Source organism: Pleurodeles waltl, chromosome 4_1 (assembly GCF_031143425.1).
Source record: "Pleurodeles waltl isolate 20211129_DDA chromosome 4_1, aPleWal1.hap1.20221129, whole genome shotgun sequence".
In the NCBI taxonomy this organism is placed as follows: domain Eukaryota; kingdom Metazoa; phylum Chordata; class Amphibia; order Caudata; family Salamandridae; genus Pleurodeles; species Pleurodeles waltl.
In genome coordinates, this window is record NC_090442.1 from 19,868,059 (window position 1) to 20,156,416 (window position 288,358).

The 288,358-nt window shown below is 47.8% G+C and overlaps 1 long non-coding RNA gene and 1 pseudogene across 1 annotated transcript; both read right to left on the bottom strand.

Moving 5' to 3' along the window:
* Positions 1 to 11,222: 11,222 nt before the first annotated feature.
* LOC138286924 (zinc finger protein 850-like) lies at positions 11,223 to 185,024 on the bottom strand (annotated as a pseudogene).
* LOC138287280 (uncharacterized) lies at positions 42,553 to 87,119 on the bottom strand. Its single transcript, XR_011202187.1, has 3 exons — positions 87,048 to 87,119; positions 46,882 to 46,988; positions 42,553 to 43,098 (listed from the first exon to the last, which is right to left on the bottom strand). It is a non-coding gene; the product is annotated as an uncharacterized lncRNA (long non-coding RNA).
* Positions 185,025 to 288,358: the final 103,334 nt, after the last annotated feature.

Here is a 288,358-nt window from a genome sequence, read left to right on the forward strand (position 1 = left end):
ACTGTAGGATTCTTCGTGGGCACATGGACTAGTGGGTGCATTGGCTGGCCATGGCCCCCCAAGTATGCAGTACACACAGTTCATCAGGTCCGTGTTTCATGTGGGAAATTAGTTATAATCTGGGGTAGTGGCCACTAGTCAGGGGCATAGTCATGACTATTGTTGTAAGTGCTGCGTGTAGGTGTGTAAGCTGGATGGGAGTGTGTGTGCACCAAGTATGTATATCCATTCAGGTATTTACAGATTTCTCTCATGTTTTGTCTCCCCACCCCTGTGCGCTTGTGTTATTTGTGTACATCAGCATCATGTGGTGAGGGAGCAGTGGCACCGGCGAGTGGGGATGCAGCGGCCCACGGTTCCAAGGAGGCAGAGTCGGCGGAGCCCAAGGGGACCAGTGTGTTGGAGGGCGAAGGGAGTACCATGGGGGAGGCAACTACCACTGGCAGTAGTGACTCTGATACCTCCTCCAATGGGAGCTCCCTGGTGGTGGCAGACCCTTGTGGGCCCACCAAATCTTTGTCATCTTCCGCCACCCCCATGCCATCACCGCCCTCCCAGTTACTCCCCACCCAGTTGCCCGTGCCTGCTTACCCAGGAGGGTTGGCATCTCCTTTGCCCCAGGCACCTCATCCCCTACCGCAGTCAGCCCTGCTGCCCTCACGGAGGAGGCTATTGACCTCCTGAGGACCATCTCTGTAGGGCAGACAACCATTGTGAATGCCATCCAGGGGCTAACATCCCAGATGCAGCAATGCAATGCATACCTAGAAGGCATTCACAGTGCCATGTCTGGCCTACAGAGATCTTTTCAAGCTCTGGCCTCCTCTTTGACGGCAGTCAGTGTCCCTGATCTTTCCATCCCCCATCCAACCACCACTACCCCTTCCAGCACCCCACTCCATTTGCCCATCCCAAGCACACGTTCAGACAACCATGCACACACCTCAACACAAAAGAAGCACACAGAGAAACACAAGCACCACACTTCCCACCACAGGCATACACACAGCCAACATGCAAAGGCACACACGACAACAGCCACTTCCCCCAGTGTGTCCACCTCCCTGTCTGTCACCTCAACATGCACACCCACAAGCACTGCACCCCCAGCCACTGCTGCTGGCCTCATTTTGCAGTCACCACAACATCTGCCATCCAGTCATCCACCCCAGACACCACACCTGCACTCACTACAACTACACTGACTGACACACTCACCAGACCTGCAGACACCCAGACAACATCCATTTACACTGGCAGCCTGTCTTGTCCCACTGTGTCTACCCCCCTCCTCCCAAGACACTCAAACGTTCCCAGACACCCACTCAACACACAACCACCACACATCAGCATACTCTACAGGCATCTGAATCCACCTCCAGCATACCTACACCTGGTACAACCACTCCCTCTACCTCCACTCCCACACCTTCCTCCATATCCACCCCAACTGCCCCTAGGAAACTCTTCCTCTCCTGTGTTCACCTGTTTGAACCCATTGGCCCACCCCATCTCGTCCCTAAATGTGGCCATCTCCTTGCCCTGTCCACTCCTTCCTCATCCAAGTCTGCCCCAGTCCGCCTTTCCCATTCCCGTGCCCCTTCCCCAGAGAAGAAGAAGCCCCATGTTGCCTCAGGTACCTCTGCCACCCCCGGTCCAAGCCCACACCCCCACCTTCCAAGGGCAAACCCAAACCCTCTCCACCTCCCAAACGTAAGCCCAAGACCCCCTTCCAGGCGTAAGTCCCCACCTCCGCCACTCCCTGTTCCCTGAGGTGCCTGGCTGCCCCATTGATATCCCTTTATGGCGGAGTACCCTGTGCACATGTTGGAGTCAAGTCCGGCCCATTTGGGCCCTTCAGGGTAGTCTCCATGGACTGGCCAATGGCCTTATTTGGACATTACTATTTTACTTTTGTATTAAAGTTCGTGTGCCCAGTGGTGCTGTTGGCACAATATGGAGACGTGGTTCATCGTTTCATTGTGGGGGTGTGGGGTGCACATGTGTGTACTTTGGACAGGTCTTTGTTGCCTTGTCGTAAGTACTGTTTATTCTGTGGTGTATGGCTTGTGATAGTGGGAGGGGATGGGAGTGCGCTGCAGGGTGGGTGGGTCGGGTCATGTGGGTGTGTAACTGTGCCCTTTCTTCCCATGTTTACTAGGTTGCGGTACTTACCGTTGTCGTCTTCGTTGGCGGTAATGTTGTGGAGGTATATGGCAAGGAGCAGGACTGGCATTATTTCCAACTCTCTCTCCATGTCTGCTTCAGCGTGTGCCTACGGTGAGTGTTTCCTTGTATTTGGTTTGTTTCCACCACACAAATCGTGGTTCCCGCCCCGGAACTGACGGCAGTCTTGTGTTTTATTATTTGTTGGGTGGGTAGGTGGGTAGTGCCTTTTCGTCGGCCTATAGGCAGCCTCTTCCATCATTGTCGGCACTAAAATGACGGCGGTGTGTGGATGGATCGCTACTTGTGTCTCACGGTGGACCGGGGCTGTGGTGCTGGACAGGACTGTGCTTCGTGTGCCTCACGAGGGGTGTCCACAGGCCACGATGCAGGAAGCGGCGTCAGTGTCAGCATGGAGCGTCGTCGTCGGGGATGCCAAGGCTGTGGTCTGAGCAAGGGGATGCGGAGTGCGGGGCCCAGAGGTCACGGTGCAAACAGAGGCTCATGATCGTGTAAGGTGGCATTGTTGCTGAGACCAGCGGTGCAGTGCAACGTGGTGCATGGCTCCATGTGGCATCGTCTGGTCACGGTGCAGACAGTGGCGTCGTCGATGGTGTCATGTTGGTTTTTCTTCTGTTGCAGCACAAAGCACACAGTTCCCATGCTGTAGGCAGATGAAACTGAAGAATTTGATACCCATGAGACTTCCAAAGGGAGGCAAGCTCTACTCCAAGCCCCTGGAGAAACTTCACAAGCAGGATACACAGCAAAGTCCAGTCTTTGCCCTCTTTAAGACCGAAGCAGCAACTGCAGGCCAACCCAGCAAACCACACATACCAAAGGGGCAGTACTCCTCCTCCAGCTCTTCTCCTTGGCAGAGGTTCCTCTTAATCCAGAAGTGTTCTAAAAGTCTGGGGTTTTGGTTCCACTACTTATACCCCTTTCTGCCTTTAAAGTAGGAAAACTTCAAAGGAAAGTTTCTGTTGTTCACAAGATCCTGCATTGTCCAGGCCTGGCCCCAAACACACACCAGGGGATTGGAGACTGCATTGAGTAAGGTCAGGCACAGCCCTTTCAGGTATTAGTGTCAGCTCCTCCCTCCCCACTCTAGCCCAGAAGAGTCATCAGGATATGCAGGCTACACCCCGGATCCCTTTGTGTCACTGACTAGAGGGAATTACAACAGCCCACCTGTCAGTCTGACCCCGATGTAGAATACACAAGCAGGCAGAGACACAGAATGGCTTAAGCAAGAATATGCCCACTTTCTAAAAGTGATATTTTCAAACTGACAATATAAAAAACAACTTTATGAAAGATGTATTTTTAAATTGTAAGTTCAGAGACTCCAAACTCCAAATCTTTATCTGCCCCCAATGGGAAACTGCACTTAAAGCATATTTAAAGGCAGTCCCCATGTTAACCTATGAGAGAGATAGGCCTTGCAACAGTGAAAAACAAATTTGACAGTATTTCACTGTCAGGAGATGTAAAACACATCAGTGCGTCCTTTCCTTAACATACACTGTACCCTGCGCATGAGGCTACCTAGGGCCTACCTTAGTGGTGCCTTACATGAGTCCAGCATACCATAAAAACTGGAGGTCAGAAGGCAAAAAGACAGGGGAAAGACACCAAAAGATGCCATGTCTCACAGAGATCATATAGTGCCTCACAGGCTCCATTCCTATTTGGCCCTGGTGAACTACTGTTACCAAGCGGTCAGTGGTCACCTCTACAGAGGGGAGCTGAAAACCTAGGAATGCAGCTGCCCTGCTCAACACCTCAGTGAAGGAAGAGCTCACCTCCGTTGCAAGACTGGGAGGGGAAAGAAGGTCCAAAGCAGGTTAGGACCCAAGGTCATTAGCCTCTCCGAATTCTGTCAGCCACCTACCTGCCTGAGGCTGGACAGTCTCGTCCACAGGGTCACTAAACCCCAGCTCCTCTTCTTCACCTCGAAAAGCCTGTTCCCCCCCAAAATAAATGTCAGGGGACTGATGAGAAGGACGGAAGGTTTTCAAATCAGGCGGCATCATCAGTGCCGTACCAATGCCATCTGGTGTCAGAGCATCTTTGTCTTGGTGCAGGATAGGGTAATTGGTTAGGAGTCAACTGGGGCTGCTGATGTCAACTGATTGAACTTTGGTGTCATAGGTGGGAACCCTGAAGGAATGTGCACCGGAGCCAGTACATCTCCAAGTACGGATCCACAGGACCTAACTGATACCAAGGGAAACACGTCGCAGTGGAGTCAGGTAGGATACCTCTCACCTCCTTGGGGCTAGGAAGCATGCCAGAGTAAGGTTGGGGCCACAAGATTGCATGAAGGAAATTGTAATAATCCCACATCTGGGCCAAAGTCAGCCTGGCTCCAAGGAAAGTAGGGATGCGCAGGACAGGCTCATATGCCAACACTCAAACCGGGGTTCAGGAGAGCACATCGGAAATGCCAGACGTACCTGATGAAGGCAGATGCGCTTGCGTTTTGCAGTCTGCTCCTTCGACGTTAAGGGTGACATGTCTGTCAGAATGATATCAATCACAGACGACACTATGTTTGTTAGGGAATAAATCCTGTTGGACAGAGTGCTTACGCCGTTTTCGACAACAGCTAAAGCCTTGTCTAAGTTTTCCTTATTGATTTGCCTTAAAAGCACAGCAGCTTCTATCTGAGAAAGCTTCCAGATCTCATTATACATAGCATAGATGAATCTTTCAGAGCGTAGCTTTCTAGGACCTAGCAAAAAGTCCTGCAAGTCTACATCTTCAGAAGGAGTGCTAAGATGTTCTTTAACTGCGGCTAATGTGTTAGACTGTACCCATTTTTGGCACAGTTTACCCACACTGTATGTTGTAACTATACCCGTGTGTTGACCCGAGACGAAGCAAGGGTCTGGCCGGCTAATCTTCAAACCCCCTGAGGAATTAAAAAAACTTGCCTGACATCTATTGGTGTCTATTGGCCAAATAAACCACCCGCCGGGACTGGAAAGTGAAGAGTTATAGGTAGCAGCCTGAAACTTTGCATCTAGCTCTTCCTCAGTGACATTCACGAAGAATTGCCAATCATTAAACTTTGCTGGTATGGGGATACTGGGCATCTTCATTTCTTTTATTTTTGCTAACCCCAGACAAGATGTCTGTTGAAAGGTGTCATTTAAAAAGATCATTTGCACAGGAATCAGGCATGCTCTAAATAAAGCTTCCCTACCCTGGATTTGCCAATTATGAACAAGAGGCGTGCCAGGACATGTGTTAATAGTAAAGAGTAGGATCAGCACTTGAATGTCGTCCTCGTTGGTACTTGTGACTCGCTCTCTGACAGTCTGTACAGGTGGTATTTATAAGGATTATGAACAAGAGGCGTGCCAAGACATGTGTTAGTAGTAAAGAGTAGGATCAGCACTTGAATGTCGTCCTCGTTGGTACTTGTGACTCGCTCTCTGACAGTGTGCAGCAGGTGGTATTTATAAGGATTATGAACAAGAGGCGTGCCAAGACATGTGTGAGTAGTAAAGAGTGGGATAAGGAGTTGAATGTCGCCCTCGTTGTTACTTGTGACTCGCTCTCTGACAGTGTGCAGCAGGTGGTATTTATAAGGATTATGAACAAGGGGCGTGCCAGAACACAATTAGGCATTTCCCAGCTTTCCAAGATAAATCAGGTGTCGAATGGGTAAAAATGAGTGGATGAAAATCCCAAAACAGGAGTAAAAACCAAATCCCAGCATTACTTTTTTTGCAGGTTCTAAGGGATGTGATCCAGGTTCGGAACTTTACCTGTCATAGAACTTCCATCGTAGTAACAAGACTGCAAGGATTTTGGGCGGCAGCACCACTGAGCGTGGGGGACTGAGTCTGATCCCAAAATGTGCAACTCCTTAGGGAGGTCGTGGTGGAACAGATCATACCCCTTTCTCTCAGTTACATACGTCTCATACATGCAAAGAAAAAACAGAAGCAGGCTTTGTTTCAATACATTTATTGGAGCAACTGCGTTCTATGTAAAAAGGCATGAACTATGATTATGAGCATAATGAAAAACAACACTATTATAGCAGTGACCAAAAGAATGAAACACAGGAACAGTCCCGTCATATTATCACAACAGTGTATCTAATATCACTACCTATACTACTCAGTTTGTACATGAGAGCTGTTAGAAATGGGGTCTCTAGTTGGCAGATGTATACACCCTTGTCTAAGTAGGGACCACAATCCTGGTCAGGGTAAGTCACAACATAATCTAAATTATCCTGTGCCCACCCTCCGGTACCTTGGCACTGAGCAGTCAGGCTTAACTTAGAAGGCAATGTGTAAAGTATTTGTGCAGAACGTATACCATAACACAGTGAAAACACAACAAAAAGACACCGCACATGTTTAGAACAAATAGAGAATATTTATCTGAATAAAATACTGTTGAAACGAGGAACATCCAATGTACACAAGCAAAGTTATGAATTTTTAAATATTAAATACAACTAATGCACCTAGAAACACAATAGCTCCAACTAGGGCTATCACGGCGCCGTTGACGGAGTCGTTACCAACAATTCGACACTATTGGTGCCAGTCACGGAGTCAAATGGACCCCCAGGAACTGTACCTTTTGAAAACGAAGAAAAAGGACGTAGCACAGAGTTGGAAAGAGGCATCGCTGGAGTCGGTGCGGTGTCAGTCCCTTACGGTTTCTGAGGAAAGAGGCGTCGGTTCCACGTTGCAGGGGTAGATGATGTGGCGGCATCTGCGATGCGTCTATTCCTTGTGATCCGGCAGGGTTGCTGGTTCCGGTCTGTCAGGACGAGATGTATCAACTTCGCAGTGTCGTGATGACCCTGAGTGATGTCAGCGGAGTCGCAGCAACATCGGACTTGCATTGAAGACCATGGTCATTGCTTGCAGCAAGGTCCACAGAGCGGGAGCAGGCTGCGGTGTAGCTGAAGTTGTTCTGGAGTCGCTTACTAGCAAAAAGCTAGTAGTTCAAGACTTTGCTGTCCCTGAGACTTCAGAACAGGAAGCAAGCTCAATCCAAGCCCTTGGAGAGCACTTTTGGGGGAAGGCAGAGTCCTTTTAGCACAGTCAGAGGGCAGCAGACCTTCTCAGCAAAGCAGTCCAGAGAGTCCTTTGGGCAGCCAGGCAGGCCTTCTGACAGAAGTGTCTGAGTTGGTGGGGTCAGAGACCCAGTTTATGTGCCCAAACATGCCTTTGAAGTGGGGGAGACTTCAAAGAGTGGTTTTGAAGTGAACAATTTTCCCTTTCAGCCCAGTCCTGTCTGCCAGGGTCCCAGTGGGGGGTTATCAGTCCTTTGTGTGAGGGCAGGCCACTGGCCTTTGAAATGTAAGTGGCAGGCCCTACACCCTTCCAGCCCAGGAAGAACCATTCAGTATGCAAATTAATGCAGATGTGACTGAGTGTCCTGTGTATGTGGTTGTCTGAGTGAAATGCACAAGGGAGCTGTCAACCAGCACAGACCAGATGTTGATTGGAGACAGGCTGTAAGGCACAGATGGTTTTAAGTGCAGAGATATGCTCACTTTCTAAAAGTGGCATTTCTAAAATAGTAATATAAAATCTAACTTACCAATAAGCAAGATTTTCTATTACCATCCTGGGTATACTAAATATGACCTGGTTACCCCTTTCAGATCAGAATCTACCACTCAAAAAGTATACGGGGGCAGTCCTAATGCTAGTCTTCGAAAGGAGCAGGCCGAAAACGAGTCCTAGTTTTCACTACTAGGACATATAAAACACATATGTACATGTCCTGTCTTTTACCTAGATAGTACCCTGCCCTATGGGTTGCCTAGGGTCTACCTTAGAGGTGACTTATACGTAGCAAAAGTGGAGCTTAAGGCTTGACAAGTACTTTTTGATGTCAAGTTGAAGTGGCAGTAAAAACTGCACACACAGGCCTTGCAATCGCAGAGCTGGGACATGGTTAAGGGGCTACTTGTGTGGGCGTCACAATCATTGCTACAGGCCCAGTAGCATTTAATTTACAGGCACATGTAGTGCACTTTACTAGGGACTTATAAGTAAATGAAATATGCCAATTGGGGATGAACCAACATTACCATGCTTAAGGAAGGGAGCATATGGACTTTAGCACTGGTTAGCAGCGGTAAAGTGTGCAGAGTCCTAAAACCAGCATAAATAGTGTCAGAAAAATGGAGGGATGCAGACAACAAGTTGGGGGATGACCACCCTAAGGCTGTCAGGTCTAACAAGAGCAAATACCAGTGATTGTTGTGATGCGCCCATCTAGTCACGGAAGGGAAGCTCAAGCCCCATACCTGTGTTCAGAGGTAAAGAAGAGGTCTGTTAGTCTGCTAGGAGTCCTCCCACGTAGACACAGAGGAAACAGAGAGTTTCCGCAGAAACTGAGACGACGTGCGTGCAGCACGAGTTGGCAAGCTGGCTGGAATGTCACCTCTGGGCAGTGTGATGTTTTATAATAACATATCTGTTGTTCTAAGAAGTGCCCTGATGTGACAACGCATATTTGTCTGTGTAGGGTAGACAATGTACCCTTTGTTTCGTCAGTACCCAGTAAATATTGTGGGGAACCTTGGGTTGAGCACAGGATGAAAATCTCATACAAAGAAATGAATAACAGATTCTGCATGGAAGGACAACTGATAGAAAGGATAAAAGCATCTCCACTAAAATGAAGCTTTGTTAAAATAATAAAAGAAATAAAATGTAACTAGGTGAAAGGGCACAGGCCTTATGCCCAGGACTAAATACCATGCCCGTGTAAATGTTAAAATGACCTCACAACAACCTACTCACAGGCGTTCGTTACTCAAGTCACTGGTTCGGTAAACTTCACGAGTTCCTCTGGAACACCCATCTTGATCATTATACATTCAATAAAAGTGGATGCGCTGCTTTGTAGCATTTATCTTCCCATCATCCCAGAAGGAGAGGGAGTACCATCCCAAGCAAAGAACCTGTCCTCAATCCTAGAAACATCCAAATAGGGGTCCTTCTTTGAGCCGTCACGCTATTGAGACTGGACCCCTCTAATGTAACCTATAACAACGTGCTTGCTGACAGAAGTCAAGCTATTAATCCTCAAACCCTTCCTAATGCCATCTGCGCCAGGCCCCAGCCCGATCAAAATACCGACCTTAGGTGTACAGAAACAAACATCCAGGACACTTCTAAACTCACCTGTTCCAGAAACCCTGCAGAGAGCAGTCGTCCTATTGAGACTGGAACCCTTCTAATGCCACCAGTACCAGGCTCCCAAGTGAGAACGGTCACGCTGGCGACACTGGACCCTCTAATGCCACCAGTACCAGGCTCCCAAGTGAGAACGGTCACGCAACACTGGACCCTCTAATGCCACCAGTACCAGGCTCCCAAGTGAGAACGGTCACGCTGGCGACACTGGACCCTCTAATGCCACCAGTACCAGGCTCCCAAGTGAGAACGGTCACGCAGGCGACACTGGACCCTCTAATGCCACCAGTACCAGGCTCCCAAGTGAAAACGGTGACGCTGTTGACACTGGACCCTCTAATGCCACCAGCACCAGGCTCCCAAGTGAGAACGGTCACGCTGGCGACACTGGACCCTCTAATGCCACCAGCACCAGGCTCCCAAGTGAGAACGGTCATGCTGGCGACACTGGACCCTCTAATGCCACCAGTACTAGGCTCCCAAGTGAGAACGGTCACGCTGGTGACACTGGACCCTCTAATGCCACCAGCACCAGGCTCCCAAGTGAGAACGGTCACGCTGGTGACACTGGACCCTCTAATGCCACCAGTACCAGGCTCCCAAGTGAGAACGGTGACGCTGTCGACACTGGACCCTCTAATGCCATCAGTACCAGGCTCCCAAGTGAGAACGGGCACGCTGGCGACACTGGACCCTCTAATGCCACCAGCACCAGGCTCCCAAGTGAGAACGGTCATGCTGGCGACACTGGACCCTCTAATGCCACCAGTACTAGGCTCCCAAGTGAGAACGGTCACGCTGGTGACACTGGACCCTCTAATGCCACCAGCACCAGGCTCCCAAGTGAGAACGGTCACGCTGGCGACACTGGACCCTCTAATGCCACCAGTACCAGGCTCCCAAGTGAGAACGGTGACGCTGTCGACACTGGACCCTCTAATGCCATCAGTACCAGGCTCCCAAGTGAGAACGGGCACGCTGTTGACACTGGATCCTCTAATGCTACCAGCACCAGGCTCCCAAGTGAGAACGGTCACGATCACACAGTTTGTGGGTCAGTGACTTCCATTAATGATCCCTTGCTCTTCGGTGGGAGAGAAGCTTTGTCCTAGGCCTGGTTATCACACAGCATGTGGGGGGTCAGTGACTTCCATTAATGATCTCTCACTCCACTGGAGAGAAGCTTTGTCCTAGGCCTAGGTATAGGCTGTGTGGGGGTCAGTGACTTCCATTAATGATCCCTCACTCACATTTGCTTCACTACCAATGGTCACACAAATCACATGTCCCTAGTTATAAAATGTGCTGTTTAGAACTGGTTTGTGTTTGTTCAAAAGTCAAAGGAATTTAGTCCTCCCAAAGGTTTGTGTGCTGTGTTATGTATAAGGATGCATGTGTGGAAGACCAGTCTGTTTGCTGGCTCTCACTGGCTGGGTGGTGGTGATGGTGGTTGATGATAGGAAGAAGTTGCAAGACTCGGCACTTGGATAAAATTAACCCAGTGGAATGCATTCATTGTTACTGCCTGTGTCTAATGAAGACATTTCTGTTTTTTTCTTAAGATGTGCATATTATATTACTGGGCTGCTTTATGAGTGACGCTGGGGTTTGGGAATGCCCTGTGTTGTGTGGTTCCAGCAACACAGAAGTCATTTTCAGAGGATGCAGAACGCAGCAGATTGCGGAAAACCTTGTTCTTTAAGCTGAAAGAATAGGTGTGTGCCTCTAGGAGCCTGGGAGGGGCCCCTTCCACAGCACACTGCACTGGCAGCTGCCCTTCTGACCAAGTTAGCTTTTCCGACTTTGAGAGAAGGATCTCAGCACATCTCTGAGGCTTTTTTACCTTTCAACCCAAGCTCTAAGCTTCAATCAACATCTTTTATCACCTAGTGCTTAGTGAACCAATTCATCAGAGGTTCCGACTTGTTTTTCAGTCATAATGGCGTATATTTTCTCAAAGTGGCCTCGTGGAAAGAAGAAGACTGTAACTGATGCACTTAAAGTGACCGTAGTTTGCTTGTTTGACTCTCATTCTCTACAAGAATGTGATATCTATAAAAAGTTGTCAAAAAGAAAACCAAAAGACAGAGAAACAATAAGTCTGAGAGGCATGTTACAAGGGTTGAGGAAGAGAGAAAGAAAAGAATGAACTAGATAGATCAGTTCCACAATCTACATCAAACTCTCTCTCAAAAGTCTCAGAGGTCGGCCAAAAGAGAAAAGAAAGATAACATCATCCTGAACCTCACCATAAATCGATGTCAAGAACACCAACAGAGACATCAAGCCCATCAGGTCCAACCTGTTTGCGGCCCAGAGAGTGTTCGCCTTGTCAACACTGAACGCATTCAACATCTAGAAGACAACACCATACATCGCCTTTGATGTTGAGAGTGAAAAGATCACCGTTGGCTCAAAGTCATCCACCAGCTAAGCCACCATCAACATCAGACAGAGCAGTGTTAACATGGAAGTGTCATCACTCACCGTCAATGAGACCTCTGTCAATGTTGAGCGCCCGCCACTCACCGTCTACAGTGACACTATCAAAAAGCACAGCTGCAGCCAATCTTGGGAAAAACAGGGCTTATGTCTACCCATATCTAGACGATTGGCTTAGACAAGCAAATGCTACTGAAAAACTCAGCCTCCGATTTTCAGTTCACAATAAATCTTCTGCAAAAACTAAACGTAATTATCAACCCAGAATAATCGGTTCCAAAACAAGTCCAAAGTCTAACTTAATTGGGAGTGAGGATAGACACAAGTACATCTTGCATTTACATACACCCAAATGCAAGGTTCTTTATGAGTCGTCTTCAACAGGGTCTTAATGTTGTTGCAAAGGTCAGAGGTCACAGATGAAAGACAGCTGGGAAGAACACATGTATCTAATGCAAAAGGCTAAGCTATATCTAGCATGGAGGACAAAAGGTCACAATTTATTTATTGAAAGGTGCATATTTTCAGGAGACAGCTCCAAAGAAAATCATAGTAACGGATATCTCATTAAGAGGACGGGGAGCCCACTTAGGTCACCTCACATTATAGGGTCTTTGGGCATCCAAAGAAAAAAGGTTCCACATCAACCTTTTGAAAGTTGTTCTTCTACCCCTAAAAGCTTTCCTACTTGATTTAAAATCAGACAGACAACTCAATTTGCACACATTACACGAACAAGCAAGAAAGAACAAGATAAAGGCAAGCTCATGTAGCACTGGACTCTAACCAGAGGAATCTCGCTGTTTGCATTACACATTCCAGGAAGCCAGAACCCACAAGCACCTTGCGCAGGGTGATGCAGTCTCGCATCACAGCACCGCACAGGTCTAGGGCCGTGGCTTCACCAGGTCCAACTCAGCCTGCACAGGACGATGCCGAGCCATGCAGAGTTCCACTGCACTGTTTTCGTACCAAAGTCACAAGGTAAAACTTCCAGCGGGATGAATCTGGTCCTTTATCCGGCCGTGTTCCATCGTGGTCAGCCTAAACTTGTGACTTTGTTGTGGTGTGGGGCAATAAGATACCCACAACTGATGCTTCGCACCTTTTTCTGCTACTTTTAACTAAAACCGTAAAAACATATAACACCTATTCTGCTGATTGGATTTTTGTTGTTACGATACCAGTTTATTTATTACAATATTGTTCTAAATTGGTTTAGGATTCTTATTTTTCGTGCGTTATGTTTCACTTTATTACTCTTAGAGTGCTACATGAGTACTTTACATATTGCCCATAAGTTAAGCCCGACTGCTTACCAGGGGGTTAAGCTCAGATTTATTTAGTGACTTTTGTGGTTCACCTTGACAAGGACTGTGATTATTATTAGACAGGTTCTCATCCTGTACCAACGATAATCCAATTTTGTACAGGCACTTTTAAAATCCTACAAATATCTCTTCTTTTCTTCATTACGAATAGTCTGGTTTTCCATCATCTTTATAACATCTGGTATTTGAATGTTCCAAATATTTGTAATTTTATAATTTTCTGTAATTCCTTCACCTTAGAATAACTGCACATTTTTACTCCCGAGTATGTCCACATATGGATCAGTATTATTGTTGTTGTACTTAAATTCTTGCCGTGTTTGCTGCATCTCCATAAATTATTTCTGTGTCTGTTGTATGATAAGGTGTGTTCGCTGATGTTTTTGTAGGTTTGATAATTGACTAATGCCGTTCAGACATTAACTGCAATGGTAGGTTTATTATTCTGTGTGTTCACTGATTCATTAATTCTGAAGAGTCAATAAAAACTCTCCCACATTCACTGCACTGGTATGTTTTTTCCTCTGTGTGTTCGCTTATGTTTTCGGAGAGATGATAAGAAAATGAAGCTTTTCACACATTCGCTACATCTGAATGGTTTGTTTCCTGTATGTGTTATTTGATGTGACCTCAATGTTGCCAAACAATTAAAACTACTCTTGCATTCACTGCAATGGTATGGTTTTTCCCCTGTGTGTGTTCGCTGATGTTGTTTTAGGCTTGATAATAAACTAAAGCTCTTCTCACATTCGCAACATTTGAATGGCTTTTCCCCTGTGTGTGTTCGCTGATGATTCCTTAAAGCTGAAGATTCAGTAAAGCTACTTTCACATTCACTGCAATGGTATGGTTTTTCCCCTGTGTGTGTTCGCTGATGGCTTTGTAAGTGTGATAACCGACTAAAGCTCTTCACACATTCACTGCACTTGAATGGCTTTTCCCCTGTGTGCGTTCGCTGATGAATCTTTAATGCTGAAAGGTAACTAAAACGACTTCCACATTCACTGCACTTGAATGGCTTTTCCCCTGTGTGTGTTTGTTGATGGGTTTGTAAGCTTGATAGCTGACTACAGCTCTTCCCACATTCAATGCACTTGAATGGCTTTTCCCCTGTGTGTGTTCGCTGATGAATCTTTAATGATAAATTGTGACTAAAACTACTTTCGCATTCACTGCACTTGAATGGCTTTTCCCCTGTGTGTGTTCGCTGATGGCTTCGTAGGCCTGGTAACTGAATAAAGCTCTTCAGACATTCACTGCACTTGAATGGCTTTTCCCCAGTGTGTGTTCGCCGGTGTCTTTGGAGGCTTGATAACTGACTAAAGCTCTTCCCACATTCACTGCACTTGAATGGCTTTTCCCCTGTGTGTGTTCGCTGATGAATCTTTAATGATAAATTGTGACTAAAACTACTTTCACATTCACTGCACTTGAATGGCTTTTCCCCTGTGTGTGTTCGCTGATGGCTTCGTAGGCCTGGTAACTGACTAAAGCTCTTCAGACATTCACTACACTTGAATGGCTTTTGCCCTGTGTGTGTTTGGTGATGCTTTTTTAGGTGTGATAATCGACTAAAGTTCTTCAGGCATTCAGTGCAATAGTATGGCTTTCCCCCTGTGTGTGTTCGCTGATGTCTTCGGAGATCTAATAACCTAATGAAGCTACTTCCACATTCACTGCACTTGAATGGCTTTTCCCCTGTGTGTGTTCGCTGATGGCGCTTTAGGTGTGTTGAGTGACTAAAGCTACTTTCACAATCACTGCACTTGAACGGCCTTTCCCCTGTGTGTGTTCGCTGATGCTGTTTTAGGTATTTTGACTGACTAAAGCTACTTCCACATTCACTGCACTTGAATGGCTTTTCCCCTGTGTGTGTTCGCAGATGGCTTTGCAGGTTTTCTAATCGACTAAAGCTATTCATACATTCATTGCACCTGAATGGCTTTTCCCCTGTGTGTGTTCGCTGATGGCGTTTTAGCTGTGTTAAGTAACTAAAGCACTTTCCACATTCACTGCACTTCAATGGCTTTTCCCCTGTGTGGGTTTGTTGATGTTTTTTGAGGAATGACAATTCCCTAAAGCTTTTCATACATTCACCGCAATGGTATGTTTTTTCCCCAGTGTGTGTTCGTTTATGACCTTTTAAGAGTGCGGATTGACTGACGCTATTAACACATTTGGTGTAGTTTAATTGTTTTTCACATGTGTGTGTTTGCTGAGGGTGCTTTAGTTCTGATGACAAACAAAAGCTCTCGCTGCATGTGTATGGTTTTTCTTTCTTGGTTAGTGTCTCAGGGTCTGGTATATATCTATATACATTCCATGTCTGTGTTTCCTGATGGGCCAACATGGCTGATAAAGCCCTTGGGTAATTCTCACAGTCTGTATGTGTGTGGTATTTTGGACATTTGATCTCCTGTTTAAAGTAGAATTATTATTAAATTCTTATTGTACGCAAAATATGTGTGAGGCTTCTTTGGGGGTGATTTTGTTTTTAGTTTGGATAATGGTTTAGCACACTTGCAGGTAAAGATTCACCCCCCTTCTGGTCGGTGCAGAAAGGGACAGCATTCTGTATTTTAGACAGCAGAATTCTCCTTTCCTTTGCCCTTCAGTTGTCTGGCTCCGTTGTGCCTTCCTCTGGTTGCTGTGGTTTTGCCAGAAAGAGTTTACAATACACGTAGAGGAATGAATAGTGGTGTATTGTCATTTTAGGAAACAGAGCACTGCTGTGAACACATCATACTGATCTCAAGATCAAACCTAGTATTGCACATGTGTTTACACATGAGGAAGTTTGTCAGTGTTGTTGCCTTAATTTTCTTGAGGTCATTTCTTGTGGAGTGGAGGAGAACATTCCCTGAAAGGCTCTTGACTGCTTCTTCCAGGATCTGTCAGTTTATGTTCAGGTTCCCCTCTCGCCGACAGCACTTGATGTTTTACTGACATTATTTATGACAGTTTTTTCAGATTTACAATATTATCTTCATTATTCATAATCATTGTGTGCATTCAACGCTTGTTTCCTGTTGGATGTAAAGAGATTGAAAATCGCTAAATGAAAACGTAATGGAATGTGAGTAGACAATATTTATCTGGTTGTAAAAGTCATCTCTTCTTCACCATTTCTGAGACTTATCAAGGGACGTTTCACCGTACACAAATATTTAACTAAAAGTTCTGTTGAACAAGTCACATTTTCTTTACTTCAAAAAAGGGACATTCACCAGTGTTCACAGAGTAACTTACTAAAGAAAGGGCACTCACGGAGCACCAACATGCTATAGGTACAGCTTTAGGAATATCGCATGGACAAGATTTCATTTAAAAAAGAACAGATTGTGGAAACAGAGATGGATCAGGACAGGATGCTGTTTAGTTTGAGGAACTAAAGGAAACTCTTGAGGAAGTATTCAATAAGGGTATCTCTTCAGGATGTATATAACAAAGGAAATTCTACAGAAAGGATATAATAAAGGTAACTCTTTGGAAACTGTATAAAAAAGGAACATTCAGGACGTATATAATAAAGGGCTCTTCAGGAAGTATATAACAAAGGTAATTCTTCAGGATGTATATAACAAAGGGCTCCTCATGAAGTATATAACAAAGGTAACTCTTTAGGACATATATAATAAAGGGCTCTTCAGGAAGTATATAACAAAGGTAACTCTTTCACACTCTTCTTTACAATCCTTTCCCATTCACATTGGATCAGTTGAAGTGCCAACTCCTGTCTTTAAACTGTTGTTTGTTAAGTTATCTTTGCCACTTTCCCAGTCACCCTGGGTAGGGTCAAGCATTTCTGCTTTCTGCAAACCTGGATGACTGGAGCATTATCGTGAGTTGAGGTGGATTTTCTATCGCAATAATATCCGTCCATCTGGCCCTGACACTAGTGTAGGTTACAAGGCCTAGCTCTGGCCCTGACACGTTACACACACAAGAGATTCTTTAGTTCTTCCTATAGCAGATAGAGTTTGGATCCTGTTGCACCTTAAGCTTCAGCACCTTTCAGAATGAGGGGTTCATTAGAATACCTACCTTTACATTATGTGCGCAGACAAGACACACACACAACAGCAATATCAGTCATTCAGCTCTTAATAGAGTGAATTAATCACAATCAATAATTGACCTGACATATCCCCGCAGCCAACAGATGTGTTCGTACTGAGGGCCTGATTTTGAGTTTGGAAGGCAGGTTACTCTGTCACAAATGTGATGGATATCCTGTCCGCCATAATACAATTCCTGTAGGGTATAGTGGGATATCTGTCACGTTTGTAAAGGAGTAATCCCATCCACCAAACTCTAAGTCGGGCTCATAGTGCTGTCAATTTAGTGCTGAGGAGGCTGCTCTGTGGCTGGAAGGGCATTTGGCAGAGCAGGAGGAAGGGTCGATCGTCCACGGGTGATTGCAGCATTTCAACCTTTAGGCATTTCTTATAGCCAGGTTTACCTCATTTCCTTTACATCCCCCCACTTCCCACACACTCTCCTATATCTGCATACTTACTCTACATGGCTCACTGTTAGCCAAAGCAGAGGAGCAACTCAGTGCCTGCACACAGCAACAATCAGGTAATGGCCTGAAAGTCAAACGGCCATGGTTGGCAGTACGGGGATCACAAGCTTCTTTTTTAGAAGCTCGCCTGGCAGGTACGAATAGAAAAGGTGTACAGGTAGGTGCTTGTGAGGTACAAACAGAGGAGTTGCAAAGGTAGGTGCTTATGGGGTACAAACAGAGGAGATGCACAAGTAAGTGCTTATAAAATACAATCAGAGGTGCAAAGGTAGGTGCTTATGAGGTACCAACGGGAACAGTGCACAGGTAGGTGCTTGTGAGGTACAAACAGAGGTGGTGCACAGGTAGTGTGCCATGACAGCGCAACCGGTTTAGTCCTCTGGTGTGATAAATTCCAATGGATTCTGGGAATTGTGGTCTTTTTTTACTATATTTAACTTGGCTGCTCTACAGACAAGTAAAGCATAATGCTCACTTCTGTCTTTAATCAAACTGAGAACTAGCAACACTTAAAACTTGAGAAAATCTGAATTCTGAGCATTAACGCAATGTGTGTCATGGGTAGTTCATCCTGGGACGAGAACATAATCAGACTGCAGAAAAGAAAGTGAGAAGAGAAAAGTGGGAAGAGAGTAAAAGGGCAAAAGAAACCCAGCATCTCCTAGGTTGCAGTCTTTAAAAAAAAAGATCAAATACAGAAGTTAGTCAAGAGGTGTTTTTTGAGCTCTGATTTTAACACTTGCAGGAGAAACTGGGTCAGAACTGAACCGTTAGTGGGTCCCAAATACTCAGGGCAGTATCAGCGAAGGATCCTTTGATGTGTTGCAGGGACGCTGAACATATTAAAAACAGGCCCCCTTTGGGAAGGCAAAAGCAGGTTTACTTTTGCAGCAGGAAGAGTAGCTATCCCCATACAGGTAGACAACTGATCTCAAACGGCTGCTCGCAGGCAGCCACTTATATATTTACATGAACAATGCGTCCTACAGAAAGTCAACTAATAGATTACTGAACAGTCACATATTTGTTACAAAAACATCACAGCACCTGTGTCCTCAAACTCCTAACCTTTTCTCTGCACATTCTTCATTATAATTCTAACAATGCTTAACAAACCATTTATTTGCTTCTTTCATATGCACGCGTGTGTGTGTTTTATTTTTCTGCTCCCAAGACTTCTCATCAGATTCTGTGTACTCTTGGCTTACTCTATCTCCTGCTCTTTTTCCTTCAGTCATGTTTCCAATTTACCGAAAACAAAGAATATGTGGCTGTATGCTGTGACCATAAATTCCTCAAAGCTTACAAACAGGTTTCCTTTAACTAAGACCTTGCTGATCATGCACTCTATTTACGAGTGAACTCTTCACCTGTCTTGCATCATTGTGGAACTGTTCTTTCACCACATATAACTGTAACGATCTCTACTATTGTCTGTGATGGCGCAACTTCTTCACATTTTGTTTCCTCTCTAACATTGGGTCCACGCCTGTCAAATAAGGGAACATGAAAAAGAGATTAGCAACTTGGAGTTCTAATCTTGTTGGATAGCTCAGGCCTTCATGAAGAGATGGCGGTGAGTTTATTTACAGAGACAGTGAGGGATACAATATGCTGATCACCCACATTGAACAAGGCATCCGTGACCTGGGAGAGGATTGTGGTTAGAGAATGTTACCTGTTAGATTCCAAGCAACAAACTCAAAGAGGGCAGCCGAATGCCAAACATTCAACCCCAGAATGCATTTTTATGAGTCGGGGCACAAGAGTGAGTATGTTTACATTTTGGCTCTATACTTTTCCCAACTGATTCCAGGATACTGCATTTCCTATACATCTAATTGTGCACGTTATGAAGTGCAACTACTAGGAGGGAGGTTATGTTAGGAGTAGAAAATATGAAACGACCAAGTAGGAAAAGTGAGAAATCCCCAGAAATGTATGGGGGTGAATGCTTGCATTGTTCAGCATTCCGTCCATCATGTGTTTTTTTTCTTTTTTTTCTTTTTTCACCCTAATTGGGAAGGGTTTGGGGAACAGGATCAAGACTGGTTTGCATATGGCTTGGTCCAAACTGGGGTGGCGTAGTGGGGGAAAAAACGATGGATGAAACACAGATCTTTGTGACTGGGGGTGAATGTCTGCATTGTTCAGCATTCTGTCCATCATCTGTTTTTTTTTCTTTTGTCACCCTAAGTGGGAAGGGTATCCCAGATGTGGGTCCCATGCTCACTGTGCCACTGGATTCAAGCTAGCCTGGCTGATGAAGGGTGATACCCTGAAACCGGACACAGGATGCTTGTTTCCGATCCAGGGAAGACCTGGCTTGGCAGTTCAGGCTGGACTATTCCCAAGGGGAACAGGGTCAAGACTGATTTGCATATAGTTGGGTCCAAACTGGGGTGGAGTGGTGGGCAAAAAAACAATAGATTAAGCCCATTTCCTTGTGACTGGGGGTGAATGTTTGCATTGTTCAGCATTTGGTCCATCATCTGCTTTTTTTTTTTTTTTTTTTGGCTTTTATCGCCCTAAGTGGGGTCCGGCCGCCTGGGCGTGGTGCTCTGCTGGGTTGGGTCTGCCGGAAGGGTGGCCTGGACTGCTTGCGTCCTGCTATAAAAAGAGGGTGGGCCGATAGAGGCAACCTATGAGTGGCAGAACAGAGGACTGGGGGCAGCTTGGTTTGAACTGAGACATCTCAGAGGGGTCCATCCCCCTCTTATGAATATGGGACGAAGTGAGGAGTATTGGCCCAACTTGGCAAAGCAGCAAACTACTGGACACTGGTGAGTGGCTGGAAGGTACCTGGGCCCCAGGGGCTTCTACTCAATAGATACTACAGTGATCTCAATAACTTTGGCTTTGTGGGTGACCTGTAGTGTGTGGTGAGGCCCAGGGACTGTGGGGCAACTGTGCAGGAACCTCTGGAGGAGACCTACTTGTGGCTGGGTGGAGGGGTGGCTCCTGGCCATCCTGCCCCCCGTTGGTACTGAATGGCCAAAACAAGCAGGTGGCCCCTTTACAGGGGAACACCAAGGAACATTATACCACCTCTGCCCCTCTCTCAAAGCGCCAAACAGGAAATGCTGGGCAGAGGGAGAAAGATAATGCGGGGGTGCCTGTGAAGGAGCTATCCCGGGCTGAACTCCTTGCCACCATACAGGGATCTGGGGTGGCTCTGAAGGGGAAAATAGAATCCGTGCCCTTGGAGGTGAATCACCTTTGGGAGGACCTTAGAAAGGTCTCAGACAAGGTCAAGGTGGAAGAGGGCTCAAAATTGTGGAACTGTAGAAAGAGTGGGCCACATTGCGCAAGCAAGTGGCGCAGGTTACATCTAGATCCGGAAAGCTGGAGGCCAGGGTTGAGGATGCTGAAGGCAGATCGAGACAAAATAATGTCCGCCTTCTCAGGTTCCCGAAGAGAGAGGAGGGCGGTACTGAGCAGGCCTTTGTGGATCGATGGATCAGGGATATGCTGTAACCTGTGGGGTTATCCTCCATGTTCATCATAGAATGTGCCCACATGGCACTGGTTGCCCCTCCAAAGCCTGGGGTGCCTCCCCGGCCGTCATTGTTCGTATCCTAAACTACAGAGATTGAGACTGTCATAAGGGCAGCCTGTGAAACCAATAATGCTGTTTTTGAAAATCATAAGCTCTCTATTTATCCGGACTACACCAATAAAGTACAAAACTCGAGAAAGAGCTACTTTGGAGGTGGAAGCCAAGCTTCGATCCATGGGCGTGAGGTATTTGTTGCTCCACGTTGCATGCCTGCGGGTCATTTCGGGGGGGTAAGTCCCATTTTTTTTTACCTTCCAGACAAGGTCTGGAGGTGGCTTGAACTGTGGGATAAGGTGCCACCTAGGGTTCTGGGTCGGGCCTAGCCTCCTTGGGATCAGAGCGGGTGCACAACACTGACAGGATGGGAACTTTGTCGACCTCGGTCGGGAAGGACCATCTCAGGATTGAGGTACAACCGGATGGTACAATGGCTGTGGTCTATCTGAATCCTGCTCCGGAACTGGTGAGAGTGGTGCGGGAGCCAGAATCGGGACGGCCATGAGTGGAGATGCTGGTTGAGGTGTGCATTGCGGGCAATTTTTCTACTGTTTGTATTCTGCAAAGCACATTCATGTGATAACTGTATTTGCTGTTTGGTTGTTGTGAGGGGGGGCAGGGGTAAGGCTGCATCGCAGGGCCTGTTATTAATGCTGGGCAGGGGTGGACGGGGACTGGGCACTTGTTGCCTAGTCCTATAACCTTAATGAGTGTACTCATTGTTTTCTTGGTTTTGGGAGTGGGGGGTTGCTACGTCCACGGTTGTGGTAGCTTTAGTTCTTGGGGGTTGAGGGTTTAGGCTGTTAGTCCTGGCAGCATATCTACAGATGGATCTACAGTATATATTGTTCTTTTTGTTATACTGTCTATCCGGGGTGAGCAGGGGAGTTGGGGCTGTTTATAACTGTGCATGTTTGCTTTTATTGCAGTGCAAAGGACAATGGACCTTAGGTGGTCATGGGAGAATTACTCCAACCCCATAAACAGGAGAGGCTTACAGGTGGGGGGATACCTAGGCTGCTAAATATAGTGTCATGGAATGTCCGAGGGTTAAATAATTATTCCATGCACTAAAGAGTGCACTCCTTTCTTCGATGTCATAAGACACAGATAGCATGCTTACAGGAAACACATATGCTGGATGACGAAGCTCAGAAACTAGCTAAGAAGTGGCGGGACAGTTGTACAATACATCATATTTCTCCTATAAACGGGACGTGGCAGTGTGGGTTGCACCGGTGGTCCCATTCCACACATCTTATAGTGAGGCTGATGTGGAGGTTAGGGGCTTGTTACTTCAGAGGACACTGGATGTAAACTGTAAACTTCACACTTGTATAGCGCACTACTCACTGCTGTGGAACCCCTCTTGGCTTTTCCGTGTGAGGCGCCCACTCCTGTTCACCCCCAGGGTGAAGCCAGGCATCCAAGCGCTGTCAGGGCCGTTGTGGAGATTAAGCAATCGATTGCCCAGAGTTACAGAGTGGGACCCAGTAATTAGATTAGGCAGGAGGCGAGAATTATCTGGTCCAAGGGAATTGAGCCCTAGACCCGCCGAGGCGGGAATTGAAACCTGGTCCCGGGCCAGATCTCTGTATCAGGGTCTGCCGCTCTAACCATTGTGCCACACTTCTCCACCTATCACACAGTTAAACCCCTATGCTCCCAACAGTGATGATCGTTCCTTTTTTGACAATATTTTGGAGCTGGTTTAAGCTCTCCCGTTATTTGGATGTGGGATTTTAACTGCATCATAGATGGGGCGAAGGACCGACATCCTCCACGCTGGGGCACTAAGCCAATGATGGTACGTTCACTTACTTCTGGTTTGAACAATTTTGGCTTATGGGGTGGCTGGAGGGGGTTGCATCCAGAGGGTAAGGAATATACATACCACCCAAAGACGCACAAAACGTATGGACCAATGTTTACTGGGAGACCAGAACTATTCCCGGGTGGTGGGGGTGACACACTTGGGGAGATTTCTGTCTGATCATGCCCCGGTGCACTTGTGTTTGTGCTGAGGAGCAGGTGTCGTGGGGGGGGTGAGGATTTGCCGTATGCCTTCATAGCTCCTGACTGATAGTGCTTCACGTGATAACAAAGTACCTGGAAATTGATTGGAGCACCATGGACACCGTGGCAATTGAATGAGAGGCAATGAAGGATGTGGCAAGGGGACCGACCAACACTGCAGCCACTTCACCTACAAGAAACATACTGAGTACCACCGCACCCAACAACCACCCCGCCGATGCTGGAGCAAAGTTACGGAAAACCAGCTTACCAACGTCCTCGCCCAGAACCCACCCCCGACTCCACCGACCCAGACACCGCTGCCCACAACCTCACCCTGTGGATCAACGACTGCGCCAACACACTTGCGCCACTCAAAAAACCCACCGACAACCAAGCCAGAAGAAAAGCCACCTGGTTCACCGACGAGCTCCTAAACTCCAAACGCGACTGCTGGAAGCTAAAAAAGGAATGGCTCCTCAAACGCACACCTGACAGCCTCACAGCCCACAAGGACGCCACCCGCAAGCACCACCAACTCATCAGACAAGCCAAACGATCCCACTTCAAAGACCGCATGGACAACAACGCACACAACAGCAAAGAGCTCTTCAGCATCATGAAAGAACTCTCCAATCCCAGCACCAACATCAACGACATCCCTCCAACCCAAGAACTCTGCAACGCATTGTCCACCTTCATCCACCGGAAGATCACCGACATCCACAACAGTTTCGACGCCACTCCCACGCCAGACCCCACCCCCGAACACTCCACCTGTGCAAACTACCTGACCTCCTGGACCAACGTGAACGGCACAGAGACACGCAAGATCATGAACTCCATCCACTCAGGATCTCCGTCAGACCCCTGCCCCCACCACATATACAACAAAGCCGACTCCACCATCTCCCCCCAACTACGGAAGGTCATCAACATCTCCTTCGAAACAGCGACATTCCATGAAAAATGGAAACACGCCGAAATCCGCACCCTCCTCAAGAAGCCCAAAGCAGACCCCAACGACCTCAAGAACTTCCGACCCATCTCCCTACTCCCTTTCCCAGCAAAGGTGATTGAACAAATCGTCAACACACAACTAACCAGCCACCTCGAAGACAACGGCATCCTAGACCCCTCCCAGTCCGGCTTCAGATGAAACCATAGCACCGAAACCGACCTTCTCGCCGCCACAGACGACATCAGACACCAAATGGACAACGGCAAAACTTCAGTCCTCATCCTCCTGGACCTATCTGCCGCCTTCGACACAGTCTGCCACCGCACCCTGAAATCACGCCTCCACGAAACCGGAATTCAAGGAAAAGCTCTCAACTGGATCGTCTCATTCCTCTCCGGCAGAACCCAGAGAGTCCGCCTCCCCCCCTTCCGCTCCGACGCCACCGACATCATCTGCGGCGTCCCCCAAGGCTCATCCCTCAGCCCATCGCTGTTCAACATCTACATGGCCCCCCTCGCACAATTAGCCTGACAACACAACCTCAACATTCTCACCTACGCTGACGACACCCAGCTCATCCTCTCACTCACCAAAGACCCGCGCACCGCTAAAACCAACCTCCACGAGGGAATGAAATCCATCGCCGAATGGATTAGAAACAGCCGTCTGAAACTGAATTCGGACAAGACGGAGGTCCTCATCCTCGGACCCACCCCCTCCGCCTGGGACGACTCCTGGTGGCCCACCGCACTAGGAACCCCACCGACACCATCCAACCATGCTCGCAACCTGGGCTTCATCCTTGACTCCTCCCTCACCTTGTCTAAACAGGTCAACGCAGTTTCCTCCTCCTGCTACAACACACTCCGCATGCTCCGCAGAATCTACAAGTGGATCCCGACAGAAACAAGAAGAACAGTGACACAGGCCCTCGTCAGCAGCAGGCTGGACTACGGCAATGCACTCTACACAGGCATCCCAGCAAAAGACCTCCTACGCCTCCAACGCATCCAAAACGCCTCCGCCCGGCTGATCCTCAACGTACCCCGCCACAGCCACATCTCCCACCACCTGAGAAACCTTCACTGGCTCCACTTGGACAAAAGGATCACTTTCAAGCTTTTTACCCACGCTCACAAACCGCTCCACGACACCGGACCAGCCTACCTAAACAACAGACTCAGCTTCTACACCCCACCTGTCAGCTCCGCTCCACTAACCTCGCCCTCACCGTCGTCCCACGCATCCGAAGAAAGAAGTCCTGCGGCAGATCCTTCTCATACCTCGCTGACAAAACCTGGAACACCCTCCCCACCAACCTGCAACTGACTCAAGACCTATTCACCTTCAGAAGACTCCTCAAGACCTGGCTCTTCCACCATTAACACCAGAGGTTCCCCCACATACTACATATTAGGAACTCAGCTGAAGTCTAGGTTACAAGCCGAAGGGACATTATAGCAGTGCTGGCTGAGTACTTGAAAAAGGTCACTCATGTGGGCTCACAGGTGTCCGATGAGACTATGCAGGAATTCCTGGGACAGTTTGATCTTCCCCGGTTGGCACCGGACAGTTGGAGGGAGCTGGACAAAGATATAATGTTGGAGGAGGTGCGGCTGGCTATAACCGCATTACAGAAGTCCAGAGCGCCGCGGGGTGGTTCTCCAGTAGAGTCCTACCATGCTTATTCAGCCCTGCTACGGGAAAAGCTGCTAGGAGTGTATAAGGAGGCATGCCAGAGGGGCATTTTGCTTGAATTGATCCTAGATAGTAACGTCAAAATCCTTTGTAAGATATTAGCCACTAGACTGCGTGGAATAATTTGGGGGCTCGTCCATGAAGACCAATGTCGTTTCATACCGGGCTGAAGTGCGTCCTTTAACTTACAACGATTAATTCATGTTTTGCATGAAACCATGGACGAGGCGCAAGATCTGGCCTTGGTGTCCTTAGACCTTGAAAAGGCTTTCGATATTGTGGAGTGGAAATTTCTGATGGCTGTATTACGAGGAATGAGGTTTGGCCCCAAGTTTTGCCCCTGGGTGCATTTGCTTTACACCGAGTCCATCATCCGTGTTTGAGTGGGGAGTGAACTTTCAGATTCCCAGGTGGTGGGTAGGGGCACCCAACAGGGATGTCCCCTATCGCCACTTCTTTTTGCCTTGGCAGTGGAGTCATCAGCCTGCTGCTTCATAGGGAGATGGATGCCTGGGGAATTTCGGTTAGCCGATATACCAAATAATTTCGCTCTACCCGGATGATGCACTGCTATACCTCAGGTCACTGGATGAATCTGTGCCCCTGTTGACAGAGTTTGGGGTCACCTCGGGCCTGCGGGTGAATGCACAGAAATCACTTTTGTTTCCCCCAGGTTCACTTAGCAATAAATCACTGGACAGCCTGCCAGAGGTGGGACTTCGTTGTGAGCTTCAGCGCTTCTGGTATTTAGGAATCTGGGTCACCGACACTGAGGCGGCACGTGTGACGCAGAACGTATAGAGGGTTGTGTCTGGTCCGGCTCGCTTGATGTCATTTTGGAGCAACTTGCTATTGTCAGTAATGGGTAGAGCAGCAGTTGCTAAGATGGTGTTTCTCCCACGTTGTCTCTAGTTGGTTCAGAATTCGTTGTTTCCTTTGGCCCCTCAACTGTTTGCTCGACTAGACAATCTGTTGATTTCCCTGGTGTGGGCTGGGCGCCACAGTAGGGTGGCCTTGATTACACTTTCCCGGGACCTAGAGGAGGGGGTATTGGCTATCCCAGTTATCAGGCTGTATTATTATGCAGCAGAGTTTCACCATGCTTCGAGGTGGCTGGTGGACTCGGACACGTGGGAAAAATACCTTTTCGACGGGATGCTTGCCACTGACACAGTAGCCAAGGTCCTGATGAGAGGTGGGCGTTCAGATCAGGATCTCTCGTATCTGGTCCACACCACTGCAAAGCTGTGTGAACAGGGAATTAAGAAGGTACTTTGTCGAGCCCCATTTGACAGGCAGTTGAAGCAATAGAAGATCATATATCCACGGAACAATGGAGAGCAGGGGGCTGCTTGGTGGTAGGGGATTTATATCCCAATGAGTCTTTCTTTTCATTTCAGGAAGCATGGGAGGCAATTGCACTGGGCCAAACTTGAGAGTGTTGTGAGGGAGGTGTGGCGGAATTACCCGGCAGCTCCACAGACATCCAGAGCATTAAGTGGGCTGGGTTGAGGGGGGGCATTCAATTACTTTATTCTATAGGGCTTTCTGGGAGGATGTGGGGAGGAAGCCCTGTGCTGCACGGCAAGCATGGGAGTGGGAGCGTGGGAGGCTGCTGACTGGACTAGGACATTATCTTTGGTATGCACTGTATCCTGAAATAACAGATACAAACTCCTGCTTTTTAACTTTGTGCATCGGACATATGTAACACCATATCGCCTGATTAAGATTGATCCCACTAGGGGAGCTAGCTGCACCCTCTGTGGTACACGGGATGGTTCCTTTCTTCATTTGGCATGGTTCTGTGAGGGGGTGGAGCATTTCTGGAGAGGGGTGGTCCCTAAGATTGTGGAGACTATGGGCATAGAGATTGCACTGACACCACTGGCTTGCGTACTTGGAGTAGTGACTACACCTAAAGGGTGGAAGATTCTGCATACATTGGCACAGCTGGCTCTTTTGTTAGTGAAATGTAGGGTGGCCATAGGCTGGATAAGCTCCAGGATACCCCTGGTTGATCAATGGTTCCGGGATCTCCTGGAGTGGGGAGTAAGGGCCAGATGTACCAAAGGATTTTACCCATTCTGTGTCTATGGGAAAAACCTTTCGTACATATGGCCCTAAGTGAGGAACAACATATGCGGTCAGCACATGCAGACCCTATGGCCGAAATGGACTTGGAGGCCTGGTGTCAATTACTTGATCAATTTACGCAGGGTGAAGCTTCAAGTTCTACAGCCAACACTGACACAGAGGATTGATGGTGGTGGGTAGGCTGCTAAGTGTTATGAATAAGACAACCAACTGTGTTTAGCATGAATTCTGTAGGAAGCTGGCCCGGTGTGTGGTTAGGTTAGTGAAGTGTAGGCAGTGTCTAGAAACCAGGCTCTCTAGAGGTAGCTGTGGATAAGCAGCCAAGGCTTATCTAGGAGACATGCAAACCTCGTACAAAACCACTGTAGTCACACAGCACAACACAAGAAAGAAAACACTCAGTTGTAGAAAAATGAAGGTACGTCATTTTTGGAACACAATACCACAAATTACTAGAAGGGCAACCCTCCAATAGGAGGTAAGTAATACACTAAATATATACACTAGTCCTAGCAATCAGAAATTGGCATTGTCAACATCAGGACAGTGCGCGCCCTACAGGCAACAAAAATGCAAAAAAACTGTCTTTCTGCAAGAGCATAATTGTGTTTATATGCAGTATGTTAACCTTTTGCATTGCAGAGTTTAACCTTGAAAAACACTATTAATGATGTTTGCAATAACTGTTTATTTGCAAGGTACTGCTGCAGGCTTACTGAGTGTGTTAGGGTGTGGTCCCTTTCTAGGACTTTCTAGAAGCTTTCCCTGCAGCATGACTGGGTGTGGTTTGTGGGCTGGGCCAGACTCTATATAAGGAAGCCAGCCCAGCTCCACATGCTCACTATTCAGAGGTCCCGGTGCAGAGCAGCTGCAACTTTCTGAGCTCCCGTTCTGGAGGCCTATCTTGATGTTCCAGGCCTGCCCTCATTATATTGGTGATCCTTGAGCAGGGCGGTAAGGCGGAGGTCGGGCTGGTCCCACGACCCTGTTCTCAAAGACTTTCGAGTTTTGGGCCTACTTGTGAAACTTTCAGTATGCATGATCGTTTCCTGGCATTTGCATATTCTTGTTCGAATCGGCAGTGTGCACGATTCATTCCCAGCATGTAAACCTTGACATTCAGATCTGCAACAGTGTGCGCGATCATTTCATGGCATTTGCATAGTCTTGTTCGAATCAGCAGTGTGCGCGATTCATTCCTAGCATGTGAATGTTGTCGTTCAGATCAGCAACAGTGTGCACGATCATTTCATGGCATTTGCATATTCTTGTTCGAATCGGCAGTGTGCGCGATTCATTCCTAGCATGTAAACCTTGACCTTCAGATCAGCAACAGTGTGCGTGATCATTTCATGGCATTTGCATATTCTTGTTCGAATCGGCAGAGTGCGCAATTCATTTATCTCATGTAAAACGTGGCATTCAGATTGGCAACAGTGTGCGCGATCATTTCATGGCATGTGCATATTCTTGTTCAAAATCGGCAGAGAGCGCAATTCATTCATCTCATGTAAAACTTGGCATTCAGATCGGCAACAGTGTGCGCGATCACTTCATGGCATTTGAATATTCTTGTTCGAATTGGGAGAGTGCACGATTCATTTCTCTCATGTAAACCTTGGCATTCAGATCGGTATCAGTGTGCGCGATTGCTTCATGGCATTTGCATATTCTTGTTCGAATCGGCAGAGTGCGCGATTCATTTCTCTCATGTAAAACTTGCCATTCAGATTGGCAACAGTGTGCGCAATCATTTCACGTCATTTACATATTCTCGTTTGAATCTGCAACAGTGTGCGCGATTCAACCCTGGCATAAAGCGCTTGGCTCTTAGTTTAACAGTGTGCGTGATAATTTCATGGCATAGAAAACTTTGATGTGTTGTGTTTGTTTAGGTGCACATATTTATCCCGAGCTTTTAGATTTTCTGTGAAGATGCTTAATTCAAAGTGCGATATTCTTTGTGCATATTAAGTCCCTAGTACAATGCCTGTTGTTTTCAGGGAATGTTTCAGATAGCTTTTGTCCTCATTTAAAAATGCAATGTTTGTTCTGAAACATTATTCCAGAAGGTTCTTGTATTCTAGACAGTATGTGATATTTCATGAAAAGCTCATATGAAACATTGTATTAACCCATTCTTGATTGTTTCCAGGTACCTAGATTTCTTGAGGTCTAGATATAGTCATTTCTTAGATTATCCATGGTTACAGTATGAGAACTCTTAGAACCATAGTCTATTGAAAGTCAATGTGATTATATCTTGATATTGTGTTGTTTAACCTCTTGCTTCCTACAGGTCTCCTTGCCAGCTGTTCCCTACCTAATCCCCTTTTCGCCCACTGTGACTCTCTCAGGCTCTGTGGTATTTCTATCAGAGCTTTGGGGCTGTCTAGTGGTGGACATGTTGGGAACAGGCGCAGGCCCCGAGGATCTGGTCTCCCTGACAGGCATAGAAAAGGTTAGAAAACAGTGCAAATAGCAGCAACCAATAGTGATCCTAGGGGGAGCACAAACCATATACTACAAAATGTAATGCGAACACAGGACTCCCATCTAAGTCAGTGGAATGTGTAGTGGGGAGCTGGGAGTATTAGAAAACCACAGAGGTACATAACACAGTACCCCCCAGCGACCAGGAAAGCAGGATTAAATCACTGGAACTCCCACAAACCACCCAAAAGGAGGAAAAGAAGAAAAAGAAGACACCCAGACAAGACTGCAAGAAAACCAGTGGTGGATTCCTGAAGAGAGAATACCTGTAGAGAGAGGGGACCAAGTCCAAGAGTCACAGTGGAGTCCAGGAGGAGTAGGACCTACTACCCACCGAGCTGTATTTGCTGGAGTTAGTCCACGGGGATGAAGAAGAGGTGAACTTTGCAGTCCTGGAGCCGGAGAAGAGTTCCTGATGGATGCAGATGATGCCCCACACTGGAGTGAAGATTGCAGACAGGTGTCAGTGCAAGAATTCCACCAACAAGCCTTGGGAAATGAAAACTCACAGTTAGGGGCAAAGCGGGGCTCCCGGGGACCAGCAAGGCCCAGAGGACTCAACCCAGGAGGGGGAGTCACAGGGGACCCTCAGTGTCATACAGAGTTCACGGGAGCAGAGGCAGCACCCTCAGGAGTCCCACAGGATGGGGACACAGGAGTCACAGAAGGAGCCCCCCACACTGCCGGAGAAGCACACAGGGGTCTGTGCTTTGCAGAAAGGGCTGCTGGGGGCTGGAGCTACACGTCGCCTGAAGATCCCCTGGAGGAGATGCAAACAAGCCTTGGGAGCTGCAAGAGATGCGGTGTACTGGGGTACTGTCCTGCGTGGGAAGGCAAAGGCTTACCTCCACCAAAGTGGGATAGCTAGCAGAGAGGACCAAGAGGACTACTCCGGACCACCACCCGTGATGCAGGATACACGCAGCTTAAGATGAGGGGAGATCCACGCAGCCGGCCGTCGTTTGCTGTAGGTGCCTGCGGTTGCAGGGGAGTGATTCCTTCACTCCAAGGGAGATTCCTTCTTATTCTTTTGCAGGCTGAAGAGTTGCTGACTTCTGAGGATGCACGGCCGGAAAAATGTTGCAAAGCTGGCAGGAGACGTGGAAACGAAATTGCAGAACAGTCTTCTTCATTGTTTGCAGTGTTGTCGGTTACCAGAGGGTCCAGTAGCAATTCCAGTGGCCAGAAGTTGAAGTAGAGGTTGTAGAGGAATCCTTCTATAGCCTTACAAGCCGAATCTGAGGAACCACCCAAGAGAGAGACCCTAAATAGCCCTGAAAGGGGGATTGGTCACCTAACCAGGTAAACACCTATCAGGAGGGGGCTCTGACGTCACCTGCCTGAACTGGCCACTCAGATGCTCCCAGTTCCCTGCCAACCTTGGAAACATGATGGCAAAATGCAGGGGACAATCTGGAGGAGCTCTGAGCACCACCCCTGGGGTGGTGATGGACAGGGGAGTGGTCACTCCACTTTCCATTGTCCAGTTTTGTGCCAGAGCAGGGACTCGGGGTCCCTGAACCTGTGTGGACTGGTTTATGCATGGATGGCACCAAATGTGCCCTTCAAAGTAAACCAGTGGCTTGGGGAGGCTACCCCTCCCAAGTCAGTCACACCTATTTCCAAAGGGAGCGGGTGTTACTGCCCTCTTCTAAAGGAAATACTTTGTTCTGCCTTCCTGGGCTTGATCAGATCAAGCAGCAGGAGGGAAGAAACCTGTCTGAGGGGTGGCAGCAGCTGGGCTGCCCGGAAAACCATGTAAGACTGGTAGTATTAATGCTGGGGGTCCTCTAAGTACTTCCAATACTTGCAACAGTATTTGGGTATGATTCCGACATGTTTAATACCAAACATGCCCAGGTTCGGAGTTACCATTATGTATCTGGACATAGGTAGTGACCAATGTCCAGTATATGTGCAAAATTGCATCCCCACACTCACAAAGACCAGAAAAATGGATCTGGAGTTTGTGGGGGCACCTCTGCTAGTGCTGGGGTTCTCTCACACACAGGTACCTCCACCCCGCCCTCTGGGCTGAGAGGGCCTACCATAGGGGTTACATATGCGGTGGCAGGCCTGCAGAACCCTTTGCATGGGCTCCCTATGGGTGGCAGAGTAACTGCTGCAGAACATAGGGATCCCCTGGAACATCAATGGCCTGGGTACCTATGTACCATACACTAGGGACTTACATGGGGGACAAGTATGCCAATTGTGGGTAGAAAAAGGTACAGTTACCAATTTAGAAGGATGAAAGCATAGTCACTGGAGTCCTGGTTAGCAGGATCCCAATGAACACAGCCAAACACACTGACAAAGAGGCCAAAACGTGGGGGTAACCATGCTAGAAAGAGGCTACTTTCCTACAACCCCCCACCCAAACACAGGACAATAATGCTAACCTTGGCCAGTTGATACTCTATTGTCTAAGTGGTGATACATGGAGAGTATTTCTGCAGCAGAGTGGTTACTCCCATTATCCTCCAATATGTGGCACTTTCCCTGTGGGGAGGTGGACCACCCTGTTTGTTAACTTTTCCCTGAAGTATATTTAAAGTGTAGGCCCTGTGATTCCCTATGTTTAAGGTGTAGTAAAAGTGATAGAGCAGGGCAGGATGACTGTCCCTGGGGTTCTATGTTAGGACAGGGTTGCTGTCCTAAGGGTTGTAAAGCTAGACGGGGTGCTGTCTTAGCAGCGCTAGAGCAGGACAAAATAAGGCGCCAAAAGGCTCTAAAGGGGGGACAGGGTTGCTGTCCTAAATGGGGTAGAGCAGGACAGGGTTGCTCTCTTAAAGGCTCTACAGAAGGGTGTCAGGGGTGGTACAGGGTGGCTGCACCAAAGTTTCTCTGGGAGGGCAGGAGAGCTACTCCAGGGTTTCTAAGACAGGGCAGGTTTGCTGTTCTGTCTTAAGTTCCTCACAGAGGGGTACTTTTACCCATGGGAGTCAGCTGTGGCAGCTTTTGGCTCCTGTGGTACAAGCTCCACCCTGGGGGTTGTATCCCCTCTCAGAGGAGTGGGATCCTTAGTGGGATGGTGGGCAGGGGATAATTTGGTATCCTGCATGCATGTGTTTTTAAGGGTGTCCTGGCCATTATTCCAGGCTCCAGGGTGCCATTATTCAAGGCTCCAGGGTGCCTTCCCTACTTTGCTCCTTAGTGTGCTTAGACAGTAAAGGGAGCAAATGTTTGGGGATGCCCAGCATGGCTGCATGAGAAAGGAATTCTACCTCAGCCCAATCTGAGGTCTCCAGGTCATTCCCTAGGTGACACTCAACAGGTAAGTTAGGAGAGACTACCACTTGTTTAGGGCTAGTAACTCCACCCCAGCTAAATTGTACCACAGCTAAGGGGAGGGTCCCAGTGGAGTTATTAGCATCAGTGACTAATAGGCGTTGTGCAGGTGACACTAACTTTTCAGTTACTATTGTGACACTGGCACCTGTGTCTCTGTAGGCCTCAGCCTCAACACCATTTACCAGGGTGTGCTGCTGGTACCTACCCATATTGAGGGGACAAGCAGCTAGGGTGGCAAGGCCAGTGCCACCCTGGGAGACATAAACTGTCTTAGGGGTCTCTACACCTACCCCAGATTCCACTATGGTCCCAAATGTTAACCCAACTACACCTTTGGGCTGACTATTGCCAGTAGTCCCACCACTACTACTACTAGGGGCACTAGGAGTGGAAGTGGCGGTAGTAGTGGTGGAAGGCTCAGGGCTTTTACCAGGACAGGAGCTGTCACTGGCCTACGGCCTTCATTTCTGCACACATAGCACCAGGGATTTTTATTATGTGCAGAGGAGGAAGAGGTTTTAGTCTCATCCCCAGAGGAGTTATTTTTTATCTTTGTCCCCACCCTTGTCCTGAGACTTACCTGCTTCCCTTTGTAGGAGGCTGGACTGGCTTGTAGTGAGTACCTAGGGGTACTTGCACCTTGCACCAGGCCCAGTTATCCCTTATTAGTGTATAGGGTGTCTAGCAGCTTAGGCTGATAGATAATGGTAGCTTAGCAGAGCAGCTTAGGCTGAACTAGGAGACGTGTGAAGCTACTACAGTACCACTTAGTGTCATATGCACAATATCATAAGAAAACACAATACACAGTTATACTAAAAATAAAGGTACTTTATTTTTATGACAATATGCCAAAGTATCTCAGAGTGTACCCTCAGTGAGAGGATAGGAAATATACACAAGATATATATACACAATACCAGAAATATGCAGTATAGTCTTAGAAAACAGTGCAAACAATGTATAGTTACAATAGGATGCAATGGGGACACATAGGGATAGGGGCACCACAAACCATATACTCCAAAAGTGGAATGCAAACCACGAATGGACCCCAAACCTATGTGACCTTGTAGAGGGTCGCTGGGACTATTAGAAAATAGTGAGGGTTAGAAAAATAGCCCACCCCAAGACCCTGAAATGTGAGTGCAAAGTGCACTAAAGTTCCCCAAAGGACAAAGAAGTCGTGATAGGGGAATAAGGCAGGAAAGACACAAACCAACAATGCAACAACGCTGGATTTCCAATCTGGGGTACCTTTGGAACAAGGGGACCAAGTCCAAAAGTCACAAGCAAGTCGGAGATGGGCAGATGCCCAGGAAATGCCAGCTGCGGGTGCAAAGAAGCTTCTACTGGAGAGAAGAAGCTGCGGTTTCTGCAGGAACGCAAAGGGCTAGAGACTTCCCCTTTGGAGGACGGATCCCTCTCGCCTCGTAGAGTCGTGCAGAAGTGTTTTCCCGCCGAAAGAACGCCAACAAGCCTTGCTAGCTGCAAATCGTGCGGTTAGCGTTTTTGGACGCTGCTGTGGCCCAGGAGGTACCAGGAGGTCGCAAATTGGACCAGGAGGTAGAGGGGACGACGAGCAAGACAATGAGCCCTCTTAGCAGCAGGTAGCACCCGGAGAAGTGCCAGAAACAGGCACTACGAGGATGCGTGAAACGGTGCTCACCTGAAGTCGCACAAAGAAGTCCCACGTCGCCGGAGAACAACTTAGGAGGTCGTGCAATGCAGGTTAGAGTGCCGTGGACCCAGGCTGGACTGTGCACAAAGGATTTCCGCCGGAAGTGCACGGAGGCCGGAGTAGCTGCAAAAGTCGCAGTTCCCAGCAATGCAGTCTAGCGAGGTGAGACAAGGACTTACCTCCACCAAACTTGGACTGAAGAGTCACTGGACTGTGGGGGTCACTTGGACACAGTTGCTGGATTCGAGGGACCTCGCTCGTCGTGCTGAGAGGAGACCCAAGGGACCGGTAATGCAGCTTTTTGGTGCCTGCGGTTGCAGGGGGACGATTCCGTCGACCCACGGGAGATTTCTTCGGAGCTTCTAGTGCAGAGGGGAGGCAGACTACCCCCACAGCGTGCACCACCAGGAAAACAGTCGAGAAGGCGGCAAGATCAGCGTTACAGAGTTGCAGTAGTCGTCTTAGCTACTATGTTGCAGTTTTGCAGGCTTCCAGCGTGGTCAGCAGTCGATTCCTTGGCAAAAGGTGAAGAGAGAGATGCAGAGGAACTCGGATGAGCTCTTGCATTCGTTATCTAAGGAATCCCAAGAGACAGAGACCCTAAATAGCCAGAAAAGAGGGTTTGGCTACTTAGGAGAGAGGATAGGCTAGCAACACCTGAAGGAGCCTATCACAAGGAGTCTCTGACGTCACCTGGTGGCACTGGCCACTCAGAGCAGTCCAGTGTGCCAGCAGCACCTCTGTTTCCAAGATGGCAGAGGTCTGGAGCACACTGGAGGAGCTCTGGGCACCTCCCAGGGGAGGTACAGGTCAGGGGAGTGGTCACTCCCCTTTCCTTTGTCCAGTTTCGCGCCAGAGCAGGGCTAAGGGGTCCCCTGAACCGGTGTAGACTGGCTTATGCAGAATTGGGCACATCTGTGCCCAAGAAAGCATTTCCAGAGGCTGGGGGAGGCTACTCCTCCCCTGCCTTCACACCATTTTCCAAAGGGAGAGGGTGTAACACCCTCTCTCAGAGGAAGTCCTTTGTTCTGCCATCCTGGGCCAGGCCTGGCTGGACCCCAGGAGGGCAGATGCCTGTCTGAGGGGTTGGCAGCAGCAGCAGCTGCAGTGAAACCCCGGGAAAGGCAGTTTGGCAGTACCAGGGTCTGTGCTACAGACCACTGGGATCATGGGATTGTGCCAACTATGCCAGGATGGTATAGAGGGGGCAATTCCATGATCATAGACATATTACATGGCCATATTCGGAGTTACCATTGTGAAGCTACATATAGGTAGTGACCTATATGTAGTGCACGCGTGTAATGGTGTCCCCGCACTCACAAAGTCCGGGGAATTGGCCCTGAACAATGTGGGGGCACCTTGGCTAGTGCCAGGGTGCCCTCACACTAAGTAACTTAGCACCCAACCTTTACCAGGTAAAGGTTAGACCTATAGGTGACTTATAAGTTACTTAAGTGCAGTGTATAATGGCTGTGAAATAACATGGACGTTATTTCACTCAGGCTGCAGTGGCAGGCCTGTGTAAGAATTGTCAGAGCTCCCTATGGGTGGCAAAAGAAATGCTGCAGCCCATAGGGATCTCCTGGAACCCCAATACCCTGGGTACCTCAATACCATATACTAGGGAATTATAAGGGTGTTCCAGTAAGCCAATGTAAATTGGTAAAATTGGTCACTAGCCTGTTAGTGACAATTTGAAAGTAATGAGAGAGCATAACCACTGAGGTTCTGGTTAGCAGAGCCTCAGTGAGACAGTTAGGCATCACACAGGGAACACATACCTATAGGTCACAAACTTATGAGCACTGGGGTCCTGACTAGCAGGGTCCCAGTGACACATAACAAACATACTGAAAACATAGGGTTTTCACTATGAGCACTGGGCCCTGGCAAGCAGGATCCCAGTGAGACAGTGAAAACACCCTGACATACACTCACAAACAGGCCTAAAGAAAGAGGCTACTTTCTCACACCCTTTTCTTGTCTTTGTTACCCCCTGTGTGAGCTTTTCTGCTGACTCTTGTTCTGACCCATCTGTCTGCCTTCTTTCCCAATTCTTGGGGAGACGTCAGATCTGAGTCTACCAAGTACTGGTGCAACAAATCAGACACACAATTGTTAAGTATATGCTCTCTGAGTATGAGATTGTATAAGCCTTCATATTCAGTGACCTTGCTACCATATAACCAGCCTTCCAAAGCCTCCACAGAGCAGTTCACAAAATCAACCCAATCCTGAGAGGACTCTTTTCTGGTCTCCCTGAACTTTATTCTGTACTGTTCAGTGGTCAGACAAAACCCATCCAAGAGAACAGACTTTCAAACTGTGTAATTATCAGCATCTTCCTTCCTGACAGTGAGGAGTCAATCTTTCCCTTTGTCAGAGAAGGAGAGCCGAGGGATAGCAGCCCACTGCCTCTGGGAGACCCTCTGTACTTTGCAGGCCCTTTCCAGAGCAGAGAACCAGTAGCGAATCTCATCCCCCACCTTGAAGGGGGGAACAACTTTACTAAGGTTGCTAAAACAACCCCTCAGCCTGAGGCATCTCCTGGTGGCCCACTGCCCCCGGAAGCGCTCGGGCCCCCACCGACCACACCTGGAACCTCGGATTCATCCTTGACTCAGCACTCTTGATGAACCGTCAAGTCAGCGCAGTCTCCTCAGCCTCTTTCAACACCATGCGCATGCTCCGGAAGATCTTCAAATGGATCCCAACCGAATCCAAAAGAACAGTCACCCAGCCCCTCGTCAGCAGCCGCTTGGACTACGGCAACGCACTCTACACCGGAACCACGACCAAGTTACAGAAAAGACTACAACGCATCCAGAACACCTCTGCCGTCTCATCAAAAACACCTCCAAACACAGCCACACCTCCGTCCTACTGAGAGACCTGCACTGGCTCCCAATAGACAAGAGAACCACATTCAAAGTTCTCACACACGCATACAAATCCCTCCACGACGCTGGACCAGAATACCTCAACCAAAGACTCTACTTCTACACGCCCACCAGGCAACTCCGCTCCGCCGACCTCGCCGGCGTCCCACGCATCCGGTAGGCCACAGCCAAAGGAAGGTCCTTCTCCTACCACGCCGCCAAGCCCTTTAACTCCCTGCCTATCCACCTCAGAAGATCTCCCACTCTATCACAATTCAGAAAAGACCTCAAAACTTGGCTCTTTAGCTGATCCCCTCTGACCTTCACTTACTACTCACCCACCCCAGGGCCTTGAGACCCTTACAGGTGAATAGCCACACTTTACAAATACATCGATTGACTGATTGATTGATTAGAATCAAAAGAGTCCTCCCTGACCCTAGGTTCCCTGAAACCAAACCTGTTAGCACCATGAGGTACTAACCCCAACCCTTGCCTCTCTCTCTCTCTACTGCCAAGGCCTCCCTATCTAGGGTTAGCTGTTGCTGTTGCACCCTCAGCTTGGCCTCCTCCAGCCTCAGTTTCCTGAGCTCCCTGTTTAAGGAGTCCTCTTCTGGAGTTGGGCAGCCTGTCCCCTTAGATACTGAGTTGACATGAGAGTGGGCAGAGGAGGATCTGTCCCTAGTCCTACTTACCCTCTGGACTAGCCATCTGGGTACAAAGTGGGGCCTACTGACATGGCCACCTTTGGCACTACCTGTACTGCTCCCAGCTTTGTTACACTAGCGGGTTTACTAGAGACCATGTGATTCTCCGAGGGACTCTCCTGACACTCCTCAGTGTCCAGATCCTCTCTTTCTAACACTGGGGGGCTAGAGTCTACATCCTCCTCCCTCTCCTCCTGGCAACCAGCTTGGTCTTGGTCATCCTGGAGGAGCGGGCCTAGGAGCAGACTTTTGTTAGGGTTCCTCCCTGTCTTCAGTTTCCTACTCTTACACACTTCCATCAGTTCCTGAAAGGTAAGATCCTCATAGTGAGAACCCATAGTCTGAGATGTGCTAGGTGCTGAAAACATGTTTGTCTTAGAGTGGTATAGAGTGTGCCTAACCTCCCTAACTTCTAGTCTCTCTCAGAAAAGTTTGGAGCAAGGGCTGTGCATAGACCCCTCTCTTACCCAAACCCCAGAAACTATGGCCCTCATTATGAGTTTGGCAGTAAATACCGCTGAATGCCGTGCTGGTGGCCGGCAAAAGACCGCTGTGGACGCCAGACACTTGCAGCCATATTCCAACTCCAAAATAAAAAAACGCCAGTAAATACCCAGGTATTCGACCCCGCCAGGCCGAACGACGGCAGGATACATGTGCCTGAACCCGCCACTGCAAGAATAATTCTGACTCACAAATCAGCACAGCGGTCATTCAACTGTGGTATGCCACTGGAGGTACGGACTGCCGCGGCCACAAAATAGTCTCACCAACAACAACACCCCATGTTGGACATTTAGAAAATCCCACATACACACACTTCACACACCCAAACACACCACTTAAAAACACACACCCACAATACCCACAATCCCTAGCTATGCCTACCTGCTCCCACACAACTCCCAGCCAACTGGAAAGAGACACAATGAACTCAAGACACACTTTTGCATTCCCCACACGCCTCATACAACTCACAAACACACAAACACGCATCCCACAACAGCACCTTCACACCTGTCCCCAACTCACTCACACACTCCACTACCCCAAGCACCACCACCACACCACAGCACACATCTCCCCATATAACCCACTATGGCACCCCCTAAGAGCCCTAGTTTCATTGACAGGGAGTTGGTGGAGGAAATAATCAGGGTGGAGCCACAGCTGTTCGGTGGACAGGGCCAGCAGACATCCATAGCTAGGAAAATGGAGGTATGGGTGAGGATCGTCAACAAGGTGAATGGAGTGGGAAGCCGTACCTACACAAAGGAAGACATCAGGAGGAGTTGGAATGACCTGAGCGAGAAGGAACGGTCCATGGCATCACCACACCAGCTTGCCATCCAGAGGACTGGCAGTGGTCCCTCACCACCTCCCCCCCAAGTTGACCGAGAGGGAGGAGAAGGTCTTGGACATTGTGCATCTGGAGGGCCTCACTGGAGTCACTGGAGGACTGGACTCTGGTAAGTCACTGACACACCCCTCCCACCACCTGCAGCTTAAATGCATGTTCCTCCTCCCCTTGTAACTACCCCAAAACACCCATCTCCAACCTACCCCACTAACCCCCACACCTATCGCCTGCATGCTCACTCATACCACTAACACCTACCCAAACACTGTGCACACAACCACCAGTCCCTTCATGTAACGCATGAAACACTACAAGTCCCACAATGCATCACCCATCCCACTAATATCTATGCACTGCACCCATTACAAAGCGAGTCCTGCATGAAGATATATGGGGATGTAAGCACAAGAAACAGGTGGCAGATGCTGACAGGGACATGGGAATGACAGGAAAGAGGACATGAACAGAAGGAAACACATGCCACTGTTAATGTGTGACAGCATATCACATATGCAATGTCCACTATCAACAACTAACTGACTGTCAATAAAGTGTATTTCTACTTCACAGGTACTACTGCTCATGGCAGTCGCCAGGAGGTGGCAGGAAGTGCCAGTTCCCCAGCAGAAGAGGGCCCCAGTGATGACTGTCCAGTGGGATGTCTGGATCTAGATGACCATCCCGGCCCATCTGGTACCTCTGGTCAGTTACCCACTAGAGGCCCCACCCAGCCCACCAGACAGTCCTGCACCACTCAGCCACCACCTACAGCTGTGGCCCAACGCTCCTAAACCAGCATCCCTGGGTCAACTAATGTGTGCTCACCTATACAGGGACCGGAGTCACCACCTATCATCAGGCAATAGACACAGGGGGCCTGGCCTAGTGGGAGGTCATCTGTGGGCTGGGGGGGAGGCGGGGGCAAACCAGAGAAACGACAGGACAGGAGGCTATTTCCCAACTCCTGGTAGTATACCACCACTCCCAGGATGGGATGGGCCAGATACTGCCATCTTTGAAGGAGATTGAGAAGCTGCAGAGTGAACATCATCAGGAGGCCATGGAGCAATGGCAGGCCCACAATGTCACCATGGCCTCCATCAAAGGGGTGCTGCAGGACATGACAGCATTCCTGCGTGAGATCTCCACCTGCATGCAGGCTCCTTCCACAAGCCACGAGACACCCCAGCATTCCGCATCTGCTGCTGGTAGTGGACTGGTGCCCTGTCAGGGGACTCACAGGACACCAGCACCCCTTCCTCTGTAGCCCACGAACACCCTGCAAAAGTGTCCAGCAAGCCAGTCATCCCTCAGAGACTGTAGCCAAGACCAAACCCACCACCAGGAAGTGATCCTCTCCTGAATTGTCTCCCTTGTGTGCCACTGACACACCTTGTTGGCTTTCTACTGTCATTGCTCCATTTTCCAATGGCCCATGGGCTCTGAACCTGTGCGACCAACAGCTGTGAACACCAAACTGCCAATTTCATTCCACCATCTGTCCACTCCCTTGCATCTCCCCATCCCTTATGTTGATTCACTTAATAAACACTGTACAATCACACCCAATGTATTTGTGCTTTATTCACTATGCATGCGATGAACAACTTTATCAATGTGACAAGTTGAAACAGCACCTGGATTTGGCTAGCCTGATAGTTTGCAGGTATGCTTCATTCCAAATCTGTGAAATAGGTTCCTAACGCTTGCACCAGGAATGTTCAAATCCTCCATGTACAAGGCATGGCAAGGGGAATCCCAACAAAGAAAGACCTGTGAGGAACAGGTTTGTAGCACACATTTAGGTACAGTTTGTTACATGACATGTGTACCTGCTTTGTGTCCAAAGTGTTACATCTTTCACAGATTACTGTCACTTCTTGACTCACCAGTATTACCATATGTCAGCTGCACTTCACACCCGTAAGTAACTCCAAAATGCAGCTTTGCAGATTAGTACAACTGTGGGGCCATCTACATCAGCTGAGGTTACTTTCACCCACATTGTCAGGGATTCTAGGTTGGTGTGCAAGTACTGAGGAGATGTTGACTGACAAATACTGACATCATAACTGGCCCAAACCCTCTATCCACGCAGCATGTCCAAAGAGTTCATACATGTGAAGGCAGGAAACACATTCAGGAAAACATAAATTCTGTGTGTGAACTACCTTTGGGAATCCTCAAACATATGAAGCAGTAAGGGGTATGTGACAGTACAGACATTGCTGTGTCTCCAACACTGGTTGTACAATCTGTCAATTGAACTCAAATCTAAGTAGGCAATGTTGTGGGAAACAGCAGGCAAGATGTACCTTCAACTCATTGGAAGTACAGCTGAAAGAGCTGAGTTCTGGTGTTTACATCATTCTCCTCCCTGTCATCATCGCCTTCCTCTGTCCCCTCAGCTTCTACCTGTGGATCAGGTAGTTCCTCCTCTTCCAGTAGAGGAACATGCCTTCTTAGTGCCAAATTGTGCAGCATACACCAGGCCACGATGATCTGGCAAACCTTGTAGCACTGGGATCCGCCTGTGATATGCAGGCACCGGAATCTTGCCTTCAGTAGGCCGAAGGTCCTCTCGATGACTCGTCTTGTCCTGCCATGTGCCTCATTGTAGCAGTTGTCACCCCCTCTCCTGGGATACCTCACTGGTGTCAACAGCCACGACAGGTTAGGATAGCCAGATTCACCTGGGAAGAGTGGGTACACATAGCATATATCACCATTGTGAAGAGGGCAAAGAGTAGGAAAGGAAGGTTGATAGCTACTGCACTCTTACATCTCACTCACCCACAAGCCAGGCTCTCTCTCTCTCTGTAGTTGTGCCCTCAGGTGTGGGACACTGGCATTCCTCAATATGCAAGAGTCGTACACAGATCCAGGGAATTTTGCAATCACTTGGGAGATGTACTGGTTTGCAAGACACACCACCTGTACATTCATGGAGTGATAATTTTCCCTATTCCTGTACACTTGTTCATTAACCCTGGGCGGAATGAAGGGAATATGGGTGCCATCTATGGCCCCAATCACATGAGGAATATGTGCAATGGCATAGAAAGCAGATTTCACAGTGGGTAAGTCAGCAGAGTGAGGAAATTTGATGTAGCTGTGGAGGTGTTTCAGCAAGGCAGTCAGGACATCCCTTAAGATGTTACTGAACATTGGCTGTGACACACCTGCTGCCAAGCCTAGCTAGTAAGGGCCTTACCGTTAAGCTCCGCATTCCACAGGCCAGCCGAGGTCCAGCAGCTGACAGCGCCCCACACCCGTTCGGATCTCTTTGGGCCCACGGGGAGCATAGTGCACAGGCCGTGCCATCATTCTCCATCCTCACAGCGCGGAGCTGGGTGGCCTATCACGTCTGTTGGACACAGCAATAACAGCTCCAGGCGCTAACTGCTTTAATACTGCACCCTTGACGCCAGGATAATTTAGGATTTAGTCCTCAGCCAGGGGAGCTCTCGGCCTAGACGGCCATTTTGTCACTCAGCAAGCTCCGCTCCAAGGTTATTTTTAAAGGTACATACGTATCTATTATCTGTATTAGATGACAACATGAATTTCATAAAAGATTTAAAAACATATAGGGCCCAATTCACAACCTGCATTCTAGATCAATATTACTTACTTAGGACAAAATGCTGTTCATAAACCTAAGAGTGTAAATCTTCACCTCTACCTCTCCTATCTTTTCTAAGGGGAGATCCTCACCTATGTTAGTTTACGACATATTACTAAATGGAGAGGGACCAAGGGAAGCGCCTGGAAAAAGGGGAATACCTACTACTAAACTAAAGTGGTTTGGGGGTGGAATAATGAGGGGTTTAAGGAATCCCAATGAGGTTTTGGGGAGGTCACACACAAAAGAGTAAGCCCATTGCTATTATGTGCACTTCTGAAAGTTACTACAGCCAAAACCCAAAACAGTAGCAAATGTACTACATATCATACCTGGAGTAAGTTCAGCACCATACATTGCCAACCAGTGCTACTGAAACACAGGAGGCAGGCTCTTAAAATAGACCCCCATAGAAAACAGATCTCTACAGTAAAGTGTACGGGAAATATTAAAAGTTTATTCAACTTATTAGAATAGTAAAAATATTTATGTCAAATGTTAATGTAAATGAATGTTATAAATGTATTGTAAATGTAGAACACAATAAAAAATGCTACATCAGTATTAACTTAATTTTTAATTAAATATTTAGATGTGTTCGTGGGGAGCTGGCCCCTTGTGGGATTCAGGTGGGTCTTGCCACTCACATATTTCTCTATATGCTGATGACGCGCTGGTGTACCTTCGGTCACCGGGCGACTCGGTTCCTCTATTGTTGTGGCTGTTGAGGGAGGCTTGGCCGTCAATGGATTACGAGTGAACGCTGTGCCCGCTGCGTGGAAGGCTGCTGGATGATTTGCAAGTAGTGGGCCTCCATTGGAAATTAGAGAGCCTTCGGTATTTGGGCATTTGGGTTGCTCACACCGCAGCAGCCCATGAGATACTGAATGTGGAAAGAGTTGCGCTGGGCCTGGAGCACCCGGTTTCATTTTGAAATAGGTAGCCACTCTCTGAGATGGGTAGAGCAGCTATTGCTAAGATGGTGTTCCTCCTGCGCTGTCTATATCTGATACAAAGCTCATTGTTTCCGTTGGCTCCTCGGTTATTCACTCGACTGGACAGTTTGCTGATTTCTCTGTTTTGGGCTGGGCACCGCAGCAGGGTATCCCTTTCCACACTGCAGAGGGGTCTGGAAGACGGTGGGTTAGCTATCCCCAATATTCAGCTATATTACTACGCTGCGCAGTTACAGCATGCTGCAAAGTGGCTGGCTGAGTCGGACACATGGAAAAAGCACGTTTTTGAGGGCATGCTGGGCACAGATACGCTAGCGCATCGTCTGATGAGAGGCGGCCATTTGGAGGCAGCAGTCCCTTACCTGGTTTATAATACTGTACAGATCTGCAAACAGGCCGATAAGAAGGTGCTTCGTCATGCCCTGTTTGATAGGGAACTGAAGGTGTGGGACCTCGCTCCCTTCCGCGATATTGATAATCACATGTCTTTGGACAGCTGGAGGGTGGGGGGATGTCTTGTTGTGGGGGATCTATTTCCTAATGAGGGGTTCTTATCCTTTCAGGAGGCACAGTCCGGGCCAATTCCTGCAATATGCAAAGCTAGAAAGTGTTGCATATGAGGTTTGACAAGACTTCCCGATCACCGCACCATCCTCTAAAGGTACTGAATGGGCTGATAAATTGGGGGGATGGGAGACACTTAACCACCCTATTTTCTAGGGCTTTCCAGGAAGATTTGCCTTGTACGTCCTATGCAGCACGCCGGGCATGGGAGCGGGAGTTGGGGGAACCAGTGGCAGATGCCGATTGGGCCAGGGCGTTGTTGTTGGCGCGCACTGTTTCGTGCAATAATAGATTTGAGCTCGTACACTTTAATTTTATGTCGATTTACTTTGGATGTTCTGCTACTGCCCATCTCTTAAGGACTCTCTAAATTAGGACCAAATTAAATGAACGCCTTACATTGACTTTTGACCATGACTCCTGCTGGATTTTTCTTCTACTAATTTATTGGTAATCGCCCTAGAGACCGAGACCAAAACCAATTCCACAGGATACATGGGTTATGGCTCTGCTGCTAGACCAACATGCCGGGGAGAGGTGATACCTTCCTTCCGACCACCTGGATCCCACCTCTGTATACATATATTTATCTTGGAAGAGAGAACTGGAAAGAGGGTTAGTAGAGGGACACCGGAGAACGGATCCTATATAGTGGAGCAGTCTTCCTAGGAAGGCGATCAGCTGGGGGTTTCTCAGTTGTACCTACCACAAGGTGTGGCGACCCGGAGAAAACAGCAATTTGTAGGGCTACAATTATCACTGCAATGATTTACTTAATTATGACGAGGGAGTGTCCATATCAGAATGGTAATTAATGATCTTGGTCTTGTGGGATGATTATGACCCGCTGGTTGACAACCTTCTTACTTTTTATTCGGAATATGGATACAACCAACGAACAACATACAGGTTATTTATAGGTCATTCTATATCACCCAATCTAAACATGTTCAATCCTCACACTTATCAAGGAATTAAAAGCATCGGTCTTTCGACCACTGCACATCAACAATACAAAGGATCTCTAGGAACGTGCTGCTGATGGAGGCCCATTAGATACTGCACAGCCCACCCATTGTGGAGCGTGACCCGCTGTTAAAGCATGCCTCCTCGGAGGGTGCGGGTCTGTGCATCTCATAAAGATCATTCCTGGGCCTAATGAGATAAACCATTATAGGAATAACCGTAGCTTTACAAATTAGAGTTCTCTCCGCACCTTGCTGGGTACACTTGTGACTTAGGAGGAAGTGTGACAGACCAACATAATTCTCTCTTTCTCTTGATATTAAGAGTCATTCTCAGTGGCATACTGATCTGACATTTGAACTTACCAGATGAAAGACCTGCTGAGTTTGGCAGCCAGGATCATTTATTAGTCGATCCTCGGTCATATGACTGCACGCATGGTGTTCAGAAAAAAGGCTGCGGTGTTCTGCAGCTGAAACAGAAACACAATCACTTTATTCAGGATTAGATAAGCACAAGCTTTGACGCACAGATCATACTTGATGCTTTATCATGGAATTAAAAGAAGAAACACCTCATCACAAGAAGAGGAACAGCGGGATTGCCGCCATTGAGCACATGGAGTAATGTACTTGTGTGGTAGATCAATAGAAACGGGGAGGAAATCTTGTGAGGAACTAGGAGGCCTATTTAAAAGCCCTGAGCGCCCCCAGAGCGACACTTTCAGTGACGCTTAGGTGGCGCTGTGACATTTTCCACATTTACAAGGTGGCATTAAGGTACTTTGCGTGGCTTAACACCGCCTTGTAAATATGGCCCTGATGCAGTTTTCTGTGGCAGAGGGGCATGCAATGGCTGTGCAATGGCTGTTGCTGTGGGCTTTCCACTGCAACACCCATTGAATTTTGACGCTGCCCCTGATTTATGAGAATTCGTAAACCTGAGGCAGCGCCAAAAACTAACACCACCCCAGAGTGGCAGAAATTAAAAAAAAATTATCTCGGTTTTGCTTTTCCTATGTTTGCTGCATTCTGCAGCACACATAGGAAGAGCAAAACGCTATTAAAAATTGTTTAACTGCAGGAGGGGACACCTTCCTGCACATAAAGAAGCATTTCCCGCAAGGCAAGCACCCTTGTCACTATGGTGCAAGGGTGGGCGTGTTGACGCTAGGCAGCCAATTTCAGCGCCAGTGCTAGGGGAACACAGACGTGTGCTGTATTGTCATAAATACAGCGCATCCCTACATTTCTGAAGTGACGCAGCGCTGCCACTTTCTTGTTAATGAAGCCCTAGATATTTCTTAAGAGGCTCAACCTCTAGCAAGACTTTGTGGCAAACACTTTTTAGAAATAGCTATAAACCTCAAGCGTGAATTCTTAGATATGACTCTACAATACACAGTTTACGTTTCAGTTTAGCCTATATTACGTAGCACTATGCTACGTCACAAACGTAGCAAAAAGTTTATTATATGTTATGATAGAGCACGTTATCTCTTTCTTCTACTGCATTACATAATTCATGTCTTTGTTGAGTGATGTTCTGTTGTGTTTTTTTAGTACACACACATCCAAATCCAAAGTGCTATCCTGCTGTCACAGTTTCCCCCCAATACTCACCAACCCTCTTGCATTGCTTGCAAACTTCGTACAAGCATGATTACCATGAGAAGTGCATTCTTTGAGACATAAGTAAAATAACACCTGACAAGAGTCAGACCTAGCTTTTCACCCGCTCAGGGTAGACAATAAAAACATAGTACTTGTAAAAATAAGAAGTAATAACAAAGGGGAAAAAGAAAAAATAGTACTTCAATCAAAGCAAGAGTCGTAGAAGGACCCTAATCAAAAAGAAGCACTCAGTACTTGTAAAAACACATCCTAGAGCTCATGGTGCCTGTGCGAGAGGATGTGACATCGGCTCAAATAAGGACCATATTTATACTTTTTTAGCGCCGCATTTGCGCCGCTTTTTGACGCAAAAACGGCACAAACTTACAAAATGCAATGGTATTTTGCAAGTTTGTGCTGTTTTTGCGTTAAAAAATGACGCAAATGCGGCGCTAAAAAAGTATAAATATGGGCCTAAGAAACAATCAGATGTGCAAGAACCGCTGAAACTTTATAGGCAATCGGGTCATATTCCCAATGTGTTCCCTGTACAAGTGCATTATACTTATCAACCACCTTCAGATGACGAACTGTTAGTGATTCATGCTCTACTGAAGTGTATGTTTCTGTTGTATTTGCAGATGCATGAATGAGCTCTGTCTGTTCAACTAAAATGTGCGGCGTCTTTCTCAACGCCAAGATCAAACACCCCGGGCCCCTTTCTGAGGGTCTTGGACATGATAGTTCAGGCTGTAATGTAGGTTCATGCTCAAATCAGAATTACAAAGTGTGCTTAAATATTACGCCCACTCAGCACTTTTTCTTTCACAACTTGTCACAGGGAAAACTGGTCAGGTTCTCAATTGTTCACCCATTCATTCATCTGCTCACTCATGGATGCTTCCGCACTATCCCCCACTTCACCCTGTGGAGCTAAGATTGAGGAGGTAATAAAAAACAAAACCCATCGATATCAGAATTTCCTCGGGATCTTTCCTTCAAGAATGATCGCACTCTTCAGAGTGACGCTTTAAGAATGATAAGGAAACAATATAGTCAAAAAGTGAAATGTGCTTTTTAATGAACAAAAGTGCTCATTCATTAATTGGCAATCTTCTGTGGGGAGGAGGGTGTTTGGATGGGTGTAGGAAAATGGCTCCTTGTTGCAGTTACCCCCAACCTTTTGCCTGATACTGATGCTGACTTGACTGAGAGTGTGCTGGGACCCTGCTAACCAGACCCCAGCACCAGGGTTCTTTCACTATAAATGTACCATTGATTCCCCAATTGTCACACCCCTGGCACCCAGGTAAGACCCTTGTAAAAGGTACCAGTGGTACCAAGGGCCCTGTGACCAGGGACGATCCCTAAGGGCTACAGCATATGTTGTGCCACCCTAAGGGACCCCTCACCTAACACATGCCCACTGCCATTGCAGATTGTGTGTGTTGGTGGGGAGAAAAAGGCAAAGTCGACATGGCAACCCCCTCATGATGCCATGCACACAAAATACTGCCTGTGGCATAGGTAAGTCACCCCTCTAGCAGGCCTTAAAGCCCTAAGGCAGGGTGCACTATACCACGGGTGAGGGCAGAGCTGCATGAGCAATATGCCCCTACAGTGTCTAAGTCTATTCTTAGACATTGTAAGTACAGTGTGGCCATATTATGTATATGGGCTGGGAGTTTGTCAAAACAAACTCCACAGTTCCATAATGGCTATACTAAATAGTGGGAAGTTTGGTATCAAACTTCTCAGAATAATAAACCCACACTGATGCCAGTGTTGGATTTATTAAAAGGTGCACACAGAGGGCATTTTAGAGATGCCCCCTGTATTTTACCCAATCCTTCAGTGCAGGACTGACTGGTCTGTGCCAGCCTGACACTGAGAGATGAGTTTCTGATCCCCTGGGGTGAGAGCCTTTGTGCTCTCTGGGGCTAGAAACAAAGCCTGCACTGGGTGGAGGTGCTTTACACTTCCCCTCTGCAGGAACTGTAACACCTAGCAGCGAGCCTCAAAGGCTCAGGCTTCCTGTTACAATGCCCCAGGGCACTCCAGCTTGTGGAGATGCCCACCCCCCGGACAAGCCCCCACTTTTACCAGCAAGTCCAGGGGAGATAATGAGAAAAACAAGGAGTCACCCCTCAGCCATGACCACCCCTTAGGTGTCCAGAGCTGAAGTTACCCCCTCCTTGAGAAATCCTCCATCTTGCTTTGGAGGATTCGACCCAATACGAACAGGGATGTGCCCTCCCACTCTCCAAAGGGAGGAGGCACAAGGAGGGTGTAGCAACCCTCAGGGACAGTAGCCATTGGCTACTGCCCTCTAGCCCTAATACACCCCTAAATTCAGGACTTCAGATTCGTTATGACCTGAAACAAGAAGAAGGACTGCTGACCTGAAAGCCCTGCAGAGACGACGGTGACAACAACTGACTAGGCCCCAGCCCTACCGGCCTGTCTCCAGACTCAAAGAACCTGCAACAATGACGCATCCAGCAGGACCAGCGACCTCTGAGGACTCAGAGGACCGACCTGCAACCAAAGGACCAAGAAATTCCAGTGAAGAGCGGCTCTGTCCAAAACAGCAACAAAGAAACCATCTTTAAAGGGACTCAAGCCACAGTCCTGAAGCGTGAGTCCCCGACAATCTGCACCCGATGCCCCCGGCCGGTGTCCAGAGGAAACAGCAGCGAGGACCCCCAGGTGACTCCCACGACGTGGCCACCCTGAGACGACCTCCCTGCACCCCCACAGCGACGCCTGCAGAGAGAATCCGGAGGATCCCCCTGACCACGACTGCCCGGTTACAAAGAAGCCGACGCCTGGAAGAAGCACTGCGCCCGCAGTCCCCAGGCCCGCGAGAAGATGACTACCGGTGCAGGAGGGACCAGCAGGCGACTCTCCGTCCTTCTTGCCCAGTCGGTGGCTTGCCCGAGAAGCCCCCCCTGTGCCCTGCCTGCCAGCAGACTGGAACCAGAGCACTCCCCTGTCTCCATAGGCGCATATGTTGTTTGGGCCCTACTTTGACCTCTGCACCTGACTGGTCCTCTGTTGCTGATGCTAAGTGTTTGGGGTTGCCTTGAATCCCCAACGGTGGGCTGCCTATGCCCAGGAGACTGAACTTGTAAGTGCTTTACTTACCTGAAAAACTAACCTGTACTTACCTCGCCCAGGAACTCTTGAATTTAGCAGTGTCCACTTTTATAATAGCTTATTGCCATTTTTTGACAAAACTGTGTTCAAAGTTCTATACTTACCTATGTCAAGTACCTTACAATTTATGCATTTACTTGAATTCTGAATCTTGTGGTTCTAAAAAAAATTAAGAAAAGAATATTTTTCTATATAAAAACCTATTGGCCTGGAGTTAAGTCTTTGAGTGTGTGTTCTCATTTATTGCCTGTGTGTGTACACCAAATGCTTAACACTACCCTCTGATAAGCCTACTGCTCGACCGCACTACCACAAAAAGAGCATTAGTATTATCTATTATTGCCACTACCAACTAAGGGGAAGCCTTGGACTCTGTGCACACTATCTCTCACTTGGAGATAGTATATACAGAGCCAACTTCCTACAATGAGTGAATGGGTAAATGCATGAATATGTCAATGAGTGACTAAATAGATGGATCTGATTGCAGAATTGAAAGAATGAACACTTAAGTGATAAGACTGACAAATGTAGGAGTGAATATATTTGTGAATGAATGAGTGAGTGGATGGATGAAAGGTTGACAACATGGAAAGATTAATGGGTGAGTAAATGGATGGATGATACATTTGGGAATTACTGAGTTAATGGATCAATGACTCTGAATGGACGAGAGAGCAGATGAATGAATGAGTGAGCAGGTGCATGTGTCCAAAGATACTGCATAGTGCATCAAACACCAGTGCATACATTGTCTCTGGAAAAAAACATGCAGTGCAGTCTGAATAGATTCCTCATGATGCATTAAAATGCAGTGCAGTGTAAACAGATATGTCATAGTGTAGTAAGATGCAGTGTAAGCATATTCCTCACAGTGAAGTAAACAGCAGCTCAGTGTGACAGATTCCTCACAGTGCAGTAAGGTGTAGTGCAGTGTGTACATATTTATCATAGTGTAGTATTATGCAGGTAGATTTATCATAGCACAGTAAGATGCAGAGTGCTCAGATTTGTCACTGTGCAGTAAGATACAGTGCAGTGTGCACAGCTTCCTCAATGCAGTAAGATGCAGTGTTGTGGGACAGATTCCACAGTGCAGTAAGATGCAGTGCAGTTTAAAGATTCCTCATAATGCAGTAAGATGCAGTGCACAGATTCCTCACATTGCAGTAAGATGTAGTGCAGTGCACAGATTCCACATAGTGCAGTAAGTTGCAGTGCTATGCACAGATTCCTCATAGTGCAATATGACACAGTGCACAGATGCCTCATAGCACTGTAAGATGCAGTGCAGTATGCACAGACCCCGCCTCATGCAGTAAGATGAAGTGGAGTGTGAACAGACTCCTCACAGTGCAGCAAAATGCAATCCAGTGTGTACAGATTCCTCGTAGTGCAGTAAGATGCAATGCAGTGCACAGATTCAACAGTGTAGTTAGATGAAGTGCACAGATCCCTCATAGTACAGTAAGATGCAGTACAGTGGCACAGATTCTTCATAGTGCAGTAAGATGCAGTAAAGTGCACAGATTCCTCAATGCAGCAAGATACAATGCAGTAAGGTGCCGTACAGTGTTTACAGATTCCTCATAGTGCACCAAGATGAAGTGCAGTGGAATAGATTCCTCACAGTGCAGTAAAATGCAGTAGAGTATAAACAGATTCCTAACAGTGCAGCAAGATGCAGTGCACTGTACAGAATCCCCATGGTGCAGTAAGATGCAGTGCAGCATGGACAGATTCTTCACAGTGCAGTAAGGTGCAGTGCACAGATTCCTCACAGTGCAATAAGATGCAGTGCACAGATTCTTCACAGTGCAATAAAATACAGTGCAGTGACACCGATTCCTTTTAGTGCAGTAAGATACACTGCACAGATCCCTCATAATGCTGTAAGATGGAGTACACCGTACACAGATTCCTCACAGTGCAGTAAGATGTTGTGAACAGACTCCTCACAGTGCAGTAAGATGCAGTGCACAGATTCCTCACAGTGCAGTAGGATGCAGTGCAGTGTGCACAGATTCCTAACAGTGCAGTAAGATGCAGTGCAGTGCACAGACTCCTCACTGTGCAGTAAGATGTGTTACTAAAAATATAGAAAGAGAAGAGTCATATATGCTCAGAGAGGAATACAGGCCCGAGTGCTCATGGCATCCAAGTTTAAAGGTCAGTGCAGGAGGCAGAGAAGTGAGACAAAGGCATAGTTATTCACAATGCAATTGCACGTAGAAGGGCCTAGAAGCTTGAATGGTCACAGGAACGGCACGCATTTCAAATCCATGTTCATAAGTAAAGGGAATTTCAGGACAGGAACACAATGAGCATTGATGCTTGAAGGCCAGCAGCTGTGTGAGGGAGGCCAGACAGACTGGGGGTTCCAAGTCTGGAGTTAGAAAAGGAGGAAATACAAACAGTCTTTAGAACGTGAAATAAAAAGGTATTGCCGTTTATTAATAAATGTGCACATGACAGATATGTAACCTTCGCTTTCCTGCAAACGTGTAATTAGATGTTTTTTCATGAGAAAACGTGGCTTTATGCTGACGTAAGTAGTGATACAATGTACCAAACAAGCGCTTAAATTAAAAATGCATGACGAGTGATAAGACACCTTCAAAGCTTCAAAGTGGCAAAGCATATAAAAAGGGCTGCTTGAGTTGATGAATTTGAGTGCGGTTTCAGACTTTGAGGTGTGCTGCCCTCCCGGCCGTTATTCATAAATGCTCATATTAATTGCCAAACTGAGTCCTGTCATTCTTTATTCGTGACCTGCCAACATCTGGCGCAGCTCAGCCAGGAGCCCTCCTTCTCTTCTGCGGACGCAGCTAAAGGAAGAGCCGTCTGTACTGCTTGAATAGAACACTGCGCGCAACATAAACAGATGAGATTACACCTGCCTATTCAAACAGGCAGTCGGGGATTCCAGATGTTGCTGTCCTAAAGGGTGGAGAGAGGTCGGGCTTGTACCTTATTATTTTTAATTACATGACTCTTTTTGGCAACTATAATATGACAACATGCATGCATGATTTATGTGGGGTTTAAATGTTTAAATGCAATGTTATGCTGTTACGCTAAAAATAAATAATAATAAATTATGATTCCCTGGTCAGACCGGAAGACTAGCTGGTGTAATAGACAGCAGTGTATTACCCAGGGGGCAGCCCCTGGATGACAATAGTGTATTACCCAGGGGGCAGCCCCTGGATGACAACAGTGTATTACCCAGGGGGCAGCCCTGGACGACAGTAGACAGTAGTGCATTACCCAGGGGGCAGCCCCTGGAAGAGACATTCATTTGGGAATGCCTAACAGATATTCCGGTTAGAACAGAGGGGTTAGAGTAGGAAATAGTGAGGTGGACCGAGTAACAAGTGTGCACATTTTGCTCTGATTGAGTCACACGCCCGGTTCACCAGATTCCCAGATTTACTAACATCTGGAAGGCATCTTTGAGGGGAAGCGACCAGGGCTGAGATATTAGTGAGAGTCTGAGTACAGTCAGACCCCTGGTTGCAAACCTGCAAAGCGCAATAGGGACCAGTGAATGCGTTTCATGAGTAATGAGTAAAAAAGAGGACGGAAATAGTACAGTGTTTTACAATCATAAAGGTCAGGTTATAGAGAAATGGCAGGTGTCCCCACCAGTTGTCACGCAGTCAGATATAAGCGAGGAGGAGAGGGTGCGAGACCTCTGCCATATTTTTGACATCCCAATAGACACCTTAAAGCGTCCCGTAAAGGGGAAATAATTAGTGAAAATAAAAACACAGGAGGTCCGAATAAATAACACCAAAGCAAGTAAAGGTTGATAATAAATCCCTATGAGTGAGGCTGATAATTCTCTGTGGCAGGAAACAGATACCCTTGACCTAAAATTAGTATTTAAGTGGCCTCACGGCCAACCCCCATGCCCATGTAACACACCGAGGTTTGAAATAATAACTCAATCACCCCTTATATTGGAGGCTCTTCTTGATGCATTCCTCACAGATATTTGTACCTTCACTGCCTTAATTAATGAATGGCTCAACACGTCCTCGAGCACCACAAATACTCATCTACATACATGACAACGTTATAACACGCATTGCCTCAGCTATAAATCCACTTAGACCCCCCCATAAATTCACCTGCCCCAGACATCACCATAGAAGAAGTGTTACACAGACTAGCGATAAGCATGGCTGATGTACACCGATATGGTCTTACAACAATATATGTGAAGTCAGGTAATACTGTTGTAAGTTAGTGACAGTGGCGTAGTTAAAAATACGTACAAGATAACAGACAAGGGATAAAAAAAAAAAATTAAACGCATCAGTTACGCTGCTAGAGGTACACATAGGAAACACCCGTCCTATGGGGATCATGGATACCCCTTTGGATCATATGATGAAAACGTTCCCTTCAGATAAGGGAAGAATACTAAAATATTGCAAACAGTGGCATAAAAGGCACTGAGGGCCACGCTCAACCATGGCCAAAAGATGGGACATTTGACCACGATATAGTTGAACACACATTAACTTACATTCGTTCAACATATAAGAAAAAGAAAAGACAGAAGAGGGAAGCTATTCTATCACTATGTTGAGTATTCTGTCATGAAAAAGAAAGAGACAAGTCTACCACACCCGAAGAGGCAGTGACACCCATACAAGAAGTGGCACAAACTCAAACAGAGTCCCCAGGAAATTCGCTAGGGGAGCCCCCACCTTATGGGTTGTACCCTATCCTGCCAGCTGCAGGGTACCAAGATCCCGTTCGGGTTGAGCCTAAGGAGGAGAGGTTAGAGGCACAGGGAGCTGAGGCAACCCCCGCTCCTGTCCCTTCGGCCCCTCGAGCTGACCCAGAGCTAAGCGGGAGAGACAGGCTAGTAAGTGAATTGCAAAACACAGTGAGACAGGCAGAGCAACCCCTTTGGGGACAATGGACTACAGGGCATGTTATTCTCAGGCTTGGTGGCACGTCTGCAGAGACACCAAGGGAGGCAGCAGAGGACTGGATGGAGGAAGAAGGGGGGGGGAAGGAGGTGTAGACACGCCATCATACGAGGAGCCCCCGGAAGGCTCAGAAGGCATAGCGGGGGCAGAAGAGGATGAGGAATGGGACAATGGGTTTAATAGGGGTGCACATGAGCAAGCAGTTAATAGAAGGTTATACAATTTTCGTCCGCGCCCTCAACGAGAATTAGTAATGACAGCCAGAGGTGTCTCAGTCACAAAAAGACCGTCAACACTCAAAAAGAGGTCAGAACTGACACCCATAGAGATAAAAGAGCAAGAGGAGGGTAGTTATTTTTGTTACCCCTTCTCAAATGATTTGACGAGGTGGACTAAAAGAGAAGGAAGGAAGCCATGGCCCCAACAAGGGTCTTTTCAACCCTTTTATTTAGCGAGTGCAGAAGATTGTATACGACATGGACAGGGTGACCCAAGTTGGAATTACCCTTACATGCAAGAATGTCGTGCAGTCTGGGAAAAGTACGCTGAAGGCAAACCAACTCAAGTGATACGTAGTACTAGACCAGATCCAAGATTAAGCCGCAGATCAGGAAGCCCTCAACCAATAACTCAGTTGCCCCTCATCTTTAAGGGAGGGCAAGTGCCCACATACGTACCATGGCCACAAAAGGACAAAGAGAACTTAAAGAGAGCGTTGCCTCCGTTGTCTGAAGGTGCAGGGAAATGGATAGGATGTTTTGAAAAACATACTGCCGGGGTCAACCTTGCCTTAGGAGATGTCAAAAGCCTGCTCAGCTCATTAGTGGGAGATTAAGTAAACACAATATTTGTAAGGGCAGGGTTCCCTCAGGTAACATTGATAAATACACAATTTGATGGGTCATCTTTTAACAATGGCAACATGTTTGGGATGCGCGCCGACGGACGTACCCAGACAGGCCAGACATTGGAGCCCTCATGGCAGAAAGTATAAAGCCGACTGAGGATATTGCAGATTTTATCAGCAGAATGAAAGAGCGATGGGTTCAGGAGGTAGGATGTAACTGAGAAAATACAAGAGGAAATGCAATTTTGTTTTATAATGTATTAAAGCGAGGCCTTCCCACTGACATTCAAGCAAATCTAGATGGAGTGGTGGGAATAGAGGTTAAGCCGTGGCCCGAAATACAGGCCCACACAATACATTATTTTAAACGAAAACAAGAAAAAGACAAGGAGAGGACAGAGCAAGCAGAAAGGGCCGCAGCGAAGTTGGTGCAACAAAAACTTAAGAAGCCGAGTACAGAAGGGGCACTCGTGACTGCACCACCAATGTCCTTCACCATGCCAGTACAGGGGCAGACACCAGGGGGACAACCAGTAAGTGATATAAAGAAAGGACAGGGGAGTTTTATAGGAGAGCAAGGGACAACACAAGGGAGAAGGCAGGGAAACTATAGAGCAAGACAGCAATGCTATTATTGCGGTAAGATGGGCCATTTTGCATGAGAATGCAGAGCCAGGAAAAACGATGAGAGAGCGCAAGGTTGGAATACCTCACAGGGCCAGATGAGGCCTCAGCAAGTGCAGTGGGCACCCCAACATCAAGGCATGCAGGGACCCCCGCCAGGGCCCCAAGCTCAGTGGGCTGCACTTCAGGGGCCAATGCCGCAAGGCGGGCCACAAGGTGTTAACAATACAATGGGAGGACAGGCACAGGTGGGAGGGGTAATAGTGCAAGGAGGCAACCCCTTCCAAGCAACACCCCAAATGTTTGGGGGAGCACCAACTCAAAACTACATGCAATGACAGAGCCCGCAGATGGCCACTGTATGTCCAATACTGTCGCGTGGGCTCTCATTATCCTAAATGAGACTACTGGATTTCTAGGCAGCAGGATCGATAACGGTGTGGGGGACTGAGTCTGACCCACGTGTAAGGAACTCTGTCACCCTAAATCCGGTTTTTGCTCCGGCTAACTAGCAGTGCCTCATTTCTCCCATGAGGAAGAAATGATTTGGCAGCCGAGCGCATGACATCTTTGGAACTTCTCAGGGAAGTCGTGGTCACTCGGATCCAAACCAACTCTCTCATTTACAATATGATCTCATATACAAATGACAAAGACAGTATAAGTTTAATATAATGTTTTAATAAAACAACTGTATTTTAGATATTAAGGCGTGAGCCGCAATAACCAGAACAATACAACACAGTAGGATTGAAATAGTCACCAGGAGAGTAAAACATAAGAACAAAGCTATCATAGTGTCTAACAGTTTCTACTCTCCCTCTGCTTGTTCTATTTAGAGCACAGCATGTTAAGCTTCTAGCTTGCCTTTCAGAATCACTGGGGAGACATCAGCCCTCATACCTGAGCAAAGACCTGTGATCTTGGTTCAGCATCTGCAACGAGGCAGTCAGCGTCTAGTTGAGGTTCCCTGGTCAGAATCTCCCTCTTGCGTGTATTGGGACAAGGAAGTGATTTTATAACTAACATGTCATCGTGATCACAAAATGTCCCTACGCAGGAATGCCAAATCTAAACACCTACCACGTCTATCGGCAATGTACCAGACTGTATCCTTGACTGAAGCACAGAGTAAATATGTTATGGAGAACTCCAGTGCTGAAGTAGGCAAAACAGTGTGATATGAATAAAAAAACAACACTGTAGAACTGGCTATTTGAAAAATAACAGTACGAAGCCTAATAAAAAGCATGTAGAGCAAAGTGCACAGAGGCTCTAAGCTGTCAGCAAATGAATAAAATATATTCAGGGCAAAGTGCACAAAGGCCTAAAGCCTGAAGCTAATGCGCAAAGAATACGTAAAACTAACCACACTACACCCTCCCCTTGTCGGTAGCAAGTGGTTCCAATAATATAAAAGGATGCCCCAAATATAAACAATATATAAAATCGTATATTTCGACAAGGTGAGAAGACAACAAAGTCATAAATTTAAAGAAAAAATCCAATCGTCAGACAGAAGCAACAGAACATAGGAGCTCCTCCACTTCGATATATGTCAATATCGGAAGATCCACGCCACAAAGTACCATGGAGCAGGTGTGGTCCAAAGCCCGAAAACCATTCAGGGCGGCACCCCGTGCAGGGCCTATGAAAGAGACAATACCATCTTCCTCCAGGAAGGGAATCTCATAAACCGCCTCACGAAGCAAGTGCATCCGTAGTGCACAAGTCTGGGAATGAGCCCTAATCGGGAACATCAACAGATCAGTATCGACCATTGGAGGGCGCTGCAGTGAGAGACAGAGAGCCAGTGCATGTTCAAACGAGCACCAAAGGCATCGAAACACGGGTTGCACACAATCCAAAACCGGTCTGAATGACAGAGACCAGTCACACTCCAAATGTCCCAGAAGTGTCGCTCCAAAATGCTGCATCATGCGTTCACGACACAGCTGCGCTGACGGGAGCAGCAATACAAGATCTCGTCGTGACGGGACAGCCATTGCGAAAAAATAGCAACAACAGCAAGACTCCAGCCAATAAAGCCAAAGTAATCGGGAAACCCCCCAAAATGCTTCCGAAAATAGAATGTATAGCCGAAGGTATCAAACCGAATATGGAAGAGAAGGTGTGAGCAAAACCAACACCAACGGCTTTGAAAAAATGTGCAATACCAGCAGTGCTGGATGCATTAAATATACGTCCCACAAGTTCACCGAAGTGACTTGGAAAGTTAGTATTCAAAAGGGACTGTATCTCCGCCGATGACCTTGCCACCTGAAGTGCGTAGGTCTCGCTAGCAGATGTAAGGGCCACATGCTTTTGAAACAATAAAGCGTTTAGCCGACTCAACTTGTCGAAATTAACCTTGGAAGTAGCAATATGAGGCCAGATGTCCGCTACCTCCCTAATTTGAGTGGGGGGAAACAACACATTCCCGCAGCACGTAACGGCCTTGTTGACAACGACAACGTAAACTATTCCGGCACGCATGCCACAGCAGCGTTCGCTGTTAAGAACAATGTAACTGCCGTTAGAAAGCACCTGGAAAGTGTTCTTAATAACCGGGACTGGAACTCCCTTCAGATAACAAGCTAAGTTAGCAATCGAAGCGTTACACGCTCCGTGCAAGGACAGCTGTTTACAAACCATGGAATGGCTGACAGAAGCTTCGCATTCGCTGCCGCTAAGAAAAACCTCCCTCAAACCATTAACACATCTGTATTGAAAGGGAAGCTCCCACACCTCGTGTATGTAACTGTCTCCCAATAATTCATATCTACCCACCGGAATATGCTTCAAACAAGAAGTAAATTGCAGAGTGGAGATAGGCAAATTAATAACCACATGAATCAACCACTCAGCTGACGGAATCTCAGCCACCGTGAAAGGCAGTTTCTCCAATTTCTCAATATTCAACATAACATATGTCGCTTCCTTTTTAGCCATCAGTTGTTGTTGATGAGTCAAATTAAAGGAGATAAAGATCTCTCTGGCATGAATGTGCTGCCATGGAATGCGACCTGCCTTCAAGGTCTGAAGAGTCCAACCCAGCTGCATGATGGACCGCGTCCGACTCTGCCCATGATATAAAGAAGACATGTCCGATTTAATAATGTCAATGGCAGAGGAAACAATGCTGTCAATCGTGTAAACACGGTCAGAAAGGGTATGCATGCCATTATCAACAACAGACAAAGTCTGCATCAGGTTTTCCTGATCAATCTGCCTCAACCGGGCTGCAGCCTCTTGTTGTGAAAGCTTCCAAATCTCATTATAAACTTCGTATAAGAACCTTTTCTTCCGTGGTACTTTGGGACCTGACAAAAAATCTTGTAAATCAGTATCATTAGACAGTAACGTGAGATGTGACTTAACTGCATCCAGCGTGGATGACTTCAACCATTGCTGACAAAGCTTCCCCACGCTGTATGTAGTTATAATATCAGCATGTTCTGGTGAAATGTAACGAGGGTCTGCCCTACTAGTCCTGAACCCCCCTGAAGAGGTGACAAAACGTTGATGACACTTATTAGTGTCTACAGGCCATAATAACCACCCGCCCGGATGTATCGATGAAGTGTTAAGCGTACCATTCTGGACCCAACGTGTAAATTCACTAAAAGTAGCATTCACATAGTGCTGCCAGTTTTTTAATTTGGAAGGGACAGGTATACTAGGCAAATTTAACTCCCTAATTGTCGCCAAGCCCAAACAGCTAGTCTGTTGTACTGTGTCATTGAGGAAAATCATCTGCACAGGGATAATACATGCTCTAAATAACGTGTCCCTGCCTTGCATCTGCCAATTTTTCGTACCCCAAACACTTTTCAAGTCAACAGTCTTAAACCAGTATTCATACCCCTCGACACAAAGTTTAGATACAAACAAATTTGAATACAGTAATTTAGTATCGGTCAATAACATTTGCTTATTAGAATACGGTGCAACTTTAAAATAGTAAGACTTAGCATTTCGTTGATCATGCCCAGAAAAATATGCAAATTTATCATAATACGTTTTCGAACTCCCTTGTGGAGGAGTCGAGCAATGTTCACATTGCACATAATTAAATATGGACTTAGGGCTACTAGCTTTATGAATAAAGTGGTGTCCATAATAGTTGTAGCAAAACATGTCACCATGATTATCTCTAAATTGGTAAGCATCTTCATCGTCATAGACAGTATAATATTGCAAATCTGTTAGCATAGAATCTACTGTCTTCACATCCCAATCATCAGAAACAATGCCAGGTATAACAATATCATTCATTGATAACTTGAGGACATACGGTATTTGAATCAATTCAGTGGGACCATATATATCAAACATTACTTTATCCCACACAATCCCATCCGGAATCGGTATTGCAGAAATGTTTACAGTGGACAAGTCTCTTCGAACCATATGAGACGAAAAATGCGGTTTTAACACAGTCTCCACGTGCTCAATGTCAGATCGATCAGGAAGAAAATGACCATGTATTACCATAAAAAATGTAACCACAAATCCCAACCATAATAAAAGAGTCATCACAGCCATAAAAAGCCACAAATAGTTCCAAGGAAAAACAAAATATGTGCGTTTAAGCCAACCCAGCAGCCGTTGTGGACCTTGACAGAAGACATCGATGACGAGGAGCCGGACACATCATTATCAGTGTCGTTGAAGCAGCCAGAGGCAGTTCTATCAAAAGGTGCAACAGTGAAGAAAGAAGCAGATGGAGGCTCTCGCCTTGGCACGCTATAAACCACATGTTCAGAAACATCAGTAGAACGTACAGCAACTTGATCAAAAGATTCCATATTAATCGTCGTCGGTGGAACAATCGCAAGATCATCATCCACCCTCCCCAAGCTCGGAGAGGAAACAGTGTCGGTGAAAATCACCTGCAGCGGGACTTCTTCCCCAGTAGTGAGAGGGATACCGGAACTACTGGGTGTCCCTCTTGGTCTGCTGTGCAGAATCGGCCACATGTTGTAACTTGACATTATCAATGGAAACAAAGCGATTTCCTTTGGCCCCTCGCAGCGGCGGTAAAATCATAGTTTTCGTGCCGCTTACCCCCAACACAGGGAGAGGTGCTCGATAAGAAGGACCAAATTCTTTTTTTACTGCGACCTTTTCACGCACTAGATCCCCAATCCTGGGTATCCAACCAGTAGGCGTTACTGGCTCATCCTTAATTCCTGAGGAGGCAGCACTGGCAGAAGAGTTATCTTCACGGAATTGTTGTAAATCGTGCAAAACAGTGACACGATCATTTATGTCAAAGGGCGTATCTGCCGCCTCCACACCAGGACCATCTAGATCAGAAACATACATTTGTGTTCCAAACAGGCACTCATATGAAGTACGACCCCCCAGTGACCTTCTAGGCAAGGTATTAAGTGCTCTCTGTACTCCATACAGGTGGGCTAGCCAACCACGACCCGTACCTATAACCCTGGCCGTTAAGGATTGCTTTAAATCACGATTTAAACGCTCCACGACAGAATTTCCCTCGGGATGAAATGGAGACGAGAATTGGAGTTGGACCCCCAACAAAGCCATGGTGTCCCTGAATGCCTTAGAGGCAAAAGCAGGGCCCTGGTCCGAATGAAAAGCCGCAACTGCAAATGTATTGACAAAGATGCGCAAATCTTTAATAACAGTTCGAGCGTCAGCCGAGCGTTGTGGCCATACCCACACAAATCTGGAGCACAAATCTACAGCAACCAATATATATTTGTACGCACTATCTGGTGTCAGCGGACCACAATGATCCAAGTACACACACTGTAAAGGTTTATTTGAAATCAGAAGGGGCGTCTGCTGCGGGCGTCTAGCCGACGACGCTTTAATTTGTTGACAAACGTCACAACAAAGGACATATTGCTTTGTCTCCTTATAGAGACCAGGCCACCAGTAACGAACCTGTAAAAGTGAAATCGTGGCAGCCACACCAGCATGTGCAGATGCCACCCCCTCATGTGCTGCAGAGATTAATCGAGGTCTCTCAATTTTATTGGGTAGTTCACGTACACCAATGCCTGGAATTGTAACAGTAGCATTCAGCGCACTATTCAAGCAGTAACTATATTTAGAAGGAAATCCTTTAGGAAAGGGCGTGCCATCAGCCGTAGCCTTTATGGCAGCCGAAATTTCTGTGTCTGGTTTGGAACTCGAACGAGTCACTGCGGCCACAGTGGCGACAGCCACTGCTGATTTCGCTGCTTCATCAGCCAAAGTATTCCCAGCAACGTGTATTCCAACGCGCTGGTGTCCAAGTGTATGCACAACATGGACGTTAGGAAGCGTTTCCTTCAGATCCGCAACCTTACCCCACAACATTTTATGTTTAATGGTGTTGCCTTTAGAATCTCTGAACCCATTCATCTTCCAATAGTGTAGATATTCATTGAAAGACTGTACACAGTAGTAGGAGTCACAGACCAGCAAGGTCAAAATCGCCGGATCCGCGTGCTCCAATGCTAACAATAGAGCTTTGAGCTCAGCCAGCTGTGCCGTGCAATCTCCCAAGGTTTTAGTATAAGTATGTCGGGGGCAGAACACTTTCCCCTCCATAGTGCCGCTCACCACCGCACATGCAGCAGAATACTGTTGTTTAGTCCCAACCGCTGGTTGCGCAGAGCCATCGGTATACATGACCACCTGATATTGGTCAATAGGCAACGTACCAGCAGGAACAGGGTACTCCATCTCATATTGAAGAAATTCTTGAGTCTGCAGTTTAGGGTCAAATATGTAATCTACATCAGTGGCTGTCAAAGACGTAGCCCATTGTATCCATCGCGGGTGTAAAGCTTTCGAATTAGGAACACTCGCTTTTGTAACTGCCTCTAAGGCCGGAATCGGGGAAACGACAATGATGCGTTGGCCCTGGGCAAGCGGTCTTTCTTTAATCACAGCCATCTGTACTGCAGTGAGTATTTTCTCAGTCTGTGCAAATCGTTGTTCTGCAGCAGAATACAAGTGAGACTTGTATGCAATCGGGACTGTCTCACCCTCATTAAAGGTGACATACGTAAACCCAACAGCCCCAGGTATCACCCTGATGACTAAATGTGTCTTATTGTCCCGTGTGTGTAAGTGTTTAACTGCTAAGAGATCAGTCTGTAACTCTCGTAGTATGTGTGTATGTTCAATTGTCCAAAATCTACTCGAAAAATTCAGGAGAATCAATTCGTATAAGGGTTTTATACGCGTAGCATAATCAGGAATGTAAGTTCTGCCAAAATTCAGAAACCCCAACAGTGACTGGAGTTTCCGAACCGTATTAGGAGGCTGCAATAAAGCACATTTCTCCAAAAAATGCAGCACTAAGCTCTTGCCCTCACTCAACAACTCATATCCCAGGAAAATGACGCTGAGGAAGGCAATCTTTGATTTCTTAAAATTAAACTTATAGCCAATATCAGCAAACCCCACAACAATGCGCGATACACGCCTTAGATGTTGTAGAATCTCATCGTCTGTCAGATATATGTCATCAACATATGATAACGCTTCAGGGTCCAACTCGTGCAGCATTTCAGTCACACGAGCCGAAAACAGTCCTGGGCTATTCTTATACCCCTGAGGCAAACGACAAAAAAAATTCTGAGAGCCAAACGCACTGAAACTGGTATAGTCCCGACTTTCGGGTGCTATATTTTGGCAGAAAAATCCATTTGAGATATCTAATTTTGTTTTGTACTTCTTACGTACGATATTATTCATAAGCGCTGCGCTATGTGAATTCTGTATTGCATATGTGCGTGTATGACTATTCAAATGTCTGTAATCCACCACTATCCTATATGAATGGTCCGGTTTAGCAACCGGAAATAAGGGATTATTCATCGGCGAGACACAGGGCTCAATTACTCCCTGGTACTCCAATTGTGTAAGAATTTTCCTAACCGATGCCCTTGCCTCAAATTTGATAGGATACTGCGGCTGTGGATGAGGTTCGCCCTTTATCGGAATTACATGATAAGGTGAGTGTCTATCCCACCCCACGTTATTTCTATATAGGGCAGGAGCCTGCGCTAGAGCCCATGTTTTACTATAGGACTCCGCTAGTTCTCTCGGAACAAGTGGTGAGAAGGAAGGCGTAATAACCTCCTCCCCCACCGGACAGTCACGAACAAAGTCAGGTGGCCAATCTTGTTCGGCCAGCAGAACATCATATGATTTCACCACATGGTCCCAAAAGATGGCGTGTACAATGCGGTCAATGTCCCCTTCCAATCGCAGAGTCACTTGATATACTCTATCAGGTTCAGAGACTCGCATATCCGCCGTTTCGACTTGTATGAAGTCATCAGTTGCTTTCACCTCCAGATGCTCTAGAAGACTCCGGCGAACTATTGTGACCTCTGCCGCGCTGTCTAACAGTGCTAACGCCCATGTCTTGTTTGTCAAGAGAACTCCCTTCTTGAGCGGCATGTCTAACTGAGACTGCTGCCACTTTCTTCTTTTTAAATTGCTGTTTTTGTTGCAGCGGTTTCTCTTCTTGTTTAATAGAAACCTCTGCCGAGCGCTGTGAATCCTGTCTCGGTTTCACGTACTCCGTCCTCTGGTCTGACCGCCCACCTCTCTCACTTCTCTTTTCCGAGGAGTCCTGAAAGGAACGAGATTGGCGTGTATCAGTATATTGCTATCTATCAGGCGTCTTCAAAGTATCCCTATTCCTGAGATTATACTTATTTTGTGGGGTCTCCGGTTGCGGAGACTACCCACCATCTTTTTTAGGTGTTTGCTGTTTCTTTTCCCAGCGCTTCTTCGAACCCTCAGGTTGTTGCATTTTAGCATTATCTTTATTATTTTTACCCTGTAATTGGGGTTTTTGTGGTCTAGCCCCTAGGCTATCTCGACCAATACTAGAATATGTTTCTGCTATTATTCTCGGAAGTTCCCGCTCCTGATTAATCTGCGGAACATCCCGAAGACACATTCGCACTGCTAGTGCTACTGCCTCTCCTTTGAGATTACTCAAAATAATAGAAGAAACCGTGGCAAAATTGCCCAGCAACTGCATGCCCAAATCTAAGGCAGGGGCAGCCCCATATTCATCTTGAATTTGTTTAAGCACGTCCGGTAAATTAGCTAATGTCGGCGTACCGTGTGCCGTAGTGTAGAGCGCGGCAAACACCGTGCCCCAGGTATTACAAAGGTCCACCGGAGGAACCATCCCATATGGCAAACACATCGTCAATATTCTATGTTTATCCTGAGGTCCCGTATGGGGAAATACTGCTTCCAGCGTATTAATTTTCTGCGCCAGCCAAAATGGAGTCTCCTCTCGTTTAGCCGGTACCTTACCCATAACTGAGTGTACAGTGGCCGGATTAATACCCGGAACCACCGCCTGTGGGTGCGCCGGAGCAGCACGCGCTGCGTTCGTATTTAATGTCTGCATGACAAACTGAACCAACCGTCTATATGTAGACGTTAAGTCGATATATAAACGACGAACTTCAACCACTGTCAATTGAGCAGCCGCAGGATGAGGTGTATATGTAGCCAATAAAGGCCAGGTAGGACCATCATTACTCAGCGGACCTAACCTAACTTGTGCAACTGTGTGTGGGAGGGCGCCATCAAGCCAATTATGGTGTTCTTGATAAGATAAAGGTATCTCTAAGTATGCGTAAGCCCTGTACTGTCCAGGGACATTCGCAACAGTGTATTTGTGAAAAGTATTTGTACCCCCATCAACTGCTGGAAATACGACCCAAGAATAAAAAAGTTCTGTTCTATATGCTGCATGGGCGTCTACCACAAACGTGACAGGACCCCCCTGGACCGTCAGTCCATGTGCTATCAGATGGGCCGTGAGCGGGTGGCGCATATTGATCGCTATATTCACAACATTAGGATTCGCCATTTGTAAAAAACAGCTCTAGATCAGAGAAGGCACACCAATATCGGGGTTTCTTTCCTTTTTAAAGTTCAAGCTTGAACAACCAACCACTAAGCAATAGGATGCACCTATCCCGTGGCGGCGGAAAACCCTCAGCCCCACGGACGTCTCCGCATACGGAACCGAGGAGTCAAAATATATATGAGGCCAAGAGAGTCAGTCGGACCTAAACATTAGAGCCAGACCAAACGTTGGCGGCGCCATGTCGCGTGGGCTCTCATTATCCTAAATGAGACTACTGGATTTCTAGGCAGCAGGATCGATAACGGTGTGGGGGACTGAGTCTGACCCACGTGTAAGGAACTCTGTCACCCTAAATCCGTTTTTTGCTCCGGCTAACTAGCAGTGCCTCATTTTTCCCATGAAGAAGAAATGATTTGGCAGCCGAGCGCATGACATCTTTGGAACTTCTCAGGGAAGTCGTGGTCACTCAGATCCAAACCAACTCTCTTATTTCCAATATGATCTTATATACAAATGACAAAGACAGTATAAGTTTTATATAATGTTTTAATAAAACGACTGTATTTTAGATATTAAGGCGTGAGCCGCAATAACCAGAACAATACAACACAGTAGGATTGAAATAGTCACCAGGAGAGTAAAACATAAGAACAAAGCTATCATAGTGTCTAACAGTTTCTACTCTCCCTCTGCTTGTTCTATTTAGAGCACAGCATGTTAAGCTTCTAGCTTGCCTTTCAGAATCACTGGGGAGACATCAGCCCTCATACCAGAGCAAAGACCTGTGATCTTGGTTCAGCATCTGCAACGAGGCAGTCAGCGTCTAGTTGTGGTTCCCTGGTCGGAATCTCCCTCTTGCGTGTATTGGGACAAGGAAGTGAGTTTATAACTAACATGTCATCGTGATCACAAAATGTCCCTACGCAGGAATGCCAAATCTAAACACCTACCACGTCTATCGGCAATGTACCAGACTGTATCCTTGACTGAAGCACAGAGTAAATATGTTATGGAGAACTCCAGTGCTGAAGTAGGCAAAACAGTGTGATATGAATAAAAAAACAACACCGTAGAACTGGCTATTTGAAAAATAACAGTACGAAGCCTAATAAAAAGCATGTAGAGCAAAGTGCACTGAGGCTCTAAGCTGTCAGCAAATGAATAAAATATATTCAGGGCAAAGTGCACAAAGGCCTAAAGCCTGAAGCTAATGCGCAAAGAATACGTAAAACTAACCACACTACAATACTATCGGTAACCCACAGGTCCGACGAGGAACCCACTGTGACGGTAGCCATAGAAGGTCACCCCCTATAAGTTTCTAATCGACACTGGGGCCACCAAATTGTGTATTAAGGAAGGGAGATTACCTCTTTCTTGCTACTCAATGGACACACAAGGGTTTTCTGTGGCTACGAGTAGGGTTCCATTCACCAAATCAGTAAACATGACTGTGGGAGATAAGCAAATTGAAGGACTGCTACTATATTCCCCAGAGTCACCGGTTAATCTTCTTGGGAGAGATTTGATGAGTAAACTGAATATGACCATCTCCTTCCTGGAAGATGGGTCAATGGTATGCTACACACCAGGTGTTACGCCAAGCAGAATATTGTCCCTTATAGCTCATGAGGAGCTAGGACAGCAGGTCAGAGCAGCTCCTGTTGATACCGAAGCTTTCTTGCGCGGTGTATATGCCCTAATAGCGCACACACCAGCGCTGCAAGGGAAAACAGTGCAGTTACCAAAAGAACTGCTGTTCAGGCCTCATGAGCCTGTGGATCCTATTAAAGAACGTGAAATGATATTGGAAATATCTGCTCTTGAAATTAGACCCACATATGCTGTGTTGTTCGCAACTGACAGGAGAGAGGAGATGTGGGCGTCAATAATATTCACAGATCCTGGGGTAAAATTAAGAGATATATCAGATGAAGAACTATTTGATGATTACCCACAAACTGAGACAGTTGTGTTTGAGATGGACATTGATATTAGAGTACAGTTACAATACAGAACAGCGTCCAGACATGCACGAGACCCAACAATAACTGAGAGAGACTTGGCAAAGGTCCCAGAGGTACTGTGGACCAAGGGTCCATATGATGTGGGGCTGATCAAAGGGGCTGAGCCTGTGAAGATTACTTTGAAGCCTGGAGCAATTCTGCCCAGGATACGCCACTACCCCTTATCCAAGGAAGCAGAAGAGGGTATTCTCCCAGCAATACAAGCATTACTTGAGCAGGGAGTAATATACGAGAGGTCGTCACCGTGCAATATTCCGATCTACCCGATACGCAAGGCAAAGGGGGGAACTTGGCGAATAGTTCAAGATTTTCGCTCTCTTAGTGATGTAGTGATACCAGAGTTTCCAGTGGTGCCTGACCCATCAATCATACTAACAAACATTCCTAAAGAGGCCACTTTCTTCTCAGTGGTCGATCTCAAGAAGGCGTTTTTCAGCGTTCCACTTCATCCTGATTCGATATTTGACTGCCTTACATTTAAACAGACTCAACTTTGCTACACGAGATTACCTCAAGGCTAATGTGAATCGCCAAGTGTTTTTAACAGAATAGTGAAGAAGGATTTAGCAAACATAGAGTGTAGGAGTACCTTGTTACAATACGTAGGCGACATCATGGTTTGCAGCGCTACTGAAGACATATGTGGAGATGACACCATTGGTCTCCTCTGCACGCTTGCAGAAAAAGGTTACAAAGTGGATAAGAACAAATTACAGTACGTGCAGACAGAGGTCCACTACTTGGGACAGATAATATCCAAAGATGGAAGGAGGATGACACCAGACAGAGTACAGAGTATTAGGAATATGTCTAAGCCCACAACCACTAAACAGATGCAGAAGTTTTTAGGACTCTGCAATTATGTGAGACAGTGGATATTTGACTATGCCACCCTAACTGCACCACTTCTCACTGCCTTAAAAGAGTCCCACGCAAACGCAAATAAAGTAGACTGGACCGATGACAGGGAAACAGCCTTCCTGGAGCTAAAGGAAGCAATAACAAATGCTCCAGTGTTAGCTACACCTGATTACAAAAAACATTTCTACCTCTTTTGTCATTGTAATTGAACAACAATGACAGCAGTACTGACTCAAAAGACATCTATGGGGCACAAACCAATTGCCTACTACAGTGGGCTGCTAGATCCCGTCATGAAAGGGCATTACCCATGTGAGCAAGCTCTGGCAGCAGCAGCCTTTGCGGTTCAAAAGAGCGCCACCATAGTGATGGGATCACCTTTAACACTGTAGAGCATGCAGTATTTGCCATTTTACAGAAAAACAAAAGCACTCTTACAACTCAGAGAGTATCTGGATATGAAGTAATACTGTCAATACCATCCTTGCAAGTGGTACGGTGTCACACAGTTAATCCAGCAACATTCATTGCACACCCAGTTTCTGAGGATGAGCAGGTACATGACTGTGCTACTTACACCCCAGAGGAGGAGAGCGAGGTAAGAGAGGACCCCATCCCTGGGAGCATGCTACTCTTTGTTGATGGGTCCTCTTTTATAGATCAGGAGACTGGGATTCGGCATTCAGGAGGAGCTGTTATTAGAGCCGAGCAGCAGGGATCCTCTGACACCTTACAAATAGTGAGCCAGATACCACTTCCATCCCATTTCTCAGCACAAGCTGCAGAGTTAGTCGCTATGATTGAAGCGCTACAGCACGCTGAAGGACTAAAGGTCACCATTTATTCAGATTCAGCATATGTCACCACCACCGTGCATTCTAGTATTCGCCGGTGGGAAAGGAGGGGTTTTCTCAAATCTGATGGATCCCCTGTAATGCATAAAGATCTATCGGCGCAACTGATAAAGGCTTTAACTCTGCCATCTAAGGTAGCAGTTATAAAATGTGCAGCACACACTAATCAGCAAGACCTCATCTCCAGGGGAAACGCCTTGGCAGACTGGGCAGCAAAAGAAGCAGCTAAAACATCTCCAAACTTCAGTGAACAAGATGAACACACGTTAGGGATGATGATAAACAGACAACAGAGTGCTACCGAGTTACCACCCCCATACACTGAGACAGCACGATTACACTTACGCGAGTTGCAAGAACAAGCACTACCTCATGAAAGGGAGCTGTGGGAGCAGCGAGGGTGTATACAGTCGCCAACAGATTTTATCTATAGGCAAGAAAGTACAGGCAAGCCAGTGATGCCTCAAGCCCTGCTGTATATTGCCCTTGAGCAACTACACCTCCCTGCACACACTGCCAAAGAATACCTTCTTGCCACATTACAGACAGACTGGTTCATTCCGCAGTTATCTGAAATGATTACGATGTACATTGCACAATGCACGGTATGCCAACAATACAGTCCAAGACCTACACAAAAAATAATTACATCAACTATACCGCGTCCAACAGACCCATTTCAAAATTTACACATAGATTTTGTTGACATGATTGAAAGATGTAATAACTACAGATACCTTATCGTAGTAGTTTGCCCCTTTTCAAGGTGGATTGAGGCAGGACCATGTGTACATAATGATGCCAAAGCTGCAGCTAATTTTTTGATAAGAGAGGTCATACCTAGGTGGGGAATCGCAGAAGCAATACGTTCAGATAACGGCACCCATTTTGCTAATGCCATGTTTCAGCACATCTGCACCTCTTTAGGAATAAAACATAAATTATCATCTGTTTATCATCCCCAAAGTAATGGTATTGTGGAACACCTTAACGGCCTGTTGAAGAACAAAATTAGTAAATTATGTGTCACAATGAAGAAAAACTGGCTGTACTGCCTTCCCCTAGCCTTATATGCTCTCAGAAACCAGCCAGGAAGTGACCATCATTTGACCCCCAACCAGATAGTAACAGGAAGGCCTATGCCAACTCCCTTAACAATAGCTCGACAGCGAACGGATGCTCAAAAGACAGCTGAGGTCCTAGGACAGGAAATGAGTAGTTATCTATCTCAGTTATTGAAGTCTGTCAAGTTCTTCTCTAAACAGGTGGCACAACAAGAGAAGTGCACCAGCGCAGCCCAGCAGACCAGTCCAATCTCCGTGGGCCAGCAAGTGTACATCCGCAATTTTGTGCGACGATGGAAAGACAGCAAGTTCGAGGGCCCTTACTTAGTGACCCAGAGCACCCCCACAGCGGTGAAGGTGGAGGGTAGAAAGCCATGGATACACCTATCAGATGTTCGATTGTCCCCGGCTTCATGTCATACATCACCATCTTCACAGGAACATTTACAGCAAGACAAAGACGAAGGACAGCGTCCTTCCTAAAGAGGCCAGCGGAACTTCTACTCAACACTACTAGTGGACAGTTATGTATTTTGATTTTGTTTTTCTTATCATGCATTGTTATGTTAGCGATTACCTTTCAATGGTATTTTAGTCCACGCATGGCAATGTGTCAGTATACTAAGCGCTTGCAGAGAGAAGTATATAAATATGAAATATATCCCACAATATTCATGCTAGCTTATTAGACAATGGGGGTCATTACAACCCTGGCGGACAGTGTTAAAGGTGCGGTAATACTGCAAACAAGCTGGCGGACAAAAAAAGGGAATTATGACTGTGGTGGAAACCGCCAACATAGACAGCCACTTTAACACTCCAACCTCCATGGCGGTACAGACAAGCAGAGCGGCGGTCACCGACAACAGACAGGCGGAAGACAATGTACCGCACACAGTATTACAACACACCAATCCGCCACCTTTTCCGGGGCGGATTCACCGTGGATAAAAACATGGCAGAAACAGTTTCTGCAATGGGAAAACGCTCACCTTAACACATCCCACGAGGAAGGAGGACACCATGGAGCCGGAATTACAAATCCTACCTGCCCTTCTCTTCCTACTCATCTACGAAGACCAGCAGCGGCGAAGACAACGGTGAGTACTGCACCTACGATATAGGGGAGGGGGGAGGCAAAAGTCAGGAACACACACATGCAACACCCCCACCCTCGCATATTACAACACACACACCAATGCATTTACAAACATCACAGTAACAACCCACAACCCCCCCGGAAGAATGCAAACACAAAACAAAATCAGTTCAAACATTGTAATGTATCAAAATACATGTGTCAAATATATACAGATATATATATACTCATACAAAGGTATATACAGTATGAGAAGTAGTGCAGATATGCAATTCTTAATGTCCGTGCACCACTAGGCCAAAAATGCATGGGCGAGGCCCACACAAGATACCTGTCCACAAACGGAGAGAACATTGCCGGGGCATCAGAGAGAAAAACAACAGGCACCTCAGGGGGAAGGGAAGGGGGGGGCACTTCAGCCGGATTACAGCACCACGCCACATCCACAACGGGGCTCCATGCCCATTGATGTATCCTGGGGAGCCACAGTCTCACAAGTCTCTACAGTGGGTGGGTTGCCCACTGTTCCATACTGGGGAGTGCAAAGCCACAGTCTCACAAGTCTCTACAGTGGGTGGTTTGCCCACTGTACCATCCTGGGGAGTGCAAAGCCACAGTCTCTCAAGTGGATAACAGTCTCCACTGGTTCTGGAGGGGGACTGGTGCCCCGACTTGATTAGTCTCCACGTGACAGTTCCTGTCCCGTCACAGTCCCAGCTGCACATTGGATAACGATGCCTGATGTGGCGGTCTTTTTCCTTCTTCTGTGGTGCTTGCCCTGTTCAGCGGTGCATGCCCTGTTCAGCGGTGATTCGCCATGGCGGTCTCTGGACTTTTCATCGGTGCTTTGCCATGGCGGGCTCTGGACTGTTCAGCGGTGCTTTGCCATGGCGGGCTCTGGACTGTTCAACGGTGCTTTCCCTGTTCAGCGGTGCATGCCCTGTTCAGCGGTGATTCGCCATGGCGGTCTCTGGACTTTTCAGCTGTGCTTTGCCATGGCGGGCTCTGGACTGTTCAGCGATGCTTGGCCATGGCGGGCTCTGGACTGTTCAGCGGTGCTTTACCATGGCGGGCTCTGGACTGTTCAGCGGTGCTTTCCCTGTTCAGCGGTGATTCGCCATGGCGGGGTCTGGACTTTTCAGCGGTGCTTTGCCATGGCGGGCTCTGGACTGTTCAGCGGTGCTTTGCCATGGCGGGCTCTGGACTGTTCAGCGGTGCTTTGCCATGGCGGTCTCTGGACTGTTCAGCGGTGCTTTGCCATGGCGGGCTCTGGACTGTTCAGCGGTGCTTTGCCATGGCGGGCTCTGGACTGTTCAGCGGTGCTTTGCCATGGCGGTCTCTGGACTGTTCAGCAGTGCTTTGCTATGGCGGGCTCTGGACTGTTCAGCGGTGCTTTGCCATGGCGGTCTCTGGACTTTTCAGCGGTGCTTTGCCATGGCGGTCTCTGGACTGTTCAGCGGTGCTTTGCCATAGCGGGCTCTGGACTTTTCAGCGGTGCTTTGCCATGGCGGGCTCTGACCTGTGCATTGGTGTGTGGCATGACGGTCCCTCATTGCCCAGCGGGGCTGTGGCTGCCGGGGCCCTCCTGGGCAATGACTCTGGCCGTGGTCTCCTGACCAGTGACGATACTTGTGGCCTCCTGGGCAATGACTCTGGCGGTGGTCTCCTGATCAGTGACGATACTTGTGCCCTCCTGGGCAATGACTCTGGCGGTGGTCTCCTGACCAGTGACGATACTTGGGCCCTCCTAGGCAATGACTCTGGCGGTGGTCTCCTGACCAGTGACAATACTTGTGCCCTCCTGGCCAAGGACTCTGGCGGTGGTCTCATGACCAGTGACAACGGTGCTGGCGGTGGCGTCCCGGCCGCCGGGTAGGATGCCGCCCTTCTCCGCCGTGATGGTCACGCCAGGCTGTGCAGGATTCTTCTGGCCCTTCCCCACCTTTGGAGGAGTCACAGCTGACTCTGAAATCCCCCTGGGACCCCTGTGAGTTGTTTTACCTCCAGGAGTCTTCAGCCGGTCCCGTCGGCCACTTTCCAACTTCAGAGCCTTTACAGGGGGTGGACTGGCAGTGCCTTGGCTCCGTGTCATACTGCCTGCCCTGGTGGCCGGTGCACTCCACACACCTTTAACACGCACCACTGGTACTGGAGCCTTTTTGGATGAGGCGCTACGACGGGACTAAGGAAGTGGGGGGGGGCAAATAGGTCAACTTTACAGAGGGACAGTTTCTGACGAACACTGGGATGGGTAGCTGGAGGGGGTCTGGGAGTGGAGGAAGAGGAGGTGGTTGTAGGAGGTGTCACTTTAGGTGTTTTGGGTGCAGGTGCAGGTACTGGAGGCTGTCGTAAGGTGGATGGATGTTGGGTGTGTGGGTGCCCGCGTTTGTGTACTTTGGGAGGGGGCGTCACAGACACACTGGGAGAGGACACAGGGAATGTGTAAATGGTAGTGGGGGTGGTGAGTGCAGGTGAGCGGGGTGTGGTGCTGGGTGTTCTGGTGCGAGTCCTAGTGCCTGTAGATGTAGTGCATGCAGGTGAGAGTGTAGACGACACTGGGAGGGAGTAGGGAGACGATGAGGAGGGGGACACAGTGGAGGCAGTGGATGTTGCTGTGTCTGTATGTGGGTGATGCTTGTGTGAGTGCCTATGGGATGTGTGGTGCCTATGTTTGCCAGAGCCACTTTTGTGTGTTGAGGCGTGTGCATGCTGGTCTGATGGTGTGCTTGGGATAGGCTGGGGTACAGTGGATTGGGTCTGGGTGGAGGAAGTTGGAGGGGGGAGGCTAGACACAGGGACAATGGCTGCCATCAGTGCTGAGGCCAGAGATTGCAGGGTTCGCTGAAGGGCAGCCTGACCAGAATGAATGCCCTCCAGGAATGCATTACCGTGTTGCAACTGCCTTTCTACACCCTGGATGGCATTCACAATTGTAGACTGCCCAACAGTGAGTGACCTGAGGAGGTCAATGGCCTCCTCACTGAGGGCAGCAGGGGTGACTGGGGCAGGGCCTGAGGTGCCTGGGGCAAAGATGATGCCCACCCTCCTGGGTGAGCGGGCACGGAGCGAAGGCTGAGGGGCTGCTGGGAGGGCGGTGCTGGTAGGGGAGGTGGCGGCTGTACCTGTAGAAGTGGAGGGCACAGATGGTGCCACCACCACAAGGGAGCTCCCATCGGCGGACGAGTCCGTGTCGCTGGTTGGTGATCCGGTGGCCGACGTGAAGCTCCCCTCGCCCTCCGTCCCAATGGTGCATTCTGAGACCGTGGTGTTGCCCTCCAGGGCCATGTGGGATGCAGCTCCCTCGTGCTCCGGTGCCACTGTACCTCCGCCTGATGATGCTGATGCACAAAATAACAGGGAGAGGAGAAAAAGGGGGGGGACGACGACAGAAGAAAGACAGGTTGAGTGCATGGCATACCGCTACCGTTGGCGGACAATACAGACACAGCAGCCCCATGCACTACGCCGTGCTCCTGCCCTCTACAGATGCAATTCCTGGGATCTGGACTACATGGCTATGGTGGACATCTGCACACATGGATGCCACAGGGGCATCTATACCTGTACTTGGCACTCTCCTGCGGTGGGGTGTAGTGGCACATGGCCTGCATTAAGGAGGGGCCTAGCCTATGGAAGTCGCCCTGGCCTAGGGAAACCCACAGCCCTCCTCCCCCACCAAGACCCCTCCACTGCGCGCAAAATCATGAGAATGTGAGTGTACTCACCCCCTTGTGTCTGCTGTGATGCCCTCATGCGCCCATCCAACTCAGGATAGGCCACCGCCAGGATCCAGGACATCAGGGGGGTCATGGTGCGACGGGCACCCCTCCCACGTTGGGAGGCCATCCCCAGCTGAGCCTCTGCCGTCTTCTTGCTCCAGCGGCGAATGTCCTCCCATCTTTTATGGCAGTGGATGCTCCGTCTCTGGTGGACCCCCAGGGAGCGGACGTCCTTGGCGATGGCACGCCAAATATCCTTCTTCTGGTGGGCGCTGACCTACATGACATGTACAGGGGAAGAAGAGAAGTCATTACCAACTGCACCATCTAAGTGAGTGGCCCACATCCCTGCCTTTGCCATGTGGCACATACATTCACACTCCTTCATGCTCGCAGAACTCTGCCCCCTTCCTACTTACATCCAGCCCTCTCCACCCAGGCATAGCCCATACAACTTGCACCCTATGTACTCACCTGTTGGTCTAGAGGACCGTAGAGTACCGTGTACTGGGGGAGGACCCCGTCCACGAGCTTCTCCAACTCCTGTGCAGTGAAGGCAGGGGCCCTTTCCCCAGACGCAGCAGCCATCGTCGCTTCCAGACCGAGGTCACAGCAGCACTTGCAGTGTAGGTCCTCTCCTGTCGAAGGTCAGGTATCGAGTGATTGAATAGTTAGAAAATTGTGGTGACGTCCGCGGCGGTGCGTATCATCAACGCGGGCGCACTAGTTCATTGGCTCCTGGGACCCACAGGGTCCAATGTTAACCAATGCTGCATTGCGCCGCGGTCTACCACCGCCTACCGCGACGGTGTGCAACGCCAGCGCAGATACCTCACATCCCATTGTCCCAGTTTAGAGGTCAGGCAGCCGCCATGTCAGGGGCCCACATGGCTTCATTTATTTCTGCGTCACACATAGCTAGGCCTACACTCAACACACATACAGAAATGGTTTTGTGTTTGGTGTCGTCTTCTGTGTATCTGTGGGTACATACCAGGAAATTTGTTGACTCTGTGGTCGCTGTTGTTCTTCCTAGACACCGTCAGCTGGGACAATTGAGAAGATGGCGGAATCCTCCGGTGTACCGACCGCTGGTGGACCTGTTGACAATGGAGGAGCGACATTTAATCATCACCTACAGGTTTGACCGTGCCACTATCCAGGAACTATGTACCCAGTTGGAGCCTGACCTGATGTCACCAATCCGCCATCCCACTGGAATCCCCCCTGACGTTCAGGTGCTGTCAGTGCTCCATTTCCTTGCAAGTGGGTCTTTTCAGACAACAGTGGCCATGGCATCAGGGATGTCCCAGCCTATGTTTTCCAACGTGTTGTCCAGAGTGTTGGCTGCCCTGCTGAAACACGTAAGGAGATACATCATTTTCCCTGAGGTGGAGGATTAGGCTACAGTGAAAGGTGACTTCTATGCCCTTGGACATATCCCCAACATCATAGGTGCCATTGATGGGACCCATGTGGCTTTGGTCCCCCCCCCCCACAGGAGTGAACAGGTGTACAGGAACCGGAAGAGTTATCATTCGATGAATGTACAGATGGTATGTTTTGCAGACCAGTACATCTCCCAGGTAAATGCTATGTTCCTTGGCTCAGTGCATGACGCCTACATCCTGCGGAATAGCAGCGTCCCTTATATGATGGGTCAACTCCAGAGGCACCGTGTGTGGCTATTAGGGGACTCTGGTTACCCCAACCTGTCCTGGCTACTGACCCCAGTGAGGAATCCCAGGACCAGGGCAGAGGAACGGTACAATGAGGCCCATGGGCGGACTAGGAGGGTGATTGAACCACCTTTGGCCTCCTGAAGGCCAGGTTCAGGTGCCTACATATGACAGGTGGTTCCCTATTCTACTCACCGAAGAAGGTGTGCCATATCATCATCGCCTGCTCAATGCTTCACAATCTTGCTTTGCGACGCCAGGTGCCTTTTCTGCAGGAGGATGGTCCAGATGACGGTGGCAGCTGTGGAGCCTGTGGACAGTGATGAGGAGGAAGCTGAGGAAGAAGACAACGACAACAGGGAGTCAGTCATACAGCAATATTTCCAGTGACACACAGGTGAGAACATTTTCATTTTTACCATTACATTCACTGTCACACGTCTTCCTCTATCCTGTACGTAATTTCATAGCATTATTTGGTAATTGAGTTGTACCTTTCCATTACGGTTTCACAGGTGTGGTTACCAACGTGTGTTATCTGCTTGCATCGTTCAAGGACTTCTGATGTGTGACATAGGTATGATGGCTTTACAACTAGAAACGCATTTTGACCTTGTCATTGATAATACATTTTACCAAATCACAGACTGACTCCAGATGTTTTTGTGGTTCAAGGGTGTTTATTGAAGTGCTCAAAAATGGAGGGGTGTTGTACTCTGGTGATGGGGGACGGTGGAGGAATGTCCATGGCAGAGTCCAGTCCATTGGTCACACAGGTGCACTGGCCATATTGGCAAAGGAAGTGGAGCTGGGGCAGTTAAAATATGGACAGGGTAACAAAGTGGGACAGTGGGAGGACAATCATGGTGGTCTCATTTCCTGGCGGGGGTCTTGCCATCTTGCTCTGTCCTTTTCCTGGATCTCAGTGACCGCTTGCGTGGTGGCTGTCCGTCTGCAGGGGGTGGGGTGCTGGTGTGTTGGTCCTGTGGCGGGGCGTCCTGTCCACTAGCGCCGGCAGAGGTGGTGGGCAGTTCATCGTCCATGCTAGTGTCAGGGGCCCCTTGGAGTGCCACGGTGTCCCTCAAGGTCTGCTGTATGTCCTTCAGCACCCCTACGATGGTGCCCAGGGCGGAGCTGATGGTCCTGAGCTCCGTCCTGCAGGCGCTGGGTCTCCTGAAACTTGGCCAGGACCGTCGCCATTGTCTCCTGGGAGTGGTGGTATGCTCCCATGATGGAGGAGAGGGCCTCGTGGAGAGTGGGTTCCCTTGGCCTGTCCGCCCCCTGTCGCACAGCAGCCCTCCCAGTTCCCCTGTGTTCCTGTGCCTCCGTCCCCTGGACCGTGTGCCCACTACCACTGCCCCCAGGTCCCTGTTGTTGTTGGGGTGGTGGGTTATCCTGGGTTCCCTGTAGTGGTGGACACACAGCTGATTGACGTGTCCTGGGTAGGGAGGTATGGGCCCGCTGGGTGGGTGCTGTGCTGGTGTTACCAGAGGGTGGAAGGTCAGTGTTGGGCTGTGCCTGTGCAAGGGGAACCGACTGTCCCGAGGCCCACGATGGTCCGGGCTGGTCATCAGGATCCAGTAGGGCAGAGCTGCTGTCGTCACTGTGGGCCTTTTCTGTGGGTGGAGTGGAGTTGTCTGGACCATCCGGTGTGGTGACGGTCCTTCGTGATCCTGCAGGGGCATAAGTGCATGATTATTGCATGTGTGTGTGTTGTGGTGTGCAATGGGTGGCTCACCGTGTACACCAATGCAAGCATTCCTGTGGGGGGGCTTGTGTGATGATGGTTGGGGGGGTGGACTGGGTATGTGCAGTGAGCATGCTTTGGTGATGGGTGTCCATACTTTGTTATGTCATGCAGGGCTTGGTGTAGGGATGTGTAATTCGTGTTATTAGTACATTAGTGAAGAGTTGGAGTGATAGGGGAGGGTGTGAGGGTGGGGGTGTGTGATGGCATGCAGGTAGGGTGGGGGATCTGATAGCTAAGATTTGACTTACCAGTGTCCATTCCTCCACCGACTCCTTCGAGGCCCGCTGGATGCATGATGATCAAGACTTACTCCTCCCATGTTGTTAGTTGTGGGGGAGGAGGTGGGGGTCCGCCGCCAGTCCGCTGAACCGCGATGTTGTGCCTGGAGACCACTGAACGCACCTTCCCCCGTAGGTCGTTCCACCTCTTCCTTATGTCCTCCCGATTTCTTGGATGCTGTCCCACAGCATTGACCCTGTCGACGATTCTGCGCCATAGCTCCATCTTCCTGGCTATAGATGTGTGCTGCACCTGTGAGCCAAATAGCTGTGGCTCTACCCGTAGGATTTCCTCCACCATGACCCTGAGCTCCTCCTCGGAAAACCGGGGGTGTCTTTGGCGTGCCATGGGGTGGTGTAGGTGATGTGTGGGGTGGTGTGTGTCTTGATGAGTGTGGTGATGTGTAGTGGTGTGTGGTGTTTTGTGCGTGGATGTTGTGTGGGTGATGGTGTTGTGTGCCTCTGTGTGGTGGGGTTGTCTATTCTGTGCTCTCTCTCTGGCCTTCGTCTCTATTTTTTGGTCGTAGGGGTTTGTGGGTGATGTGGGTGTGTGTTTTATATTGTATTGGGTGTGTGGGAATGGTGTGTGTATGTGTATCAGGTGTGTGTATTTCGAATTGTCCAATGTGGTGGTGTTTTGGAGATGTATGTGTATTTTGAGCGTGGCGGTGTGTACCGCCAATGGAATACCGCGGCTGAAAGACCGCCGTGTGGATTCGTGGGTCGTAATAGCATGGGCGTGTTTCTGTTGGCGTGGAGGTGGAGGTTTTGTTTTCGCCAGTTTAACACTGACCTTTGTTGTGGCGGACTTGTGTGGGTGTCTGAATTTCGGCGGATTCCGAGATGTGGGTCATAATAGCTGTGGCGGAATCCCGCCGTTGCGGCGGTGTGTTGGCAGTCTTCTGCACGGTGGTAAGCGCCTTTTACCGCCAATGTTGTAATGACCCCCAATGTATGGTATCAGCACATGACAGAGATAGGCATGCAAACTACTAATGAATCATGTTTTGTTTGTTCTTTGATTCCACATGCTAGTGACACAGACAGGCTACATTCGTCAAAAGAGGTATCTCCAAATATTACTCAATGTTTATTGCACTTGTACCTTTGTAGGATGAGAGCACGAATGCAACCCTTGCAGATAAGACAGGGAGCATTTCTAGTAAACACCACACAATATGAGGAGGAATTAGCCGATATAACAGATGTCCTGACAGATCGCAAGGAATTAGTAGTGAAATTAGGGAGGATGGCTGAGACAGGAATAATGAAATATAAAAGTAGAAATTGGAAGAGCAAAATAATAGAACATGGATTCTTGGGAATATCAAGATCTACACTTTTCTGTAAGAATTATTCAGCTTCACCAATGCCCCAAGATTGTCAGGAAAGGCCATATTTTCGAGTAAATGGATCAGTGTACGTTCGCGGTCAGTGGTACCACGGTGCAACATTTGGATGTAGAGCTCTCTCTCTCTGGATGGGAAATCAGACTGATAATAGCACCCAGCAGAAGTGTCAGGCTATATGGGATGAAAATATATCTAGATTAACTTGGGTGGAAACACCAACAACTCTCCGAGCAGGCAGAACACCAATTGTTTTCTTTTTATGTTTCAGAGAGAATGGAACAGTCCCCGTGGGAAGGAACATCAATCGCATCACCACAAAGTACAATGCCGATATGCAATGGGGCACCTCCAGTCTGATGGACTATTATTGGCAATGCGGAGAATGGCTATATTCGCGACTTCCTTCCGGATGGAAAGGTCTCTGTTCCTTAGTAACTCTGCACACACCCCCCCTGGTGATTCCAGGGGTGGACATCTCAAAATTATATGATCACCCCATGAGCCGTCCAACGACTTTATTGCATCATCGGAAAAAGAGATATGCAGAGTACATGGGTACTACAACTTGGGAAGACATTCCACGAGAGCACAGGTTGTTTAATGATGCCCAATTGTTCTTTGGAAGCATCTTCCCCTTTGTTCAAGCAAAGGCCACGGCCCGCTGGCTGCAGGTAACACGATGGGAACTGATGAAGACAATCAATGCAACTGAAGATGGATTCAATGCAGTCAAGGAAGAGATGCGGGCTGTGACAGTGATGCTTATGCAACATAGGTATGTGCTAGACTTAATGACGGCCATGGAGGGTGGGGTCTGTGCCAAGATCGGAACTGCCTGTTGTACATACGTGCCGGCCACCGATGCAGACAATGGAACAATCACAATCAGAGGCCATACAGACTCTACATAACTTGCGGAAGAAGATGGCAGACGAGGGGGGTCTCCCCGATGCATGGTTTTCAGGGTGATTTGTATGGATGCCATCCTGGTTATCAGGACTGATTAAGGGGCTATTCCCGATACTTGTGGTGATCTTATTGATGATCTGTATTTTCCAGTTAGTGGTAGGATGCTGCAAGAAGGTTAGCCAGAAGTTAGGTGGGATGTTCACTATTAGGGTAGCCAGGAACGTGAAGGAGGATGAGGATCAAGTATATGTCCAAATGAATGAATGTAGTAGAGAGGGTGGAATAGTAGTTGAAAGTTCAACTAAAGGGGGGAATGTTACTAAAAATATAGAAAGAGAAGGCCCATTTTTGCTAATGCAAGAGTTAGGAGGAAAACGTGCAGAGTCATATATGCTCAGAGAGGAATACAGGCCCGAGTGCTCATGGCATCCAAGTAAAAGGTCAGTGCAGGAGGCAGAGAAGTGAGACAAAGGCATAGTTATTCACAATGCAATTGCTCGTAGAAGGGCCTAGAAGCTTGAATGGTCACAGGAACGGCACGCATTTCAAATCCACGTTCATAAGTAAAGGGAGTTTCAGGACAGGAACACAATGAGCATTGATGCTTGAAGGCCAGCAGCTGTGTGAGGGAGGCCAGACAGACGGGGCGTTCCAAGTCTTGAGTTAGAAAAGGAGGAAATACAGACAGCCTTTAGAACGTATGATAAAAAGGTATTGCCGTTTATTAATAAATGTGCACATGACAGATATGTAACCTTCGCTTTCCTGCAAACTTGTAATTAGATGTTTTTTAATGAGAAAACGTGGCTTTATGCTGACGTAAGTAGTAATACAATGTACCAAACAAGTGCTTAAATAAAAAATGCATGACGGGTGATAAGACACCTTCAATGTGGCAAAAGCATATAAAAAGGGCTGCTTGAGTTGATGAATTTGAGTGCGGTTTCAGACTTTGAGCTGTGCTGCCCTCCCGGCCGTTATTCATAAATGCTCATATTAATTGCCAAACTGAGTCCTGTCGTTCTTTATTCGTGACCTGCCAACAGATGCAGTGCACAGATTCCTTACAGTGCAGTAAGGTGCAGTGTGCACAGATTCCTTACAGTGCAGTCAAATGCAGTGCAGTACACAGATTACTCATAGTGCAGTAAGATGATGTTCAGTGTGCACAGATTCCTCGCAGTGCAGTAAGATGCAGTGCAGTGCACAGATTCCTCATAGAGCAGGAATATACAGTGCACAGAGTCCTCACAGTGAAGTAAGATGCTGTGCACAGATTCCTCAGTGCAGTGGGGTGGTACAGATTTCTTACAGTGCAGTAAGATGTAGTGCACAGATTCCTCACAGTGCAGTAAGATGCAGTGTAGTGCACAGATTCCTCGGTGCAGTAAGATGCAGTGTAGTGCAGCTTCCTCACAGTGCATTAAGATGCAGTGCAGTGCACAGATTCCTCACAGTGCAGTAAGATGCAGTGCACTGCACACAGATCCCTCACAGTGCAGTAAGATGCAGTGCAGCACACAGATTCCTCATAGTGAAGTAAGATGGGGTGCAGTGCACAGACCCTCAGTGCATTATGATGTTGTGACAGATTCCTCACAGTGCAGAAAGATGCAGTGCAGTGCACAGATTCCTCACAGTTCAGTTAAATGTAGTGCAGTGCACAGATTCTACATTGTTCAGTAACATGCAGTACACAGGCTCCTCGCAGTGCAGTAACATGCACTGCACAGGTTCCTTACAGTGCAGTAAGATACAGTGCAGTGTGCACAGATGACTCACAGTGCAGTAAGATGCAGTACAAAGATTCCTCACAGAGCAGTAAGATGCAGTACAATGCACTGGTTCCTCACAGTTCAGTGAGATACAGTGCCATCCACAAATTCCTCACAGTGCATTAAGATGCAGTGAAGTGCACAAATTCCTCAGTGCAGTAAGATGCAGTGCACTGTACACAGATCCCTCACACTGCAGTAAGATGCAATGCAGTGCACAGATTCCTCATAGTGCAGTAAGGTGCGGTGTAGTGCACATATTTCTCACAGTGCAGTAAGATGCAGTACAGTGCACAGATTCCTCCCTGTGCAGTAAGATGCAGTGCACAGATTCCCCACAGTACAGTAAGGTGCAGTGCAATGCACAGGTTCCTCACAGTGCAGTAAGATGCAGTGAAATGCACAGATTCCTCATAGTGGAGTAAGATGGGGTGAGGTGCACAGATTTGTCACAGTGCACAGATTCCTCGGTGAAGTAAGATGCAGTGTAGTGCAGCTTCCTCACAGTGCATTAAGATGCAGTGCAGTGCACAGATCCCTCAGTGCAGTAAGATGCAGTGCAGCACACAGATTCCTCATAGTAAAGTAAGATGGGGTGCAGTGCACAGACCCTCAGTGCAGTTTGATGTTGTGACAGATTCCTCACAGTGCAGAAAGATCCAGTGCAGTGCACAGATTCCTCACAGTTCAGTTATATGTAGTGCAGTGCACAGATTCCACATTGTTCAGTAAGATGCAGTACAAAGGCTCCTCACAGTGCAGTAACATGCACTGCACAGGTTCCTCACAGTTCAGTGAGATACAGTGCCATCCACAGATTCCTCATAGTGCATTGAGATGCAGTGAAGTGCACAAATTCCTCACTGCAGTAAGATGCAGTGCACTGTACACAGATCCCTCACACTGCAGTAAGATGCAGTGCAGTGCACAGATTACTCATAGTGCAGTAAGGTGCGGTGCAGTGCACAGATTTTACACAGTGCAGTAAGATGCAGTACAGTGCACAGATTCCTCACAGCGCAGTAAGATGCAGTGCACAGATTCCTCACAGTACAGTAAGATGCAGTGCAATGCACAGATTCCTCACAGTGCAGTAAGATGCAGTGCACTGATTCCTCACAGTGCAGTAAGATGCAGTGCAGTGCACAGGTTCCTCCCAGTGCAGTGAGATGCCCTGCAGCGCAGAGGTTCCTCATAGTGCAGTAAGATGCATTGCAATGCACAGATTACTCACAGTGTAGTAAGATCCAGTGCACAGATTCCACACAGTACAATAAGATCCAGTGCAGAGATTACTCACAGTGCAGTAAGATTCAATGCAAAAATTCCTCACAGTGCAGTAATATCCAGTGCAGTGCACAGATCCCCTCTTTAACACAAATGATCACCACAAGCACCCCCAGGCCCGGGAGGAAAGCCCCACAGAGGTCCCCAGATGGAAGAGCCCAGCTCATCCTGGCTCCTGGCAGAGATTCCTCAAAGTCCAGTAGGATGCAGTGCAGTGCACAGACACCACACATTGCATTAAGATGCGGTGCACTGCACAGTTTCCTCACAGTGCAATCAGGTGCAGTGCACAGATTCCTCACAGTGCAGTAAGATGCAGTGCACAGATCCCTCAGTGCAGTAAGATGCAGTGCACAGATTCCTCACAGTGCAGTAAGATGCAGTGACAGAGATTCTGCACAGTGCAGTAAGATGCAGTGCAGTGCACAGGCCCTCGGTGCAGTAAGATGCAGTGCACAGATCCCCTCTTTAACACAAATGATGGCCACAAACACCCCCAGGGCCGGAAGGAAAGCCCCCCAGAGGTCCCCGGATAGAAGAGCCCCGCTCAGCCCGGCTCCTGGCAGAGATTCCTCACAGTGCAGTAAGATGCAGTGCACAGACCCCTCAGTGCAGTAGGGTGCAGTGCACAGATCCCCTCTTTAACACAAATGATGACCACAAACACCCCCAGGGCCGGAAGGAAAGCCCCCCAGAGGTCCCCGGATAGAAGAGCCCAGCTCAGCCCGGCTCCTGGCAGAGATTTCCTCCAGGATTATTCAGTCTATTTCTACAAACACAGCAGAAGGTGCTGACAATATCCTACCTGAGCAGAAACCTGTGCAGACATTTCCAGGCTCTCTCCTCCTCCTGGGGCTGGGGGGGGGGGGGGGGGGGGGGGGGGGCGGGGCAGGTGCAGATTTGGGATCTGGGGGGGGGTCTGTGAGGGTCTGAAGATGAAGATAACTGCACAGACAGACAGGGGGTCCCTCCTCCTCTGCAGCAGGCTGGACACAGAGGGAGCGGCCGGAAGTGATGTCAGCATCCGCTGCTGGTGCTGTCTCTGCCGCCGCTGACCCGGAAGAGGAAACCCTTCTCCCTTTCATACAATGTGCTCAGTGGATTTCACCAGCAGGCGAGGAGCGCCCTCCGGTGGCCGCTGACGGAACCGCCGCCTACAGGCTCCAGCAGTGAATACATTTCACACAAAGAAGCATTTTGTGGCAGAAAGTCCTGGGTGTTCACATGTCACAGACATGGATGTTGTTCAGACATGGATGGTCCGACAGTCCCAGGAGACTGTGGTTGTTTTATAGCCAGAAATGCTGATATCTTTAAAGAACCCCCTCCTCTAATACAGGTTAGAGGAAAACCACACAATGCAGTCATCCTCCCTCTTCTCAGCCAGAGCCTCTCTGCTGTGCTGTTTACTGCTGATTGTGATTCTTATAAAGACGGAATGCTGCCTGAAGCTGTCCTATATGTCGGAGCGCTACATCTTCATGTCTGCCCCCTCACAGTAAACACATCATTCTCCAGCACTGATTCAGCATGGAGATTGCCCAGGATCACACAATTCAGACCCGTGAAAAAGCTGGGGTTCAATGGCAGGTTTCCTGCTGCTGAATCACTGGACCATCTCTCATAATTGCTTTATTCCTATCACATGTTCTTATCTCGTGAAGGTAAAAGGGCGAACAATGTCATACAATCTTTATTTGTAGGTGGTGTCTATTTTATTGTATCTGGAATCCATCTGGCAACTGAAATCAGAGATTATTTACTATTGTACTGGTGCCTATACAAAGAAACTTCATTATTTACCAGGCCATTGTGCAACTAGCAAATAAATGTTACTTTTTAGCCAGCTGCACAGTAAATATAAAAGTTTAAGTATGGTTTCGCAAGAGGCAGTGGAAACAGCAAAGAACTTCACAATTTACTTGGCTTCTGGCTATTAGAAGAGATTACGCTCTGATGGACCTGCGACACTACAAATAGCAAAGAAACATTGCTATTTACCAAGCTGCTGGCTAAATACAGACATTATATCCTATCTGGATGGCAGACGTGCAGACAGCAAAGAACCATTACTATTTACCCAGCTACTGGTTACACACAGGGCATTTGCATGATATGGCCGGTGGTCAAGCAAATATCAAGAAAACTTCACTATTTACACAGCTGCTGGTGAAATAGCAAATATTATGGGCTCGATTCACAAAGATAAACACACACTTTTGTGTAAGTTTACTCTTTTTTGGTATTCACAAACAAGTTAATAGTATTGGTGCATAATCATGTACAAACAACTGCAAAATGTCTGTGACGTGCAGTACAAAATAGCGTGAGGCACAATTACCTGAAGTACCCTGTACAATATGAATAATCATGTATGCTCTGAATGGCACCTTAATACAATATACAATACCGTCTCATTGCGCTCATTCTGGTGACGTTCTGGCCCGGGAGAAAGGTGTAAACGGGAAGTGAGCACAGATACCATAGGTTGTTTATATTGGTAAAGTGGGTTCAGCCAGGAGTTGCCTGTTGCATCTGCTATTTGTTGAGTGTTGGTAAGGTGATGAGGCTGAGAAGTCAGTGGCAGCGATGGTATCCTCTTAGATAATGTAGTGAAGCCATTGATCCACAGTGTTGCAGTGATATGTGAGAGATATGAGTAGGCCATCAGATATGGTCTCGGTTATGATGAGAAGCATGTATGAGCGTATATGAGCGAGGAGTGATGCCATTGATCCACAGTGTTGCAGTGATATGTGAGAGATATGAGTAGGCCATCAGATATGGTCTCGGTTATGATGAGAAGCATGTATGAGCGTATATGAGCGAGGAGTGATGCCATTGATTCATAGTGTTGCAGTGATATGTGAGAGATATGAGTAGGCTATCAGATATGGTCTCGGTTATGATGAGAAAGCATGTATGAGGGTATATGAGCGAGGAGTGAAGCCATTGATTCACAGTGTTGCAGTGATACGTGAGAGATATGAGTAGGCCATCAGATATGGTATCGGTTATGATGAGAAAGCATGTATGAGCGTATATGAGCGAGGAGTGATGCCATTGATTCATAGTGTTGCAGTGATATGTGAGAGATATGAGTAGGCTATCAGATATGGTCTCGGTTATGATGAGAAAGCATGTATGAGGGTATATGAGCGAGGAGTGAAGCCATTGATCCACAGTGTTGCAGTGATATGTGAGAGATATGAGTAGGCTATCAGATATGGTCTTGGTTATGATGAGAAAGCATGTATGAGGGTATATGAGCGAGGAGTGATGCGTGGTATGAGTGGTGAGTGTTACCCAACAATGATAGAGACATGTGAGAGATTAGGGGGCAGTCTGGAGTAGACTCCATTCCTCCTCCATCCAAAATTCAGACCTATCCTCCAAAACCTTTTCTAGGTTTGAAGGTTCAGTGAAGGGTTTCAACTTTTGAAAAAACAATCTTGAGCTTGAAAGGGTCAATAGAGGAGTGCTGAACTGCTTTGTCCCTGAGTTTTTTCCTGAGGGTCAAGAAAACCTTTTCTACTGGTGGCTGACCATGTCCTGCCAAAATCCTGCAAGAGAGAGATTGCCAGTTGACCAATTCAACTTTCCTCATATAAGCTAGTATGATTTGAGAGTATTTGGGGCATATTTATACTCCATTTGCGCCAAATTTGCGTCGTTTTTTTCGACGCAAATTCGGCGCAAAACTAACGCCATATTTATACTTTGGCGTTAGACGCGTGTAGCGCCAAAGTATGAGGAATGAGCGTCATTTTTTTGCGTGAACGCCTTCCTTGCGTTAATGAGATGCAAGGTAGGCGTTCCCGTCTAAAAAAATGACTGCGACGCAAATGCGTCGTATTTATACTCCCGGGCAAAAATCACGCCCGGGAGTGGGCGGGGCAAAAAACCCCGCATTTGCGCCTCTTTTTAACGCCTGGGTCAGGGCAGGCGTTAAGGGACCTGTGGGCTCAAAATGAGCCCACAGCTGCCCTCCCATGCCCCCAGGAACCCCCCCTGCCACCCTTGCCCACCCCAGTAGGACACCCAAGGATGGAGGGACCCATCCCAGGGACATTCAGGTAAGTTCAGGTAAGTATAATTTTTATTTTTGTATTTTTTTTTTTTGGCATAGGGGGTCCTGATTTGTGCCCCCCTACATGCCACAATGCCCAATGACCATGCCCAGGGGACATAAGTCCCCTGGGCATGGCCATTGGGCAAGGGGGCATGACTCCTGTCTTTAGCATGTAAATGGCGTCTGGGCGTCGTTAAAAATGGCGCAAATCGGGTGGAGGCGATTTATTTGCCTCAACCCGACTTGCCCCATTTTAAGACGCCCTAACGCCATTTTTCCCTACGCCGGCGCTGCCTGGTGTACGTGGTTTTTTTCCACACACACCAGGCAGCGCCGGTCTGCTAGCGCCGGCTAACGCCATTCAATAAATACGGCGCCCGCATGGCGCTTCAGAATGGCGTTAGCCGGCGCTAAACTTTTTGACGCTAAACTGCGTTAGTGCAGTTTAGCGTCAAAAAGTATAAATACGGGCCTTAATGTTTTAGGGGTTTCAAAATTAGAGATCTCAGTGAGACTGAGTTCTTGGGTTTGAATTGTGGCGCATGGTGAGTATGTTCCAGTTCAAAGTCTTTAGTGAAGTTGATGTTCAAAGTTGATGGCATCCAGAATTCTATTGAAATGGATCGTCGTGTGAGCTTCATCTTCAGGCCCATCTGGTAGTCCAAATGTTCAAAGGTTGCTCCTTCTTTTACGATCTGCTAGTTCCATAATGTCACATTTGAGGCTAGCCAGCAAGAAGTTGGGGATTTTTTAATGTGTTTGGTGTGGAGGTTATTACGGTCTTTGATTGCACTGGTCCTTCCCTCAGTGTTGGTAAATCTAATACTAACATTGTTGGAGTCTTTCCTGGACAGGGCCACCTCCATCTGTAGCAAGTACGTTTTTATTTTTGGTGTTCTGGGCAATGTTGTGGTAGTGTGAGGTTGTAGTTGTACTGTGTTTTTTAAGATAGCTTTCCCCGAGCGGGGAACATGGCGGGCGGCTAGCGGCTGGTCAGGGCTTCCGCCAGAGGGAAAGCCACACCATGGCACAGTGAGTGCCGCTCATGTCACCTTGTAAGCTGTACTGCAGCTCAGGACCCCCACCTCCCCTTACCATTGATTCGAGGCAGTGCAGATTGCGGATGGTGGCCTCGGGCATTCTTTGCTGGGCTGTGGCGGCTGGCACACTCTGGGAGCAATGCGCTGTGCGATGGAGGCTGCCAAGTATGAGGTCTCATCAGGGGAGACAGCGGCAGAGTCTGCACAAGGCAGACTTGTCGGTTCGAAAGAGAGATAAGTACTGGGACAGAGGAGAGGAGTCAAAGCAGAGGGTTGTGGCAGACAAAGTGACCAGGCAGCCTTTCTTGTTAATGGAGAATGATGATCAACATCTAGATGGTGAGCTGGGCCCAGGTGTAGGGGCTGACTTCAGGATCCAATATGCTAGAAATGTACCTCACATGAAGCAGGGTTGTTCCAAGGGATATTCTTTAAGGTCTTTTAGATCTCGTAACATACAGGAGGGTGGAGGAAAAGACAGTGCCGGCCTGGAACAAATGAAAGTAAAGGTCCCTGTTAGAGCAACTACACCCGATCGAAGAATTCTCTAGTTAAGGCTCCTCACTCCCAAAACCCTTCAGCGAAAACAGTATTGTGGGCTCTCCCAACTGAGAAAAAGTATTTTTCAGTTACAATTCCCCAGAGGATTACTCCCTCTTTAAAAATTACTTTAAAATTCGACCTGATACGACTGGCTGCATTAGAGAGGATAAGGTGAAGCAGAAGTAATCAAAAGAGCACTGGTACGAAGCGAGAGACATGGAAGTTGGGAGAACTAACTCCGCTGAGGCATCTACCACTGCAGACCTCCCAGCGATAACAACGCTAACAACGCATAACACATTTGCAGGTTTGGCGGTGGATACTGCTGATCCAGCTGAAATGGGGATTTTCACGGGAGAGAGCAGTACGCAGCCTGAGCCCCTGGAGATGGAAGATGTAGGTACACGGAATTGTGGGCCTAACGGGTGGGCTTGGGTTCATCAGATCCTTGATCAATTATCCCAAGAGGTTAAGGAGCACTTTGCAATTTTGGAGGTAAACTAGAAGGGGACTCAGGCCACCTGCTCCAGCCTAGAAGCTAAAATAGAGAACTTAACTCAGCATACTCAGGACTTAGAAGAGGGGTTTCAGGACCTTCAAACTGTGGTGCAAGAAAACGCCTGGGAGGTGACTCACATAAAGACAAGACTGGAAAGAATATAAAATAATGCTAGAAGAAAAAATGTCAGAATTCTGGGGGTACAAACATTTGTAGTCAACTTGTTGAGGAATTCTTTCCCGCAAGACAGTTGGATGGACAACCTTGAAGAGAAATTTAGCAAGTGCAAAGAGACCCTTTTTAACAACATCCTGGGCAGAAACATAGATTCTGGTAAAAAAAAATCATTTTCTGTGAAAGAAAAAATATTGGGGCTAGCCCTGAAATCAGGCTCCCTTAAAGCACTAGGGATAACTTTCAGGATTAGATCTGACATCTCTGAAGAGACGGCCGGCAGACAGTGTGAGCTGGGGAAAAGACTGAAGGATCTAAAGAAATTGGGTGCCATGGCACAACTGAGGTTCCCAGCTATCCTGAAGGTTATGTGGCAAAAAAAGATGCACAACTTTTCTGAACCAGCGGATTTGGATGATTTTATTGCTCAGATAAAGAAGGGGGGCACCCAAGTGGAAATTAAAAATTGTGAAGGTGTATTGATGGTTTTCCTTAGGGCTGGGGAAACAGGCATTAGGAAATGTCTAACAACATAGTAGGGAGAGTTCCCAAGAGGGGGTGCATGTGGGGGGGAGCAGTGGGAGAAAATAAAAATTGATGTCCTCAGTTTTAGTCATGCGATTAGAAGTCTGATTGAAGCACCAAATAGATATGTAGGCTCTGGGTATAGCAGGAACTGGAAGGAATGGGTTTGGGTGGGAGAAATACGATGAAAACCTGGGCGATCCTCTGCTGGAATATAAACGGGTTTTGGGTGGCTAAAAGGTGGCAAATAGTTTTACAATATTTAAAAGAAAGCAAAGCCCAGATATTTATGCTTCAAGAGACACATCTCTTGAGACAGGAGTGTAAGGATCTTTTCTTGAAGCAAAGATGGGTGGAGGCCATAGTAGCAATAGACCAAGTTCATTGTACCAAAGGAATTTCCCTGGTTTTAAAAGTAAATTCAGGGGAGAGTCTAGTTCGGTATGAGGCAGATGAAGGAGGGTGATGGATAATTGCAGAGATAAAGGTCTATGATGCCGTGTACACCTTAGTAAGCTATTGTGGCCAACATGTGGATGATACCACCTCGTTATCTCAGCTCTGTGCAAACCTTCTCCACTTCAAAGCACCTATTATTCTAGGAGGGATCTTCAATGTCTTACTGGATAATACCCTAGACAGGTCCTCAGACAGGATACAAATTAGTTCCCCAAAGATGAGAGCTTATCTGTTGGACATGATGGAAAATTTAGATTTATGTGATGTTCTGCGGCGATTGAAAGGGAATTGCAGGGAATATACTTTACATAGTAAAAAGAACGGATATTACTTAAGGCTAGATTATTTCTTCATGGAAAGAAAGGAGATGGAGAGAGTGATCGGGTTAGACCACCTGCCTATCCATCTATCAGATCATTCGGCCTCGCTGTTAAAAACTGAGCAGAAGAATGTATGGGAAGAAAGGAGATGGACAATCTGTAGAAGGATGTTGGCACAGTCAGAGATAGTTGATAAGATATTACAGGAGTTTTTTTCTATGGATCAGGCGACTGCTCCAAAACGTGATATGGGATACGTATAAGGCTTGGTTAAGGGGGGCAATAAATAGTTTAGCTGCCCACTAGGTAAGGCGGGAGAAATTACAACAGGCCCCAATTGAGGGGAAGATCGCAAGAATGAAAGAGGTGCTAAAAACCAACACATTAAACGAGGTGGGAAAGGTGAAAATGTTGGAAGATCTACACAATTTGCAGTTAAAGTTCAGGGTTATGATGGAGGAAAAAGTGTCACAGCAGTGGGAAGTTAGTACAGCATGAGATATAATACATGGGGTAAGCTGCGGGAAGTTGCTGGCTTGGAAATCTAGATTGGGTACGCACCAGAATAACATCCATAAGATTATGGGTGGTGATGCAGGGTTGGTTGCTGAAGATAACTCTAAGATAAAAGATGCTTTAAAACCCTTTTTTCAGGAGTTATATAGAGAAAATTTAGAGTCAGATATAGAGGCAGTAGAAGCATGGCTCTGGCAGAAACATCTTTTGAAACTGTCTAGTGAGCAGGATCAATTATTGTATCAGGTGATCTCTGGTAGTGAGATTTTAGCAAGGCAAAGAAAGGGAAAGCGACAGGGCCTGACGGGAACCCCAGTGAACTTTATTCAGCAATTGAGGAGGTTATTGTTCCAGTCTGGGTACAGTTGTTTAATGCCATATTGCTGAAGGGTGATCCTATTCCGAGCTCTTGGAATGACGCGGTAATCTCATTCATATTGAAGCTAGGCAAGAATTCCCTACAGTGTCAATCTTACCGCACAATATCGCTACTCAATTGCGATTATAAAGTCTTAACTGGTATTTTAGCAGGGCGTTTAAACAAAGTTGTGAGCCATCTGGCACACCAAGATCAGCGAGGTTCTTGCTTGGTAGGAATATGAGAGATCTTAATCACACTTAAATTGGCTCCATTGGTCTGGCCACAATCCTGGATTTATGTGACAGTGGATGTCGCCAAGGCGTTTGACCATGTGAACTGGCGATATTTTACGACGGTATTAGCCCACTTTGGAATAGGCAAATCTTTAATCTTTGATTAATGTGTTGGCGAGGATTTATAGTGCACCAACTGCCAAAATTTTGGTAAACGGTAGCCTGTCTTCTGAAGTGAAAATATAAAAAGGGACTAGACAAGGTTGCCCCCTCTGACCGTTCCTTTTTGATCATTAAATTGAGCCTTTTCAAGAGAGTCTGAGGTTAAATGAGCGGATAAAGCCTTTCATGGTAGCTGAATTTTCTAGGAAAATCGCCTTATATGCAGACGATTTGATCATATACACCTATGATGTTACTTCCACCTTCCCAAACCTTATGAGAGAAGCCATGGTCTTCTCAAAGCTTGCTGGCTACGCGGTAAATGAAGAAAAAACTGGAATCAAAATAGTGAGGATCCTAGAAGGGTTTCTGAGATGAGGTATTTAGGCATAAAAATAACACAGGATTTGGGAAAATTAGTAGATATAAATTTGGAGAAGGTGGCCAGTGAGGTTGGGGTTTTGCTAAAAAAAAATGCGGTAATCTGCCACTTACTATATATAGGCGAATTAATTTAGTGAAGATGTCTATCTTGCAAAAAAAAAATCTTCAAGAAAGTTAGGTTGAAGTACTTAGGGGCAGCAGCCACCACTTGGTATGAGATTAGATCTCTCCTAGGTATTGGCTATTATAGCAAGTTATCTCCCATGTTGGATTCACCAGAGACCTAATCTGAGTGTTTACTGGACAGCTTAGCTTTGCCTCTAAAACAAAGCAGAGCTACTAGATGGGGACAGTTAGTCAACGATAGACAAAGGTTGACATGGGTGTTTTGGAGCAATAGGACGCAGAGGACTCAGTGGTGGTTTCACCGCCGACAGGCTGGCAGTGAAGACCGCCACCTTATGAGTGTGGCAGGTTGGCCTCTGCCAACCCTCAAAATTTCCGTCTGTACCGCCAGGGCAGCTGGACCCGCCGGAAATGAGCATCTCTGACCTGGCGGTCCAATGAAGACTGCCGGCGGTATTAAGACCCGGCTTTCCACCAGGGTTTCAGTGGCGGTAGCACCGCTACGAAAACCATGGCGGAAAGGCTACAGGTGATAGGACATTTCTTCCCTGTTACCGGTAGACGACTCCCCCACCCTCCCCCCAGCAAGCACAATACTCCTCCCACCCCACTTCATATTAGAACCCCCCCCTCCCCTCCCTTCTGGTACAGCACCCTCCCCTTCTGGTATAGCACCGCCACCCCTCCTTCTGGTACAGAGCCCCCTTCCCCACATATACACACACAGACACCCTCATGCACCCCGCATAAACTCATTCACCAACACTGGCATACACGCATTCACTCACATGCATCCATACACTTCAACATCCATAGACGCATTCACTTCAACATACAACCATACATGCACACACCCATTCCCACACCCATACACACACGCAGACATACACGCATACAAAAACCCATACACACACTCAGACACTCACATACGCACATGCAACACCCCCACCCTCCCACCCCCCTCCCCTGTCGGACGCCTGACTTACCTTGCCCAGCGAATAGGTCGTCTGGCAGGGAACGGGTGCTTCCACCGCCAGCAGGGCCCTGCCATCAGGACACTGAAAGGCCATATTACTGCTCGTCATATGGCTGGTGGAGTCCTTTTGGCATGGCCGGTGGAGGAACCGCCCATGCACCTCCGCCCGCCAGCACGACTATTGCAGGATTTCCACCCAAAATGTGGTGGAAATCCTGCAGTACTCATAATATGGTGGGGGGCGGAAGTCCGCCAGCACTGGCGGTCTTCTGGCACCCGCGGCTTTGGCGGTCTTTTAAAAAGACCTCCAAAGTCATAACAAGGGCCTATATCCAGATTCAAGATTTATCAGTTGAATGGGTGGCTTAAAAACTAGAGGGGTATGGGCCCTGAACTACCCCAAACAGAAATAGATCTTCAGACATCCAGGGCCACAAAGAAGGGAGTCACACAATGGTACCAGCATCGTTTATCAGCAGTGGAGGACTCGATCCAACCATTGTGTGCTGGGTGGAGTGGATACTTGCCGGATGAGGAGCTGCAGAAGTTATGGCAAGTATCCTTTGCTACTTTATATTCAGTGGTTATTTATGCTGCCGTAAGAAGAAATCATTTTTTCACCCTTCATAGAGAGTATTGGATGCCCCTGAAATTGGCAAAGATACGAGACAGGGCAACTTCTGAATGTAAGCGGTGTGGAAGTAGTGAGGCGGATGACGTCCATATGTTCACCTCCTGTCTAAAACTGGTGGAATTTTGGGCAGCGTGGGTAAGACAATCTCTGACTCCTTGGGCACTGTTATTGAGGTAAGCCCTCATTTGATTATGTTTGGGATAGCGCCTCAGGAAGTAGGCTGCCTCCCTTCCAATCTACACCTTAGAGACCTGGTATTTTACTTTATATTACTTGCAAGGAGAGATATTTGCAGGAGTTGGGGTCAAACCTCCACACCCAGTTGGCATGCATGGAAAAAATCCACCCTTTTTTTTTAGAGAAGTAGAAAAAAGAGAAGCAAAGGGGAATGGGAAAGGGTTTTGGGACCTCTAAAGTTTTGATGTGCTTAATATGTTTCCTTGTCCGATGATTAATCACCTCTGACTTGGCTAGGCTGGGAACTTATCCCATCATATGACCTAGAGGGATGTGTCTTCCATGAGCTTATGTGGTTGGCGGTATTCTGCAAGAGCTCAATGGTGACGTTATGAGAACTAAAAAAAAAATAAAGATAGCTTTCAGCATAGATGTGTAATCTGCCTCATCTTTAACGGGTGAGTCGGGAGCCGGTGGTTCCTGGTTTGTCCTTTTCCAGATTCTCTTTCAAGTCCTTTTCCATATGATCTTTGACGCCTAACATCTTGGATATCCTACATGGGCTTCAGGCAGGGCACTCTAGTCAAAGATCAGTCAGTGTCACCCTGAATTATGGTAAAATATGTGCAGGTGATGCAACTAGAGCGGATCCCGACATGGATGAAGCATTAAAACTGTAAAGCCTAAAAGATGGTGAAAGAGGCTCCATACTCCCGCAGATGGACCAGGCTTCTGGTCAAGTGTAGGCCAAGAAACCGTAGCAGATAGCAGCAATTATGGTTCAGTCTCAAACTGCTTTTTAGCATAGTGCTTATAGTCTTTGCCTACAGAGGATCTGGGAGCAAGGAGTGTTGATGTGAAAGTAATGGTACCCAGAGCAGCGATAGTAACAAGCAGCACTGCGCCGCCAGCTGGTGTTTTGTTTGATTGTTGGATTGTAGGGTGTGCTACTTTGGTAACTTGCGAGGGTACCAGCCTTAAACATCTATAGCTTGCAGTGTGTTATGTCTCCAATGGTACCCTCCATCTATAAAGCTCTAATGAGTGAGGAACTAAATAATGATGGATCCAGGCAGTCAGTTTGTCACAGCATTTGGAAGAGTGATTCCATTTAAGCAGTGGTGAAGGGACCTGTGGGCTCAGTAGAAGTGTCTCAAGGCTTTGGCTGGTAAGAACTCTCCGCTTTATGGTGGAGTAGCAATTTATTTGCCTATAATGATGGTGGCCTTGTGAGTTCCTGTTCATCGCAGAAGCTGTGAGGCTTGGCTCAAGGCAGGCGGGTGCATCACATGGGTTCTAGGGTGCTGCACCTTGATTTTCAGTTAGCGGTCTTGCACACATATGTCTGCGGGGCTTGGAATCATTAACCACTGGCCAGGTTTACAGTTGGTAAGATTAGTTGTGCCTCAAGTTGCTGAGGTCTTCTTGGCATTACCGCTTGCAGACAAGGACCCCACAAATAGACAGGATGCTCAGTTTGTCACCACCATTTTGCAAGTAACACAAGAAGGCTTATTAGATTTATATCGAGCGTATCTTTCTGTGTGAAGCTTTAAAAACACCAAAAAGTGGTGCTCCTGTAATGATAGTGTTTATCCAGCAGTATTGACTGGGATATTGATGCAACGTTTGGCAAGGATTCACGCAGGCATACGGGGGCATCAGAAAAATGCTGCCATTTTGCTCATATTTTAAGCCACGCGCCCAAGCCATAGCAGTTTTTGACAAAACTATGGGCCTGACACGCACAGCAGGAGATTTGAATGCAGTAGTAAATGAAAATCCAGATAGACACAGTGTGCGTATGTACAGATAGGATGGGTTTGACACATCTTGCGTCTTTCCTGGGAGTGCATAGCCTGAGTGGTGTCTGATATACACACCATCCTGAAGGGTGATGTTTCATATATTTCTCTGCAACATACAGTTCACTGCAAGTGTAGAAGTATTTCAAAGCTGTACTGAAAGGCTCAACATTACAAACAGTCAGCTTCACTATTCCCCCAAACAGTGTTTTGTGCTCTGTTGATGTTACCAAACTTAAAGTAGAGGATGAGAAATTTTATAATAGACATACCTGTACTCTCATCAGTTATCAATGTGTGATATTGAGTGTGGTGGAGTTCTGCCTGCTGCGGTCCCGGTGCCTGCACCTGCATTGTGTGTTAGACCTTCTGTGGTGCAGCCTTTCTCCATCAGTCGCACAGCACGAGGTGTAGAGCTGGGTGACCAGGGAGAATCGTAGCAGGGACTGAGCCAGATATGAGCCGTTAGAAGACCCACTAAAGCGACATCACATTGTTGTGTTTTTCCTGCACTGTGACTATGGTAACACAACACAAAGTTGGCATAAGAATCTGACCTCAAGATATTAAAACTACTCCTGAGAGGTGGAAGCTAGGTGTCGTCCCTTTGCTGAATCAGTGCATTAGCAGAGTAAATAAGTATCTTCCCAGAAGAAAGCCATAAACCATAATTTAAGATGTCACCCCACCAGTGAAGGAAGCACATCAGAGAATACACACAGAGTCTGACTTACAAGCTACACTTCATGGTGCACCTGCAGTCTAACAAAAGGACTGTTTGAGCCCATCATCAAGGCCACTGGGAACACAAATGGGACAACGTCTGTGCACACAATGCCATGGCGTTGATGGATGGACAGTCCGATCAGGTAATGACAAACCACTGAAAATTTACAAAAATCACTCAAAGCTCACTCTCGCTGTCCCTCTTCTGATAGGTACTTTTTATCAGGCCAGGCATGTCACAGATATGATCTGCTGAGGCAGCAATTCATCCAACAGGACCAGAAGTTAAGATAAGAGCTTTATTGCTGTCACAAGCTACAAACCTACCTCAACAGGTAAAGACCACATTTGTGAATGGGGGGGCACAATATAATGAAAGATCATAGAAACTGTCTAACTAACAACTGTTATTCAACTGGATAGAGGTCTTGTTACTCAGACGGATGGTGTATTAACTCAGTACAATGGGGATTCAAAGCTTCCATGCACACCTCCCTGATGAGTGATGGATCTACTGAGCTGTCAAGATATACCCCAACAAGTATCATCCATGCACACCTCCCTGGTGAGTGATGGATATACTGAGCTGTCAAGATACACCACAACAAGTATCATCCATGCGCACCTCCCTGGTGAGTGATGGATCTACTGAGCTCTCAAGATACACCACAACAAGTATCATCCATGCACACCTCCCTGGTGAGTGATGGATCTACTGAGCTGTCAAGATACACCCCAAGAAGTATCATCCATGCACACCTCCCTGGTGAGTGATGGATATACTGAGCTGTCAAGATACACCACAACAAGTATCATCCATGCACACCTCCCTGGTGAGTGATGGATCTACTGAGCTCTCAAGATACACCACAACAAGTATCATCCATGCACACCTCCCTGGTGAGTGATGGATCTACTGAGCTCTCAAGATACACCACAACAAGTATCATCAGTCTACTTTCCCAAACATGCTTATGTGGAGAGAGTGTTTGATCCGATCTCCCTGATCCCAGGTGTGTGTGTGGATGAGCTGAGAGCACGTGCACTTCCTTGGATCTTGGTCCCTCAGGGAGACTACAGACACCATGTGGGTATCATTCCCTGCACTGACACATAGGATTTCTAACCCCTGGCATAAGGACCCAGTCAATTTACCAATACAAATTAGAAATCAAATTGGACTGCAACCCATAGACTACCTACTGAGCAATACTGCACAGGAAAAGTTTACTGGTAACAATCAGTCCCACAAGATTAGTTGAGAGACACACTGGATCTCAAAGCCCTCGTTCATTTAATGAATAACACACTGAATATAGCACTAAGAAACAGGAGAGGTAGTAAAAATGTGTATTTTAAAATCCTAGTCTAGGATAAAAAAAAGCATTAAATACAAAGGGAAACCTCACAGAATGCAAAAAGGAATGCAGTAACGCTTGCCATGATCAATGGAAATATTGGGAACATGTCTAACATGGTTATCGATCTCCTAACCTCCTAGCACTGTAAATCTATGCCTAGGCGCTATAGTAAAGTTTAGGAGAAGCAGTAAATAGCAAGCCTACAGTTTTAGTTTCTTAAAGTAGATTGCACAGCGTATCTGTTTTGTTTAGAAGAATTGCAATTCAGCTCTTTTCTATCACAGTTTTGTCCCAGAATGGAATTGATGGAGTGAAGACCACTTCAATCAGTCAATCAGTGATTTGTACAGCGCTGCTTATCACCCATGGGGTCTCAGGTGCTGTCGTAAGGGTGACACTCAGTCGAAGAGCCAGGTCTTGAGGTCCTTCTTGAACTGATTCAGCGAGGGGGCCTGCCTGAGGTGGGTTGGTAACGTGTTCCACATCTGCGCTGCAAGGAAGGAGAAGGATCTGCCTCGCACTGTGCTCTTCCTGATTCTAGGGGTGGCGGCGAGGGCGAGTTGAGAAGATCGGAGTTGTCTGGAGGGTGTGTAGAAAGATAACCAGTGGTTGAGGTAGGCCAGTCTGAATCTGTGCAGGGCCTTGTAGGCGTGTGTCAGGAGCTTGAAGGTGATGCGTTTGTTGATTGGGAGCCAGTGTAGTTCTCTAAGGTGGGTGGAAATGTGGCTGCGGCAGGGAATGTCTAAAATGAGTCTGGCTGCTGCGTCCTGAATTCTCTGGGGTCTTGCTTGGGGCTTCTTAGTGATTCCAGCGTGGAGAGCGTTTTCTTAGTTGAGTTTGCTGCTGAAAAGTTTGTGGGTGACCGTCCTTCTTGCCTCGGTGGGGAACCACTTAATGATCTTCCGGAGGAGGCAGAGAGTGTGGAAGCATGACGATGAGACAGTGTTGACTTGGCGGGTCACGGACAGCGTGGAGTCCAGGATGATGCTCAGGTTGCATGTGTGGTCAGTGGGTTGGGGGGGCACTTCCAACCAGCTGGCCACCATGAGTCGTCCCAGACAGAGGCAGTGGGGCACTCGATGGGGATCTCTGTCTTCTCCAAGCTGAGCTTGAAGTAGCTGTTTTTCATTCAGTCGACAACTGCTCTCATTCGATTGTGGAAGTTGCTCTTGGCTGCTGATGGTTCATCGGTGAGGGAGAGAATTAGCTGTGTGTTGTCAGCGTAGGAGATTATGTTGAGGTTGTGCTGTCTGGCGATTTTGGTGAGCACAGCCATGTAGATATTGAAGAGGAATGAGCTCAGGGAGGAGACCTGGGGTACACCACAGCAGGTTTCTGTTGGTTTTAAGAATAACAGTGGAAGTCCGACTCTTTGGCTCCTTGTGGTGAAGAAGGAGTGGATCCACTCCAGGGCCTTGCCACGGATGCCGGCGTTGTGAAGTCTGGTGCATATGGTGGTGTGGGATACCGTGTCAAAAGCGGCAGAGAAGTCGAGGAGGATGAGGGCAGCTGTGTCTCCGTGGTCCAGTATGGTGCGGATGTCATCTGTGGCTCCGTGGCTGTGGTTGCTACTGAAACTGGATTGGGAGGGATCCAGGATGTGGTTTGCCTCGAGTAATTCCATGAGCTGTGTTGATGACTTTTTTGGTATCTTGGCTGGGAAGGGGAGGAGAGAGATGAGTCTGTAGTTTTTCATATCTCTAGGATCGGCTGAGGTTTTTTTAGTAACAGTTTGATCTCTGCGTGCTTCCAGTCATTCGGGAAGGTGAAGGTTTTGATGGAGCGATTGATTATCTGGCATGGTTCGGGGGTGATAATGGTGATGGCTTGATTGAAAATGTGGTGTATGCACGGATCCAAGGGTGCCCCTGAGGGGATTGATTTCATGAGCTTTCGGGTGTCTTCCGTGGGGATTGGGGTCCATTGGCTCAGAGTCAGCTGGGGTCCCTGGTGGTGCTGGGGAGCGGTGAAGGTGGGATTTGGCTCTCGAACTCTTCATACATATCCTGCAGTGTTCCTGGGATGGCGTGTGGGGGTTTGGGTGGGGTGGGGGATAAAAAGTACTGCAAACCGCCATAACATCTTAATACATCTGTAAAAACAGTAAAAGCATGTCTACTTACACAGTCAGCATCTCTGATACAATAGCAGCATCCAAAACTGGAATCTCTAAAATATGTCAGCCCAAGTAGTAAGCAGACGTGATGCCAACATGTCTGCACATGTATAAAAGTTAGGGCAGATTTAAGGAAAGTTGTGCTGAACCCAGTGCAGCGCCACTCTCCCTGCGCACCCCTACTGCCACCGTGTGCGCCGCATCTAAGATACGGGGCAACGGCGTCATTTATATTGATGTTATTGATGTACTCTGCAGGAGTAGCACCAAAATATTGGTACCACTCATGTACACAGGGGCCCATTATAAAAGCTCCTTTTTAACACCTGCTCTGAGCAGGCGTTAAAAGTGCTGTAAAAAAAGACGCAAGGAAACCTGTTAAATTTCCATGCACCATTTTTTAGGCCCCCCTAACAGAAGAACACCCCCTTTGCATATAAAGTGGTGCAATGCATGTATGGTGTAATTTTGTAAATATGGTGCAGGGATTTGGCCATCTAATGAAACATTAGCATATAAAATGACACTAATGTGTCAGTAGATGGCGCTAGGGGTTCTTAAATATGCCCTTAATGCTTTCTAAAAACAGATAAGAGACTCTGAAGGAACCCACAGAATAAAAATCCGCCAAATCGACACCTAAGACGGAGTTTTGAAAAGTATGCTGAGTTCAGATTTCCTGAGGTACTGTTTTCTAGGTGTTTACTAACATTTAGAAAAGTTTGCAAAGTTTGGAGGGCTCTGTGGTTGACAAGGGTGAGTGCCCAACACTGGGGTCCTTGTTTTGGTAACTGGTCTTAACAGAGGGGAGGCAGCCTCCTGACACTTAAGGATAAAGTGCCTGAGTCTTATCCCCATATGAAAGAGGCACTGATTAAGCTTTTTGGTCTCACCCTTGAAGAATACATGCAAAGGTTTAGGAACACTCATAAGGGGGCACACAGGCATGGGTGGAGTTTGTGGATGCTTCTGTAAAGTCACTGGAGAGCTGGATTAAGGGTAAAAGAGTGAATACTCACGAAGGGCTCTATAGTTTAATGGTCAAAGAGCACATACTCAGGAATTGTGGCTGATGAACTGGTACACACTTTTGTACCCAAAAAGTCCCAAGGGGTGATCATAAGAATGGGGGGCAGACCACCATCAGGATAAAAGGGAGGGCGAGGAAAATAAAAAAGGATCTCCCAAAGAGTCCCCTAAAGATGCCCAAGCGGAGAGCCCAGTGCCAAGTTCCAAAGGGAAAGGGTTCCTGGGAAAGGACTATGACCCTTCAGAGGCTGGCTTTCTGCTTTAAGGGAAATGATGTGAGCACCAAAAAGTCATCCAGTGGTGACCATCCCAAACCCACCACTAGTGTACAGATGGGGGTGAAAGTGGTCCCTGGCAATTGAAAAGGGTTCACAGAGGCCACCTTAGTTTCCTTCGGTGGGGAGGAAGTTGAACGCTTGAACCACTGCCCTCCAAGGCCCAGATTTAAGAAGGCCTAGTGCCTCCTTGCGCTACATTAGCATAATTTTTTTACGATACTAACGTGGCTCAACGAGGCCAAATTCGCTACACCAGATTTACAAAGAGACGCAATGCATGCATTGCGCCACTTTATAACCCCTTGCGCCACACTGTAGGAAAGTACCATCTTGCCTGGCATGTTACCCCCATTTTTACTTGTGTGTCAGTTTGTTTTTGCCTGTGTCACTGGGATCCTGCTAGCCAGGACCCCAGTGCTCATAGTTTGTGGCCTAAATGTGTTTCCTGTGCGGTGCCTAACTGTATCACTGAGGCTCTGCTAACCAGAACCTCAGTGTTTATGCTCTCTCTGCTTTTTAAATTGGCACTGCACGCTAGTGACCATTCACACCAATTCTATTTGACACACTGGAATACCCTTATAATTCCCTAGTATATGGTACGAAGGTACCCAGGGTATTGGGGTTCCAGGAGATACCTATGGGCTGCAGCATTTCTTTTGCCACCCATAGGGAGCTCAGACAAATCTTTCACAGGACTGCCACTGTAGCCTGAGTGAAATAACGTCCATGTTATTTCACAGCCATTTTACACTGTACTTAAGTAACTTATAAGTCACCTATATGTCTAACCCTCACTTAGTGAAGGTTAGGTGCAAAGTTACTAAGTGTGAGGGCACCCTGGCACTAGCCAAGGTGCCCCCACATTGTTCAGGGCAATTTTCCCAGACTTTGTTAGTGGTGGAACACCATTACACACCTGAACTACATATAGGGCAATACCTATATGTAGCTTCACAATGGTAACTCCGAACATGGCCATGTAACATGTCTAACATCATGGAATTGTCCCCCCAAGCCAAATCTGGTATTGGGGTGCCAATCCCATGCATCCCCGGGGCTCCAGCATGGACCCTGGGTACTGCCAAACTAGTTCTCTGGGGTTTCGCTGCAGCTACCGCTGCTGCCAACCCTCAGACAGGTTTCTGCCCTCCTGGGGTCTGGGCAGCCCAGCCCCAGGAAGGCAGAGCAAAGGATTTCCTCTGAGACTGGGCGTTACGCCCTCTCCCTTTGGAAATAGGTGTTAAGGGCTGGGGAGGAGTAGCCTGCCCCAACCTCTGGAAATGCTTTGAAGGGCACATATGGTGCACTCCTTGCATAAGCCAGTCTACACCGGTTCAGGGATCGCCCAGCCCCTGCTCTGGTGCGAAACTGGACAAAGGAAAGGGGAGTGACCACTCCCCTGTCCATCACCTACCCAGGGGTGGTGCCTAGAGCTCCTCCAGTGTGTCCCAAACCTCTGCCATCTTGAATGCAGAGGTATGAGAGCACAATGGAGACCTCTGGGTGGCCAGTGCCAGCAGGTGACATCAGAGACCACTCCTGATAGGCTCTTACCTGGTTAGGTAGCCAATCCTCCTCTGAGGGCTATTTAGGGTCTCTCCTGTGGGTTTCTCTTCAGATAACGAATGCAAGAGCTCACCAGAGTTCCTCTGCATCTCCCTCTTTGACTTCTGCCAAGGATCAACCGCTGACTGCTCCAGGACACCTGCAAAACCGCAACAAAATAGCAAGACAACTACCATCAACATTGTAGCGCCTAATCCTGCCGGCTTTCTCGACTGTTTCCTGGTGGTGCATGCTCAGAGGGCTGTCTGCCTTCACCCTGCACTGGAAGCCAAGAAGAAATCTCCTGTGGGTCGACGGAATCTTCCCCCTGCTAACGCAGGCACCAAACGTCTGCATCACCAGTCCTCTGGGTCCCCTCTCATCTTGACGTGCGTGGTCCCTGGAACACAGGAGCTGGATCCAAGTGACCCTGACAGTCCAGTGGTCCTTCTGTCCAAATTTGGTCCTTGCTTCCCCACGCCAGACAGTAATCCTGTGTACTGCGTGATCTGCTGCTGCTAGGGCTTCTGTGCACTTTTGCAAGGATTCGTTTGTCCACAGCACAGCCCAGGTCCCCAGCACTCCGTCCTGCATTGCTCAACTCGCTGAGTTGACCACCGGCTTTGTGGGACCCTCTTTTGTTGTGCTGAGACGACCGCCGTGCTCAGAGTTCTTGAACACCTGTTCAAGTGCTTCTGTGGGTGCTGCCTGCTTCTGTGTGGCCTCTCTCTATTGCTGAGCGCCCCCTCTGTCTCCTCCTCCAAGGGGCGACCTCCTGGTTCTTCCTGCGCCCGGGCAGCACCCATTATCTTCAACCATGACTCCTGCAGCTAGCAAGGCATGTTTGAAGTCTTTCTGCTTGGAAACAACTCTGCATTCTCCTGCACGCCGTGTGACATCTTCTGGTCAAAGGAGAAGTTCCTGGCACCTTCTGTTGTAGCAGAATCTTCTACGTCTACCACCCGAAGGCAGCCCTTTTGCATCTTTATCCGGGGTTTAGTGGGCTCCCGCCCACCCTGGACACTTGCGTGACTCTTGGACTTGGTCCCCTTCCTTTGCAGGTCCTCAAGTCCAGGAATCCGTCTTCAGTGCTTTGCAGTCAGTTGTTGCCTTTGCAGAATCCCCTATCTCGACTTTACTGTCTTTCTGCGGTCGTAGGGTAACTTTACTCCTACTTTTCAGGGTCTTGGGATGGGGTATCTTGGACACCCTTAGTGTTTTCTTACACTCCCAGCGACTCTCTACACACTACACTAGGCCTGGGATCCATTCGTGGTTCGCATTCCACTTTTGGAGTATATGGTTTGTGTTGCCCCTAGGCCTATTGTGTCCTATTGCATTCTATTGTGTTCTACAGTGTTTGCACTACTTTTCTAACTGTTTACTTACCTGATTTTGGTTTGTGTGTATATTTTGTGTATTTTACTCACCTCCTAAGGGAGTATATCCTCTGAGATACTTTTGGCATATTGTCACTAAAATAAAGTACCTTTATTTTTAGTAACTCTGAGTATTGTGTTTCTTTTGACATAGTGCTATATGATATAAGTGGTATAGTAGGAGCTTTGCATGTTTCCTAGTTCAGCCTAAGCTGCTCTGCTATAGCTACCTTATCAGCCTAAGCTGCTAGAACACTACACTATTAAGGGATAACTGGATCTGGCACAAGGTGTAAGTACCACAAGGTACCCATTATAGGCCAGGCCAGCCTCCTACATTGGTGGTGCATCAGTGGGATCAGTACTTGTAAATGCTTTACCACTTTGTCATTGGTGCTTTTCGTAAGAAAAACATATACCAAATAATTCAGAATATACACAGTTAACCTAAACAGTTTAACTTTCCTTCTTTAAACGTTCTAAAGCGTTTTAGAAAAGTTTTCAAGTTTTGAAATGTTTTACAATGTTTTTCTCTTTTCTTTAAAAGTTTCTAAACTTTTTTATTTCTCTCTGTCCTAACCCCTTTCTATCATGTCTGCAGTAGAACTTACTCCCACAGTTGTCCAGGCAACATATGGGAATCTAAACTTTAAAAGTTAGAGGGGTCTCTGCATTGAAAGAGGTTTAGCCATTGGTAAGAATCCTACAAAAGATCTTCTCCTTAGGCTTCTCCTAGAAAGTGACCAGAACCAGTCTGGCCCATCCCAGGATCAGGAGGTAGAGGAGTGGGGTACCCAGCAAGACTCAGAGGAGTCCCCTGAGGATGCTGGGGAGGGTTCTTCCAAGGACCTATCAGCTAACAGGCCTCCTAGTGACACTGGTAGTGGGGGGGGGGGAGGGTCACACACTAGTAGGGCACCTTTCACTCCTAAAGGCCAGGTTACTAAAGTTCAGTCAGTTAGGGACAGGTCTCTCTCTGCCAATTCCCACAGTTCTTCTGTGTCTCACAATTCCCAAGCCTCCCACCCTGAGGATAACTTAATGGAAAGGGAACTCAGAAAGCTGAGGTTGGAAGAGGCCAGGCTGAAGCTTAAACAGCAGCAGATGGCCTTAGACAGGGAATCTCTGGATGTGGAAAGGGAAAGGCAGAGGTTGGGGTTAGTTCCCCATGGTGGCAGCAGCAGTGTTTTTGATAGCAATCCTGGTATAGATAGTCCGTCCTTACAAGGAGGGGGATGACATTAACAAGTGGTTTGCTGCACTTGAGAGGGCCTTTATGGTACAGTTGATCCCTCAAAAGTAGTGGGCTGCTATCTTGTGGCTATCTTTCACTGGTAAGGGTAGGGATAGGCTCCTTACTGTTAGAGAAAGTGAAGCTAACAACTACACAGTAGTGAAAGATGCACTCTTGGATGGATTTGGCTTAACCACTGAACAATACAGGATTAAGTTCAGAGACACCAGAAAAGAGTCTTCTCAAGACTGGACAGATTTTATGGACGGTTCAGTGAAGGCCTTGGAGGGGTGGTTACATGGCAGTAAGGTATCTGACAATGAAACCCTGTACAATCTTATTCTGGGAGAGTATATTCTGAACAACTGTGTGTCTGACTTGTTGCACCAATACCTAGTGGACTCGGATCTGACCTCTCCCCAAGAATTGGGAAAGAAGGCAGACAAGTGAGTCAGAACAAGGGTGAACAGAAAAGTTCATATAGGGGGTGACAAGGATGGCAAGAAGAAGGATGGTAAGTCTTCTGACAAGGGTGGGGACAAAAGTAAACATTCTGAGTCTTCATCAGGCCCACAAAAATCCTCTGGGGCTGGTGGGTCCAAATCCTCTTCCAATAATCAACCTAAAAGGCCTTGGTATTACTTGTGTAAAGTCAAAGGCCATTGGGCAACTGATTCCAGTTGTCCAAAGAAAAACACCAAACCTCCCACTACCACAACCCCTGCTGCAAATTCTAGTGCCCCTAGTAACAGCAGTGGTGGTGGGAAATTTACTACCAATAACCAATCCAAGGGTGTAGCTGGGCTCACTATTGGCAATGTAGTTGGGGTTGGTCTTGTTAGGGAGACCACAGAGGCTATTTTAGTCTCTGATGCTGGCATAGATTTTGCCACCTTAGTTGCTTGTCCCCTTAACATGGATAAGTACAAGCAACTTCCCCTAATAAATGGTGTTGAGGTTCAGGTCTACAGGGACACAGGAGCCAGTGTAACTATGGTTATAGAGAAACTGGTGTTGCGTAGGCTCTCATTATCATAATAAGACTACTGGATTTTTGGGCGGCTAGATCGTTCGCAGTGTGGGGGACTAAGTCTGACCCACGGTGAAGGACCCTTGTCGCCCTAAATCGGGGTTTTGCTCCGGCTAACTAGCAGTGCCTCATCTCTCCCAAAGGGAAGAGACAATTGGGCAGCCGAGCGCATGACATCTTAGTACTTCCCAGGGAAGTCGTGGTCACTCAGGTTACAACCGGTACTCTCATACACAGTGCAGTCTGATATAGAAATGACGAAGGCAGTTTAAGTTTTAAAGATTGGTTTAATAAAACAACTGCATTTTATATAGCTAAGCGTGAGCTGCAATAACCAGAACTACACAACACAGTAGGATTAAAATATTAACGATGAGAGTGAAGCACAAGAATAAGGCTATCATAGTGCAACTATATTAGGTTCCCTCTAAGTTATATTCTGATCACAGCATGTGAAGCTCTAAGCCTGCCTTTCAGGTTCCCCCGGGAGGACATCAACCCTCATACCTGAGCAAAGGCCTGTAATCTGCATCAGCATCTGCAACAGGGCAGTCAGCATCTAGTTGTAGGTTCCTGGTCGGAATCTCCCTCTAACGTGTACTAGGACTAGAAAGTGTTTTTATAACTAACACGCAGATGTTCTAAGAAAATGTCCCTACGTAAGGATGTGTATTTTCTACGAACACTAGAGACTAAACTTCTACCACGTGTACCGGCAATGTACCAGACTGTAGCCTTGACTGAAGCACAGAGTAAGCAGGAATGCATTGTTTGAGAACACAGTGCTGAAATAAGCTAAACAGTGTGATAGAATGAAATAAAAACAAGACCGTAAAACTGGTTATTGTAATATAACCGTGCAAGATTGAATAAAATGTAAATAGGTGTGAAGGCTGGGGATGAGTAGCCTCCCCCAGCCTCTGGAAATGCTTTGATGGGCACAGATGGTGCCCATCTCTGCATAAGCCAGTCTACACCGGTTCAGGGATCCCCCAGCCCTGCTCTGGCGCGAAACTGGACAAAGGAAAGGGGGGTGACCACTACCCTGACCTGCACCTCCCAGGGGAGGTGCCCAGATTTCCTCCAGTGTGTCCCAGACCTCTGCCATCTTGGAAATAGAGGTGTTTGTGGCAGCTGGACTGCTCTGAGTGGCCAGTGCCAGCAGGTGACGTCAGAGGCTCCTTCTGATAGGCTCTTACCTCTATTGGTAGCCAATCCTTCCTAGGTAGCCAAACCTCCTTTTCTGGCTATTTAGGGTCTCTGCTTTGGGGATCTCACCAGATAACGAATGCAAGAGCTCACCAGAGTTCCTCTGCATCTCCCTCTTCACCTCCTACAAAAGGATCGACCGCTGACTGCTCAGGACTCCTGCAAAACTGCAACAAAGTAGCAAGAAGACTACTAGCAACCTTGTATCGCCTCATCCTGCCGGCTTTCTCGACTGTTTCCAGGTGGTGCATGCTCTGGGGGTAGCCTGCCTCCTCTCTGCACCAGGAGCTCTGAAGAAATCTCCCGTGGGTCGACGGAATCTTCCCCCTCAACCGCAGGCACCAAAAGACTGCATCACTGGTCCTCTGGGTCCCCTCTCAGCACGACGAGCTTGGTCCCTGGAACTCAGCAACTCTGTCCAAGTGACTCCCACAGTCCAGTGACTCTTCAGTCCAAGTTTGGTGGAGGTAAGTCCTTGCCTCCCCACGCTAGACCTCATTGCTGGGTACAGCGTGATTTGCAGCTGCTCCGGCTCCTGTGCACTCTTCCAGGATTTCCTTTGTGCACAGCCAAGTCTGGGTCCCGACACCCCTTCCTGCAGTGCACAACCTTCTGAGTTGTCCTCCGGCGTCGTGGGACTCCCTATTGTGACTTCAGGTGGACTCCGGTTCACTTTCCTTCCAAGTGCCTGTCCCAGTACTTCTGCGGGTGCTGCCTGCTTCTGTGAGGGCTCCCTGACTTGCTGGACGCCCCCTCTGTCTCCTCCTCCAAGTGGCGACATCCTGGTCCCTCCTGAGCCACAGCAGCACCCAAAAACCTCTACCGCGACCCTTGCAGCTAGCAAGGCTTGTTTGCGGTCTTTCTGCGTGGGAACACCTCTGCGAGCTTCATCGCGACGTGGGACATCCATCCTCCGAAGGGGAAGTTCCTAGTCCTCTTCTTTCTTGCAGAACTCCAAGCTTCTTCCAACAGGTGGCAGCTTCCTTGCACCCTCAGCTGGCATTTCCTGGGCTCCTGCCCACTTTCGACACTGTCACGACCATGGACTTGGTCCCCTTGTGTTACAGGTACTCAGGTCCAGAAATCCACTGTTGTTTCATTGCTGGTGTTTGTTCTTCCTGCAGAATCCCCCTATCACGACTTCTGTGCTCTCTGGGGGTAGTAGGTGCACTTTACACCTACTTTTCAGGGTCTTGGGGTGGGCTATTTTTCTAACCCTCACTGTTTTCTTACAGTCCCAGCGACCCTCTACAAGCTCACATAGGTTTGGGGTCCATTCGTGGTTCGCATTCCACTTTTGGAGTATATGGTTTGTGTTGCCCCTATACCTATGTGCTCCTATTGCAATCTACTGTAACTTTACACTGCTCACATTACTTTTCTTGCTATTACCTGCATAATTTTGGTTTGTGTACATATATCTTGTGTATATAACTTATCCTCATACTGAGGGTACTCACTGAGATACTTTTAGCATATTATCATAAAAATAAAGTACCTTTATTCTTAGTAATTCTGCGTATTGTGTTTTCTTATGATATTGTGCATATGACACCAGTGGTATAGTAGGAGCTTTACATGTCTCCTAGTTCAGCCTAAGCTGCTTTGCCATAACTACCTTCTATCAGCCTAAGCTGCTAGAAACACCTCTTCTACACTAATAAGGGATAACTGGACCTGGCACAAGGTGTAAGTACCTCTGGTACCCACTACAAGCCAGGCCAGCCTCCTACAAACACTCACTACATTACCAATGGTGAGCCTAGCTACACCCTTTGTCTGGCTATTTGTAGTGTTCTTCTCACCACCACTGCTATTACTAGGGGCACTATGGATGCAGTTGGGGTTTTGGTGGTGGGAGCCTTGGTGTTTTTCTTTGGACAAGTGGGATCACTTGCCCAATGGCCTTTACTTTTACATTAATCACACCATGGCTTCTTTTGATTGTGAGAAGAGGATTTGGACCCACCTCTGCCAAAGGATTTTGGTGGGCCTGATGAAGACTCAGAATTCTTTTTGTCATTGCCCCCACTCTTGTCATGAGACTTACCATCTTTCTTCTTGCCATCCTTGTCACCCCCTGTATGAGGTTTTCAGCTCACTCTTGTTCTGACCAATTTGTCTGCCTTCTCTCCCAATTCTTCGGGAGAGGTCAGATATGAGTCTACCAAGTACTGATGCAACAATTCTGACACACAGTTATTCAAGATATGCTCTCTCAAAATTAGATTATACAGGCTTTCATAGTCAGTCACCTTACTGCCATGTAACCATCCCTCCAAGGCCTTCACTGAACAGCCTATAACGTCTGTCTAGTCTTGAGAAGACTCTTTTCTGGTATCTCTGAACTTTATCCTGTATTGTTCAGTGGTTAAGCCAAATCCATCTAAGAGGGCATTCTTCAAAACTTTCTAATTGTTGGTATCACTCTCCCTGACAGTAAGGAGTCTGTCCCTACCTTTGCCAGTGAAAGATAGCCACATTATAGCAGCGCACTGCCTTTGAGGGACCAACTGTACCATACAGGCCCTCTCAAGTACAGAAAACCACCTGTTAATGTCATCCCCCTCCTTGTAAGGGGCTACAATCTTATGTAGGTTTCTTCAATCTGTTTCTCTAACAGGATGACTATCAAGATTGCTGCTGTTGCTGCCACCATGGGGAACTAACCCCAACTTCTGTCTTTCTCCCTCTACATGTAGGGATTCCCTGTCTAAGGCCAACTGTTGCTGCCTTAGCCTCAGTCTGGCCTCTTCCAACCTCAGCTTTCTGAGTTCCCTGCTAGGGTGTTATCCTCAGGGTGGGAGGCTTGGGAAATCTCTGATACAGAGGTAATGTGAGAATGTGCAGAAGTGGACCTTTCACTAACTACCTGAACCCTAGTGACCTGGCCTTTAGGAGTGAAAGGTGTCCTACTACTATGTGACCCCCTCCTGCTACCAGCTTCACTAGATGGCCTGTTGAGTGAAAGGTCTTTGGAAGTACCCTCCCCAGAGTTCTCAGGACCCTCCCCTGAATCTATCTAGGTACCCCCCTCCTCTACCTCCTGATCCTGGGTTTGACCAGTCGGACTCTGGTCACTTTCAAGGAGAAGGTTAAGAAGAAGATCTTTGGTAAGGTTCTTACCAATCCCCAAATTTCTTTCTATACAGAGACCACTCAAACTTTTAAAGTTTAGATTGTCATAAGTTGTCTTCACAACTTTGGGACTGGCCTGTACCACAGACATGGTGAAAAGAAAGAGGTTAGTGGGAAGAGAAAAAGTTTTGAAAACTTTTAAAGAAAAGAGAAAAACTTTTTCAAACTTTTTAGAAAGGTTTTAGAGTGAAAGTAAGACTGCTAGGTTTACTTGTGTATATTTTTAAGTATTTAGAATATGGTTTTCTTATGAAAAGCACCAATGACAAAGTGGTAAAGCAGTTACAAGTACTTATCCCACCACTGCCACCAATGTAGGAGGCTGGCTTGGCTTGTAGTCGGTACCAATGGTACTTACACCTTATGCCAGGTCCAGTTATCCCTTATTAGTAGATTGTAGCAGTGTTCTAGCAGCTTAGGCTGATAGGGGTAGCTATAGCAGAGCAGCCAAGGCTGAACTAGGAGACATGCAAAGCTCATGCAATACAACTTACATCATATAGGTACTATATCATAAGAAAGACAATACTCAGAGTTACTAAAAATAAAGGTACTTTATTTTAGTGACAATGTGCCAAAAATATCTCAGAGGATATACTCCCTTAGGAAGTAAGTCACATATACAAAATATACAAAACTAACCAAATCAGGTAAGTAAAACAGTCAGACCATGGAAAGTAGGAATAAAGTACTACTATTTCCCCAAAAACACACTAAAGTTGTGCTAAAGGATTTTGCAAGGACCCCAACAGTCTGCAAAGCACTGAAGATGGATTCCTGGACCTGAAGAACTGCAAAGGAATGGGACCAAGTCCAAGAGTCGCTAAAGTGTCTGGGGGGGGCAGGAGCCCACTAAACCCCGGATGAAGGTGCTAAATGTCTGCCTCCGGTTGGAAGAAGCTGCAGGATTTGCAACAACAGAAGGAGGTAGGAAGTTCTACTTTGTGCAGAAGATGTCTGACGGCGTGCTGGAGGATGCAGAGTTGTTTCCTTGGCAAAATACCACAAACAAGCTTTGCTAGCTGCAAGAGTTGCGGATGGACGAAAAGGATGCTGCCCGGGCCCAGGAAGGACCAAGATGTCACCACTTGGGAGAGGACACAGAGGGGGCCCTCAGCCACGTAGAAAGCCCTCGGACAGGAAGGAAGCACCCGCAGACGTCCTTGAACACGGGTGCAAGAAGTCAGAACATGACAGTCGTCTCAACACTGCAAAAGAGAGGTCCCACAAAACCGGAGATCAACTCAGGGCGCTGAACATCGCAGGACGGAGTGCTGGGGACCTAGGCTCGGCTGTGCATGCAGGATTTCTTGGAAAAATGCACAGAAGCCCTTGTATGTGTAGATCATGCGGTGCACAGGATTACTGTCTGGGAAGGGGAGGCAAGGACTTACCTCCTCAAATTCACTGCACTTAAGTAACTTATAAGTCACATATATATCTAACCTTCACTTGCTGAAGGTTAGGTGCAAAGTTACTAAGTGTGAGGGCATCCTTGCACTAGCAAAGGTGCCCCCACATAGTTCAGGGCCAGTTCCCAGGACTTTGTGAGTGTGGGGACGCCATTACACGTGTGCACTACATATAGGTCAATACCTACATGTAGCTTCACAATGGTAACTCCATGTAACATGTCTAAGATCATAGAATTGTCCCCCCATTCCAATTCTGATATTGGGGAGCCAATTCCATGCTTCCTGGGGGCTCCACTATGGACTTCCAGTACTGTCAAACCAGCTCTCTAAGGCTTGCACTGCAGCTACAGCTGCTGCCACCTCACAGACAAGGGGCCAGATGTAGCAAAGGTTTGCGAATCGCAATTTGCGACAGTGCAAAATCGGAAATGGGATGCAAAAAGCCCATTTCCGACTCGCAAAAAGCGATGGGACCCGTTTGCGAGTCGCATCCCTTGCGACCCCATTTTGCGACCCGCAAATACCAAGTCGCAATTTGCGAGTCGCAAACCTTATGCAATTGCAACTCGCAAATTGCGACTAGTCGCAAAAAGCCCAGTTTGCATGTCCCATTTACCACTAACTCAGAGCAGGTGGTAACCATTACCAAAGTATAAAAGGAGACCCAGAAGGCATCTGGGTTACACAAGATGGCGGAGATATACCTGATAGCAGTGAGGAGGAGAGTCCACGCAGCCCAGCAGAGGAGGAGGAGGGGCCACAGACAGGAAAAGATATATAGAACAAGGCAGACTCTTTTTCAGCAAACTGATGATGAGATCTATGACAAATGCCGCCTTAGCAGCACAGCCATCCTAGAATTAATAGATTTACTCAAACCACAGCTAGAGCACCAAACTCTGCGTGGCTGCGCCATCCCTACGCATGTGCAAGTGCTATGCTCACTGCACCTCTTGGCCTCAGGGAGCTATCAGGGGGTCATTGCTGTGGCAGGTGGGGTATCCCAAAGTGCAGTGTCAAGGTTCCTCAGGGCCTTCCTAGATGCCTTAGTCACGCACATGTCCCACTTCATATACTTACCAAGGAATGAGGCAGAAATGAACAGCACCAAGCTGGACTTTTACCGCATTGCCCACTTTCCCCATGTCATAGGGTGTGTAGATGGGACACACATTCAAATATGCCCCCCTGCTAATCTAGAACACATTTTCCGCAACAGAAAGTGTACCCACTCACTCAATATTCAGGTTGTATGTGACGCCCATTATGTCATCACTGACATTGTAGCTAAGTTTCCAGGCAGTACCCATGACTCATACATGTTTAGGCATAGTGGGATACATCAACGCCTGGAACGTGGGGAATTCGGAGACGGTTACCTCCTAGGTAGAGCCACAGACACTTGCAGACATACACACAGGTCACTGTGCACGACAATCTGGACTTCCTAACATTGTACTTTTGTGCCCAACAGGTGACAGTGCATATGCTCTCAGGCCTTGGATCATGACTCCGTTTTTAACACCCAGCAATGATTCAGAGAGGCAATACAACAGTGCACATAAGAGGACCAGGAACCTCATTGAGCGCACCTTCGGACTCCTGAAGGCAAGATTCAGATGCCTCCACCACAGTGGAGGTGCCCTCCAATACACCCCCATTACCGCATTTAAAATTGTGGTCGCATGCGCCATCTTCCACAACATAGCCACCCGACGTGGGCTACCTCTCACCCCTGCAGACCCAGATCCTGATGATGAAGAGCAAGAACAACCACATCGCCATCATGGGGATAGGAGTTTGGCAAATCAAGGCAGACTGAGACGGGAACACATTGCAACACAATATTTTGGACGGTACGTGTCAACTCCAACCATACTCACCTATTAACCAAAAACTCAATTTGTTAAGTGGGAAAAAAATAACTGTTTTATTAGTGTATTAAATAAACTATTCACAAGTGAAGATTGTCCATGGGCAGTAAAATGCCAACCAGGCATGTGGCACATTAACGTCATGTGCCACATTTAATGGTCCAGGGTGATCTCTAAGACCTTCTGCCCCTCCTGCCAGCCTGGCTGGTCCCTGCTGCTTCCGTGGTGCTCTGCCTGCCACTCCTGAGCACCCTGCTGTCAGTGACAGAGACACTGCTCACTGTTGAGCCCTCCTCACTGTCCTGGGGTGTTTCCCCTGTGGCCCTCGACATTTCCCGTGTCTCCATCAGTTCGATAATGTGGGTGAGACGTCCCAGGCCCCTTGCCACATCCCCAGCTAAATGGCCCATCTCCACTTGCAGCCCAACTGTCCTCCTCGACAGGCCTGTGGTATTCATGGCGAGCCTGCCAATGGATGTGGCCATCCTGTCCAGTCTGTGCATGATCTGCCGATCCCTGCGCCCCCCACCCTCTGCCTGGGCCAGTAGTCCTCCCGCCAGTTCCCTCATGGCAAGGTCAAGGTCCCCAGTGTTACTGCAGATCATGTCCATCCGTGTGTTGAGGTGCTGCATGCTGGCATGGTTGTGCGCACAAAGCGGTGCAGCACACCCCTAATTCTGCCCAAAATTCTGTTCTGCAGGCGCTGACCACGCAGCAGATGTGCCTCACTGGTGGTTGGAGGAAGTAGCCCGGATGCAGACTGCAGCCCAGATGGTATTGACCTGCGACACCTGCGCAGCGGTGGCTGCCCTGTGCTTCCACCTGTCTCCTCCCTGCCTGTTGCTGGGGCAGCCTCTTGCGGAATTGTTGCAGCAGTTGTGGCTACTGCAGGGATGCTGCTGACCGTGCAGGTGGAGGTCCTGGGGGGTCCTGGGGTGTCCTCATGGGCCTGGGTGCTTGGAGTGTTGGTGGTGTCTTGCTGGAGACCTGTGGGACATGGGGAACAGACTGTCAGTGTCTACTATCTATTGCACACTTCCTAATAAACATTTGCCTATGAACTGCCTACTTGACTACATTTCCCATAATGCATCATTCTGGCATTTGCTACCCTGAAATGGAGCTATTTTGGTTGTGCATGCCCCTGAGTACATGGTGGGTGGGGGTATGGCATTGATAGGGGTACAGGCATATCACATGGTACTCACCGGTTGATGTGCTGGGCTCTGAGGTGTCCAGGTCCCCAAATCCAGACACTGCCTCCTGCTCCAAGGATTCTTCCACCCTTTCTTCCAGGGGTGTGGGTGGTGGCACAGACGATGGTCCCCCTCCTGTGCCTCTCATCTCCCGGAGCCTTTCAGCCACCCTCTCCTTGGTCCGGGAGCGGAGGTCATACCACCTCTTCTTGATGTCGTCGATGGTCCTATGGCTCACCCCCAGGGAATTGATCTTGTCCTGGATGTCCTGCCACAGTTGTTTTTTTGTGGCCTCAGGAACATTGTGGGCTGCTCTCCCAAACAAGTCATCATAGTGCTGACAGCATTCCTCTGTCAGCACCTCCAGCTCCCTCTCAGAAAATTTGAGCTTCCTCTTTCTTGGGGTTCCCTCCATGGCAGCTGCTGTTTGTCCTGTGTGAAATTCAGCAGTTATAAAAGGGTGTGGTCCTCCCTCCTCCCAGGTGTATTTGTAAACTTCCTGGCTGTGATGTCATCATCATGTGCCAGGAAGTGTTTCCAGAGTGTTCTGGTGTGGTTTCTGGAGTGTTCTGCTGCACCTGTAAGCAATTTTCAAGGTAATCGCAATTTGCGACACCTACTCGCTAATTGCGAGTTCGTTTTTTGCACACTCGCAAAATGCGACCTCGCAATCTGCGGACTCGCACACTGCGTTGCGAGTCCGGGTGCGAGTCGCTATTTCGGAACGTTTTTTTCCTTGCATTACAAATGGCGACTCGCATTTTGCGAGTCTCATAAACTCGCAAAATGCGAGTCGCAATTTTTTGTTTTGCTACATCTGGCCCAAGGTTCTGCCCTCCTGGGCTCTGAGCAGCTCAGTCTCAGGAAGGGAGAACAAAACATTTCCTCTGAGAGCAGGGTGTTACACCCTCTCCCTTTGGAAATAGGTGTTACAGGCTGGAGGGGGTAGCCTCCCCAGCCTCTGGAAATGCTTTGAAGGGCAAAGATGGTGCCTTCCTTGTATAAGCCAGTCTACACCGTTTCAGGGACCCTTTCTCCCCTGCTCTGGCTTGAAACTGGACAAAGGAAAGGGGAGTAACCACTCCCCTGTCCATCACCACCCCAGGGGTGGTGCCCAGAGCTCCTCCAGTGTGTCCCAGACCTCTGCCATCTTGCTTTGCAAAGTTTGGGGGCACTCTGGAGGCTCTGAGAGGCCAGCAGGTGACGTCAGAGACCTCTTCTGACCTTACCTAATAAGGTAGCCAATCCCCCTCTCAGGGCTATTTAGGGTCTCTCCTGTGGGTTCTCTTCAGATTCTGCTTGCAAGTTTCCTTCAGGAATCCTCTGCAACTACTACTTCATCCTCTGACCTCGAATCAACCACAGCCTGCTCCAGGAACCACTGTAACAGCAACAAAGTATCCACAAGGGATACTTTTCCTCTGCAACTTCAGCTCCAACCAGCAACTGCAACAGCTTCCATGTGTGCACGCTCTGAGGACTCCCTGTCTTCGTCCTGCACAAGAAGGACCGAAGAAATCTCCTGTGGGGTGACGGAGTCACTCCCCTGCTCACATAGGTACCTTCGAAGATGACAACCGGTAAGTACCCAAGATACCGACTACAAACCAGGCCAGCCTCCTACAGATATAATATGCTCAGCCAGCCAGTGCCAAGTTGTGGTATTTCCATCATTTACTCCAAATCTTCCCATGATTCTGTGGGAGGCCTCAAGCTGCATAAATGGGTCTTTCTTTTTGAGCATACCAGTCCACCCCGCTCACACAACTGTCACCGTAGGGGGGGGGTTTGCAGTACTCAATTTCCACGCAATGCTCGAGTCTTGAGCCCCCAGATTTTCCAGCAATCCCAGCAGGGTGACCCTGGGGAAAAGTTCCACTGGCCTATCTAGGACCAAGACCAGCTCTTGTTCTATTTTACACTAATATTGCACCATCGTCGGACATGACCATACCACATGAAAAATATCTGCCTCCAGTGACGCAAACCAGAAGCAGTTTGCTTGAGGAATCCTAGCAGCTCAGTGGGGCCACAGGGGGGTCATATAGGTTAAGTGTAAGTAGTTAAGCTGAATTAGCCTGAACCTTGTGGAGATAGATAATTCCCAGGGGGCCATCCCGGCACCTCTCCCATCAGTGCCATCCAGATCACCAAGCCATGTCTCCCATTTTTGCTTCAATCTAGGGAACTAGTCCAGTGTATTAATGACCAGGGATATATAGACCTGCAAGATTGCACCTTTAGTTAGCTTCCCAGCCAGCAGCTCATCTCAGGGAGGGCCTGAGGGATTGTGTCTCCTTAAAGAATGGCCATTACTCTGTCAAGTCCCAAGTGTCAACTCTACTCAATGGGCCGGATCGGCCATGCCCCATGAAGGCACCGTGAGGCTATATAATAGTATTGCACGTCTGCCATTCCCAGTCCCCATGATAGAGGGATTGCGGGTAATTAGCAAAGGTGATCCCGAGGCAGCCTCCCACCCATAGGAAGGTATGAATGCTGGAGTTGAGGTTCTGATACCATCTTCTAGAGATTGTGAGAGGGAAGATTTGAAATATATAGAGGATCTGGGGCAATACCACCATCTTGAAGATGGCTACCTGCCAAAACGCATGGAGAGGGAGGAACACCCACCTATGGGGATTCTTTTTATATTAGTCACCGGGGAGGCAAGTTGAGAGTAGTGGAATGTGGATACCCAAGTTTCAGAAACTCAGACAACATTGTGGGATTGTAGACTTCCAGGTACATGCACCGGAGTTGCCTCCTTTCAGGACCAACAAGAACTTGGCTGTCTTCACTTGGAGGCCCGAGGCTGCCTCATAAATATCAACAATTTCCATATAAAATTGACCAGAGTTTTACGGGCCCATTAGGAAGAGCAAGACATCATTAGCATACAGAGCTATGTGTACTTCAGGGCCATTGTTTCAATCCCAACACTACTCTTGGGTGTCACAGCGTACAAGTCTGGCCAGGGGTTCAATAGCCAGGGTGATTAGAAGAGGGAAAGAGAACAGTCCTTTTGGATGCCCCTGTGGATCGGTAAGGGATGGAGAGGGACCCGTTATATTGCATCTGTGCTACTGGATTAAACTACAAAAGCCCAACAAGCTTGTGGAAGTAGGGCCCGTTTCCTGCTCATTCCAAAACTATGGTGAGGAAAGACCAGTCCATTGTGTCAAAAGTCTTTTTAAAGTCTAGCATGAGCAGGGCAGAGGGTCCTCGAAGACAGTGAGCTTGGGAGACAGCTAGTTGGACTCTACAATTGCAGTGTTGGGTGCCTCGGACCGGCATGAAGCCACATTGATCAAGGTGGATCAGGTAGGGCAGGGTCCGCCACAGACAGTTGGTCAGGACCTTGGCAAACAGCTTTATCTCACCACTGATGGCGTGGAGACTGGGGAACTTCAGATAATACTCAACAGGAAATCCATCGGGCTTGGGGGCTTTGCCAGGGGGTAGGTCTGTATGTACCTCATCAATTTCATCAGGTGTAATCGGCTGGCCACTAGCAAGTGACTGGGGGTTCTTCATTTGCTAGGATGCTGCCTCTTGCAGAAGCCGTGGTCTGTGCTCATACAAGGCTCTATAACAGTATGCAAACACCAGTACAATATCCGAGGTACGGGTCTTTACCCACCTCTCAAAACTTGCAATCTCTTAGGTGGCCAACCAATATAAGAGCTTCAAAGTCTTGTTTCTGTGCTCATAGGCCCGCATTGTGGACACTCTCTAACACTGTCACACCTCCTCAAGCGAGATGTGTTTCACCTTTGTCCTAGCTACTATGAGACGATGGTCCATCTCCTCAAAGAGTCCTATTAGAGCTTGCTGCTCAAGGGCTAGGGTTTGAGTCTCCAGAGTCGTAATTTGACATTTTTTTTTTTTATCACCACAACAGATATAACTTTCTACAATGCCTCTAAAGGTGGGTTTGGTAGCTGCCCAACGGGTCCAACCAAGCTCACTGTACCCCAGTTAGTTTCAAAGTAAGTTTGGAGACCAGATTACCCACAGTTGGAGCAGCCCTGATCCCTCACATAGATGGAGCAGTCATGATGTCTCAAATTACATGTATTAAAACACCACATAAGGTGTTGGGCAGGGCTGACAACCCCAAGAGCATCAGAAGCAGTGCATGATCATAGATACCCCATAGCAGGATAGGTCATTGCACAACACAGTCTTGTGGGCAGCTGATGTGTGGGTGTATGCAGAGTCTTGAGGGTGCCATATCCTTCATGCAGCACAGAGCCCTTCTGAATTAAAGCTCCCACTATCAATAGTACAAAAGTCATAGATGAACCATATGGCGTTGTGCTAGACCTGATACTCTAAGCTAGTGTTTCCCCAGACCTTTTTGCTTTTTCCTCTAGGTTTAGCTGATTCTCCTTTACGGCCCGGGGCACTTTCCCACTGTAAGGACAGGGTGAATGTTTGTGCGCCTCTCCTACATTGCAGTGGATCCTATTTAGTTTTATTGGGAATTCAGGAGACAGCTTAGCCTTCCGGCTTGCAAGCCGGTGCCCCCGTCACCTAGTGACTTTTACCCTACTTAGCTTGCTCTGTTTTAGCGCATTTATTTAACTATTTCATCTAAGATGGCTGCCATGTTTTATAGTTAGGAAGATGTTTTGATTTCATGTTATCTGTGCCATTCTGTAAAGGCGTCACTATCAGCATCAAAGACAAACCGATATACGCAGGTTTTCACATTATTTACTTTCCCACTTACGTGTGACCAGGGCATAATGTACCTTTTCAGGGAATTGTTTATATAATTGCCACCCCAAACATGCTTTCTTATCTATTGTTTGGGAACATACCTGTGTGAGGGGTCCTACAAGATCTGTATAAATACATCTCACGCAGCCAGGGTTATCAGAGGGATTCCTACCAGATGCCATAAATGCTATCCATGCCGCATGTCACCTTGATGCTGACCCAGCCTTCGTGTCACCACGGAGCTTGATCTACAGGCCTCATTCCAAGGCAACAAGGAATGGGGGGCTCTTTTCATGGACATGGTCCTGGCAGATTAGGTTTATCACACCTAGCTCTCTTTAGGTTAGAGATTAGGCACAGCACGCTAGGGAGTTAGGGTTTATTTCACACCTATTTTACACCTTATGTTTTTGCAAGATGGTGGGGGTCTTTGTACTCATGACTTTCGTTTTTACAATTCTGTTTCTTGCATTATTCATTATCCAAATCAATGCAGCCCATGCATTTTACAGTAGATTGGAGTCATGTTAATAAAACCTATTGAAAACGTTACTGCATCTCCTTCATTGCATGTGTGTGAGACTTGTTGCTCATGTGAGAAAAAGGTAAGCTCTGTTTAACCACAACTCCCCTGAGATGTCGCACTCTTGAATATATGCGTAAAGGCTACCACAAATCACCTTTTACTGTTTGGGATTTTGGTGAGGTACTGCTTGTGAGCTGGGAGGGTTGGGCCAACAGTTGTGACTTGTTGTAAGATTGGCATAGTCACCTACAAACAAAAGTGCTGTCATCCCCTAATCAGCAGTCTTGCCTAGAGCAAGAGTCCAACTACGTCATGGTACCACCAACGATGGTGTTTAAGAACTCATTTACGTATGCTCTGAGTATCTCTTTCTCACACATAACAGGTATCCTAAGTATCCTAAGTACCATTATACCTAGACATCCGTGGTCTTGGGGAAGATCCTCCTCAGCTGAACAGGGAGTAACTAACTATTATGTGGGTTGTTCGAGCTCAAACTCTTAAAAGGACTTTCTCTCCATCTTTACCCATTCTTAATATAGCTAACGCCATCGACATTCCTGAGAATGTCAGACATGCATTAACACTACATCTCATAGCACATGGCTTAACAGATGAGGCGGGGATGTTACATTTATTGTAGAAGCTAGTGAAGCTTACCAAACAGAAACATTCTATTCCTTGGTCACCTTTCCTGAGGAAGACCCCACTACATTCACATTCCACACATGCAGAATTGCAGACGTACCACAACGGTACCAAGCATACCTGTATCTTGAAATACCGATTACTTACCAAGAACATGAGAACTGGTTTAATGGCCCTCTACCATACGTAATACAAAATGTAAGATTAGGTCCCCTAGGTAATGACGGACCAACGTGGCCTATGTTTACCACATAAACATCTTACCCTGCTATACGAAATATGCAGCTGATCTGAGGAATTTTTACAATGAGCTAATAACACTATATTGATGACTTGTTCAGTTCGTAATGCGAACTCTGAACACAACACCAGCGCGTCAAGCACCACCAGCACCAGCTTGATACCAATTGCCTACTGCTGGGATTAATACCCAAACAGTACATTCTATCATCGGCAAAGTGCCCACGGAATGACAGAAGATCCCGTTCTAGGTAGCCCAAAAAACTAATCAGATGAAAGCTGTGTTTCGTCATATGGGACCACAGGAAAAACATAGAATTCTCACAATGTGCTTGCCATTCGAGATGGTTCCCTCAGTGGATGACTGCGCCACATGGGGTACAGTCTTCGCTGCAATATATACTACCACACATGGTACCCCGACACTTGCCAATTTACCAGAGGTGTTAAAACAAATTCAGAATGAGCACGCTGCATCAGCCCTAGATTTGAGGGTGAAACGAATGTGGAACTTTGACGCAGTCTCCTCAATAATACTTACTAACATAAAAGTGGATGCAGTAGCACTGGCTATACGCCAGCAGCTCAGAGAGATACCACATTTGGAATAGGAAAAACAACTACTGAAAATGATTTCGGATACCTTTACCAATATAGGACGGGATAGTTTGAAAGCCAAGCTGAAAAAGCCTGAAATACAGTGTACCACCCCTAAGGACAGTATCAAATAGGCACAGGAGGGTTCAAAGAAGCGCTGGGATAAACAAAAACAGATTAAACACAGACGAAGTCAGAGAGCAGATACTCCACAGGTGGAGAACTCCAACAGGAGATATAATCTCAGAAATAGAGAAAATATAAAAGCTCCAAACAGATATACTGATTCACGTCCTTCTCGTACTTTTTAGGTCACACCGGATAGAAGTAGCGAGCGAGTGGGCCCCACAGCAAAACCCACAATTTAAATAGAAAAAGTTGGCAGCACTGTCAATTAAAAATGCCAGTACTCTTGAGAACATTGCTGAAGAACAAGACGTGGGCCATGACAATGCTGCACAGTGCGGCAGAGATCACGATATGTCCCCAGAGTCTGAAAGATCATCTGGATGAGACAGCAACTAGCGACTTTATTGCAGTCGAGACAGCAACGGGCATGTTCTCCCACCCAACAGGGTTTACAATTTAAATATCCAAATTGAGGGAGACATAGAGCGCACCATTAGTGTGATATTCTGGGATGAACTAAGTTGTGGTATCCTATTGGCTGAGAGGGACTGGCCACCTGAGCATGTCTGTAAGCTCCCACATGTGGAAGATTTAATTTGGTCTTCTTTCTCTGATCTTGTTCCAGAGGGGTTAAACAAGCCTATGCTGTCAACTGGGCTTTAGCGTAGGCACCTGTGCTATATGGCAACCATGTAGGTTGGGGTAAGGATTCTCTTGTCATGTAATACCTATCAGGACTACACCCCAGCCTCAGCCACAATATCCTGTTAAACACGAAGCCAAAGCTACAGTGAGGGAGATCCTCACTCAGCTCGATACCAGGGAGTAATTGAGCCCTATGTCTCTGCAATTAATAAGCTGTTATTCCCCGTTGCAAAACCCGACCATTCATATAGAATAGTCTTAGATTACAGACACTTAAACAGTCTACATGCACATATGCAATACAAAATTCACACAGCACAGCAATTAACAACAAAGGGGCATATTTATGCTTTTTGACGCAAAACTATGCTAACCCTATTTTGCATCAAAATCCTTAGCACCATTCCACAGCCGGGCTCTATATTTATTGAATGGCGCACGCAGGTGCTAAGGAATGGCTAGCGTCTAAGAAAAAGATGCTAGCCGGGGGCGGTAGGGAAAAAAAGCGCTAGTGGGATAGAAATTATGCAAGGCTGGTTAGCAGCAATAAATATGCCGCTAACCATCTTAGCGTCATTTCCTGACGCACTAACACCCAAATATGACTCCTGTCTTAATAAAGACAGAAGTTATGCCCACTACCCCAATGGCCAGCACAGAGGACCAGTGTCCCTTGGGTAAGGCCATAAGACCCAGTGCCAGGCAGGGGGGCCCATGTAAGGGGCCTCCAGTGGCACTTTAAAAAATACAAATTGAAAATAAATTGAAAAAAAAAATACTTACCTCTACCTATGGTGTCCCTCTGGTGTGGGTGGGGGTGTTGCTGGGGCTTGGGGTGGGCATCTGGTGTTTGGCCATGGGAGTGGGTCCGCAGGTACCCTAAAGCCTGGTCTGACCCAGGCATTAAATAATGATGCTAAGCAGGCTAAGCGCCATTATTTGGGTCTGCCTACTCCGTGCGCATTGTTTCTGCGCAAAAGTATAAATAAGGCACTGGGGGTTAGCATAATGTTGTGGATGGGAACGCCTGCCTTGCATCTAATTAGCGCAAAGTAGCTAACTGCATCTACAACATGACGCTGACTCCAATATTTTGACACTAGCGTCAAAATATAAATATGGAGTTTGGTCAGTGCCATTTTAGCGGAAAAAAACTATGCTAAAACGGCACAAACAAAGCATAAATATGGGCCATAGTGAATAAAAAATACAAAACAACCTTGGATATCTCCAATTTGTTTTGTGCCAGAACTTAGCACACGAAAGTCAGGATCTGAGTGAATTCTCATTTGGGTCACAAAAAAGCTTTTGTTGTTTGGCCTAAGACTATAAGAACAGCCCAGGGCTGTTCCCAGCCCGTGTGACATCAATATTGCATGATATTGATCCTGAGGTGTTGTCCTATGAGGAGGATATCTATCTCACCAATGACGACCTCAACATTAATCTTGCCAGGATTGATTGAATCCTTTCAGGATTCGCAGCCCTTTGCTACAAATTCAATTTTAAAAAGCTAAAATAGCCTTTCTCAGTGTATTGTTCCTGGGATACGAACTATCAAACAAGGGCAAGAGTCTGGCCCACACTTTCTAGAAAAATTTGCTCAACCAAGCCACCAAATACTATCAAGAAACTACAGTCTTTACTTGGTTTCTTCAACGTTGGCAGAACATACATGCCTGATTATGCACAACGCATCAAGCCACTTCATGACTTAATATGCCCTGATTTTTCTAGCAGAAACTGGATAATTGAACATACACGCATCCATAGAGGATTGCAACAGGACCACACGTGATAACAAAACAAATTTGGTCATCAGAATAATTGCTGGTGCCATTGGGTTCACTTATGTCACCTTTAATGAGGTTGACACGGTGACCATAGTATATAAATCACATTTATATTGCAATGCAGAACAAGAAAAAACTCTGACTGCTGTACAGATGGCTGTCATCAAGGAGAGGCCACTTGCCCAAGGGAAACGCATTATTGTTGTTACTCCTGTGCCAGCCTTAGAAGCTGTCACCAAAGCAAGCGTTCCTAATGCTAAAGCATTACATCCACGTTGGATTCCATGGGCAACCTCCCTGACTGCCACCGATGTTGATTACATCTTTGATCCCAGACTTCAAACACAAGAATATCTCCAATACGAACAGGAGTACCCCGCACAGCGAGATATCTTGCCACTTGACAGATACCAAACTGTCATTTACACTGATGGTTCAGCACAACCAGCTGTAGGTACTAAACATCAGTACTCAGCTGTGTGTGCAGCCGTGAGCGGAGTGATGAAGGATGGTATATTCCACCATCACAATACCTACACGCAGACCCTGGGGGACTGCACAGCTCAGCTGGCTGAACTTAAGGCCCTTATCCTAGAGCTAGAACATACGGATCCAGGACAACTCATATTGATTGTATGCGATTTGTACTACTGTGTCCAGTCCTTCAATGATTATCTCATTATTTGGCAATTGAACGGGTTCAGTGACTCAAAGGGGAACACCATAAACACAGAACTCTGTGGGGGAGGGTGGCTGATCTTAAAGATAAGCTAACGAATGCTCATGTAGTCCATACATTGGGCCACAACATGTTATTGGCAACACTTTGGCTGATGAAGCGGCCAAATCTGCAGTAGCTACGGATTCTGTTGCAGTGGCTCATTCCAAAGATTGGATAATGGAATTTTGGCTGCCATGAAACCTCTGGCTGAACAGCAAGCCTCTTCCTAAAGCATACCCTACAAAATATTCATACCACATCAGTGCACAGAATGTTGCATATGCAACATTTCCTGGGGTTGGAGCTCGAGTGGTCCCCAGCCAGGACCAGAGATTAGAAATCATCAAAGTAGCGCATGAGGGTGTCGCCTCTGCACATGCTGGCATTGCAGCCACAATCACACTCTTACAGAAACAGTTCTGGTGGCCAGGTCTCTACAAACAGACCAAGTAATATGTCCTTAGTTGTGACATTTGCCCACAGATAAAGGGTTCAAACATCAAACGCCCACAGCAGACATCCCTCTTAGTGTCCAAAGGGCCACTAAAATGTGTGTACCTGGACCACTGTGGTCCCTTACAACCTGATGGTGCATACAAATACATCTTAGTCGCTGTAGATTCTTGTTCTAGATTCCTGTGGGTTTAGCCACACCAGTCGGCTGTTGCTCGAACTGTTATAAAAGACTTGCCGATCTTTATCTGTACATATGCGATTGCAGCATTCCATTCGGACCAGGGCCCTGCCTTTGCCTCCAAGGCATTCAGGGACATTATGCGGACTATGAGTGTTGAACTCCATGACTCCTCATCCTACCATCCCGAGGGTAATTCGGTCGTGGAGAGGAGGAATCGAGATCTAAAGCAGTCCTTAACATCTAGACTATTAGGTTCAGGCAGCAACTGGCTTCATCAACTATATGGGGTCCAGAAAGCACTGAATAATCTGCCAAGATGGTCCTTTGGCGGACGCACTCCCTATGAGGTTCTCTTTGGGATACTTATTTATGTCCCAGATCTAGATGACCCTGGTTTGGTGGCAGCAGACACACCTTTTGACATAAATGAACATCTCACTGTCTTATAGGAGCTTCAGCTATTTTGTGATGATAATTCATCCGCCAGTGCTGCCACTTTAGGAATAAGGGATTTGCCAACAACTTCTACAGGCTAGATTCCTAAAGTTGGGGATCTGATTTGTGAGAAGATTGCTGTGAAGAAGGAATTTGGCCCATCTTACAGAGCACTGGTCCAAGTCCTGGGAATATAAGGTACCATATTTGTCATCTTACCAGTGCTGACTGGTTTCAAAGCAAACAGATTTGTCTCCATTGACAACATCAAACTTCACCATGTGGTCGATCCTGCACAGTAGACCCAGAGGACCCTTGGGTAGTTCCCAGTCCCCTATCACTACCCAACAGGATATACCTATGCAAGGAAGAAACAACAACTCTTCTGACTACACAAGCATGTGCAACAATGCTACAAATGCCTCCTTGGGCATGAGGAGGGCAGAAAATGAGCTTTTGCTGATTCCTGTTACCACTGATTCCTGTTACCACTTCAATGACAACACCTGTCCACGATGTGGCTGTCGTCTACTCCAACACAAACTGACGACATTGTCTACTATGAGCCTCCACGCAAAGTGAATCCATCCACCAGTAACGCACAGGCTCCTGTGTTTGCAGAGACTGCTTCTAGTTACTTCATCGATCTTGATGACTTTTCTTCGACTTCATCCACATCTGCTTCTGAAACTGTTTCAAAGACATGTAAGCTGTACAAATGGCTTCAAAATAACTAGTTTATCCATGGAACTATCTGTGGATATTTCTGGCATTGCGTGGTTTCTTATTATGGATTGGTTTTGTGACTTTTCTTACTCTTGATAAATGATCATTATCTTCCTGAACCCTCTTCTGTCGAGCCAGTGGATTGTCTTAACTCCATCTCTTTCCCCACATAAGGTCCAAAGCGACTTGTCCCTTGTGAATATTTCAGCTGTACTAATTCCTGATAGGACTGTGTGGAATAAGGTTCCATTTGATATATACAGGCCTACTGAGGTCATTCAAATTCCATATGTTTTTGAAATATCAATGGCTGATGTAATTACACCTGGTGGGGTTTCTGATGACTGGGATGTTCAAACAGTTCATTCAATGCTCACTGAATTGAAAGACTATGCAGTATTTTAAAGTGATGATGTGTATACAAACACATAATTATGATGAAATGTTCTAACAATTGGGGACATTACTACAAGCGCCGAGGCACTAGACACAGATCAGTATTTACTTACACACAGAGGGAACACTGTTCAACTCCACCTGTGGGGAGCCTAAAGAACTATTCAGATAAATTCACATATTTCTCTGGCATGACGTTAAGAATGCAGAATCATACTACTTCCAGCTAACACCCTCCAAAATTAGGAACATTTTGCTGACAAACACAACATTGGTCTATTCAGATTCCTTTGTTTCCCGACTAGCAGTTGAAGGCCACAAATACCGGAAGAGCACCATCGATGTAAAAAGTATATGGGGGACACAAGATTGGCAAATTCAGGGTAGGGAGGCTTTGTTTAGACCATGCCTTATTCCTGTCCAAATGATCTTTTTAAATTACAATTCAGCAGACATCCTGTCTAGGGTTAGCAAAAATGAAGGAAATGAATGAGTCCAGGATCCCCACACCGGCAAAATTTGCCAATTGGCAGCCCTTCCTAAATGTCACTTAGGAAGAGTTAGATGCAAAGGTTCAGGCTGGTACCTATAATTCTAAACTTTCTAGTCCCAGTGGGCGGTTATTGTGGCCAGTAGACTTAAATGGGTGTCAGGCACATTTTGTTAATTCGTCAGATGGTTTCGAGATTGGCCGGCCAGACTCTCAAATTCTCTTGGGTCAACATTCGGGTATAGTTACCACATACAGTGTGGGTAAACTGTGCCAAAAATGGTTGGAGACTAACACCTTAGCAGCAGTTAAGGGACAACTCATTACTCTATCTGAAGATATAGGTTTACAGGGCTTCTTGTTTAGTCCGAGAAAGCCACACAAAAGATTCATTTATGTCATTTCCAATGAGATTTGGAGGCTTTGCAAATGGAAGCAGCTGCGCATTTAAGGCAGTTAGATAAGCTGTTATTGATAATGGCATGAACACTCTGCCCAACAGGATATATTCTCTTAATAACATAGTGTCATCTGCGGGTAACATCATTCAGAATGGCATGTCCTTTTTACATCATTGACAAAGTCAACTGCGTTCCATTATGCAGTTGGGTTAAACATTACAGGTTCTGAAAAATGGCCGCGATCCACGGAAATACATTAACAGTAGAGACCTGTTTGCTGCTTTTAATTTATCCAGGGAACAACAGGCGATGGCTAAAAGGGAAGCAGGTTTCACCATGCTTCATATAGAACAGTTAGCAAAATTGTCTTTTACGGTTGCAGAAAGTCCATCAACAGTATGACTCGTACATGGCATTATAAATCTGCCGGTTTCCACCTTTCATTTTTCTAAATGCTTGAAACATCTTGCCATGGGCAGATACGAGCGGCTAGACAATAGCTATATTAAAGAACAGTGGGAGTTCGAGTTCAAATGTCTGAACAGAGGTTTTTCTCAGCGGAAGCAAATGTGAGACTACTGTTAGTCATTCAAAGATTTGCAAACAGGTGTCTCTTCATGGCCTTTGCAATGCAGGAGTCGCGAACTTGGCCTGTTTTCTTAAAGGGTACTCCTGTCCCTTTGAGTCGTCCAGCTTTTCAAATACTTTTGAATGGAAGCTATGTGGTCCTGAACGAACAAAGCTGTTGCAGTATGAGACCAGGAATTGCCTACGCAATTTCAGTCTCTAAGATTGTAACTTGTTGTGGACATGTTTTATTCCCCCCCATGCAAAAGATAAGAGTAGCAGAAATGTGGCCTCACATTTGTACTACTAATGTAAATTATGACAAGCTGAGCAGACTAAAGGCGCTACTGCTCCAGAAACAAGTTGCATTAACATCGGCTAGAGAGACGTATGCTCTCCTGACAGCAAGATCATCAGCCGAGATACAATCCAAATTAAATACCAACTTTCTCTTAAGCACTTTGGAGAGCTGGTATTCAACGCTTCGAGCACTACAGGGGTTGTGCATTTCTTTAAGGCTGCCGGGTTTGGATTCGTGTCCATCTTCCAGACTGCCTTCGGAGTCATTCCTTCAGCCATCCATTCACTCTTTTCAAGTGTGTTTGGTGGCTTTCCTGTGACTTTGGCATTGATCGGTGAGATACTTCTGCTGCTGTTCCTGATTCAAAGTGGTTGTACCTTTTCAGCTAACAGGAGTAATGGAGCTACTACCACCAGCGCAGCTGTGCCCTGATCACGTGGCACAAGTCTTTGGTGCTCCGATGCTGGAGGAACTGGAGCTTGATTGGTCTTTGTCATTCCGACCAGTCTTATGATGTGCGCAACCAGTCTTTCATTGCACCTGGTGCCTCTTCAAACATCTGCCTTCGATGTGCCTTGCTGTTCCGCCAGTGCCTCCTATGGACGAAGAGATGCTGATGTTCCCGATGACGGTTCATTCACGGTCGTGCCCCATGAGACTGAGGATGATTCGCGAGGCCACTTACGAGCCGCCCATGGTGGATTATCTGGCTCCTTTCGGCACTTTGGATGGTGCTGCCTTCGCGGGTGATCCTGCGCCTGAGGCTGCTGCGCAATACTGTTCTGTGAATCTGTCTGCCAATCCTGTCATCGATCTAACATCTGACGATGTAGTTTCCATCCTGGATGCCCTTCCTTTTGATGGCTTTGAATACATTCTTCAAGATCATGACTACTGTTAAATGAATTTGAGCACTGACCTAGTCTAGAATTTCAAAGGTATGCCAACATTGCCTTTCATGTTGGCCTGCTGTGCTTGCCATGGTCAACATTTTGTCTCTGTGTATGTTTTAGCTATTTTGTAATTGATTTTAAGTAGAGTTTAGCTTATTTCATCCCAGAGCATTTTAGCTTGGGTTCATGCACTTCCTCCGCTGTCATTTTGGCGTCATACTTGTTCCGGCAATGGGGAGGGTGTAGTGGATCCTAGTTGGTTTTATTGGAAATTGAGGAGATGGCTTAGCCTTCTGGCTTGCAGGCCTGTGCCCCCGTCACCCAGTGACTTTTATCCTACTTAGCGTGCTCTGTTTTAGGACACATGGGTGAGTCATAACTCATTCAGCATCCGAAGCAGGACGGGGCCAGGAAGCTGCTATGTTTTTTAACATGTTCTACCTGGGACGTTTGGATGTCCTGTAGGAGGGCTATGTTGGAGTCTTTTTACTGAGATTGTCCAGGAGCCTGATACTCTTGATTAGAGTACATGGACATGACCTATCACATTCCATATTGTTAGATCAGCCATAGAAATGGATCACAAATGCAAATCACAATTCAGTCACAAATTACCAAGTCACAATTCGGTGTTTGTACATTTAAAAAAGCATTTTTGCCGTCACCAACAGACAAATTCTGTGAATAGGGGTAGTTTGCGAACTCAAAAATGCTTTGTATATCTGGCCACTATTTCTGTAGTCTTTTTTCATCTCTGACAACATCTACAAAGAGATCACAATTCCTACTGTTTTAACAATTGAGGCTCCTTCAGTGATATTTAAGGTGTCCTGTTTTCTAACAAGCCATATTCACAGCTGTAGGAGGCTGACCCTCTATGTTGCGTGCATAGCTAGATACACTGTGCAGATGGTCCGGACAACCACATGTTGGCTTACGGAGATAAAAAGTAAACCACCTAATGCTCTAATTTTTATGGTGGCTTGGTCGAGCAGTTATTTTAGTCTTGGAGAAGTGCAAAGCATTTGTTGTACACACAGTATCAATAAAGCAAGACACACACTCAATAGAATAACTCAAGACCAATTTACAAGATTTTTATAAACATTTTAAGACCAAGATCATCAAAATTGGGTAAGTACTTTTTAAGTTCTGAATTTTAATAAAAAACAGTCCCTCATTATGACATGGGTGGTAAATCCCGCTTACTGCCATGCTGACGGCGGCCAACATACCACTGCAGTGGCAGATATCCGTTCACCATATTATGACACACACACATCAATCCGACAGAATACTGCCACATACACAAATCCGCCAGACCAAAGGTCAGTGGTAAAGTGGTGGTACCACTACCCATACTGTTATGCCAACAGAACAACACCCAGCATATTATAACCCATGAATCACCATGGCGGACATTCAACAGTGGTAAACCACTGGCGGTACATACAGCCGCGCTCAGAATGGACACCCACATACAGAACAACACCACATTGGCCAATACTAAAAACACGTACCTGACACTCATACACACACCACACCCACACACCCATACCACTATAAAACACACACACACATTACCCACAAACCCTTACGAACACCAATTGCTACCAGGAGACTGAGAAGAAGAGCACAGAGACAACTAGACACACACCAACCACTTACACCCATACACCGCTCAGGCACTTCACATCACACACCCCACCACATGCCATCTCACACCCTCACTCCCATCACTCCACTCTAACCCACACACTGCACCTATATATCTGATTAACCCCAATGCCAAGCCCTGCATGCCATACCAATGCATGGACACCCCTCCCAGCCCTGCATGGACACCCATCACTAAAGCATGCACAGCATAGGGAAACTAACATACCCACAATACATAACCATACACAAGCAAAAGCTGGCAGGGCAACACCAATGATAGAGGGGAAGCCAGGGATGTCCAAATGTCATACACTTGAAGAATAATACATCACTTAATCCCCACAGGTACCTCAGCTACTGTCAGTGGAGAGGAGGTGCCATCACTAATTAGTCCCCCAACAGAAAAGCCCCCCAGTGATGACAGTAACTCTGGACTTCTGGATCTGAAGGACCTACCTGGCCCATCAGGGACCACTGAACAACCAAGCACAATCACAGACCACTACAGAGCCTCCCCCATCAGGATCCAACACCACAGCACCCACCCAGCCTACCCACACCTCTGTCCCCAGGACAAGTCAATCAGCAGTGTGCCCACCTGTACTGGGACCCCAGGCCACACCTCATACCCAAGACAATCAGGGACCTGGGGTCAGTGGCAGTGGGCACACCGTTCAGGGGCACAGGCCAACAGGGAAACTGGGAGGACTGCTGTGTGGCAGGGAGAGGACAGGACCAGGGAACAGACCCTCCAGGAGGCACTCTCCGAGATCTTGGGAGCCTACCAACATTCCCAGGAAACGATGGGCCAGATCCTTGACAACGTGCAGAAGAACAGTCAGCTGCAGGAGGGACAGTCTCAGGGAATCAGGGATGACTTGCAGGCCATTAACAACACCCTGATCTCCATAGCAGGGGTGCTGGCAGACATGGCCAACATTATGAGGGAGGCAACAGAACACCAGCAGGCCACTACCACTAGCCAGTCAACTGAACAGCCCTCCACTTCCACTGCCCCTAGTGGGCAGGAGGCCCCGCAACAGGACCCACAAACCACCCTGCAAACGTTCCCTGCGAACCAGACAGAAGCTAGACACTTGCCAAGACCACCGCAAGGAAATGGGACTCTCCTGATTGTCCTCCTTGTGCCGCACTCAGTCACCTAGTCCACCTTGAACCGCCATTGCTCCCTTTCCTATGTCCCCTTGGACATGGCACCTGTGCTCCAAACAGACTGGAACAATACCCTGGACTTTCCTCCATCATCACCCCATTCCATTGCACTTTCCCCTCAATTTCTTAGCACTACAATAAACACCCTTGGACAAAACTCGACTGCTAGTATTCCATGTGTAGGAAAGTACCATCTTGCCTGGCATGTTACCCCCATATTTCACTGTATATATGTTGTTTTAGTGTATGTGTCACTGGGACCCTGCCAGCCAGGGCCCCAGTGCTCATAAGTGTGCCACGTATGTGTTCCCTGGGTGATGACTAACTGTCTCACTGAGGCTCTGCTAACCAGAACCTCAGTGGTTATGCTCTCTCTGCTTTCCAAATTGTCACTAACAGGCTAGTGACTAATTTCACCAATTCATATTGGCATACTGGAACACCCTTATAATTCCCTAGTATAGGGTACTGAGGTACCCAGGGTATTGGGGTTCCAGGAGATCCCTATGGGCTGCAGCATTTCTTTTGCCACCCATAGGGAGCTCTGACAATTCTTACACAGGCCTGCCACTGCAGCCTGAGTGAAATAACGTCCATGTTATTTCACAGCCATTTACCACTGCACTTAAGTAACTTATAAGTCACCTATATGTCTAACCTTCACCTGGTGAAGGTTGGGTGCAAAGTTACTTAGTGTGTGGGCACCCTGGCACTAGCCAAGGTGCCCCCACATTATTCAGGGCAAATTCCCCAGACTTTGTGAGTGCGGGAACACCATTTCACGCGTGCACTATACATAGGTCACTACCTATGTATAGCGTCACAATGGTAACTTCAAACATGGCCATGTAACATGTCTAAGATCATGGAATTGTCACCTCAATGCCATTCTGGCATTGGGGAGACAATTCCATGATCCCCCGGGTCTCTAGGACAGAACCCGGGTACTGCCAAACTGCCTTTCCTGGGGTTTCACTGCAGCTGCTGCTGCTGCCAACCCCTCAGACAGGTTTCTGCCCTCCTGGGGTCCAGCCAAGCCTGGCCCAGGAAGGCAGAACAAAGGACTTCCTCAGAGAGAGGGTGTTACACCCTCTCCCTTTGGAAATAGGTGTCAGGGCTGGGGAGGAGTAGCCTCCCCCAGCCTCAGGAAATGCTTTGATGGGCACAGATGGAGCCCATCTCTGCATAAGCCAGTCTACACCGGTTCACGGATCCCCGAGCCCTGCTCTGGCGCGAAACTGGACAACCACTCCCCTGATCTGCACCTCCCAGGGGAGGTGCCCAGAGCTCCTCCAGCGTGTCCCAGACATCTGCCATCTTGGATTCAGTGGTGTGCTGGCACACTGGACTGCTCTGAGTGGCCAGGGCCAGCAGGTGAAGTCAGAGGCTCCTTCTGATAGGCTCTTACCTTTATTACTAGCCTATCCTCTCTCCTAGGTAGCCAAACCCCCTTTTCTGGCTATTTAGGGTCTCTGCTTTGGGAACTTCTTCAGATACCGAATACAAGAGCTCACCGGAGTTCCTCTGCATCTCCCTCTTCACCTTCTGCCAAAGGATCGACCGCTGACTGCTCAGGACGCCTGCAAAACCGCAACAAAGTAGCAAAGACGACTACTGCAACCTTGTATCGCTTCATCCTGCCGGCTTTCTCGCCTGTTTCCTGGTGGTGCATGCTCTGGGGGTAGCCTGCCAACCTTCTTGCACCAGGAGCTCTGAAGAAATCTCCTGTGGGTCGACGGAATCTTCCCCCTGCAACCGCAGGCAACAAAAGACTGCATCACCGGTCCTCTGGGTCCCCTCTCAACACGACGAGCGTGGTCCCTGGAACTCAGCAACTCTGTCCAAGTGACTCCCACAGTCCAGTGACTCTTCAGTCCAAGTTTGGTGGAGGTAAGTCCTTGCCTCCCTACGCTAGACTGCATTGCTGGGTACCGCGTGATTTGCAGCTGCTCCGGCTCCTGTGCACTCTTCCAGGATTTCCTTCGTGCACAGCCAAGCCTGGGTCCCTGACACTCTAACCTGCAGTGCACAACCTTCTGAGTTGTCCTCCGGCGTCGTGGGACTCCCTTTTCTGACTTCGGGTGGACTCCGGTTCACTTCTCTTCTAAGTGCCAGATCCGGTACTTCTGCGGGTGCTGCCTGCTTCTGTGAGGGCTCCCTGACTTGCTGGGCGCCCACTCTGTCTCCTCATCCAAGTGGCGACATCCTGGTCCCTCCTGGGCCACAGCAGCACCCAAAAACCCTAACCGCGACCCTTGCAGCTAGCAAGGCTTGTTTGCAGTCTTTCTGCGTGGGAACACCTCTGCAAGCTTCTTCACGACATGGGACATCCATCCTCCAAAGGGGAAGTTCCTAGTCCTCTTCGTTCTTGCAGAACACAAAGCTTCTTCCATCCGATGGCAGCTTCTTTGCATCCTCAGCTGGCATTTCCTGGACATCTGCCCCCTCTCGACACCGTCACGACTCTTGGACTTGGTCCCCTTGTCTTACAGGTACTTGAGGTCCTGAAATCCACTGTTGTTGCTTTGCTGGTGTTGGTTTTCCTTGCAGAATCCCCCTATCACGACTTCTGTGCTCTCTGGGGGTTGTAGGTGCACTTTACACCTACCTTACAGGGTCTCGGGTGGGCAATTTTTTCTAACCCGCACTGTTTTCTTACAGTCCCAGCGACCTTCTACAAGCTCACATAGGTTTGGGGTCCATTCATGGTTCGCATTCCACTTTTGGAGTATATGGTTTGTGTTGCCCCTATACCTATGTGCTCCTATTGCAATCTACTGTAACTTTACATTGCTTGCATTACTTCCTTTTGCTATTACTGCATATTTTTAGTATTGTGTACATATATCTTGTGTATATTTGGCATCCTCATACTGAGGGTACTCACCGAGATACTTTTGGCATATTGTCATAAAAATAAAGTACCTTTATTTTTTGTATATCTGTGTATTGTGTTTTCTTATGATATTGTGCATATGACACCAGTGGTATAGTAGGAGCTTTGCATGTCTCCTAGTTCAGCCTAAGCTGCTCTGCTATAGCTACCTTCTATCAGCCTAAGCTGCTAGAAACACCTCTTCTACACTAATCATGGATAACTGGACCTGGTACAGAGTGTAAGTACCCCTTGGTACCCACTACAAGCCAGGCCAGCCTCCTACACCATGTATTGAAAATTTGTATTGATGGAAACAGCTGTATCTTGTGTGTCACTGGAAGTACTGACGGATAACTGATGTTCTGTTGTCCACATTGTAGGAAAGTACCATCTTGCCTGGCATGTTACCCCCATTTTTCACTGTATATATGTTGTTTTAGTTGTATGTGTCACTGGGACCCTGCTAGCCAGGGCCCCAGTGCTCATAAGTGTGCCTGAATGTGTTACCTGTGTTATGACTAACTGTCTCACTGAGGCTCTGCTAACCAGAACCTCAGTGGTTATGCTCTCTCATTTCTTTCAAATTGTCACTAACAGGCTAGTGACCAATTTTACCAATTTACATTGGCTTACTGGAACACCCTTATAATTCCCTAGTATATGGTACTGAGGTACCCAGGGTATTGGGGTTCCAGGAGATCCCTATGGGCTGCAGCATTTCTTTTGCCACCCATAGGGAGCTCTGACAATTCTTACACAGGCCTGCCACTGCAGCCTGAGTGAAATAACGTCCACGTTATTTCACAGCCATTTTACACTGCACTTAAGTAACTTATAAGTCACCTATATGTCTAACCTTTACCTGGTAAAGGTTGGGTGCTAAGTTACTTAGTGTGAGGGCACCCTGGCACTAGCCAAGGTGCCCCCACATTGTTCAGGGCCAATTCCCCGGACTTGCGGGGACACCATTACACGCGTGCACTACATATAGGTCACTACCTATATGTAGCTTCACAATGGTAACTCCGAAAATGGCCATGTAATATGTCTATGATCATGGAATTGCCCCCTCTATACCATCCTGGCATAGTTGGCACAATCCCATGATCCCAGTGGTCTGTAGCACAGACCCTGGTACTGCCAAACTGCCTTTCCCGGGGTTTCACTGCAGCTGCTGCTGCTGCCAACCCCTCAGACAGGCATCTGCCCTCCTGGGGTCCAGCCAGGCCTGGCCCAGGATGGCAGAACAAAGGACTTCCTCTGAGAGAGGGTATTACACCCTCTCCCTTTGGAAAATGGTGTGAAGGCAGGGGAGGAGTAGCCTCCCCCAGCCTCTGGAAATGCTTTCATGGGCACACATGGTGCCCATTTCTGCATAAGCCAGTCTACACCGGTTCAGGGACCCCTTAGCCCTGCTCTGGCGCGAAACTGGACAAAGGGAAGGGGAGTGACCACTCCCCTGACCTGTACCTCCCCTGGGAGGTGCCCAGAGCTCCTCCAGTGTGCTCCAGACCTCTGCCATCTTGGAAACAGAGGTGCTGCTGGCACACTGGACTGCTCTGAGTGGCCAGTGCCATCAGGTGACGTCAGAGACTCCTTCTGATAGGCTCCTTCAGGTGTTGCTAGCCTATCCTCTCTCCTAGGTAGCCAAACCCTCTTTTCTGGCTATTTAGGGTCTCTGTCTCTTGGGATTCCTCAGATAACGAATGCAAGAGCTCATCCGAGTTCCTCTGCATCTCTCTCTTCACCTTCTGCCAAGGAATCGCCTGCTGACCGCCCTGGAAGCCTGCAAAACTGCAACAAAGTAGCAAAGACGACTACTGCAACTCTGTAACGCTGATCCTGCCGCCTTCTCGACTGTTTTCCTGGTGGTGCATGCTGTGGGGGTAGTCTGCCTCCTCTCTGCACTAGAAGCTCCGAAGAAATCTCCCGTGGGTCGACGGAATCGTCCCCCTGCAACCACAGGCACCAAAGAACTGCATCACCGGTACCTTGGGTCTCCTCTCAGCACGACGAGCGAGGTCCCTTGAATCTAGCAACTCTGTCCAAGTGACTCCCACAGTCCAGTGACTCTTCAGTCCAAGTTTGGTGGAGGTAAGTCCTTGCCTCCCCACGCCAGACTGCATTGCTGGGAACCGTGACTTTTGCAGCTACTCCGGCCTCCGTGCACTTCCGGCGGAAATCCTTTGTGCACAGTCCAGCCTGGGTCCACGGCACTCTAACCTGCATTGCACGACCTCCTAAGTTGTTCTCCGGCGACGTGGGACTCCTTTGTGCGACTTCGGGTGAGCACCGTTTCACGCATCCTCGTAGTGCCTGTTTCTGGCACTTCTGCGGGTGCTGCCTGCTGCTGAGAGGGCTCCTTGTCTTGCTCGACGCCCCCTCTGTCCCCAGATGCAATTGGCGACATCCTGGTCTCTCCTGGGCCACAGCAGCATCCAAAAACACTAACCGCACGATTTGCAGCTAGCAAGGCTTGTTGGCGGTCTTTCGGCGGGAAAACACTTCTGCACGACTCTCCACGGCGTGAGGGATCCGTCCTCCAAAGGGGAAGTCTCTAGCCCTTGTCGTTCTTGCAGAAACCTACGCTTCTACTGTCCAGTAGCAGCATCTTTGCACCCACAGCTGGCATTTCCTGGGTATCTGCCCATCTCCGACTTGCTGGTGACTTTTGGACTTGGTCCCCTTGTTCCACAGGTACCCTCTACTGGAAATCCATTGTTGTTGCATTGATGGTTTGTGTCTTTCCTGCAGAATTCCCCTATCACAACTTCTATGTCCTTTGGGGAATTTTAGTGCACTTTGCACTCAATTTTCAGGGTATTGGGGTGGGCTATTTTTCTAACCCTTACTATTTTCTAATAGTCCCAGCGACCCTCTACAAGGTCACATAGGTTTGGGGTCCATTTGTGGTTCGCATTCCACTTTTGGAGTATATGGTTTGTGTTGCCCCTATCCCTATTTGTCTCCATTGCATCCTATTGTAACTATACATTGTTTGCACTGTTTTCTAATACTATTACTGCATATTTTGGTATTGTGTACATATATCTTGTGTATATTTGCTATCCTCATACTGAGGGTACTCACTGAGATACTTTTGGCATATTGTCATAAAAATAAAGTACCTTTATTTTTAGTATATCTGTGTATTGTGTTTTCTTATGATATTGTGCATATGACACTAAGTGGTACTGTAGGAGCTTCACTCGTCTCCTAGTTCAGCCTAAGCTGCTCTGCTAAGCTACCATTATCTATCAGCCTATGCTGCTAGACAACCTATACACTAATAAGGGATAACTGGGCCTGGTGCAAGGTGCAAGTAACCCTAGGTACTCACTACAAGCCAGTCCAGCCTCCTACACACATCCTCGTCCTCATCCTCTACCTCCACATCCTCACTGTCCTCAGGGTCCACTGCAGCCACAGGGGCATTTAGAGTCTCCTCCTCCTGCAGAAAAGGTACATGGCGTCTGAAGGCCAGGATGTGCAACATGCAGCCTGCCACTACTATCTGGCAGACCTTCTCAGGTGAGTAGCAGATGGAGGCACTTGAACCTGGCCTTCAGCAGGCCAAACGTCCTCTCAATGATCCTTCTGGTTCACCCATCTGCCTCATTATAACGTTCCTCAGCCCTTGTCCTGGCATTCCTCACAGGGGTCAGGCGCCACGGTAGTTGTGGGTAGCCAGAGTCACCTGCAAATAGTGAGGGACAACATTTAGCCACACACTATCCTATGAGGTTAACATCAGAGGCATACACTAACATACACCGGGTGGGGACCAAGGCTCATCTATAAGCCACACCCTGTGCCTCTGTAGTTGGGCCATCACATTTGGGATGCTGCTGTTCATCAGGACAAAGGCATCATGCACCAACCCAGGATATTTAGTATTGACGTGGGAGATGTACTGTACCGGCACACCATCTGCACATTCATGGAGTGGAAATTCCTGTAAATTGCCCCAATATTATTGGGGATATGTCCCATTGCATAGAATCCGGCCTTCACAGTGGCCAGATCTTCCACCTGGGGGAAAGCTATGTAGCTGCACATGTGTTTTACCGGGGCAGACAACATTCTTTCCAGCACGATTGAGAACATTGGCTGTAACATTCCTGCTGCCAAGCCCACTGTCACTTGGAAAGAATCAGTTGCCAGGAAATGGAGAACTGATAGCACTTGCACAAGAGGGGATCCAGTCAGATCATGGATAGATGAGATCAGGTCTGGCTCCAACTGGGCACACAGCTCTGTGATTGTGGCCCTGTCCAGTCTGTAGGTGAGTGTTATGTGCCTGTCCTCCAGTTTAGCTAAGTCCGCCAGGGGTCTGTACACGGAGGTATGTCTCCATCTCCTATTTATCCGCAGCAGTAGGTATCTAGGGTGACACAAGAGTGAGTAAGCTGTCACAATTTGAACAACTAAACCACAACAGCAGTCCACATCGTGCACTTATGTATTGGGACAGTGTAAATTTCGAAGTATGTGCCTATTTATCCTGTGACGCAGCAACTCTCTATAGGCCTGTTCACCCCCACCTGAAATGGCGACCGTCTGTCCTGCGTGGAGGGTCAGGTGGAAGTGAGGTAATTCCACTGACGTTGGCCCTTGTTGCGGTTGGCGGTCGTGCACCACCGTGCAATTCCTCATTGGATAATATTGGGCCCTATGGAGTACAGTGGCCAATGGGGATGTACGCCAGCGGTGACGGTGTACATGGCCGCGAACATGACCGCCATTTTTTATCTGATTCCTCACTTGTTTCCTAACCTTCAAAAGGAGAAGACCTACACTGGATGTGCTGCTGTGACCTGTGTCTGGAACCTACCATGGCCCATGTGACCGGGGAAAGGGCCCCAGCCTTCACTTCGGAGGAGTTGGAGCGACTGGTGGATGGGGTCCTACCCCAGTACGGACTGCTGTATGGGCCTCCAGACCAACAGGTGAGTACACTCCTGGGCACGATGCATGTGGCATGGATGCATGGAGATGTGTGTGAAGGCATTGTGTAAGGGGGGATTATCTATTGGCAGTGTACATGTTGTGAGCTGGGCTATGTATGTGCCAATGGTGAAGGAAACAGGTATGGTGGGCCATGTGTATGATAGGCTGGATTGTTACTGTAATGGTGTTCTCCTATCTTTATTGCTTCTGCAGTTCAGCACCCATCAAAAGAAGGGATTATGGCATGCGATCACCAAGGATGTGTGGACCCTGGGGTCTATGGCAGGGGGAGCACCCACTGTCGGAAACGGTGGGAGGACCTAAGATGCTGGGCACGGAAGACCACGGTGGCCCAGCTGGGGATGGCCTCCCAACGAGGAAGGGGTGCCCGTCAGATCCTGACCTCTCTCATGGCCTGCATACTGGCGGTGGCGTACCCTGAGCAGGATGGGCATTTGAGGGATTCACAGTAGCCACAAGGGGGTGAGTACAGTGGGTATCATGACATATTTGGGCTAGTGGGGTGCTAACCGGGTGGTAGTTGCCCCTAAGGCCAGGCCAGACATTGCAGCGTGGGTCATCTCTAGGGTAATGGTTGCATGTCAAATACAGGTAACCTAGCTTGTTAGTAGTGACTTTCAGGCAGGGCATCGTGGATCCCAGGTGTGCTGCAGTTGGCGGTGTGCACTCCAATCATGCCTTGGTGACTAGCCATATCACTGGTAGTGCAATGCATATTGCTTAGGCCTGTTCCCTGTGTGTGAGGGTGCTGTGTACGCCAACGATGGTGTTGGTGCAGTAATTTACCCATTGTTTCCTTCGTCTCTCCCCCTCCTTTTTTGCTCTGTCATCCTGTCCTTGTGTGCATTAGCATCATCTGGCGGAGGAACAGGGGCACCGGCGACAGAGGGAGCTGCATCCCACAGGAACCTGGAGGCAGAGTCCACTGACGCCGAGGGAACCAGTGGGATGGAGGGCGAGGGGAGCACGACGGCAGAGACAGGAGGAGATGACACAGACTCAGATTCCTCCTCCGATGGGAGCTCCATGGTGGTGGTGGACACCTCTGTGACCACCCCAGCTGCAGGTGCAGCCGCCACCCCGTACCAGCACCGCCCTCCCAGTAGCCCCTCAGCGAGTTGCCTGTGTCTGCTCACCTAGGTGGGTGGGCATCACCTTTGCCCCAGGCACCTCAGGCCCTGTTCCAGTGAGCCCTGCTGCCCTGAGTGAGGAGGCTATTGACCTCCTGTGATCCATCTCTGTAGGGTAGTAAACCATTGTGAATGCCATCCAGGGGCTGGCATCCCAGATGCAGCAATGCAGTGCATTCCTGGAAGGCATTCACAGTGGATTGGCGGCCCAACTGAGATCGATTCAGGCTCTGGCCTCCTCTCTGATGGCAGCCATTGTACCTGTTTCTACCGCCCCCCCTCCAACTACCACTTCCCAGTCCCACTCCCCTCAACCCCAACCCATCCCAGGCACACATACAGACAAGCATGCACACAAGGCAACACACAAGAGTGGCACAGGCAAACACAAGCACCACACTTCATCCCACAGGCACTCACACAAACACCATACAGTTGCAGACACAACATCCACTGCCTCCACTGTCTCCCTCTCCTCCCCCTTCACCACCTCCCTCCCAGTCATGTTCACACTCACACCTGCATGCACTACATCAATATCCACCACCAGAATCACTACACCAAGCAGCACACACACCTCACTGACAGACACCTCCACAACATCCATGAACGCATTCTCTGTGTCCTCTCCCACCCTGTCTGCCCCCCTCCTTAAGGACACAAACGCAAGCATTCACACCTCCAACAACCACTCCCTCATCCTCCACTCCCATTACTCCTCCCTCCTCCTGCCACACCGTCCCTAAAAAGCTTTTCCTTTCCCAGTTTGACCTCTTCCCTACCCCTCCCCCCCCAAGTCCTGCACGTATGGGCAGGGTACCAAGGACACAGCCCAGCACCTCAGTCAAACAGTCCATGGGGATAGTGGTAGCACCACCTACTCGTGGTGGTAAGGATACCAGACCTCCATCACAGAAGGGAAGGAGCCAGCACCACCAGGGAAGAGTGTGAAGGGGCCTGCACCACCAGGTAAGAGTGTGAACACCCCATGTACAGGAGGAGACAAGGCACTCTACGCCAGTGGAAGCTGTCAGGCTGACACCGTCACCACAACCAGCTATCACAGGCCCCCACCGCCAGCTGTGGAAGTGCAGTGCAATCACCACCACAGAGTAGCCATCAGACAGTGCAGAGGCTGCCCAGGAGGCACCTCCAACCACTGCCACAGTGCAGCCATCGGAGAGTGCAAAGGCTGCCCAGGAGGCTCCTCCAACCACCACCACAGTGAAGCTATCGGACAGTGCACAGGCTGCCCAGAGGGTCATCCAAACACCACCACAGTGCAGCCGTCTCCGGCAGCAGACGTCATGTAGGCCACCCTCCGGGGGCTGCTGTACAGGCTGCCCCCTCCAGAACCAGTGGGCAAGTCACCCACTTCAGAGACTGTGGCCTTGCACTCCCAGGATAAAGAGAAAGGAGTATGGTGCCCCCTCGAGAACCAGTAGGCATGCCACCCACTTCAGAGACTGTGGCCTTGCACTCCCCATGACAAAGCACTGGGCATGTTGCCCCCTCCAGAATCAGTGGACAAGTCACCCCCTTCAGAGACTGTGGCCTTGCACTCCCCAGGACAGAGAAATGGGCATGGAGCCCCCTCCAGGACCAGTGGGCAAGTCACCCACTTCAGAGACTGTGGCCTTGCACTCCCCAGGACAAAGAGAAATGGGCATGGTGCCCCCTCCAGAACCAGTGAACAAGTCACCCACTTCAGAGACTGTGGCCTTGCACTCCCCAGGATAGAGCAATGGGCATGTTGCCCCCTCCAGAACCAGTGGGCAAGTCATCCACTTCAGAGACTGTGGCCTTGCACTCCCCAGGATAGAGCAATGGGCATGTTGCCCCCTCCAGAACCAGTGGGCAAGTCACCCACTTCAGAGACTGTGGCCTTGCAGTCACCAGGAAAAAGAGAAATGGGCATGGAGCCCCCTCCAGAACCAGTGGGCATGTCACCCACTTCAGAGACTGTGGCCTTGCACTCCCCAGGACAAAGCAATTGGCATGTTGCCCCCTCCACAACCAGTGGGGACGTTCCTGTATTCGGCTGAGTTGCCCCCCCATCACCCTGAGATGCCTTCCCACTTGCAAAATGATGCCCCTGCAGTGTTCTCTCCGGATGTGTCAGGCTACACTTTGGGCCCTGGACTGTGCCCTGTGGTCTTGTGTACCCTCATGACTTTGGAGTGGGCATTGGCCCTATATGGACATATGTATATCTTTGGTTCATGTGGTGGGTTTTGCTATGCTAATACATTGTCGGTACTCCAGCATTGTGGTCCGTGTTTCATTATGCTGTGTGTCGTGTGCCACTGGTTTACGTGTTCAGCTGATTGTGTGTATGGTGTGGGTGTGTGTTGTGCATGTGTGTGTCACTCTCATTTTCCTCCCTGCCTCCCTTGTGTGCTAGGCGGCTGTACTTACTGTTGTCATCTTCGTTGGCATTGGTGTTCCAGGTGAAGCATGATGTAGAAGATCATCGAGAAGACTTGCAGTTCGGGTTCCATGGTGGCGTGGTTCTTCCCTGTGTCTCAAATGGGGAATCCTTTCACTTCTGAGCTCTGTTCCCACCAGGCTTTTGTTGGCGTTGGTACCAGCCCGGAAAAGGTGGCGATTTTGTGTGTCATAATATGGTGGGCAGTACTTTGTCTCCCGCCTTGCTGTTGTTTACTACTGCCGTGGTGAGTGTTGTTTCCGCCGTGGCGGTTGGTGTGGTACATTAGCTGTCTATGGGAGTTATAACCGCTCTGGTCATAATTTAGCAGAACTTACCGCCAGGCTGTTACCACCACTTTATCAGTCACCGTTAGGATCATAATGAGGGCCATAGTCTTTTTGTGCATAACTATGCAGCATAGGAATCAATGGTGCATATGCTTTAAAAATACATATAAAAATCAGGCAGTGCGTTTACCAAGCTCTCCTTTTGCAAGTAAGTTGAGGTCATCAAGGGCCACTATTGGTCAGCTGGAGAAGTTCTGGCGCTCCTGGTTCCGGTGGGTGCGGAGAGAAGTGGTCTTTGGAGCTAGTGCCAGGCCACTGTGGGAGGCCACTTGGAAAATCACTGCACAGGCAGACTTAAAGGTAAATCTAGGGGGTCCTGTCCCCTTGGAGTGGTGAGGTTGCATTGGGTGAGGGACTCTTAGTACACCATTGGATCTTTGGTGCAGGGCATAGGGCGGGCGGGTGCAGGTACCCAGGGCATGGGGTACTAAGGGTAGGCCCCTGAGGGCAGCAGCACCGATTGTGCCGTCCTCTAGGGCCATGCATCCAGATGCACCCAGCACTGCGATAGAAGACTGTGTGTCCTGGTGCAATTCTAAAATGCAAACTCGACCTGGCACACTACCTGTGTGCCCTGTCCATTATACACTGCATAAAATATAGGCAAGTCATCCCTCTGGCAGGCCTTTCAGCCCTAAGACAGGGTGCACTATATAGTATGCCAGGGCCTGGCTAACTGAGCAATGTGCCCTCATTGTGTCCTTGCCAAACCTGGGACATAGTGAGTAAACAGAGCAGCCATTTTAAATACATGTGCTGGACACTGGGCAGTACGAGTTTCACAGCTACATGATGGTTACTCTGAACCATGGGGTGTTTGGTATCAAAGAACTCAGAATGATAAATCCGACCTGGTACCTGTATTGGACTGATCTCTAAAAGTACCCAGGGGTCACCTTAGAGGTGCCCCCTGCAAAAGCTAACTACCCTGGCATGGTTGCTGATTGGTCCTATCCAAGCTGCCACCTCCAGACACCCAATCTACAAACCTTGGGGGAGAGGCCTGACTCTCCAGTTTGTAGAACAATACTGTAGGAAAGTACCATCTTGCCTGGCATGTTACCCCCATTTTTCACTGTATATATGTTGTTTTAGTTGTATGTGTCACTGGGACCCTGGTAACCCAGGGCCCCAGTGCTCATAAGTGTGCCTGAATGTGTTACCTGTGTAGTGACTAACTGTCTCACTGAGGCTCTGCTAATCAGAACCTCAGTGGTTATGCTCTCTCATTACTTTCCAAATTGTCACTGACAGGCTAGTGACCATTTTTACCAATTTACATTGGCTTACTGGAACACCCTTATAATTCCCTAGTATATGGTACTGAGGTACCCAGGGTATTGGGGTTCCAGGAGATCCCTATGGGCTGCAGCATTTCTTTTGCCACCCATAGGGAGCTCTGACAATTCTTACACAGGCCTGCCACTGCAGCCTGAGTGAAATAACGTCCACGTTATTTCACAGCCATTTTACACTGCACTTAAGTAACTTATAAGTCACCTATATGTCTAACCTTTACCTGGTAAAGGTTAGGTGCAAAGTTACTTCATGTGAGGGCACCCTGGCACTAGCCAAGGTGCCCCCACATTGTTCAGAGCCAATTCACTGAACTTTGTGAGTGCGGGGACACCATTACACGCGTGCACTACATATAGGTCACTACCTATATGTAGCTTCACCATGGTAACTCCGAATATGGCCATGTAACATGTCTATGATCATGGAATTGCCCCCTCTATGCCATCCTGGCATTGTTGGTACAATTCCATGATCCCAGTGGTCTGTAGCACAGACCCTGGTACTGCCAGACTGCCCTTCCTGGGGTTTCACTGCAGCTGCTGCTGCTGCCAACCCCTCAGACAGGCAGCTGCCCTCCTGGGGTCCAGCCAGGCCTGGCCCAGGATGGCAGAACAAAGAACTTCCTCTGAGAGAGGGTGTGACACCCTCTCCCTTTGGAAAATGGTGTGAAGGCAGGGGAGGAGTAGCCTCCCCCAGCCTCTGGAAATGCTTTGTTGGGCACAGATGTGCCCAATTCTGCATAAGCCAGTCTACACCGGTTCAGGGACCCCTTAGCCCCTGCTCTGGCGCGAAACTGGACAAAGGAAAGGGGAGTGACCACTCCCCTGACCTGCACCTCCCCTGGGAGGTGTCCAGAGCTCCTCCAGTGTGCTCCAGACCTCTGCCATCTTGGAAACAGAGGTGCTGCTGGCACACTGGACTGCTCTGAGTGGCCAGTGCCACCAGGTGACGTCAGAGACTCCTGCTGATAGGCTCCTTCAGGTGTTAGTAGCCTTTCCTCTCTCCTAGGTAGCCAAACCCTCTTTTCTGGCTATTTAGGGTCTCTGTCTCTGGGGAAACTTTAGATAACGAATGCATGAGCTCAGCCGAGTTCCTCTGCATCTCTCTCTTCACCTTCTGATAAGGAATCGACTGCTGACCGCGCTGGAAGCCTGCAAACCTGCAACATAGTAGCAAAGATGACTACTGCAACTCTGTAACGCTGATCCTGCCGCCTTCTCGACTGTTTTCCTGCTTGTGCATGCTGTGGGGGTAGTCTGCCTCCTCTCTGCACCAGAAGCTCCGAAGAAATCTCCCGTAGGTCGACGGAATCTTCCCCCTGCAACCGCAGGCACCAAAAAGCTGCATTACCGGTCCCTTGGGTCTCCTCTCAGCATGACGAGCGAGGTCCCTCGAATCCAGCGACTCTGTCCAAGTGACCCCCACAGTCCAGTGACTCTTCAGCCCAAGTTTGGTGGAGGTAAGTCCTTGCCTCACCTCGCTGGGCTGCATTGCTGGGAACCGCGACGTTGCAGCTACTCCGGCCCCTGTGCACTTCCGGCGGAAATCCTTCGTGCACAGCCAAGCCTGGGTTCACGGCACTCTAACCTGCATTGCACGACTTTCTAAGTTGGTCTCCGGCGACGTGGGACTCCTTTGTGCAACTTCGGCGAGCACCGTTTCACGCATCCTCGTAGTGCCTGTTTCTGGCACTTCTCCGGGTGCTACCTGCTTCAGTGAGGGCTCTTTGTCTTGCTCGACGTCCCCTCTCTCTGCAGGTCCAATTTGCGACCTCCTGGTCCCTCCTGGGCCCCAGCAGCGTCCAAAAACGCCAAACGCACGATTTGCGTGTAGCAAGGCTTGTTGGCGTCCTTCCGGCGGGAAAACACTTCTGCACGACTCTCCAAGGCGAGAGGGATCCGTCCACCAAAGGGGAAGTCTCTAGCCCTTTTCGTTCCTGCAGAAACCGCAGCTTCTTCTGTCCAGTCGAAGCTTCTTTGCACCCGCAGCTGGCATTTCCTGGGCATCTGCCCATCTCCGACTTGCTTGTGACTTTTGGACTTGGTCCCCTTGTTCCACAGGTACCCTAGATTGGAAATCCACAGTTGTTGCATTGCTGGTTTGTGTCTTTCCTGCATTATTCCTCTAACACGACTCTTTTGTCCTTAGGGGAACTTTAGTGCACTTTGCACTCACTTTTCAGGGTCTTGGGGAGGGTTATTTTGCTAACTCTCACTATTTTCTAATAGTCCCAGCGGCCCTCTACAAGGTCACATAGGTTTGGGGTCCATTCGTGGTTTGCATTCCACTTCTGGAGTATATGGTTTGTGTTGCCATTATCCCTATGTTTCCCCATTGCATCCTATTGTAACTATACATTGTTTGCACTGTTTTCTAAGACTATACTGCATATTTTTGCTATTGTGTATATATATCTTGTGTATATTTCCTATCCTCTCACTGAGGGTACACTCTAAGATACTTTGGCATATTGTCATAAAAATAAAGTACCTTTATTTTTAGTATAACTGTGTATTGTGTTTTCTTATGATTTTGTGCATATGACACTAAGTGGTACTGTAGTAGCTTCACACGTCTCCTAGTTCAGCCTAAGCTGCTCTGCTAAGCTACCATTATCTATCAGCCTAAGCTGCTAGACACCCTATACACTAATAAGGGATAACTGGGCCTGGTGCAAGGTGCAAGTACCCCTTGGTACTCACTACAAGCCAGTCCAGCCTCCTACTTTGGTTGTGCAGTGGTGGGATAAGTGCTTGAGACTACTTACCACTCTTGTCATTGTACTTTTCATAAGAGAAAAATATACAAAACAAGGTCAGTGTATATACACATAGCCAAAAAGTTTTGCATTTCCTCTTTTCACTCTTTTCTAAGTGCTGAAAAGTACTTCTAAACTTTCAAAAAGTTCTTAAAAGTTTAAAAAGTTTTTCCAGTCTTTCCAAAAAAGTTCTGAAAACTTTTTTCTCTTTTTCTATCACTTTAACTCTCTCTAAAAAATGTCTGGCACAGGAAAAAATGTTGAACTGTCCAAACTTGCATATGATCACCTTAGCTGGAAAGGAGCAAGGAGTCTCTGCATAGAGAGAGGTTTGAGTGTAGGGAAGAATCCTTCATTAGAACTGTTAATTAATATGCTTAGAGTACAGGATAAGGCCATGAGTGCCAAATCTGGTGAAAAAGTAGCTAATGGTTCTCAATCTGATCCAGGGACTCCCCCAGGAAAAGGTTCAGAAAAGAAACTTCTCAGCCTGCCCATTACTAGACAGTCTAGCATAGTTGGTACAGAGGTTGAATCACACCATACTGATGGTGTGCTCTCACATTATACTGGTAGCCAAGCTGTTAGGGTGCCCTCTGTAAGGGACAGGTCTCCTTCTGTTCATTCCCATCATACCTCTGTATCTAGAAATGTCCCTCCCACCCACCCTGATAACAGATTGTTAGAAAGGGAGCTCAATAGATTGAGAGTGGAACAAACCAGACTGAAGCTCAAGAAGCAACAGCTGGATTTGGATAGACAGTCTTTAGAATTAGAGAAGGAAAGACAGAAGTTGGGTTTAGATACCCATGGTGGCAGCAGCAGTATTCCCCATAGTCATCCTGCAAAAGAGCATGATTCCAGGAATCTGCACAAGATAGTTCCCCCTTATAAGGAGGGGGATGACATTAACAAGTGGTTTGCTGCACTTGAGAGGGCCTGTGCTGTACAGGATGTCCCTCAAAAGCAGTGGGCTGCTATCCTATGGCTATCATTTAGTGGAAAAGGTAGGGATAGGCTCCTTACTGTAAAAGAAAATGATGCCAATAATTTCCAAGTTCTTAAGAATGCACTCCTGGATGGTTATGGCTTAACCACTGAACAGTACAGGATAAAGTTCAGAGAGACCAAAAAGGAGTCTTCACAAGACTGGGTTGATTTCATTGACCAGGCAGTGAAGGCCTTGGAGGGGTGGTTACATGGCAGTAAAGTTACTGATTATGACAGCCTGTATAACTTGATCCTGAGAGAGCATATTCTTAATAATTGTGTGTCTGATTTGTTGCACCAGTACTTGGTGGACTCTGATCTGACCTCTCCCCAAGAATTGGGAAAGAAGGCAGACAAATGGGTCAGAACAAGAGTGAACAGAAAAGTTCATACAGGGGGTGACAAAGATGGCAACAAAAAGAAGGATGGTAAGTCTTCTGACAAGGGTGGGGACAAATCTAAAAATGAGTCTTCATCAGGCCCACAAAAACACTCTGGTGGGGGTGGTGGGTCCAAATCCTCCTTTAATCAGAACAAGGAAAAGAAACCATGGTGCTATTTATGTAAAATAAAAGGCCATTGGACAACAGATCCCAGTTGTCCAAAGAAAGGCACCACAGCTCCTACCACTACAACCCCTACTGCTACACCTAGTGTCCCTACTAATAGCAGTGGTGGTGGGAGCAAACCTACTAATAGCCAATCCAAGGAAGTAGCTGGGCTCACTTTTGGTAATTTAGTTGGGGTTGGTCTGATTAGGGAGACCACAGAGGCTACTTTAGTCTCTGAAGGGGCTATTGATTTAGCCACTTTGGTTGCTTGCCCCCATAACTTGGAGAAGTACAAGCAACTAACCCTAATAAATGGTGTTGAGGTCCAGGCCTACAGGGACACGGGTGCCAGTGTCACAATGGTGATTGAGAAACTGGTGCACCCTGAACAACACATACTTGGACACCAGTACCAAGTAACCGATGCTCACAACATAACACAAAGCCACCCCATGGCTGTTGTAAATCTCAACTGGGGGGGGGTAACTGGTCCAAAGAAAGTTGTGGTAGCTTCACATTTACCTGTAGACTGTCTATTAGGGAATGATTTGGAGACATCAGCTTGGTCAGATGTGGAGTTGGAGGCCCATGCAGCAATGCTGGGCATCCCAGGGCATATTTTTGCTTTGACAAGGGCTCAGGCCAAAAAGCAAAAAGGACAGGGAAGCTTGGATCCTGGAACAATGGACCAAGTGCTCCCTAAAGCTAGGGCTAGTAGAAGCAGACCACTTCCTACTATCCCTCCCTCTACAGTGGATTCTACTTCTGAGGAAGAATTCCCTCCCTGTGCAGAACCTACACCAGAGGAGCTGGAAGCAGACACTGCTGAGCTTTTGGGTGAAGGGGGGCCTGCCAGGGAGGAGCTGAGTGTGGCACAGCAAACCTGTCCCACATTAGAGGGTCTCAGACAGCAAGCTGTCAAACAGGCTAATGGGGATGTCAGTGACTCTCACCGAGTTTACTGGGAGGACAACCTCTTGTACACTGAGCATAGGGATCCTAAACCTGGAGCTGCCAGGAGATTAGTGATTCCTAAGGAGTACAGAAAGTTCCTCCTAACACTGGCACATGACATTCCCTTAGCTGGGCACCTGGGCCAAATGAAAACTTGGGACAGATTGGTACCATTGTTTCATTGGCCTAGGATGTCTGAGGACACAAAGGAATTTTGTAAGTCCTGTGAAACCTGTCAAGCCAGTGGCAAGACAGGTGGCACTCCAAAGGCACCCCTTATCCCACTGCCTGTGGTTGGGGTTCCCTTTGAAAGGGTAGGGGTTGACATAGTTGGCCCCCTTGACCCTCCTACTGCTTCAGGCAATAGGTTTATCTTAGTGGTAGTGGACCATGCCACAAGATATCCTGAAGCTATTCCTTTAAGGACCACTACAGCTCCTGCAGTGGCAAAGGCCCTCCTGGGAATATTTTCCAGGGTGGGCTTCCCAAAGGAAGTAGTATCAGACAGAGGAAGCAATTTCATGTCTGCATACTTAAAGGCCATGTGGAAGGAGTGTGGTGTAACTTACAAGTTCACAACACCCTATCATCCACAAACAAATGGACTGGTGGAGAGATTTAATAAAACTCTCAAAGGCATGATTATGGGACTCCCTGAAAAACTCCGCAGGAGATGGGATATCCTTCTACCATGCCTCCTTTTTGCCTACAGGGAGGTACCCCAGAAAGGAGTGGGCTTCAGCCCCTTTGAACTTCTTTTTGGACACCCTGTTAGGGGTCCACTCACACTTGTAAAGGAGGGTTGGGAACAACCTTTAAAAGCTCCTAAGCAAGATATACTGGATTATGTACTTGGCCTCAGATCAAGGATGGCTGAGTACATGAAAAAGGTCAGTAAAAACCTTCAGGCCAGCCAAGAGCTCCAGAAGCAATGGCATGATCAGAAGGCTGTTTTGGTTCAGTACCAACCAGGGCAGAAAGTGTGGGTCTTGGAGCCTGTGGCCCCAAGAGCACTCCAAGATAAATGGAGTGGACCCCACACAATTGTTGAAAAGAAGGGTGAAGTCACCTACTTGGTTGACTTAGGCACTGCCAGGAGTCCCCTTAGGGTGCTCCATGTCAACCGCCTGAAACCCTACTATGACAGGGCTGATCTTACCCTGCTCATGGCAACAGATGAGGGACAGGAAGAAGACAGTGATCCTCTACCTGATCTCTTCTCTTCCACAGAACAAGATGCTCTTGTGGAAGGTGTAGTTTTGGCTGATTGTCTTACTGCTGAGCAGAAAGATAATTGCATAAATCTCCTAGGACAATTTTCAGAACTCTTCTCTACTGTGCCAGGCACCACTTCTTGGTGTGAGCACACTATAGATACTGGAGACAGTTTACCTGTCAAAAGTAAGATCTATAGGCAGCCTGACCATGTCAGGGACTGCATAAAGCAAGAAGTTCAGAAAATGTTGGAACTAGGAGTGGTTGAGCACTCTGACAGTCCATGGGCTTCTCCTGTGGTACTGGTACCAAAACCCAATTCTAAAGATGGAAAGAAGGAAATTAGGTTTTGTGTAGACTATAGAGGTCTCAACTTGGTAACCAAAACTGATGCTCACCCTATACCCAGGGCAGATGAGCTTATAGATACACTGGCATCTGCCAAGTATCTTAGCACTTTTGATTTGACTGCAGGGTATTGGCAGATCAAATTGTCAGAAGATGCTAAACCTAAGACTGCATTTTCTACCATTGGAGGACATTACCAGTTTACTGTAATGCCTTTTGGTTTGAAAAATGCACCTGCCACTTTTCAGAGGTTGGTGAACACAGTCCTGCAAGGGCTGGAAGCTTTCAGTGCAGCATATTTGGACGATATAGCTGTCTTTAGCTCCAGCTGGGATGATCACCTGGTCCACCTATGGAAAGTTTTGGAGGCTCTGCAAAAGGCAGGCCTCACTATCAAGGCTTCAAAGTGCCAGATAGGGCAGGGTAAGGTGGTTTATCTGGGACACCTTGTTGGTGGGGAACAGATTGCACCACTTCAGGGGAAAATCCAAACTATTATTGATTGGGTTCCCCCTACCACTCAGACTCAGGTGAGAGCCTTCCTAGGCCTCACTGGGTATTACAGGAGGTTCATTAAGAACTATGGCTCCATTGCAGCCCCTCTTAATGACCTCACATCCAAGAAAATGCCTAAAAAGGTATTATGGACAGCAAGCTGTCAGAAAGCTTTTGAGGAGCTTAAGCAGGCCATGTGCTCTGCACCTGTCCTGAAAAGCCCTTGTTACTCTAAGAAATTCTATGTCCAAACTGATGCATCTGAATTAGGAGTAGGGGCAGTCCTATCACAACTTAATTCTGAGGGCCAGGATCAACCTGTTGCTTTTATTAGTAGGAGGTTGACCCCTAGAGAAAAGCGTTGGTCTGCCATTGAGAGGGAGGCCTTTGCTGTGGTCTGGGCTCTGAAGAAGTTGAGGCCATACCTGTTTGGCACTCACTTCATTGTTCAGACAGACCACAAACCTCTACTTTGGCTAAAACAAATGAAAGGTGAAAATCCTAAATTGTTGAGGTGGTCCATATCCCTACAGGGAATGGACTATACAGTGGAACATAGACCTGGGAGTAGCCACTCCAATGCAGATGGACTCTCCAGATATTTCCACTTAGACAATGAAGACTCATCAGGTAATGGCTAGTCTTATTGTCCTTCATTTGGGGGGGGGTTGTGTAGGAAAGTACCATCTTGCCTGGCATGTTACCCCCATTTTTCACTGTATATATGTTGTTTTAGTTGTATGTGTCACTGGGACCCTGGTAACCCAGGGCCCCAGTGCTCATAAGTGTGCCTGAATGTGTTACCTGTGTAGTGACTAACTGTCTCACTGAGGCTCTGCTAATCAGAACCTCAGTGGTTATGCTCTCTCATTTCTTTCCAAATTGTCACTGACAGGCTAGTGACAATTTTTACCAATTTACATTGGCTTACTGGAACACCCTTATAATTCCCTAGTATATGGTACTGAGGTACCCAGGGTATTGGGGTGCCAGGAGATCCCTATGGGCTGCAGCATTTCTTTTGCCACCCATAGGGAGCTCTGACAATTCTTACACAGGCCTGCCACTGCAGCCTGAGTGAAATAACGTCCACGTTATTTCACAGCCATTTTACACTGCACTTAAGTAACTTATAAGTCACCTAGATGTCTAACCTTTACCTGGTAAAGGTTAGGTGCAAAGTTACTTCGTGTGAGGGCACCCTGGCACTAGCCAAGGTGCCCCCACATTGTTCAGAGCCAATTCACTGAACTTTGTGAGTGCGGGGACACCATTACACACGTGCACTACATATAGGTCACTACCTATATGTAGCTTCACCATGGTAACTCCGAATATGGCCATGTAACATGTCTATGATCATGGAATTGCCCCCTCTATGCCATCCTGGCATTGTTGGTACAATTCCATGATCCCAGTGGTCTGTAGCACAGACCCTGGTACTGCCAGACTGCCCTTCCTGGGGTTTCACTGCAGCTGCTGCTGCTGCCAACCCCTCAGACAGGCAGCTGCCCTCCTGGGGTCCAGCCAGGCCTGGCCCAGGATGGCAGAACAAAGAACTTCCTCTGAGAGAGGGTGTGACACCCTCTCCCTTTGGAAAATGGTGTGAAGGCAGGGGAGGAGTAGCCTCCCCCAGCCTCTGGAAATGCTTTGTTGGGCACAGATGTGCCCAATTCTGCATAAGCCAGTCTACACCGGTTCAGGGACCCCTTAGCCCCTGCTCTGGCGCGAAACTGGACAAAGGAAAGGGGAGTGACCACTCCCCTGACCTGCACCTCCCCTGGGAGGTGTCCAGAGCTCCTCCAGTGTGCTCCAGACCTCTGCCATCTTGGAAACAGAGGTGCTGCTGGCACACTGGACTGCTCTGAGTGGCCAGTGCCACCAGGTGACGTCAGAGACTCCTGCTGATAGGCTCCTTCAGGTGTTAGTAGCCTTTCCTCTCTCCTAGGTAGCCAAACCCTCTTTTCTGGCTATTTAGGGTCTCTGTCTCTGGGGAAACTTTAGATAACGAATGCATGAGCTCAGCCGAGTTCCTCTGCATCTCTCTCTTCACCTTCTGATAAGGAATCGACTGCTGACCGCGCTGGAAGCCTGCAAACCTGCAACATAGTAGCAAAGACGACTACTGCACCAGAAGCTCCGAAGAAATCTCCTGTGGGTCGACGGAATCTTCCCCCTGCAACCGCAGGCACCAAAAAGCTGCATTACCGGTCCCTTGGGTCTCCTCTCAGCACGACGAGCGAGGTCCCTCGAATCCAGCGACTCTGTCCAAGTGACCCCCACAGTCCAGTGACTCTTCAGCCCAAGTTTGGTGGAGGTAAGTCCTTGCCTCACCTCGCTGGGCTGCATTGCTGTGAACCGCGACTTTGCAGCTACTCCGGCCCCTGTGCACTTCCGGCGGAAATCCTTCGTGCACAGCCAAGCCTGGGTCCACGGCACTCTAACCTGCATTGCACGACTTTCTAAGTTGGTCTCCGGCGACGTGGGACTCCTTTGTGCAACTTCGGCGAGCACCGTTTCACGCATCCTCGTAGTGCCTGTTTCTGGCACTTCTCCGGGTGCTACCTGCTTCAGTGAGGGCTCTTTGTCTTGCTCGACGTCCCCTCTCTCTGCAGGTCCAATTTGCGACCTCCTGGTCCCTCCTGGGCCCCAGCAGCGTCCAAAAACGCCAAACGCACGATTTGCGTGTAGCAAGGCTTGTTGGCGTCCTTCCGGCGGGAAAACACTTCTGCACGACTCTCCAAGGCGAGAGGGATCCGTCCACCAAAGGGGAAGTCTCTAGCCCTTTTCGTTCCTGCAGAAACCGCAGCTTCTTCTGTCCAGTCGAAGCTTCTTTGCACCAGCAGCTGGCATTTCCTGGGCATCTGCCCATCTCTGACTTGCTTGTGACTTTTGGACTTGGTCCCCTTGTTCCACAGGTACCCTAGATTGGAAATCCACAGTTGTTGCATTGCTGGTTTGTGTCTTTCCTGCATTATTCCTCTAACACGACTCTTTTGTCCTTAGGGGAACTTTAGTGCACTTTGCACTCACTTTTCAGGGTCTTGGGGAGGGTTATTTTGCTAACTCTCACTATTTTCTAATAGTCCCAGCGGCCCTCTACAAGGTCACATAGGTTTGGGGTCCATTCGTGGTTCGCATTCCACTTCTGGAGTATATGGTTTGTGTTGCCCCTATCCCTATGTTTCCCCATTGCATCCTATTGTAACTATACATTGTTTGCACTGTTTTCTAAGACTATACTGCATATTTTTGCTATTGTGTATATATATCTTGTGTATATTTCCTATCCTCTCACTGAGGGTACACTCTAAGATACTTTGGCATATTGTCATAAAAATAAAGTACCTTTATTTTTAGTATAACTGTGTATTGTGTTTTCTTATGATATTGTGCAAATGACACTAAGGGCCTGATTCTAACTTTGGAGGACGGTGTTAAACCGTCCCAAAAGTGGCGGATATACCACCGACCGTATTACGAGTCCATTATATCCTATGGAACTCGTAATACGGTAGGTGGTATATCCGCCACTTTTGGGACGGTTTAACACCGTCTTCCAAAGTTAGAATCAGGCCCTAAGTGGTACTGTAGTAGCTTCACACGTCTCCTAGTTCAGCCTAAGTTGCTCTGCTAAGCTACCATTATCTATCAGCCTAAGCTGCAAGACACCCTATACACTAATAAGGGATAACTGGGCCTGGTGCAAGGTGCAAGTACCCCTTGGTACTCACTACAAGCCAGTCCAGCCTCCTACAAATACCCTTCCTGGGTGGTTGGTGCTAACACCCCCTCCCTCAGGAATGAGCACTCCTGACCCCCAGGGCCTGCTGCTAGCAGCAGATGGTCAACCCCTTGGCAAGCAAACCCCCACTTTTGGTGGGAGCAAAGGCGGGACACCACACAAAGGGTAGAAAGAGTGGCCCCCCGGCATGCACCATCCTTAAGTTGTTGCCTGCAAGGTGGACACTCCATTTAATTTTCCTCCATCGTAGATGGAAGGCAAATAGCCAATCAGGGATAGGGAAGTGACCCTTCCCACAGGAAGTGGTCACTGTAGTGTGTGTAGCCATCCAAAGGTAGGTGCCCCATTGGACACTACCAGGTTCCCCTTAAAATGCCCACTAAATTCAGTATTTACTGGGCATCCCTAAAACCAAGTAATCAGATACGACAAACAAAAGGAAGACCAGCACCAGGAAGATCCAAGGCACAAGAACTGCGGATCTGCTGCACAAAGATAAGGCACCAAACCCTGCCTACTTCACCTAGTACCCAACAATCATTGCTGAGGAGCTGCTGGGCATCTGGAACTGACCTCAAGAACCCCAGAGGACCTCCAGGCTTCGAAAATCACCCAAGAACTCCCTTCAGAGTGGAGGTACCACTCTGCAACAAAGAAGAAGCCAGCAACCCAGTAAGGGTGACCTCACTGACCAGCCGCTAACTCCTGAACTGGAAGTCGCAGCTGGACCTGACGATACACCAACAACCATAAGTTTGGTGGCACTGCACCCTCCAGGGGTCAAACCATGCCAATACCCAGAGTATTGGTCAGCTGACGCTGGACACTAGGAAATCCAGCCCACTCCTGCTGAAAAAGGACCAGGAGGAAGCCGCAGTTGAGGGACTTCAGGAATACCCCGGACCTCCTGCCAGAGTGCCCCTGTTGTCCTGCAAAAGACCGTTGAACCACCTTACCTCCAGATCCAAAGGACATCTTTGCACACAGCTGCTGGCTCACAGATTTGCTCTGCACCCAGTCACGCTGTGCTCTGCAACAAAGAACTAGCTGTGTCCTAAGGGTCCCTCGCCCCTTGCGACCTCAACACTCCAAGGGGTCCCCAAGAAACCACCTCTAAACTTACCTGCACAGACCTTTTCCAAGTTGTCCCCCGCAGTGGCCCTGCACCAGCTCCAGAGACCTTTCAAAGCTGCTCCCGCCGGAACCGGAAGCTGCCCAAACTTCTCCAGCTGGCACAGTGTGCCCACCGATGAACTCGACCAACCTGCGAAAGAAGAACTTGGTAAACGACCTGTAAGATTGTATATGTATTTTAAAATGTGACTTTTCATTGATTACTATGGTGCATAATTAGCACTGAAACAAAACTTTAAAAAGTAATATCTAAAAAAGTACTTAATTTTGATAATCTTGATCTTAAAAATTACATAAAAATCTAAAGTATTTTTATCAACTGTCCTCGAGTTATTCCGTTGAGTATATGAGTTGCATGATTGATACTATGAGTACAACAAATGCTTTGCAGTTCTCCAAGATTAGCCTAACTGCTTGACCAAGCTACCATAAACATTAGAGCATTTGATGATCTAGTTTTTACCTCTGTAAACCGTGTGATTGCCTGAACCCCCTGCACAGTGTGCCTAGCTTTGCACACTACATAGAGGGCCAGCCTCCTACACTCACAGCAGCGATAAATGACTTTGTGAGTTTTTCCACTACCAAGACATTTAAAACACATAAGTGCATGTCCTGCCTTTTACTTACATAGCACCCTGCCCTATGAGTTACCTAGGGCCTACCTAAAGGGTGACTTATATGTACTAAAAGGGATATCTAAGGCTTGGCAAATAGTTTTAAATTCCAAGTTGAAGTGGCAGTAAAACTGCACACACAGGCTTTGCAATGGCAGGCCTGAGACATGGTGAAGGGGCTACTTATGCGGGTGGCACAACCAGTGCTGCAGGCCCACTAGTGGCATTTAATTTACAGGCCCTGGGCACATATAGTGCACTTTTTTCTAGGGACCTATAGGTAAATTAAATATGCCAATTGGGTAGGAGCCAATGTTACCATGTTTAGGGGCGAGGGCACAAGCACTTTAGCACTGGTCAGCAGTGGTAAAGTGTACATAGTCCTAAAACCAGCAAAAACAGTATCAGAAAAATGGAGGGAGGCAGGCAAACATTTGGGGGTGACCACCCTAAGGCTATCAGGTCTAACATGTGGCCCCCCCAGCTGAAAGTGGGGAGAGCTATCCAATCCCTTGGAAGCTCTTATCACTAAGGCAGATGAATCTAGAAAGACCATCAGCATTAGAGTGGTCAGCCCCTGGGCGAGCGCCACTGTAATGTCCATTCCATGTAGGGAGATGGACCACCTCAAGAGCTTAGGATTTTCACCCCACATTTGCAGGAGCCATCTGAGGGGCCTGTGGTCTGTGTGGTCCGGGAATATGTCCCACACAGGTATGGTCTCAGCTTCTTCAGTGCCCATACCACAGCGAATGCTTCTCTTTCAATGGCACTCCACCTCTGTTCATGTGGAAGTGACCTCCGTCTAATGAAGGCTACTGGTTGGTCTAGACCCTCCTCATTCATCTGTGCGAAGACTGTCCCTATGCCATGCTCTGAGACATCTGTCTGCACTATGAACTCCTTGGATTAATCAGGGGCTCTGAGCGCAGATGTTTTGCACATGGCTTCCTTGAGGGAATCACATGCTTTCTGACAAGCCTCTGTCCAGTTCACCAATCTGGGCTGCTTCTTTGAAGTCAGCTCAGTTAAGGAGACAACAATGGTGCCATATCCCTTAACAAATCTGTAAGAGCCAGTGAGGCCTAGGAAGGCTCTCACTTCAGTTTGTGTTTTAGCCGGTTGCCAGGCCATGATTGTTTCAATCTTGGCCTGGAGGGGCTTTAGCTTGCCACCACCTACCATGTGTTCCAAATACACCACGGAACTGTGCCCACTCTGGCACTTGCTGGCCTTGATTGTCAGTCCTGCCTCTTGCAGGGCCCAAAGCACCTCTTGGAGGAGATGCAGGAGTTCCTCCCAGTTGGCACAGTAGACTGTGATGTCATCTAAGTAGGCAGCACTGAAAGCCTGCATGCCAGCCACAACCAACCACTGGACGGTAGCAGGGGCATTCTTCAAACCAAAGGGCATCACCAGTAATTGGTAATGTACCTCAGGGGTTGAGAACAATGACCTCTCTTTTGCTCCCCCAGTCAAGGCAATCTACCAGTACCCTGATGCTAAATCAAAAGTATGGAGGAATTTGGCTGCGCATAGCCTGTCAATGAGCTCATCAGCTTTGGGATGGGGTGGGCGTAAGTCTTGGTGGTGGAACTGGGGCCTCCGTAGTCCACGGTTCTGGTTTGGGGCCGGGTGGGCAGTCTTTGTACAAATACCACTGGGCTGGACCAGGGTCTGCCAGAGGGTTCAAGGACCCCTAAAGCTAGCACCTTGGTGACCTCCTCCTTGATACTGGCTCTCACCCTGTCCGACAACCTGTGAATTTTGTTCTTTAGAGAGACTGTCTCCTGTGTCAGTGTCATGGCCGCACAGATGTATGAGTCCAGGGGTGAGTGAGAAGAGTGAGGCAAACTGTCAGAGAAATGGGTGACAGTCACCTCGCTGCTCCGGGGTCAGGGAGTCAGAGAGGTTGACACCCTCCACTGACCCATCGTTCTCTTGTGCAGAGAGGAGTTCAGGGAGAGATTCACTCTCCTCCTCCACACCCTCATCGGTCACAAGGAGCATGCTCACTTTGGACTTCTCAAAGTGAGGCTTGAGTCAGTTCACATGGAGCGCCCTTAGTGGGTTCCTGTGGGTGGGGAGGTCCACTAAGTGGCCTTCTCCTTATGATACTTAATTTTGTATGAGCCAGTCCAACGGTTCTGGAGAGATCAGGGCTCTACCTGCTCCATGACCAATACTTTTTAGCCAGGCTGGAACTCTACCAAATTGGCCTTCTGGTCAAACCAGTGTTTCATTACCTCCTGGCTGGGTGCCAAAGACAGAAAGTGGGATCAGGGGAGGTCTCATCTTTTTCCCTGACTTCCCACTGGCCTGTCAGGTGGGACAGGACGTGCAGAATGTATCTGAGGCTGTCTTCATTTGGGGCCAATAAAAGTGGACAGCAATTTTGGTGAAGGGCTTGTCTTGCCCTAAATGTCCTGCCAGGGGTATGTTGTGAGCCAGACCCAGTAGGACGGCCTGGTAACACTGGGGTGATACTGGGGGAACACTGGGGGACCACCTTATGTTCTCTGCCAGCACCCGGAACCTTAGGCTCGCTGTAGAGGAGATCATTCCCTCAGTAGATTAGGTCATACCTGCTGCATGGGTTGAGGCCGGTCACCTCAAGCCCTCAAAATTGGGACACTCTTTCTGTGCTTTGCATATCTCCTCCCTGGTGGGCCCATCCTCACCTTGGCAGCCAGCAAGCTCAGGTAAGTCACCTAGGGCAGCAGTGTCCTCCCTGGTTGGCGCAGAGGCCTCCTCCTCAGGGACCCTGTCAACCTCCACCAAAGGAACTTCAGGGACTGGTTTCCCATGCCCCTTGCTCCTCTCCTTGGCAGTTGTCTGGGCCATTTTTCCAGGCTTCAGATGCCCATACAGACCAACATAGGCAATTCCATCATCTCAGTGAGACCTGAGCTCTACCTCCCTCCAGATAGTGTGCTCCAGGTCATTGCCTAACAGACAATCTACAGGCATGACAGGGCTCACAGCGACTTTCAGAGTACCAGAGTCCCCCCACTCAATGGGAACCAGAGCCACCGGTAGATGGCTATCCCAATTGGCAGTGACTAAGACTTGGTGGAATGTTCAGTAGGCCCTGCTTTACTGACACCAGCTGACACTTGACAGTTGTCATGCTGGCTCCTGTGTCATGCAGAGACTCTACCTGTTGCCATTTAATGGTGACCCATTGCCTATACTTGGAAGTATTGGCAGGCATGTGGGCTTTTGCCACCATATCTGCATCCTCCAGGGACACTAGGGTTATCTCTGTTTGTTCCCCCAAACTATCTGGGACTATCTGCTCCCCTAGCACTACACTAGTCAACCCAGGTGTCTGCCGACCAGTAGGGGGCTGTGCCCTCTTTGGACATTTGGAATTGCCCTTAGAGTGACTATACTTGGAGCACTCTGCACATTGGTGTACAAATCTCCCTGTCTGATGATCAAAGAACCCTTTCTTTTTAGAATCAGTCTGGGGCTGGTTATCACAATTCCCTTTGAAATTATTTTGGGGGCCTTTAAAGAACTCCTTATTTTTAAGTTTTTCTCCCCCCACTTTCTTTTGGGTGTTCCCCAGATACCTTTTTGGACACTGGTGCTAGCTTAGAGGTATGTCTCCTCAGCAAGATCAGTCAGCTTACTGTCAACTAGGTGCTAGCGCAACTCTGTAAAGCAAATACTGAGCATGTGCTCTCTCAGGATTAAATTGTACAACCCAACATAATCACCGACTTTGCTGCCCCACACCCAGCCCTTCAGTCTCACACAAGCACAGGCAGACAAAGCGATGCAGGAGAGTTTTCAGAGTGTTTATTGAAAAGACTGCAATCTATGATAAAATATATGAGCTGCTGTTATCAGGATGATCAGACATAGCACAATAAAAATGGTTACCATAAGAGAGAAGCAGATAAACAATCCCAGCGTAATGGAAAAAGCATATTCTACAAACCCCTACGACTAACTACCTAGTCTTCTAGTGAGAGCAGTGGTAGCCCTTCTCTGCCTGTACTAGTCCGCGGAAGGAACACCCTCCCCCATACCTGAGAAGGGGCCTGCCTGTCACCTCCTCGGCTGGCTATAGAGACAGGACTGAGGTCAGCAAAAATGCAATGAAGTGGCACACAGTAAAGGATGGCTCCTCTGGCTGGAATGACCTCTCTACCCTTCTTTGGCCTGCATGATATTTTTATAACTTTTTAATAACAAAACGTGTTGTGTTCTGAGAAACAGGCCTGACGTGATCATGTGCCTAGGTGTCAAGATTGGCTGCGTACTCTTGTGGAGGCAATACCATGGTCATCATGTACAGCCTTGGGCAGAGGTACACATCAAATATCTTGCAAGAAAATGATAGCAACACTTTCGTAGAAAAGCAGTTGATTAGAAAAATAAAACATCCCAGCTAAAAGCCAGTTGTGCTAAAATGAATTAAAATGAATAAATGAAATGAAGCATGTAACTAGGCATAAGACACAGATTGCAGGCCAAAGCTAAAATATGTGTGCCCAAGCAAAGCTCTGAAATGGACCCACGACAGCTGCGTGGTGGTGAAGATGATCCATGATAGAGAGAACCTATAGGACTCAGCACTTTGTTAAGATTCACTCAGTGGACGGCATTAGCTTCTCCCATCTCTTACTACCAAATGTCAATAGCAGTGATATTGAGCACAAAATATCAAATCCATTATATAGACAGGTAAGTCTAGATTTTCTATACCTAGTTCCATATGTACGTACTCATCCTCCACATATCTTCAAGGTACGTAGATGTGGAGTTAGGAATAGTAAATCTATCCTTCCGATTATGTTTTGTACATTTGTATATGTCGTCCCTCAATATCCTACCCTCAATATTCTTGTATCACAATATTCTGAGGGTCTATATTTAGTAATACACCATATTTTATTGGTGAACTTCCTCTGATCGAGGCTGGGCTAAGAGAACACTCTGTATCTGGTGGTTCAGCAAAACATAGGTGGCTTTCAAATGATTCACAATGCTGCAGTCAATAGCATTTGTGGTCTGAGGCTTTCAACTGGATCATAGGCATTCACAGTTTGCTCATGAGAAGTATACAGGCCTAGATTTGGGAGGGCCTAGCGCCTCCTTGCACCACATTAGCGTCATTTTTTTAAATACGTTAATGTGGCCCAACAAGGCCAAAATCACTGCATCAGATTTAAAAAGTGGCACAATGCATGCATGAACCACCCACACACCACAATCAGCTGTGAATACTCTCCAGTGTGTGCTTTCTAAAATGGTTTGAGTCAATCAATCAATCAATCAAGAGGTATTTGTAGAACGCTGCTTATCAACCGAGTGGGTATCCAGGTGCTTGCTGCCAATGATATTCGAAAAGCCAGGTCTTGAGTCACTTTCTGAAGTTGGTTAGTGATGGTGGCGAGGGAGGGCCTTCCAGGCTTTGGCGGCAAGGTGAGAGAAGGAGAGTCCTCCCAAGCAGCATCGTCGAATGCGCGGGATTGAGGCAATGGTTTGGTGTGCGGAGCGAAGGTTCTTGCGAGGTTGATGGAAGTGTAGGCAGTGGAGGGCCTTGTAGGTGTGGGTTAAGAGTTTGAAGTTACATCTTTCCAGGATCAGGAGCTAGTGGAGGTCCCTCAGGTGCTGGGTGATGTGAGTTCTCTTGGGTAGGTTGAGGATCAACCTAGTGGCTGTGTTCTGGATCATGTGGAATCTTCGCATGAGTTTGGTGGTGGTGTCTGCCTAGAGTGAATTGCCGTAGTCTAGTCAGATGGTGATGAGGGCCTGGGTCACTGTCTTTCTGGTGCAGACGAGGAGCCTTTTCACGACTTTGCAGAGCATATAGTGAGTGCGAGCAGGCTGAGGAGATGGTGTTGACCTGACGTCTCATGGACAGCTCACCGTTGAGGATGATGCTTAGGTTGCGTGCATGGTCCTTAAGAGTGGGGGTGGGTCAGAGTTCCCATGGTCAGCAAGAGTCGGTCCAGAGGGACTAGTGGCTGCCGAAAATCAGAACTTGTGTTGTCCGTGTTGAGATTCAAGCAGTTGACCCTCATCCAGGTAGATACGTTCTTCATGCAGTTGTGGAAGTTGTTTTTTGCTCCGGTGGGGCCTGTTGAAAGCGAGAGGACAAGCTGAGCGTCATCGATGTATGAGATGATATTGATGTTGTGTGATCTGACTATGTCTGCAAGAGGTGCCATTTAGATACTGAAGAGGGCTGAGCTGAGGGATGAGCCTTGCAGTACACCGTAGATGGTGGGCTTGGTTTGAGAGGTGAAGTAGGGGAGGCAGACTCTCTGGGTGTGCCCTGTGAGGAAGGACGCCATCAATCTGAGTACGTCACCTGTGCTTCCTATCTTGCGTAATCGGTCGATGAGTCTGTGGTGTGAGAGGGTGTTGTAGGCTGCGGAAAGTACCAGCAGGATCAGAAGGGCTGATTCTCCTCTGTCAAATCATCTGAGGATGTCATCTGTTGTGGTTATAAGGGCTGTCTTGGTGCTGTGGTTGGCTCTGAAGCCTGATTGGGATGGGTCCAGCATGCTGTTTCTGTCCAGGTGCTCTGTGAGTTGGAGGTTTTGGCAGGAAAAGGGAGCAGAGATATTGAGCGGTAGTTGTAGAGCTTGCTGGGGTCTGCAGAGGGTTTCTTGAAGAGGGGTCTGATCTTGGTGTGTTTCCAGGCTTCAGGGAAAGTGGCTGTAGCTAGAAAAGGCATTAAGGATTGTGGTGAGTTGGTGGCTGATCTTGCCCCTTCTGAGGTTGAAAAGTCGGTGGGGGGCAGGGGTCGGTGGGTGCTCGGAGTGGATGGGGTTCATGAGAGAAGTTGTGTTCATGTGGTGGGTTGCTTCCAGGTGGTGAGGGAGTGGGTGGCGGTGGTGGTCACTGGAATGAGGAGGAGGTCAGAGGGTTGGGGATCGAAGCTTTTATAGACAGTGTGAATGTAGTTGTGGAATTGGTTGGCTAGGGCGATGACGAGTTATTGCGAGGAGGGGATGGATTTTTCAGTGGCCAACGGGCACATAAACTCTCTGATGATGGAGAAGAGTGCCTTAGTTTGGTTAGCACTGTTTCGAGGTGGCGGGTTAGGGCCTCCTTTTTAATGGTTTTGATTAGGCGATGGTAGTTGTTTAGGGCAGTTGTGAAGGCATCTCAGTCGGTGAGGTCCTTGCTCGTGCGCCATTCTTCTTTCCAGGTATTTGCCCCTGTGTTTGGCTGCCCTGAGTTCTGGGGTGTACCAGCTGGCATGTTTGATGGGTCCATGGGGTTCGGGTGGTTTTGTTGGAGCAACTTTGTTCGCGGTATGTGTGATCCAGCTGTTGAAATTCTGTACTGCCTTATTAAGGATGTTGGTGACATTTGGTTGTGTTGTACTGTGGGCGTTGGTCCAGTGTTGCTGGGTAATCTTGGTCCAGCTGCGAAAAGGGGCACTGGTATGGTTGAGGTGGTGTGGGGGGACTAGAGAAGGTGAAGTGAACTATGAAGTCGTCCAACCAGGTGAAATCTGAGGTGTGGCTGTATCTTATTCTGTTTCTGGACATGAGAATGGGTTCCAGCATGTGTCCGGCTTTGTGAATGGGGTCTGTAACCAGCTGCTTGAGGCTGATGTTGTCTAGTCTTTCTAGGAGATCGGTGGAGTTGGGGTTGGAGGAGTCGTCCAGGTGAAAGTTGAGGTCTCCCAAGAAGATGTAGTGTTCGAATTCAATGACGAGTGGGGAGATGAATTCTGTGATGGCATTGCTGAGGCCAGCTTTGGGTCCAGGTGGCCTGTACGCGAGGGTGCCTTTGATGGTGGTATTTTCGCCCATGCAGATCTGGAAATTTATGTGTGGTGTTGCCGTTGGTGGTGGTGCAGTTAATTGATTCTTTGTGTATGATTGCAATGTTGCCCCCCGTCTGTTGGTGCGGTTGCAGTGTTTCAGTTGGTATCCAGTGGGTGTTCCTGTGGAGATGTCAGGGGCGGATGTGGGGGGTAAGCCAGGACTCTTCATGCACGCTTACGGAGAGATATGGCGCTGAGAAGGAGGCATGTTAATTGTTCCGGGGGAGTCCCAGTTGGTGGGGGTGGCCTGGCTGTGATGATAGTTTTTCCTGGGGTGGGTGGAGGTGTAGCAGCAGTGAATGCAGGTGAAAGATACATCTAGGGTTCAGGGCATGGAGCTCTGTGGAAGAGTATCTGTGAAAGTGCGACGGGACAGGGTTCCTGACACTAGGTGTGGTCCAGGCACAGAGGGGTGCAGAAAGGCTTGTCTTTGGAGCACCTTTGGCATGCCAATGGTAAGTCCACTAAGTGCGCCCTCTAAGCAATGCCTCCATTAGTAGTCCTGTGAGGTGGGAGGGGCTGAGAGGGAGGCAGGACAGCAGTGGGCGTGAGCATAACAAACAGAACAAAAGTCAAACTACTAAACAGAAAATGACTGGAAAACCAAACAACTAAACAAAGAACAGAGGGAAAATCACATCACTAAACAATAATGTCAAGAGAAACAGAAATAGACTACAGAAGCTAAATTTACCAATTACTAAACTGTAATAACAAAAGCAGAACGCTTATTGGTGCCAAATACCAGAAGCCGTGGAGTGGGTGGACCGTGGGGACTGAACCTGTGGCCTTGGGGGCTGAGAGCTAGTCAGCAGCCCTGAGGTGCTGGGCAGCAGGAGCGGGGGGAGTGACATGAAGACAAGAGTCAACGAGTATGGGGTTGGGTGTGTTGAGTTTATGTGTTTTATCACTAAGTCCTCAAGTTCGCTGAAAATACACTTGTTAGCACAAGCACTGTTCATAAAGTTGCTTTTATAGGTAGAGTGATCAGGTGTACTTGGATGTTTTTCTTTGTAACTCTTTTTCACAAACAGGAACAAACGTTTATTTTCTTTTACAGGAAGTTAGGGAGGCCGCTCATTTGTGCATCTGGCCTCCAAGTTATGGAACTCCTTGCTGAGCAGACTGTGCCAAATGGATATAGGTCCCACTTTTAGAAAATCGCTGAAAACCTGGCTGTTCATTAACTAGCGGTTCTTCTGTTCTGGATGCAGAAACAATGTGGGTTATGTTGGTTTTTCTAAGCACTGGGAAGCCTTCGGGTAGCCATGTGCTCTACAAATCCAACAGAATAAACTAGTTCTCAGTGTGCTCGTCTCAAAAAGTGTTTCTTGACAGAGCATGTTTTTTGCTATGTGTAGAGAAATGTGCAATCGTAGGGCATAGATACTTTTGTACTTCTACAAATATCTGTGTTTTTCTTCTTTCCTGCTTGTTGAGTCTTCCAACATTTACTTTTTATCATTTCATATTTTAATGTCCTTCATAATTGTAATTCTATCATTTTCTGTAATTCATTGTTCTCACAATAACTACTGCATTTTGCTTCTATCTACGTCCACTGCTGGGTCAGTAATATTGTTAATATTCTTATATTCTTTACAAATTTGCTGCATTGGTAAGATTATTCCTGAGTGTGTTAAATTAGGTATGTTTTTGCTTGTGGCACTGCAGTATTGCCAGTTGGCAAGAGGTCTTCACACATCCACTACACTTTATTGGCTTTTCCCCTCTGTGTGTTCGCTGAGGACTCCTGTAGTGTGGTTAGTTTTACGTATCCTTTGCGCGTTAGCTTCAGGCTTTAGGCCTTTGTGCACTTTGCCCTGGATGTATTTTATTCATTTGCTTGCAGCTTAGAGCCTCTGTGCACTTTGCTCTGAATGCTTTTTATTAGGCTTCGTACTGTTATTTTTCAAATAGCCAGTTCTACGGTTTTGTTATTTATTCATATCACACTGTTTAGCCTACTTCAGCACTGGAGTTCTCACTCTGTGCTTCAGTCAAGGATACAGTCTGGTACATTGCCGATAGACGTGGTAGGAGTTTAGTCTTTGGCATTCCTGCGTAGGGACATTTTGTGATCACGCTGACATGTTAGTTATAAAATCACTTCCTTGTCCCAATACACTCAAGAGGGAGATTCCGACCAGGGAACCACAACTAGACCCTGACTGCCTCGTTGCAGATGCTGAACCAAGATCACAGGCCTTTGCTCAGGTATGAGGGTTGATGTCTCCCCAGTAATTCAGAAAGGCAAGCTAGAAGCTTAACATGCTGTGCTCAAAATAGATCAAGCAGAGGGAGAGTAGAAACTAATAGACACGATGATAGCTTTGTTCTTATGTTTTACTCTCCTGGTGACTATTTCAATCCTACTGTGTTGTATGGTTCTGGTTATTGCGGCTCACGCCTTATTATCTAAAATACAGTCGTTTTATTAAAACATTATATAAAACTTATACTGTCTTTGTCATTTGTATATGAGATCATACTGTAAATGAGAGAGTTGGTTTGGATCTGAGTGACCACGACTTCCCTGAGAAGTTCCAAAGATGTCATGCGCTCGGCTGCCTAATCATCTCTTCCCTTTTGGAGAAATGAGGAACTGCTAGTTAGCCGGAGCAAAACCGGATTTAGGGTGACAGAGGTCCTTCCAAGTGGGTCCGACTCAGTCCTCCACACCGTGAACGATCCTGCTACCTAGAAATCCAGTAGTCTCATTTAGGATAATGAGAGCCCACGCGACATGGCGCCGCCAACGATTGGTCTGGCTCTGATTTTCTGGTCCGGCTGACTCTCTCAGTCTCATATATATATTGACTCCTCGGTTCCGTATACAGAGACGTCCGTGGCACTGAGGACTTCCGCCACCGCAATATAGGTACATCCTATTAATAGCGGTAGGTTGTTCAAGCTTGAACTTTAAAAGGAAAACCCCGATATTGGTGTGCCTTCTCTGACCTAGTACTGTTTTATACAAATGGCGAATCCTAAAGTAGTGAATATAGCAATCAATATGCGACAACCGCTCACGGGACATCTGGTGGCACATGGCCTGACGGTCCAGGGGGGTCCGGTCACTTTTGTGGTGGACGCCCATGCAGCCTATAGAACAGAACTTTTTTATTCTTGGGTCGTATTTCCGGCAGTTTTCACGAATACACTGTTGCGAATGTCCCTGGACAATAAAGGGCTTATGCATATTTAGAGATACCTTTATCTTATCAAGAACACCATAATTGGCTTGATGGCGCCCTCCCACACACAATAGCACAAGTTAGGTTAGGTCCACTCAGTAATGATGGTCCTACCTGGCCTTTATTGGCTACATATACACCTCATCCTGCGGCTGCTCAATTGACAGTGGTTGAAGTTCGTTGTTTATATACATACTTAACGGCTACATATAGGCGATTAGTTCAGTTTGTTATGCAGACACTAAATACAAACGCAGCACGTGCTGCTCCGGCGCACCCACAGGCAGTGGTTCCGGGTATTAATCCAGCCACTGTGCACTCAGTTATGGGTAAAGTACCGGCTAAACGTGAGGAGACTCCATTTTGGCTGGCGCAGAAAATTAATACGCTGGAAGCAGTATTTCCCCATACGGGACCTCAGGATAAACATAGAATATTGACGATGTGTTTGCCGTATGGGATGGTTCCTCCGGTGGACCTTTGTAATACCTGGGGCACAGTGTTTGCCGCGCTCTACACTACGGCACACGGTACACCGACATTAGCTAATTTACCGGAAGTGCTTAAACAAATTCAAGATGAATATGGGGCTGCCCCTGCCTTAGATTTGGGCATGCAGTTAATGGGCAATTTTGCCGCAGTTTCTTCTATTATTTTGAGTAATCTCAAGGGAGAGGCAGTAGCACTAGCAGTGCGAATGCGTCTTCGGGAAGTTCCGCAGATTAATCAAGAGCGGGAACTCCCGAGAATAATAGCGGAAACATATTCCAGTATTGGTTGCGATAGCCTATGGGCTAGACCACAAAAACCCCAATTACAGGGTAAAAATAATAAAGATAATGCTAAACAACAGCAACCTGAGGGTACTAAAAAGCGCTGGGAAAAGAAACAGCAAACACCTAAGAAAGATGGGGGACAGTCTCCGCAACCGGAGACCCCGCAGAATAGGTATAATCTCAGGAATAGGGATAATTTGAAGACGCCTGAAAGATATCAATATACTGATACACGCCAATCTCGTTCCTTTCAGGACTCCTCAGAGAAGAGAAGTGAGAGAGGCGGGCGGTCAGAGCGGAGAACGGAGTATGTGAAACCAAGACAGGATTCACAACACTCAACGGAGGTTTCTATTAAACAGGAAGAGAAACCGCTGCAACAAAAACAGCAATTTAAAAAGAAGAAAGTGGCAGCAGTCTCAGTTAGACATGCCGCTCAAGAAGAGAGTTATCTTGACGAACAAGACATGGGCGTTGGCACTGTTAGACAGCGCGGCAGAGGTCACAATAGTTCGCCGGAGTCTTCTAGAGCATCTGGAGGTGAAAGCAACTGATGACTTCATACAAGTCAAAACGGCGGACATGCGAGTCTCTGATCCTGATAGAGTATATCAAGTGACTCTGCAATTAGAAGGGGGCATTGACCGCATAGTACACGCCATCTTTTGGGACGATGTGGTAAAATCATATGATGTTCTGCTGGCCGAACAGGATTGGCCACCTGACTTTGTTCGCGACTGTCCAGTGGGGGAAGAGGTTATTGCACCTTTCTTCTCACCACTTGTTCCGAGAGAACTAGTGGAGTCCTATTGTAAATTATGGGCTCTTACACAGGCCCCCGCTCTATATAGAAATAATGTGGGGTAGGATAAACAATCACCCTATCATGTAATTCCAATAAAGGGCGAACCGCAGCCGCAGTATCCTATCAAATTTGAAGCAAAGGCATCAGTTAGGAAAATCCTTACACAATTGGAGTACCAGGGTGTAGTTGAGCCCTGTGTCTCGCCGATGAATAATCCCTTATTTCCGGTTGCTAAACCGGACCATTCCTATAGGATAGTGGTGGATTACAGACATTTAAATAGTCATACACGCACATATGCAATACAGAATTCACATAGCGCAGCGCTTCTGAATAATATAGTGCGTAAAAAATACAAAACGTTAGATATCTCGAATGGGTTTTTCTGCCAAAATATAGCGCCCGAAAGTCGGGACTATACCAGTTTCAGCGCGTTTGGCTCTCAGAAAAAGTTTTGTCGTTTGCCTCAGGGGTATAAGAATAGCCCAGGACTGTTTTCCGCTCGTGTAACTGAAATTCTGCACGAGTTGGACCCTGAAGCGTTGTCATACGTTGATGATATATATCTGACAGACGATGAGATACTGCAACATCTAAGGCGTGTATCGCGCATTGTTGTGGGGTTTGCTGAAATTGGCTATAAGTTTAATTTTAAGAAATCGAAGATTGCCTTCCTCAGCGTCATTTTCCTGGGATATGAGTTGTCGAGTGAGGGCAGGAGCTTAGCGGCGCATTTTTTGGAGAAATGTGCTTTATTGCAGTCTCCTAATACGGTTCGGAAGCTCCAGTCATTGTTGGGGTTTCTGAATTTTGGCAGAACTTACATTCCTGATTATGCTACGCGTATAAAACCCTTATACGAGTTGATTCGCCCAAATTTCTCGAGTAGATTTTGGACGATTGAGCATACACATATCCTATGGGATTTGCAGACTGATCTCTTAGCGGTTAAACACTTACACACACGGGACAATAAGACACATTTAGTCATCAGGGTGATACCTGGGGCTGTTGGGTTTACATATGTCACCTTTAATGAGGGTGAGACAGTCCTGATTGTATACAAGTCCCACTTGTATTCTGCTGCAGAACAACGATTTGCACAGACTGAGAAAATACTCAATGCAGTACAGATGGCTGTGATTAAAGAAAGACCGCTTGCCCAGGGCCAGCGCATTATTGTCGTTTCCCCGGTTCCGGCCTTAGAGGCTGTTACAAAAGCGAGTGTTCCTAATTCGAAAGCTTTACACCCGCGGTGGATACAATGGGCTACGTCTTTAACAGCCACTGATGTAGATTATATATTTGACCCTAGGCTGCAGACTCAAGAATTTCTCCAATATGAAATGGAGTACCCAGTCCCTGCTGGCACATTGCCCATTGACCAATATCAGGTGGTCATGTATACCGATGGCTCTGCGCAACCAGCGGTTGGGACTAAACAACAGTATTCTGCTGCATGTGCGGTGGTGAGCAGAACTATGGAGGGGGAAGTGTTCTGCCCCCGACATACTTATACTAAAACCTTGGGAGATTGCACAGCGCAGCTGGCTGAGCTCAAAGCTCTATTGTTAGCGTTGGAGCACGCGGATCCAGCGATTTTAACCTTGCTGGTCTGTGACTCCTACTACTGTGTTCAGTCTTTCAATGAATATCTACACCATTGGAAGTTGAATGGGTTTAGAGATTCTAAGGGCAACACCCTTAAACACAAATTGTTGTGGGGTAAGGTTGCGGATCTGAAAGAAACACTTGCTAAGGTCCATGTTGTGCATACACTTGGACACCAGCGCGTTGGAATACACGTTGCTGGGAATACTTTGGCTGATGAAGCCGCAAAGTCGGCAGTGGCTGTCGCCACTGTGGCCGCCGTGACTCGTTCGAGTTCCAAACCAGACACAGAGATTTCGGCTGCCTTAAAAGCTACGGCTGATGGCACGCCATTTCCTAGAGGATTTCCTTCTAAATATAGTTACTGCTTGAGTAGTGCATTACATGCTGTTGTTAATATTCCAGGCATTGGTGTACGTGAAATACCAAATAAAATTGAGAGACCTCGATTAATTTCTGCAGCACATGAGGGGGCGGCATCTGCACATGCTGGTGTGGCTGCCACTATTTCGCTTTTACAGGCTCGTTATTGGTGGCCTGGTCTCTATAAAGAGACGAAGCAATATGTCCTTTGTTGTGACGGTTGTCAACAAATTAAGTCTTCGTCGGCTAGACGCCCGCAGCAGACGCCCCTTCTGATTTCAAATAAACCTTTACAGTGTGTCTACTTGGATCATTGCGGTCCACTGACTCCAGATAGTGCATACAAATATATTTTGGTTGCTGTAGATTCGTGCTCCAGATTTGTGTGGGTCTGGCCTCAACGCTCGGCTGACGCTCGGACTGTTATTAAAGATTTGCGCATCTTTGTCAATACATTTGCGGTTGCGCCTTTTCATTCGGACCAGGGCCCTGCTTTTGCCTCTAAGGCATTCAGGGACACCATGGCTTCGTTGGGGGTCCAACTCCAATTCTCGTCTCCATTTCATCCCGAGGGAAATTCTGTTGTGGAGCGTTTAAATCGTGATTTAAAGCAATCCTTAACGGCCAGGGTTATAGGTACGGGTCGTGGTTGGCTAGCCCACCTGTATGGAGTACAGAGGGCACTTAATAACTTGCCTAGAAGGTCACTGGGGGGTCGTACTTCATATGAGTGCCTGTTTGGAACACGAATGTATGTTCCTGATCTAGATGGTCCTGGTGTGGAGGTGGCAGGTACGCCCTTTGACATAAATGATCGTGTCACTGTTTTGCAGGATTTACAACAATTCCGTGACGATAACTCTTCTGCAAGTGCTGACTCCTCAGGAATTAAGGATAAGCCAGTAACTCCTACTGGTTGGATACCCAGGATTGGGGATCTAGTGCGTGAAAAGGTCGCAGTAAAGAAAGAATTTGGTCCTTCTTATCGAACACCTGTCCCTGTGTTAGGGGTAAGCGGCACGAGAACTGTGATTTTACCGCCGCTGCAAGGGGCCAAAGGAAATCGCTTTGTTTCCATTGATAATGTCAAGTTACAACATGTGGCCGATTCTGCACAGCAGACCAAGAGGGACACCCAGTAGTTCCGGAATCCCTCTCACTACTGGGGAAGAAGTCCCGCTGCAGGTGATTTGCACCGATGCTGTTTCCTCTCTGAGCTTGGGGAGGGTGGGAGATGAGCTTGCGATTGTTCCACAGACGATGATTAATTTGGAATCTTTTGATCAAATTGCTGTACGTTCTACTGAAGTTTCTGAACATGTGGTTTACAGTGTGCCAAGGCGAGTGCCTCCATCTGCTTCTTTGTTCACGGTTGCACCTTTTGCAAGAACTGCCTCTGGCTGCTTCAACGACACTGATGATGCAGTGTCTAGCTCCTCGTCCTCGATGTCTACAGTCCGGGGTCCACGTAAGCTGCTGTGTTGGCTTAAACGCACATATTTTGTTTTCCCTTGGAACTATTTGTGGCTTTTTATGGCTGTAATGACTTTTTTTTGTGGTTGGGATTTGTGGTTACTTTTTTTCTGGTAATACATGGTCATTTTCTTCCTGATCGATCTGACATTGAGCACGTGGAGACTGTGTTGAAACCACATTTTTCGTCTCACATGGTTCGAAGAGACTTATCCAATGTAAACATTTCTGCAATACCGATTCCGGATGGGATTGTGTGGGATAAAGTAATGTTTGATATATATGGTCCCACTGAATTGATTCAAATACCGTATGTCCTCAAGCTATCAATGAATGATATTGTTATACCAGGCATTGTTTCTGATGATTGGGATGTGAAGACAGTAGATTCTATGCTGACAGATTTGCAATATTATACTGTCTATGACGATGAAGATGCTTACCAATTTAGAGATAATCATGGTGACATGTTTTGCTACAACTATTATGGACACCACTTTATTCATAAAGCTAGTAGCCCTAAGTCCATATTTAATTATGTGCAATGGTAACATTGCTCGACTCCTCCACAAGGGAGTTCGAAAACGTATTATGATAAATTTGCATATTTTTCTGGGCATGATCAACGAAATGCTAAGCCTTATTACTTTAAAGTTGCTCCGTATTCTCATAAGCAAATGTTATTGACCAATACTAAATTACTGTATTCAAATTTGTTTGCATCTAAACTTTCGGTCGAGAGGTATGAATACTGGTTTAAGACTGTTGACTTGAAAAGTGTTTGGGGTACGAAAAATTGGCAGATGCGAAGCAGGGACACATTATTTAGAGCATGTCTTATCCCTGTGCAGATGATTTTCCTCAATGACACAGTACAACAGACTAGCTGTTTGGGCTTGGCAACAATTAGAGAGTTAACTTTGCCTAGTATACCTGTCCCTTCCAAATTAAATAACTGGCAGCACTATGTGAATGCTACTTTTAGTGAATTTACACATTGGGTCCAGAATGGTACGCTTAACACTTCATCGATACATCCGGGTGGGTGGTTATTATGGCCTGTAGACACTAATAAGTGTCATCAACTTTTTGTCACCTCTTCAGGGGGGTTCAGGACTAGTAGGGCAGACCCTTGTTACATTTCACCAGAACATGCTGATATTATAACTACATACAGCGTGGGGAAGCTTTGTCAGCAATGGTTGAAGTCATCCACGCTGGATGCGGTTAAGTCACATCTCATGTTACTGTCTAATGATACTGATTTACAAGATTTTTTGTCAGGTCCCAAAGTACCACGGAAGAAAAGATTTTTATACGAAGTTTATAATGAGATTTGGAAGCTTTCACAACAGGAGGCTGCGGCCCGGTTGAGGCAGATTGATCAGGAAAACCTGATGCAGACTTTGTCTGTTGTTGATAATGGCATGCATACCCTTTCTGACCGTGTTTACACGATTGACAGCATTGTTTCCTCTGCTATTGACATTATTAAATCAGACATGTCTTCTTTATATCATGGGCAGAGTCAGACGCGGTCCATCATGCAGCTGGGTTGGACTCTTCAGATCTTAAAGGCAGGTCGCGTTCTATGGCAGCACATTCGTGCCAGAGAGATCTTTGTCTCCTTTAATTTGACTTGTCAACAACAGCTGATGGCTAAAAAGGAAGCGACGTATGTCATGTTGAATATTGAAAAATTGGAGAAACTGCCTTTCACGGTTGCTGAGATTCCGTCAGCTGAGTGGTTGATTCATGGGGTTATTAATCTGCCTATCTCCACTCTGCAATTTACTTCTTGTTTGAAGCACATTCCGGTTGGTAGATATGAACTATTGGGAGACAGTTACATACACGAGGTGTGGGAGCTTCCCTTTCAATACAGATGTATTAATAGTTTGAGGGAGGTTTTTCTTAGCGGTAGTGAATGCGAAGCTTCTGTCAGCCATTCTATGGTTTGTAAACAGCTGTCCTTGCACGGAGTGTGTAACGCTTCGATTGCTAACTTAGCTTGTTATCTGAAGGGAGTTCCAGTCCTGGTTATTAAAAACACTTTCCAGGTGATTTCTAACGGCAGTTACATTGTTCTTAACAGCGAACGCTGCTGTGGCATGCGTGCCGGAATAGTTTACGTTGTCGTTGTCAACAAGGCCGTTACGTGCTGCGGGAATGTGTTGTTTCCCCCCACTCAAATTAGGGAGGTAGCGGACATCTGGCCTCATATTGCTACTTCCAAGGTTAATTTCGACAAGTTGAGTCGACTAAAGGCTTTATTATTTCAAAAGCATGTGGCCCTTACATCTGCGAGCGAGACCTACGCACTTCAGGTGGCAAGGTCATCGGCGGAAATACAGTCCCTTTTGAATACTAACTTTCCAAGTCACTTCGGTGAACTTGTGGGACGTATATTTAATGCATCCAGCACTGCTGGTATTGCACATTTTTTCAAAGCCGTTGGTGTTGGTTTTGCTCACACCTTCTCTTCCATATTCGGTTTGATACCTTCGGCTATACACTCTATTTTCGGAAGCATTTTTGGGGGTTTCCCGATTACTTTGGCTTTATTGGCTGGAGTCTTGCTGTTGTTGCTATTTTTTCGCAATGGCTGTCCCGCCACAACGAGATCCTCTATTGCTGCTCCCCTCAGCGCAGCTGTGTCGTGAACGCATGATGCAGCATTTTGGAGCAACACTCCTGAGCCATTTGGAGTGTGACTGGTCTCTGTCATTCCGACCGGTTTTGGATTGTGTGCAACCCGTGTTTCGGTGCCTTTGGTGCTCGTTTGAACATGCACTGGCTCTCTGTCTCTCACTGCAGCGTCCTCCAGTGGTCGATCCTGATCTGTTGATGTTCCCGCTTAGGGCTCATTCCCAGTCTTGTGCACTACGGTTGCGTTTGCTTCGTGAGGCAGTTTATGAGATTCCCTTCCTGGAGGAAGATGGTTTTGTCTCATTCATAGGCCCTGCACGGGGTGCCGCCCTGACTGGTTTTGGGGCTTTGGAACACACCTGCTCCATGGTACTTTGTGGCGTGGAGCTTCCGATATTGACATATATCGAAGTTTTCTATTGCTTCGGTTTAACAATTGGATTTTTTCCCTCTCCTGCAAAATTGACTTTATATTGAATTTGGCTTTATCGTCACATGTTTCCTAAATTTATGACTTTGTTGTCTTCTGACCTTGTTGAAATATGTATATAATTTTAGGTATTGTTTATATCTGGGGCACATTTTTATTATTGGAACCACTTGCTACCGACAAGGGGAGGGTGTAGTGTGGTTAGTTTTACATATCCTTTGCGCGTTAGCTTCAGGCTTTAGGCCTTTGTGCACTTTGCCCTGGATGTATTTTATTCATTTGCTTGCAGCTTAGAGCCTCTGTGCACTTTGCTCTGAATGCTTTTTATTAGGCTTTGTACTGTTATTTTTCAAATAGCCAGTTCTACGGTTTTGTTATTTATTCATATCACACTGTTTAGCCTACTTCAGCACTGGAGTTCTCACTCTGTGCTTCAGTCAAGGATACAGTCTGGTACATTGCCGATAGACGTGGTAGGAGTTTAGACTTGGCATTCCTGCGTAGGGACATTTTGTGATCACGCTGACATGTTAGTTATAAAATCACTTCCTTGTCCCAATACACGCAAGAGGGAGATTCCGACCAGGGAACCACAACTAGACGCTGACTGCCTCGTTGCAGATGCTGAACCAAGATCACAGGCCTTTGCTCAGGTATGAGGGTTGATGTCTCCCCAGTGATTCAGAAAGGCAAGCTAGAAGCTTAACATGCTGTGCTCAAAATAGATCAAGCAGAGGGAGAGTAGAAACTAATAGACACAATGATAGCTTTGTTCTTATGTTTTACTCTCCTGGTGACTATTTCAATCCTACTGTGTTGTATGGTTCTGGTTATTGCGGCTCGCGCCTTATTATCTAAAATACAGTCGTTTTATTAAAACATTATATAAAACTTATACTGTCTTTGTCATTTGTATATGAGATCATACTGTAAATGAGAGAGTTGGTTTGGATCTGAGTGACCACGACTTCCCTGAGAAGTTCCAAAGATGTCATGCGCTCGGCTGCCTAATCATCTCTTCCCTTTTGGAGAAATGAGGCACTGCTAGTTAGCCGGAGCAAAACCGGATTTAGGGTGACAGAGGTCCTTCCAAGTGGGTCCGACTCAGTCCCCCACACCGTGAACGATCCTTCTACCTAGAAATCCAGTATTCGCATTTAGGATAATGAGAGCCCACGCGACACTCCTTCACTTGAAGACTCACTAAAGCTACTTATACAATCATTGAAACAGTATGTTTTTTCCCTGTGTGTGTTTGCTGATATCTTTGGAGTTCCAATAACTTTTAAAAGTTCTTTATACATTTACTGCACTTTAATGTTTTTCCTCAGTGTGTCTTCGCTGATGGGCTTGGAGGTATGATAACCGACTAAAGCTCTTCACACATTCACTACATTTGAACGGCTTTTCCCCTGTGTGTGTTTGCTGATGATTCCTTAATGTCGAAGAGTCACTAAAACTACTTCCACATTCACTGCAATCATATGGTTTTTCTCCTGTGTGTGTTCGCTGATGAATCCTTAATGACGACCGGCGACTAAAACTACTTTCACATGTATTGCAGTGGTATGGTTTTTCTCCTGTGTGTGTTCGCTGATGACTCTGTAGGTGTGATAACTGGCTGAAGCTCTTCACACATTCACTGCAGCTGAAAGGCTTTTCCCCTGTGTGCGTTCGCTGATGAAACCTTAATGATGACCGTTGATTAAAACTACTTTCACATGTATTGCAGTGGTATGGTTTTTCCCCTGTGTGTGTTCGCTGATGACTCTGTAGGTATGATAACTGGCTGAAGCTCTTCACACATTCACTGCAGCTGAAAGGCTTTTCCCCTGTGTGCGTTCGCTGATGAGTCCTTAATGTCGAAGAGCCACTAAAACTACTTTCACATTCACTGCAATGGTATGGTTTTTCCCCAGTGTGTGTTCGCTTATGCTGCTTTAGGTTTGATAATAAACTAAAGCTCTTCACACATTCACTGCAGTTGAAAGGCTTTTCCCCTGTGTGTGTTTGCTGATGAATCCTTAATGTCGACCGGCGACTAAAACTACTTTCACATGTATTGCAGTGGTATGGTTTTTCCCCAGTGTGTGTTCGCTTATGCTGCTTTAGATTTGATAATAAACTGAAGCTCTTCCAACATTCACTGCAATGGTAAGGTTTTTCCCCTGTGTGCGTTCGCTGATGATTCTGCAGTGCTGAAGATTTACTAAAACTACTTCCACATTCACTGCAATGGTAAAGTTTTTCCCCTGTGTGCATTCGTTGATGTTGTTTTAGGCTTGGTAAAGAACTATAGCTCTTCACACATTCGCTACATTTGAAAAAAATTTCCCCTGTGTGTGTTCGCTGATGATTCATTAGTGTTGACGGGAGACTGAAACTACTTTCACATTTATTGCAGTGGTATGGTTTTTCCCCAGTGTGTGTTCGAAGATGACATTGTAGAGATGATAGTCGACTAAAGCTCTTCGCACATTCAGTGCATGTGAATGGTTTTTCACCTGTGTGCGTTTGCCGATGGTGCTTTGATAATGATGACAAACTAAAGTTCTCGCTGCGTGTGTCCGATACTTCTTTCTTGGTTTGTGTCTCTGGATTGGGTATACATTTGTTTACATCCCATGTCTGGGCTTCCTGACCAGCCAACATGGTTGATTAAGTACTTGTTATTCTCACATTCCCTGTGTGAGTGTGGTATTTGGGACTCTTGGTTTCTGATTTATCAATTAAGGTCAATGGTTGATTGTACCATTAGATTGGATAATGGTTTTACACAACGGCAGGTAAAGATACATCCTCCTTCTGGTTGGTGCAAACTGGAACAGCACTCTGTATTTTGGATTACAGAACCCCTCTTTCCTTTACACTTCAGTTGTCTGGCTCCACTCTGTGTGCTTTCCTGTCGTTGCTGTGGTTTGGCCCGAAAGAGTGTGCAATACACTTGCAGCACTGAAAGATGGTTTGTTATCATTTTAGGGAGCACAGCACTTCTGTAACCACATCATACCGATCCCAAGATCAAAGCTGGTGATGGACACTTGTTTAAAAAGGAGGTGGTTCGTCAGTGTTGTTGACCTAATTTCATTTCTTAGTCTTGTGGCGTGCAGGCCCACAGCAGAGACTCATAAAGTCACTGAATTGGCCTTGACTGCTTCTTCATGGATCCCTCAGTTTATGTTCAGGTTCGCCTGTCCCTGACTGCACTGATGTTTTCTTGTATACTGAAGCTCCTAATTTCTGCCCATGTTTTGCCGGTTTAAAGTGCTATCTTCATTATTCATAATTATTCTGTGCCTCCAAGGTTTGTTTCCTGTTGGATGTAAAGAGATTTAAAATCACTAAAAGGAACTGTAATGGAATGTGAATACACAATATTTAACTGGTTGTAAAAAACATCTCTTCTTTGCCATCTTTGAAACTTACCAGGGATATTTCACCATACGCAGATATTTAGCTAAGTGTTCTATTGATCACGTCACATCTTATTTACTTCTGAAACTGAGGTGATTTATCAGTGTCCACAGAGTAACATAGTAAAGAACTGGTGCTTGCGTAGTACCCAGATACTAGTTACAGCTTTAGCAAAAACAGGTCCTGGAAAGAGAGACGCACTTCATTAACCAAGAAGCTCTACGCAGACTGGTGCATAAGGACGCGTTACTGTAATTCATCAACACTGTTTTTTAATTGATTTATGTTCTCTCTTTTGAGTCATGTACAAACTAATTAATAACTCAAAACATGCTTAATTGAGTAATACTTTCAAATGCAAGGTGCATGTGCACCAATTCAATGGACACAAACACATTGTAAAAGAACTGCATCCTACAAGGCAAAGTGCACATTGACACACCCATGGACGGTTTGTGTGTGCTAGAAACACAATGGAACCCACCCGTGAGCTAGTTATACAGAGACAGAGCAGCGCAATAGCAAACCCTTCACTAAACATCGCATGAGTCCTGTTCCCTAACAGCCGCTGTTCCTTCTCATTCAGAAATTATATGACAAAGGTAACTTTTCAGGGAGTATATAACAAAGGTAACTCTTCAGGGAGTATATAGCAACAGTAACGCCATTAACACTCTTCTTCACAATGCATTCCTCTTCACATTGGATCAGGATCAGCAACTCCTGTCTAACCTGGCTATTTGTTAAGTTATATTCGCCACTTCCCACAGAACGCCTGTGGTTCATTCAAGCATTTCTGGTTTCTTCAAACCTGGAAGATTGGAACATTATTGTGATCTGAGGTCTACTTCGTATATAATATTCATTCATATCCCTAAAGCTCGTGCAACTTACATGGCCTAGTTCTGGGCCTGACAAGAGATTCTTTACTTCTTCCTAAAGTAGACAGTGTGGGGATCCTGTTGCATTTCAAGCTTTAGCTCCTTCCAGGACTTTTTTTGTAAGAGAGAATGAGGGGTTTAATTATAATGCCATTGCCTTAACATTATGCATGCAGATGGTGGAGTTTTTTTTAATAATTCAAATTTAATGCTTAATTCAGATGTGCTTAAGTTGACATGAGTAGGCCCTAGACAGCCTCCACTGACATCATTTCACATTTACTGAAAGAAATGTGCACTTTTATTTGACATGAGTGGACCTTTGCATGTGCATGTCTCTTTTCCACTTGAGAAAAATAAGCAAAATGGAAGCTCTCTTGGTGACGTCTGTGTGTTAATAAAATACAAGTGTATAAATTTGCCTTTTCTAGATGAAGCAGTGTTCAGGATGTTCCAGTTGTTGCACTATTCAAGGCCCTTGTCCACAGCTGAAACAAGAAAGCCATTCATGCCCTCCACATGCCAGGCTTATCACGGCCCCGGCAACCAATCGCTCACAGCTCATATACCTAATGTGGTTTGACTCCACTTGCATCTATCTGTCAGTACAAACAGGACATTCTGGACTATTTTAAGAAATAACATTATTGCATTCTTCTAAAGACCTACCATACGGACAGGATATATCACTTTCATGGATATTCTCCCAGATCCCATTGAAGAACATATATTTCCACTGAGTAGTAACAGAGATTCAGCCCTGAAAAGGTAAAATTGGTGAAACATGTGTCGACTGCCTTTGATCTTGAATACACCAATTCATCTGTATTATAAGGAAATGATGAACATCAGAAGAAATATGAACATAAAACGAGTTCCAAACACTTTAATGTATTAGAACTTATTTTTGGACTTTTATTTTGTTTGGACTTTATATGAGTGCTTTGATATAATTACCTAGGACCTTTTAAGGGTGGATGTGTTTGTTAAATGAAGAGATTCACTTCCTAGAGTTCTGTTCTTGCTTGATAGCTCACGCCTTTGTGAAGAGATGGCGGTGAGTTTAGACGTCAGTGGAGGGAACAATGTGCTGATCGCACACATCGAACAAGGCATCCATGAGCTGTGAAAGGATCGTGGATGGAAAAGGCTACTCGTGAGATCCCAAGCAGCAAACCCATAGTAAGCAGCCAAATGCTAAACATTCAACCCATGAAACATCTCCAGGAGGTGGTGCACAAGAGTGAGTGTGCTTATGTTTGGCTCCATGAGTCCCAGAGTCCAGGATACTTTAGCCCATAAATCTATTTGTGCATCTTTATGTAGTGCAAGCCTGGAACCAGGTTCTAAAGAAGACAAAGGAAAATGAAGGTAGATGAAACAAAAAAGTGTAGAACAGGCACCTGGAGTGTCAGTGGATGAAGGATATATATACACAAATATCAATCTACAAATGAGTGAAAATAAAAACAGAGCAAATCACTGAACAACAGGATTCACCGGAAGAAATCAGTGAACGATTTCAGTGTAAAAAGTCAGTGGCAGGAAACTAAGGTGCTGCAATAACGGATATAAAAGCTAAAACAACAGCGATTAAGAACAGAGAAGGGAGTAGGGCAAAGGAGGTCAGAGCAAATGCTGCTGAAATAATTCAAAAGGTGCAGTTACAGAAGGATTGGGCATCAGAAGCTGAAATCCTAAGAAAGGAAATTATTTGGGGCCACATTCTCCCTGCTTTTGGAACTGAAGGAGTTTCAGTTCCTTTTTTAAATGTTACCAGACAGGAGGTGGTCACACAGCTGGTTAAAGTACAAGGGTCTTGTTGAGTTGTCAGAAATTAACGAGTCACTGACTGCTCTTTCCCCACCATACATTTTAAACTTTTATGCCAAATAAATTAACACAGCCATGTGCAGGCTTTGTGGGTGATGCAAGCTGTCTCTACCTGTCTGTCTCCACCTGTCTCTACATGTGCTCTCACTGCAGTAAGAGCTCTCTTGAGTGTTAACAGCGCAGGAGGGTGGTGGTCAAAGCATTTTTGTTTCTTTCTTTCTACCTTGCAGTGGTCCAGAAATAAAACAAGCAGCTGCAGGAAGATCTGCCCCAGTGGTGGACCTGCTGGAGAAGGTTGCACAGTGTGGACCAGCTGGAGAAGGTTGCACAGTGTGAACCAGCTGGAGAAGGTTGCACAGTGTGAACCAGCTGGAGAAGGTTGCACAGTGTGGACCAGCTGGAGAAGGTTGCACAGTGTGGACCAGCTGGAGAAGGTTGCACAGTGTGGACCAGCTGGAGAAGGATGCACAGTGTGGACCAGCTGGAGAAGGTTGCACAGTGTGGACCAGCTGGAGAAGGATGCACAGTGTGGACCAGCTGGAGAAGGTTGCACAGTGTGGACCAGCTTGAGAAGGATGGACAGTGTGGACCAGCTGGAGAAGGTTGCACAGTGTGGACCAGCTGGAGAAGGTTGCACAGTGGTGCAGCAGCTGGAGAAGGGCTCCCTTGTCATCCCTTCTGATGAAATAAGGATAAGGTAAGAGAGGCAAAGCCTGCAGTCACTTGGAGTTGATGTGATCAAGTCTAGAGAAAACAAGGGTTTGAAGTTGGTTCTACCGTATAAATGGCCTGATGTTTCAGAGTAACGTACGGCAGTAACATGCATTCATACTCACAGCATTAAATTGAGATTGTTGATTCAGTCTGTTATTCAGGACGAAGCACAATGATCGTGCATTGCTGTCAACAGCTGGTTTACAGACCAATATGTTAGAGGAATTGATTGCAGCTGTGCAGGTAGGTTGGACTTCTTAGGCCAGAGTATCAAGAGCTCAATATTCACTGGGTTGGGTTTCAAGTGATGGGATATCACATACCATGGAAGAATATCTAACATTTTAGAGCGCAGGAACACACTAGGGAGAAGAGATCTTGAGGCGCATCTATGCCATCAGCATGGTAATGGACAAGGATCCCTGGTCAGCTGAGGAAGACCACAAGAGGTTTCATCTAGAAAAGGAAACACATAGGGGGCATTATGGACTCTGCGACCAGCAGCAATTGATTTTTAAAGTAGAAGGTGAACTAGTTAAGAATGACACCACTGATGATCATTCAATATTTAAAAATGTGGGCTAGAGAAGCCTGAATGACAGTGTGAAAGGCAGTGGATAAGTCAGGGAGAACAAGTAGACGTCCACATCCAGTCTGCAGGTTTTCTGAACCTTTACCATTGGGAGGCTTAAAGGTTCCGGTTTTGTTGTTTCTAGCCTTCCTCTTCTCCTGTGTCTTTGTAATGTCATTTGTCTTTGATGCTTGGCTACCTGGCTGTGTGCTTCTTCCTATGTGTGCAACCTTTCCTGTTTCCAGCAATTGTTATGTAATTTTATGTAATGTTATGTTATGTGTATTAGTAAAGCACACTATCACCAGTGTGGGTATCCTAACGTTGAAGCAGGTGAATTCTAGCCTGGCCTGGGCTGGGGAAGGGTCTATTTGAAGAGACAAGCCTTCAGCTTCTTGCACAACTTAAGAATTGAAGTAGCAGTTCTCATGTGTAACAGTAGGTTGTTCCAGGATTTGGGAGCTGTGACAAATTGGGTTGTTGGTTAAGTGTGGTAAAGCCCTTCTCAAGTAACATCCACGATCGTTGTCAGCGTGAACCACAGTCACTAAATTAACATGTGCTTAACCCTCTGGTAGCCTTGCAGAAAAGAAGTCAGGCTTAATCTAGAGGCAATGTCTAAAGCGTGTATGCAGCACACAAAAAGCAATTAAGTGAAAACAGAACATGAGAAATATCCTACACCAATTTGAAAATATATAGTACATTTTTTAAAATTATTTGAGACCAAAATGACAAATTTCCAATCAGTAGGATCAGATTTATCAATTTGTAAAGTTTTAAGTGAAAACAAGTGCGTAAAATCTCAAAAAGCTAACTACAGACATCTACTCCAGTGTGAAGTCAAAGGTTATGGCCGACCACAATGTCCGGCCCCAATCCACACTAAGCGGATTGGGCCCGGTCTCCGCTTACCTTTGGGCTTAGAAGGAATTTTAAAGAACAATGTCTTAGAATGTAATGTTCCGCCGGGCAAGGCAGCTAGCAGTGTCCGAGGAGGAGGCATCCTCATCAGGGAGCCGCTGGACGAAGTCTCAATGAAGATTCCTACGTTCAGACTTAAGGCCATATGTGGAAACCTTTTATGTGGTCAGGCCACGTCTGACTGCAAAAATGCTTTGCATATGCAGAAATGCCAAATTATGATTCAGTAACTTGTTACAGAATTGCAATTTGATTTAGCGATACAGTATTTGGAAGGGAAGTGTTTAGGGTGTCCCTTCCAAATACCAAATTGAAGAACTTTGTATGATTGTTTTGCGACTGAATTATGATCACAAAACATTCATTTTTCAGCAACTACTTAAAAGGTAGGGGTAACCATTTGCAAATGGGAAGGGGTCTCCAAGGAGCCCCTTCCCCTTTGGGAATGTATGAAAAAATATTTTTCAAGAACAGGTAGTGGTTCTTGAGACCACTGCCTGAGACCACTGCCTACTCTTTAAAAATAAAACTTCAAAGTATATTTTTTTTCTCTTTAAACACATCCCGTTTTTCTTTAAGCAAAAAAAAGTTGTATTTTGAAAAACAAAAAATGCTTTATTAAACAGCAATCACAGACATCGTGGTCTGCTGACCCAAGCAGGCCACCCTCCCTGCCTTGGCCAATATTCCTAAAGGGTCGCAAATTGCAGCCTACCTCATCAATATTCATGAGGTCGTTTGATTTGCAAACCAGGTAGTAATCGCTATGTTTTACAACTTCATTTTGTACATCAGGAATTGTGTTTTCCTAATTGCTATTCCTCATTTTCTGTACATATGGCCCAAAGTTTCTTTTTTTGAATTTGAAAATCTCCAGCAGGTTAAACCTTCAGGCTGCAGACGACAAGGGCTCTCTGAGTCCAGATACCCTTTCTTTGAGGAGCAGCTAAACAGAATTTGTTGCTACAGAGAAGAACGTAGCGAGAGATTGGGCAAAGTCAGGCCGACTGGCGATGCACCTTAGGAAGATGTGTGAGCAGGCAGGTCCCAGGTCTAATCTTGGTTCTTAGAGCCCTGGTTAATTAAAAAATGTTTAAGTCTCAATTTCTGGATTTTGGCTATCTAGACATGTTTAGCACCACATCCAAGGGTCCAGGACTAGAGGGACACCACTTGGAGGGTCAGGACATACATGGTTGGACCTTTTCTGTTTCTGAGGCTCTGATCAGGAGGTGAGCCAACTAGCCCTTGGAGTCACTCTAGAAGTCCTGGGTTCAAGAGGAAGTGCAGGGCACAAGCAGCAAGGCAGACCTTTGGGGGCTCACAGCAGGCTTCAAGCAGCAGAGCATTTCTTCTTTGTGCAGCAAAGTAGTCTTCTGAGTCCTTCTGGAGGTCCAGAAAATGAACTGAAGAGCTGGTGATATTTATTTTAACCTGGTTCTTCTTCTCTGGAGGTTTCCCCTTTCCTGCCTCCCCGCCCTGGTCCCAGTCTATCTGCAGGCACAATAGGCTAGTGTGAAGTTCTTTCTGAGAGCAGGACACAAACTTTTGAACTGCAAGTGGGGCTGTGCACAACTCTGCCCCCCCGTCCTGCCTGAGATGGCCCATCTAGACACCTAGAACCTCTACTGTGTGGTTGTCTGAGAGGAATATACAAAAGCCAGGAACAGGCTGCAGGCACCAAATGCCTAGGGCAGAAGAATGCCAACTTTCTAAAAGAGGCATTTTCAGAACTATGACTTGAAATTCCAAATTTACCATTAAAGAGGATCAAAGGGAATTCTAAATTACAATTCCTCGGACACCAAACACGGCTTTCCTACCCACTCCCAATCAAACTTTATCACTTGTTAAACGTAATTAGGTAACCCAATGTTATCCTACAGCAGAGATAGGCCTCACAGTATGATAAACAAATTTGAGAGTTATTCACCACTAGGACGTTTTAACTGCGATGAACCTACCCTGTGGGCTGCCTAGGGCCTACCTTGGGGTTCACTTACATGCAATAAAAAATAAGTTTAAGGCTTGGCAAGGGGGTTATTTTGCCAAGTGGGATTGGAAGTTTAGAACTGCCAGCAGGCTGCAATTGCAGTCCTGGGACACGTTTTAAGGGACTACTTAAGCTGATAACACAATAAGTGATGCATTCCCACTGGCAGCATTTGATTTATCTAGGTATTTGGTATTCCACATTACTAGGACCTTACAACTAAATTAAATATGCCAATCAGGTGTAAGCTAATTTTACCATATTTTAGGAAGTGAGGCCGAGCTTGTACCCCTAAGGGGGATATGGGTCCTCCCAGTGAGCAGTTCCCACTTACCCTGCTCCTGGCTCATGACTGTGGGGTAATGCAGCACAAGCAGCCCCGACCGATCCAATCGTTGGCGACCTGTGTGAAGGCAGCCTAATTCAGTCACTCTCAGTGCAGCAAGGTGTTTATACGCCTCTCTGTGTCACGTTCGGAGGACCCGTGCCATGCAGGTCTAACTGGGGGCTAAGCAGGAGCTCCCAGAAGTGAGTTACTGGGCTTCCATTTTGTAGCTGGGCCTGCTTACCCCGCTCCTAGTGGGGTCCTATGGGGCAGGGCAGTACAAGCAGCCCGCTATGATCCAAGAGGAATAGTGTGGGCCTATGCGCCTGGTGACCTCACTATTGTTGTTGAATCCCACAGTGAGGCAGGAAACTAGCTCTGCTGGGAACGCTTCGGGCTTTCTGGAGGCTGATCCTGGCCACTTTGGGTTATTATGACACAACAGAACACTGCTGGGCCCTGTGCTGCCCGCTACACCCCCTTCAAATTGGGGGTCACTGCATTTGTTACTTCCTGCTTGAGGTCCCTGGGTTGTTGTGTCTACGGTGTGTGCAATGTCACCCTAGCTGCCTCCCTGGCTGCCGAACCTCACTGGTGCTCTCAGCCACGGGTAGTTTTCTCCCTGCACGGGGACCTTTGGGTGTCCAGAGCTCCCATCTGGACTCCCAGTGCTCCCTTCAGCGGATTGTCAGGTGACAGATGCCGAGCTCTTGAGGATGTTGACAGATTATATGACTGGGCTGGGAGATCCATTCCCACACATCTGCTATGTTGCCAATCGCAGCCAAATCATATATAAATAATTTGATACTGGACTCATCCTTTTTTCTTGATTTTTTGATCTTCTTGATTGGCCTCTTTTGCTTTTTCCAAATTCACTTCCATTTTGTCTGACGGTATGTATCGGTATCTATGCATACAAGCATGGAGTTTGAGCTCAACAATCTGGAGAGCTACGCTGTAGCTGAGCTCAAGGGATTCTGTGGAGAGACAAAGCTCCCAGCAACCAAGAGCTCCAAGAAGCAAGAGCTCTAGTAGGACCTTAGGACCTGGGAGGAGGCTTGCCAGTTACAAGCTACAACACAGGAGAAAAAGGACAAGGGGGATATGGAGGAGTTGGAGGAGGAGATGGCGGGGAGGATGGTAGTCCTGATCATGGCTCCAGAGGAGACAGAAGGACCCATGGGAGTGAGGGTCCCTGCCAGATCCAGAAAATGCAGCAGTATCTCTTCCCGCAAGCTGTCCCCAGAGGAGCTAGAGGTCAGGGGAGCAGAAAGGGAGTTCATACAACAACTGGCCAAACTCAGGCTTGAGGAGGCAGCTGTCAAGTGAGAAGCAGCGAAGGAGAAGACTGCTGCAAAGAGGGCTCTGGAGGAGAGGAGAGCGGAAGCAGAAATTGCTCTGGCAAAGCTGTGGCTGTGAGGGCCTTGACTGAGGGGAAGTTGGTCATGGCTCATGTGATACGCATGAAGCAGCGGGACATTAAAGCTAAGCAAGCAGCAGAATCCAGCAGCAATAGTAGCAGCAATCTGGATGCTCATGGAGAGGTGAGGGTTTCGTGCCTCGCTGCGTGATGAGGGTGATATAGACAAATGTTGTTAATTTCTCTACTTTGATTCGTCCCCTTCTAAACTATCCTGCGCCAATGTCAATTCACAGAAAAGCAAAACTCCATTGTTGTATGCCCCATCTTTTAGTGTTTATAAATGGTGGTTTGTGTATTTGTTTTAAGAGCACGCCTGTTAGATAACATGAGGATGTCACCCTGCCCCCACAGACACACCTGCCATACAGCCTGAATTGCAGCAGAACCAAGAGAAGAAAAACATGGAGCTTAACCTACATAAGGAGGCAGAGACTGAGTCTCCTGGGCAAAACCTCTGCACTAAGCTTTTCTGCTGCGTGAGACTGCTTCCAGTTATCTGCACCTGTTCCTCATCCTTGTCTTCTTCGTATACGATAGGGAACATGCAGAGACAGAAAATTCATGCAGGAAGAGGAACAGAGCTAAAGAAGGGGGTGCAGTGCTTCACTATTAGAGTCAACTCATTACAGCCATGTACTACTATCTCATTGTGTTGTGTAATAGTTTGTTTTACTGTGAGAACAAAGCACTTCCTTCGGACATTATGTGCCCCTCCTAATACTACCCACCACAATATCTCCTGAGAAGCCTGTCACAGCTCAGCCTCACTGGCCTGAGAGTTAAGTATGGTAAGGATTGTACTTGGCCCAGTGTTCACAACCAAAGTAGGATGTATCCCAGGACACCACTGGTAAATGACCTCACCCACCACAGATAGGCCTAGCAAACCCTTTCTGCCGATTAGCCCCTGAATTAAATCTGTCAGTTGGTGGCAAGTGGTGGAATATCTGAACGTTCCATCTCCAGCTGTTCTTAACAGAACATTAAGTTCAACCGAAGCATCTGACAACCTGCAAATACAGTAGTAGACACAGGTTACATAGGAATAGACCTTTACTCCTGGCCCTTAGATCAGAGAGGGAGGAGGAAGGATATGTGTTTAGCGGGAGGATGGAGGACTCTTAGAGACAAGGATGGGGGGGGGGAATCATTGCAAGTTTTATAGAGGACCACTTAGATAAACTGGTTTATAGGGAGGAAACTGAGTTGGATTTAGAGGAAGGTGGTTGACAGGAACCCCTGGAGGAAGGGACCAGATGTCAGACCTTAGCACAGGCCTTCCACAGACTCACGCCAAATGTGTCCCAAAATCTACTATCCATGATTTCCTCGAGACATTCTCTCTCTTGCCTCAGATTTCAAGGGTACCCTTGTCATCGACTCAAGGAATTATTATCTAGGTTGGGTTAAGCCTGACTGAGTCCCAGAATGTACAATCTGCTCTCCAGAAGAAAAAAAGGAGGCAGAAGAAACATGAGGAATAGATGTAGGAAAGTACCATCTTGCCTGGCATGTTACCCCCATACTTCACTGTATATATGTTGTTTTAGTGTATGTGTCACTGGGACCCTGCCAGCCAGGGCCCCAGTGCTCATAAGTGTGCCCTGTATGTGTTCCCTGTGTGATGACTAACTGTCTCACTGAGGCTCTGCTAACCAGAACCTCAGTGGTTATGTTCTCTCTGCTTTCCAAATTGTCACTAACAGGCTAGTGACCAATTTCACCAATTCACATTGGCATACTGGAACACCCTTATAATTCCCTAGTATATGGTACTGAGGTACCCAGGGTATTGGGGTTCCAGGAGATCCCTATGGGCTGCAGCATTTCTTTTGCCACCCATAGGGAGTTCTGACAATTCTTACACAGGCCTGCCACTACAGCCTGAGTGAAATAACATCCACGTTATTTCACAGCCATTTACCACTGCACTTAAGTAACTTATAAGTCACCTATATGTCTAATCTTCACCTGGGGAAGGTTGGGTGCTAAGTTACTTAGTGTGTAGGCACCCTGGCACTAGCCAAGGTGCCTCCACATTGTTCAGGACAAATTCCCCGGACTTTGTGAGTGCGGGGACACCATTTCACGCGTGCACTATACATAGGTCACTACCTATGTATAGCGTCACAATGGTAACTCCGAATATGGCCATGTAACATGTCTAAGATCATGGAATTGTCACCCCAATGCCATTCTGGCATTGGGGAGACAATTCCATGATCCCCTGAGTCTCTAGCACAGACCCGGGTACTGCCAAACTGCCTTTCCCGGGGTTTCACTGCAGCTGCTGCAAACCCCTCAGACAGGTTTCTGCCCTCCTGGGGTCCAGCCAGGCCTGGCCCAGGAAGGCAGAACAAAGGACTTCCTCAGAGAGAGGGTGTTACACCTTCTCCCTTTGGAAAAAGGTGTCAGGGCTGGGGAGGAGTAGCCTCCCCCAGCCTCTGGAAATGCTTTGATGGGCACAGATGCTGCCCATCTCTGCATAAGCCAGTCTACACCGGTTCAGGGATCCCCCAGCCCTGCTCTGGCGCAAAACTGGACAAAGGAAAGGGGAGTGACCAGAGCTCCTCCAGCGTGCCCCAGACCTCTGCCATCTTGGATTCAGAGGTGTGCTGGCACACTGGACTGCTCTGAGTGGCCAGGGCGAGCAGGTGACGTCAGAGACTCCTTCCGATAGGCTCTTACCTGTGTTACTAGCCTATCCTCCTTCCTAGGTAGCCAAACCTCCTTTTCTGGCTATTTAGGGTCTCTGCTTTGGGGAATTCTTCAGATACCGAATGCAAGAGCTCATCAGAGTTCCTCTGCAGCTCCCTCTTCACCTTCTGCCAAAGGATCGACCGCTGACTGCTCAGGACGCCAGCAAAACCGCAACAAAGTAGCGAAGACGACTACTGCAACCTTGTATCACTTCATCCTGCTGGCTTTCTCGCCTGTTTCCTGGTGGTGCATGCTATGGGGGTAGCTTGCCTCCTTCTTGCACCAGGAGCTCTGAAGAAATCTCCTGTGGGTCGAAGGAATCTTCCCCCTGCAACCACAGGCAACAAAAGACTGCATCACCGGTCCTCTGGGTCCCCTATCAGCACGACGAGCATGGTCCCTGGAACTCAGCAACTCTGTCCAAGTGACTCACACAGTCCAGTGACTCTTCAGTCCAAGTTTGGTGGAGGTAAGTCCTTGCCTCCCCACGCTAGACTGCAATGCTGGGTACCGCGTGATTTGCAGCTGCTCCGGCTCCTGTGCACTCTTCCAGGATTTCCTTTGTGCACAGCCAAGCCTGGGTCCCCGACACTCTAACCTGCAGTGCACAACCTTCTGAGTTGTCCTCCGGCGTTGTGGGACTCCCTTTCTCTGACTTCGGGTGGACTCCGGTTCACTCCTCTTTTAAGTGCCTGTTCCGGTACTTCTGCGGGTGCTGCCTGCTTCTGTGAGGGCTCCCTGGCTTGCTGGGCGCCCCCTCTGTCTCCTCATCCAAGTGGCGACATCCTGGTCCCTCCTGGGCCACAGCAGCATCCAAAAACCCTAACCGCGACCCTTGCAGCTAGCAAGGCTTGTTTACGGTCTTTCTGCGTGGGAACACCTCTGCAAGCTTCTTCACGACGTGGGACATCCATCCTCCAAAGGGGAAGTTTCTAGCCCTCTTTGTTCTTGCAGAATCCACAGCTTCTACCATCCGGTGGCAGCTTCTTTGCACCCTCAGCTGGCATTTCCTGGGCATCTGCCCACTCTCGACATTGTCGCGACTCTTGGACTTGGTCCCCTTGTTCCGCAGATACTCAGGTCCGGAAATCCACTGTTGTTGCTTTGCTGGTGTTGGTCTTCCTTGCAGAAAACCCCTATCACGACTTCTGTGCTCTCTGGGGGTTATATGTGCACTTTACACCTACTTTTCAGGGTCTTGGGGTGGGCAATTTTTCTAACCCTCACTGTTTTCTTACAGTCCCAGCGACCCTCTACAAGCTCATATAGGTTTGGGGTCCATTCGTGATTCGCATTCCACTTTTGGAGTATATGGTTTGTGTTGCCCCTATACCTATGTGCTCCTATTGCAATCTACTGTAACTTTACATTGCTTGCATTACTTCGTTTTGCTATTACTGCATATTTTTGGTATTGTGTACATATATCTTGTGTATATTTGGCATCCTCATACTGAGGGTACTCACTGAGATACTTTTGGCATATTGTCATAAAAATAAAGTACCTTTATTTTTAGTATATCTGTGTATTGTGTTTTCTTATGATATTGTGCATATGACACCAGTGGTATAGTAGGAGCTTTGCATGTCTCCTAGTTCAGCCTAAGCTGCTCTGCTATAGCTACCCTCTATCAGCCTAAGCTGCTAGACACCTCTTCTACACTAATAAGGGATAACTGGACCCGGTACAGAGTGTAAGTACCCCTTGGTACCCACTACAAGCCAGGCCAGCCTCCTACAATAGATTCAAGAAAAAAGAAATGAGGAGAGGGAAGAAGGGGGAACTGGAGGGAGAAATGATAGCCTTGTAGAAGGAAGGCTCAGAATGTCAGCGGAGACAGCTACATCTGGGAAAGAAGATTCCACCTCCATCTCAGAAGATGTTTGTGCAAAGGCTTCAAACGAGATTTTGCACAAGTATGTGCAGGGACTAGATATTTTGGAAAGGCTTGTAAGCTTTGAGATTGCTTGTAGGGCTCAGGCTTTGAATGGTGTGTCTAAGGGGGGCACTGTAATGAGTGAGTTGGCCACAGAGGGCACAGCAGTCACTGGGTGAATGCCAGCGGCAGAGCAGGTGAACTATGAGTGAATGAAGGAAGCTCTAATCGGATTGTCTGGGCTACAGCCAGCTCAGTACCCTTAGAGGAACTCAAGTGAGTGGCTGGTGTTCCATGAAACAAATTCATTAACTGAAATGAGTGGGTGAGAGGGATGAGGTGAGGAGGATTTTTATGCCCTTAATCAATAGATGGTGACAGAGTGACTCCAGAAGGAGTGCTCTACCCCACTTAGGTAATACCTGTCAGACATGACAGTTAATGATCCAGAGAAGCTTGCAGTGTTAACTCACAGTAGGTTTACTAGTTGGGCTGGAGCAGACTGTTTTTAAACCATAAGGAGGGCAGAATTCTTTTTTTTTTTTTTAAACATGTTTTTATTGATTTTTCAAGACGAAAGCCATACATTTTCTGGCACACATAGTCATTGATAACAAATTATCATTGGTTACAGTCTATCGTCTGGCTCTCCCATATTAATGGTCTATGTATATATCAAACAGCTAAGAACTTGTGTGCACTTCCCGGTCCGCTGATTCTGCCCATCACTACCGAGGTCGCTGCCACGTAGGGCAAAGCTTTCAGTTGCAATGTGATTCTATTACCACTAGCGACAGGGGCCCATGTGACCACACGGGCGAGGTCGGGGAGCAGAGGAGACAGGGGGGGGGGGACAAGGCGGAGGGTTATGGCACAGTAGGTTTTAGCGCAGGTGTCCATTAATTGATTATGCAGGCCTTTTGGTGCTGTGGCATGCTTGCATGGGGGGATGGGCTACTAAGCTGTCAGTGTTGGCGAGGCATTGATGATGGGTATGTGTACGTCCCCAAGTGTAGTATTGCCTTTCTGCCGGGGGCAGGGCTCTCGGCCTACCAGGTGGATACAGCTATCTGTAATTCAGGGGGGTCTTTCATCGTTTTTGGCTTCTAGCCTAGACACTAAGACGCCCCAGGTCTCGCAGCCCGCCTGCCGCAGTCCCCTACGGGTTAAGTTTGTTAATACCTGATGCTCAGCTCGAGCCCAACGTAACGTAAGAGCAAGCCAGACTTTTAAGTCAGGCGCGTTGCAAGCCTTCCAGTTCATTGCTATCAATCTTTTGTACATTACATACGCTAGATCTACGAACCTGTGCAAGTGTTTATTTCTTTTCGTCCTTGTCCTTAATCCGAGTAGACAGGATTTGGGATTCGTGTCCAGATTGAGCCCCGTGATTTCCGCTAAGGCTGTGACCACCCCCTCCCACTCCCCCCTTAACCGCGGGCACTCCCAGACCATGTGATAGAACTGTGCTGCTGGTGTTTTACATCTGGGACAGGCTGGATCCGATCCGGGGAACATGCGTTTAATCCTGGCTGGCGCCAGGTATGTCTGATGTAGATAATTGAACTGTGTATATCGGAATCTGGGGTTTCTTGAGACCTCACGTGTGTGACACAGAGCTTTTGGCCAGTCTGTCCCTGAGAGCGGATTAGGCAGTACCATGTTCCACCTCTCCCTAGCTTTCTGCAAGTTGTCTTCCGGGGGTCGATTCAGAAGTTTATAAAGGTTTGAGACTGCTTTTCCTTGGGGGTCCCAGTTCAGCATGTGGTGCAGGGTAACTGAGATATCAGGCTCTACGTCGCCAGATGCCCACGTTTTCCTGATTGCATGGCATATCGCGTGATATGCCAAGAATTGCCCCGGATTGATCTCTGTAAGGGCCTGTATAGCTTCGAAAGTCATTAATTTCCCTTCCTCGAAACAGTCTCCTACTGCACCAATACCCGCGTCTAACCAGGTTGTAGGTGAATATGAGCCAGCTTCCACCCGCCCGGGGAGCCTATCCAGCGGGAGGAGTGGTGAGTAGGGTAGTTTTTTAACTCCTTTTTGGATATACTTCTTCCAGTATGTGTGTGCCACTATCATCAGCGGGTTTGTGCATGTGCTTTTAGTCTGCTTATCCAACAGCCAAGCTAGTATGGGAGCGCCTTGGAGTTGGGATTGTAACCATATAGTTTCTGCCGAGTTAGGTCTGTGGAGCCAATTTAAGATCCACTGCAGCTGTGCGGCCGCAGAATAGAGCTCAAAGTTTGGGGCGCCCAGTCCACCCATTGCTACCGGATGATGTAGCGTGGTAAGTGCAACTCGCCTTCTGCCCTCTCCCCAAACCAGTTGTAGCAGGATGGAGTTCAAGCCGACGAAGAAGCTTTTGGGGATAATGATTGGTAGGGCCGCAAAATAGTACAGCAGTCTGGGTAATATCAGCATGTTTGCTATAGCTACTTTACCCAGTGGGGAGAGAGGTAATTTATTCCAGAAGCGTAGTGAACTCTTAACAGAGGACACCGCTTTCCCCAGATTTCCATCCCTTAAATCTTCCGCCCTGTGGTATACGTTGATTCCTAAGTATTTAAATGTGTTGAAGCACCATTTAAGGTGGCCTGGTGGGGCACTTTCTTGCCTCGCAGGCGCCCAGCTGGTTAGTGGGAATATGCAGGATTTCCCCCAATTAACTATTAGACCAGATACCCTTCCGAACTCAGACAGCAGCGACATCACTGGGGGCAGCGACTCCTCCACTCTGCGTATGTATATCAGGGCATCATCTGCGTATAGTGATATGGAGTGGAGAGTGCCGTTCCTTGACACCCCCCAATCTTCTTTTTTGGCCCGGATGCGTGCAGCTAGTGGTTCCATCGCTAAGGCAAATAGGAGGGGGGAGAGGGGGCAGCCCTGTCTTGTTCCCCTGTTAATCGGAAAGCTTTCTGATATTTCTCGTCCCGTCTTCACCCTAGCCTGTGGGGCAGTGTACAGAATGCGTACCCAGTTTGTGAATTTTGGGCCGATACCCAGTAACTGCATAGTGGCAAACAGGAAGTCCCATTCTAATGTATCAAACGCTTTTTCTATGTCGAGCGATATTACCACCTCCTCGAGTGCGGTCAGGGGAGTGTCACCCATCACACTGAGCAGCCTCCGAATATTTAGGAAGGTGTTACGTTTCGGGATGAATCCATTCTGGTCATCGTGTACCAAGATATGCATGTAGGGAGCTAGTCTGTTAGCCAGGATTTTGCCAAGTATCTTGCAGTCTAGGTTCAACAATGAGAGAGGTCTGTAAGACCTGACGTCAGTGGGGTCACGCCCCTGCTTTGGAAGGACCACTATCATTGCCTCTCTCATTGAGGGAGGCAGGATACCATTGGTGCCTGCTTCTTCAAACGTTTTCAGGAGATGTGTGTTAAGGTGCGCCGCGAAAGTGGAGTAGTATTCCGACGGCAGGCCATCTGTCCCTGGGGCTTTATTCCTGGGTAGTTGTTCAAGAGCCTTATTAAGTTCCCCTAATGTGATGGGGGCTTCCAGTGTGTCTCTGTCGACATGCATTAGTTGGGGTAGGGGAGAATCTGCTAAAAAGGACTCAAGTTGTTGGATGGTACATGATGTGCTTTTGGTGTATAATTGTGTATAATATTCCCTAAACGCATCATTTATTTTTACCTGTGTAGTAGCTATTGCGCCTGCGCCTGTTCCTATCGCCCCGATCGGAGAGCACCGCCGGTCCTCCCGCAGCAGCCATGCGAGCAGCCTACCAGATCTGTCGCCCTCCGATTGTATCCTAGCCACGTGGTGTTTGTGATCGTGAAGGCGTAATGTAGCATCAGCCTTTGCATGTTCCGCGCGCATTTCCTTCAGGGCCGTGTATGGCGTTGCATTGCGGGCAACTGCGTTTTCTAGTGCTCTTAGTTTCTTCTCCAGCTTGCTAACCTCTGCATGGAGTGTGCGCCTCACCCCCCATGTAGTGGAAATACAATGTCCACGGATCACCACTTTGTGTGCGTCCCACTCCATTGCTCTTGATTTTGTGGTGCCAGTGTTTAATACCCAATACTGTTTCAGCGCTGTTCTCAGTGAGTCTGCGAACGCAGGGTCGTGTAAGGCTTCCGCTTGTAGCCTCCACGTTGGGGTAGCCTGGCGCTTCCTGCCCCAGTCCAAAACTATTTTAAGCGGTGAATGATCTGACAATGTCTTGGCTAGGTATTCTATTCTACTGGTCCCTGCGCAGATCTCCTGGGTGCCCCACATCAAGTCTATCCTGGTGTGTACCTTATGTGGTGCTGAATAAAATGAATATTCCCTGTGTCGTGGGTGTTTCATGCGCCATATGTCATGAAGGCTCATGTTACTAGCCCATATCGATAATGGGCGGCTGGGGTGTCTGATGACTATTGAATCTGTGGGGGGATTTGACCTGTCCAATGCTGGATCTGGCGTGCAATTGAAGTCACCTCCCCATATGGCGGGTGTTTCAGGATTCGTTAGTAACGCTGGAGTGAGTGTGCTCAGGAACTCAGGCAGTGCGCTATTGGGAGCGTATACCCCTATGATTGACAATTGTCTGCCGTCCAGCTTACCCTCCACTACCACATATCTGCCCTTGTGATCTATCTTGTGTGATGTTTGGATAAAAGGGACATTCCCTGCTATCCATATAAGTACCCCCCTCGCGAAAGTTGAATAGGATGTGCCCACAATCTGACCTCCCCATTTACTGCGTAGATCCTGCAGGTCTGGGTCCCGCAGGTGAGTCTCTTGTAGTATTGCAATATGTGTGCCATGGCGTTTGAGTCGTGCATGCACCCTGGACCTTTTGCCCGGAGTCCCCAGCCCCCTGATGTTCCAAGTGACTATGTCATATTTGTATGCGCTATGGGTTGTGGATTGGGCCATATTCAATTTGTGAGTGCATGTCTTGCACCCCGGATCCCGGGAAGGCCCATTGGGTCCCCTCCGCCCCCGCCGCCCCCGCGTGCGGGCCCCTTGCCTCCGGGCGTTTAACCAGTGTTGCGAGCAGACCGGTAGTGCACAAACTAATAGTTACCCTCTTTCCCTCCCCAACTGGATCCCAACCCCAACTATGAACTTGCAACAGGCTACACAACCATTTTAGGTGCGTGCCAAGGTGTATCCGTATGGATATCTGCGGGGGAGCAATAATACTATCCGGATGCGGCTCATTTTAGGGGCTCGCATCCTTCTGCAGACACGGTCCGCAAATTGGCTTGGGGCACTCCCAGGGCACAGCCATCCACCCCCCCACCCCACGCCGCCCGCCGCGCACAATATGAATAAAGGAGTTATCTCCAGGAGCAAACGTGCAAGGATACATAAGTTCAGGTGATGTGACCAACCACATCAGGAGGAGGTCGCAAAGTTCAGTTCTGTATTCAGGCTGTGGCGGTTGGTCCCCCCCGGGGGGGATAGTTCAGTAGTGTTTGTTCATAGTGTGTCTGCGGACCTAGGGGTGAGCTCCGGGCCCCTCAATGCCTCCGTTAATGTAGAGTCCGAGCTGACCGAGTCAGAATCCGAGCCCTCCACTGGTTGGGTCCTGAGCGTCTCAAAGGAATTCTGAGTTAGTAGGGGGGTTTCTTTAAGGGCCCTGGCTCTCTCCTCTGCAGCCTGTTCTTCCGTGGGTTGACCCCTGGCTCGCCTTTTGGATCGTTTCCTAGGTTTCATCGTTGACCAGTTCTCGCCGGTACCAGCTGCCTCGCGGGGTTGGGCGAAGCCTTTGGCATGCATCCACGTCCAGGCATCTTCCGGTGAGGTGAACATATGAATGCGCTCATTTGTTGTTACACGTAATTTAGCGGGGAACATTAATGCGTATTTTATGTCATACTCCCGGAGGCGTTGTTTAACTTGGGTGAAGGAGTTGCGTTGCCTTTGCACTTCCTGAGTGAAATCTGGATAAGCGTAAACAGTTGAGTCCTGATACCTGTATGGACCTTTGCTGCGGAACTGTTGAAGTATCGTATCCCGGTCCCTGAAGTTTAGGAACCTAGCTATCAGTGGTCTCGGAGGTTGGCCCGGTGCCGGGGGGCGTCCGGGGATTCTATATGCTCTTTCCACTGAGAAGAATTTGGATGGGTTCCCATTCAGGACCTCTTTAATTAGCCAGTGTTCCAGCAGGAGCTCTGAGCTTTGATCCAGTGATTTTTCAGGAAGACCAAGAAAACGTATGTTGTTGCGACGGGATCTGCCCTCCGCCTCCTCTGCTCTTCTCATCAGTGACTTTACTTCTGCATCTAGACGGAGAACTTGTTTTTGGTTATCCGCTACCGAGGGGGCCAGGTCACTTAGCACCGCCTCCGCTGTCTTCACTTTATCAGATAGTTTGCCATGGTCTACTCTGAGGATGTTCAGGTCTTGCGATACCGTGTCTATCCTGGTCTCCAGTGAGGTTTTAGTGTCCATGATTGCTTGTAGTATTTTCTCGAATTGCGAGGAATGTGACATGAGCGTGGACTCCAACGACTGCAGAGAGGGCGTATGCTGCTGATCTCCGGGAGCCTGGCCTGGCGTGTTCCGGTCCTGGTTTTTAGCTGATTTGAGCCTTCCGGCCATTTTGACTTATCTGTTGCGGCCTGATTCTTCCCAGAATCTCGCGCTCACCTACTTTCTCTGGTCCCTGTAAGCGAGGAGGGCATATATGTCCCCGCGGGGCCACGCCGGTGCAGATTTCAGTTTTTGAGGTTTCGGCCCTACTGTTGGTTCTCTTAATGAGATCTTATTCAGGTGGTCTAGTGCCTCCCGACGCTGGGTCCACGTGCATGCCCCGAGCCCCCGGTCAGCAGCCAGCTCCAGGCTCTAGGTCCACTTTCAGTGTGGAGTAGAGGAGTAGTATTCCCAGGTGTGTTTACTTAGTGTGATGCGGGCTCGCACAGTTCTTTAAGCACTGTTCCTCTCTGTGGTGCAGGTCGGCGCCATTTAACAGAGGATATGGCTTTGCTTGATCCTGGTCGACCCTGCGCTAGCCACGTCTATGGTAGCTTCGATATCCAGCTGCAGGTCCAGAGACGATTCCCGGGACGGACGCTCCACGCCAACCGCTATAGGATAGGGAGGCACCCCCAGTGGCCCACAACAGGATTCGTCTCCCGTCCTTCTTCCCCCCTCGCGGGCAGGAAGGGGTAGGCGATGCAAGGCGAAGGCAGTGACCAGTTCCCCTCGCAGCGGTCCCCGCAGACGCCGTATGTCCGTCTCGCCGTCAGGACCTCCAAATCTGGCGCAGTACCCCACCCCAAGGGGAGACGGCGCCAGCGGCCTCCAGGAGAGGGCGCGTCTGCTGTGGCCGAGCGCACAGCCGCCCGACAGGGCCCGCGGCCACGCGTAGCAGCTGGGCAGTCCAAGGAGCGGATCCCGACCCGCTCGTGTAACAGATACGCCCCTGGCCTGTTGTTGTGGTCCCACAGGGCCTTTTGCGGAGTGGAAGGCGCGTCTCTCCGCTCGCTTCCAGTCACGGCGGGGACGTCCACCCGGGGTCCCTGCAGTCCCCGCCGCTGAATCGCCGCTGCTCCCTGAGGCTCCCCCACGCCCGATTGGGGGGGAGGGGAAACTCCGGCGGCCGATTGGCGTCGAGGAGGGGGGGGGGCACCCAGGGCGGAATTATAGCTTAATATGGGTTTATCACCCTCGCGAGGTGGGCCGCTCCCCGCTTCCGCGCACCCACCTCTCCTGCAGTCCTTAAGGCCGCATCCAGCCCGACGCGGCCAGCAAAATGGCGGCCGCAGCTCCCGGCTCCGAGCCGCTCCGCGGCAGTCCCTCTGCCCGGCCGCTCGATCACGTCCGGAGCCGCCAACGAGAGGAGAGCGGTCCCAGCCGCGGATCCCGCCGCAGGGCTGCGACAGCGGCGCCCCAGAAGCGCCCCGCAATTATTTACGAGGCGAGCCCGAGAGGAGCGCTTATTCAAGCTTCCTTCCCGGTCGCCATCTTGGCTCCTCCCCCAAGGAGGGCAGAATTCAACAGAGGTTTTACCCCAGAGGATAAGGTCCAGGGCAAATTCCAAAGGATCAAGGGAGGACACAGGCAACAAGAGAATTGGGTTCCAAGTCAGGACACACAAGGGCAAGAAAAGTCTTCCAAGCTCAAAGTGATTACTTGTTACAAGGGTAACAAAATGGACTTCACGTAAGGGACTGTACCAGCTGCACTTGTGATAGCAAGTGTGTTGGCTATGGGTGAAGGGGACCCAAGAGGTAAATGTTGCAGTTAATCTAGTAGCTATAGACATTTGGGAGTGGCGTATCCATCCAAAAAGTACAGGGTATATGTTGGAAGCTAATATCAACAGGAGGAATATCCGTGCCCTGAAAAGTACTACGGTTAAGAGGAAGATTCTCAAGCCCAAGAAGATTCTCCCAAGAGCCAGTGGCAAAGGCTAGGTAACTCATGGGGATGACATGGAGAAAACGATGACCCAAGTTGAGGTCGAACTGAATGAAAAGCCAATCGTGGCCTATGGAGGGATGAAGCAAGGTGCTGAATGTCCCTTGGGCAATGGTTAGATTATCCCTACTTTAGTACCAGGGCCAGAAGCTGACAGGGTTTGGACCACATCAGGTGTGTTGACCAGAGCACAGGTTGCATGTACATCTAAGGAAGAGACAGGGACCAACCCTTAGTTGGAAGGACCAGAGAAAGGCAGTGAATGGATCAGAAGAGACTCTGAGAAATCACAGATTGTGGTGTCCATCATCCCTGCTCCAGAAGGAGAGGAGGATGAGAAATCCAAAGCAGACCTGGGGCCATAATATACATCCTGCCCCAGGGGCACAAAGTGCGTATGTTCCTTCTTGGTCCTCATCCTCCCCTCCCGGGGCACAATGGTATTACAGAAGGGACCACAGGCGGTCGTGTAATACTGATAGCACTGGCGCATGTGTAGTGCCTGTGCTATCAGGAGAGAGCATTCCCTCATTTGTATGGGTGCATGTCACCATGCAAATGAGGGAATCTATTTGCTTCTCCGCAAAGGAGCAGACGTTGAGGCAAACATGCTCTTGGGAGGGGCACTGAAAGTATGACACAAAAAGGTGGTGCACTCTCAGTGTGCACCCCGAGGGCAGCCCTCTCAAGGAAAGAACGGGGGTCTCCTGGACAGCTCAGACATCCCCCTGCAGGCACGTGTACTCACTCACTGACCCGCCTGCAAAGGGATTTCTAATCCCGCTTCAAAGTGCAGGAGAAACACGGAGAAGCTCTGAAGCAGCTGCTCCATATTTCACTTGAATGTGCTGCCCCAGGCCAGCTTCACTCATGGCGACCCTGAGAGCGGCACATTCATCATAAAAGGTTGCATTTTCCCAGTTTGCACATGGTGCACCATTGTACAAACAGGGAAATATGCCCTATTCGTAATATAGGCTCAAGTGTTTGAGTCTGGGTCAGGGTCAGAGTTGCAAGAGTTGTCAGCTGCTAGAGAACTCACCTGTGGGAAATTCCACCAGACACAAGCTGAATGCCTTACACTGGTGGGACTTTGGAAAGTAACCCAGGAATGAGTCAGCAAAGGAGAGGCTGAAGGCTTAGGCACTCATTACAACCCTGGTGGTCAAAGACCGCCAGGGCTGTTTCGACGGAAGCACCGCCAACAGGCTGGCGGTACTTCACATGGGATTACGACCGTGGCAGAAGCACCGCGGTCGCACTGCCGGGACCGGCGGTTTCCCGCCACATTGGTCCCGGCGGTTGTAATCCCTCAGGACAGGGCTGCCCAGGGGATTACGAGCCCCCCTCACACCAGCCTTTTCATAGCGGTATAAACCGCCATGAAAAGGCTGGCGGAAAGGGGAGTCGCAGGGCCCCTGGGGGCCCCTGCACTGCCCAAGCCTCTGGCATGGGCAGTGCAGGGGCCCCCTGCCACGGCCCCATGGAGCTATGCAGACAGTGAAAAGCGCGACTGGTGCAACTGCACCCGTCGCAACACCACCGGCTCCATTTGGAGCCGGCTCCCGTGTTGTGGCCGAGATCCCCGCCGGCCCAGCGGTGATCTCCAAATAGCCACCGCGGGAGTGCGGCCGCGCGGCGGGTTCAACTTGGCGGGCGGCGCTTGCCACCCGCCAAAGTTGAAATGAGGGCCATAATGTTGACTGGAGAATGGACCGCTTTACTATAAGCCTGTGAATTGCTGGGTCGGGTTAGAGGCTGTAAACCCATTACTGCACAGAGACCCTTAGCAGGATACTTGTTATTTGGGAAGAGTCAGGATAAGTTGGACTCTTTGTTCTGCTGGTTGGGGATATACAGAGATACATAGAGATTCTGTAGAAACTGTCTTACTTGCCAACTGAGAGGAAAGTCACAAGGTAAGACCGGGGCACTATTGATGCCACTGTCAGGTAAGAGGCATACCATCTGAGTGAGTGTGCACTGACATTGTTAGCTCATTTGATCCCCCCCTCGACCGTGTATCCAGAGGCGGTACCTCTGAGGAGCACCACTGCAAAGATAGTTGTATGACACTCCTTGAGATCTTATCAAGCAATGGATTTCTTAAAATAGTCATTTTTGACTGGTGAACAAAATATTTCTTTTTAAATGAGAAAGGTGTAGAAGCCAGCTGGCATGACCTAGCACTTCCCCACAGCATACGGCTGGCAAACCAGTGGGTTGGAGGAACGGTCTAACAAGACCCTGAGAAGAGCTTGATGGAAACTCTACAGAGAACCTCAGCAGGAAGTGGGGTTTTCTGTTGTCATGACTCTTCCTTGTTTGCAGAAAGATTCTGCAGAAAGGAGTAGGGTTCAGTCTCTTTAACCTCTGTTTGGACACCGAGTGCGAGGCCCGCTCACCTCAGTGAGGGAAGTGTGGAATAGAACTTCAGAGAAGGATGCAGAGAACTAGGAGATTGGCCTCAGGAAGTTCATGGCATACACAGGTCGGGTGAAGAAAGGTGAAGAAAGCCTTTGGCAAGCCAAAAGCTGATGACTGGTATGACAAGAAAGCAATACTGAGGGGACATCAGGAGGGTCAGGAGGTGTTGGTGTTGCATTCCATTTGACCAAGAGATTTGGGGGACACACAGTGCAGGCCATATAAGGTAGTACAAGGGACAAAAGCGTGTAATATGTGACATGATTTAAGAGTGTCATGGTCTATAATGTTTAAGCACTAATCTGTTAGGATGTACAATCCATTGGTGATGAAACCGAACTACAGATGCTGGTTCCCTATGCCTAGGCCCAAAGTTTTATTAACACTTGGGACTGAGCTACTTTCTAGTAGGGAGAAGAGAAAGGGATGTGAGAAAAAAAAACAGAGAGATGACATCCTCAGTGTGTACTTTCCAAATATTACTAGTCTTGATCTCAATGCAGTACGTCCATCTTTTAGTGCAGGCATCAACTGTGCTCTGAGATGAACAAAGTAATGAGTGAAATGTGACTACAACACTCCACTATACGTCTAAGTAAGAGTCTTGCACTTCTTAACTTTCCCTCTTTCACTAAGCTGTAATGCTGAACTCAGGGTCGTCTGGTCTTTGCTTCTCTGAGAAAAGGTAAGGCTTATCAGTTATTAGAAAACAGCTACTTAATCATTTTTTGTTTATTCCTCCAATCCCATTTTCTTATACCTGGAGTTCCAATCACTGGATTATTTTCATTAAGAGTTTACTAACAGGAATTAGCTCAATTCCTTGAACGCCTGGATCTGTCAAACTTTTGGGAATTAACTTTTCTGATTCAAACAATTGTCTTGCCCTTGTTAATTATGAACATGTTAAGTGTTGACCCCACACTTCACCCTTGATTTAATTTATCCTTACTTATTTTTTTCTAGGATCAGGATATAACAAAGGAAACAAAAACCTCTTCAATCAGTAGGAGGTCAGTGAGTCAATAAAAAAAAAAGTGCTGCACACACACTCGTTACCAATTTAATGTAGAGACTTCTGTTGGTGATTAATTTCTTTCTTATTGTTAGATTTTTTGGTGCTGCAAAGGAAGATTCTGTCAGGAATCTCCAGACAATACACCAACCTGCTGAGGACCAGAAGGCCATGAAAACATCCGGGTCAGAAAACTGGAACCGGCTGGATGCTGGTCTTAGAAAGAGTAAACAATAACAGACACGAATCCCTGGATGAGCAAAGATGAAATAGCCCAGTACACCCAACATGGTTGCCATTCTAGTACAAGTGGAATTCAAACGAGAATGCGGTCACTTGAATTTGCAGAGAGAAGATAAGCATAAACCAAGCACCAGTTCTACATGGCAGCACACTTGTTGGGTTCAATAAAATGATAACTGTGCAAGGACTGCCAGTGAAGGTAACTGGCTGAGTCCAAAGTGCATTAAGATTGAAGCTGCCAAGATGTGGACTTCGGGTGATTCAGTTTTCTTGTAATCCTTGGGCCAGTTCAGATGTAATGGTGCACAAGACAGGATTCATTGACCGCACTTTTGATTGGACTCCCAGGCCATCAATAATGTGACCAAGTCAATGCACATCCGGTTCCGAGAGATGATGAGCTAGTGGACAGGTTGGGCACTGCTTGCATCTCTGAACTGACCGGTGCCTGGTGGCAGATCAACTTAATACCTAGGAGCAGAGCAGCCGCTGTGTCAGAGGGGTTGTACTAGTTTAGGGCCATATCCTTCACTCTCATAAATGCTCCTACCACATTTTGGCACCTGATGAACCACTTTCTTTCAGTGCTGGAAGAGTTCTGCATGCCCTATATTGATGTTAAATCCTAAAAGGTGTTTTCTGGATACAGGTGGTAAAACTGACTTTCAAGGCTACCAATGCGAGTAGTGATCAAAAACGAAAAGAATCCTAGAATGGTTTGGGTGGGAACGAGTAAAACCGGGGCACTCAATTCCAGAGGTCTCCTACCCACACAATCTAGATGTGTGATGGATCCATGGTCACAATGTCAAGGTGTCACACAGACAACAAAACACACAAACCTTAATGCAGAAACATGCCACAGGGAAATGGCACACTGAACATCATCAGTCCAAATGCACAGGCCTGAATGCCCAAGTCAAATGACTTGCAGTCTTGTCACTGCAACATAAATCAGCCTGCAACATGTCTCATGCAAAAGCCACACCTCCTAGAAAAGGACTGATTTAGGCCCAAACGTTTCCTCCATCAATTTTTGTCTTCCTCTAAATCAGGGAGTTGCAATACTATTTGCTACATCCTTCTGCCGGGAAGCATGGAATAAAATATTTGAAGAAAAGAAGAGTGTGCTGGCCGTACCAATCAAACATCACTCCATGACCCAAAGATTGCCAACATTTACTCATCTACCTCTTCCTAAAGGAAATTTCTGCGACAAGTAATGTCTGCGATACCACATCTATAGAATTATAGACGGCTAATAGTAAACTGCAGGGATGTTTTTCACTGAGTAGGTCTGAGTGACATCAAATAGACAATGAGAGCAAAGCTCAAGTTGTCGGTGATGTGAGTCGGCACCATTTACCTGTTCGAAGGATTTTATTTCAGCAAAATGGAATGTATCACCTATTTTAATGCACCTCGCCTCTCCCCACTTCCCAAAGACCTGTCCGTCAAGCCTCAAGCTGAACTCTGTGTTCTCACAGAGGGGTATAAAAGGGGGTGAATGTTTCACAAGCCATAGCTGTTCTACCATTGCGTCCTATATTTGTAGTGGTATCCCAGTTATGGGAGAATGAGTCAAGTGGGTGGCAATCCATTTTGGAATTTGCCACAAGTCTGATTCCGACCTCAGTCACTCTAACAGGAAATTCTATTGTGTTGCTTAATAACAGGCCTTATAACTTGGGATCCACAGGCCTCGCTTCCTCGGGGGCTGGTTGCAGCCCTAATTTTAATTCGCCTTTATAAATCCTTTGTAGATATGGGGCAATGCCCCCATCTATGAAGAAGGCATTCATTACTGTGCTGCCCTATAAGGGAAAGAAAGCATACAATGATCATCATAAAGATTTCTCATAGTGTAGTAAGATGCAGGGCAGGTTGGCCAGATTATCTATAGTGCAGTAAAAAGTAGCGCATGTTACGCAGATTTCTTATAGTGCAGCACGGCGCAGTGTAAGATCCACAATTTTCACACAGTGCAGTCAAAATCATTGCAGCAAGCACAGAGTTTTCACAATATAATAAAAAGCAGTTCAGTGTATACAGATTTCTCATAGCCCTGTACAATGCAGTGTATACAGACTCCTCACAGTGCAGTAAGATGCAGTGTAGTGTACAGATTCCTCATAGTGCAGTAAGATGCAGTGCAGTGCACAGACTCTTCATAGTGCAGTAGGATGCAGTGCAGTGCTCAGATCCCTCTCAGTGCAGTAAGATGCAGTACAGTGCACAGATTCCTCACAGTGCACTAAGATGCAGTGTAGTGTGCACAGATTTGCAGTGTGCCAGATTCCTCTCAGTGAAATAAGATGCAGTGAAGCGCACAGATTCCTTATAGTGCAATAAGATGCAGTGCACAGATTCCTCACAGTGCAGTAAGATGCAGTGCAGTGTGAACAAATTCACCATACTGAAGTAAGATGCAGTGCAGTGCACAGCTTCCTCACAGTGAAGTAAGATGCAGTTCAGTGCACAGATCGCTCACTGCAGTAAGATGTAATGCAGCGCACAGATTCCTCACAGTGCAGTAAGATGCAGTGCAGTGTACAGATTCTTCATAGTGTGGCAAGATGCAGTGCAGTGGCACCGATTCCTCACAGTGCAGTAAGAAGCAGTGCAGTGCACAGATCTCTCACAGTGCAGTAAGATTCAGTGCACAGATTCGTCACAGTGTACAGTAAGGTGCAGTGCAGATTCCTCATAGTGTAGTAAGATGCAGTGCAGTGCACCGATCCCTCACAGTGCAGTAAGATGCAATGCAGAGATTCATCTCAGTGCAGTAAGGTGCAGTGAAGTGCACAGATACCACACAGTGCAGTAAGATGCAGTGCAGAGATCCCTCACAGTGCAGTAATATTCAGTGAACAGATTCCTCATATTGCAGTAAGATGCAGTGCAGTGCACAGATCCCTCACAGTGCAGTAAGATGCAGTGCACACATTCGTCACAGTGCAGTAAGATGCAGTGCAGTGCACAAATTCCTCACAGTGCAGTGATATGCAGTGCACAGATTCCTCACAGTGCAGTAAGATGCAGTGCAGCGCACAGATTCCTCACAGTGCAGTAAGATGCAGTGCAGTGTGTACAGATTTCTCACAGTGCAGTAAGATGCAGTGCACAGATTCCTCACAGTGCAGTAAGATGCAGTGCACGGATCCCTCAGTGCAGTAAGATGCAGTGCAGTGCACAGGTCCCTCACAGTGCAGTAAGATGCAGTGCAGTGCAGTGCACAGATTCCTCACAGTACATTAAGATGCAGTGCACAGATTCCACACAGTGCAGTAAGATGCAGTGCACAGATCCCTCAGTGCAGTAAGATGCAGTGCAGTGCACAGATCCCCTCTTTAACACAAATGATGACACAAACACCCCCAGGCCTGGAAGGAAAGCCCCCAGAGGCCCCCGGATAGAAGAGCCCAGCTCAGCCCGGCTCCTGGCAGAGATTTCCTCCAGGATTATTCAGTCTATTTCTACAAACACAGCAGAAGGTGCTGACAATCTCCTACCTGAGCAGAAACCTGTGCAGACATTTCCAGGCTCTCTCCTCCTCCTGGGGCTGGGGGGGGGCAGGTGCAGATTTGGGGTCTGAGGGGGGTCTGTGAGGGTCTGAAGATGAAGATAACTGCACAGACAGACAGGGGGTCCTTCCTCCTCTGCAGCAGGCTGGACACAGAGGGAGAGGCCGGAAGTGATGTCAGCATCCGCCGCTGGTGCTGTCTCTGCCGTCGCTGACCCGGAAGAGGAAACCCTTCTCCCTTTCATACACAGTGCTCAGTGGATTTCACCAGCAGGCGAGGAGCGCCCTCCGGTGGCCGCTGGCGGGACCGCCGCCTCCAGGCTCCAGTGGATTCTTCGATGGGACTTTGCCGCGTGTAATAAAGAAACCTAAGAGGGAGATTGGATGCAAAATGTGGGTAAAATGAATGTCCATGTTTGCAACGGAGGGGTGGGAATTTTAAACGTTTGAAAGTTAAAATGAAATTGTTTTCTGGCTACAAACTTGAGTCTCCCATTTGAATTGTGAATGGGAGAATGAACGTTTTTCCCCTTTTCGTTCAGAGCCGCCCTGGAACCTTTAACCATTGTGGTCGTTTTTTAAATAGCAGCAACTGCATTCTGGGACTTGTAGTTTCTCTCTTACAGGCCCTGCAAGAATGAGCCTTTAGCTAAAAGGGCAGAACTAGCTAATGTGGGAACTTGCTACCTACATGGTTGTATTTCCTTGACCTAAATGCCGAGCGGAATTGAGAAGAAATTGGCCTTTAACAAAATACACATATTAAGGTGATTTCAGCTTATATTTGCTATTTTGACTGTGCACTCACATAGCTGTCAAGTATGTTTATGTGGGACATTTCCATTATTTCACTGTGTCGATGAGTGACATTTTATTGCCACGTCCAACATGCATGGAGCCACAAACATCTTACCACCTAGCATTCCCCAACTTGTCCCGGTAAAAACGCTACCCCACTGGTGTGCCTGGGCCTCGTACCCTTGACAGGAATAGGTCACAGAAGGGTCAATGGTAGTCCTTACATGAGGGCTACTGTTGACCCTGGGGTGATCCATTCGTGATGCAGGCACTAGGCACAGGCACACAAGTGGGGTAGCGTTTTTATCAGGACACGTGGAAAAACACTGTGTGGTAGGTATTTTTTCGCATATTCCTGTACTTTGCGTGACAGAAATGCAAGGAAAAATAGAGTTATTATTCAGCGTTTCACCTTTGCAGGGTATCTTGGGTAAGAAAACTTTGGGGAATCCACACAAGCCACACCTCCGTGGGCTCCCCTGAATGTCTAGTTTTAATAAATGTCCGGGTTTGGTAGGTTTCCCTAAATGGCCGTCAAGCCCCCGATGAAAAACGCAGGTGACCGCCTTACAAGACCAGGTTGTTTTGTGATAGATAATTTTGATGTCTCCACAATACGGTATGGGCCCTTCTCTGTTGCGGCCCTGTGTGAAGATGTGGTTACCCAAACTGTATGAGTTGTCCAGTAGGACTGCAAGGTGTGCTTCTGCACTAACCCCGTTTTGAGTGTAAGGCCCAAAAATATAGTCAACTCTGTCAACAAACTACCCTCCGGGACGGTGCACAGTCTGGACCAACGGCACTACACTGATAGCCGAGTCTTGGGGACGTGCTTACCAAGGAGCCTGTTCCCGACTTGGGGGTGGGCGACCTGACTGTGACTTAGCCTATCATTCCTCAATGTAAGTGACCGGCTTTGTGATTATTAATTTTGTTTAATTGGAGAAGAGCGTATTAATATTTTGGTCCTGATGAAGCGTCATTGGATCCGTGGGGACCACACGACACGAAACATGTTGACCCTGTTTAAGGAGGATTCCTAGAGGGCTTTTCCTCCGAGTTTATTGCTCATTGAAAGTAATTGAGCATTGACACTCATTATATTACTTTCTCTTGTTTTTAATCTTGGTGTCATCCCTGACTATTGATTAAAATGATGATATATGTAGGGTTGATTTACCAATGTTATCCTTAATTCTTTTTGTTCTCTCCTCTGGGTATAGATGCTTGAATGGAAGCACTTACCTTCTTAGATAGTTAGTATTCATCTATAACTATCAGAACAATACGGTCCAGTGCTCCTCCCTGTGGGGAGCCCGTCAGGCATTGCACTGCCGGCCTGGCGAGGAGCATTACCCAATGATGATGCCAGTCATCTATTATGATGCTTGAGGGTTCTTGCTCCTGACATCTCAGGTCACTCTAGTTTTTCTTTTCTTTTATGGAACAGTGTACTTTAGTTGTGTTGCACCATTGTAGGGAGAGTGTACACTGGACCAATTAATCTCCCGGTCCCTCCCCCCTCTTACATTATACCTCTAAAAAACTAGCCTAGGTAGAAGGCAGATAAGGTCACACATTGCTGGTGGGTGTGTAATGTGTGCAACAGTAATGGCAGTAAATGTCAGTCACCTTACCTTCGCTTCTTCTCTCAATCAGCAGGTTCTTTGGAGACACTGAAAAAAACAAAAAAGACACACTATTACTTCACCTTGCCACATATCCATTATCACAGCCTTCAGCACTGGTGGCGTCCAGTCTGACAATAATTTTTGGTGCCCTCACTCCTACGACCACCTCCTCGGATTCCCTCACTACCACTCAGCAAAAGTGCCATTCGTCTCTCTATAGCACCCCTCGCACATACATTTAAATTGTTTTAAAGCTTAGGTAATGGCTGGCTTTACTAATCCACTCAGTAATTCACACAAAATGCAGATCTGTTCTTAGCAACAGGCATATAAACCTTCTGCGCTACTTTATGGCTTCAAAACTGTCACTAGGCAAAAGTCTAATCTCTTTCTCTAGCAGGAACATAATCACAAGAGTTATCTTGATATTTTTATTGCTGTTAAAAAGCTATATCTATACATGTACATGTAAAGAGATCACTTTTATATGTGTGTGTTGTTTCCCTGGGGGCCGATCGCAGTCCCCAGGGAAACCACACATGCATTGACAAGTGATCTCTCCATACATTATTATATATATATATATATATATATATATATATATATATATATTTACATGTACATAAAATACATGAAAGAGAGAGAGATTTCTCTTCCTCTATAGGAAGTCTCTCTCTCTCTCTCTCTCTCTCTCGCTATATATATATATATATATATATATATATATATATATATATATATTTATACATGTAAACTTTTTTTTAATAGACTTATGGTTTCCCTGGGGGCGATTGTGGCCCCCAGGGAAACAACACATCTATAAAACAAATTTGCCCTCACAAGTATCAGTCCTGCTTATGGGCGACACAATCAATTTTATGTTTTTTAAATATTTTAACTCCTGTGGGGGGCTAATGTGCTCACCCCAGGGGTAACTAACATACTTATTTAAAAAATATGACCCTGGGGGGGTAAGCCCATTTTGAAGAGGGCAGACCCCTCCCAAATGAAATCCCTGGCATCTAGTGTGGTTTCCTGGCTGTTGATTGCAGCACGGCCACGATCCACAGCCAGGAAACTCTTTCAGGAAGGTCCCATTTGAAAGAGGAGAGTCTCCCCTTTCAACCGAGGCCTCCCTGAAAGCCGGGGAGGCCTTTTTAGGCCTGTATTTTCCATCGGAGTAGAAAGCGACCGTACCTGCTGCTTCCTGCACTGGAGGGGAAAACAAACTGTGATCTCAGCGTGCCACGCACTGACGTCACAGATAGACAGGTGGGGGAAGACACAAAAGCTCTTCCGTGTCTCCCGAGGAATATTAACTTTAAAAAAATCCTCCGTTGCAAAGCACTGGAGGATTTTAAAACCCCTCCCTGGTGTCGGCCAATGATCGTGGCCCGCACCAGGGAGGGTGTGTATGTGTCAGCCATTGGCCGACATACGCACTGATACGGTTAAGTTTGGCCACAGACATCTTTTGTCCTTTGCCTAGGGACACATTATCAATACAAAATAGGAGACTTTGGTTCAGTCCTTTCAGATTTGGTTGCTTTGCACCAGTCACCTTCAGCCATAAGTTGTGAAAAATGTCATTTATATGTAGGGCCTTTTGCACATTTGTGTTTTTCGGTTGTGATTGGCAAAGGAGTCCTTCTCCCAGATAAAGAAGAAGCTTCCCCACATCACCAGTCTGCAACTCCACCAGTCAGGCACTGCAGGAGAGTGGCAGAATAAGTGTTTTTTTCTTTAATGTATGTGTTAGGGTGCAGTGCAAGCCTAACCTTAAAATGGACGTTACACTGAGATTTAGATTATGTGATGAACGAGATGGCCAGACTCCTAGGTGGCCAACAAGAAGTGTTGCAAGGCTGATTGGGAGGAGAGACAAGAGAGCCTGGAAGAATGGTCAAGGCAGCTGCAAAGAAATGGAGGTGCAGGAGGCGTGGGAAACCAGCCTCTGAAGCTCCTGCAGTACCGGTAGATGGGGTGCTGGAGGAGGCAGCCCTGGAGACAACCAGGGAGGACACTGCCTCTGTAGGAGAACTGCCTGAGCTTGCTGGATGGCAAATTGAGGGTGGGCTTACCAGGGAGGAATTCTGCAAGGTGCAGAGAGATTGCCCAGCCCCAGATAGGCTGAGCCAGCAGACCAAAGCCCAGGAGCAGATGATACCTCTGGAGATCAGTGATCACCTTATTTACTGGGAGAACAGCCTCTTCTAAGGTACCTGTGCATGGAGCAGCACATGTGGTTCCCCAATGTTATAGGGCATTCCTACTGGGTTTGGCTCAGGGGATTCCCCAGCAGGATATCTGCAGCAGGACAAGACCTTTGACAAGCTTGTCTCCCACTTTTATTTGCCCCGGATGATGACAGCCTCAGATACTTTCTGTATGACTTGTCTCACCTGCCAAGCCAGTGGGAAAACCAGGAAGAAGCTCAAGCTCAAGGCTCCCTGAGTCCCATGCCTGTTGGCACCCCCTTTAAGAGGGAGGCATCAACATTGTTTGGTCCTTGGACCCCAAAACTGCCTTGAGCAATGGGTTTACCCTGGGTTTGGTAGGCCATGCAACATGCTACCCAGAGACCATCCCTCTGAGGAACATAACTACACCTGCAGTGGCTAGGACCTTGATGGGGATTTTTACCCGAGTGGGTTTCCACAAGGAAGTGGTGTCAGAAAGGGACAACAGTTTCATGTCCATGTACATGAAGTCCATGTGGAAGGAATGTGGGGCAACCTATAAGTTCTTCACACCTTATCACCCCAGACTAATGGGCTTCTTGAGAAATTCAATGAGACCCTCAAAGACATGATTATGGGCCTACCGGAGCCCATGAGGCGGAAATGGGATGTCCACTTGCCCTGCTCTTTGCATACAGGGAATAGCGCAGGAGTAGGATTCAGCCATTTTGAGCTCCTCTATGGTCACCCTGTAATGGCCTCCCTCAGTTTAGTGAAGGAGGGATGGGAGCAAACTCCCAAGAGTTCCTCTTAGGATGTGGTTAGCTACACTAGCTGTTGGCAATCAAATGCAGAAGTTCTGGAAGAAGGCTTCTGAGACCTCAGGAGCTAGCCAGAAGGTGATGAAGCAATGACATGACCAGAAGGCAACTCTGGTTGAGTCTAGGCATGACCAGAAGGTAAGGATGATGGAGCCAGTTGAGCCCAGGGCCCTCCGAGATCGTTGTACAGGACCCTATGAGGTGATTGAGAGTAAGGGGGAAACCACCTACCTGGTGGATCTCAAGACACCCCGAAACCCCCTTTATGGGTCCTTCACCTCAATCGCCTGAAGCCCCACCATGAGAGGTCTGAGGTCATCATGTTTTTGGTGATGGATGATTGAGTAGAGGAGGAGAGTGAACCCTTCCATGATCTCATGTCATCCAAGGAGATAGTTGGGTCAGTGGATGGTGTCAACCTCTCCCTTACTCTGACCCCAGAGCAGCAGAGTGGCTGTCACCAGCTATTGGGACAGTTTGCCTCTCTGTTCTCCCTCAACCCTTGGCTTACGAACTTGTGTACCCACGATATTGACACTGGTGACAATCCATCTGTCAAAAACAAAATCTACAGATGGTCAGACAAAGGTGAGGCACAGCATCAAGAAGGAGGTCTCCAAGATGCTGGAGTTGAGAGCACTCCAGTAGTCCCTGGTACAGCCCAGTGATGGTGGTTCCAAAGGCTGTCCCACTGGACACCACACCAGAACTCCAGTTCTGTCTGGACTACAGGGAGCTAAATTCAGTCACCCATCCCTTAAAATGATGAGCTCATTGATCGGTTGGGAGCAAGTTCCTGGGTACTTTTGTACTGACTTCAGGCTACTGGCAGACTGCCCTAACTGAGAAGGCTAAATTGAGTTTGGCGTTTTCCACACCAGAGGCCACTTCCAATTCAAGGTAATGCCCTTTGGCCAGATAAATTTCCCTGCCATCTTCCAAGGCTGGTGAACCAGTTTTGGGCTAGAATGGAGTCCTTCAGAGGTCCTTCCCTGGATAATATAGCTGTCTTTCATAGCAGTTGGGAGGACACATGTTTCACCTCCAGGAAGTGCTTCAGGTTCTGCAACAGGCAGGCCTGACTATCAAGGCCATTAAGTTCCAGATAGGGCAGAGTCTGTGGTGTACTTGGGATGCCTGGTGGGCGGGGGTAAGGAACAGCCCCTCCAGGCCAAGATAGAAACCATTATGGCCTGGGATCCCCCGAAAAGCAGACAGAATTGAGGGCCTTCCTGGGCCACACTGGTTACTACAGGAGGTTTGTCAAGGGGTATGATACCATTGTTACCCCACCCACTTAGCTAACTTTGAAGAAGCAGCTAAAGAAGGGGATCTGGACAGAGGCCTGCCAGAAAGCCTTTAACTTCCTCAAACAGGCCTTGTGTACATCCCCTTTCCTCAAGGCCCCTGAATTTTCCAAATAATTTATTGTGCAAACTGATGCCTCAGAGCATGGCACGGGGCAGTATTGTCACAGTTAAATGAGGTGTGCCTAGACCAATCTGTAACCTTTGTTAGTAGGAGGTTACCTCTCCAGGAACAGAGGTTACTTCTCCAGGGACAGATAAACCTTTGATGTGGTTTTGGTGCTGAAGAAGCTGTGACTATACCAGCTTGGCACTCACTTCTGGGTTCAGACAGACCATAGGCCCCTCAGATGGTTAATGCAGATGAGGGGTGAGAATCCCAAATTATTGAGGCAATCCATCTTCCTACAGGGAATGGAAGTTACAGTAGAACACCGCCCGGGTCAAGACTGTGCAAATGCTGATGGTATTTCTGTCTTAGTGATGAGAACGCCCAGGCCGGTGGGCAGTCCTTTCCACTTTCAACTGGGGACTGTGGGGGCATGTTAGACCTGTCAGCCTTTGGAGCGGTCTTCCTCCAAACCTTTTGGGCCAGATGTATCATCACGGCCCTTTGCGATTCGGAAATAGCGATTTTTAAGAAATCGCTATTTCCGACTCGCAAGGAGCCATGTATCACATTTGCGATTCGGTAATAGCGGTTTCTTAAAAATCGCAAATGCTATTACCGAATCGCAAATTGCGATACCGGCCCCATTCGCAGCTATGGGCCTGTTGGCCCATATCTGTGATTTTTTTGCATTTCCAAAATTGCGATTTCTGAACCAGAAATCGCAATTTTGGAAATGCAAAACCCCAGGGTGTTGGGGGCCTAAGGCCCCCTCTGCTGCACCCCCCAAAAAAATTAGGGGACATGTAAGGTGCACACATGCCAAAAGGGCATGTGTGCTTCACATGTACAATTTAAAAATGCATTTTAAATGCATTTTTAAATTTTGCACCTGGCTACCACATGGTTTCTTTTAATGGTATTTTGCATGTGCAAAATGCCATCCTGCGAAAAAACGCTATTTACGATTTTTTGCTGCATCTCCTTGCGATTTGGATTTTGCGAATCGCAAATTGTGACTCGCAAAACCAGGTCGCAACGCAAAAAATCGCAATTTTTGCGATTTCTTATTTTTGGTCTGCGAATGCCTTTCATGCATCGCAGACCATTTTTTTGCACTCGCAAGTGGCCGATTTTTGCGATTCGCACTGTTTGCGAGTGCAAAAAAGTTTCATACATCTGGCCCTTTGTCTCTATCACTCCTATTTTTGCTGATCCTATTATCATGGGCCTTAGGACTCTGTGCGGAGAGCAAGACGGTGGCCGTGTAGTAGGCCCTGTCCGCTGCTCCTCTCTGCTCCAGCAGTTCGAGCGAGTACAGTGGGAAAGGATGTCAGCAGACTAACCGAATTTGAGCAACAAACACCAGTGTTGAGGCATGACAGGCTGGTGTTGGGCACGGTACTGAGATTTCCGTGATGTTACTCCTGTGGCTGATCAGGAGATTGCCGCCTCGGCACTCTGTGTCCTTCTGTCGACGTGCCACATTCTCCACACCCTGTACCCCTCTCTGCTACAGTAGCCCCAGCACAAAAAATGCCTGAGAAAGGTCTTAAAGTCAGCAAGAGCCAGCCCGCAATTGGCTCGGTGCCTACCCAACGCAGCTCAGTACAGGATCTGAGGAAGAAGTCGGATGAGACCATAGGCCAGAAGCTAAGAAGCTGCAACAATGTGTGGTTTGGCGGAACTCCCTTTTTTCCAATAATGTCTCTCAGCCATCAATTAGGGAGATGTTCACTGTGTCTACTTCTAGGGGTCAGCCAGGAGCACCAGAAGAAGGCTGTTAGCCTACTACAGAGCCTTTAACTCCTGCGAATGGAGAAGCAACAGAGAGGGTGATGAAAGGTGGCTTGGAAACCCCCAAGATAGCGTCATTAAAGGTTCAGAGGACGCTCTGCTGTCCGGTACGGTGCACTGTAATGAGATGGGGGTTGACGTGGATAAGCTGCTTCTGGTGGGGCAAAAAGAGAGACTGAAATGGGGGGGTGGACTCGCTTGATCCTGCTGGTAACATTGTCTCTAATGATCACCCACAGACCTGCGGAATCCTGTGCAGAATTCCCTGTTGTGGTTGGGTTTAGTCCAGACTGAAATAGGAAAGGCTGAGTCACAGGCTGCCGTTGGGTCCCCTGATTTCAGGGAAAAGTTCTTCTCTGTGACTGATGATTCAGATTTATCTAATCTTAGCAGCACATCGTCTGCAGAGGATAACGCCTCGGATCCTAGTATTAGATGTACTCTTGGTAAACATGGTTTAACAATTATACAAATCTGTCCCGAAAGGAAATATGAAAGGAGGGGAGCACACGGTGGCCCCATTAGCGAATTCCGATGAGAATATTGCCCGGAAGTTAAGATGAGACTATTCTACCACCCAGCAGATGTATCCTTAGGTAAACAGTGGGTCAAACCCTTCAACGGCGGGTCAATCCCAGGATCTTTCTGTAACCTCATCCCCCGTTGCTACGGAACCCTCACTTTTGCTCATCCTACAAGCTATAAAACATTTACAAGAGGAAGTATGCAGTGATAGTCATCGTGCCCATCTTGCATCTAAATAATTACAAGGTTCTATCAAAACGTCAGTAAAACTTGTTTTGAAATTGGTGATCAGATTTCCACTGTTGAAGAGCTAGTCGATGTTCTCAAGACAGATGTTGGGTCTCTGAAGGTCCAGCAAGATTCCACAGATATGCAGATGACAAAGGTGATGTGGAAAGTCAAACATTTTGAAAACCGTCAACATAGGAACAACCTAAGATTTCTCTGGATTGCTGAAGGGGCTGAGGGAAGTAATATCCATTCTTTTATGTTGTATCTACTGAGAGGGGCATTCTTTGAGCTCTCTCAGTGGGATTGGGACTCAGAGGTTCAACAGGTTAATCGGTTCCCCCGCATGTTAAAGAAACGTTGAGATACAGAACCTGAAAAACGTAGTGCTATTCTTGTGTATTTTGGAAGCTTCCTCTTGCGGCAAGCTGTCTACAAGAAAGCACGGCCTAATGCCAAAAGAGAGCTTGATAGGCATTCTTTCTTTGTTGGAGTGGATTTTTGCCATGCCACAGTGGAGCAGCGGTGGCATCTTAGACAGCTTTTTAATCCATTTCAAAAACTTGGAAGTCAAATTTTCCTAGTTAACCCTGCTCGTCTAAAAGATGTTTTCAGGGTAAACACTCACAATTGTGTTTCAGAAATAAAGGCTCAAGACTATTTAAAGGAGCTCTCTGCTGGTGCCATGAGTGGGACTAAAGAGAGTTGCCTTAGGAGGAAGTCACAAGATGAAACGATGTGCTGTGGTTTAGAAATGGTCTTAAAGGGTGGGAAAAGGGAGGTGAAAGTGGGCTTACAATCGGGAGACATCACTCAGGTTCTGATTACTTTATGTAGGTGGTGGGGGTGGGAGGGAGTGGGGGGTGGGGGTGGGCAATGGGTATGTTGGGTGAAGGGTGTGGGAGGGTGTTGGGTGGGGGGCTGGGGACAACACAGGAGGTTGGTTATGTTTTTTTTTAGCTGGTGTAAATTTGTGTAAAGTGCTGGCTTAGTCATGGGGGGACTATTTTGTATTTGGTCTATTTTTCAACGTTCATGTAGATCTTTATCATGTGTAATGTTAGGGTAACTTCGGTCAACATCTGCGGGCTCAATGATTGGAAAAAAAGGCAAAGGATCGCTATTGAGCTCCAGATGTTAAAAGCTGACATTTTATGTTTCCAAGAGACACATGTTGAAGGTAGGCAGAAAATTCTTGATTCTTTTGGATTACAGTTAGTGAAGGCGACTTCACAAGAGGTGAAGATGAGAGGAGTTGCAATCCTTGCTAGGCACCAGCTTTGTAACTCTAAATGAACATGGATAATAATAAGGGGTGATGGTCCTAACAGAATATCATTCTCCAAACTGAGTATTTACACTTTGTTCCGTGTAAGGACCGGATGACAGGCTTAATAACGAAATCGCTCTGTGGCCCGACCAATTATTGCCTATGCTGATGTTAACATAAATGTTACTGCGGATTGGGTTTTGGAGTGTCTCAAAAATTATCCTGGTGGAAAGCCTAGGGTGTTCTGGGCATAATTCCTTTTTTCACAGTAAACACTAGGACACAAATTGTGAATTATATAATAGAAAATTATGTATATGAAGATATGGTATCCTAGATATTAGATAGCTGTCCCCAAATCTCCTTACCCTTTAACTTGAAAACAAACAATGTGATTAGTAACAGCAGAAAATAAAACAAATGTTTAGAATTATGGTGCAAAATTACAGTATAGGAGGAATGGGACAGCCCAAGTGTTAAAAATTTAATAAGTTTTAAAAATGCCAGAATGTAAAAAAAAGTAACAAAAAAACTACATGTCCCAGAATGCTGTAGTAATCAGATAAACATAGGACTATATAAATTTTGGGAAAAAGAGACAATGGCTACCTGTGATCAAGACCTTTGTTGGTCGAAACATGTTAGGTGGTGGAAGCACACACTTTTTTCAAATAAAGAAGCTGATGAATGGACTTCCTGGAGTGTGATGTTCAATTTTTGTTGAATGATTTACGGGGGTCTGGCCGTCAACTCCCACATCGGCACCATCAGAAAGAGCGTGTAAACTGGTATGCGGCCATTTGGTGATAATTAGAATAGCCTGTGGCGCCTGATAACGTGTAAATAGACACCCAGGAGCTAACAGCTCTGAAGTGGAAAAGGATATTTTGAAATGGCAACATCGGAAACTTGGTAGTCGGATCTTTCTCAGTAAACGCTAAATGTCACGGCAACCATATGCTGTGAAAAGGCAAATTGAAACAGAAAAAACGAAATGTGGAAAAACATCCTCAATGCTAGGAAATGCTGAATACAACTGCAGCCATACACGCTATGGAGGTGGCGCGCTAAACGAGTGGAGTCGGAGGACGTTTATCGAGTGGGAGTCTCCCTCCCCAAAGGTATGTGAACGGAACCGATGTATGCCAAATGTTTTAAACTTTGTTACAATATCGATGCAGTCTAAAGAATTGAAGAGACCTTGAAGTTGATAGCTCGAAGAAAGGAGAGGATGAATCAAGTATAGTGTGCCAACACCCTGAGCTTTCATGTTAAAGACATTGAGTGATTTTAAAAATAGGCGGCGAGTTATATAAACTGTATGAGGTCTATAAATGGTTTAAAACAGCGGATATGAAGTGTCCAGAAAATTAATTGAATAGGTGGACGTAGTACGGTGCAATATATGAATCAGAAAACATCTGGTGATATTTAAAATCTGCCTCAGAGACAAGTAGTAGCAAGAGGAGCAAAACATAAAGGTTGAATTGTATTATAATTCTCATTACAATACAACATAGGATAACAATATTTAAATAGGAGATTTACGCAGTAAACCTAGTCAAATTAAAATAAAGAGATTGTACTGAGTGCACCAACAGGATGGAAGTGAGAGCAGCCAAAAGGAGACAGAAGGCGCAAGCAATGTTTTGTGGAGACAGTACCACATCTACAGTTATAGAAGCAACAAGTAAAAAAGAAAATGTATATACTTTCAAACAGTTATTTTGGCGACTGGAAACACTTTTAAAAAAGGAGATTACAAAAAGCTGGGAAATTATAACATTGGAAAAATATATTGAAGTAGGCAGAATACCTCGAGGTCTAAGAATTTTTACTTTACCAAATCAATCGGATACCAAACCTGAGATGCTACAAGAGTGGGGAGAGAACAGCATGCAATGTTCTAAAAATATGATTCTAATAATTGTAAAGTATGCTAAATTAAGTCTGGATGTAATACTTGAACAGATAAACGATGTAGAAGAGGAAATTAAGAAAATGGGTGAGGACGCAGAAAGTAAAAAATGAAGACAGTCGATGGAGAACAGACGTGACAGATATGAAATGGAAGTGGAAGAAAGGAAAGAAAGAACATTTGTGAGGGATGAGCAAGATTTTCTCAATGGAACAATATTAACCTCTGCTAAAGGATTTGATAATCTGAAAAAACAATATGCTTCAGGGAAACTCAACGACTTTAGCATCAAATGAAACTGTGAGTGAATCAGATGTAGAAACTACGGAGAAAGACCAACCATGTACATCAAACACAGGGAAAACATATTTTTTAGAGGAACTGCTTTACATAGACCAAAGAACCCCAAGACACAGAGGTTGAAGGAAAAATCATGTTCAAGGACAAAACATACGAAGGGGAGAAGAAGAAATAGGAGGAAGAAGATACCAACTATGGGAACGTCAGAAGAAATAGTTTCAAAAACAGAGAATAATGATTTGATAGTAAACCTATCAAACTATGAGTTAACAACAGAAGAACGGAAGGTACTAAATAAAGGTTTGTCCTTGTTTCCAGAAATACATTTTGACTACACAGAATTGCGAATCGATGTATACAAATTTGTTAGAAAATTAAAAAAAAAAAATTGTGAACATGGACATTAAGAATGATTATGAGGTACAGAGAAGCACTAAGGGCACAAGTTTAAGCATTGAACAGATACAGGATTTGAAAATGTGTTATAACCTTATACATAACCTAGATGAAGAAGCACTCTCCAAAACTGAGATTTTGGAAATGCTGGCTATAAGAACTGACCAACATCAATATAGCTCATTGAAAACACAATCGGAATTTTGTCAAATTTTAAGTCCTGGCAACAAAATTGATATTTTCCACAAATTAGTTGTAAAAGATCTGGACAAACTGAAAAGAAACATCAGGAGGGAAGAAAGGAGAATTTAACAATAAATGAATGGAAAGCCCTGCAACATCTAAAAAAGATAAATACAATAGAAAAAAAACAGCTGACAAGGGAGGAAATATTGAATACACAAGATTACAAAAGTGAGGCATACAAACAATTGAATGATACAAAGAACTATCAAAGACTAAAAAAGAATCCCATTAATGATCTTACCAGAAATTTGGGAGATACGATAAAACAATGGCGAGATGAAACCCTGATTACTGAGAATGAATATCAATACTTATACAATGAGTTTCCAGTTATACCGACAATTATTTTCTTTGCCCAAAATACACAAAACATTAAAAAATCCACCAGGAAGACCTATCATATCAAGCTGTGGTACGTTATATGAAAATATGTCATCTTACATTGATTATTATTGGGCAACCATGGTTCCAACATTAAGGCCCTCATTACAACCCTGGCGGTCGGTGGAGAAGTGGTGGTAATACCGCAAACAGGCTAGCGGTAAAAAAAATGAAATTACAAGCATGGCGGTGACTGCCATGCCAAACCGCCACTTCTCCACTCCTAAAGTTAAGGACTAAGATCCCGTTTGGCCTGAATGCTGACGAAGAACTCTTTGTACACTTATGAAGAAAGGAAACAGGAAAAAGATTAAAGAAAGTAAAAATCAATTAAAAACTTTCTAAAAAACTTTCTGATGATAAAACCATCTCAAAATCTATGTGAGTTGATAGATGATGAAAAAGACTAGGGGGGTCATTACGACCTCAGTGGTCTTTTTTCAAGACCGCTGAGGGACCGCCATGCGGAAGACCGCCTGTGCAGGCGGTTTGCCGCTTGGCCTATTATGACCGTTGGCAGCTCTCCGTCCCTTTACGGACGGAGAGCCGCCAACAGCCATACTGGGGGGAGGCGGGGAAGTGGAGTTTGCTCCACCTCCACTGCCACGCCAACAGAACACCGCCCAGCGAATCACGTCCTGTGATTCGCCGTGGCGGTGTTCTGTTGGCGGTGTTGTGTCGGCTGAGCTGCACCCATGGCTCCCATCCCCTCCCGGAGGATCGACGGAACAGGTAAGTCGATCATCCGTTAGGGGAGGGGGGGTGGGGGGGGCGTTGGGTGTTGTGTGCGTGCATGGGGGTGTGCGTGTGTGTATGTAGAGGGGGTGTGGGTGTGTGAGTGCGTGTATGCTTGCAGGGGAGTGTGTATGGGAATGAGTGCGTGTATGTCTGTGGGTATGTCTGTATGGATGTGTGCGTGTATATTTGAATGTGGGTGTGCGTGTCTGACTGTGTGTGTGGATGTTGGCATGTATGTCGGGGTGTGTGCGTGTGTGTGTTGGTGGTACCTGCATGCGTGTCGGGTGTGTGTGAGTTATGTGATGTTGGGGGTCGGGGTGGGGAAGGGTGCCCTGCCACCTTTGGGGCGGTGGCAGGGGTGGTGGGGGGTGTAGGGGAGGGAAGCGGGGTGGGGGGTGGGGGAGACCCCTATCAGTGCCTGATAGTGCTTACCGCTATGGATTTCATGGCGGTTCAAACCGCTGGAAATCCACGGTGGTAAGCCGGGTCCTAATACTGCCGGTGGTACAGTGACGGCCGCCGGGCTGGAGACCCAGGTCTCCAGCCCGGCGGGCGGAACGGAGAACCGGCAGATGACCATGGCAGTAACCGCCATGGTCATAATTCGCCAAGGTAAGACCGCCAGCCTGTTGGCGGTCTTACCGCCGGTTCTCCGCCATCCGCCAGGGTCGTAATGACCCCCTCGGTATTTTATATATTGCCACCTATGTAAAAAAATCAATACTTTGGGTGTTTGGGAGCAACTCTGTTTCTTACTCCCACAATTATTTACAACAATTGCTAGAAAAAGATTAACTAGGATTTTTTTTCTTTAGATAAAGTGATTTGGAGATACTTTATTCCTTAATTCCTTTTTTTCACAGTAAAACACTAGGACACAATGGTGGTCATTATAAACATGGTGGTAAACACCACCCCCCCAGTAGTGGCGGTTAATACCGCCAACATGCTGGCGGTCTGGACCGCCAAATAATGAAGCCAATGAGAAAGAAGTAGCAGTCCATCCACACACACCCATCTTTGTAGTCCCAATGAGGATGGAGGAGGCTGCCCACAGGACGGCGGAAAGGTCCTACCCGGCCACCAAATAATGAAACACAAGACTGCCATCAGTTCCGGGGCGGGAACCACCGCCAGGCAAAGCATGGCGGAAACAAACAATATAAAGGGACACACTCACTGGAGGCACACGCAACACGCCGATGCAGACATGGAGAGAGAGTTGGATATAATGCCAGTTCAGCTCCTTGTCATATACCTCCAGGACCGTGACCGCAGACGAAGACAGTAAGTATCGCGACCTAGTATACATGGGAAGAAAGGGCACAGTTACACACCCACCCCACCTACCCTGCAACACACTCCCAACCCCTCCCCCATCCCAAGCCATACATATCAAAACAAGATGTACTTACCAGACACAAGCCAACAAAGACCTGCACCAAAGTACACACGTGTGCACACCACACCCCCACAGTTAAACGCGGAACATCACTATATTGTGCCAACAGCACTACTGGGCATTCAAATTTATTCACATGGAAAAAACATAGGCCCATATTTATACTTTTTGACGCACAACTGCGCCAACGCAGTTGTGCGTCAAAATTTTTACAGCCGGCTAACGCCATTCCAACGCGCCATGCGGGCGCCTTATTTATGGAATGAGGTTAGCCGGCGTATGGGAATATTGGGGTTGTGCGTCAAAAAATGGGGCAGGTCAGGTCTGAGGCAAAATTCAGGCCTCAAACCGGATTTGCGCCATTTTTTAGCAAAGACAGGAGTCATGCCCCCTTGCCCAATGGCCATGCCCAGGGGACTTATGTCCCCTGGGCATGGTCATTGGGCATAGTGGCATGTAGGGGGGCCCAAATCAGGCCCCCCTATGCCACAAAAAAAATCAGAAACAAATACTTACCCGAACTTACCTTTACTTCCCTGGGATGGGTCCCTCCATCCTTGGGTGTCCTCCAGGGGTGGGCAAGGGTGGCAGGGGGTGTCCCTGGGGGCAGGGGAGGGCACCTCTGGGCTCCTTCCGAGCCCACAGGTCCCTTACCCTGACCCAGGGTTTAAAAATCTGCGCCCATCAGGCTGGGCGCCGTTTTTTAAGGCCTGCACCCTCCTGTGCGTCAAAATGACGTCACAGTATAAATATGGGGCACAGGCCTTAAAGTCATTTTTTGGAAGGGAAGGCCTACCTTGCATATAATTAACGCAAGGCAGGTTCCCCCTTCCAAAAAATGGCGCACATGGTGGAACTTTGACGCCCGCTGCGTCGGACGTCAACGTATAAATATGGGGCAGGGTTTGCGCCGAATGTGCGTCAAACATTTTGACGCACATTCGGCGCAAACAGAGTATAAATATGCCCCATAATGTCCAAATAAAGCCATTGGCCAGTCAGTTGTAAATACCCTGAAGGGCCAAAATAGGCCGAACTTGACTCCCACATGTACAAAGGGTACTCCACTTGAAAGGGGCATCAATGGGGCAGCCAAGCACCTCGTGGAACAGGGGCAGTGGGCGGCAGGGGTAGGGACTTACATCTGGAATGGTGGGCTTGGGCTTAGGTTTTGGAGGTGGAGGTGGTTTGGGCTTGCCCTTGGAAGGAAGGAGAGTGGGCTTGAACTAGGGGGTGGCAGAGGGACCTGGGGGCAACACGGGGCTTCTTCCTACCTGGGGAAGGGGCATGGAATGGGAAGGGTGTACTGGGGCAGACGTGGTCATGGAAGGAGAGGACTGGGCGAGGAGATGGGCATGTTTAGGGACGAGATGGGGTGAGCCAGTGGGTTCAAACAGGTCAATACAGGAGAGGAAAAGCTTTGAAGGGGCAGTTGGAGGGGATTTGGAGGCAGGTCTGGGAGTGGAGGTTGAGGGGGTGTCTGTATCAGGTGTAGATGTGCCGGACATGGATGCAGGTGCCTGCAAAGTATGCTGATGTGTGGTGGAAGTGTGTGGTGTGGATGTGTGTGAATGTTTTGGGAGGAGTAAGGGTGGACACAGTGGGAGAAGACAGGCTGCCAGTGTACATGTATGTTGTCTGGGTGTCTGCAGGTCTGGTGAGTGTGCTGCAAGTGTCTGTCAATGTAGTTGGGGGTGAGTGCAGGTGTGGTGTCTAGGGTGCATGTCTGGATGTCAGATGTTGTGGTGACTGCATGAATGGGGGCAGCAGCAGTGACTGAAGGGGGGCAGTGTGTGTGGGTGTGCATGGCGAGGGGACAGACAGGGTGGCGGGGGGGTTTACACACTGGGGTTAATGGATGTTGTGTGTGCCTTGGTATGTTGGGTGTGTGCCTGCCTGTGGTGGGAAGTGTGCTTCTTGTGTATTGATGTGTGTGCATGGCTGTCTGTATGTGTGCTTGGCATGGGGGAAGGGAGTGGGGTGCTGGAAGGGATAGAGGTGGTGGGAGGGGGGACGGAAAGACCAGGGACACTGGCTGCCATCAAAGAGGAAGCCAGAGCCTGGAAAGATCTCTGTAGGCCAGACATGGCACTGTGAATGCCTTCCAGGAATGCATTGCATTGCTGCATCTGGGATGCTAGCTCCTGGATGGCATTCACGATGGTTGTCTGCCCTACAGAGATGGTTCTCAGGAGGTCAATAGCCTCCTCTGTGAGGGCAGCATGGCTGACTGGGGCAGGGGATGAGGTGCCTGGGGTGAAGGAGACGCCCACCCTCCTGGGTGAGCGGGCACGGGCAACTGGGTGGGGAGCAATTGGGAGGGCAGTGATGGCATGGGGTGGCGGAAGATGGCATAGAATGGGTGTGCCCAGTAGGGTCCGCCACCACCAGGGAGCTCCCATCGGAGGAGTAACCAGAGTCACTACCTCCAGTGGTAGTTGCCTCCCCCGTGGTACTCTCCTTGCCCTCCAACCCACTGTTCCCCTGGCGTCGCTCGACTCTGCCTCCTTGGAACCGTGAGCTGCTGGATCCCCACTTACCAGTGCCACTGCTCCCTTGCTAGATGATGCTGATGTATACAAAGGACACAACAGCACAGGGGTGGAGAGACAAAACAAGGGAGAACTTTGTCAAAAACTGAATATATGTACATCTCAGACCCACACACATTCCTATCCAGGTCACACACCTACATGCAGCACCTACAACATACGGCATGACTGTGCCCCTGACTAGTGGCCATTACCCCAGAATACACCACATTACCCACAGGAAACACAGACCTGATACACTGTGTGGAGTACACCCATGAGAGACCATGCCCACCAATGCACTTACAAGTCAATGAGGCCACAATGCATACCAGATGAATGAAAGGGGACCCCCCATGTGCCTATGGAGACTGGCCAAACCAGCCGTCACACCATTCCAGGGACATTCAGGGGGCAGCACTGCAGGAACACACCTGTGCAGGTGCCTGGCACTAGGATGCATACATACCACAGCACCAACATCCATCCATCAAAGCAGTATTACAAAAGTGATGGTAATCACCCCCTTGTGGCTGCTGTGATGCCTTCATGTGCACATCCATATCAGGATAGGCCACTGCCAGAATGCAGGGTCCGACGGGAAACCCTTCCTCGTTGGGAGGCCTTCCCCAGCTGGGCCTCTCCAGTCTTCCTGGCCCAGTGCCTCAGGTCCTCCCACCGCTTCCTGCAGTGGCTGCTCACTGGTTGTATACCCCCAGAGTCTGCACCTCCCTGGCGATGGCTTGCCACAGGCCTTTCTTTTGATGGGCGCTGACCTGCATGGGACACACAGAACAAAAAAAACAGACATCAGTACTTGTGCACCGAATACAAATGCCATGCAGTTCATTATGAAATGGCCATTGTTGAAAGGCAAGTTATCAACTCACATACAGCGCATGCCAGACAGTCTATGGCTGGGCAGTCACACATCGAACTCACATGCATCCGCCACAATCACACATATCTAAGGATGACAGATGCCAACTCACCTGCTCCTCTGGTCGCCCATACAACTTGGCATACAGGGGTAGGACACTTAGAAACTATGGAGGAATGTCACATCATTGTGACCATATTTTGACAGGATTAGGTACACTACCTTTTTTTCCCCTGTGTAAAGTGTAGCAGGACATTATTCCCGCATTCACTCCTTATGACTTTTAATCTTGGGCTGAACCTTTCCCTGATTCATGAGTTATGTTTAAGGCTCAGAGCTAATTTTAACTCTCTGTGAGAAAGTAGCCTCTTTCTAGCCTTGTTACACCCACTTTTGGCCTGTTTGTGAGTGTATGTCAGGGTGTTTTCACTGTCTCACTGGGATCCTGCCAGCCAGGGCCCAGTGCTCATAGTGAAAACCCTATGTTTTCAGTATGTTTCTTATGTGTCACTGGGACCCTGCTAGCCAGGACCCCAGTGCTCATAAGTTTGGGGCCTATATGTATGTGTTCCCTGTGTGATGCCTAACTGTCTCACTGAGGCTCTGCTAACCAGAACCTCAGTGGTTATGCTCTCTCTGTACAAATTGTCACTAACAGGCTAGTGACCAATTTTACCAATTTACATTGGCTTACTGGAGCACCCTTATAATTCCCTAGTATATGGTACTGAGGTACCCAGGGTATTGGGGTTCCAGGAGATCCCTATGGGCTGCAGCATTTCTTTTGCCACCCATAGGGAGCTCTGACAATTCTTACACAGGCCTGACACTGCAGCCTGAGTGAAATAACGTCCACGTTATTTCACAGCCATTTTACACTGCACTTAAGTAACTTATAAGTCACCTATATGTCTAACCTTTACCTGGTAAAGGTTGGGTGCTAAGTTACTTAGTGTGAGGGCACCCTGGCACTAGCCAAGGTGCCCCCACATTGTTCAGGGCCAATTCCCCGGACTTTGTGAGTGCGGGGACACCATTACACGTGTGCACTACATATAGGTCACTACCTATATGTAGCTTCACAATGGTAACTCCGAATATGGCCATGTAATATGTCTATGATCATGGAAATGCCCCCTCTATACCATCCTGGCATAGTTGGCACAATCCCATGATCCCAGTGGTCTGTAGCACAGACACTGGTACTGCCAAACTGCCTTTCCCGGGGTTTCACTGCAGCTGCTGCTGCTGCCAACCCCTCAGACAGGCATCTGCCCTCCTGGGGTCCAGCCAGGCCTGGCCCAGGATGGCAGAACAAAGGACTTCCTCTGAGAGAGGGTGTTACACCCTCTCCCTTTGGAAAATGGTGTGAAGGCAGGGGAGGAGTAGCCTCCCCCAGCCTCTGGAAATGCTTTCTTGGGCACAGATGTGCCCAATTCTGCATAAGCCAGTCTACACCGGTTCAGGGGACCCCTTAGCCCTGCTCTGGCGCGAAACTGGACAAAGGAAAGGGGAGTGACCACTCCCCTGACCTGCACCTCCCCTGGGAGGTGTCCTGAGCTCCTCCAGTGTGCTCCAGACCTCTGCCATCTTGGAAACAGAGGTGCTGCTGGCACACTGGACTGCTCTGAGTGGCCAGTGCCACCAGGTGACGTCAGAGACTCCTTGTGATAGGCTCCTTCAGGTGTTGCTAGCCTATCCTCTCTCCTAGGTAGCCAACCCCTCTTTTCTGGCTATTTAGGGTCTCTGTCTCTTGGGATTCCTTAGATAACGAATGCAAGAGCTCATCCGAGTTCCTCTGCATCTCTCTCTTCACCTTCTGCCAAGGAATCGACTGCTGACCGCGCTGGAAACCTGCAAAACTGCAACATAGTAGCTAAAACGACTACTGCAACTCTGTAACGCTGATCCTGCCGCCTTCTCGACTGTTTTCCTGGTGGTGCATGCTGTGGGGGTCGTCTGCCACCTCTCTGCACTAGAAGCTCCGAAGAAATCTCCCGTGGGTCGACGGAATCGTCCCCCTGCAACTGCAGGCACCAAAAAGCTGCATTACCGGTCCCTTGGGTCTCCTCTCTGCACGACGAGCGAGGTCCCTCGAATCCAGCAACTCTGTCCAAGTGACTCCCACAGTCCAGTGACTCTTCAGTCCAAGTTTGGTGGAGGTAAGTCCTTGCCTCACCTCGCTAGACTGCATTGCTGGGAACCGCGACTTTTGCAGCTACTCCGGCCCCTGTGCACTTCCGGCGGAAATCCTTTGTGCACAGCCAAGCCTGGGTCCACTGCACTCTAACCTGCATTGCACGACTTTCTAAGTTGGTCTCCGGCGACGTGGGACTCCTTTGTGCGACTTCGGGTGAGCACCATTTCACGCATCCTTGTAGTGCCTGTTTCTGGCACTTCTCCGGGTGCTACCTGCTGCTAAGAGGGCTCCTTGTCTTGCTCGACGTCCCCTCTACCTCCTGGTCCAATTTGCGACCTCCTGGGCCACAGCAGCGTCCAAAAACGCTAACCGCACGATTTGCAGCTAGCAAGGCTTGTTGGTGTTCTTTCGGCGGGAAAACACTTCTGCACGACTCTACAAGGCAAGAGGGATCCGTCCTCCAAAGGGGAAGTCTCTAGCCTTTTGCGTTCCTGCAGAAACCGCAGCTTCTTCTGTCCAGTAGAACCTTCTTTGCACCCGCAGCTGGCATTTCCTGGGCATCTGCCCATCTCCGACTTGCTTGTGACTTTTGGACTTGGTCCCCTTGTTCCACAGGTACCCTCGACTGGAAATCCATCGCTGTTGCATTGTTGGTTTGTGTCTTTCCTGCCTTATTCCCCTATCACGACTTCTTTGTCCTTTGGGGAACTTTGGTGCACTTTGCACTCACTTTTCAGGGTCTTGGGGTGGGCTATTTTTCTAACCCTCACTATTTTCTAAGAGTCCCAGCGACCCTCTACAAGGTCACATAGGTTTGGGGTCCATTCGTGGTTTGCATTCCACTTTTGGAGTATATGGTTTGTGTTGCCCCTATCCCTATGTGTCCCCATTGCATCCTATTGTAACTATACATTGTTTGCACTGTTTTCTAAGACTATACTGCATATTTCTGGTATTGTGTATATATATCTTGTGTATATTTGCTATCCTCATACTGAGGGTACTCACTGAGATACTTTTGGCATATTGTCATAAAAATAAAGTACCTTTATTTTTAGTATATCTGTGTATTGTGTTTTCTTATGATATTGTGCATATGACACTAAGTGGTACTGTAGGAGCTTCACTCGTCTCCTAGTTCAGCCTAAGCTGCTCTGCTAAGCTACCATTATCTATCAGCCTATGCTGCTAGACACCCTATACACTAATAAGGGATAACTGGGCCTGGTGCAAGGTGCAAGTACCCCTAGGTACTCACTACAAGCCAGTCCAGCCTCCTACATTGGTTGTGCAGCGGTGGGATAAGTGCTTTGAGACTACTTACCACTCTTGTCATTGTACTTTTCATAAAAGAAAAATATACAAAACAAGTTCAGTGTATATACACATAACCAAAAAGTTTTGCATTTTCTCTTTTCACTCTTTTCTAAGTGCTGAAAAGTACTTCTAACTTTCTAAAAAGTTCTAAAAAGTTTTAAAAGTTTTTTTTCCAGTCTTTCTAAAAGCTCTGACAAACTTTTTTCTCTTTTTCTATCACTTTAACTCTCTCTAAAAATGTCTGGCACAGGCCAAAATGTTGATCTGTCCAAACTTGCATATGGTCACCTTAGCTGGAAAGGAGCAAGGAGTCTCTGTGTAGAGAGAGGTTTGAGTGTAGGGAAGAATCCTTCATTGGAATTGTTACTTAACATGCTTAGAGAACAAGATAAGGCTAAAAGTGCCCCATCTGTTGAAAAAGTAGCTAATGGTTCCCAATCTGATCCAGGGACTCCCCCAGGAAAAGATTCAGGAAAGAAACTTCCAAGCCTGCCCATTACTAGACAGTCTAGCATAGTTGGTACTGATGTTGAGTCACACCATACAGATAGTGTTGTCTCACATCATAGCAAGAGCATTCATTCTCATCACAGTAGAAATGATGGTCCTGTTAGCCAAGCTGTTAGGGTGCCCTCTGTAAGGGACAGGTCTCCTTCTGTCCATTCTCATCATACTTCTGTTTCAAGACATGTCCCTCCCACCCACCCACCCTGATGACAGATTGTTAGAAAGGGAGCTCAATAGATTGAGAGTGGAACAAACCAGACTGAAGCTCAAGAAGCAACAGCTGGATTTGGATAGACAGACTTTAGAAGTAGAGAAGGAGAGACAGAAACTGGGTTGTAGGAAAGTACCATCTTGCCTGGCATGTTACCCCCATTTTTCACTGTATATATGTTGTTTTAGTTGTATGTGTCACTGGGACCCTGGTAACCCAGGGCCCCAGTGCTCATAAGTGTGCCTGAATGTGTTACCTGTGTAGTGACTAACTGTCTCACTGAGGCTCTGCTAATCAGAACCTCAGTGGTTATGCTCTCTCATTTCTTTCCAAATTGTCACTGACAGGCTAGTGACCATTTTTACCAATTTACATTGGCTTACTGGAACACCCTTATAATTGCCTAGTATATGGTACTGAGGTACCCAGGGTATTGGGGTTCCAGGAGATCCCTATGGGCTGCAGCATTTCTTTTGCCACCCATAGGGAGCTCTGACAATTCTTACACAGGCCTGCCACTGCAGCCTGAGTGAAATAACGTCCACGTTATTTCACAGCCATTTTACACTGCACTTAAGTAACTTATAAGTCACCTATATGTCTAACCTTTACCTGGTAAAGGTTAGGTGCAAAGTTACTTAGTGTGAGGGCACCCTGGCACTAGCCAAGGTGCCCCCACATTGTTCAGAGCCAATTCACTGAACTTTGTGAGTGCGGGGACACCATTACACGCGTGCACTACATATAGGTCACTACCTATATGTAGCTTCACCATGGTAACTCCGAATATGGCCATGTAACATGTCTATGATCATGGAATTGCCCCCTCTATGCCATCCTGGCATTGTTGGTACAATTCCATGATCCCAGTGGTCTGTAGCACAGACCCTGGTACTGCCAGACTGCCCTTCCTGGGGTTTCACTGCAGCTGCTGCTGCTGCCAACCCCTCAGACAGGCAGCTGCCCTCCTGGGGTCCAGCCAGGCCTGGCCCAGGATGGCAGAACAAAGAACTTCCTCTGAGAGAGGGTGTGACACCCTCTCCCTTTGGAAAATGGTGTGAAGGCAGGGGAGGAGTAGCCTCCCCCAGCCTCTGGAAATGCTTTGTTGGGCACAGATGTGCCCAATTCTGCATAAGCCAGTCTACACCGGTTCAGGGACCCCTTAGCCCCTGCTCTGGCGCGAAACTGGACAAAGGAAAGGGGAGTGACCACTCCCCTGACCTGCACCTCCCCTGGGAGGTGTCCAGAGCTCCTCCAGTGTGCTCCAGACCTCTGCCATCTTGGAAACAGAGGTGCTGCTGGCACACTGGACTGCTCTGAGTGGCCAGTGCCACCAGGTGACGTCAGAGACTCCTGCTGATAGGCTCCTTCAGGTGTTAGTAGCCTTTCCTCTCTCCTAGGTAGCCAAACCCTCTTTTCTGGCTATTTAGGGTCTCTGTCTCTGGGGAAACTTTAGATAACGAATGCATGAGCTCAGCCGAGTTCCTCTGCATCTCCCTCTTCACCTTCTGATAAGGAATCGACCGCTGACCGCGCTGGAAGCCTGCAAACCTGCAACATAGTAGCAAAGACGACTACTGCAACTCTGTAACGCTGATCCTGCCGCCTTCTCGACTGTTTTCCTGCTTGTGCATGCTGTGGGGGTAGCCTGCCTCTTCTCTGCACCAGAAGCTCCGAAGAAATCTCCCGTGGGTCGACGGAATCTTCCCCCTGCAACCGCAGGCACCAAAAAGCTGCATTACCGGTCCCTTGGGTCTCCTCTCAGCACGACGAGCGAGGTCCCTCGAATCCAGCGACTCTGTCCAAGTGACCCCCCCAGTCCAGTGACTCTTCAGCCCAAGTTTGGTGGAGGTAAGTCCTTGCCTCACCTCGCTGGGCTGCATTGCTGGGAACCGCGACTTTGCAGCTACCCCGGCCCCTGTGCACTTCCGGTGGAAATCCTTCGTGCACAGCCAAGCCTGGGTCCACGGCACTCTAACCTGCATTGCACGACTTTCTAAGTTGGTCTCCGGCGACGTGGGACTCCTTTGTGCAACTTCGGCGAGCACCGTTTCACGCATCCTCGTAGTGCCTGTTTCTGGCACTTCTCCGGGTGCTACCTGCTTCAGTGAGGGCTCTTTGTCTTGCTCGACGTCCCCTCTCTCTGCAGGTCCAATTTGCGACCTCCTGGTCCCTCCTGGGCCCCAGCAGCGTCCAAAAACGCCAAACGCACGATTTGCGTGTAGCAAGGCTTGTTGGCGTCTTTCCGGCGGGAAAACACTTCTGCACGACTCTCCAAGGCAAGAGGGATCCGTCCACCAAAGGGGAAGTCTCTAGCCCTTTTCGTTCCTGCAGAAACCTCAGCTTCTTCTGTCCAGTCGAAGCTTCTTTGCACCCGCAGCTGGCATTTCCTGGGCATCTGCCCATCTCCGACTTGCTTGTGACTTTTGGACTTGGTCCCCTTGTTCCACAGGTACCCTAGATTGGAAATCCACAGTTGTTGCATTGCTGGTTTGTGTCTTTCCTGCATTATTCCTCTAACAAGACTATTTTGTCCTTAGGGGAACTTTAGTGCACTTTGCACTCACTTTTCAGGGTCTTGGGGAGGGTTATTTTTCTAACTCTCACTATTTTCTAATAGTCCCAGCGACCCTCTACAAGGTCACATAGGTTTGGGGTCCATTCGTGGTTCGCATTCCACTTTTGGAGTATATGGTTTGTGTTGCCCCTATCCCTATGTTTCCCCATTGCATCCTATTGTAACTATACATTGTTTGCACTGTTTTCTAAGACTATACTGCATATTTTTGCTATTGTGTATATATATCTTGTGTATATTTCCTATCCTCTCACTGAGGGTACACTCTAAGATACTTTGGCATATTGTCATAAAAATAAAGTACCTTTATTTTTAGTATAACTGTGTATTGTGTTTTCTTATGATATTGTGCATATGACACTAAGTGGTACTGTAGTAGCTTCACACGTCTCCTAGTTCAGCCTAAGCTGCTCTGCTAAGCTACCATTATCTATCAGCCTAAGCTGCTAGACACCCTATACACTAATAAGGGATAACTGGGCCTGGTGCAAGATGCAAGTACCCCTTGGTACTCACTACAAGCCAGTCCAGCCTCCTACATTGGTTGTGCAGCGGTGGGATAAGTGCTTGAGACTACTTACCACTCTTGTCATTGTACTTTTCATAAGAGAAAAATATACAAAACAAGGTCAGTGTATATACACATAGCCAAAAAGTTTTGCATTTCCTCTTTTCACTCTTTTCTAAGTGCTGAAAAGTACTTCTAAAACTTTCAAAAAGTTCTTAAAAGTTAAAAAAGTTTTTCTGTCTTTCCAAAAAGTTCTGAAAACTTTTTTCTCTTTGTCTATCACTTTAACTCTCTCTAAAAAATGTCTGGCACAGGCCAAAATGTTGAACTGTCCAAACTTGCATATGATCACCTTAGCTGGAAAGGAGCAAGGAGTCTCTGCATAGAGAGAGGTTTGAGTGTAGGGAAGAATCCTTCTTTAGAACTGTTAATTAATATGCTTAGAGTACAGGATAAGGCCATAAGTGCCCAATCTGTAGAAAAAGTAGCTAATGGTTCTCAATCTGATCCAGGGACTCCCCCAGGAAAAGGTTCAGGAAAGAAACTTCTCAGCCTGCCCATTACTAGACAATCTAGCATAGTTGGTACAGAGGTTGAATCACACCATACTAATGGTGTGCTCTCACATTATACTGGTAGCCAAGCTGTTAGGGTGCCCTCTGTAAGGGACAGGTCTCCTTCTGTTCATTCCCATCATACCTCTGTATCTAGAAATGTCCCTCCCACCCACCCTGATGACAGATTGTTAGAAAGGGAGCTCAATAGATTGAGAGTGGAGCAAACCAGACTGAAGCTCAAGAAGCAACAGCTGGATTTGGATAGACAGTCTTTAGAAGTAGAGAGGGAAAGACAGAAGTTGGGTTTAGATACCCATGGTGGCAGCAGCAGTATTCCCCATAGTCATCCTGCAAAAGAGCATGATTCCAGGAATCTGCACAAGATAGTTCCCCCTTATAAGGAGGGGGATGACATTAACAAGTGGTTTGCTGCACTTGAGAGGGCCTGTGCTGTACAGGATGTCCCTCAAAAGCAGTGGGCTGCTATCCTATGGCTATCATTTAGTGGAAAAGGTAGGGATAGGCTCCTTACTGTAAAAGAAAATGATGCTAATAATTTCCAAGTTCTTAAGAATGCACTCCTGGATGGTTATGGCTTAACCACTGAACAGTACAGGATAAAGTTCAGAGAGACCAAAAAGGAGTCTTCACAAGACTGGGTTGATTTCATTGACCAGGCAGTGAAGGCCTTGGAGGGGTGGTTACATGGCAGTAAAGTTACTGATTATGACAGCCTGTATAACTTAATCCTGAGAGAGCATATTCTTAATAATTGTGTGTCTGATTTGTTGCACCAGTACTTGGTGGACTCTGATCTGACCTCTCCCCAAGAATTGGGAAAGAAGGCAGACAAATGGGTCAGAACAAGAGTGAACAGAAAAGTTCATACAGGGGGTGACAAAGATGGCAACAAAAAGAAGGATGGTAAGTCTTCTGACAAGGGTGGGGACAAATCTAAAAATGAGTCTTCATCAGGCCCACAAAAACACTCTGGTGGGGGTGGTGGGTCCAAATCCTCCTTTAATCAGAACAAGGAAAAGAAACCATGGTGCTATTTATGTAAGATAAAAGGCCATTGGACAACAGATCCCAGTTGTCCAAAGAAAGGCACCACAGCTCCTACCACTACAACCCCTACTGCTACACCTAGTGTCCCTACTAATAGCAGTGGTGGTGGGAGCAAACCTACTAATAGCCAATCCAAGGGAGTAGCTGGGCTCACTTTTGGTAATTTAGTTGGGGTTGGTCTGATTAGGGAGACCACAGAGGCTACTTTAGTCTCTGAAGGGGCTATTGATTTAGCCACTTTGGTTGCTTGCCCCCATAACTTGGAGAAGTACAAGCAACTAACCCTAATAAATGGTGTTGAGGTCCAGGCCTACAGGGACACAGGTGCCAGTGTCACAATGGTGATTGAGAAACTGGTGCACCCTGAACAACACATACTTGGACACCAGTACCAAGTAACAGATGCTCACAACATAACACAAAGCCACCCCATGGCTGTTGTAAATCTCAACTGGGGGGGGGTAACTGGTCCAAAGAAAGTTGTGGTAGCTTCAGATTTACCTGTAGACTGTCCATTAGGGAATGATTTGGAGACATCAGCTTGGTCAGATGTGGAGTTGGAGGCCCATGCAGCAATGCTGGGCATTCCAGGGCATATTTTTGCTTTGACAAGGGCTCAGGCCAAAAAGCAAAAACGACAGGGAAGCTTGGATCCTGGAACAATGGACCAAGTGATCCCTAAAGCTAGGGCTAGTAGAAGCAAACCACTTCCTACTATCCCTCCCTCTACAGTGGATTCTACTTCTGAGGAAGAAGAAGTCCCTCCCTGTGCAGAACCTACACCAGAGGAGCTGGAAGCAGACACTGCTGAGCTTTTGGGTGAAGGGGGGCCTGCCAGAGAGGAGCTGAGTGTGGCACAGCAAACCTGTCCCACATTAGAGGGTCTCAGACAGCAAGCTGTCAAACAGGCTAATGGGGATGTCAGTGACTCTCACAGAGTTTACTGGGAGGACAACCTCTTGTACACTGAGCATAGGGATCCTAAACCTGGAGCTGCCAGGAGATTAGTGATTCCTCAGGAGTACAGAAAGTTCCTCCTAACACTGGCACATGACATTCCCCTAGCTGGGCACCTGGGTCAAATAAAAACTTGGGACAGATTGGTACCATTGTTTCATTGGCCTAGGATGTCTGAGGACACAAAGGAATTTTGTAAGTCCTGTGAAACCTGTCAAGCCAGTGGCAAGACAGGTGGCACTCCAAAGGCACCCCTTATCCCACTGCCTGTGGTTGGGGTTCCCTTTGAAAGGGTAGGGGTTGACATAGTTGGCCCCCTTGACCCTCCTACTGCTTCAGGCAATAGGTTTATCTTGGTGGTAGTGGACCATGCCACAAGATATCCTGAAGCTATTCCTTTAAGGACCACTACAGCTCCTGCAGTGGCAAAGGCCCTCCTGGGAATATTTTCCAGAGTGGGCTTCCCAAAGGAAGTAGTATCAGACAGAGGAAGCAATTTCATGTCTGCATACTTAAAGGCCATGTGGAAGGAGTGTGGTGTAACTTACAAGTTCACAACACCCTATCATCCACAAACAAATGGACTGGTAGAGAGATTTAATAAAACTCTCAAAGGCATGATTATGGGTCTCCCTGAAAAACTCCGCAGGAGATGGGATATCCTTCTACCATGCCTCCTTTTTGCCTACAGGGAGGTACCCCAGAAAGGAGTGGGCTTCAGCCCCTTTGAACTTCTTTTTGGACACCCTGTTAGGGGTCCACTCACACTTGTAAAGGAGGGTTGGGAACAACCTTTAAAAGCTCCTAAGCAGGATATTGTGGATTATGTACTTGGCCTCAGATCAAGGATGGCTGAGTACATGAAAAAGGCCAGTAAAAACCTTCAGGCCAGCCAAGAGCTCCGGAAGCAATGGCATGATCAGAAGGCTGTTTTGGTTCAATACCAACCAGGGCAGAAAGTGTGGGTCTTGGAGCCTGTGGCCCCAAGAGCACTCCAAGATAAATGGAGTGGACCCCACACAATTGTTGAAAAGAAGGGTGAAGTCACCTACTTGGTTGACTTAGGCACTGCCAGGAGTCCCCTTAGGGTGCTCCATGTCAACCGCCTGAAACCCTACTATGACAGGGCTGATCTCACCCTGCTCATGGCAACAGATGAGGGACAGGAAGAAGACAGTGATCCTCTACCTGATCTCTTCTCTTCCACAGAACAAGATGCTCTTGTGGAAGGTGTAGTTTTGGCTGATTGTCTTACTGCTGAGCAGAAAGATAATTGCATAAATCTCCTAGGACAATTTTCAGAACTCTTCTCCATTGTGCCAGGCACCACTTCTTGGTGTGAGCACACTATAGATACTGGAGACAGTTTACCTGTCAAAAGTAAGATCTATAGGCAGCCTGACCATGTCAGGGACTGCATAAAGCAAGAAGTTCAGAAAATGTTGGAACTAGGAGTGGTTGAGCACTCTGACAGTCCATGGGCTTCTCCTGTGGTACTGGTACCAAAACCCAATTCTAAAGATGGAAAGAAGGAAATGAGGTTTTGTGTAGACTATAGAGGTCTCAACTTAGTAACCAAAACTGATGCTCACCCTATACCCAGGGCAGATGAGCTTATAGATACACTGGCATCTGCCAAGTATCTAAGCACTTTTGATTTGACTGCAGGGTATTGGCAGATCAAATTGTCAGAAGATGCTAAACCTAAGACTGCATTTTCTACCATTGGAGGACATTACCAGTTTACTGTAATGCCTTTTGGTTTGAAAAATGCACCTGCCACTTTTCAGAGGTTGGTGAACACAGTCCTGCAAGGGCTGGAAGCTTTCAGTGCAGCATATTTGGATGATATAGCTGTTTTTAGCTCCAGCTGGGATGATCACCTGGTCCACCTTTGGAAAGTTTTGGAGGCTCTGCAAAAGGCAGGCCTCACTATCAAGGCTTCAAAGTGCCAGATAGGGCAGGGTAAGGTGGTTTATCTGGGACACCTTGTTGGTGGGGAACAGATTGCACCACTTCAGGGGAAAATCCAAACTATTATTGATTGGGTTCCCCCTACCACTCAGACTCAGGTGAGAGCCTTCCTAGGCCTCACTGGGTATTACAGGAGGTTCATTAAGAACTATGGCTCCATTGCAGCCCCTCTTAATGACCTCACATCCAAGAAAATGCCTAAAAAGGTATTATGGACAGCAAGCTGTCAGAAAGCTTTTGAGGAGCTGAAGCAGGCCATGTGCTCTGCACCTGTCCTGAAAAGCCCTTGTTACTCTAAAAAATTCTATGTCCAAACTGATGCATCTGAATTAGGAGTAGGGGCAGTCCTATCACAACTTAATTCTGAGGGCCAGGATCAACCTGTTGCTTTTATTAGTAGAAGGTTGACCCCTAGAGAAAAGCGTTGGTCTGCCATTGAGAGGGAGGCCTTTGCTGTGGTCTGGGCTCTGAAGAAGTTGAGGCCATACCTGTTTGGCACTCACTTCATTGTTCAGACAGACCACAAAACCTCTACTTTGGCTAAAACAAATGAAAGGTGAAAATCCAAAATTGTTAAGGTGGTCCATATCCCTACAGGGAATGGACTATACAGTGGAACATAGACCTGGGAGTAGCCACTCCAATGCAGATGGACTCTCCAGATATTTCCACTTAGACAATGAAGACTCATCAGGTAATGGCTAGTCTTATTGTCCTTCGTTTGGGGGGGGGTTGTGTAGGAAAGTACCATCTTGCCTGGCATGTTACCCCCATTTTTCACTGTATATATGTTGTTTTAGTTGTATGTGTCACTGGGACCCTGGTAACCCAGGGCCCCAGTGCTCATAAGTGTGCCTGAATGTGTTACCTGTGTAGTGACTAACTGTCTCACTGAGGCTCTGCTAATCAGAACCTCAGTGGTTATGCTCTCTCATTTCTTTCCAAATTGTCACTGACAGGCTAGTGGCCATTTTTACCAATTTACATTGGCTTACTGGAACACCCTTATAATTCCCTAGTATATGGTACTGAGGTACCCAGGGTATTGGGGTTCCAGGAGATCCCTATGGGCTGCAGCATTTCTTTTGCCACCCATAGGGAGCTCTGACAATTCTTACACAGGCCTGCCACTGCAGCCTGAGTGAAATAACGTCCACGTTATTTCACAGCCATTTTACACTGCACTTAAGTAACTTATAAGTCACCTATATGTCTAACCTTTACCTGGTAAAGGTTAGGTGCAAAGTTACTTAGTGTGAGGGCACCCTGGCACTAGCCAAGGTGCCCCCACATTGTTCAGAGCCAATTCACTGAACTTTGTGAGTGCGGGGACACCATTACACGCGTGCACTACATATAGGTCACTACCTATATGTAGCTTCACCATGGTAACTCCGAATATGGCCATGTAACATGTCTATGATCATGGAATTGCCCCCTCTATGCCATCCTGGCATTGTTGGTACAATTCCATGATCCCAGTGGTCTGTAGCACAGACCCTGGTACTGCCAGACTGCCCTTCCTGGGGTTTCACTGCAGCTGCTGCTGCTGCCAACCCCTCAGACAGGCAGCTGCCCTCCTGGGGTCCAGCCAGGCCTGGCCCAGGATGGCAGAACAAAGGACTTCCTCTGAGAGAGGGTGTTACACCCTCTCCCTTTGGAAAATGGTGTGAAGGCAGGGGAGGAGTAGCCTCCCCCAGCCTCTGGAAATGCTTTCTTGGGCACAGATGTGCCCAATTCTGCATAAGCCAGTCTACACCGGTTCAGGGGACCCCTTAGCCCTGCTCTGGCGTGAAATTGGACAAAGGAAAGGGGAGTGACCACTCCCCTGACCTGCACCTCCCCTGGGAGGTGTCCAGAGCTCCTCCAGTGTGCTCCAGACCTCTGCCATCTTGGAAACAGTGGTGCTGCTGGCACACTGGACTGCTCTGAGTGGCCAGTGCCACCAGGTGACGTCAGAGACTCCTGCTGATAGGCTCCTTCAGGTGTTGCTAGCCTATCCTCTCTCCTAGGTAGCCAAACCCTCTTTTCTGGCTATTTAGGGTCTCTGTCTCTTGGGATTCCTTAGATAACGAATGCAAGAGCTCATCCGAGTTCCTCTGCATCTCTCTCTTCACCTTCTGCCAAGGAATCGACTGCTGACAGCGCTGGAAGCCTGCAAAACTGCAACATAGTAGCTAAGACGACTACTGCAACTCTGTAACGCTGATCCTGCCGCCTTCTCGACTGTTTTCCTGGTGGTGCATGCTGTGGGGGTCGTCTGCCTCCTCTCTGCACTAGAAGCTCCGAAGAAATCTCCCGTGGGTCGACGGAATCGTCCCCCTGCAACCGCAGGCACCAAAAAGCTGCATTACCGGTCCCTTCGGTCTCCTCTCAGCACGACGAGCGAGGTCCCTCGAATCCAGCAACTCTGTCCAAGTGACTCCCACAGTCCAGTGACTCTTCAGTCCAAGTTTGGTGGAGGTAAGTCCTTGCCTCACCTCGCTAGACTGCATTGCTGGGAACCGCGACTTTTGCAGCTACTCCAGCCCCTGTGCACTTCCTGCAGAAATCCTTTGTGCACAGCCAAGCCTGGGTCCACGGCACTCTAACCTGCATTGCACGACTTTCTAAGTTGGTCTCCGGCGACGTGGGACTCCTTTGTGTGACTTCGGGTGAGCACCGTTTCACGCATCCTTGTAGTGCCTGTTTTTGGCACTTCTCCGGGTGCTACCTGCTGCTAAGAGGGCTCCTTGTCTTGCTCGACATCCCCTCTACCTCCTGGTCCAATTTGCGACCTCCTGGTCCCTCCTGGGCCACAGCAGCGTCCAAAAACGCTAACCACACGATTTGCAGCTAGCAAGGCTTGTTGGCGTTCTTTCGGCGGGAAAACACTTATGCACGACTCTACAAGGCGAGAGGGATCCGTCCTCCAAAGGGGAAGTCTCTAGCCCTTTGCGTTCCTGCAGAAATCGCAGCTTCTTCTGTCCAGTAGAAGCTTCTTTGCACCCGCAGCTGGCATTTCCTGGGCATCTGCCCATCTCCGACTTGCTTGTGACTTTTGGACTTGGTCCCCTTGTTCCACAGGTATCCTCGACTGGAAATCCATCGCTGTTGCATTGTTGGTTTGTGTCTTTCCTGCCTTATTCCCCTATCACGACTTCTTTGTCCTTTGGGGAACTTTGGTGCACTTTGCACTCACTTTTCAGGGTCTTGGGGTGGGCTATTTTTCTAACCCTCACTATTTTCTAAGAGTCCCAGCGACCCTCTACAAGGTCACATAGGTTTGGGGTCCATTCGTGGTTCGCATTCCACTTTTGGAGTATATGGTTTGTGTTGCCCCTATCCCTATGTGTCCCCATTGCATCCTATTGTAACTATACATTGTTTGCACTGTTTTCTAAGACTATACTGCATATTTCTGGTATTGTGTATATATATCTTGTGTATATTTGCTATCCTCATACTGAGGGTACTCACTGAGATACTTTTGGCATATTGTCATAAAAATAAAGTACCTTTATTTTTAGTATATCTGTGTATTGTGTTTTCTTATGATATTGTGCATATGACACTAAGTGGTACTGTAGGAGCTTCACTCGTCTCCTAGTTCAGCCTAAGCTGCTCTGCTAAGCTACCATTATCTATCAGCCTATGCTGCTAGACACCCTATACACTAATAAGGGATAACTGGGCCTGGTGCAAGGTGCAAGTACCCCTAGGTACTCACTACAAGCCAGTCCAGCCTCCTACACTCTCCCTATCTCTCCCACATATATCCACTCATATCTTTCATAGTCAGTATTCGTTTCAGACCCAAATTTGGCAAACTGCCTATGGTTTAGCACCATCCCGATTTTAGGGGTGGTCTGCCAGACATTGCAGCACCGGTCTGACGAGGAGATAGCCCAGTGATGAAGCTTGTCATCCTATTGGGTGCTTGAGTGCTCTCCTGATATAACTGATATCACTGACTGATTCCGAACCTGCATTATTATCACACTTTATATCCTTTTTGGAACAGTGTACCTTTCTATCTTATAGCACATCATTGTCACCTACAGACTCAATAGAGCTACTGTCCATGACCTCTGTGCATTAATGGATCCTGTACTGAAATGGGCTAATCGGAATCAGCATGCCATCCCTACAACTGTGCAAGTGCTATCTGTACTCCATTTTTTGACTACAGGCTAATTTCAGGTGACAGTGGACATAGGTGCAGGGGTCATCACATCCAATGTTCAGCCTCATCCAGTCACAATTCCTGGATGCATTTGTCCTACACCTGCAAACGTATGTCCAGTTTCCCCAATGGGCTGAACTTCCTGCCATCAAATCTGGATTTTATGCCTTTGCTAACATCCCCCATGTGATTGGTGCCATTGATTGAACCCACATAGCTCTCATACCCCCAAGAGTGAATGAACAGGTATACAGGAATCAGAAGAACTATCACTCCATGAATATACAATTGGTGTGTACTGCTGACCAGAACGTATCACATGTCAATGCCAGGTTCCCAGGCTCAGTCCATAATTCCTTTGTCCTGAGAAACAGCAGTGTACCACACTTGATGGAACAACTACAAGGGGACAGAGGATGGCTCATAGGTGAGTGTGTATGACACTGGATCTATACATAGCTGACAGCCAGCCAATGTGCATGTAAAGTCAGTTTCTTAAGGTCCTGTTTCTCCCACTTTTGCAGGTGATTTTGACTACCCCAACTTGCAATGGCTCCTGACACCCGTGAGAAATCCCAGAACAGATGCAGAGAGGAATTATAATGAGGCCCACGGACGTACTATGAGGGTGATTGAGCGCACTATAGGTCTCCTGAAGGCTAGATTTTGTTGCTTCCATCTCTCTGGGGGATCCCTTTGCTATGTCCCTGACAGTGTGTGTAAGATAGTGGTAGTTTGCTGCAAGCTGCACAGCTTGGCTGTGAGGAAAACTATCCCCCTTCTGGAAGAGGAGGGTGCCGTCCAACCAGCCCAGCAACCTCAGAGAGGGGGTGAGAGTGATGCTGAAGGGGGAAGATATCAACTCCAGGAACCAGCTGATCTGCCTATACTTCTAGTGACTATAAGGTACTGTTCAATGATGCAGATGTCTTCACTGCATAGTTTCAGTCTGACTAATGTAATTGGTAATGTGGTGTCTATGGTCAGTGACACTGTTAACTGATGACTGAAGTGGCATGTGCCATGTAACCCAATATTATGTACAGCGCAAATTATTTCAGACACTGAAGTGCATCGGATCCCCTTCTGCAATGAAGGGGCTAATTCATACACACTCACAACTTATATCTCATATTGGCGAGGGACATACGATTGGAGAGCATAGGTGTATTTATTAAGTGACAAAATATCCATAATTCATGGGACAGTGATAGGGAGTGTGCACATGGTGCAAATACATACTCAGGTACATATGCTCAGCTGTTGGTAGCATTGTGTTTTGTTCCATGTGGCCATTGGTAGATGATGTGATGGCAGTGGCAAGTCAACAAGGGAGCACAGTGGCACACAAGGGAGACAGTTCAGGGCACAATCACTTCCTAGCGGTGGGCTTGGTCTTGGATGGTGTTTCAGTGGCATGTCTGGGTCTGAGGGTACGTTTGAGTGGCTGGGGCGGTGCTGCAGGGGTAGGGGTGCTGGTTTCCTGTGTGTCCTTTGGCAGTGCCACCAGTCCAATAGCTGCTGCAGATGTAGAGGGAAGGGCAGTATTCTGGCTGGTGGTGGGGGCTTGCAGGTGGGTGGAGAACTCAGGCTGGCTGTGGGACTGGTGCTGCAGCACCCCTGCAATGGAGGCCAGGGTGGCATTAAGCTGTTTCCATTGCTCCATGGCCTCCTGGTGGTGTGCTACCTGCAGCCTCTGATTCTGCTCCAAGGTGGCCAGGATCTGGCCCATCCTGTCCTGGGTATGGTGGTATGCTCCTAGAACCTCAGATATCACCTCCCACCTGGGCCACTGATGTCCTTCCACTGGCCCTTGCCCCTGTGCCTGTGTCCCCTGCACAGGTCTGGCAGTTTCACTTGCAGTTGGCCCTTCATTATCCTGCCTGTTGGTGGGTGGAGACTCAGGGGGTCATTCTGACCCTGGCGGTCAGTGTTAAAGCGGCGGCCAACCCGCCAACAGGCTGGCGGTCCAAAAAAGGGAATTCTGACCCTGGCGGGAACCGCCAACACAGGCCGCCGCTTTAACACTCCGACCGCCACGGCGGCACAAACAAACAGCGCGGCGGTCACCGCCAACAGCCAGGCGGCAGACAATGTACCGCCCACCCTATCACGACTCACCAATCCGCCACCTTTTCCGGGGCGGGAGCCCCGCCGATAAAAACACGGCGGAAACAGACATTTCCAATGGAAAACGCTCACCTCGACACACTCCACGCGGAATCGGGACAGCATAGAACCGGAACTCCACATCCTCCCATCCATTGCCTTCCTGCTCATCTTCCAGGATCACGAAGGTCGCCGCAGACGACAACGGTGAGTACTGCACCTACGACACAGGGGAGGGGGGAGGGGGGAGGAGGAAAGGTTATGGGCACACACATACGCCACACACCCACCCCAACCCTCACCCCCACCGAAATACCTACACACCAATGCAGATTAAAAAGTCAGAGTGACACCCCCAAACCCCCAAAACAAAAATGCAAAGACAAAAGGCAATGATTGTAAAAATAGAACTATATTATAGCAATAATGAAGTATAGCGAACTTAGCAATATATACAGAATTATTACACATCTAGAACTATATATATACAAGTAGCAAAAGTCCGGCACAGTTTTGCAAAGTTCAAATGTCCATGGGCCAATGTGCAGCAACACATGGGCAAAGCCCACACACGAGATCGAGTCCATTGGAGAGAACACTGCTGGGGCATCACAATAATAAAATACTGGCACCTCAGGGGGAAGGGAAGGGGGGGGGACCTCAGCCACATGAGTCCACGACGCCAGATCCACGAAGGGCCTCCATGCCCACTGTGCCATCCTGGGGAGTGCAAAGCCACAGTCTCTCAAGTCTCTACAGTGGGTGGATTGCCCACTGTGCCATCCTGGGGAGTGCAAAGCCACAGTCCATCAGGTGGATTACAGAGTCCACTGGTCATGGAGGAGGCATGGTGGGCAGAGTGCCTCGTGAAGCCCTGCCCGACACAGAACCGGGCATGCCAATGGGCCAGCGGTGCTTGAGATGAGGGCCCAGTGGAGCGGTGCTTGACAGGAGGGCCCAGCGGAGCGGTGCTTGAGATGAGGGCCCAGCAGAGCGATGCTTGACAGGAGGGCCCAGCGGAGCGGTGCTTGACAGGAGGGCCCAGCGGAGCGGTGCTTGAGATGAGGGCCCAGCGGAGTGGTGCTTGACAGGAGGGCCCAGCGGAGCGGTGCTTGACAGGAGGGCCCAGCGGAGCGGTGCTTGACAGGAGGGCCCTGTTCAGCGGTGCCTGTCTTGGCGGGGCCCTGTTCAGCGGTGCTTCTCACGGCGGGCCCTGTTCAGCGGTGCCTGTCTTGGCGGGCCCTGTTCAGCGGTGCTTCTCACGGCGGGCCCTGTTCAGCGGTGCCTGTCTTGGCGGGGCCCTGTTCAGCAGTGCCTGTCTTGGCGGGGCCCTGTTCAGCGGTGCCTGTCTTGGCGGGGCCCTGTTCAGCGGTGCTTCTCACGGCGGGCCCTGTTCAGCGGTGCCTGTCTTGGCGGGGCCCTGTTCAGCGGTGCTTCTCACGGCGGGCCCTGTTCAGCGGTGCTTCTCACGGCGGGCCCTGTTCAGCGGTGCCTGTCTTGGCGGGGCCCTGATCAGCGGTGCCTGTCTTGGCGGGGCCCTGTTCACCGGTGCTTCTCACGGCGGGCCCTGTTCAGCGGTGCCTGTCTTGGCGGGGCCCTGTTCAGCGGTGCTTCTCACGGCGGGCCCTGTTCAGCGGTGCCTGTCTTGGCGGGGCCCTGTTCAGCGGTGCTTCTCACGGCGGGCCCTGTTCAGCGGTGCCTGTCTTGGCGGGGCCCTGTTCAGCGGTGCTTCTCACGGCGGGCCCTGTTCACCGGTGCTTCTCACGGCGGGCCCTGTTCAGCGGTGCCTGTCTTGGCGGGGCCCTGTTCAGCGGTGCTTCTCACGGCGGGCCCTGTTCAGGGGTGCCTGTCTTGGCGGGGCCCTATTCAGCGGTGCCTGTCTTGGCGGGGCCCTGTTCAGCGGTGCTTCTCACGGCGGGCCCTGTTCAGCGGTGCTTCTTACGGCGGGCCCTGTCCAGCGGTGCTTCTCACGGTGGGCCCTGTTCAGCGGTGCTTCTCACGGCGGGCCCTGTTCAGCGGTGCCTGTCTTGGCGGGGCCCTGTTCAGCGGTGCTTCTCACGGCGGGCCCTGTTCAGCGGTGCTTCTCACGGCGGGCCCTGTTCAGCGGTGCCTGTCTTGGAGGGGCCCTGTTCAGCGGTGCTTCTCACGGCGGGCCCTGTCCAGCGGTGCTTCTCACGGCGAGCCCTGTTCAGCGGTGCTTCTCACGGCAGGCCCTGTTCAGCGGAGCCTGTCTTGGCGGGGCCCTGTTCAGCGGTGCTTCTCACGGCGGGCCCTGTTCAGCGGTGCCTGTCTTGGCGGGGCCCTGTTCAGCGGTGCCTGTCTTGGCGGGGCCCTGTTCAGCAGTGCTTCTCACGGCGGGCCCTGTTCAGCGGTGCTTCTCACGGCGGGCCCTGTTCAGCGGTGCCTGTCTTGGAGGGGCCCTGTTCAGCGGTGCTTCTCACGGCGGGCCCTGTCCAGCGGTGCTTCTCACGGCGAGCCCTGTTCAGCGGTGCTTCTCACGGCGGGCCCTGTTCAGCGGAGCCTGTCTTGGCGGGGCCCTGTTCAGCGGTGCTTCTCACGGCGGGCCCTGTTCAGCGGTGCCTGTCTTGGCGGGGCCCTGTTCAGCGGTGCTTCTCACGGCGGGCCCTGTTCAGCGGTGCCTGTCTTGGCGGGGCCCTGTTCAGCGGTGCCTGTCTTGGCAGGGCCCTGTTCAGCGCTGCTTCTCACGGCGGGCCCTGTCCAGCGGTGCTTCTCACGGCGGGGCCTGTTCAGCGGTGCCTGCCTTGTGTTTCGAGTGAACCACACCTGGCCAATACTTCCCGCTCAGTCAGCATCGGACCTTTCCGTTGCGGGGCCCTCCTGTGATGGAGTCCTGGGGCCCTGGGTCTCCTCCGATACCCCCGGAATGGGGCTGGTGGGGCCCTCATGGCCAGGTCGGCTGCTCCCTGCCTTCGGCGCTTTGCTGCCCTTGCCCTCCTTGGCAGACTCTCCGTGGCCCTTGGCTTCCTTACCCAATGTGGCAGGTGACGGTGCAAGGCTACCCTCCTTGGGGGCAGGCGTATCAGGCCTCTCGCACCTGCCCTTCAGTTTTTTGCTCCTCTTCCCAGTGGGGGGGCTGGCTGTGCCTTTGCTGCTGGCCGATGTCCCTGCCCAAGGAAAGAGCGGACTCCAAAAACCAGGCACGACGTTCTTGGGAGTTGCTGGGCTGGTGGTGGCTGAGGTGTTTTTGGAACTCTTACGAGATGGAGGGGGTGGGTCAGGTGAGGAAAAGATGTTCACTTTAGAGAGGAATAGTTTTTTAGGAGCAATGGGAAGGGTAGCTGGAGTGGATATGGGAGTGGAGGAAGAGGATGTGGTTGTAGGGGAGTCAAGTCTGGTGTCTTTGGGTGCAGGTGCTTGGGCTGGAGGCTGACGTGAGGTGGATGGCTGTTGGTTGGGTGCCTGCCTGCGTTTGTGTGGGTTGGAAGCGGGGGTGACAGACACACTGGGAGAGGACACAGGGGACGTGTACATGGCAGTGGGGGTGGTGACTGCACGTGTGCGGACTGGGCTGGAGGGTGTGCTGGTGATGGGTGTACTGGCTGATGGTGGTGTACATGCAGGTGTGAGTGGAGACGTCACAGGGAGGGAGGAGGGAGACGAGGAGGTGGGGGACACAGAGGAGGTAGTGGCTGTTGGCATGTCTGCATCTGTATGTTGCTTGTGTGAATGCTTGTGTGTTCTGTGGTGCTTATGTCTGGATGAGCTTCCCTTGGGTGTTGAGGTGTGTGCAGGCTGGTCTGTAGGTGTGGATGGGATAGGCAGAGGAACAGGGGAGTGGGACTGGGTGGAGGGAGTTAGAAGAGGGAGGCTGGAGACAGGGACAATCGCTGCCGTCAGTGCTGAGGCCAGAGCGTTGAACGATCGCTGCTGGGCAGCCTGACCTGAATGAAGGCCCTCCAGGTATGCATTGCTTTGATGCACCTCCCTCTCCACACCCTGGATGGCATTCAAAAGGGTAGACTGCCCAACAATGATGGTCCTCAGGAGGTCAATGACCTCCTCACTGAGGGCAGCAGGGGTGACTGGGGCAGGGCCTGAGGTGCCTGGGGCGAAGGAGATGGCCGCCTTCCTGGCCGTGCGGGCACGGGCCAAAGGCCGAGGGGCTGCTGGGAGGGCGGAGCTGGTGCGCTGGGTGGCGGCTGTACCTGTAGTTTCGGTGAGCACGGATGTTGCCGCCACCGCAAGGGAGCTCCCATCCGAGGACGTGTCGGTGTCACTGACGTCTGCACGGGTCCCCGTGGTGGAGCCCCCCTCGCCCTCCGTCTCACTGGTCATGTCGGAGTCCATTGCATGGCCCTCCGGGGCCATGTGAGATGCAGCTCCCTCTTGCGCCGATGCCACTTCTCCTCCGCCTGATGATGCTAATGCACACATTCACAGAAAAACAAAGAAAATTGGGGGGGTGGAGAAATAAAGACAAGTTGAGTGCATGCATTGGGGACACCGTTGGCGGAGAGGACAGACACAGAAGCCCCCTGCACTACGCTGCGCACTTGGGGTACACTACTCATTCACTGGGACATGGCCTACAAGCCTATGGGCGACAACTGCCCACACAGAATACACAGGTCCATGAATAGCGCTACTAGGCACCCTACAGAGATGGGGGGCGGGGGCACAGGACCATACCTCACGGAGGGGCCTAGCCTACAGAAATCGCCCTGGCCTAGGGATACCCACAGCCCTCCTCCCCCACCCAGGCACCTCCACTGCGCGCAAATATAGCTGAATGTGCTGGTACTCACCCCCTTGTGTCTGCTGTGATGTCCTCAAGCGCCCATCTAAATCGGGGTAGGCCACCGCCAGGATCCGGGACATCAGGGGGGTCAAGGTACGACTGGCACCCCTCCTAGGTTGGGAGGCCATCCCCAGCAGAGCCTCGGCGGTCTTCCTGCTCCTGCGGCGGATGTCCTCACACCTCTTGCGGCAGTGGGTGCCCCGTCTGTTGTGGACCCCCAGGGCCCGGACGTCCTTGCCGATGGCACGCCAAATATCGATCTTCTGATGGGCGCTGACCTATGTGACATGTACAGGGGGGGAAAAGAAACATCATCACTTTTCTGCATGCTCGATGTGAGTGGCCCCCCCTCCCCAAACTTGCCATGTGGCACATGCTCGCATCTGTTGTGCCATGCATTCGTAATTCGCTCCCCTTCCCTCCATCGTACATCCACCCCACTCATCACAGGCATTGCCCACTATGCATTGGCCCCGTGTACTCACCTGTTGGTCTGGAGGACCGTAGAGTAGCGCATACTGGGGGAGGACCCCGTCCACGAGCTTCTCCAACTCTTCGGAACTGAAGGCGGGGGCCCTTTCCCCAGTCGCAGCAGCCATTGTCACTTCCAGACCGAGGTCACAGCAGCACTTGCAGTATAGGTCCTCTCCTGTGGATGCTCAGGTCTTGTGTGATTAAGCAGAGAGAAAATGGCGGTCACGCCCGCGGCGGTGCGTACCGCAGCGGTGCGTACCGCGACCGACGGCGCACATCGTCATTGGCTCCTGAAACCCATAGGGTTTAATGTTAACCAATGCTGCTTTGCGCCGCGGTCTCCGACCGCCTACCGCCATGGTGTGCCACGCCAGCGCAATGATCTCACTTCACATTGTCACACTTCACAGGTCAGGCAGCCGCCATTTCAAGGGCCCACATGGCTTAATTCCTACTGCGTCACACATGGCTAGGCCTTACATCGACACTCATACAAGCCATTCAATCCAGAGAGATTCGTGTACTGTGCAGGCTGTGGGAACTTACCTGTGGGTTGATTGACTCTGTGCTCCATGTTGTCCTTCCTAGGCACCGTCCGCTGGGACTTGTGAGGAGACGGAGGAATGTTCCCGTGTACAGACCGCTGGTGGACCTGTCGACAATGGAAGAACGACATGTCATACTCACCTACAGACTCAACACTGCCACCATACAGGAACTGTGTGCCCAGCTGGAGCCAGACCTGATGTCACCCATCCGCCAACCCACAGGGATTCCGCCTCTAGTGCAGGTGCTGTCAGTACTCCATTTTTTGGCTAGTGGATCATTTCAAACTACAGTGGCCATTTCATCTGGGATGTCTCAGCCTATGTTTTCAAAGGTATTGTCCAGAGTATTGTCTGCCCTGATGAAATACATGCGGAGCTACATCATATTCCCTGAGGTGGGTGACTTGCCTACAGTGAAGGGTGATTTCTATGCCCTTGGACACATTCCCAATATCATTGGTGCCATTGATGGTACCCATGTGGCTTTGGTCCCCCCAAAAGACAATGAGCAGGTGTACAGGAACCGAAAAAGTTATCATTCGATGAATGTCCAGGTGGTCTGTTTGGCTGACCAGTACATCTCCCATTTAAAGGCCAAGTTCCCAGGGTCAGTGCATGATGCGTACGTCATGCAAAATAGCAGTATCCCTTATGTGATGGAACAGCTACAGAGACAGCGTGTGTGGCTAATTGGTGACTCTGGTTACCCCAACCTGCCTTGGCTATTGACCCCAGTGAGGAATCCCAGGACAAGGGCAGAGGAACGGTACAATGAGGCCCATGGGCGTACTAGGAGGGTGATCGAGTGGACCTTCGGCCTCCTGAAGGCCAGGTTTAGGTGCCTGCATATGACAGGTGGATCCCTAATGTACTCACCAAAGAAGGTGTGTCATATCATCGTGGCCTGCTGCATGCTTCACAACCTGGCTTTGCGACGCCAGGTGCCTTTCCTGCAGGAGGATGTTCCAGATGGTGGTGTTGTGGCCGCTGTGGAGCCTGCGGAGAGTGAAGAGGAGGAAGACGAAGAGGACGACACAGACAACAGGGACAGAGTGATACTGCAGTATTTCCAGTAACACACGGGTAAGAATCTACTCCTGCATTTTATTATATCTGTAACAGTACTGGCTCTCTACTGTCTGACCTTTCACCCCAATGTATGGTAACTTAGTTGTGAATTTGCCTTCCTATTTCAGTGATCTGGTCCCCACGGAGTGCCCTCTGGTTTATTTCCCCATGGACTACCGCTGTGTGACACTGGTATGTTGTCATCACAATGTAATTGGACATTTTTGGTTGGTTATATCGAATACATTTGGTTAAAAAAAAAAAATAGCAGACTCCAGATGGTTTTTGTGCAATAATTGTGTTTATTGAAGTGCAGAAATTGGTGTATAGTTCAAAAAGGGTGATGGGTGATGGTGGAGGCATGTCCATGGAAGATTCCAGAGTCTCGTTCGCACAGGTGCATTGTCCATATGCCTGTGGAAGGTGGAGCAGGGGCAGTTCAAGGTTGGACAGGGTGAACAAGTCGGACAGTGGGATGACATCCGGGGGGATCCGTGCATGGCGGGGGTCTTGACATCCTACTCTGTCTTCTTCCTAGGTCTCAGGCCTTTCTTGCGGGTGGTTCATGTTCTGCAGGGGGTGGGGTCCGGGTGGCCCGTTGCTGTTGTGTCAGGGCCTTCTGACCACTAGCGCCGGCGGAGGTGGTGGGCTGTTCTTCCTCCATGCTAGTGGCAGGGGCCCTTTGGGGGGCCACATGGTCCCGCAATGTGGTGACAATCTGGTTGAGTGCCACCACGATTGTACCCATTGCGGAACTGATGCTGCGCAGTTCTTCCCGGAACCCCATGTACTGGCCCTCCTGCATGGCCTGGATCTCCTGGAACCTGGCCAGGACCGTCGCCATCGTCTCTTGGGAGTGGTGGTACGCTCCCATGATGGTGGTGAGGGCCTCTTGGACAGTGGGTTCCCTAGGCCTGTCCGCCCTCTGTCGCACAGCAGCCCTCCCAGTTCCCCTTTGTTCCTGGGCCTCTGTCCCCTGGCCGGTGTGCCCACTACCACTGCCCCCAGGTCCCTGTTGTTGTTGGGGTGGTGGGTTGCCCTGGGTGCCCTGTAGTGGTAGACACACCGCTGCTTGACCTGTCCTGGAGACAGAGGCATGGGCCCGCTGGGTGGGTGCTGTGCTGGGGTTTCCAGAGGGGGGTAGGTCTGCTGTGGCCTGTGGCTGCCTGAGGGGAACCGAATGTCTAGAGGTCCCCGATGGTCCGGGCTGGTCATCAGGTACTAGGTCGACAGAGCTGCTGTCATCACTGGGGGCCTGTTCTGGGGGTGGGATGGACATTTCTGGACCCTCCGAGCCGGTGTGTTGGCGTTCGGGCCCTGCAGGGGTAAACGAGTATGGTTATTGCTTCTGTGTGTGCCATGGCGTGCGATTTGTGGGTGCCCTTGTCCCCCAGTGCTGGCATTCCCTTGTGGGAGGAGTTGTGAGGGTGGTTTGGGGGGGGGATGGGTATGTGCAGTGGTCATGCTTAGGTGATGGGTGTCCATGGTTTGTGTTGGCATTCAGGGGTTGGCATTGGTTTGGGTGGGTTGTGCTGGTGAGACATTAGCAGGGAGGATATGTGCTGGGGGTTTGGGGGTGAGGGTGGGGGTGTGGGTTGGCATGCTGGTGGTTGGGTGGGGTGAAGTAGTTGAGATTAGACTTACCAGAGTCCATTCCTCCGCCTACTCCAGCGAGGCCCTCAGGATGCAGGATGTTCAAGACCTCTTGCTCCCATGCTGTGAATTCGGGTGGAGTGGGTGGGGGTCCGCCGTCAGTCTTCTGCACAGCGATGTTGTGTCTTGACACCATCGCCCGCACCTTCCCCCGTAGGTCGTTCCAGCGCTTTCGGATGTCTTCCCGATTTCTGGGATGCTGTCCCACAGCGTTGACCCTGTCGACGATCCTTTGCCATAGCTCCGCCTTCCTGGCTATTGTGGTGTGCTGCACCTGTGTGCCGAAGAGCTGGGGCTCTACCCTGAGTATTTCCTCCACCATGACCCTGAGTTCTTGGTCCGAGAACCTGGGGTGTCTTTGGGGTGCCATGGGGTGGTGTGGATGAGGTGTGGGGTGGTGTTTGTGGTGATGAGTGTAGTGGTGTGTGGTGTTTTGTGCGTAGATGTAGTGTGGGGGATGATGTTGGGTTCCTGTGTGTGTTGTGGTTTGCGTTCCCTGTGCTCTCTCTGTGTGTATTGCGCCTTGTCTCTGAATTTCGATTTGTGGGGGTTTGTGGGTGATGTGGGTGTGTGTTTTATATCGTATTGATTGTGTGGGAGTGGTGTTTGTATGTGTATCAGGTGTGTGTATTTGTAATTGTCCAATGTGGCAGTGTTTTGTAGATGTGTGTGTATTTTGACCGCGGCGGTGTGTACCGCCAATGGGATACCGCGGTTGAAAGACCGCTGCGTGGATTCGTGGGTCGTAATGGCATGGGCGTATTTCTGTTGGCGTGACGGTGGAGGTTTGGTCATCTCCAGTTTATCGCTGACCGCTGATGTGGCGGCCTTCAGTGGAGGTCGGGTTTTTGGCGGTTTGCCAGTTGTGGGTCAGAATGACCCTGGCGGGTTGCCGCGGCGGTGTTATGGCGGTCTTCTGACCGGCGGTAACTGCCTTTTACCGCCAGGGTCAGAATGACCCCCTCAGTGTTTTGCTTTCCTTCTCTTATCTTATGACCGAGCTTACAAAATTTCTCTGGAATGCACTTCTTAGTTTAAAGACATTTATTGTTATTATTACTTCACCACGAGGTTCCTGAAAGACGAGATTAGTAGGTTGGAAGCACACGTTTAAAAGTAGTCGCAGCAATTAAAGCAAAATATATCAAAGTACTTCTCAGTTGCAATGTACACAGCAAATACATGTGATTATATTATAGCATAACTTCAAAGCAAAGCATAAAAGTCAAAATTGCATCACCGTAGGGCCTATCTCTGCTTGTCATCCTTCTCCTAGCCTCAAGTTGATGACTCCGGTTCAACTGCGAGAAAGAGACTTTCCACCCAAACGGGAGACAGGCAGCTGACATCCGTTCCTGCCCGAAGTCCTGAAAGATCTCTCCTCGCTGCTGCCCAGGGCCACCGTTACAAAAACATGCCCCCTCCTCTCAGACTCGGGAAATGAAACAAGCCATTGGAGACTGTTCAGATCTCCTAGACCCGTCCTCTTCCCAAGGCTGAGCAGAAAGGAAAACACCAAATGTATGCTCTCTTATCAGCTAAGGTTTGTGTGAATTCAATTTGAAACACACAGCTTGGTCAACCATGTGGAAAAACACAGCTTGGAAAAACACAGCTCATCTGCAATCTCTCAACTGCAATGGCTAACTCCACGTTAAAGCCAATAGGCAGCTAACCTAAATACCAAATGTAATGTCTAATGCCATGTTAAAGCCAATAGGCAGCTAAACTGAATAAAGAATGTAAGGTGCTCCTGGTGAACATTGAGCAACTAATATGCGCAGTGGTGAAACACAAAGTCATTGGTCAAACACAATTAATAGCATAACACTCAGGCCTCTGTACATGTAGGCTGCCAGTCTGTAGCCGGGAGACACTGGTGTGGGGTCATTTGGCCAGAGCTGATGATGGTGGCTGGGTGGTAGGGCTGTCAGTAGTATCTTTGGTGGGGCTCTGGAGGGTGGAAGTCCAGGACTGTGTGATGGGCCAGGGTATTCCTCAATTTCCATACATCCCTCTGCACTCTCCTGAGTGGGGCCTCTGTCTTCTTGTGGGGAGCTGGCACTCCTTGGCGTTTCCGTCCGGGTTGCATTGGTGGTGGTGCCTGTGGGGGGGGATGGACATGTGGGTGTCAGGTACTTTTTTGGCAATTGATGCACCGCTCTGCCCTATTTTATGCTTACATTCTCCTGTCGTGGCATGCAAAGTCCCTTTGTGTACATTTGTTTGCATTTTTTGTGGGAGGTGGAGGTGCATTGTGGGTGCTGTAGTGCCACTGGGAATCCATGCAGGGGTAGGTGACTGTGTACAGGGGGCAGGATGAAGGTCTGCTTGTGGGATAGTGGTCATGCAGGGTAGTTGGATGTGGGTGTTGTGGACTGGCTGGGGATGGGGTCCTGGTGGGAGTCAGAGGGGTAGGGTGATACATGCATTATAGGTGGGTTGGATGTTTTGGTATAGTGGTTGACTTACCCAGTATTCCAGTGAGTCCATTGGGCCCTCGGGTGCAGGATTGCCAGGACCGCCACCAGTCTTTTGTACGGCGATGCTGTGCCTGGATGCCATTGACCAAACCTTCCCACGCAGGTCATTCCATCTGTTCCGGATGTCATCCCTTGTTCGTGGATGGTTTCCCACTGCGTTGACCTTGTTGACAATCGTCTGCCATAGCTCCATCTTCCTGGCCACGGGTGTCTGCTGCACCTGTGCCCCGAATAGTTGTGGCTCGACCTTGAGTATTTCGTCTACCATGGTCCTTAGCTCCCTATCCGTGAAGCAGGGGTGCTTAGGTTGGTGTCATGGTGTGTGTTGTGGGTGGTGTGTTGTAGGTGTATTGATGAGGGTGCTGTTGTGTGGTTGTGTGTGTGGCTAATGAAGGTGTTTGGGGTTTGTGTGTGTTTTAGTGGTATATCTGTGTGTGTGACTTGTGTTATGTTGTGTTCAGTGTATGCGTGTTGTGTTGTCAATCTCAGTTGTGCTATTGGCGCTGCAAAGGATTGTGGGGTATGTGTGTGGGTGTTTTATAGTGTTGTGGATCTGTGTCAGGTGTGTGGGTTTCAAAGTTGCCAATGTGTGCATTTGATGTTGGAGGGTCCCATTGCTGGTCGTGGCGGTCCATACCGCCAGTGGTCGTTCGGCATTGTCAAATAAAGAAGCAGATGAATGGACTTCCTGGAGTGCAATGTTCAATTTTTGTTGAATGGTGTTCTGGGCATTGTGTAACTTGTTCGGAGACCATGGATTGGTAGATGTCTGATGGGATAAAAGATCTGCGCATTCTGGGTTTACTTATTTTTCAACACCACATCGATTATTTCTTGGTTTCTCACTCTCTCCTTCTAGATTGTAAAAGCAAGAAGTTCCCCAGGGTTCATTCGGATCATAGCCCATTAGTGTTGGAAATGGTAGCTAAAGGGTGGGTCAGACATGCCTCAAATTGGAGCTTTGAGCGGAATTTATTGTTGGACATGGATCATATTTACTACATAAATAAGTGGATACTGATTTTTAAGAAAGAATACTTCGGAGTGCTCCGGTGGGGGTAGTAGTCAGTGTTTGACCTGCTTGCCATGTTCATTCTCTGTCAGAACTTAGTAGATGTTCAATTTGCAGTATGATGTAAATCAATCAATCAATTTATTTGTTGAGCGGGCTACTCACCCTGTAGGGTCTCAAGGTGCTGGGGGGGAGGAGGGGGTGCTACTGCTCGAACAGCCAGCTCTTGAGATGCTTCCTGAAGGTCAGGAGGTCTTGGGTCTTATGTAGGTTGGCGGGCAGCGAGTTCCAGATTTTGGCTGCGAGGTGAGAGAAGGATCTGCCTCCGGTTTCACAGAAGTGCAAGGAACAATACTGATTCTATTCAACATTTTACCTTTGCAGGGTATTCTGGGTCAAAATCCTTGGGGAATCCACACAAGCCACACCTTTGTGAACTATTTTGTTTAGAAATGTCTGGGTTTGGTAGGTTTCCCTAAATGGTTCCAAATCCCAGAACTACTTAGTACAGTCACCTCAGTTATCATTATCGCCACAGTACGTTTTGGGCCCTTCTCTGTTGAAGGCACTTGGCCTACCCACACAAGTGAGGTACCATTTTTATTGGAAGGCTTGGGTGAATGCTGGGTGGAAAGAAGTGTGTTGCTTCCCTCAGAATCCAGAACTTTGCATCACTGAAATGTGAGGAAAGTGTGTTTTTTAGACAAATTATGAGGTTTGCAAAGGATCCTGGGTGACAGAACCTAGTGAGAGCCCACAAGTCACCCCATTCTGGATTCCCCTGGGCATCTAATTTTCACGAATGCATAGGTGTGCTAGGTTTCCCGAGGTAGCGGCTGAGCTAGAGGCCAGAATCCACAGCAAGGCGCTTTGTAAAAAACACGTCAGTTTTCATTGGGCAAATGTGATGTGTCCACGTTGTGTTTTGGGGTGTTTCCTGTCACAGGAACTAGGCCTGCCCACACAAATGAGGTACCATTTTTATCAGAAGGCTTGGGGGAATGCTGGGTGGAAAGAAGTATGTTGTTCCCCTCAGATTCCAGAACTTTGCATCGCTGAAATGTGAGGAAAGTCTGTTTTCTTAGACAGATTTTCAGGTTTGCAAAGGATTCTGGGTGACAGAGCCAGGTGAGAGCCCCAGAAGGATTCAGGATTTCTCTAGGTGTCTAGTTTTAAAAAATGCATAGGTTTTCTAGGTTTCCCTAGGTGCCGGCTGAGCTAGAGGCCAAAATCTACAGCAAAACACTTTGCAAAAAACACATCTGTTTTCACTGGGAAAATGTAATATGTCCATGTTATGTTTTGGGGCATTTCCTGTCGTGGGCACTAGGCCTAACCACAGAAGTGAGGTACAGTTTGTATCAAGAGATTTGGGGAAACGCTGGGTGGAAGGAAGTTTGTTGCTCCCCGCAGATTCCAGAACTTTGCATCGCTGAAATGTTTGCAAAGGATTCTGGGTGACAGAACCTGTGGAGGGCCCCACAGGTCACCACATTCTGGATTCCCCTGGGTGTCTAGTTTTCAAAAGTGCATAGGTTTTCTAGGTTTCCCTTAGTGCCGGCTGAGCTAGAGGCCAAAATCCACAGCTAGGCACTTTGCTAAAATTATGTCCGTTTTCATTGGGAAAATGTGATGTATCCATGTTGTGTTTTGGGGCGTTTCTTGTCGCGGGAACTAGGCCTACCCACACAAGTGTGATACTATTTTTATCGAAAGGCTTGGGGGAACGCTGGGTGGAAAGAAATGTGTTGCTCCCCTCTGAGTTCTGCTCAGATTCCAGAACTTTGCATCGCTGAAATGTGAGGAAAGTGTGTTTTGTTAGACAAATGTTGAGGTTTGCAAAGGACTCTGGGTGACAGAACCTGATGAGAGCCCCACAAGTCACTCCATTCTGGATTCGTCTAGGTGTCTAGTTTTCCAAAATGCATATTTTTGCTAGGTTTCTAAAAGTGCCGGCTGAGCTAGAGGCCAAAATCCACAGGTAGGTACTTTGCAAAAAATGCATCCGTTTTCATTGGAAAAATCTGATGTGTCCACATTGCGTTTTTGGGCGTTTCCTGTTGCGGGCACTAGGCTTAACCACTCAAACGAGGTAACATTTTTATCAGGAGACTTGAGGGAACACAGAATAGAAGAACAAGTGCTATTGCCAATTGTCTTTCTCTACATTAGTGCCTTCCAAATGTAAGACAGTATGTAAGATAGTAGTCATTTTCAGAAATGCCCTGGAATTCACATGATAGTATTGGTACCCCCAAATTCTGAGATGTGCAAATAACCACTGCTGATAAACTCCATATCTTGTGCCCATTTAGGAAATACATAGGTTTTCTTGACACCTATTTTTCACTCTTATATATTTTACCAAAAATATTGCTGTATACCCAGTATACAATGAAAACCCATTGCAAGGTGCAGCTCACTTATTGGCTCTGGGTACCTTGGGTTCTTGATGACCCTACAAGACCTACATATCCTCTAAACCAGAAGGGTCCAGCAGAAGAAACAGTATATTGCTTTCAAACATCTGCCATAGCTGGAAAAAGTTACAGAAGAAAACGTAGACAGAAATGGATGGCTTTTTTCAACTCAATTTCAATATTTTATTATTTCAACTGTTACTTTCTAAAGGAAAACCTTGAAGCATCTGCACAAATGTCTCCTTTCTGAATTCAGTATTTTGTCTACTTTCTGGAAATGTTTAGCTGCCCAGGGTCCACTATTGGTTTCACACCCATTTCTGTCAGTACCTGGAAGGAGACTGAAAGCACAAAAAATAGTAAAAATGGGGTATGTCCCAGTAAAATGCCAAAACTGTGCTGAAACATTTGGGGGCATATTTATACTCCGTTTGCGCCGGAATTGCGTCGTTTTTTTTGACGCAATTTAGACGCAAAACTAACTCCATATTTATACTTTGGCGTTAGACGCGTCTAGCGCCAAAGTCCATGGAGTTAGCGTCATTTTTTAGCGTGGACACCTACTTTGCGTTAATTATATGCAAGGTAGGCGTTCCCGTCTAAAAAATCGACTCCGAGGCATGTGCGTGGGATTTATACTCCCGGGCAAAAATCACGCCCGGGAGTGGGCGGGTCTAAAAAAATGACGTACGGCCGCTTTTGCGCAGTTTTTTAGCGCCTGCAAAAGGCAGGCGTTAAGGGACCTGTGGGCTCTGAAGGAGCCCAGAGGTGCCCCCCCATGCCCTCAGGGACACCCCCTGTCACCCATGCCCACCCCAGGAGGACACCCAAGGCTGGAGGGACCCATCCCAGGGACATTAAGGTAAGTTCAGGTAAGTGTTTTTTTTAAAAAAAAATTGTGGCATAGGGGGGCCTGATTTGTGCCCCCCTACATGCCACTATGCCCAATGACCATGCCCAGGGGACAGAAGTCCCCTGGGCATGGCCATTGGGCAAGGGGGCATGACTCCTGTCTTTGCTAAGACAGGAGTCATTTCTATGGGGGTTGGGAGTGAAAAAAAATGGCGCAAATCGGGTTGAGGCGAAAAAATTGCCTCAACCTGACTTGCCCCATTTCTTGACGCCCAAGCTCCATATCCCCCTACGCCGGCGCTGCCTGGTGTACGTCGTTTTTTTTAACGCACACCAGACGGCGCCGGCGGCTAACGCCGGCTAACGTCATTCAATAAATCCGGCGCCCGCATGGCGCTTCAATATGGCGTTAGCCGGCGCTAATTTTTTTGACGCAAAACTGCGTTGGCGCAGTTTTGCGTCAAAAAGTATAAATATGGGCCTTGGTTTTCTTATGAAAGTCTGCCTGTTCCGGAAGGCAGGGGAGATGGTGATTTTAGCAACACAAACCTTTTGTTGATCTCGTTGGCAGAGAAAAGACACAGATGCTTTCTTCTGCAGCACTTTTTCACATTTCTCAAGAAAACCCCATAATTTTCACTGTATTTCGGCTCATTTCTTGGTCTCCTCCAGGGGAAACCATAAACTGGGTACTTTTAGAATCCCCAGGATGTTGTAAAAAAAAGGACGGAGATTTAGCGTGGATAGTTTATGTGGACAAAGTTTATGGGGGCAAAGCGCGAATTACCCCAAATAACGAAAAAAAGGCTCAGCACTGGGGGGGGAGGGAAGTCCAGCAGCTTAGGGGTTAAATCTCATCAGGGTTAATAGACGCCATTGGCGCTGCGCTGGCTGCTACCTACTCAGTCAGTAACTCACCTGACTGATTATAACTCAACCACCATAAGCTCGTACGGAGCCAAATCACACCTGTCCTCAAACAATATTCACTGACCAGTTCTTATATCACCTTTGTTACATTTCACTGGGTAACATATACAAAAAAAGCTCACACAACACCAAGCATCCTAATTCATAGAATGGTTCCCATCACTGAATATACTAACATCAAAAATCTACACAATTTTTGAATCACATGCTCCAGATTTCAAATCAATTAAGAACTGGGCTATGATATCAAGTACAGCCTCAGCCAACACGTGTTTCATGGCGAACAGACCACTACCTCAGGGGACCAAAACGGCCTCATAAGGAAATCTATCAATGACCCGGGAAAAGCTTTTATAGACAAGTGTGATTTGGCGCCCCATAGCTTATGTTGGTACTTTGCAATTAACATTTGTACTCACGGTATATCCACCATCAGTACTGAAAAGCATGTTCCCTTGGCAGTGGTCAAAATGCCGAGGCATCCCAAATAGAAGCCATCATTGCTGATATAACGAATGAACTTGTAATACTGAGGTAATGTCATACATGTAGAGCTCTTGAAGTGCCTTAATTGTTGTTAATAAAACTCAATAAAATATGTTTTAAAAAAAACATTTGTACTCATGGTTCAGTTCGCAATATACTGATTGATAGTGGGGACTTAAAGGAAAAGGGGATTCATTTAAAAAATGTTTCTTTTTCATTATTTTCAGAGGGGAGGTGGTCCATTGGGCGTCCCTTTCCATTTGTAATTAAATATGAATGTTTTTCAATTGAATATTGGTCACAAAACATTAATACATGCCATTATGATTCTGTATTTGGAAGGGAAACGCTAACCGTGCACCTACCAAATGCTGAATCAGTATTGGGTCGCAAATCTAGAAAGTCTTACCGAATCACAGTTTGTTGTTTGCACACAGCAAAAGCCATATTTGCAATCATAAACAGCATGCTTCTGCGCATTGGGATGTTTGCGTCCGACACAAATGACAATCAGGTGATCTGCAGTAATCATTTTCTGGAGCCTTTCGTACTTGCAAATTAGATGTATTGGTCAAAGTAAGTTGTTATATTACGTGTTTACACTGTGTCTTATGATGGATTTTCGGCTTAAAGGACACATTACATTTGCTGCACCAGTGTGTTGTCTCATGTGTGTATCTGCTGGTTGGTCCTTCACTCATGGTACTTTGTGCATGATGACTGACAAACGTGCCTCCAACATTCCTCTAAGCTGAATCTTTTCCGTCTGCTGCTGATGTCCCTTATGTATTATATTGCTTAAACCACTTCCCATACTCAGAGCATATGCATGGTTTTGATCCTGTGTACTTGCTGATGGACCATCTTGCCTGGCATGTTACCCCCATTTTTACATGTATGTAAGTTTGTTTTTGCCTGTCTCACTGGGATCCTGCTAGCTAGGACCCCAGTGCTCATAAGTGTGCCCTGTATGTGTTCCCTGTGTGGTGCCTAACTGTCTCACTGAGGCTCTGCTAACCAGAACCTCAGTGCTTATGCTCTCTCTGCCTTTACAATTGTCACTATAGGCCAGTGACCGTTTTCACCAATTCTGAATGGCACACTGGAACACCCATATAATTCCCTAGTATATGGTACTGAGGTACCCAGGGTATTGGGATTCCAGGAGATCCCTATGGTCTGCAGCATTTCTTTTGCCACCCATAAGGAGCTCAGACAAATCTTACACAGGATTGCCACTGCACCCTGAGTGAAATAACGCACACGTTATTTCACAACCATTTTACACTGAACTTAAGTAACTTCTAAGTCACCTATATGTCTAGCCTTCAGTTAGTGAAGGTTAGGTGCAATGTTACTAAGTGTGAGGGCACCCTGGCACTAGCTAAGGTGTCCCCACGTAGTTCAGGGCAATTTCCCCGGACTTTGTGAGTGCGGGGACACCATTACATGTGTGCACTATATATAGGTCAATACCTATATGTAGCTTCACAATGGTAACTCCGAATATGGCCATGTAACGTGTCTAAGATCATGGAATTGTCCCCCCATGCCAAATATGGTATTGGGGTGCCAATCCTATGCATCCCCGGGGCTCCACTGTGGACCCCGGGTACTGCCAAACCAGCTCTCTGGGGTTGTCTCTGCAGCTACCGCTGCTGCCAACCCACAGACAGGGTTCTGCGCTCCTGGGGTCTGGGCAGCCCAGGCCCAGGAAGGCAGAACAAAGAATTTCCTCTGAGAGAGGGTGTCACACCCTCTCCCTTTGGAAATAGGTGTTAAGGGCTGGGGAGGAGTAGCCTCCCTTAGCCTCTGGAAATGCTTTGAAGTGCACAGATGGTGCCCTCCTTGCATAACCCAGTGTACACTGGTTCAGGGAACCCCCAGTCCCTGCTCGGGCGTGAAACTGGACAAAGGAAAGGGGAGTGACCACTCCCTGTCCATCACCTTCCCAGGGGTGGTACCCAGAGCTCCTCCAGTGTGTCCCAGACCTCTGCCATCTTTATCCAGAGGTGTGAGGGCACAAGGGAGGCCTTTGAGTGGCCAGTGCCAGCAGGTGATGTCAGAGACCCCTCCTGATTGGTTCTTACCTGACTAGGTGGCCAATCCTCCTCTGAGGGCTATTTACGATCTCTCATGTGGGCTTTTCCCCAGATAATGACTTGCAAAAATTCACCAGAGTTCCTCTGCACCTCTCTCTTCGACTTCTGCCACGGATGACCGCTGACTGCTCCAGGACGCCTGGAAAACTGCAACAAAGTAGTAAGAAGACTACCAGTGACATTGTAGTGCCTAATCCTGCCGGCTTTCTCGACTGTTTCCTGGTGCTGCATGCTCTTGGGGCTGCCTGTCTTCACCCTGCATTGGAAGCCACGAAGAAATCTCTTGTGGATCGACCGAATCTTCCCCCTGCTCCAGCACCCTTACTGTTTTCTTACACTCCTAGCGACCCTCTACACACTACACTAGGCCAGGGGTCCCTAAGTGGTTCGTATTCCACTTTCTTAGTATATGGTTTGTGTTGCCCCTAGGCCTATTGCATCCTATTGTATTCAACAGTGCTTGCACTACTTTTCTAACTGTTTACTTACCTGATTTTGGTTTGTGTGTATATTTTGTGTATTTTACTTACCTCCTAAGGGAGTATATCCTCTGAGATGTTTTTGGCACATGTCACTAAAATAAAGTACATTTATTTTTAGTAACTCTGAGTATTGTGTTTCTTATGATAAAGTACCTATGTGATATAAGTGGTATGGTAGGGGCTTTGCATGTCTCCTAGTTATAGCTACCTATATCAGCCTAACTGCTAGAACACTACTAATCTACTAAAAAGGGATAACTGGACCTGGCACAAGGTATAAGTACGATCAGGTACCCACTATAAGCCAGGCCAGCCTCCTACACCCTGAGATATGATGATCACTTAAAACTCTTCCCACATTCGCCACACATATATTCTCTCCAGTGTGGGTGATACGTTATGACAGACGTCTGACTGAAACTCCTCTTGCATTCATTATATTTGTATGGATTAGGGTAGATGGTGTCCCAAAACTCCTTCCACATTCACTGCATATGTATGCTTTCTCTCTTGTGCAGGTTCTCTGATAGATCCTGAGTTTTGATTACCGATTAAAGCCCTTCTCACATTCACACCACCTGTATGTTTTTTCACCTGTGTGGCTCTGCTGATGATATATTAGTATAAACGGGTGACTAAAGCTCTTCCTACATTCACTGCACTGAAATGGTTTTTCTCCTGTGTGTTTCCCATGGTGCTGCATTAGGTTTGATGACCGGGTAAAGCTCATCCCACATTGGGTGAATGTGCATGTTTTTTTTCCTATTGTGTGTTCGTTGATGGATTTTTAGGTAAGTCGATCGATTGAAGCTTTTCACACATTCAGTGCACATGTATGGCTTTTCTCCAGTGCGTTTTCGCTGAGTGACAGTTAAGGCTGTTATAAAATGAAGCGTGCCCCACATAGATGGTTTCTCTGATGAGGCTTATATCATTAGGAGGGGTTATACTTTTCAACACATGGGGGAAATGAATGTGCATTGTTGAGTGTCTGTGCATGATAGAATTCAGCTCTACTTGTAAGAGGCTGAACTGCACTTTGTTTTAAACGTCTGCTGTCTGGTCACACAATGTTTTTTGTTAATGTTTGACTTTTTCTCTTGTTGCTACGATGAGGCCAATCACAGGGTTTACATTTTTCTATCATCACCACATGGTTAACATCACTTAAGAAAGTAGAACATTTCTGTAACCAGTATATACCAATTTCAGACCATTGCTGTTACTGAGCACATGTTCATACCTGACACCCTGTGCCGGGGCAAAGGAAATATTTGGATTTCATATGAGTTTGTTTTAGTCCATGAATTAGAGGCACCCAAACTCCTGTAACTATGTGTTTCTAGGGCACCTTATCCGGTTTTGCTGGATAATGTGGATGTTTATCAATCCGTAACAGTGCTGTTCTGTTGCTGAATACTGGGGGCAGTCATTACTAGCCTTTACTATGCATCATCTTAATATGTACTCATGTCTTCTCTCTGTTGGATATGCAAAATCACTGCAAGTAAAGTTGGGACATACTATGGGAGACGTTGCTAATTTACATTTTAACTAAATCAAGTCTCTAACAACATTGCATATTGTTTACAAACAATAACAGTTATTGAAGAAATCACCACCAGGTTTTGAAATTGAGCAAAGAATATATCTTGAATGAACTTCACTATCTATAACATTGCAAAGGTAACTAAAGAAAATAAAAGGCAACCAAACATGAAATTGGAAAACTAAACCATAAATTGAAAAAGATAAAACCAATTTGTAGTTTTTTCACCTATAACTGCTTTGCCCGCAACTACAAACTATAAATGAACTCAAAACAAAAATGTAGATATAATACTTAATGAGAACATTTAACAGAATATGAAACATGTTCTGCACGGTGCTATTAGGTAAGACAAATCACATTTATTTGATCAGCATGGACAGTAAGTTTAATTTAATATCTTTGCTAGTCATGTGTTTAGGATTACCCGGATTACTTATTGGTAATCCTGATTACTCTTAGTTCTACATGACCTTGACCCAGTCATAAAAACATGAGGTAGTATCCATTCAGAGACAGGAAACCAACCCTGCTTACTGACACCACCCACCCACCCTCCTGCTAAGGGCTATAACGTGCCAACTATACTGTTATAATAATAACAAAAAGTACCCCTTCATATGGCGCCTTCGAGCCATTAAGTAACCTTTATTTCCATCTCCACTGCTCCATCTCCTCACAGACAGTGCCAGCCTTCTCGGCATTCTAACCCGAGCTCTTGTCGACTCCTGGAATGCACCAACACTCACGGGGAAATGGGGAGTAGGGACAGACTACAACCAAATATATACCATACTACTAGTAAGTAAATTAACAGATATATAAATATAAATAACATGCTACTATTAATTGTTACAACACATCTTCCCACCTAAAGAACAATAAAGATTACGTCAGACGAACTGTATCCTATGTTGCAATACCAAAAAGGTAATTGACAATAGGAGCAAGAATTAGTCTTCCAATTGACTTACAATTGTACTTCTAAGGATTACATACCAAATTCATAGTCTTCATGCCCAACAGGAGCACAGATTTGTCTACCACTTGTTCTTTTAAAACAGAATCCTTCATTTCTTTGACTTGATGTGTTTTCCATTCCATAACCAGTTTCACAGCTGTTTCTTCCATTGGGGCTAGAAGGTGGTTTGTGTTTGACCAGACTATCCATACTCTAACATTGGCCATTGTCCATGACAACTACATTATGTTTGACATTAGCAATATGTATAGGTTCCAGATATTTCGTACCGGTTCCCGCCTTCCCCCTTGGTTTTTTAACATACACCCAGTCATCCACTTTCTACAGTTGAAGTTTTGTGCCATATTTTAAGTCATAATATCGTTTATATCTATTTTGGTGTAAGGTGATTTTATCTTTTGTAAGGGGAAAGATATGCACCATCTTGTCCCCTCCTTCTAACCAAGAGGGAAGATTTTTGGTGCTGGGTTTCCTGCCTTTTAAAGCTAAGAAAGGTGATATTTTAGTTATGGAATTAGGAGTGGTGAGGTAAGCCGATAGCATGTTTCAAATCGCATTCTCCACGTCTATGTAATTTATCCTGGCCAGTTAAATACACTCCTTGACCATGAAGTTAACTCTTTCAACCAGGCCATTTGCCCTTGGGCAATACAAAGCAGTGATAAGGTGAGTAATGCTGAGGTGTGTGAGAAAATCTGCCATTGCTGTGGACGTTAATTGAACGCCGTTATCAGTACCTATCGTAGCTGGTATACCCTTAGTTGCAAATATGTCTTTTAGAAAATTGATGGGTGAATCAGTTGTAATTTGATTAACCATTTTTACAGTAATCTAATGCGAATGGTAGTCAACTAATACAAATGCAAAGCGTTTTACCACTCCTGATATATTAATAGGTCCAATTATATCAAGAGCTAACTTTTCCCAGGGTTTATCTGGAATGGACACTGGAGAAATTGGGATGTTGCGGGCTACTTTAGATTTGTCACTCTTTGCACATATTGAGCAATCCTTGACCTTGGCTTCAATCATTGAATCCATATTAGAGAAGCAATACTGTTCCCTAACACGTGAATTGGTCGTGTTTCTGCCTAAATGACCCTCGTGGGCAAGATCGATGATTTTATTTCTTAGGTTTACTGGTTGTATGATTTTGTCATTCCTGTACAATAAATTATTGTTTTCATTGATTTTGAATCTTACCTCCCAGTAACCTTTAATAAGATCTTCAACCTCATTTCTTGAACTAGGCTAACTATGTTTTACATACCTTTTCAGCATGGATAAGGATTCATCTTGCAGTTTAGCAGAATTCCATTCCTCCTTAGTGATAGAAGCTGTACTCACAATCATGATGGGATATGCGGGTGTTTCGCAATCTTCCTTTATATCTAAGGGAGCTCTGGACAAGAAGTCAGCTTCCGTATTATCATTACCAGGGACATATTATACCATAAAACAAAAACTTTACAGACCCAGGATCCATCTGATGATCCTTGGAGTACTATTGTAAGACCATTTTGTGGAAAACTTGTATACCAGGGGTTTGTGGTCTGTTTGAAAGTCCAATTGTGTGTCCCAAAGAAAGAATTTGTAGTGCTTAACCGCCCAAAAACACGCTAACACTTTTCTTTCTACTACAGAGTAATTAGATTCTGCTTTACTAAGGGCTCTGGATGCAAAAGCCACAATTCTTTCCTTACCCTCTATGATCTGAGAAAGGGTGGCACCTAATCCCTTGCTGCTAGAATCTGTAGTTAGGACAGTTTTCCTTTTGTGATCAAAATTTCAAAGGTGCGGTGCTGATAATATGGCCTGTTTTACATTTTGGAAAGCAACTTGATGGTTTACTGACCATTTATACGGAATGTGACTTTTAAGTAAATCTCTTAGGTTGTGCGTGAATTCAGAAAAGTTCTTTACATATTTTGTCATGAACTCAGCGAGTCCCAAAAATGACTTGAGTTCATCTTAGTTCATGGGCACATTCACTTTTCTGACTGCTTCCAGTAGGCACACTTTTGGATTAAACCCATCTTTAGAGATGGTGTGCCCTTAATATTCCACAGTGCTCACTCCAATTTGACATTTTTAACGTGAGTCCAGCTGCTTTTAATTTGTTTAGGACAGTTTTTAGATGTATTTTGTGTTCCTCCACTGTGGCTCCATATATTATAATATCATCTTGGAAGCATAGAGTTTTGGGAGCCGCACTTAAGATGCGCTGCATGATTTTCTGAAATACCGCCGCGGCAGAGGCCAACCTGAAAGGCATTCTGTTAAACATAAATGAACCTAATGGGGTGTTAAACACAGTTAGCTGTTTGGATTCAGGATGTAATTCAACCTGGTGGTAGGCATTAGACAAATCGGGAACAGAGAAACACGTAGCTTCACCCATAGTGCTTAACATTTCATGAATTCTAGGAAGAGGATGTCTTTCAATCCATATGCTTCTGTTTAAATCTCGTACATCAACACATACTCTGATGTCATTGCTATGGTTTTTCTTTTCAATAGCTACGGGGGCTAGCCAATTTGAGCTTTCAATGGGTTGTATTGTTCCTATGGATTCTAATCTGTTAAGTTATTTTTCAAGAACCTCTTTCATTAAATGGGGTATAGGTCTAGTTTTGTGTACCACAGTTCTAGAGCTTGATTTCAATTTAATGTTATGTTGGAAGCCCTTCAACAACCCTAAATTCTTATTGAAAACCTCTGGACATTTCGGATATATTTGTTCATCATAGCTCGATTGATTGATGACCATCACCTGCTCTGGGTTGTTAGAATCCAATTTAATTCCTAGCTCCTTTTGGTGTTGCCAAACTAACAAATTGGATTCTTTTTCTACTACATGAATTTTACCTACTGTGGTACGGTTTTTTAATTTTATAAGGGATTTGAACATCCCTTTGAGAGGAATGGGGTCTTTATTATATCCGTTGTGCTTGATGTCAGGATTAAGTAAATGTATTGTCTCCTTATCTACCAATTGTCTACAATCTGCAACTTTTTTGAGGGTGAAAGGAGAGCAAGAGTCAGCAAATACTTTGATAGGATTATCATCAATGTATATTGTACATTCAGGGTATTGAGAGGAAGGGATTTCTTCATTTTGTACTTGAAAAGCAATCCTCTTAACTTTTTGAGGGTTTTCCTTTATTTTCTTACAGTCAAATGGTTTGTCAGTTCTGGAAAAATCCCTGCATACCCTTGCAAAGTAACCTTTTTATTGCATTTTCTACATGTGGCCATTCTGGCTTGGCAGGAGTTCGAATTAGCAAAAGGATTGTTGTTTCTGCAACTATAGCATTACTATTTCTTTGACGTAATTTGTCAATATTCTTTATTTTGAACACACTTTCATCTGCCTTATCTTCTTCAATTTTGGAAACGTGTTCAAAGGAAGGTGGGGATCTGATTTCTTGTAAACAAAGAGCAGCATGTTCAATAGATTTCTTATTTTTGTGTAAAATGTGTTGTTTCCTTACATAGCTACATGTGTCCCCTCCTATAGCTATTAGGTAGGACTCACACATTTTCACCACTCCTTCCATGGAATGTTTGGTTCCCCAATTTCATTTAAAAATAGAATAGGTTGACACATTCCTGCAGCAGCCATCGTGAATGCAAATGTCAATAATACTATTTAGGACAAAGAGTTTTGTAGCAAATACAAAACACTTGAGAATGTTATGTAAAATGGAAACTACAAAATAAACCACTGAAAAACACTTTTTGTAAACATGCACTCTAATTTGTGAATGTAAAAGACAACAGTTACTACACTGGAAGTCCTAAGGAGGCGCCTAAGGACAGCATAGCTACGTTCATAGAATATTAGAGAATGCATACACGGTTGCCCATTAATACAGATGAAGAATGCATGGGTACAGAACACTTAACACAAAATAAAAATCATGAAATGTGCAGTACACCATATACTTGTCCAAATAAGAAGTGCACAATACAGCTGAAAATAAATCACACTTGAAATAAAGTAAGACACGGTCTAGGTTCTTTTTTTTTTAATGAAGGGGAAGAGGCCGGTTATGAGGAAACTAAATATAACAAGAAATGACAGGCCCACGAACAGGCTGTGCCTGTCAGCGCCAAATCTTGATAAAGTTTCAGTCAGGAATCCGTGAAGCAGAAGGAGACGGCAACGAGGGAACAAACCATTCATATAATGACAGGCTCCTGAGAGGCTGTGCCCGTCAACGCGAAGATAAGATTTCCTGTCAGAAATCCACAGAATGTCTGCTCCGAAGTTTATTCACCGCTCGCTGGAAAATGACAGGTCCCTGACAAAGCTGAGCCCGTCACCGTAAAACTCCTGATAAAAATCTTCGTCACCCGTCACTATGTCATGAAATGACAGGCTCCTGAGAGGCTGTGCCTGTCAGTGCGGAGGTGAGACTTCCTGTCAGAAAACCTCGGAATGTCTGCTCATTGGAAAATTGGAACAAAGCTGTGCCCATCAGCGTAAAACTGCTGATAAAGATCTCCGTCACCCGAGGAGAAATATCGCTTGTCAGCCACAATGCAGGTAGAAATCTTCCCACATGTCTATTAAAGATGTGAGACAATTATGGTGATAATAACCCGCTGTGCCTGGCAGCAGACGAATGTCTCCTGAATCTGTGAACAAACCGTTCATGAAACGATAGGCTCCAGATGTGTCTGACAGCGCGCTGTTTCCTGTTTCAGCACAAGTAGAACTAAGACACAGTTTTAAAAATGTATGCAGCGCTTGACAACCAGCTACAGCTTCTTGATAGATTTACGGCGCTTGTTATATATGCGGAGATATCCGGCAGCAGTAAAATTGATAATGGTCAACGCAGAAGGCGTGATAACTTTGAATTTTTTAGGGTCGAGCCAGCATCGCATGCGCTTGCGCATGCGTTTTGCTAGCGAGACGCTTTAGGAATTAAAAAGGGCTCGGAGCCCATCCACGTCACGTCAGTGTCTTTCATTGGTTTGTGGGCTTGCCTGTTAGAATCTGCTTGATTTCATTAGTGGAAGGCACGCATACGTCATGCCTTTTCCGGTGGTTAGCCCTCCTCGAGCGCATCGACCAAGTACAGAAAACATACGAGGCTCGCTATTTTCCGTCCGGTTCGTGGACTACTTTTTCTCTATTTTCGCAGCGTGATCTCGCTTGGCAAAAGTCGAGCGTTTAGCATAATATCGACCCTGTTACACAGTTAATTGCACTTTTTCCGGTCACATACATAATTGCACTTTTGCCAATAGGTTTCATTACGAGTGAAAAGTCCAGTTAGGAGTTTACAACGCTATTAACTCTAACACGAGCAAACGTGAGACCCTTTGCATTGCAAATGCTTGTTCTCTGTTTGTGGTGAACGCTTCAACAATAAGGAAAAATGGAGTAATATGAAAGAGGTAGAGATGGAAGGGCCCCCTTACACCCTTCAACTCATCGCCAGTGTTATGATAATAATGAAAAGTACTCCTTCATATGGCTCCTTCGAGTAGTATCCTTTATTTCCATCTCCACTGCTCCATCTCCTCACAGACAGTGCTAGCCTTCTCGACATTGTAACCCGAGCTCTTGTCAACTCCTGGGATGCACTAACACTCAAGGGGAAAAGGGGAGTAGGGACAGACTACAATTAAATATATACCATACTACTAATAAGTAAACTAACAAATATATATATATAAATAACATGCTACTATTAATTATATTACAACATATACCTTAGCACTCCCTGACATACCAAGCAACTGAAAGGCCGGACATCAGGAGGCTGAGTTGAGAACGTGTAGGACTAAGAGGAATGAGGATTACTGATCAGGGCATTACCTCTATGTCCCTCGTCTTCGACCCAGTCATAAGAACATGATGTATACCAGAGCATACACCCAATACACCCAAATAAACTGCTGCATACCCCAGAGAATGGAATGTCATATCCAAAACCAAGGAAACAGGAGCAGGAGGGTCCACCACCGGTAACACACCATACCTAAAAAGCAAGCAAATAGCTGGTGCATCATGCACACAAGAATCTAAAACAACATGGGGGCAGAAGCCCTAGTCCTAGTCCAAAAGATCTCGTCCAAGAACCCTCCATGAAAGCAGCTCGTGAAGCAGAAACTCCTCTAGCAGACTTTGCAATGCCAAGGAGAAGGCGTTGTGCAACCCAACGAATCATGTCCGGCAACACCAAAAAAAACACCAGGAGGCCAGCTGAATTCCAAAATGCAGCAGAACTGACAACACAGATAATGTACTTAGAACATCCAGAGTGTGCACACATGTACCTCAGGAGAAGGCGGCGAAGGACAGAGAACAGTACCATCAACCTTGACATGCCGGAACTCAGAAGAGCCTCAGAATCCACTTACCACCACTGCATCCACCAGGAATTGGAAGGGGAACACATTACGTAGAAAACTTCCCCAGGTACCAGGCAGGTGTGAGAGTCACCAGGAAAGGCACTTGAACCCAAAAATAAAAAAATGAGTCAAAAGAAGATGACTGAAAGGTGTGGAACCAGAGAAATATTCCATGCCGGAACAGAAGGTGCAACATCAGGCGAGGCACCAACACATCTTGCAACCAAAGGCTCAGCTTTAGAGGTTAAGAAACAAAGGGCCAGATGTATCAAAGATCTGGTTTGCATTTCTTAAATAGCGAATGTTAAGAAATCGCTATTTAAGACATGCAAAATGGGATGTATGAAATATGCGATTCGGTAATAGCGATTTCTTAAAATTCGCAAATGCTATTACAGAATCGCAAATAGAGAATGCGACTCCATTCAACATAGGTGCAAATGGTTCTGCAATTCCCAATTTGCGAATTCCAGTTAGGAATTCGTAAATTAGGTAATGCAAACCCCAGGGGGCTGGGGGCCTAAGGACCCTCTGATGCACCCCAAAAAAATATTTGCAGACATGTCGAGCACACACATGCCTTAGGGGCATTTGTGCGCTACATGTCAATTTAAAAAATGCATTTATAACGCATTTTTAAAATTTGTAGAAGCTTACCACCAAACTTTAATTTGTGTAATTGCATTTCCTAAATGCCCAATTTGCGTTTAGGAAATGCTTGATACATGTGCTTTGGAAATCGCAAATAGGAATTCTCTATTTGCAATTTACTATTTAGAGAATCGCAATTTGCGATCTCTAAATGGGGTCGCACTTCACTGCGAATGCCTTACGTACTTTGTGAAAGGCATTTTTGCATTCGCAAACGGCCGAAATTTACGATTCACATCGTTTGCGAATGCAAAACCGTTTGATACATCTGGCCCAGAATCACTGAACGCACAGACAGCAGTCTACAGAGCTTCCAACATGGACACTGCGTAGCCCATAAGAAACCCATCCGAAAGAACTGGACAACAGAACAAGATTGAGAATAACAGTAGAGAGTAGAATACCCACTACCCACTGAAAAACTGTGGACTGGCAATCCTTGCCACACCAGAGTCCCCGCACAACCACCAAACAGCAGAGGTTCGTGGGACCAGCAGATGCATACCAGAAAACAGCAAACGGGACAGAATCCCAGCCAAAAACCCAAGGAGGGACCAGGGACAAATCCACACTAAGGGGAACAGAGAATTCAGTGGCCAGAAGAGTAAAGTTTCCACCACTGGTGCCCTGTCCATCCAGTTCCATACGCAGAAAAGACTGAATAAGGGGAAAGGAAGGAAAGGCATACCTCAACATAGGAGTGTACCAAATGACAGGAAAGCCACTCTCCAAGTCCCCACATCCAGAGGATAATAGGAAAGCAGTGTTCCTGGAAGGGAAGAAATCCAACTCCGGACATCCGAACCTCCAGTAGAACAGGTGAACCCCTGGTGGATAGACATGGATCTCAAGAGGACAGAAAATAGCGGCTCAAGGCATCTGTTACCACAAAGCCCATACCTCAGATGTAGCGAGCGCAAATGGATGGGGATGAAGGACTGCCCAGCTTGCCACAGCACACAGCACCTGTATGGGTGACTGATAAAGAGTGCTGCCCAGATGTTCTAGCTATTCCACTGTCATTACCGTGCCTGCGTCAACAAGGACATTGTCATTGAACAGGGGTGACTCAAAATATCAGGGGCGTGGCCAACCAACATAGCCGACCGGGTGTGATCTCCGGAGGCTCCACTCAAGCCCCTTGCAGAGACATCATGCGAGGTGTCACAATGCGAACCAGACACCTGAAATGCACCTAGGAAGGAGCAGGGAACACAACGTATCGCAAAAATAGGCGCAAACATAGAAGAATCCACCAACATCAAGCCCTCCAGCGCCGGATCACGACGAATCAACATGGCATTGGGCACGAAAAGCTGAGCCAGGCCAGCCGTGTTCAGAGCGGTTTAAAGCCCTGATTAAGGTACGACACCAGAGGAAAGTTGCCGGGCCGCCACGAGCCCCGATATGGGATTGGGACGCCTGGAGAAGGGCCCTGCTAAGCCACTGACTGGGGCAGAACAAGACAGGCCCAGAACCTGAAGTGGTCGCATTATAGAAATGAAAAGAGGTGGCCAGCACTGCTCCAGGTGAGCGCTGGGGAGAAGTAAGGTGAGCAATCCGACCCACCTGAACAGCAACGTGACCTAGGGCTTAGCGGCGACCCCGGGAGAGAGGCTAGAGGTCTACAGCCCGACTGCCTGACTCTAATGTGGCGCCCATCAAGCGATGCGCAATTGGAAGCAAGAAATAACTTGAGCCCTGACCGTAATTTTACATAACCCCCACGCCAGACAGGTGCCAAAGATCACGCAACAGAGACGGAGCGGCAAAGAGCAAGACTGGGATGGGCACTCAACACCGAGGACTGACAAGCAGCTATACAGCATGGTGCCCCAGGGCCATCCAGGCGTGACACAAAGAAGCAAATAGGGGAAATGGCCTGCCGGCCCCTACCAAAAGTGGCAGTAGGGGGGTTACTGATTTGGGAGCAGCATTTATGTCCCGAAGGAAGCCGCAGGGTAACAGGGTCTCTCACTACTTTGGACCTGACGTGCACAGGTTGGATGGACCCAAGCAAGCAGAAAACTTGGCACTGACAAAGGAAGACCTGATATCACTCTGCGACTTCAAATTGAAACTTCGCAAAGAACTGACAGCAGATTTAAGTCCATGCTTGAATCATTCAAACCCGAATACCGCTGTTCAATCCGATGTGGACTCAGTACGAGGGACCCTCCTAGACCTTGAGACGAAGGTCTAAGAGATTGAACAACAAATAGCGCCTATAGAAAGTGATCTCACCCAACAGAAGACACAATTGCATCTAACTCTCCTTAAATGTGAAGATTTAGAAAAACGCTCACGTAGAGACAACATCCAAGCAAAAGGGCTGGAAGAAGGCAGCGAAGGCCATGATCTTGAAGCATTTGTGGTAGGCCTCTTCTCTACCATCCTAGGTGACAAACACCCAGAGGTCCAACTGGAGCAAGTGTACCGGGTAGGGGCCCACACCGCAAGTGACTGGAGGAGACCCAGAGACATCCTGGAGAAGGTGAGCTCCTTTAAGGTAAAGGAGCTGATCCTCCAGCAGGCGAGAAAATGAGACACCATCTCCTTTAAAGGTGCAGTATGCGCATTGTATCAAGATGTGGCATCAGCAACATTAGCCCGCAGACTGCAATCTGACCAGTCACAGAAGCTTTGAGGGCCTCGAAATATCAGGCACAGACGGACATATCCCTTCGGCATTGCCTTTTATCTTGATAACATACAAACCAGACAAACAAGAATTGCAGCAGGCTCATAGACAACGCACAATCCCTAATAATACCCAATAGTAAGAAAATACAAATAGAAAACAACAATACTGCTATTAAGTTTCAGTAAGCGTGCAACTTCACCAAAGTTCCTGCTGCAAAAAGGAACTAAACAGGGCTAAAGCAGCCCCACTGGAAAACTCTCTGAGAGGCGGTGCACCGCAATATAAGCAAATAAATATATAATATAAGAAAAATAAGAAGTCCGATGTTCTGACAGTGCAGATGAACAGTCCTTTTTTAATATTTCATTGCAAGTCAGAAGTGTTGATTCCACACAATTCCGTAGGTGAAATAAGTTAGGACCAAGAGTAATAAAGTAAAACAGCCATGTGTTCTTGCAATTCCATAGACAAATTAAATGATACTCAGGATGAACAGCCAACGAGTTTCGCCCAATAAAAGGGCTTCTTCAGGGCTGTAATGCAACCAGAAAAACATATGTATACTATGCTATCCATTGCATGAAAGATGTAAATATCTAGGTAAGTGTGAGAATACAAATTATGGAAGTGAGACAAGAAAGAAAATGCTGTGTACCAACACGTTAATGAAAGTGATAAGCCCGTATAAAAACTGTTCCATACCATGCAGAAAGAAAGTTAATTAAAAATAGAATTTAAATATTTATATAGAAATATGTACGTAAAGTGTTGGTATATATCCAATGAGAAGTGAGATCCCAAAGGAAAGGGGGGGCACCAAGTGTCAAGTAAAGTAAATAGAGCAAACTACTAAAAAGCATACCATCAATGATATCCAGTCAGTAATAGTAGTAACAAATATATTGATAAGTTGGTGACCTGAAAAAACGAAACCAAGGAAGGGGGGAGTAAATAAAAATGTAGAGTAAAAAGGGATGTTTCATATGAAAAAAATGTCATAAGAAACCATATAAAGTAAGCGCTTCAAAGTGGCAAAAACTAGACCACGTGCTTACATTAACTAAAAATAATGTATAAGGCAATAAGATGAGGAAAAGCGCATCAATCCAAGTAGCACTCCAAGGCTGAAGTAAAAATGAATATCCCCACAAACCATAACTAATCGGACCTCAAAAATAACATATTGGGGCAACTACAATGTCCCTTAAGACAAAATGCCAGAGGCGTATCTAAAGTATTCCAAAATATAAGGACAGAACGTAGTAAGTAACGTTAAAGTGAAAGAATAACCAAACGAAGCAAATAATAATTAAAAAGAAGAATTCAGAATAAGCGGAAAAGTGGAAACCTTACCGCTAGTGCTGTAGTGCGGCATGTACCGCGCTCAGAAGAGTTTCAATAACGCGATCAGAAAGACCGCGAAGGATCGCACGCGTCCGGCCCGAGTATAAAGCCGGACGCCGAAAGGGAAACTCCTTAAAGGAAACCTCCGGTCCGGGTGTGCTGGCAATAGACGCCCGGAACCCGGAAATAAGAAGATAAAGCCTCTTAAAAATAAAAGGGGGACAGAACAAACTGCCATCTGGAGGCTGGTTGTGATTACAACGAGTACATACTGAAAATAAAAATAGGACAAAAGAATAACCGCCATATTGGGGTTGATTCCCGAATTTCAAGAAAAAACGGTAATAAATAGATATAAAACATACAAACCACATTACAGACATTGTTGAAGCTTCGGCCCTGCTGGACCTGCAGGAGAAGAGTACTAAAGAGACTGCGGGACACTCGGATCGACTATAAAGGAGGGGGGAGAAAGCCACCTCCACAGACTCTTGGAAGCAACAGAGAAAGGGGAAAGGGAGCCACGGGAACAAAGGCCCACAACCAGTGTGACCAGTGGGAACGGATGACATGAGACACTTGAATACCGTAGATCCACTTTTAGTGGGCGTTCTAGGGGGTACCTAGTAGTGACCACTGGGTCACCTACATTAGGGTGGCTACAACCACTAAGTGACCACTTCCTGTGCGCAGAGGTCACTTCCCTACACCTGATTGGCTATTTTCCTTCCATGCAAGATGAAGGAAAATTAAATGGAGAGGTCACCTCGCATGCAACACCTTAGGGGTGGTGCAAGCAGGGGCTGACCACTCCTCCTGTCCTATGTCTGGTTTCCTGCTGTTGCTCCCACCAAAAGTGGGGGTTTGCAACGGGGGCTGCTATCTGCTGCTAGCAGCAGGCTTGGGGGTCAAGTCTCAAGGGCGGTAAGCCCTTTGAGGCTCGCTAGCAGGGCAATGCACATTCCTGAGGAAGGAGGTGTTTGCACCTCCTCCCAGGAAAGGTTTTTTTCTGGGGCCCAGAGAGCAGGATCTCTCACCCCAAGGACTTAGAATTTTGTCTGGTGGTTGAAGGCTGGTTGTGACGGGCCAGCAACCATGCCAGGGTAGTTAGCTTTTGCAGGTGGTACCTCTAAAGTAACCCCAGGGTACATTTTACAATCAATCCAATACTGCTACCAGTTTGGATTTATCAATCTGAGTTGTTTGATAGCAAACATACCAGGGTTCTGAGTAGCTATCATGTAGCTGTGAAACTCGTACTGACCAGTGTCCAGCACATTCATTTAAAATGGCTGCTCTGTTGACTTACTATATCCAAGGTTTGACAAGGACACAGTAGGGGCATATTGCTCATGCAGCTAAGTCCTCACATACAGTATAGTGCACCCTACTTTAGGGCTAGAAGGCCTGTCCGAGGGCTGAATTACCTATACTGCATGAAGTGTATAGTGGACAGGGCACACAGGGAGTGTGCCATGTCGAGTTTGTGTTTTAGGACTGCATCAGGGTACTCAGCCTGCAAAGGCAGTGCTTGGTGCATCTGGATGCATGGCTCTAGAGGGTGGCATAATCAGTGCTGCTGCCCTCAGGAGCCTACTCATACTACTCCATCCCCTGGGTATCTAAGTACCCATTTGCTAGGGACTTATAGTGGTAGTTAAGGGTGTAGCCAGTTGTGCCAGTGCATCACAACAGTTTTGGAAAAGAGATCTGGCCCAGGGAACCTGCTTAGCAGGAGCCCTCGGCACTAACACTTTTGGGACTACATCAAAGACCAGGCAAAAAGTGGGGGCTAACCATGCCAAAAAGAGGCCTTTTGTCACACATCCCTATCTCAGACCGCACTTTGCATGATGGTAATTTCCTCGTAGGATACATTGAGCTTACAGACAACGCATGTGTTGTAGCAAAACTGGGAAGTCTGAGTATAGGTCCTGCCCAGAAAAACCACAGCCACTCCTCATGCACCAAACCCACAGTGCGGGACGCAAGGTGCTAAATAGTTGGCACAGGGAGAATAAGTGAATTCCCCAGAATGACAGGAGGTTGTGTCGAGGGTAAGAGTTGGACCTGGTTTCCCAGCCCTAAGGTCGGCAGCTGATGCTGTTACCCCACACGCACTGGTTCATGACTCCTTTGAAACCCACCTCCTCCCAGCATGCGAACCCAGTCTGCAGCCAACCAGTAGAGCACCGGACACCGCTGAACAACACACAGAAAGTGAGGTTCAGACTGCATTTCACCCAAGCTGGCGCGCGAGCTCAGGAGCGGACAATCGCCGCGCGGACTGTATGGCGCGCGGAAGAGAAGCCTGGCATTGGAACCCGCCTGCGTGCTACAGTACAAGCCGTCCACACTGCTAATCCAATGCCCCTCGCCGACTACAGCGGACACAATGCATCAGCAGCCGGAGACTGAGTGCGTGGCATGAGGTGACCTGTGGTGTGAGGAGGGTCCTGAGGCTTCAGCGGCCGGAGACTGAGTGCGCGGCATGAGGTGACCTGTGGTGTGAGGAGGGTCCTGAGGCTGCAGCGGCCGGAGACTGAGTGCGCGGCATGAGGTGACCTGTGGTGTGAGGAGGGTCCTGAGGCTGCAGCGGCCGGGGACTGAGTGCGCGGCATTAGGTGACCTGTGGTGTGAGGAGGGTCCTGAGGCTGCAGCGGCCGGGGACTGAGTGCGCGTCATGTGGTGACCTGTGGTGTGAGGAGGGTCCTGAGGCTGCAGCGGCCGGAGACTGAGTGCGCGGCATGAGGTGACCTGTGGTGTGAGGAGGGTCCTGAGGCTGCAGCGGCCGGAGACTGAGTGCGCGGCATGAGGTGACCCGTGGTGTGAGGAGGGTCCTGAGGCTGCAGCGGCCGGAGACTGAGTGCGCGGTATGAGGAGACCAGTGGTGTGAGGAGGGTCCTGAGGCTGCAGCGGCCGGAGACTGAGTGCGCGACATGAGGTGACCTGTGGTGTGAGGAGGGTCCTGAGGCTGCAGCGGCCGGAGACTGAGTGCGCGGCATGAGGAGACATGTGGTGTGAGGAGGGTCCTGAGGTTGCAGCGGCCGGAGACTGAGTGCGTGGCATGAGGTGACCTGTGGTGTGAGGAGGGTCCTGAGGCTGCAGCGGCCGGAGACTGAGTGCGTGGCATGAGGTGACCTGTGGTGTGAGGAGGGTCCTGAGGCTTCAGCGGCCGGAGACTGAGTGCGCGGCATGAGGTGACCTGTGGTGTGAGGAGGGTCCTGAGGCTGGCCGGAGACTGAGTGCGCGGCATGAGGAGACCTGTGGTGTGAGGAGGGTCCTGAGGTTGCAGCGGCCGGAGACTGAGTGCGCGGCATGAGGTGACCTGTGGTGTGAGGAGGGTCCTGAGGCTGCAGCGGCCGGAGACTGAGTGCGTGGCATGAGGTGACCTGTGGTGTGAGGAGGGTCCTGAGGCTGCAGCGGCTGGAGACTGAGTGCGCGGCATGAGGTGACCTGTGGTGTGAGGACAGGGTCCTGAGGCTGCAGCGGCCGGAGGCTGAGTGCGCGGCATGAGGTGACCTGTGGTGTGAGGAGGGTTCTGAGGCTTCAGCGGCCGGAGACTTAGTGCGCGGCATGAGGTGACCTGTGGTGTGAGGAGGGTCCTGAGGCTTCAGCGGCCGGAGACTGAGTGCGCGGCATGAGGTGACCTGTGGTGTGAGGAGGGTCCTGAGGCTTCAGCGGCCGGAGACTGAGTGCGCGGCATCATGACCGTAATCACAAGTCACCTGTATCGCGGGGAGAATTCCTCCCTGCTACCGGGGAATGATCACCTCACTGAGCGGGAACACGGCCGCCCCGCTCCCAGACACCGCCAGAGCTCCCCGAGTGGCGAGGCGTGGAGCTCCGTTATCACCTGCCCCCGCGGCCCGGCAGGAGGAAGGCTGCACTGCGTCGGACGTGAAGGCCCGGCAGTCACCTCAGCGTCCCCCATATCCCGTCAGGGACAAGAAACAACACAGACGGCGCTGGGGTGCGGTTGGCTTGCTACAGCGCTTAGCAGCAGGCTGGGGGGGGTCCAAGCGCCTCCAGTGTTGTTTCCTGTCTGTGATTGGATACTGCCTCATGTTTTTAATGACTGGGTCGAGGACGAGGGGCGTTGAGGTAATTAACCGGGGTCAGCAATGGTTTTTGACAGTTTGCGGACCGGAAGAATATTTCCAGTTGTTTCAGCTGCAGTGATAGCGCCTCCGGGCGTTTATTATAGAACTGAACACAATCACAGTTGGTGCTGACAGCTGCTCCGCCGCCGCTGATCCGGAAGTGGAGACTCCGCTGTCCATGCTCTGAGTAG